Genomic DNA, 288,358 nt, shown 5'->3' with positions numbered 1-288,358 from the left:
ATTGGTACACTAATACCGCTATGTTCAGGAGATCATGGTTCGAATCTCGCCTGCTCCCCTCAGACAAGATGTACCATTCTTTCAAGAGCAGCTCTTAGGTAAACCAGTGCTCCGACAATGTATGTCATGTAGAGTAGTGCTTATGCTCTGTAAATGACAAACCTATTATCGACTGATTAAAAAAAAAAAAAAAACTCACCATGGTATGTTATCCGGGTTTTATTATTATTTTTTTTTATCACGTATCATCACGCACGAAGGTTATTGCAGCGGTTATGGCGATCCGCACTACAAAGATTTCAACGATAATGAGTTCGACCACCAGGGCAACTGCACCTACATTCTCAGTCGAGACATCCGGTACACACCGCCTAGGTACGTCGTTCTCATTCACACAATGGAGTGTGAACGATTCCCTGGCACCACGTGTCCAAAGGACATAGAAATCGATTACAAGGGCTACAAGATCATTCTACTCTCCGATTTCAGTCCTAAGGGCGTAAGTATTGAATTACTGAAACTGTACTGGTCTTACACTCTAGACACAGTGAACAATTCCATCATGTTTATTTTCATATTTCACTTCACATGTGTACATGTACTGAACAAAAAAGAAAAAGCAAACAACTAAGCCATTGAGTATCTGAATATATAAGAACGACCCAAGTCCATGGAACACCATTTCGAGTAAACTTAAAAAAAACTTCATATCTATTTTATTTGTCCAATAATATTCTATTTTGTAACTGTGATGGGAAGGCAACATTGTATATACAAATTAGAACATATATTTTATGACAATTAACATTTACATTAATTGTGGAGAGGCCATTTTGTATGATGGACTTGGGTCGTTCTTTGAATCATATACATGATATTCTGCTATAGAGATGAGAGAAGGACGAGAGAGGGCGCTACAATATGAATGTAAGAATGACCCAAGTCCTTCATTTTTACATAAGATTTAACTCATTCATTTCAGGCACTTCCGGGGGTAATTAGGATTTATCATTTATACACAAGATGAGTCCATGCATAAGCTACAATACCCACGCCAAACTAAATTTGGCCAAAAATTGGACTTGGGTCGTTCTTATATTCAGGTCTTTAACAAGATGAAGATATAAAATATAATTCAAAGTTGGTCATGACAAGAAGGTGTGTCAGTATAATATGTTCATAAAAGACATAACGGGATACATGTTTCCAATCAGACAAGTTATACTCACTAAGTAACATCAATTTAAGTTTTTGATTGAAAATAAACAGAGAAGAACATTTAACTAAATCTGCGGGAAGATCATTCCAGAATTTGGGTCCGGTGAAAGCAAAAGTACAAAAGAAGGGGATAGAAACACACACAAACACACACACACACACACACACACACACACACACACACATGTCGATCTCTCTATCCTACAAAGTGATCTCGTTCTCCCGCTCTGAGCCCGACCGGAGGATTAATTGCCGTATTGACCCTAAAATGGCTGGGGGGGGGGGGGGGGGAGGGTTTGAATCAAACCCCCTCGACATTTTTCGCGACTATTCCGCCACTCGATTCTTTTTTTTTTTTTTTTGACCGCGCCATTCCCTGACTTATTACATTCAAGTCTCGCGCAACTTTTGACACCATTTTCGCGAAAATCGCGCATACCGTTGCGACCGTCCTTTTATACATGCCTATCAGACCGAATATGGCTCAAAAACCAGATTTTGTGTATCAAGTCTATTCAAATGGAGTTTCCACACCTTATTCATAAAGATATGATTATTTTCACTTTCATAGGCTGAAATCAATTAATTTCAATATGATTATGTTTGAAATAGGTTCTGTCATAAATTTTGCTAAAATATGATAAACCAAAAGGTCGAAAAACAAAGAAATACATAAGAAATTAATAAACAATAAAATACATAAAAATACTTTTGATACCAGATTTTTTTCAGGGACATTGTTAGGAATGCTACAAAAAATTTTATCATCAAAAATCAGGATTCTAGGAGCTTTACTTTCTGATTTAGAGCAAAATGTATTATTTTATGCATATATTAGAATAATTAATTAATATAATGAACATTTCAATTTCTTTTTTTTTTGTATAGTTTGGTAGATTACGCCACAGGTAATGCATGTGCCAATTTTCATGGTGATTGCGCGATCGACGGCCGAGATCTTGGGGGGGGGGGGGGGGAGAGTGAAACATCCCTCTCCCAGCCACAGAACACCCCAAAAAGCCCGGCCTGGTTAGGATTATACCCTACAACCCTAACTCTAACTACACGGACTTGCTGCCACGAGACAGCTACTGTAACACACAAGCAAATTATTCAGAACAAGCATATGACCGAGAGCATATTGGAACTCTCCCTTATTACTTTCAATGTTTATATTGAATTACGTATTACAAAAAAGTCAGCTCATTGGAAAAAAAAAAGAAACACAAGAAAGAAAAAAAATGTAGAAGCTGAAAGAAGAAGGTGTCCCATAAAAGCCTCATGGGCTTGAAGTGATGGGATCACCTGATTAAAAGGATTTGGTATAAACAGGAATGGAACAAAATATACAACACCAAGGCCCAAATTCATGAAGGTGGTACAAATGAAGCCATGGTTTAAACCATGCACAAAACCATGGAGCGTCAAGTGTCGCATGGAATATTTTGTTACGAAATCAGTCATTTCATCGATGAAATGATTATTTTGTAACGAAATGACGACATTTTGTAACTAAATGAACATTTCGTCCACGAAATTATAATTTCGTAACGAAGCGGTCATTTTGTCGACGAAATAACCAATTTTGTAACGAAATATTCCTTGCGACACTTGGTGCTTCATGGGTTTTGTCCATGGTTTAAACCATGGTTTCATTTGTACCACCTTCGTGAATTCGGGCCTGGGAGTATAGCAAACTAATACGCGAAAATCTTTATGAAATCACAATTGAATCTTATTATTGTCTTTTCTTTCAAACCATATTTTTGTATTCCTCTAATAGGAATATCTGCTGGTGGTGGACAACATCTTGTACGTACCCCCATTCAACACTTCGGAGTTCATTGTTTTTCAGTCTGGCATCGACTTTATATTTCAAGGTTTCGAAATCGGTCTCGAAGTCCGTTTCATCCCCTATTCCAATGGATACTTCAGCGTCGAAGTCCCCGAGGCTCAGTTCTTCAATAGCACAGATGGACTGTGTGGTGAGTTTGAGGGAATTATGCGAAGAAAAATTACGTCTTATTTTAACTACAGCGACAGGGTACATAACTCTTATTATTCATATCAAGAAAAAGAATGATGCACATTTTACAGTCAAACATTAACCTGTTTCCAATTATTTTCGCTAGTAGATTCCAACATAGTTCAATAACTTTCTTAAAATGAATTCGTGTTTAGATAGGAAGGCAGAAATCAAATTGAATCAAATACAAAACCGAATGAAACAGACTAAAAAGTCAGAATTTCATCGATATTGTAAGAAACAGGAATAGATATTGAAATTTCAAAATCTGCATGATTATTTTTATTCTTTGTTTTTCATCATTTGGAAGTCAGTGTTATAGGCCACAATGTAAGTGAGACGAGATCAAAAAGAAAGTAAGAAAGAAAAAAGCCCAAGCAAAATCACGGAGGGTATAGGGACATGACCGGACTTGCGCAGACTTCAACAGGGTAAAAATAAGATAGTTGGTTATGTATTGTCATAAACTCCCTATAACAATGAATGATAGTAATAGCAATGATGATAGAAAATAATGATAATGATGATGATGACGATAATAATAATAATAATAATAATAGTAATAATAATAATAATAATAATAATATTACTAATAATTATTCTCATTATTATTATTATTATTATTATTATTATTATTATTATTATTATTATTATTATTGTTATTATTATTATTATCATTATCATTATATCTCGTACTAATCATGACACTGCCGTGCCAGGAAATGAATGTAGTCTTCCGGTCCGAAGCTCTTGTACTTCCGAGGTCATGTCCCACTCCGTGACGCAGGTTACCCTACGAGTTCCCTTTCTTCTTTCCTCTCCATCTCAAAATAACAACCAGGTAATTGCGGGGTGAATGACACCACGTGCGAAGAGGACACGAATTGCTGCGATCTGGTGTTCCCGCCCGAAGACAGGGAAAATTGCGGCTGCGAGGAAATAACAACCCCGTGCCCGCCTACCGATGGTAGCATAGAGTGGTGCTCGCACATCTATGACCCGGAGTTCGCCCCGTGCCACGACTACGTCGATCCGGAGCCGTTCTTCAAGGACTGCCTCTACGACCACTGCTATGCCAACGACACGACGTGCTGGTCGTTCGAGGCTTACGCTATTGCCTGCTCCCGCCAAGGAATATGTCTAGACTGGCGAGCTGATGACTTTTGCCGTGAGTAAACCAAATAAATTCGCTTAGCCAATTTTGAGCTCAATAGATCCCATCGACACTTAAGGCTCTCCCAAGACTTTTTTTGTATAAGTAGTGGTACTTTCTAGAATTATCTTTGCAAGTTTATGACACTGTGTCAATCTCGTGTTCACGTAATTTAAGATCAATCGACTAAATCGTAAAAAAAAAAAACCAAGCACCAAATGCCTGATTTCGACGAACTTATCACTCTTTTGATCGAGACTCATAAAACAAAAATCTTATCACTGCATCGTCAAACAGGTCTTTGTGGTTCTTGTTTCTTTTTTGACGACAACAAAACGAAGGAAAATTGAGGTAGGCCTCCATAAAAAATTACGTCATCAATATCATCCATGTAATGTCCTAGGGATAGATCGGGTCTTGCTCAAGGTTGTTACTATTTATCATTCTGAATTATTTTATACATTTTCTATTTCTGTAATTTTGTTAGCGCTCCGAGCTTAAACTGAAAAGAATAATTATGATAAGATCTTTTGATCTGTACAATAATTGTCTGCTATCCTCCATTCCCTGATGGAAAGAACACAGTGTCACACAGTGTGAGAAACACAGTGTGAAACACAGTGTGAAATCCCTTCACGCTGTTAAATTTGAGCGTTTTAACAGTGTGAACACAATGTGAGTCATTAATTTACAGTGTGAAACAAAGCATTACTATGTGAATACTCTGTGAAACCACACCACAGCGTGAAATAATTTTCACACTGCTGAATTCGAGCGTTTTAACATCATGAACATAGTCGACTATGTGTACATGCTTTGAACGCACTGTGAACACATTGTGGGACACTGCGTTCTTTCCAGCAGGATTATCATGCCAGATTTTTGTGAATTCGTTGCAGGCAATGTCACAACGGATTTTTTTTTAACTCTTATTCCCCATACCAATTAATTCTTGTTAGCGATGGACTGTGAGGAGCCCATGGAGTACAGAGAGTGCGCATGTCCCACCGAAGAGTTCCCGAGCTGCACGAGCTACGACCCCACAGACCCCATGTGCGGTACAGAGCCAGTCAGCGGGTGCTTCTGCCCCGAGGGAACCATGCCGGTCGGCGACAACACCTGCGTACCCTGTCGTAAGTAACAAAACCAGATATTATATCACCCCTTCCTTCAATGAACAAAACAGGAAAGATCGAAATGCATTGTACCCTCTTAGGCGCACTGCCCCGGGGTAAGTTACCCTTTGGCCGATTGGAGTTGATATTTTATACGATATTCTTTTTAGGAGTATTTTTACACCTGAAAAGCCCAGTTTGAGGAAAAGCTTTTAACACTGACACTCTCGCACACTGTACTCGTGAGGGTCATTGGCGGAGGCAAAGTTAGCTTCAGGAGAAAACCGTAGGAAAAGTACTCTCTTTGACAGAGTGGACTCTTCCATGCAATAAAATGATAACTGAACGTTCTGATGAGAGCGCATGTCAGAGTAATATGTTGTTCGGTGTCCTTCTTGTAATCACGGACCACAGAAAATTATTTTTTTCCTACGATCATGGTGTATGTACAATTATAGTACCAGCTTCCTGAGCATGTTCTGTGAATTTTCAAAATGCCGTATATCATTTCAGGTTATTTCAATATGTACAGCAGTGTAGGTTAACCATCTTAATCCGATAAATAACGCTACTCTGCAGTCATTCCTCGAGTCCTGTCTTATTATCATTGGTCCAAGATGTCATTTCTTATTAACATTCTAATTACGAGTAGATTCTGGATACCCACACTCCTAACGTCCTTGTCTTGCTGCTAAGATGTTTCTAAACATGTTTCTTTCTACATAAAATTTGGATTACAAGTATTACTTTAAGAAACTGACAAAATCGTCTGATTGTATCATAAAGAATCTTTTGTTTGCTCTTTTCTTTCCCTGAACTTATATTTGAAATCGGCCTGACTTTACGATACCATAAACAGCATCAACAACCCCAATTTACGCGACATTTACACCAGAGAAAACAACTACAAAACAAACAACAACACCTGCCACAACTAGTAAAGAGACCACAACTTTGCAGGAAACCACAGAAATGGAAGTGACAACAACGACTATTCCCACTACCACAAGTACCACCACAGTTCCATATACAACATCTCCACATACAACAACCACTGTTCCTACCACAACACCTGTTGAAACAACGACAGCTGGTGCGACTACTACAGTAACCACCACAGAAGAAAGCGTGACTACTTCTAACATGGCCACCACACAAAGTGGTGTTGAAACAACACCATTGCCAACAACCCAGGAAGTCACCAGTCACCCTACGACAAAATACGAAACTACCCAATCAGAAACGTCGCACCCAACCACGGTTCTCCCAACTACTGAATCAGCTGAGACAACCGCTGAGCAAACCACGGTACCGACCACCCAGGTTGAGACAACCGTTGCTCCTTCGACGACTGTCAAGGAAACTACACGCCCTGTTACAACTCCTCTTCTTGAAACGACTACAACTCAGACAACAGCCCCTACGACGACTGAAGTAACGACTACCACGCCGACAACGTCCCCAACAACAACTTTGAAGGAAACAACCACTGTTTCAACAACAAGCCCCATGACAACCACTTTAACGACAACAAACCCTACAACCGTTGTCCCAACAACAAACCCCCAAACCACCACCCAAACTACAGTCCCTTCGACCACTGTTTCCTTGTCAACCGAGGTTGAAACGACGACTCCCTCAAACCCGACGACTTATCTCGTGGAAGAAACAACAGCATTGGAAGTAACAACGGAATTCCCGACGACGTTGGCTGAAACCACTTCCAAAGAACAAACTACACACGAAGTCACAACTACAGAGGCCGAAGAAACTACCCAAAATGCAGCGACGACCTCGCGAGCGGGAACAACAACAGAAACCGTGACGACTGGCGAAACATCGACGCAACATGAAGAAACCACAGCCGAAGCTACCACGACTGAGGCCTCGACGCGAAATCCCACCACCACCACATCTAGTCCTACCACTATTGCCACCACGTCCGTAACCACCGAAGGAGAAGAAACGACTGCTTCGGAAACGACCGGACCGGAAACGACCGAACCGGAAACGACCGGACCGGAAATAACCAGACCACATACGACCGGACCCCATTCGACAGAGCCTTATACAACCGAGGAAACGACTCAGGAAGAGACTACTCTGGAGGTCACGGAACCGACCACCACCGAGAGTATTCTCACCTCGACAGGTAACCCACTCGGCTCCCGATGTCGCCCTACCCTCCATTCAAATCACTCTCATTCGGGTTGAGGCCATTTCAGTAACTGTGTTTTGTGATTCATCGTCCAATCACATAACAATGCATTTATTACCATGACAAACGTTCATCTGGCATTGCACCATATTGAGGGCTGCAGCTTAGACTATACGAAAATGTCATACATATTTTACCTCTACAACAGAATGCAAGGGCCAATGAAAAAGTTCGATGTAAAGACGAAAACCTTTTGTCCTGCAATCACATAAGACAAAGAAGTCAAATAAACAAAATTCGCTGCTCTCCGATGGAAGCTAATAATGAAAGTGTTAGATCACATAATAACGATAGTCCCTCAACACATAAATTTTCTTCATCACACCTGGAACAGAACTCGAGTCATTTCATGTTATTAATATTATGGCAAAATACACTGCCCACCATTATGAAGGAGTAACGACACCAAGTCGATCATCCGTGGCCGAGACGACGTCAGTACACCTGCCGACGGGTGCCGACGAAGCCACTCCTTCTGACCAAACGACCGCGAGAACGACTAGCGTTGAAACGACGAAAGGCAGTCCGACCTGCTGCCCCGACGAATGCACGGAAGAAGGTGATCAGAAATAGCGCCCCATGGCATCCATCCATCCTCACCTACCACGCACCAGCCAAGTTACAGACGAGTTTACTTACATCCAGAACTGACATTTCATGCGATCTTCGAAACATTTTGATCACCCCATGAATAGCCCGTCTTCCCACCTCATACTCACGGTCACATGTCACGTGATGGTCAATACTGGCCATTTTGTCATCCCCAGCACGTGTGATGTGAGAGCTGACATAGAATTTTACTATTTACGTTACCACTGTACAAGATCAACGCCATTATCTTTACATCCTTACATGTTCACGTCACATCAAGCTGTAACTTTGCAGTTTTCACTACCACATGGTGTTATAACATGCACATTGTTTTATATGTATAGACGTACGTATTCACATTGGTTGGAATGAGTAGAATCGTTTACAGTCAAACCAATATCATTCACACCAATAATTCACTCACATATAAACTTAATCATTTGGCATCAGAATTTCCACTGGGATTTCCCTTACATACCCTGTGAATGCATTAAGTGTTTACTAATTATTGTGTCAGTTTGTTTGTTTGTTTGTATTTGTTCTCGAATTACCAACATTCAGTCAGAGTAGACACTCATATTATATACTTGTTGTTTTTAACACTGAAATGAAGCATAAAATCAGAGCCATTTTGTTATGCGTCAAACATGTCAAATCGTCATTGATTTGAACGTTACAAGCTATACTTATGCCGTCTTTTAATATACAAATGATGCACGAGAAAGAGTGTATCGGTGAGAATTTGATGCGCGAGTTTAACTTTGGAACTGTTTAAACCCAAGAGCGCAGCGAGTGGGTTTTAGACTGTTCCAAAGTTAAACGAGAGCATCCAATTCTCACTGCATGTTTCACGAAAAAAAAAAATCATTCGTGTTATAAAGTAGGCCTGTTATTTTATGAAATTCAACCCTTTTCACCATCATGCGTCCGGTACACCTGTACAATACTATGCAATGCTTGAGTCATGTTTACCGGACGCACGCATGGCTCAGTGTGGTATAGAATTAATGCATGATAACTGACCAATCAGATTGCAGAGATTCTAAAGCCAATTTTATACTGAGTGGATGGTAAAAATATATCGACCTTTCAGTCAGTCATTTCATCAGTACGTTTGTTTTTCTTTAATTCGTTCTTCGCTTATAAAGCCATGCTTCACGTTTCTGCTTCCTTTATAGCAACACCAACTGTACCAGCTACGCCATCAACAACTACAACGGGTAAGTCGACAGAATTCTTACAATTCACACCTCAAAATGCCGTACAAAACAACAACAACAACAACAACAACATTGCATTGACGTCATTTTTCGTGCCATTTTCACCCACAGCACACTATTGCAGTCATTGGCATACACATGTATCATGCGGTCGCCATGTGTTTGCATTGTATATGTATATGTTTTAATATTTGTTTACAAAACATTACTTATCTGGTTGTCACTGCGTTTTATACTTGGCAGCTGAGCATTAATAGAATTTCACTTTTTTCACTACAAGTACAGAATATGTATAACAGCAATATGCATAATCCATTTACCTCTGAACATCATAGATAATAGCGTATGAATATCTTCAGCAAAGTGGAAGAAGGAGTTAGTAAAAAAAACCGAAACAATTGAGATTCTTGAAAACCCGCAGTTGACCTGATTTCCCCCAAAACTGATTTGAAGAAAGAGATAAAGCAGTGATAGTCAACTCGCTCCTTTGGGCGCGGTTTGTCGAATTGTTTCTAATTACTGATCGACCAAACACGTCAGACATAGGAAAGAATTCCAACAAATGCCCAATTAATTTACATTGACATTAGAAATCGTTATCAATTCGAATGACTAAAATAAATCTTTGGGCAGACAGCGATATGAACGAAAGCAAGGTGATATTAATTGTTACAATTTCGAGTTTACGAAACACGAATAAGGGAGCAACATGAGGAGCTAACCCATATGTCACAGGATTTATAGCTAAGCTTTATAACAACTGTTTTGCGGGTCATTCCTAGAAATAGTGTCGGTAAAAATGACTGTAAATATGAATAAGGATTTTAGCTCAAAGACGAAGAAAACACACAAATCCTGCGATTTGCGCGCTTGTCGTCAAACTCATCGGCGTCGTCGTTATCAATCCTCATTGATCATCGATCACGGTATACTCGTCATCATCGTTTCGTTCACATGTCACAAGTTTACATCGCAGCTCATTTGACTCGGGATCATCGCTCACCTAGGTAATTGTGAGATCACTTTTGTGAACCCTACACTGTTTTACCTGTGTTGTCGTTTAATTGTTACCGTGATCTCAATGACTCACCCATATTGCCTTGTGCTGTTCATTGTTCATGGAATGGAGAATGTAATTCTCGTATAATGTCTCACCTGTAACTATATTCAAATTTGTACCAACATTTCCGATGACTTCCGTCTTGTAGGCATGTGTGTGTGTGTGTGTGTGTGTGTTCAACTAGGTATCACTGATACTCGAACGATAACATACACGTATTAATTTATTTGTTCCCACATTGTGTAAGTAAATGGTGCCATATCATTTTAGTTTTGACGCTGTTACGGTGTCAACTTAAAATTTAGCGGAGAAATGCTACACTTTATCTTACCAACTGTTAGTCATGGGTCAGTGTGAAGGGTATAGAAAGGACAGAAACAATACTGATGTATTCTTTGTATGATAGCTATTGGCCTAGTTGATAATCATAATGTCATCGTTATGGTAACTCTAATATTTTTTTTTTTTAGTAAATATTATTATTTATCATTGTCATCCTTATAAGTATCTCTTATTACATATGTCCTTATATCATAATTGTCATTATTGACATTATTTTGTTACTATCATAATTGCAAAGTATGGAAAATCTAGAGCAAAACTTCTACATGCAGTGATATTCAATTTATGCAATACAAGGACAATGAATGTCGGTATGACTCTGCAAAACTATATATCTCCTACTTTCTCATGTGTGCGATTTTTCGTGCTTTATTGGCATCTAGCTGATGAATGCGAGAGCGTAGAGGTGTGTGAATGGACCTCATGGTGCGACGACGAAATGGGAGGCGGGAAGATCACGCCCGACATGGCAGGCGAATTCGAACTCATCGACGATTGTCGCGCGGTGAACGGGGACGTGTGCGAGGAGCCGGTCGATGTCCAGTGCGAACTGGCCCACGAGCCGCACTACGGCGCGGGAGCCGTCGGCCAGGATCTGACGTGCGACAGGAACATCGGGTTGGTGTGCCCGCAAAACCAACAACAACCTAATTGCCTGGATTACAGAATCAGGTACGTTGACGGCAGAAGGGAGGTCTAGAATAGTCAGCAGTCATAAATTGATCGTGGTGAGATGACCTTCGGACAGCTGTAGATGTTTTAAAACAATAGATACAAAGTGAGAACACATTAGCACTCTCAAGATCATTGAAATCTTAAATTCATAGTAGTACTTGTTTCGTGAATTTATTTGTGCTTTAATGAAATCAATTACACGTCCCGCACTTCCGCCGGTGATATGGAAAATATTGACGATAACTGTGCATCATTATGGATTAGTTGACTAATCAAAAGTACACAGATGAAATTGTGGGTTTTTTTCCATTCTATAATGCTCTTCATCTATTACACAAAATGCATTAAAAATGTCATCTGACATGAAATTAACCTTCGAGCATCGATCGTCTAGTCTACTGTATAAATTAAGACGAAACTAGTGCATCTCAAAAAGTAGAGCATTCACTCACCAGGCGTACATCGTTCACAGCACGAGGAGATGTGTGCACTGCATGCCGCCAAAAACTGTACGAGATCGTACTATATCTTTTTCTTTTCGCATATTTTCGGAGAATTACCATCATTTTTCAAATAAGCCTCTGAAATATTTAGGAAATTTCTGGAACAACATTTATTCCATTTATAACATCTTCTGTCGCAGGTTCCTGTGTTGCCATAGGGAAAGTAATCCCAACTGCAAACCAAGCACGGTTGCAGCAACCACAACAACGAGTGCGCCACCAACGACAGCGATTACTCCAAGTGCACCCGTGACGACAACAACTCCTGCCGAAACCACATCACGCCCTCAAACCACCGCGAAGCAAACGACCAACGTTCAATCGACTCCTCCGTCAACCACCAGATCAGGTATACGAGCCACGATAGGTGGTCAAGCTTTTGTATTTGATTTTATTCGCAAGGCGCTTTTAAAGGTAGTCTTCATGTCGGTTGTTTGCTTAGAAACTGCTTCACGTAGAACTGACAAGATTACATGGGTCTGTTTCACTAAGACGAGGACTGTCTATACATAATAAATGAGCCATGTGGGTGAACACAAGCTAGCTACCACTAGAGCCATCACAATTGATTTTTACTTCCCTAAAAAAGACAACACTTCCTCTTGATTTGAACACAACCTTTCCGAAACAAAGCACGATAATTTAGGCCAACCGGGATATTGCTTGTGGGGCAAGGTACTGTAAACCGTATTCATAATCGCATAATTTTGCTGCAAGATATGATATGTTACAGTGTGAACCACTGGACAAACCTAGTCAACGTTCTCATTCTTACCTTGGCGTGCAATAGGTGTGAAGCCGATCACGTTCACCGAACCGTCTTACCCCGTGACCAGCTGCTCGCCGATACCCAGCAACAACCCCACCCAGATTTCCTTCGACAACTGCACCACGTCAGAGCCAGTCTATTTCTCCGAGTGCCAGGGCCGTTGTTCCTCTTCCTACACATTCACAAAAGTAGGTATAATGTAGTCCCCTATCGCAACGTCATTATCCACACGTGCTCGCAGTTGCCTTCTGTTTTTGCATGATGTCATAACATACATGCATTCTAATACTGTAAATGATATTTGACCCGTCTACTGAAAACCCCGAGAAAGTTGTCAAGCTTCGTCGTTTTCAAGGATGTATGGTTGCACATGGTGTTATATTTTAGAAAGCTACAACAAAGGCGGTTTCCAAATTATCCCTCTACTTTTTAATATATATATATATATATATATATAGGAAGAATCGAGTTTAAATATTGAACTTTTGAATTTGACAATGTTTTCTTTTTTGTTCTGTTGCAAAAATCACCTCATTTTAGATAATTCTTATGCGTGATCCGGAGTTTTTTTGCAACTTTATGGTATTAAGGTAGTGAAAGGTCGTAGATTCCTAAAAATCTGTCTCCGTGCACTTTTTATATCTCTTGAGGCCTTTTTATTTCAAGCTGTCAACATCCATGACATTCAATTTGTCATGAAAAAGAAAGAGACATATAAATGCAGCGTAACTAAAGACGAAAGGATCAACATCCCAATGGACTGGTATACAACAAAACGCTTTCTTCTATATCTATTCCCCGGTAACTCAAAAGATCAATGCTTTCTTTTTCCGATTACAGATTATCGATGGTCGAGCTGAGATGGACGAGTATTGCTCCTGCTGTCAACCGGAGACGGTGATCGAAGACGTGATCGAGCTCGACTGCCCAGACAATTCCAGGATATCCGTAACCATTCCTATGATCATAAGCTGTACATGCAACGAAGTGGAGTGTTGAAGAATATAGATTATAAATAATCGTTATATATTTTATTTTATATTGATGATCAGTTTACAAAGTTTCGATGTAACTGGATAGCGTGTGGAAAGACACTTTGAAGAAAAGGTAAAAAAAAGTACGATGAACATAAGTGCATTTCAAAAGACCACAAAATACTGAGAGTTGACAAAACGAAATTCCGTTAATTTTAATTTTGTGCTTTTAATGGAGATCACGTAGAACTTCAGTAATCAAGCGAAGAACGATCTGTTACTTCATATTGATGTCAGTAGGTAAACGCACATATGATAGAAAAAAAAATCCTACTGAGGTGCTAAAATCGCACACTAGCATTGCTTTGTGTACAGTATTATAGTAGTAAGTGGTAGCAGTGGTTTAAAATTTACCGTGTATTTAGTATGTTGTTAACAGGAGAACCTTTAAATGTTATATCTTTTGCACTTTCAAAGTATTGTCACAGTGAGAAAATTCAGATCGTGTTTGCTTTCGAAAATCACATTGATAAATAAATGGATTGAATTGAATTAAATCAAATTGATACCAATCTGTACGACTATCAATTGAAAATAATTTAAACTTCTATATTTTTTTCAACGATGCTAAATAAAGAGACAATACTAAATTTTGACCAACACTTTTTTGTCCTTTACAAGACATTTCCATGAGTTTAGTACGTTAAGAAAACAATAAAGCATGTACAAGTATAGCACTTTAAAAGTCTCGAAGATATTTGTGAAGGCTGAGAATTTCATTTCACGTCTTTCAATTTCAAGATATATCTCTGTTATTTTGGGAATCTTCTGTGCTTCACTTTTCTGTTTGCAAACTTTCACGGAGCGAAGGTTTGTTTTTTTTTTTCCGTCCACGGTACTGTTTATTTTTGGCGAGTGCTTATTCGATTATCACTAAGATATGTACAGTGTAATGACAAAAAATGTTTTAGTATCAGTTACACTAGGTACCTTTTGACTCAATGATTAAATGCGATGCAGAATACGTTTAGCTTTATCATCAATAGATGAATGAACACAAAAAGTGTTCCCTTATTATTGTGGGAGAGGAGAACGTAATGAATTTCACTTTCTTCTAAACGCAGTATGAGGACAGACGATACAAAATGTGTGTGAGTTCTTTATCTCTATTCTAAATGTAACTGGATGGTTTTCAGCAATGCCGCATTCTCAGCACACTGGCGTACCTTTCACGCTCAACAACCACACGATGACACTTTGAAGAACTTCGAAGCAGACAGTGATGTACAATATGTACAAAGATGGTCGTTTATTGTCTTGTAGATGAAGTTCACAAGTCTTCCGGTGCGGTATAAGAGAGTGGGTATCTCCCACTCAATGAGTGACCGATGAATACATGAATGCTCGAATCAACTAACTTCAAAGAACAAAATCATTCTATTTATAATGATTCTGAGGGTGCAGCACATGGTGCTATGGAAAATTTTGTCTAGCACCACCTAGCAACACCTAGCAACAACATAATGAATATAATAGCATTTACATGCTCCACCCCTTAATAATTTATGCAAACCATCCTCCAATCAGTTGTCGGTTACATGGCTTTAGGCCATGATCATGCCTGTTCAAAAGTGACCATCAGGCTGACCACTAGACTACACTCTACTTTGTCGTAGCGACTGTCCACTACCACCTGGCTGGTCATGATGGAAAATCCCATGTATATATGTGTGGTGCTTCTCCCTCCTCTCTGGGGCTAGCACCCTTCCCAAAACTTTCCATAAGTTTCCCCAGACTCGACATTTCTTATATATTTGATTGTAACAGTTTGTACTGGGGAAACAGCCGAAACTTTCCACAAATTTCCAAAGACTCAACATCTTCTTTGTATTTCTTTATATTATGGTTTGCGAACTCAACAATTTCTTTGTATCCCTTAATATTATGGTTTGCAAAGGAGAAGACAGTTTTCTGCTGAATGATCACCTTTTATACCATAGAGCCAATATGGCGGCTGCAGTATTGATGCACTAACTATATACTGTAAAAATGAAATGTCATCCTTTCAAATGACTGATATTCAATATCATCAATTTGTGGTGCATGTATGACACAGGATTGATCCACTCGCTCTGTCACACTAATACATCAAATCAAGCATTGATTCGAAGATGAATAAAAAAAAAAAGACGCTGTTGAATTTTCAGTAGAATCGTGTATTTTTTCGTTTTGTGAACATACATCACAACACTCATGCCAACTGAAGAGAGAGAGAGAGAGAGAGAGAGAGATGCCTGAAAGTAATATGTATATGTTGATGAAATAAACATATCCCTTTGTGCATTCTAATGCTTTTATGATACAAACGTTGTATTACAAAAATGTTTTTTTTTTGCCTAGCCGGAAGACCAAGTACTAGGCAGGGCTCGACATTAGCGGTCGTGGCCCGGGGCCCTGTGGCCCGATCGTGCACTTTAGATTCCAATTTTTTTGTTATGTTTCCATTTATTTAGGGCCACTACATTTCTTTTTCGGGCCACCAAGATTTCAGATTTGAAGATCTCAGTGGCCCGAACGGACCAACATAGAGAGAGAAAAAAAAAAACTTAGTGTCGATCTCTAAAGTAATACCAAATTAATAATGTCGACAAAAGTGTGCATAATTCAATCGCATACAACGTTATTACTTCATGCACTAAAATTGAAACAAAGTTACATAAATTGATTAACCACTGTTGCCCGAGCACTCCAACCACTTGGGTCATCAGATTTTTATGTCTGATAGTCCGTAGCATTTAGCAAAGGCAGCCCGCTATAATTTCAGCACACGCATACAGAGAGCAATGGACTCGCACACACAGAGTTACGCGCGACCGGCGAGCTGCGAGAGCACCGATCCAATCGCTGTATGCGTGCGAGTCCACTGCTCGCTGTAGTCCATTGCGAGCTGCCTTTGCAAAAGGCTAGTCCGTGGGATGTTACTCACAGAGAAAGAGCAATTCCGCGTCTGGGGGCCGTAAACATCATTGCAACAATCATTATAATGGCGTAGTTGTTGTTTGAAAGATATTGGTTGCCCGAAAGCAACATCGATAGGACCCAAAATACAATCTACAAGTTTCGCTTTTCAGTGGGTCCCCCATATCCATCTTCTGATTCATTCATCACTATCGTAACTACTTCTGCAATCCACTTCTAAAATATAATGTACCCCTTTTTTATTGATTACTTATGCTGATATTTCTTTACCTTCATGTACATTGTGCGTGTATGTTATTGATTGATATTGAGATGGAGGAATATGAAAATGAGCTTGGAATTGAATTTGAACTAACACGTGACTTTAAATAGTCGAAAGCAAGTGTATGCTCAGAATGCACATTTTAATGGACATAGTATGTGTCATTATCATGAATATAAAGTAAGTTGACAAGAGATGCCGGATGTTTCAAGATTCAGATATTTTTTTTTCAATTTATTTTCCCAATTCACATGCTGCTTCATATACCAAATACATGCATAATAATGAATAGTACATTATGGAAAAAAAAATAACATAGAAAACTATGGTATAAGAGCTTGCAATTTGCTCATATGAAAATCTAGACGATTCTTTTTCAAAGCTATGATGCGTTTTGTATTATCCAAATGCTTCATAGAAAGCAGAAACAGAGTTAGAGTAGACTTAGAGATTAAATATAAAACAGAAGGCGCACGACCGTATCTGACGGTGAATTCATGTGACATTTTCATGTACTAAAGAGAGATAAATGATAATTATATACTTAAGACATTATGCTTAAGAAATCTTTACATTCAGAATGAGTTGTTTTTTGTAAGCCTTAATTTCAAGTCTCATTTTTACCACAATCGTTTATCGTTTAGTACAACTCCTCTTTTCACTCCTTTAGTTTGGGGAGCTCATATCTCATGCCTCACGTGCCCTGGTTTTCACCCATCATCTTCCTCTTCCCTCTCCTTTTTCTCCGTCCACTGTAAAGGTATTCTCTTCATGTAATTCATTCCACCCTTACTTACCTTTCCCTCTTTCTCTCATTACAAGAGAGATGTCTCGTGTTTGTTAGTATGTCTGCATGTGTGTACTTCGTCTCTGTCTTACTTTACTTTCTTTGCCTCGTTTTATTAGTTTTGTAACTACATTGTTTTTTTTTTATGAGGGGACTGGAAACTACAAGCTCTGGCTTTAGCAGTCCTCTCCATTTCCAACCATCTTTTCTGTACTTGTCTTGAAATTATAGAATTTTATCAGTAAACGAATAATGCGTCGTAACATGACTCATGTCGTAATCGTCATCGTGATCGTCGCGAGTTACCGTAAATGCGCATGTTCATATTTACGAAACCGTCTGTCCCCAGTCGCCGATGTCGGGAAAGACATGGCAGAAGAACGTAACAAGGTCAATAATAAAAAAAATATTCATGAAATAGATGCCAATTTGGTGTTTTCAAACCTGTTAAAATTATGCCAAGTATTGGGCTCACCAACCAACGAACAGTGGTTTTGGTTGTTTCTTTTTTTCGAAGTTAACCTTCTTTTTTTTCATTTCAATTCAATAGTTTATTTATTTCCATCAAAGAAGTTCTTTATCGGAGGCAGCATTAATGATTTTGCTGGAAGAGAAAAAAGTATTTTTTTTCTTTAGTTTGCCAGAATGTCTAAACAAGTAATAAACAAATGGAAAAAAAAATGGAATGAGCCATTATCAATAACGTGCCAATACATCCTGCTGAAATTATAATCATTGCAACCAAAAGCAGAATCAACGGTTTGTTGGTTGACTTGGCGGTTTTTAAATCTTCAAGTGAATAATGATTCTGAAATAGTATGGCTGGAGCTACTGTTTGAGTAATTTTGGTAGTACTAAACGATTTCTCTTTTGTTGATCTTGATCCAAATATAAGATTAACTTCCAAACAAAACACGTGTTTTCCTCACTGCCGTTGCGTAACAACACGCACACACACAATTTGACTTCCCTGTCTACAGAGTGCGTGGAAAAATGGTACTACGCGTGCATCTGGTCAATATGGTATAATGATGAAGCTGGAGGCCAACTAGCAAGTGACGCTGATGAAGAGACGGAATCTTTGGAAGATATTCAGCATATCCCAGACTTTCCGGCTTTTTGCGTCTTTCCAAAGGACGTTGAATGCCGGACTGTTGATACACACATGTTCGCAAACGAAACCGACGACGCTGCGACCTGTGACGTCAATCGGGGTCTGTTCTGCAAGAATTCTCCGAACACACCACGATGTCGGGACTATGAAGTCAGATTCTTGTGCTGCGGCCAGATACATACAGTCACCTGTGGAACCGAGGAACCTCCCGAGACTACACCGGCACCACCACCACCACCACCACCCACTCCCGCGCCCCAAACTACAACTGAGCCACCATTTTCGACATTTGTGCCCCCACCTACCACGGCTGAGCCACCGGGTACCACGTCCGGACCACCGGGGGATACAACAACGAGTGTCACATTACCACCATCGAGTACCGGAAAAGGTGAACCGCCTGGAACACGCCCTCCACGGCCGACGCCACCTCCTACAACTCCTAATCCACCTGCGACAACAGGTGAGACCTTTCTTCCAGAGTGTTACTGCAGAAAACCAAATGATTTCTGGTAATGACATCTAGGAAGTTGATTTTCCGCTTTTATAGATCGCACAGCGCGTTTTCACAATATCGTTTGCTATTACACTTTTTCATTATGGCATGGTTGCTTGCCTTCAGGGATAATTCGATGCGTTCGTCTGTAAGTTGGAAAAAGCATACGAAACAAAACGTATTTTGGGTTTTCCAGGTGCGTGGGGTCCCAAATATCTCACGCAGCTCTCTGTGGAGTCCACAGCGCTGGTGTGTGTGTGTGTGTGTGTGTGTGTGTGTGTGTTTGTGTTTGTGTTTGTCTGTGTACGTGTACCGATGTTCTTTTTGTGAGCAATCGGTAGAACATATAAACATTTATTTTGGGATTGTGTGCATGTTTAGAATTTGTGGCAGAAAGTGATAGATAGGTTTGAGATGACAGATCTTCGAAATATAGAGTGGAAAGATGTTCATTTTGGTGTTATGGGAAGGGACATAAAAATGAAACTTTATAATACAATAATTTTCATTTTGAAATATATTATTTTTGGATCTAGGTCGGAGGGAGAAATTCCTACTTTAGAGGAAATTTATAAGAGAATAATAAGATTTCGGGATGAAGAAAAAGAAATTGCTGTAAAAAGAAATAAGCTAGGATTACATTTGCTGAAATGGGAAAATGTTTCTGAAACAAGGGCCTAAGCATTTTTTCTTTAATTGGTGAAGGCAATATTATGTGTTATTGGCTGCGCGCCGGGAGGGGTAAGCTGTTGCTGGCATAAACGTTTTATTGATCTTATCAGTAGCTTTGAGTTTGATGAGTTTGTTTGACGGATTTGTATTTAAATTCGGAGCGGTGCTTGAGTGCGGGCGGATGTTGCTTTTATGCATACGGTCCATTATGTTTTACGTATCAACATTGGAAAGTCGTTTCATCAGGAAGGAAGGTGGTATCAGTTCGGGTGTGTGTGTGTGTGTGTGTGTGTGTGTTTGTGTGTGGGTGTGTTTGTGTGTGTGTATGTGGGTTGGTGAATGTCGGTGTGGGGTGGTTTAGGTTGTGGTTAATCGGGGGTTGGTGGGATAGGGATTTGATTTGAAGAAGGATAGTTATAAATGGTATGACAGATATTGGTAGGTTTTAATATTTAGGATAGATGTAGATTTGTTTTGGCTGGGAAGGGAAGGGAAGAGTTGTTCGTTTTTTATGAATGATTTCATTCTAGATTTGTATAATGTATTTGTTTTTTTTTTATGTATAATGTATGCCCTTGTAAGTGAGAAGGAGTTACATGATTCAATATATTCAAGGGATATAGGTTTGGTACATGTCAGAACTTTCTCGTGAAGAAATTGTTAGTAGGGTTGATTTATAATCGAGTTGTTGAAGAGAGATTATTTGCAGTATAAATTGACAAATGGATTTGTTTGTGTTTTGGATTGCATTTGTACCGTTTTTGTTCATGTTACACCCAGAATGGGTTGATTTATGAATGATTTGAATGAAATCAATAAATATCAAGGAAAAAAAAAGTGGGGCCAACAGGTGAAATAAATTTGTAACACGACTGAAGGGAGTATTATATGTCCTATAGTTTGAGAGTTTGTCTAATTTTTAGAGCAACTTGAAGTCATACACATTTATATGCATTTTTAAAAGTCATTGGTTATAGATGAAGTATAAGTAACTGTTTAGGGACCATATTAAGAAGTTTAATGCACATCCCGCATATCATTGTTCCCAGTTAGCCTTCACATTCAGTCATACTAGGATTAAAATAATGTTGATGGGAAAAACTAGCCAAAGAACTGTCATACAGGTGAACTTAAGTTAAAGGGATGGTATAGTATTAGCTGAGGTAAGGATTCAGCTTTTAAGTTTTTGCGAGAAACCACTTTATGAAATGTTAAAAAGCATACAATTCTAGAGGAATTGAAAGTTTATTTTGATGAAAATTGGTTTTGAAATGGTTGAGATATCCATAAACAAAGTAAAACAAAGCGATCCAACTCAAAACCAATTTTCATCAAATAAACTTTGAATTCCTCTTAGAATTATATGCTCTTTCATATTTCATAAAAGGTTTCTCATTATCTAAAAAAAACATCAAAAAACGTTGGAAGCCTAAAGCCCCATCTCAACCGAAGCTCACCACCCCTTTAACTTATTATTTTGTTCTCTTACTAGTATTTCGCAGGGCATCTCATTTGCATTAAATTTTTGTCTCACGCGCTTTGCATGCGTTGCATCCCTGTGCTAAAGAAAGTACAAGGTTACCACTCCTTGTCGTCATCATTTGTTTTATCTTGATTACTTCTTGGGCGTCATTGTTCTTATCATCAGGACATGATTTAAAGGGTTTTGTTGGAACACATATTTCGGACATAAACAAGTCGCATGACGAGAGTTCAAGATGCAATTTCTGTATGTTTCATTTTTCTCTCGTAAGATAAAATTGCGACATTTTTTTATATATATATTTTTAAGAGATTGTCTGCAAGCTTCGTAGATACAATTTCAAGATGTATATTGATAACCTCAGTATTATACTAAACGTGGTTATTCTGGTGATATCTAAGTATATCTAAGGGATTTATCAAGTAAATACTCTGCACATATAAATATGTATTTCATGCACATAATCCTTTCTCAAATAGGTGCTAAACCCAGTTTTCATCAAAGTGGCCTCTCTGAGATAAATGTATCTATCCTTAGTAGTCCCGTACAGTACAATCTTCGAAGTATTGAAAATATTTTGTGAAAATGGAGACAGCAGGCAATGAAAATAATTGATTTTGTTCCAAAAAGCGTTTTATCTGTATCTTTTGTGTTCCAAAACGGTCGAATTTCAGCAAGATCCAATCAAAAACCCGTGCGCATGCTTGGCCGCACTTTATGCTGTGCTAGAACATGCCAGGTTCTGGACTTTGCGTTATTGCATAATATTATCTGTTTATCGAGGATGTTGCTTGACTATAGATACACAGAAAATGCAAAAATCACACTTAATTACAGCGAGTCCACTCACGAGATTAATTATTTTGACGAAATAATGTGTGCCTAATCTTCACAGTTCACACACACACACACACACACACACGCACCAAAGTACTGATTTGCAGTGATAACGTGTTTTTGTGAACACAGAGTGTGTGGAAAATTGGTAAAAACAAAAATGTGCATCAGGGCACCTTGCTTTGATTATGAGACTGGAAGCCAATCACCCAGGAACACTGATAAAAAGACAGAAACAGACTGAAAAGGAAAAACAACAACAACAACAACGAACAAACCGCATGTATATTGGAGCAAACTTCTTGGCATCATGGCGGTAAAACGAAATATGTTCACAAGAGATGTCTTAAGCTTTACACCAATAAAAAAAAAGGGGGATTACTTCCTAGTGTGACTGTTTTTTTTTTTTTGTGTCTCTCTTGTACACAGAGTGCGTTGAACAATGGATCAAAGTGTGCGCCTGGTCAATTTGGTTTGATGGTGAGGGTGGAAGCCAAATAGCGAGCGACGCTGATGGAGAGACTGAATTGGTGTCAGATATTCAGCACTTCCCACAATATCCTGACAACTGTGCTACCCCAGAGGATATAGAATGCCGGACAGTTGACACTGACGAATTTGCCAATGAAACTGACGATGGAGCAATATGTGATTTGAGAGGTCTGATATGTAAGAACCTACCGGGACTACCCAGATGTCGTAACTACAAAATTCGCTTGCTTTGCTGTGCTTTGATACCCCAAGTCACATGTTCGACACGAGCACCTCCGGAAACAACTGCTGCACCACCAGGCACTACAAGTGGACCACCAGGTACAACAGCTGGGCCTCCTGAAACAACTGCTGCACCACCAGGCACAACAGCCGGGCCTCCTGGAACAACTGCTGCACCACCAGGCACTACAAGTGGACCACCAGGCACAACAGCCGGGCCTCCTGGTACAACTGCTGCACCACCAGGTACCACTTCTGGACCACCGAGTACCACAGCTGCTCCGCCACAAACAACTGGAGCACCGCCTTCAACAACCGGTGACCTTTTTCTTCTTTACTTTTCAGCAACAGCAATACTACCATTTCGCTACAAATAACCTCGGTCACGTTATGTCTTTTTCATTCATTCATTCATTTCCTCTTCTTTTTCATTTTCAAAAGAATTTACACGGATAACACAAACGTCAAACTAATGGTACATTCTTGTAACATTTCCGTGTACGCACTCATGACAGAGAAATAAACAGAAGATGAGACATATTGTTTTGGGGGACGGGATAAAGTCGGAATAGTAACAGCAAAGTCGTGTGGTATTTGTTATGTTTTCTATTTTTGGTTATGAGTACTTGATCGAGTTTGTTCTTTTCATGGTGTTGGTTGCCAAATCATATCTGATATCATTTTGAAAAAAAAAAATATATATATATATCTGTTTGAAAACATTGGCCTGTATTGTCATCTGAAATTGATGACACAATTTTTCACAACGCAACTTTCTATGTAGAAACTGCCACCCTATCATGTAAAAAAAAAAAAAAATGGACACTTTTACTATGGTGAATGCTGTCAAATAGGCCATTTCCGGCAAGCACAAAACTTTTTTTAGAAGTTTCAAAAAACGGTTTTATTAGGTCCGCTACGTCTTCTTCATTTATTAACGTCCCCGAAGGATTTTGATCAGGCATGCTCCGTCTTCGTCTTTAATGAATATTTAAGAATCATTTTCATTAACCCCGCCACGTCTTCGTGATTGGTTTCTATTAATTATCATCAATATTTATCATATTTGTGGATATTCAAGTAAGGAAATCAAATATCTGAATATAAGAACGACCCAAGTCCATGGAAGACCATTTCAAGTAAACTTAAAAAAAACTTCATTTCTTTTTTTATTCCAATAATATTCTATTTAACTGTCATGGGAAGGCAACATTGTATATACAAATTAGAACATATATTATTATGACAACTAACATTTACATTAATTGTGGAGAGGCCATTTTGTGTGATGGACTTGGGTCGTTCTTTGAATCATACACATGATATTTTGCAACAGACTCTTAGCTTGAGATGAAAGAAGGATGAGAGTGGTCGCTATAATATGAATGTAAGAATGACCCAAGTCCTTCATTCTTACATTCATATAAGATTTAACTTCATTTCAGGCACTTCCAGGGATAATTAGGATTTATCATTGGTTTATACACAAGATAAGTCCATGCATAAGCTACAATTTCACATGTCAAACTGAATTTGGCCAAAAATTGGACTTGGGTCGTTCTTATATTCAGGTCTTCATTCTCATATTTGAAAACTAGTGAAAATAGCTAAAAAGACTTTAAAATGTAAAGTACTTGTGCTGGGTTTCAAACTGTGCTTAAAAAATTGAAATCACGTTATTGTTTAGTTATTTACAATATCAACGTGTGTTATGAAGAGGCATTTTCATACCTTAGTAGGAATGATTAAGGTATGTATCATTTAATTGTAGTACCCCAAAATGTTAGAGTTTTTTTTTTATAGTTTTTCACGTCTATTTGAAACGTTTTTATTATGTAGAAACCCTTCCGCAAAAAGTCGTTCTCAAAACGTTTTGATAAAACTTTCATATCATTCATGTTGTAATGTTCCAAGAACGCTCAGGAAATGTGTGATTGTGAGCGGGAATGGTGATGGTGCTACACGAAAATAATTCTGATATTATGGCTATCGAAAAACAAAAGAAAAGAGAAAACACTTGAATTCCCGAGAGTTAAAACATAACGTTAATGATTTTGCCAAAGTGACGTCAATCATTTTCATCGAGTGCGTAGAAATAGGGGGATAGAACAATATGTTTTTACAAGAAATGAATATTGTCCGAAACGTTCCGCTAATGAATGGTTTAATTCCCTTTCAACTCCGGAATGGTTGCCGTAAACTTAGTGATGTTCTTTGTTAATCAGGCTTATTGCAGAATGTTACAAAAGAGAAATCTTCTACACAAGTAAAACTGAAATAGAACACTGATTTGAAAAAAAAAATTCTATGTGTCTCCTGTACACAGAGTGCGTTGAACAATGGATCAAAGTGTGCGCCTGGTCAATTTGGTTTGATGGTGAGAGTGGAAGCGAAATAGCGAGCGACGCTGATGGAGAGACTGAATTGGTGTCAGATATTCAGCACTTCCCACAATATCCTGACAACTGTGCTACCCCAGAGGATTTAGAATGCAGGACAGTTGATACTCACGAATTTGCCAATGAAACTGACGATGGGGCAATATGCGACTTAAAAGGTCTAATATGTAAGAACATACCGGGACTACCCAGATGTCGTAACTACGAAGTGAGGTTCTATTGCTGTGCTTTGATACCACATGTCACATGTTCGACACGAGCACCTCCGGAAACTACTGCTGCTCCAACAACTGCTGCACCACCAGGCACAACAGCTGCGCCTCCTGGTACAACTGGCGCACCGCCGGGCACTACAAGTGGACCACCAGGCACAACAGCGGGGCCTCCTGGTACAACTGCTGCACCACCAGGTACCACTTCTGGACCACCGAGTACCACAGCTGCTCCGCCACTAACAACTGGAGCACCGCCTTCAACAACCGGTGACCCTTTTCTTCTTTTACTTTTTAGCAAAAGCAATACTACCATTTCGCTACAAATAACCTCGGTCACGTTATGTCTTTTTCATTCATTCATACATTCCTCTTCTTTTTCATTTTCAAAAAAATTTACACGGATAATACAAACGTCAAACTAATGGTACATTCTTGTAACATTTCCGTGTACGCACTCATGACAGAGAAATAAACAGAAGATGAGACATATTGTTTTGGGGGACGGGATAAAGTCGGTATAGTAACAGCAAAGTCGTGTGGTATTTGTTATGTTTTTTATTTTTGGTTATGAGTACTTGATCGAGTTTGTTCTTTTCATGGTGTTGGTTGCCAAATCATATCTGATATCATTTTGAAAAAAGTATCTATTTGAAAACATTGACCTGTATTGTCATCTGCAATTGATGACACAATTCTTCACAACGCAACTTTCTATGTAGAAACTGCCACCCTATCATGTAAAAAAAAAAAATGGACACTTTTACTAATGTGACTGCTGTCAAATAGGTCATTCCCAGCAAGCACAAAACTTTTTCAGAAGTTTCAAAAAACGGTTTTATTACTAGGTCCGCTACGTCTTCTTCATTTATTAAAGTCCCCGAAGGATTTTGATCAGTCATGCTCTGTCTTCGTCTTCAATGAATATTCAAGAATCGTTTTCATTAACCCCGCCACGTCTTCGTGATTGGTTTCTTTATTATCAATATTTATGCATATTTATGGATATTCAAGTAAGGAAATCTCATATTTGAAAACTAGTGAAAATAGCTAAAAAGACTTTAAAATCTAAAGTACTTATGCTGGGTTCGAACTTTCAAACTGTGCTAAAACAAAATGAAATCACGTTATTGTTTAGTTATGTACAATATCAACGTGTGTTATGAAGAGTCATTTTCATACCTTAGTAGGCCTGATTAAGGTATGTATTATTTAATTTTAGTACCCCAAAATGATAGAAGTTTTTTTTTTCTATTGGTTTTTCACATCTATTTTCAACGTTTTTATCATATCGACACCCTTCCGCAAAAAGTCGATCTCAAAACGTTTTGACAAAACTTCCATACATTCATGTTGTAATGTTCCAAGAACGCTCAGGAAATGTGCGATTGTGAGCGAGGATGGTGATAGTGCCACACAAAAATAATTCTGATATTATGGCTATCGAAAAACAAAAGAAAAGAGAAAAAAACTTGAATTCCCGAGAGTTAAAACGTAACGTTAATGATTTTGCCAAAGTGACGTCCATCATTTTCATCGAGTGCGTAAAAATAGGGGGATAGAACAATATGTTTTCACAAGAAATGAATATATAGTCCGAAACGTTCCGCTAATGAATGGTTTAATTCCCTTTCAACTCCAGAATGGTTTGCTGTAAACTTAGTGATGCTCTTTGTTTATCAGGATCTTTGTGTGTCAGGCTTATTGCAGAAAGTTACAAAAGAGAAATCTCCTACACAAGTAAAACTGAAATGGAACACTGATTTGAAAAAAAAAAATTCTATGTCTCTCCTGTACACAGAGTGCGTTGAACAATGGATCAAAGTGTGCGCCTGGTCAATTTGGTTTGACGGTGAGAGTGGAAGCCAAATAGCGAGCGACGCTGATGGAGAGACTGAATTGGTGTCAGATATTCAACACTTCCCACAATATCCTGACAACTGTGCTACCCCAGAGGATATAGAATGCCGGACAGTCGACACTGACGAATTTGCCAATGAAACTGACGATGGAGCAATATGCGATTTGAGAGGACTGATATGTAAGAACTTACCGGGACTACCCAGATGTCATAACTACAAGGTTCGCTTGCTTTGCTGTGCTTTAATACCCCAAGTCACATGTTCGACACGAGCACCTCCGGAAACAACTGCTGCACCACCAGGCACTACAAGTGGACCACCAGGAACAACAGCCGGGCCTCCTGGAACAACTGCTGCACCACCAGGCACTACAAGTGGACCACCAGGCACAACATCCGGGCCTCCGGGAACAACTGCTGCACCACCAGGCACTACAAGTGGACCACCTGGCACAACAGCCGGGCCTCCTGGAACAACTGCTGCACCACCAGGCACTACAAGTGGACCACCAGGTACAACAGCTGGGCCTCCAGGAACAACTGCTGCACCACCAGGCACAACAGCCGGGTCTCCTGGTACAACTGCTGCCCCACCAGGTACCACTTCTGGACCACCGAGTACCACAGCTGCTCAGCCACAAACAACTGGAGCACCGCCTTCAACAACCGGTAACCTTTTCTTCTTTTTCTTTTCAGCAAAAGCAATACTACCAATTCGCTACAATTAATCTCTGTCATGTTATGTCTTTTTCATTCGTTCATTCATTTCCTCTTCTTTTCATGTTCATATAATATACACGGATAACACAAATGTCAAACTAATTCTTCTAATGTTTTCGTGTACGCACTGTGTACATGACAGAGATGACAGAGATGAGACATGTTGTTTTCGGTGAGGTGATAAAATCGGTATAGTAACAGGATAGTCGAGTTGTATACTTCTCATTTTCTTTATTTAGTTATGAGTACTTGATCAATTTCTTTCTTTTCATGTGTTGGTTGCCTAATTATACTAGATATCATTTGCTAAAATAGTAACAATTTAAAAACATCGGCCTTCATTGCTATCTGCAAATGATGATACAATTTTTCACAATACAACTTTCTATTTGGAAACTGCCACCCTATTTGGTAGTAAATGTATATTTTTGCCATAGCGGATGCTGTCAGATAGGCCATTCCCGTCAAGCACAAAACGTTTTCAGAACTTTCAAAAAATGGTTTTATTAGGTCCGTTAAGACTATGTCTTTAATGAATATTTAACAAACGTTTTCATCAAGCCCGCCACGTCTTCGTGATTGGTTTCTTTATTATCGATATTTATGCATATTTGTGGGTTTTCAAGTAAGGAAATCTCACATTTGAAAACTAGTGAAAATAGCTAGAAAGACTTTAAAATCTCAAGTATTTATGCTGGGTTCGAACTTTCAAACTGTGCTAAAAAAATGTAATTATGTAATTATTCAGTTATTTACAATATCAACGTGTGTTATGAAGAGGGATTTTCATACATTAGTAGGCCTAATTAAGGTATGTATTATTCAATTTTAGTCCCCCAAAATGATAGGGTTTTTTATTGGTTTTTCACGTCCATTTTAAACGTTTATTATTACGTAGAAACCCTTCCGCAAAAAGTCGTTCTGAAAACGTTTTGACAAAACTTCCATATCATTCATTATGGAATGATCCATGAACGCACAGAAAATGTGCGATTTTGAGCGGGGATTGTGATGGTGCTACACGAAACTTATTGTTATATCATGACTATCGAAAAACAGAAGAAAAGAGAAAACATATGAATTTCCGAGAGTTAAAACGTAACGTTAATGATATTGCCAAAATGACGTGCATCATTTTCATCAAGTGCGTGGAAATAGGGGGATAGAACAATATGTTTTCGCAAGAAATGGATATTGTCCGAAACGTTCCGCTAATGAATGGTTAAATTCCCTTTCAACTCCGGGATGGTTGCTGGAAACGTGGTGATGCTCTTTGTTAATCAGGATCTTTGTCTGCCAGGCTTATTGCAGAAAGTTACAAAAGAGAATCTTCTACACAAGGAAAACTGAAAGAAAACACTGAACAAATTCTATGTTTCTCCTGTACACAGAGTGCGTTGAACAATGGATCAAAGTGTGCGCCTGGTCAATTTGGTTTGATGGTGAGAGTGGAAGCGAAATAGCGAGCGACGCTGATGGAGAGACTGAATTGGTGTCAGATATTCAGCACTTCCCACAATATCCTGAGAACTGTGCTACCCCAGAGGATATAGAATGCCGGACAGTCGACACTAACGAATTTGCCAATGAAACTGACGATGGAGCAATATGCGATTTGAGAGGACTAATATGCAAGAACCTCCCGGGTCTACCTAGATGTCGTAACTACAAAGTTCGCTTGCTTTGCTGTGCTTTGATACCCCAAGTCACATGTTCGACACGAGCACCTCCGGAAACAACTGCTGCACCACCAGGCACTACAAGTGGACCACCAGGCACAACAGCTGGGCCTCCGGGAACAACTGCTGGACCACCAGGCACTACAAGTGGACCACCAGGCACAACAGCTGGGCCTCCTGGAACAACTGCTGCACCACCAGGCACAACAGCCGGGCCTCCTGGAACAACTGCTGCACCACCAGGCACTACAAGTGGACCACCAGGCACAACAGCTGGGCCTCCTGGAACAACTGCTGCACCACCAGGCACAACAGCCGGGCCTCCTGGAACAACTGCTGCACCACCAGGCACTACAAGTGGACCACCAGGCACAACAGCTGGGCCTCCTGGAACAACTGCTGCACCACCAGGCACAACAGCCGGGCCTCCTGGTACAACTGCTGCACCACCAGGTACTACAAGTGGACCACCAGGTACAACAGCTGGGCCTCCAGGAACAACTGCTGCACCACCAGGCACAACAGCCGGGCCTCCTGGTACAACTGCTGCACCTCCAGGTACCACTTCTGGACCACCGAGTACCACAGCTGCTCCGCCACAAACAACTGGAGCACCGCCTTCAACAACCGGTAACCTTTTCTTCTTTTTCTTTTCAGCAAAAGCAATGCTACCATGTCGCTACAAATAATCTCCGTCATGTTATGTCTTTCTCATTCGTTCATTCATTTCTTCTTGCTTTCAGTTTCATACAATATACACGGATAACACAAATGTCAAACTAATGGCACATTCTTCTAACATTTTCGTGTACGCACTCATGACAGAGAAATAAACACAAGATGAAACTTTTATGATATGATTAAATCGGTATAGTAACAGGAAAGTCGAGTTTTGTACTTCTCATTTTCTTCATTTAGTTATGAGTACTTGATCGATTTCTTTCTTTTCATGGTGATGGTTGCCTAATTATACTAGATATCATTTGCTAAAATAGTAACAATTTAAAAACATCGGCCTTCATAGTTATCTTCAAATGATGATACAATTCTTCACAATACAACTTTGTATTTGGAAACTGCCACCCTATCTAGTAGTACACAAACGTTTTCTTTAAGCACGCCACGTCTTCGTGATTGGTTTCTATATTGTCAATATTTATGCATATTTATGGATATTCAAGTAAGGAAATCTCACATTTGAAAACTAGTGAAAATAGCTAGAAAGACTTTAAAATCTCAAGTCCTTATGCTGGGTTCGAACTTTCAAACTGTGTCAAAAATGTAATTATGTAATTGTTTAGTTATTTACAATATCAAAATGTGTTATGAAGAGGGATTTTCATACCTTAGTAGGCCTAATTAAGGTATGTATTATTCAATTTTAGTCCCCCAAAATGTTAGGGTTTTTTCATTGGTTTTTCACGTCCATTTTAAACGTTTTTTATTACGTAGAAACCCTTCCGCAAAAAGGCGTTCTGAAACGTTTTGACAAAACTTCATATCATTCATGTTGGAATGTTCAAGGAACGCTCAGAAAATGTGCGATTTTGAGCGCGGATTGTGATGGTGCTACACAAAACTTATTGTGATATTATGACTATCGAAAAACAAAAGAAAAGAGAAAACATGAATTGACGAGAGTTAAAACGTAACGTTAATGATATTGTCAAAATAACGTGCATCATTTTCATCGAGTGCGTGGAAATAGGGGGATAGAACAATATGTTTTCACAAGAAATGGATATTGTCCGAAACGTTACACTAATGAATGGTTTAATTCCCTTTCAATTCCGGGATGGTTGCTGTAAACTTAGTGATGCTCTTTATTAATCGGGATCTTTGTGTGTCAGGCTTATTGCAGAAAATTACAAAAGAGAAATCTTCTACACAAGTAAAACTGAAATAGAACACTGATTTGGAAAAAAAAAAATCTATGTCTCTCCTGAACACAGAGTGCGTTGAACAATGGATCAAAGTGTGCGCCTGGTCAATTTGGTTTGACGGTGAGAGTGGAAGCCAAATAGCGAGCGACGCTGATGGAGAGACTGAATTGGTGTCAGATATTCAGCACTTCCCACAATATCCTGAGAACTGTGCTACCCCAGAGGATATAGAATGCCGGACAGTCGACACTAACGAATTTGCCAATGAAACTGACGATGGAGCAATATGCGATTTGAGAGGACTAATATGTAAGAACCTCCCGGGTCTACCCAGATGTCGTAACTACAAAGTTCGCTTGCTTTGCTGTGCTTTGATACCCCAAGTCACATGTTCGACACGAGCACCTCCGGAAACAACTGCTGCACCACCAGGCACTACAAGTGGACCACCAGGCACAACAGCTGGGCCTCCGGGAACAACTGCTGGACCACCAGGAACTACAAGTGGACCACCAGGCACAACAGCTGGGCCTCCTGGAACAACTGCTGCACCACCAGGCACAACAGCCGGGCCTCCTGGTACAACTGCTGCACCACCAGGCACTACAAGTGGACCACCAGGCACAACAGCTGGGCCTCCTGGAACAACTGCTGCACCACCAGGCACAACAGCCGGGCCTCCTGGAACAACTGCTGCACCACCAGGCACTACAAGTGGACCACCAGGCACAACAGCTGGGCCTCCTGGAACAACTGCTGCACCACCAGGCACAACAGCCGGGCCTCCTGGAACAACTGCTGCACCACCAGGCACTACAAGTGGACCACCAGGCACAACAGCTGGGCCTCCTGGAACAACTGCTGCACCACCAGGCCCAACAGCCGGGCCTCCTGGTACAACTGCTGCACCACCAGGTACTACAAGTGGACCACCAGGTACAACAGCTGGGCCTCCAGGAACAACTGCTGCACCACCAGGCACAACAGCCGGGCCTCCTGGTACAACTGCTGCACCTCCAGGTACCACTTCTGGACCACCGAGTACCACAGCTGCTCCGCCACAAACAACTGGAGCACCGCCTTCAACAACCGGTAACCTTTTCTTCTTTTTCTTTTCAGCAAAAGCAATGCTACCATGTCGCTACAAATAATCTCCGTCATGTTATGTCTTTCTCATTCGTTCATTCATTTCTTCTTGCTTTCAGTTTCATACAATATACACGGATAACACAAATGTCAAACTAATGGCACATTCTTCTAACATTTTCGTGTACGCACTCATGACAGAGAAATAAACACAAGATGAAACTTTTATGATATGATTAAATCGGTATAGTAACAGGAAAGTCGAGTTTTGTACTTCTCATTTTCTTCATTTAGTTATGAGTACTTGATCGATTTCTTTCTTTTCATGGTGATGGTTGCCTAATTATACTAGATATCATTTGCTAAAATAGTAACAATTTAAAAACATCGGCCTTCATAGTTATCTTCAAATGATGATACAATTCTTCACAATACAACTTTGTATTTGGAAACTGCCACCCTATCTAGTAGTACACAAACGTTTTCTTTAAGCACGCCACGTCTTCGTGATTGGTTTCTATATTGTCAATATTTATGCATATTTATGGATATTCAAGTAAGGAAATCTCACATTTGAAAACTAGTGAAAATAGCTAGAAAGACTTTAAAATCTCAAGTCCTTATGCTGGGTTCGAACTTTCAAACTGTGTCAAAAATGTAATTATGTAATTGTTTAGTTATTTACAATATCAAAATGTGTTATGAAGAGGGATTTTCATACCTTAGTAGGCCTAATTAAGGTATGTATTATTCAATTTTAGTCCCCCAAAATGTTAGGGTTTTTTCATTGGTTTTTCACGTCCATTTTAAACGTTTTTTATTACGTAGAAACCCTTCCGCAAAAAGGCGTTCTGAAACGTTTTGACAAAACTTCATATCATTCATGTTGGAATGTTCAAGGAACGCTCAGAAAATGTGCGATTTTGAGCGCGGATTGTGATGGTGCTACACGAAACTTATTGTGATATTATGACTATCAAAAAACAAAAGAAAAGAGAAAACATGAATTGACGAGAGTTAAAACGTAACGTTAATGATATTGTCAAAATAACGTGCATCATTTTCATCGAGTGCGTGGAAATAGGGGGATAGAACAATATGTTTTCACAAGAAATGGATATTGTCCGAAACGTTACACTAATAAATGGTTTAATTCCCTTTCAATTCCGGGATGGTTGCTGTAAACTTAGTGATGCTCTTTATTAATCGGGATCTTTGTGTGTCAGGCTTATTGCAGAAAATTACAAAAGAGAAATCTTCTACACAAGTAAAACTGAAATAGAACACTGATTTGAAAAAAAAAAAAAATCTATGTCTCTCCTGAACACAGAGTGCGTTGAACAATGGATCAAAGTGTGCGCCTGGTCAATTTGGTTTGACGGTGAGAGTGGAAGCCAAATAGCGAGCGACGCTGATGGAGAGACTGAATTGGTGTCAGATATTCAGCACTTCCCACAATATCCTGAGAACTGTGCTACCCCAGAGGATATAGAATGCCGGACAGTCGACACTAACGAATTTGCCAATGAAACTGACGATGGAGCAATATGCGATTTGAGAGGACTAATATGTAAGAACCTCCCGGGTCTACCCAGATGTCGTAACTACAAAGTTCGCTTGCTTTGCTGTGCTTTGATACCCCAAGTCACATGTTCGACACGAGCACCTCCGGAAACAACTGCTGCACCACCAGGCACTACAAGTGGACCACCAGGCACAACAGCTGGGCCTCCGGGAACAACTGCTGGACCACCAGGCACTACAAGTGGACCACCAGGCACAACAGCTGGGCCTCCTGGAACAACTGCTGCACCACCAGGCACAACAGCCGGGCCTCCTGGTACAACTGCTGCACCACCAGGCACTACAAGTGGACCACCAGGCACAACAGCTGGGCCTCCTGGAACAACTGCTGGACCACCAGGCACAACAGCCGGGCCTCCTGGAACAACTGCTGCACCACCAGGCACTACAAGTGGACCACCAGGCACAACAGCTGGGCCTCCTGGAACAACTGCTGCACCACCAGGCACAACAGCCGGGCCTCCTGGAACAACTGCTGCACCACCAGGCACTACAAGTGGACCACCAGGCACAACAGCTGGGCCTCCTGGAACAACTGCTGCACCACCAGGCACAACAGCCGGGCCTCCTGGTACAACTGCTGCACCACCAGGCACTACAAGTGGACCACCAGGTACAACAGCTGGGCCTCCTGGAACAACTGCTGCACCACCAGGCACAACAGCCGGGCCTCCTGGTACAACTGCTGCACCTCCAGGTACCACTTCTGGACCACCGAGTACCACAGCTGCTCCGCCACAAACAACTGGAGCACCGCCTTCAACAACCGGTAACCTTTTCTTCTTTTTCTTTTCAGCAAAAGCAATGCTACCATGTCGCTACAAATAATCTCCGTCATGTTATATCTTTCTCATTCTTTCATTCATTTCTTCTTGCTTTCATTTTCATACAATATACACGGATAACACAAATGTCAAACTAATGGCACATTCTTCTAACATTTTCGTGTTGACGCACTCATGACAGAGAAATAAACACAAGATGAAACTTTTTTGATATGATAAAATCGGTATAGTAACAGGATAGTCGAGTTTTGTACTTCTCATTTTCTTCATTTAGTTATGAGTACTTGATCGATTTCTTTCTTTTCATGGTGATGGTTGCCTAATTATACTAGATATCATTTTAATAGTAACAATTTAAAGACATCGGCCTTCATTGCTATCTGCAAATGATGATACAATTTTTCACAATACAACTTTCTATTTGGAAACTGCCACCCTATCTAGTAGTAAACACACGTTTTCTTTAAGCACGCCACGTCTTCTTGATTGGTTTCTATATTGTCAATATTTATGCATATTTATGGATATTCAAGTAAGGAAATCTCACATTTGAAAACTAGTGAAAATAGCTAGAAAGACTTTAAAATCTCAAGTACTTATGCTGGGTTCGAACTTTCAAACTGTGTCAAAAAATGTAATTATGTAATTGTTTAGTTATTTACAATATCAAAGTGGGTCATGAAGAGGGATTTTCATACCTTAGTAGGCCTAATTAAGGTATGTATTATTCAATTTTAGTCCCCCAAAATGTTAGGGTTTTTTTATTGGTTTTTCACGTCCATTTTAAACGTTTTTTATTACGTAGAAACCCTTCCGCAAAACGGCGTTCTGAAACGTTTTGACAAAACTTCATATCATTCATGTTGGAATGTTCAAGGAACGCTCAGAAAATGTGCGATTTTGAGCGCGGATTGTGATGGTGCTACACGAAACTTATTGTGATATTATGACTATCGAAAAACAGAAGAAAAGAGAAAACATGAATTCACGAGAGTTAAAACGTAACGTTAATGATATTGCCAAAATGACGTGCATCATTTTCCTCGAGTGCGTGGAAATAGGGAGATAGAACAATATGTTTTCACAAGAAATGAATATGGTCCGAAACGTTCCACTAATGAATGGTTAAATTCCCTTTCAACTTCGGGATGGTTGCTGAAAACTTAGTGATGCTCTTTGTTAATCAGGATCTTTGTGTGTCAGGGTTATTGCAGAAAATTACAAAAGAGAAATCTTCTACAAAAGTAAACCTGAAATAGAACACTGTTTTGAAAAAAAAAATCTATGTCTGTCCTGTACACAGAGTGCGTTGAACAATGGATCAAAGTGTGCGCCTGGTCAATTTGGTTTGATGGTGAGAGTGGAAGCCAAATAGCGAGCGACGCTGATGGAGAGACTGAATTGGTGTCAGATATTCAGCACTTCCCACAATATCCTGACAACTGTGCTACCCCAGAGGATATAGAATGCCGGACAGTCGACACTGACGAATTTGTCAATGAAACTGACGATGGAGCTATATGCGATTTGAGAGGACTGATATGTAAGAACCTACCGGGACTACCCAGATGTCGTAACTACAAAGTTCGCCTGCTTTGCTGTGCTTTGATACCCCAAGTCACATGTTCGACACGAGCACCTCCGGAAACAACTGCTGCACCACCAGGCACAACAGCCGGGCCTCCTGGAACAACTGCTGCACCACCAGGCACTACAAGTGGACCACCAGGCACAACAGCTGGGCCTCCTGGAACAACTGCTGCACCACCAGGCACAACAGCCGGGCCTCCTGGTACAACTGCTGCACCACCAGGCACTACAAGTGGGCCACCAGGCACAACAGCTGGGCCTCCTGGAACAACTGCTGCACCACCAGGCACTACAAGTGGACCACCAGGCACAACAGCTGGGCCTCCTGGAACAACTGCTGCACCACCAGGCACAACAGCCGGGCCTCCCGGTACAACTGCTGCACCACCAGGCACTACAAGTGGACCACCAGGCACAACAGCTGGGCCTCCTGGAACAACTGCTGGACCACCAGGCACAACAGCCGGGCCTCCTGGTACAACTGCTGCACCACCAGGCACTACAAGTGGACCACCAGGCACAACGGCTGGGCCTCCTGGAACAACTGCTGCACCACCAGGCACAACAGCCGGGCCTCCTGGTACAACTGCTGCACCACCAGGCACTACAGCTGGACCGCCTGGAACAACTGCTGCACCACCAGGCACTACAAGTGGACCACCAGGCACAACAGCTGGGCCTCCTGGAACAACTGCTGCACCACCAGGCACAACAGCTGGTCCTCCTGGTACAACTGCTGTACCACCAGTTACCACTTCTGGACCTCCGACTACCACAGCTGCTCCGCCAGAAACAACTGGAGCACCGCCTTCAACAACCGGTAACATTTTTCTTCTTCTTTTTTTCAGCAAAAGCAATACTATCATTTCGCTAAAAATAACCTCAGTAATGTTATGCCTTATTTGTGACCCTGCATCACAAAATTAATAAAAGTCACCACATATTGATTTTTAGTTAATGGGAGATTCTGAAAGAGCAGACTCTAAGCTTTCAAATGATGCATAACTCAATTCAAATAGACTCCCCTAACCTACCTAAATACTGGAAAGAAAGTACACACTCTGAAAATGTGTGAACTGAGAAAAGAGGCTCTGAAGTACAGGGTCTTTTCATGCTCTTAATCTTTCACCAAGCCGCGCTAGCTGGGCGATGACAGGGACAAAACACAGGATGTCAACCACCGGAGCAACAACAATGAAGAGATTATCAGATTAAGCTGAAATTTAGCATGTTCTATTGACACATTCTGTCCATGATTAATGCCAACTTACAAACCAGTAGCATTATCCTTTCAGAAGTTATTGGACTTGGAAGTGAAGAGTGTCCAAAGCATTTCAAGAAACGAAAAGGGGCCTCTGGATACTAAACTGATCATTCTATACTCTCCCCCCAAAAGGGGCTGTAGAAAAACTGCTGAAAACATACTTTCCCATTCTTGTAATGATCCCAAACTAAAGATTAATGTAGCAGAAAGACAGCTCTTTCAGAAAATATGAAAAACTCAAGATTGACATAGTTGACCCATTTCACCTGTTTTGAGTCATCACGTAAAAGCAAGGGGTGCGACTTTTTGTTTGTTTTGTGGTGCACGGTCACATTTGTTCATTCGTTCATGCCCGCTTCATTTTCATTTTTAAACAATATACACGGATAACACAAACGTCAAGACAAGGGTACATTCCTATAACATTTTCGTGTACGCACTCATATATGACACACAAGATGAGATATATTGTTTTGGGGGAGGTGATAAAATCGGTATAGTAACAGCATAGTCGAGTGGTACTTGTCATGTACTTTATTTAGTTTATGAGTACTTGATCGATTTCTTTCTTTTCATGGTGTTGGTTGCCCAATTATATTAGATATCATTTGCAAAAATAGTAACAATTTGAAAACATCGGCCTTCATTGTTACCTACAAATGATGATACAATTTTTCAAAATACAACTTTCTATTTGGAAACTGCCACCCTATCTAGTAGTAAGTGGACACTTTTACTATGGTGACTGCTGTCAAATAAGCCTTGCCCAGCAGCGTTATTTGATATTCCAGTGGAACAGTGACAGCGCTGCAGTATACTGGGCTATTTGAGACCAAGTTTTTATGGGGGGGGGGGTCAATTTGACCCCCCCCCCCCCTTCAGATCTCGGCCGCCAATCTCGCGATCGCCGCAAAATTTTGCCTGAAGATAGAGCTGGATGCCAACTACAAGATTACATGGTCATGCAATATGAAAATATTGGTTTTCTATTTTTAATGAATTAATTATGTAAATTACGCATGAAATCATATTTTCACCTATAACTCTATTAAAAAGACTGAAGGATTGCTAAATTTTTGTGTCAGAGTTCCTCAAGACACATCCAACAATTTTCATGCAAAAAAATAGCACAATCAAAATTAGTTTTTTTTTATTGTTTTGTTAATTATGTATTTTATTGTTTTTTCGACCTTTTGTTTTCTATTTTTTTTCCCAAAATTTGTTGCAGGCACTTTTTCAAGCTTATCTACATTAGAATTGATTAATTTCAATGGTTAAAAGTTGAAATAATCTAATTTATATCAATTAAAAAAACCCCACAATTTGCATTGGATTTGCACACGATTTCATGAATTTGAGTCGTTTTCAGGTTGACATGCATATGCAAAACATTACATAACTTCAGAACGGTGTACCCGGACGTCGCAGATTTGGTCTCAAAATATGCGGGAGACTTCAATGAAAAAAGTCATGAAACGACGCGGCAAAATCTTTGCGCGTTGCGGAATCATCGTAGCGTGAAATGTTGAGGGGGGGGGGTCAATTTGACCCCCCCCCCTCCCCCAGTCAGAATATGGTTAAACAGAAAATCAAGGATTCGGCTGAGCTAATGTGTGAAAATGTGGAATGTTTAGATGGGAATGCAAATCAAGATGGTATTGATTTTTGTTACTATGCGATATGTTCATCAATGTTGCACAAGATGTTGGCATTTGTAAGTGGAGACAATCTCGTAATAGTGTAAACACAAATGAGACTTTCAATAAGGATAAAAACAACCATCAACCTTGGTTTAATCTAGAATGCAGAGCTGCCCGGCAGGAGTATTTGAATGTTAAAAATCGATTAAAGAGGAATCTTGAATTTCTGGGCAGTTCAAGAGCTACTTGTCTATTGAATCATTATGAATCTATAAGACAGCTTTATAAGAATTTATTAACCCTAACCCCACCGGGTTTTTTGAGGGACTTGAAACCACCGGGGGGGGGGGGGGCTTTTTGGCCCCCCTTCAGATATCTCGCGATCCTCGCGAAAATTTGCACTAAGGTAGAGGCCAATGTAATCTACAAGACATTATAGTTAGATTTTTCAATCTTTAATTTATGTATTTTATATTAATTAATTTATGCTAATGTATGCAAAAGTAACTTTTTGGCTATAAATAAAAAAACAAAGCTCCAAGACTTCTAATTTTTGGTGAACATATTCTTTTCAATATCCACAACAATAATATTGAAGCAAAAATTCAGCTTCATAATTATTTCTATGTATTTTATTGTTTATTTACTTTCTTATGTATTTCCTTGTTTTTTAACTTTTTGTTTTTGTTGTTTTTTGTAAAAATTTGTCGCAGAAAATTTTTAAAGCATAATCAGGCTAAAATAAATCATTATCAGCCATTGAAAGTAAAAATATTTATTTTTTATGAATTAATTGCAAAAACACAATTTCCATTGGATTTGTACACAAAATCATGTTTTTAAGCAATTTTTTGGTCGACGAATTTTTTGAAAGGGACGTGGCTTCAAAATGGTATGCCCGGGAGCGACAAATTTGGTCTCAAAAGTTGCGCGATACTTGAAAAGAAAAGTCGTAAAATGTCGCGGCGAGAGCATCACGCGTTGCGGAATAATCACGCGAAACGTCGGGGGGGGGGGGGGCAAAATGGCCTCCCCCCCCCCCGTGGGAATAGGGTTAAGACATAAAAGAAGGACATTTCATAGAGATTTTAATGAATCTCTCCGTTCATTACAGGCATCCAATCCGAAAGAATATTGGCAATTACTCAACAGTAATAATGAACGCAAGGTAAAGAAAATAGGAAATGTTTCATTAGGGGATTTTGTTAATAATTTTAGTCGTTTAGGTAATAGCCAAGATGACAATCCCACAGGTCTGGAAGATAGTACTTCAGAATTTTTTGAGGCAAAAAATGGTTCCTTGGATGGCCCAGTCACTTTGGAAGAAGTGGCACTAATGGTTAAGAAACTTAAAAATTAAAAAGCCTGTGGAAAAGATTTCAATAGAAATGAATTCCTTAAGAATTGTCCCGTAGAGATGCTTCATGTGTTGGTAAAGTTCTTTAATGTGGTACCAGACAGTGGTATTCCAACTGAATGTTGCATAGGAATCATCATTCCTATTTTTAAAAATAAGGGTATAGACACAAATCCTGATAAATATAGAAGAATAACTCTTCACAGGTGTCTCGGAAAACTTTTAACTTCCATTTTGAATCATCGAATCTCAGAATTTTTCGAAGCAGCTAATATGTTATGTAAAGAGCAGGCTGGCTTTCGTTCTAATTATTCTACAATTGATAATATTTTTGTTTTGAAGACTATAATTGATGTTTATCTGCAAAATAAAAACGCTTATACTGTGTATTTACTGATTACAAGAAAGCATTTGATCTAATTGATAGATCATCTTTATGGTACAAAATGTTGAAGATGGGAATTAGGGGTAAACCGTTTACTGTCATTAGGAACATTTTATGAAAGTGCTAAATCATGTGTGGCGGTCGGGGGGGGGGGGGGAGATGTCAGAGTTTTTTTACTTGCAACACCGGTGTACGACAGGGTGAAAACCTTTCCCCACTTTTATTTGCCATTTATCTGAATGATTTTCAAGAATACATTAGAAAATCATATGGTGGACTGAAATATTTGGAAAGTGGGATTTCTGACCACCTGGATTCTGATAATGTTAAAAAAGCTTTAAATCTGTCTTGTTTACTTTATGCAGATGATACAATAATTTTAGCAGAAACTCCGGAGGAGTTGCATAAGGCTCTTGATGCTGTAGATAGTTATTGTCAGACATGGCGCTTGACTGTTAATGCTAGCAAGACTAAAATTGATATTTATTTTCCCGTGGGAAGGTTAGAAGAATTTCTGAATTTGTTTATGCTGGTGATTCACTTGAGGTTATAGATGACTTTGTGTACCATGGAGTTAAATTCAGTCATAATGGTAGTTTTAAAAGGGCAATTTCTAAACAAGTCACACAAACTAGAAAAGCACCTTATAGCATGTTGGTCAAGGCTAAAAAGTTACAGCTCTCTGTGGACACACAGTGCCATCTATTTGATCATCTTGTTTTACCTGTTTTACTCTATGGTTGTGAAGTCTGGGGGTATGGGTACATAGACCAAATTGAAATTTTCCATAGGAAATTCTTGAGAAAAGTTTTACTTGTGAATAAATGTACTCCTGATTGTATGGTTTATGGTGAAACTGGACGTGGAGTAATTTTGAACCATATTAAATGTCGAATGATTGGATTCTGGTTGAGATTAGTTAAGGAAAAAGAAACCAAACACTCATGCACAATTTTCAAATTTCTACTGCATTTACAAGGAGACAAAAGTTAGATTTTTTTTTTTATATGTTTAGTCAAGAGTGGAGAGCAGCCACATGGTCAAATAGAATTTGTACAAATTATAGAATGTTTAAGGATAATTTGGTGTTTGAGAAGTATTTACAAGTCTTGTGTAAGAAAGATTATATTACTTTTAGTAAATTCAGATGTCGATCTAATGGGTCACCCGTTAATAAGGGCAGGTTTGATGCAAGCCTGACAGATGAATTGCATTGTACTAAATGTTCATCTGCAGATATAGGGGATGAATTTCATTATTTTTTTTGTTTGTCCCTTTTTCCACAAAGATAGACTATTGTATTTACCAAGTAGCTTTACGGCCAGTTAACCAAGTGCATTACATATTGCCAAACTATTCAATTCAGCTAATGCTTGCCATTGAAAAAAAAAATAGTCAAATTTGTAAGAATGATTATGTTTCAGTTTTCTTCAAAACCAAATAAGAAAGACAGTAGTTTTGTAGAAAGTAAAGTAGATGTGAATGTGTGTACACGTAGTGTAGAGTAGTTAAACGTCCTTTACGCCTTGTTTTGTAAACATGTTTATTTATATCTGTTAATTTCACATGTACATGTACATTATCACACATATTTTTGTATTCATATATTGTAAATATGTTTGTACTCTCATACCCCAAGAGAGAGTCGATAGAGTCAATAAAATCTTACAAATCTTACAAAAGCAAGCACAATTTTTTTTCAGAACTTAAAAAAACCCAATTTCATTAGGTCCGCTGCGTCTTCTTCATTTAATAGGGAGCTTTAGATTTTGACGCGCGGACGTTTAGGATGACGAGTGCGCTGGACGTTCTCCTCTCCCCTGCGTCGCGTTGAAAAGCAGCTTTAGACTCCGCTGGGACGCAACGTATAAAAAGTAAAATGCCCCCCCCCCCCCATATGATCTGTGCATGAAGTAGTTCTCTACGTTGCAAACTGTGGGGACGTAAAAATAGCCCAGTACGCGTAGTGAAAAACTCGGGCGACGCAAGCTAAAAAATAGATTGACTTGACGTGCGATTCTGCGCATGCTCAGAACATGTTTTTTTTTCCCCTCTGAACGTTCGCGCGTCAAACCTAAAGCTCCTTGTTAACGTCCACAAGGGATTTTGATTAGGTATGCTCTACGTACAAACCCTTCCGCAAAATGTCGTTCTGAAAACGTTTTGACAAAGTGTCCATATTATTCATGTTGGAATGTTCCAAGAACGCCCAGAAAATGTGCGATTGTGAGCGGGGATTGTGATGGAACTACACGAAAGTTATTCTGATATTATGGTTATCACAAAGAAAAAGAAAAGATAAAACACATGAATTCCCCAGAGTTAAAACGTGACGTTAATGATTTTGTCAAAGTAACGTGCATCATTTTCATCGAGTGCGTAGAAAAAAGGTGATAGAGCGATATGCTTTCACTAGAAATGAATACTGTCCGAAACGATCCGTTAATGAATGGTTAAATTCTCTTTCAACTCCGGGGTGGTTTCTGTAAACTTAGTGATGCTCTTTGTTAATCAGGATCTTTGTGTGTCAGGCTTATTGCAGAAAGTTACAAAAGAGAAATCTTCTACATAAGTAAAACTGAAATAGAACACTGATTTGAAAAAAAATTCTATGTCTCTCCTGTATACAGAGTGCGTTGAACAATGGATCAAAGTGTGCGCCTGGTCAATTTGGTTTGATGGTGAGAGTGGAAGCCAAATAGCGAGCGACGCTGATGGAGAGACTGAATTGGTGTCAGATATTCAGCACTTCCCACAATATCCTGACAACTGTGCTACCCCAGAGGATATAGAATGCCGGACAGTCGACACTGACGAATTTGCCAATGAAACTGACGATGGAGCAATATGCGATTTGAGAGGACTGATATGTAAGAACCTACCGGGATTACCCAGATGTCGTAACTACAAAGTTCGCTTGCTTTGCTGTGCTTTGATACCCCAAGTCACATGTTCGACACGAGCACCTCCTGGAACAACTGCTGCACCACCAGGCACAACAGCCGGGCCTCCTGGAACAACTGCTGCACCACCAGGCACAACAGCCGGGCCTCCTGGTACAACTGCTGCACCACCAGGCACTACAAGTGGACCACCAGGCACAACAACTGGGCCTCCAGGAACGACTGCTGCACCACCAGGCACTACAAGTGGACCACCAGGCACAACATCTGGTCCTCCAGGAACAACTGCTGCACCACCAGGCACTACAAGTGGACCACCAGGCACAACAGCTGGGCCTCCAGGAACAACTGCTGGACCACCAGGAACAACAGCTGCGCCTCCAGGAACAACTGCTGGACCACCAGGCACAACAGCCGGGCCTCCAGGAACAACTGCTGCACCACCAAGCACTACAAGTGGACCGCCAGGCACAACAGCCGGGCCTCCTGGTACAACTGCTGCACCACCAGGCACAACAGCCGGGCCTCCTGGAACAACTGCTGCACCACCAAGCACTACAAGTGGACCACCAGGCACAACAGCTGGGCCTCCAGGAACGACTGCTGCACCACCAGGCACTACAAGTGGACCACCAGGCACAACGTCTGGTCCTCCAGGAACAACTGCTGCACCACCAGGCACTACAAGTGGACCACCAGGCACAACAGCTGGGCCTCCAGGAACAACTGCTGGACCACCAGGAACAACAGCTGCGCCTCCAGGAACAACTGCTGCACCACCAGGCACAACAGCCGGGCCTCCTGGTACAACTGCTGCACCACCAGGCACTACAAGTGGACCACCAGGCACAACAGCTGGGCCTCCAGGAACGACTGCTGCACCACCAGGCACAACAGCCGGTCCTCCTGGTACAACTGCCGCACCACCAGGTACCACCTCTGGACCACCGACTACCACAGCTGCTCCGCCACAAACAACTGGAGCACCGCCTTCAACAACTGGTGACCTGTTTCTTCTTCTTTTTGTTGTTTTAAGCAAAAGCAATACCACCATTTCGCTAAAAATAACCTCGGTCATGTTATGTCTTAACTATTTATTCTTTCATTCCCTCTTCATTTTTTTTTAAACAATATACACAGATAACACAAGCGTCAAAACAATGGTACATTCTTCTAACCTTTTCGTGTACGCACTGATGACGGAGAAATAAATACAAGATGAGACTTTTTTGATGTGATAAAATCGGTATAGTAACAGCATAGTCGAGTGGTACTTGTCATGGTCTTTATTTAGTTATGATTACTCGATCGATTTCTTTCTTTTCATGGTGGTGCTTGCCCAATTATATTAGATATCATTTGCACAAATTGAGACAATTTAAAAACATCGGCCTTCATAGTTATCTGCAAATGATGATACAATTTTTCATAATACAACTTTGTATTTGGAAACTGCCACTCTATATCTAATAGTAAATGGACACTTTTGGTATGGTGACTGCTGTCAAATAGGCCATACCCAGTAAGCAGAAAACTTGTCAGAACTGAAAAAGAAAAACCGGTTTTATTAGGTCCGCTACGTCTTCGTCATTTATTAATGTCCACAAAGGATTTTGACGAGGTATGCTCTACGTAGAAACCCTTCCGCAAAATGTCGTTCTGAAAACCTAATGATAAAATGTCCATATTATTATTCATGTTGGAATGTTCCAAGAACGCTCAGAAAATGTGCGACTGTGAACGGGGATTGTGATGGTGCTATACACGAAAGTTATTCTTATATTATGGTTATCACAAAATAAAAGAAAAGACAAAACACATGAATTCCCGAGAGGTAAAACGTAACGTTAATGATTTTGCCACAGTGACGTGCATCATTTTCATCGAGTGCTTAGAAATAGTGGAATAGGACAATATATTTTCACAAGAAGCAAATATTGTTTGAAAAGTTCCACTAATGAATGGTTAAATGGTTAAGTGGTTGATCAGCATGTGCGCGCCTGTAAAATGGATGCGACTGGCTGGAATGCTCCCCAGGGAGTGGAGAATGAGCACTGTTTAGTGCTGGTTGGAAATAATGTATCCAGTGACCGGGGTAATAATAGTCTGTAAAGCGCATTGAGACACTTAAGTGTGAAATGCGCTATATAAAAACCAGCTATTATTATTATTATTATTATTAAATTCCCTTTCAACTCCGGGATGGTTGCTGTAAACTTAATGATGCTCTTTGATAGTGAGGATATTTGTGTGTCAGGCTTATTGCAGAAAGTTACAAAAGAGATATCTTCTGCACAAGTAAAACTGAAATAGAACACTGATTTGAAAAAAAATTCTATGTCTCTCCTGTACACAGAGTGCGTTGAACAATGGATCAAAGTGTGCGCCTGGTCAATTTGGTTTGATGGTGAGAGTGGAAGCCAAATAGCGAGCGACGCTGATGGAGAGACTGAATTGGTGTCAGATATTCAGCAATTCCCACAATATCCTGACAACTGTGCTACTCCAGAGGATATAGAATGCCGGACAGTCGACACTGACGAATTTGCCAATGAAACTGATGATGGAGCAATATGCGATTTGAGAGGTCTGATATGTAAGAACCTACCGGGACTACCTAGATGTCGTAACTACAAAGTGCGCTTGCTTTGCTGTGCTTTGATACCCCAAGTCACATGTTCGACACGAGCACCTCCGGAAACAACTGCTGCACCACCAGGCACTACAAGTGGGCCTCCAGGAACGACTGCTGCACCACCAGGCACAACATCTGGTCCTCCAGGAACAACTGCTGCACCACCAGGCACTACAAGTGGACCACCAGGCACAACAGCTGGGCCTCCTGGAACAACTGCTGGACCACCAGGCACAACAGCCGGGCCTCCTGGTACAACTGCTGCACCACCAGGCACAACAGCCGGGCCTCCTGGAACAACTGCTGCACCACCAGGCACAACAGCCGGGCCTCCTGGAACAACTGCTGCACCACCAGGCACTACAAGTGGACCACCAGGCACAACAGCTGGGCCTCCAGGAACAACTGCTGCACCACCAGGAACAACAGCTGGGCCTCCAGGAACAACTGCTGCACCACCAGGCACAACAGCCGGGCCTCCAGGAACAACTGCTGCACCACCAGGCACTACAAGTGGACCACCAGGCACAACAGCTGGGCCTCCAGGAACAACTGCTGCACCACCAGGCACAACAGCCGGGCCTCCTGGTACAACTGCTGCACCACCAGGTACCACCTCTGGACCACCGACTACCACAGCTGCTCCGCCACAAACAACTGGAGCACCGCCTTCAACAACTGGTGACCTGTTTCTTCTTCTTTTTGTTGTTTTAAGCAAAAGCAATACCACCATTTCGCTAAAAATAACCTCGGTCATGTTATGTCTAATTTATTTATTCGTTCATTCCCTCTTCATTTTGATTTTTAAACAATATACACGGATAACACAAATGTCAAACTCATGGCACATTCTTCTAACATTTTTGTTTACGCACTCATGACACAGAAATAAACACAAGATGAGACATGTTGTTTTGGGGGACGTGATAAAATCGGTATAGTAACAGCATAGTCGGGTGGTATTTGTCATGGTCTTTATTTAGTTACGAGTACTTGATCAATTTCTTTCTTTTTATGGTGTTGGTTGTCCAATTATATTAGGTATCATTTGTAAAAAAAAAGTAACAATTTAAAAATATCAGCCTTCATTGTTATCTGCAAAATTGATGATAATATAATTTTTCAAAATACACCTTTCTATTTGGAAACTGCCACCCTATCTAGTAGTAAATGGACACTTTTACTATTGTGACTGCTGTCAAATAGGCCTTACCCAGCAAGCACAAGACTTTTGCAGAACTTAACAAAAACCGGTTTTATTAGGTCCGCTACGTGTTCTTCATTTATTAACGTCCACAAAGGATTTTGATTAGGTATACTCTACATAGAAACCCTTCCGCAAAAAGTCGTTCTGAAAACGTTTTCACAAAATGTCCATATTATTCATGTTGGAATGTTCCAAGAACGCTCAGAAAATGTGCGATTGTGAGCGGGGACGTGCATCATTTTCATCGAGTGAGTAGAAACAGGGGGATAGAGCAATATGTTTTCACAAGAAATGAATATTGTCCGAAACGTTCCACTAATGAATGGAAAAATTCCCTTTCAACTCCGGGATAGTTGCTGTAAACTTACTGATGCTTTTTGTTAGTCAGGATCTTTGTGTGTCAGGCTTATTTCAGAAAGTTACAAAAGAAAAAATCTTCTACACAAGTAAAACTGAAAGAACACACTGATTTGAACAAATTCTATGTTTCTCCTGAACACAGAGTGCGTTGAACAATGGATTAAAGTGTGCGCCTGGTCAATTTGGTTTGATGGTGAGAGTGGAAGCCAAATAGCGAGCGACGCTGATGGAGAGACTGAATTGGTGTCAGATATTCAGCAATTCCCACAATATCCTGACAATTGTGCTACCCCAGAGGATATAGAATGCCGGACAGTCGACACTGACGAATTTGCCAATGAAACTGACGATGGAGCAATATGCGATTTGAGAGGTCTGATATGTAAGAACCTACCGGGACTACCCAGATGTCGTAACTACAAAGTTCGCCTGCTTTGCTGTGCTTTGATACCCCAAGTCACATGTTCGACACGAGCACCTCCGGAAACAACTGCTGCACCACCAGGCTCTACAACTGGACCACCAGGCACAACAGCTGGGCCTCCTGGAACAACTGCTGGACCACCAGGCACAACAGCCGGGCCTCCTGGTACAACTGCTGCACCACCAGGCACAACAGCCGGGCCTCCTGGAACAACTGCTGCACCACCAGGCACTACAAGTGGACCACCAGGCACAACAGCTGGGCCTCCAGGAACAACTGCTGGACCACCAGGCACAACAGCCGGGCCTCCTGGTACAACTGCTGCACCACCAGGCACAACAGCCGGGCCTCCTGGAACAACTGCTGCACCACCAGGCACTACAAGTGGACCACCAGGCACAACAGCTGGGCCTCCAGGAACAACTGCTGGACCACCAGGCACAACAGCCGGGCCTCCTGGTACAACTGCAGCACCACCAGGCACCACAAGTGGACCACCAGGCACAACAGCCGGACCTCCTGGTACAACTGCTGCACCACCAGGCACCACAAGTGGACCACCAGGCACAACATCTGGTCCTCCAGGAACAACTGCTGCACCACCAGGCACTACAAGTGGACCACCAGGCACAACAGCTGGGCCTCCGGGAACAACTGCTGGACCACAAGGAACAACAGCTGGCCCTCCAGGAACAACTGCTGGACCACCAGGCACAACAGCCGGGCCTCCTGGTACAACTGCTGCACCACCAGGCACTACAAGTGGACCACCAGGTACAACAGCTGGGCCTCCTGGAACAACTGCTGCACCACCAGTCACAACAGTCGGGCCTCCTGGAACTACTGCTGCTCCACCAGGTACCACCTCTGGACCACCGACTACCACATCTGCTCCGCCACAAACAACTGGAGCACCGCCTTCAACAACCGGTGACCTTTTTCTTCTTCTTCTTTTTCAGCAAAAGCAATACCACCATTTCGCTGAAAATAACCTCGGTCATGTTATGTCTTATTTATTAATTCGTTCATTCGTTCTACTTCATTTTTAAACAATACAGACGGATAACACAAACGTTAAAACAATCGTACATTCCTATAACATTTTCATGTACGCACTCATGACAGAGAAATAAACACAAGATGAGACATGTTGTTTTGGGGGACGTGATAAAAATCGGTATAGTAACAGCATAGTCGAGTGGTACTTGTCATGCTCTTTATTTAGTTATGATTACTTGATCAATTTCTTTCTTTTCATTGTGTTGGTTGTCCTATTATATTAGGTATCATTTGCAAAAACGTAGCAATTTAAAAACATCGGCCTTCATTGTTATCTGCAAATGATAATAGAATTTTTCACATTACCACTTTCTATTTGGAAACTGCCACCCTATCTAGTAGTAAATGAACACTTTTGCTATTGTGACTGCTGTCAAATAAGCCTTGCCCAGCAAGCACAAAACTTTCGCAGAACTTAACAAAAACCAATTTTATTAGGTCCGCTACGTCTTCTTCATTTATTAACGTCCACAAAGGATTATGATTAGGTATGCTCTACGTAGAAACCCTTCCGCAAAAAGTCGTTCTGAAAACGTTTTCACAAAATGTCCATATTGTTCATGTTGGAATGTTCCAAGAAAGCTCAGAAAATGTGCGATTGTAAGCGGGGATTGTGATGGTGCTACACGAAAGTTAGTCTGATATTATGGCGATCGAAAAACAAAAGAAATGAGAAAACACATGAATTCCCGATGGTTAAAACGTAACGTTAATGATTTTGCCAAAGTGACCTGATTCATTTTAATCGAGTGCGTGGAAATAGGGGGATAGAGCAATATGTTTTCACAAGAAATGAATATTGTCCGAAACGTTCCACTAATGAATGGTTAAATTCCCTTTCAACTCCGGGATAGTTGCTGTAAACTTACTGATGTTCTTTGTTAGTCAGGATCTTTGTGTGTCAGGCTTATTGCAGAAAGTTACAAAAGAGAAATCTTCTACATAAGTAAAGCTGAAAGAAACACTGATTTTAACAAATTCTATGTTTCTCCTGTACACAGAGTGCGTCGAACAATGGATCAAAGTGTGCGCATGGTCAATTTGGTTTGATGGTGAGAGTGGAAGCCAAATAGCGAGCGACGCTGATGGAGAGACTGAATTGGTGTCAGATATTCAGCAATTCCCACAATATCCTGACAACTGTGCTACCCCAGAGGATATAGAATGCCGGACAGTCGACACTGACGAATTTGCCAATGAAACTGACGATGGAGCAATATGCGATTTGAGAGGTCTGATATGTAAGAACCTACCGGGACTACCCAGATGTCGTAACTACAAAGTTCGCCTGCTTTGCTGTGCTTTGATACCCCAAGTCACATGTTCGACACGAGCACCTCCGGAAACAACTGCTGCACCACCAGGCCCTACAAGTGGACCACCAGGCACAACAGCTGGGCCTCCTGGAACAACTGCTGCACCACCAGGCACAACAGCCGGGCCTCCTGGTACAACTGCTGCACCACCAGGCACAACAGCCGGACCTCCTGGAACAACTGCTGCACCACCAGGCACTACAAGTGGACCACCAGGCACAACAGCTGGGCCTCCAGGAACAACTGCTGGACCACCAGGAACAACTGTTGCACCACCAGGCACAACAGCCGGGCCTCCTGGTACAACTGCTGCACCACCAGGCACCACAAGTGGACCACCAAGCACAACATCTGGTTCTCCAGGAACAACTGCTGCACCACCAGGCACTACAAGTGGACCACCAGGCACAACAGCTGGGCCTCCAGGAACAACTGCTGGACCACCAGGAACAACAGCTGGGCCTCCAGGAACAACTGCTGCACCACCAGGCACTACAAGTGGACCACCAGGCACAACAGCCGGGCCTCCTGGAACAACTGCTGCACCACCAGGGACAACAGTTGGGCCTCCTGGAACAACTGCTGCACCACCAGGTACCACCTCTGGACCACCGACTACCACATCTGCTCCGCCACAAACAACTGGAGCACCGCCTTCAACAACCGGTGACATTTTTCTTCTTTTTTTTCCAGCAAAAGCAATACCACCATTTCGCTGAAAATAACCTCGGTCATGTTATGTCTTATTTATTCATTCGTTCATTCCTTCTACTTCATTTTTAAACAATACAGACGGATAACACAAACGTCAAAACAGTGGTACATTCCTATAACATTTTCGTGTACGCTCTCATGACAGAGAAGTAAACACAAGATGAGACATGTTGTTTTGGGGGACGTGATTAAAATCGGTATAGTAACAGCATAGTCGAGTGGTACTTGTCATGCTCTTTATTTAGTTATGATTACTTGATCAATTTCTTTCTTTTCATTGTGTTGGTTGTCCTATTATATTAGGTATCATTTGCAAAAACGTAACAATTTAAAAACATCGGCCTTCATTGTTATCTGCAAATGATGATACAATTTTTCACATTACAACTTTCTATTTGGAAACTGCCACCTTATCTAGTAGTAAATGGACACTTTTGCTATTGTGACTGCTGTCAAATAAGCCTTGCCCAGCAAGCACAAAACTTTCGCAGAACTTAAAAAAAAAAGCGGTTTTATTAGGTCCGCTACGTCTTCTTCATCTATTAACGTCCACAAAGGATTATGATTAGGTATGCTCTACGTAGAAACCCTTCCGCAAAAAGTCGTTCTGAAAACGTTTTCACAAAATGTCCATATTATTCATGTTGGAATGTTCCAAGAACGCTCAGAAAATGTGCGATTGTGAGCGGGGATTGTGATGGTGCTACACGATAGTTAGTCTGATATTATGGCGATCGAAAAACAAAAGAAATGAGAAAACACATGAATTCCCGACAGTTAAAACGTAACGTTAATGATTTTGCCAAAGTGACCTGATTCATTTTAATCGAGTGCGTGGAAATAGGGGGATAGAGCAATATGTTTTCACAAGAAATTAATATTGTCCGAAACGTTCCACTAATGAATGATTAAATTCCCTTTCAACTCCGGCATAGTTGCTGTAAACTTACTGATGTTCTTTGTTAGTCAGGATCTTTGTGTGTCAGGCTTATTGCAGAAAGTTACAAAAGAGAAATCTTCTACATAAGTAAAACTGAAAGAAACACTGATTTTAACAAATTCTATGTTTTCCTGTACACAGAGTGCATTGAACAATGGATCAAAGTGTGCGCCTGGTCAATTTGGTTTGATGGTGAGAGTGGAAGCCAAATAGCGAGCGACGCTGATGGAGAGACTGAATTGGTGTCAGATATTCAGCAATTCCCACAATATCCTGACAACTGTGCTACCCCAGAGGATATAGAATGCCGGACAGTCGACACTGACGAATTTGCCAATGAAACTGACGATGGAGCAATATGCGATTTGAGAGGTCTGATATGTAAGAACCTACCGGGACTACCCAGATGTCGTAACTACAAAGTTCGCCTGCTTTGCTGTGCTTTGATACCCCAAGTCACATGTTCGACACGAGCACCTCCGGAAACAACTGCTGCACCACCAGGCACTACAAGTGGACCACCAGGCACAACAGCTGGGCCTCCTGGAACAACTGCTGGACCACCAGGCACAACAGCCGGGCCTCCTGGTACAACTGCTGCACCACCAGGCACAACAGCCGGGCCTCCTGGAACAACTGCTGCACCACCAGGCACAACAGCTGGGCCTCCAGGAACAACTGCTGGAACACCAGGAACAACTGGTGGACCACCAGGCACAACAGCCGGGCCTCCTGGTACAACTGCTGCACCACCAGGCACAACAGCCGGGCCTCCAGGAACAACTGCTGCACCACCAGGCACCACAAGTGGACCACCAGGCACAACAGCTGGGCCTCCAGGAACAACTGCTGGACCACCAGGAACAACAGCTGGGCCTCCAGGAACAACTGCTGCACCACCAGGCACAACAGCCGGGCCTCCTGGTACAACTGCTGCACCACCAGGCACTACAAGTGGACCACCAGGCACAACAGCTGGGCCTCCTGGAACAACTGCTGCACCACCAGGCACAACATTCGGGCCTCCTGGAACAACTGCTGCACCACCAGGTACCACCTCTGGACCACCGACTACCACATCTGCTCCGCCACAAACAACTGGAGCACCGCCTTCAACAACCGGTGACCTTTTTCTTCTTCTTTTTTTTTTCAGCCAAAGGAATACCACCATTTCGCTGAAAATAACCTCGGTCATATTATGTCTTTTTTATTCATTCGTTCATTCCTTCTACTTCATTTTTAAACAATACAGACGGATAACACAAACGTCAAAACAATGGTACATTCCTATACATTTTTGTGTACGCACTCATGACAGAGAAGTAAACAGAAGATGAGACATGTTGTTTTGGGGGACGTGATAAAATCGGTATAGTAACAGCATAGTCGAGTGGTACTTGTCATGCTCTTTATTTAGTTATGATTACTTGATCAACTTCTTTCATTTAAATGTGTTGGTTGTCCAATTATATTAGGTATCATTTTGCAAAAACATAACAATTTAAAAAACATCGGCCTTCATTGTTATCTGCAAATGATAATAGAATTTTTCACATTACAACTTTCTATTTGGAAACTGCTACCCTATCTAGTAGTAAATGGACACTTATGCTATTGTGACTGCTGTCAAATAAGCCTTGCCCAGCAAGCACAAAACTTTCGCAGAACTTAACAAAAACCGGTTTTATTAGGTTCGCTACGTCTCCTTCATTTATTAACGTCCACAAAGGATTTTGATTAGGTATGCTCTACATAGAAACCTTTCGGTAAAAAGTCGTTCTGAAAACGTTTTCACAAAATGTCCATATTATTCATGTTGGAATGTTCCAAGAACGCTCAGAAAATGTGTGATTGTGAGCGGGGATTGTGATGGTGCTACACGAAAGTTATTCTGATATTATGGCGATCGAAAAACAAAAGAAAAGAGAAAGCACATGAATTCCCGACAGTTAAAACGTAACGTTAATGATTTTGCCAAAGTGACCTGATTCATTTTAATCGAGTGCGTGGAAATAACGGGATAGAGCAATATGTTTTCACAAAAATGAATATTGTCCGAAACTTTCCACTAATGAATGGTTACATTCCCTTTCAACTCCGGGATGGTTGCTGTAAACTTACTGATGTTCTTTGTTAGTCAGGATCTTTGTCTGCCAGGCTTATTGCAGAAAGTTACAAAGGAGAAATCTTCTACAAAAGTAAAACTGAAAGAAGCACTGATTTGAACAAATTCTATGTTTCTCCTGTACACAGAGTGCGTTGAACAATGGATCAAAGTGTGCGCCTGGTCAATTTGGTTTGATGGTGAGAGTGGAAGCCAAATAGCGAGCGACGCTGATGGAGAGACTGAATTGGTGTCAGATATTCAGCAATTCCCACAATATCCTGACAACTGTGCTACCCCAGAGGATATAGAATGCCGGACAGTCGACACTGACGAATTTGCCAATGAAACTGACGATGGAGCAATATGCGATTTGAGAGGTCTGATATGTAAGAACCTACCGGGACTACCCAGATGTCGTAACTACAAAGTTCGCCTGCTTTGCTGTGCTTTGATACCCCAAGTCACATGTTCGACACGAGCACCTCCGGAAACAACTGCTGCACCACCAGGCACTACAAGTGGACCACCAGGCACAACAGCTGGGCCTCCTGGAACAACTGCTGGACCACCAGGCACAACAGCCGGGCCTCCTGGTACAACTGCTGCACCACCAGGCACAACAGCCGGGCCTCCTGGAACAACTGCTGCACCACCAGGCACAACAGCTGGGCCTCCAGGAACAACTGCTGGAACACCAGGAACAACTGCTGGACCACCAGGCACAACAGCCGGGCCTCCTGGTACAACTGCTGCACCACCAGGCACAACAGCCGGGCCTCCAGGAACAACTGCTGCACCACCAGGCACCACAAGTGGACCACCAGGCACAACAGCTGGGCCTCCAGGAACAACTGCTGGACCACCAGGAACAACAGCTGGGCCTCCAGGAACAACTGCTGCACCACCAGGCACAACAGCCGGGCCTCCTGGTACAACTGCTGCACCACCAGGCACTACAAGTGGACCACCAGGCACAACAGCTGGGCCTCCTGGAACAACTGCTGCACCACCAGGCACAACATTCGGGCCTCCTGGAACAACTGCTGCACCACCAGGTACCACCTCTGGACCACCGACTACCACATCTGCTCCGCCACAAACAACTGGAGCACCGCCTTCAACAACCGGTGACCTTTTTCTTCTTCTTTTTTTTTTCAGCCAAAGGAATACCACCATTTCGCTGAAAATAACCTCTTTCATATTATGTCTTTTTTATTCATTCGTTCATTCCTTCTACTTCATTTTTAAACAATACAGACGGATAACACAAACGTCAAAACAATGGTACATTCCTATACATTTTTGTGTACGCACTCATGACAGAGAAGTAAACAGAAGATGAGACATGTTGTTTTGGGGGACGTGATAAAATCGGTATAGTAACAGCATAGTCGAGTGGTACTTGTCATGCTCTTTATTTAGTTATGATTACTTGATCAACTTCTTTCATTTAAATGTGTTGGTTGTCCAATTATATTAGGTATCATTTTGCAAAAACATAACAATTTAAAAAACATCGGCCTTCATTGTTATCTGCAAATGATAATAGAATTTTTCACATTACAACTTTCTATTTGGAAACTGCTACCCTATCTAGTAGTAAATGGACACTTATGCTATTGTGACTGCTGTCAAATAAGCCTTGCCCAGCAAGCACAAAACTTTCGCAGAACTTAACAAAAACCGGTTTTATTAGGTCCGCTACGTCTCCTTCATTTATTAACGTCCACAAAGGATTTTGATTAGGTATGCTCTACATAGAAACCTTTCGGTAAAAAGTCGTTCTGAAAACGTTTTCACAAAATGTCCATATTATTCATGTTGGAATGTTCCAAGAACGCTCAGAAAATGTGTGATTGTGAGCGGGGATTGTGATGGTGCTACACGAAAGTTATTCTGATATTATGGCGATCGAAAAACAAAAGAAAAGAGAAAGCACATGAATTCCCGACAGTTAAAACGTAACGTTAATGATTTTGCCAAAGTGACCTGATTCATTTTAATCGAGTGCGTGGAAATAACGGGATAGAGCAATATGTTTTCACAAAAATGAATATTGTCCGAAACTTTCCACTAATGAATGGTTACATTCCCTTTCAACTCCGGGATGGTTGCTGTAAACTTACTGATGTTCTTTGTTAGTCAGGATCTTTGTCTGCCAGGCTTATTGCAGAAAGTTACAAAGGAGAAATCTTCTACAAAAGTAAAACTGAAAGAAGCACTGATTTGAACAAATTCTATGTTTCTCCTGTACACAGAGTGCGTTGAACAATGGATCAAAGTGTGCGCCTGGTCAATTTGGTTTGATGGTGAGAGTGGAAGCCAAATAGCGAGCGACGCTGATGGAGAGACTGAATTGGTGTCAGATATTCAGCAATTCCCACAATATCCTGACAATTGTGCTACCCCAGAGGATATAGAATGCCGGACAGTCGACACTGACGAATTTGCCAATGAAACTGACGATGGAGCAATATGCGATTTGAGAGGTCTGATATGTAAGAACCTACCGGGACTACCCAGATGTCGTAACTACAAAGTTCGCTTGCTTTGCTGTGCTTTGATACCCCAAGTCACATGTTCGACACGAGCACCTCCGGAAACAACAGCTGCACCACCAGGCACTACAAGTGGACCACCAGGCACAACAGCTGGGCCTCCTGGAACAACTGCTGCACCACCAGGCACAACAGCCGGGCCTCCTGGTACAACTGGCCCACCGCCGGGCACCACAAGTGGACCACCAGGGACGACGGCTGGACCTCCAAGTACAACTGCCGGGCCTCCTGGTACCACTGCTGCACCACCAGGCACAACAATTGGTCCGCCAGGCACAACAACTGGGCCTCCCGGTACAACTGCTGGACCACCTGGTACTACAGCTGGTCCGCCGCCGCCATTTACATCACCGCCTTCTACAACAGGTGATCTCTTTTTTTTTCATGAAACGAATAATGAGATGTGCTGCAACCTACCCTTTAAATTTGTTGTATATTCTTTTCACATGATAAGAGATAAATAAGCATTTAGCAAGTTTTTTTTTTTGTGTGTGTGGATGAATTGCGTTATAGAATAACTCTGCCACAGAACCAATTGTTTTGTTGAGTAGACCATATTTCATTGTTTTGATTATTCGATTGCAATTTTGGGTAAATGCTTTTGAGCAACTTCCCTACCTAGACTCCGGCTTCAGAAACCCGTTTTCCTGGTTTCATAAAATCGAAAACACCAACGAATAACATTTTTTCCCCCAACTATCCGGTTAATGTTTCACCTATCAATAATTCCTTTATTGGAGATCGATGGTAATCCGTAAACACACTATTTTAGTATAGTCCGTGGCATTGGATGCAATGATTAAAACTTTCATTATCTTTAGTTGACGGTGAATATTTTCTTGGGGCTTTGCTTAGGTTGTTGCTTACTTGGTTGCTTACGATCACTTACGCGGAGAACATGACAAGATAATAGCGATCTGTATGTGGTTTCGTCCTACATGATATAGGGAACTCTCCTTTTTCACAAGAGATGACATGTCTACAGGTTTTTACTAGTGAATGGGTAATATGAATAATTCTCTATAACCATTGAAGTGATATACACTTAAAGCTGCTAAATTTGTTAACTTGGGTTTTTACCTTTGGCTCTACAGCTAAAGAAACAGCTAAATGTGGTACGTGAGTGCTACATAACAGGATAGATGATTTGGATAGAGGATGAAAATTTGAACAACAATTTACTTCAAAAAGCTTGATTAATTGTTCCTTCCAGAGAATCAGAACTCAATGTCATATAATTCATCATTTTGCTCCCACTGCTCAATTAACCCAAGCCATTTTTGCGCCTACTCGTTACATCTTTCCGTCACGATTCCGTGGCACACACAGAAAAAAAAAAACCCGCGGAAATGACATTAATGCAAATCCGTCTTGTGTAGTTAGAGAACCTCTACCAGTGTCATGTTTTTACTCGATTTGAAAAACTTGTCCTTTTAATAATTGTTGTCGAACAATCATGTATGTCTTGAACTTCTTGCCACAAGTACAGGTCCATGTGATGAAAAAGTGTATTGTTCTCATCATTTAGCTGAAACAGTTTGGGCTTCGTTCTCTAAATTCAGATCGTTAAATTCAAACTTTTTTTTTCATTTTTGAACAGAATGATTGAAGTTATATGATCTGTTAAAAAGAAGAAAAGATAAAACACAGTTTAAAGTAAATTTCGGTGCTAGTTCCTAGGAGATCGATGAAAACCTCGGCAATAAGAATCATTTACATGTCTTCACAGCTGAAATCAAAGATTTGAACTCTACATTCAAAGATATATAGCTTGGATAACAAATTGCAAATAGAGGTCATTTTAAGCCAGCTTCAGTTATGACAACTCCCGACCTCACGAGAAAGATTTGTGCAACATAAAGCGTGAAGAATACCATTATCCTTTCTATTTCGAAAGCATACCGAAACTAGCCGAACACGCGTGATATTTGTGACGTTACTGAATGGATTCAGCAAGCAAAAGCAGATTATGTCTAATATAGACAGTACACAGATTCAAAGGTGTAACTGTTTTCGTAGGTGAGCATTGTATTGATATTTAGCCGTGGTAAATGCCATACCAATGCAAGGTGAATCTAACGCTTTCCCGTCTCATTTGAATTATCTGCTTTAAAAACACCAACAGTAACGGCACTCTTTCAAATAGAAGGTAAAATTCCATATCTCTCATGCACTTGAACGTCCCGAACACTTTTGCCAGTCTTTGTCAGCATTCGCTTGGCTTTGCTACTGTTTGAGTTTTGCACTCAGCCTCACCGCGGGAACCACGGGCGCTTTGCTGTTCATTCACACTCACCATTGTTAGGCAGGCTTTTCAAACTCGAAATTGCGATGGCCCTTGCCTTTTAAAAACTTAAAATAATGCCTTTCCAATGATGGTTTCTTAGCTGGGCACTGGTATTGTAGCAATCTGTTTTAACTTTTCTTTCGAAGAATATTACAATTAGCCTAATTCGAAGTAAAATGACCGCCTCTTCAGTCACAATGAATGCACTTTGTTTTAGCTATGGCACGTCGGCTGCTACTGTTAGATTGGTCAATTTTACTACGTCAGTAAAAACTTCGCTGAATTTTCTAGAATATGTCCGATGTGCTTTCATTAAGGCAGACATCGGATGAATTTTCTTTTTGCTCATATTGCATTCTCCGTTGAGGAATGAGCAAAAATCTTACATTTTGTCATTTTCAAGATTCATATATATGTGATTTGTGCCACGTTGTGAATTTCTTTGAATTTCCAATGCGATCTTCTTGCATTCTTTTCAAGTAGTTCTAAACATTTTTTTTTTTTCCTCACAGGATGCGTAACCAGCTGGATCCTTGTGTGCGTCTGGTCCGTGTGGTTCGACGACGATCGAGGCATCCAGTCTCAATACGCGCCGCAGGAGGAGGTTGAGCTGCTGGCCGACATCAAGCATCTGCCAGATTTCCCGCAGGAGTGCGAGAACCCGCGCGACATTGAGTGTCGAACGGTCGACACGCACGTCTTCTCCAACGAGACCAGCGACGGGGCAACGTGCGACATCAAGACAGGTCTCCAGTGCCAGAACTACCCACGCATGCCGAAATGTAACGACTATGAGGTCAGGTTCGAATGCTGCAGAAAGCACTACACAGTTACCTGTTCGACGCCGGAGCCCCCAACCACAACATCCGTCACAACGTCCCCTGAACAGACAACTGAAGGTTTGACAGTCTTTCCATCATTAGTTTAACTAACAGATCTCATGTATCCTCATCTGACCCCTTTCATTTCCAAATTGTACAAATGCTTTCTTCTATGTTTAACAATCTGTGATGAAGTATTTTACCCTTCCTTCATAACTGTAAGCTATTTTGCAACGTGGTTGGAAAATATTCTTTTGGGTTGAAACAAAAGGAAAACAATAATCTAATGATATGAAAACAAATCGTCAGAACAAATCACGTATTTTACTTTCAGCAGGAGTTACGCTTCCAACATGGACTGTCAGACAGGTACCCTTGCAAAAAGGCGCAGACATTAAAGCGGTGCAAACGGTTAGACATTGTAATCTGGTAGCGGTTTGCAATGAAATTTACCAGTTGCTTTTTGACAAATTGAAGTAGTTTGATACTTTCACTACCAACTGTGCGAGTTCTAAAGTATAATCGTTCCCTTGATGCTATGATTAGTATTTTTTTTTTTGCTTTACTTATGGGAGAATGTGTCATTCCTCACTGCTTCTGTAGGCTTACACTTCAACAACGATTTGCTTGCAAACGACTTTAAACTGATGTCCTAAAAAAAGCAAAGAAATAAACAATCAAGCAAAAAAAAAAATTGCTTAGCATGTAAGTGGTAAGGCTGTACAATGTGCCCCCCCCCCAAAAAAAAAAAAAAAAAATACAACGGTATCCTCCCCAACGATAATTTTGAAAATATTGAATCAATCCAAACACGATTTCAGGATATAAAACTATAACTCGGTGCCCACATCTTACAGAAAACTCCATCCGATTTGCTTCAGTGGTCAAAGAGAAATGAGGATTTTTGTAGAGCATGTCAGGAACCCTTTCCCTCCGAGTTCTGTCTATTGTCTTTACACATTAATATGCAGTTCCAAGAGCATCCAAGTGCTAAACTTGGAAATATCAGACTCATGACATGCTTTTAACAACAATCCTCATTTCTCTCTGACCGCTTAACCAAATTGAATGCTGTTTTCTAAAATATAGAGCTGAGATGTTATATTTTAAGACCCTTAATCCTAACTTACGGGGGGGGGGGGGCATAATGCCCCCCCCCCCCCCCGACGAATTCCGCGACCATTCCGGCGCACAAAATATTTTGACCGCGCCGCTCGCTAACTCTTTACTTTCAAGTCTCGCGCAACTTTTGAGACCAAATTTGTCGCGCCCAGGCATACCGTTCCGAAGCCACGCCCCTTCAAAAAAATTTTCGTCAACCCCAAAATTGCTCAAAAACGTGATTTTGTGTACAAAGTCAATACAAATTGTTTTTTCAATTTATTAATTCATATAAAGATTCATATTTTTAATTTTAATGGCTGAAATCAATTTATTTTAGCATAAGTTTGAAAAAACAAAGAAATACATTAAAAAATGATAAAACAATAAAAAACATAAGAAATTAATTTTGATACTAAATGTTTTTTACGCACAAATGTTTGGAATGTCACTAGGAATATTTACACCAAAAATCAGCATTCCATAAGCTTTTATAAGCCAATTACAGACGAAAATGAGGATTCTTGCATATATTTGAATAATTAATTGATTTGAAATAGAAAATGCAATTTTTTTGAAAATTTAACTTAACAGTCTTATAGATTACATCCGGCTTTATGTTCATGCAAAATTTTGCGGCGATCGCGCGATCAACGGCCGAGATCTGAAGGGGGGCCATAATGGCCCCCCCCCCCCAGGAATTCAAGTTCGCTAAATAGCCCAGGTAAGTTAGGGTTAAGTAGCATTAAGACGGTTTGATCACTTCTGGTGTTATCAATGTAAAAGTCGATCCGACTGTAATTTTTTGAGACGTACTATAGAGTCTTGAAAATGTGAAAATATCATATTCTGTAAGGGGAAATTCGTCTTATAAATGTGGCTTTCGTGGCAGCCTGACAAATGGTAATCTCTATCAATATCCGGCTCATATTACCTCATGAATCTACAGGTTGCCACATTGAGGAGGTGTGCGAGTGGACACCTTGGTGTGACGATGAGGAGCCTGACGGTAAGGTGACCCCGTATGATGTCGGCGAATTCGAGATCATCGACGACTGCCGAGCGAAGATTGATTTTTGCGAGGAGCCGTCTGACATCGAATGCCAGATGTCGCAGTTCCCCAATCTCGACACCAGCATCGTACCGCAAGAAGTCACATGCGACGTCGATTTCGGTCTCGTTTGTCTTCATTCCGAATCGCAACCAAGCTGTCTGGACTTCCGCATCAGGTTTGTTTTTTTTTTCTTTCAACCTTTGATCTCTCTATATTCTGCTCACATGAGCCAAAGGCTCGAGTGAGCTGTTGCGATTATTCGTCTTGCGTGTGTCTTGCGTAAACTCTTTGCATAAAAAAAAATGACGGATTTTCATCATACTTGGCAAGTAGTATACATGGGATTGTAGGATCTCAACTTATTCAAATGGGCGCCATGTCCTCTGGGGTGCCTCTAGAGGCATAGGGCTTTGTCAAGTCAATGGCAGATATAAATCAAAATAAAACATGCGTCGCTACCACTGACGAAGCATCTTTTATTTTGATTTATATCTGCTTCAAAATAAAATCTGCCATTGACTTGACAAAGCCCTATGGGCGAAAATTCGTCAGAACTACGTCTCTCACGGAGTTTTCATATTGAACTACTGTTGTGAATATATTTGATATTTTCGTTGCCATCCAGGCTTGTTACCATCGGCTAGTGTGAACAAATCCATAATGATTTTTTCATACACGTAGTCACTTTTCTCAATTTGTTTGCGACGACATTCTTTATTTTGCCGTAAACCGTCAAGACATTATTAGAGTAGCCTCGTCCGAATACGCATAACAATGTCGAAATTTAAGAGCCGGGACATTGTTCCAAGTTAAACATGACACTGCTTGAAACCAGTGATAGCCTGGTGGTAGTGTCACTGCACTTAAAGCAGTAGATCACAGGTTAGATTTCCAAAGGTTCCTTTTTCCGACATGTTTGTTAAGATATAGATCAGCAGTTGCGATCTTAAAATTTAATTTGTACAGATGGGGACCATTGATACAAATCTTCATAACCCTTTTAGTTATAATATATTTTCATCCAAATTCCTCTTAATCAAAATGCACTTCCCATTATTTTCAAAGTTTCTTTTTCAATGTCTCCCTGACTGCATATCCGCAGTTGCTATGTTTGGTCTCCCCACCCCCCCCCCCCCCCCAAAAAAAAAAAAAAAAAATCTTCATAACCCTTTTAGTTATAATATATTTTCATCCAAATTCCTCTTAATCAAAATGCACTTCCCATTATTTTCAAAGTTTATTTTTTAATGTCTCCCTGACTGCATCTCCGCAGTTGCTATGTTTGGTCTCCCAACCCCCCCCCCCCCCAAAAAAAAACCAAAAAAAAACAACAACAACAAAAGAATGCTACAGCATATATGACCGCCCCTCAAAAAGTAGACCAAAATGAATTTTCCTATTCTATACAATTGTAAAATTCAAGCTGTATGCACTGAAACTATATACCTGTTTAACTTGTTAGAATTTGACAATCCTAACCCATTAGAAAATAATTGAAATAATAGAGATAATTAACAATTTGAGTCGGTCAACCCAAATGACAAATTTTGGATTTGGAGCCGGGTGGTCACATTATGCTTTCCCATGAAAAGCTGCAGTGCTGTACAGATATATCACCATTCTTTCTTTTTAAAGAATTTGCGGAGTCACCTACGGATGCTACGAATGTACTTGTCGCAACCCCCCCAACCAGGGCATATTCAAGATGTGAGATAGCTTGCACCCCTCTTAGTTGTATTCGAACAATCCGTGTATACATCAAATGTTTCTATCGGTTCAACATTTCAGGTTCCTGTGTTGCCAGAATGTGACCGTTGGTCCTAACTGCCCTACCACTGTGCCCGTTACTGAGACTACCACGGAGGAGGAGCAAACGCCTACTCCAACGCCAACACCAGGTGAGACATGCTATCAGCGCGGCTGTGCCTGGTCTGTTTTTATCAGTTCCAGCAGCTACCATCGGGTGCCTGTCTTTAACGGCCAATATACACATTGTTCATCAAACTGCATCATTTGCTAAAAAAACAAAAAACAAATAATTCCAAAACAAACCAAAAAAACAAAAAAACAAAAACAAAAACAAATCGAAACTAAAATAAAGACAAGAACAAAACGAAATAAACATACAAAGAAATAAACATCTGTCATTCCGTGTTACTAAAACGAAATAAACAAACGTGAAATGAACTAGATGCCATTCCATGAAGTATTTTGGCTTTAATTCAAAGATTGTTTGGTTTGTTTGTTTGTTTGTTTTTTTTTCTGGATGCACTGTACTTTCGAGCTCTGACAGTTATTAAAGGGATGAAACATTTTATATTTTCATGATGAGAGTTTATTGTTCCCTTTCTGTGAAACAAGAATGTGATTTTAATTATCTCATAACTGTCATCATTTTCATTGTTATTGTCAGGGGCCGCGGAACGTTTTTCAGTGTGTGTGTGGGGGGGGGGGTGGCAAGGTTTTTTTTTTGACAAACCAAAAGTGTGTGGGGGGGGGGGGGCTGCCCCCCCCCCCCCCCCCCCCGCTTCCGCGGCCCCTGATTGTTATCATCCTTATTGGTATACCAGCGGCAGAAGTATACTCTGAATATTGAAATGATTTTGTTAATACAGTGTAGACCTATACAATTCGTTGTTTCATGACATGTCTATCCCATGCGTATATAAGCCACTTCGGAGTTCCACTCTGCGCATGAGCAGAACAAACAGTAATTCGTACTACAGGTATGTTGGTTTTTAAAGGAAACCAAAACCCATAGGGAAATGTGGATTGAGTGAAAGCAGCAACATTAGTAGAACATGAATCAGTGAAAGTTTGAGGAAAATCGGACGATCGATGCAAAAGTTATGAATTTTTTAAGTTTTTGTGTTGGAACCGCTGGATGAGGAGACTACTAGAGGTTATGACGTCATGTGTGGACAACAGTAATAAAGAAAATATAAAGGGAATTCCACAAAAATTCATTTTTCATGAAAATTACACATTCCATCAACTTGATACTGGCATATGTTAAGGGTAGTGATTATTCCCCTGCTTTCTGAAAGCGGTTAGTCAAGTGCTCTTTCATTATGCTAGAAAAGTGAAAGCATGTTGAATTTTCTTTCACTGCGATTAGCATCTGTGATGTAATGATTGTTTATGTAGCTCGTATAAAGTTGCTCGCCAACACATCCACCTGACAGCAAAAGTGGTATTTGGCAATATCAATAGAAATAGATTGTTAATACATTCAATACAAAATACTGAAATGGAGGCTTTCCCCGAGTGTTAATTGACGGATCATTGTGGTCATCTGGTCTACGCAAGTTGATTCTTTGTTTGAACAGGATTGATAAATCCCATAAACTGTTAAATCTTAAAGCTTATGCATGATGTAGCTCTGAAAACGAGTGAAGTGCCCCGTACCGATTAAAAAAAAAGAAGAGGTCATTCGTACCAATGTGCCCATGAGCTAACTCCGAAATGGCTTATTGTAATTACCCAGTGCCACACCCTTTTTCCCAACCCATCCACTTCTTTCTTCCACCCTAGTTGTCACCGAAGAATCCACCACGCCACCTAAGGACGTCTGCTCCAGTCGCACTAGTTCGGAGTCTACCCTCATCTCGTACAGGAACTGTACCTCCATGGAGCCGGTCTACCTGACGGAGTGCGCCGGGAATTGCCCGTCGACCTACTCGTTTGACACGGTGTGTTCCAAGTCTTTGTGCTATTGAAAGGGCAAATAAGCCCAGAAAAGAGACACTCATTTTATGGACGAAATTGAAAGAAAGAAAAATATATTACAAATGTATGTTTTGTGGTTGTTGTTTTTTTTTTTTTAAAGAATGAACGCTTTAATATCATGAAGCAGTGTTGAATGCATTGCAAGTTCTTGCATAGTTTCTGTTAGAGCCAGCCCTGGTAACGGGCGACAAATAAGCACTGTAACCACAATGTTTCTACTCACGAAGAAACGCGGAATCCGTTTTTCATGTTTTTGAGGCCTGGCCACACCCTAATGACAAGCAGGGCTTTCCAGTTTTGTTATGTTGCTTTTTGTGTGTGTGTGTGCGTGTATGTGTTTGTGTGTGTGTGTGCTTTGTTTTTTGTACCAGCTGATTATTGTCAACTGTAACATTTCTCTTGCACACGACTAATAAAGCTCCCAACCCTAAATCACTGTTAATATCCCTTTTCTCTCTTTTCTCTATTTCATTCATCCCTGTCTCTTTCGCTCGATTAGAATTTGAAATATTTTCTTACACCCTACGCTACTCCGAAAACCCCCATAGCGTTGTACACGCTCTCCAAAGTCCCCGTGACAGAGAGGGTTAAATATCGAGACCATTTTGAGCTGTCTCCACAACGACGTGTTCATTATAGTGTGTGCCTCTGGCAATCGTCTTCTTTAAATCTATTCATTACACTCTCTACATTCTCCTAATGGTCAGATCATCGATGGCGTTCCGACAATGGACGAAGACTGCACGTGCTGCCGACCGTCCAGTGTCATCGAGGAACAGATTGAGCTCCAGTGTCCCGACAACAGCAAGCTGGTCATCTCCATTCCGGTCATCGCCGAATGTACCTGCCATCCCGTGTCCTGCCCCGCTGTGGGCTACGGAAAAAAGTAATCGCACAGCGGCCACGACTTGACCCTCCGAAAACATGGCCAACAGCTTAGCTTTTATTGGTTCTGCATCTTCTTGCTTTTTCCATTGCATAATCGTCAGAACGATGAGCCATTATCAACACCCTCTCAATCGAGTAGATATCAACCTGATTATAAGATGCTGGAAGATAAAGATACAAGTCCACAACAGTAAATGGATCTCACTTGATTTGCGGAATACAGTGATAGAAGTGACGCGCATAATCATTACTTGTCATGTCGACACGAATTTTGGAATCTAGATATCCTCAGTGAACTAAACATAACATTTCTTTTATATAATAAAAAAAAAATAATGGAACTGCCAACATCCCATGCAGTTATGATATAATACTGTCGACGATCTGTTGCTCAAACAGATTGCAGTTTTAAACTCTGATAAACTTAGGGTGCGCAACCGTTCTCGCATTTACTTTTGAAAACGATGACTAAATGTACTCTGACCGCCTCAATGCCCCATGCAAGGAATCGGGTCATGATTGTGACAATATGCATTTCTCCCCATTACATGCCAATGACAACTTCGGGTCTCTGAAATAACTAGAGAACAATTTTTGCTGTGACTTCCATAACCAGATTATAACCTACAAAAAGCAAGCTGAACCGGCCTTGAAACTGTTTCGGATATATTCTTTCCATGGAAATCGTTTAACGATTACTGCTCTTAAGTAGAAACTGCTACAATTCTTCATCGTACGGTATCATTTAACTAAATTTTGTGTAATCTCATACTATAAGCTCTACGTCTTAGTACCGGTATGTTAACAACTAGCACACTTTGCACTGCCATGTCGATTTCGCTGACTGTGATCCAATGAGATAGCAAATCGAAAGTGTAACAAAATGTGATTTTTCTGAAATACTTTCTTCTTTTAAGAGGCTTAAAAAGTGCTGAAATCTCTGTTGTTATCTTTTTTTCTCACAATACCATCTGTATAACTTATAAGGTTGTTTACTATTTATCTCTTCAGTATACTTGCCAAATATGAAATATAATATATGAGTAAAGGTTTATCTGAAGTAGAGAAAATCATGTATTTCTTCCGCGAAATATGTCAAATCTTCTGTTACGATCATTATGGAAAAGAAAATAAATCTGACTGTAGTCTGCTTCGCAAATGCATTATTCCTGTGTGCAGAAATTCTTCTTACTGAGTGTTTCTTTGTCGAATTCTCCAACTGTGGACTGTTCCAGCAGTTATAATCGAGCCGCATTAGTCAGTTCTTTAAAATGAAAACTATTGCACTGACACGAAAAAGCTTTAGTTCGTGAACAATATAAATGTGGACCATTTAAATTGCATGCACTCGTGGACACACACACACACACAAGCACACGCACACACACACACACACACACACACGTGCACACACACACACACACACACACACACGCACACACGTTAAGATGAGTTAAGATGAAAATGTGTTTTTGTTTTTAGATGTACAAGACAGTGGTCCTAACTTTTTGAATGCATAAAGACATACAAAGCACAAAGGTGACAAATGCATAAATTTTGCTATGTCTTACAATAACTATAATCACAGTTCAGTATCAGTAAGGGTCTATACATACGATGTATTGAGATCCATTAATGTTCACAGATGTTTCTGAGTGTAAGTGTGTGCGTGTTTGTGTTTTCGTGCATTTGTTGCCTGTGTCGGTGTATGGGTGTATGCTTTTTTTTTGTGTGTGTGTCTTACTCTTATATTCTATTATGAATACTGAATATTCAAAAAAAAAAACAAAGAATTGTTGCCACTCGCGACGGTTTCAAGAAGTTTTGTTAGGATTTTCGACTACAGACAAGGTCATAACTTGAATAATAACTTGCGTGCGAAGCAATCTGGAAAATCTTCAGGAATTACATTAAATATTTTGAAATTCATGATGGATCATGTATGAGTGTGTGTATACAGGCATGACGTAAATTGCTGCTCCTACACGTTTTGCAAATAGTGAGGGGTGAATCCATCGGTGACTTCAATGGAGTGTGAGTGATTGCATCTGGGCTTTTGCCTTTTTTTCCAGTTCTTTGACTTTTACAACCTGCGTTGAAGGGGTGGTATAGATTTGGTTGAGATGTGGTTTCAGATGTTAACTTTTTGCGAGAGAAATAGAAATCACATATGAAATATTATAGGGCATATGATTCTAGGAGGAATGAAAAGTTTATTTGATGAAAATTGGTTTTTGAAAGGGCTGAGATATCTAGCATTAACGAGAGCCTCATAGAAGGTGGGACGCACCTTTTCTTAGGTCAGCTTTGCTTTACTTTGTTTTTGGATATCTCAGCCATTTCAAAACCGATTTTCATCAGATAAAAGTTTAATTCCTCCTAGAATTGTATGATAACTGATATTTCATATATTTGACAAAAATTTAGAACCCAAATCCAGTCAAGCTTTTTCTTTTCATTTGAATATCTATGTGGATCGACAGCTGGCGAAGATCCAAGATCCAAGATCCAAGATTGAATTCAATTCAATTCAAATCTATATCCGTTTTTAACATAATAACATAACATAACATAACATAACATAACATAACATAACATAACATAACATAACATAACATAATAATTAATCATACATCTCACTTTCCCTAGTGACAGAAATCATATCACCAAACAGTGTGGATTGATCAGAGAATACAACAATCATTGTAAACTTATAGTAACGATATATTGTGATGGCACTGAAGTAATGAAAGTGAAATATCAATCTATTATGCATTGTGCGAAAAACGGAGAGACCCACTGAAAAGACAATGCTTGTAGAGTGTGGGCCTCTCGTGGAAAAAAAAATATCAATGAAAACATTGATAAAAACCGGCATCAAAGCAATAACATAAAGTTTGGGACAAAAACAAGATGGATAACACTTCGAGTTAAGGTACTGTTACCATTGGCATCAGTGAGATGAAAAATGTTCGAATTATCACATTTTATTCATATGTCTAGGTCAGTTGTATCGCAAAACATCTTACCATATAAACATGTTGCAGTACAGCCTAAGATGTCGAGATGCCACTGTTTTTCCCACTATAACCATAACAGTACACGGTTTATTGTCTAGAAACAATGTTATTATAACCATTGTTCACAGTTTGTATATTTAACAATACTTAACATTGATTATACTGATTAACTTTCTAACACTGGTTGTTTCTATCCGAACTCACATTTCAGAACTGTTTTAAAGCACTAAAGCTGAGGTTTTTGTTTCATCTGCAAATGGTAAACAATGCCTTTTATTCAGTCCCACTTGTGTTGTGTATGCCTGGCCCCTGGGAGCTGCGGCGCTGGTGCCCCTGGTGGTGCTACAACACTCCAGACTTTTTGGAGTATGGGGGGGGGGGCATAACACACCTGTAAAGATAAAATGGGGGGGGGGGTGGTCCAGGATGCAGAAGCACCCCAACTAAAATGAGTGCAATGTGTAATACTGTATTGAACTGTAATAATGTTTGTTCATTATGGAATATCGTAGTCTTCATATTGTCTCAAAAGTAGATGAATTTAGTCTATGATTTCTTTTTAACAGATCGTTTGATAACTTAACCCGTTTATGTTTATTTAAACTAAGTCTATAAACCTGAATCATGACTTTCAAATATCTGAACCATATCTAAAACTGTGGTATAATACATTGTCTAAAAAGTGGAGGATTTCAGTCCTATATTATAGTCTGATATCTAACAATGCAACACATAGCAGAGCTTAATTACAGGTCACACAAGGGTGAAAAACATTGATATATAATAAAAAAAGCAGAATTGATTAATGATTTACGAGGGACCGAAAAATCAACTAAAGACAGAAGAGCGAAAACGACTCGTCAGATAGAAATTACCCTCCTCATAGACAAATTGATAGATCATTGATATACAATAAAAACATTACTCATTACCCTTGGATGGAATCTGCACGTCACAGTGAGCGAATAATGAAAGAGGAGGGGCTTAAAAGACCTACGCAAAACAAATAAATGTTGACTTGTATTGATTCGCAATGACCCAAATACGAATGTGGCCGAATGAATGTCGAAATGCGTGCCATGTATTTAACATCAGTATTAAGCGCTATATAAGCGCTATATAAATGTTATTCATTATCATTATCATTACAATAATTTTTCTGCTATATTACTTCTACATCTCTTCAAATTACTTTCTTCAGATTGAAAATATTACTGGGAAACATACAACTTATGTTTGTGAAGTTTAGAGGAAGGTGCATGTCACTGTCTTTTATTAATCATATAAGTGGCTTATAAATAATGGTCAGATGATGTGAATGACAGAATCTTCGTCAGTATTGGTTTGGAATGTATTTGTAGGCGTATCTCAGAAATATGAAGAAAAAACAAACAGTCGAAAATTATCATGCAATATTTGGTACGTATTTAGGTATTGGTGTGGCAACATTAGTGATGATCAGAGTAGTATGAATCGATACAGGTCAACATGCATTTACATTGCATGGCTCCTAAAAGACCGCTTTACATAAAATTACTGTCATTAAAAGCGGTCATCAATGTTTCATAGAATTTCATCACGATAATGCGAATTTTACCTTAAAATAGAAATTACACCCGTCTTTTTGTACTTCTGTAGGGAAAGTCTTATGAAAATGCAGGACAAATACGGTTCGTGCTGTCCATTCTGTTTTTCGTATAATTCTCTGGCGAACTAACATTGGCAGATAATAGTAAGCTTTAGAATGTTGTAAGCCAGGTGTCATGTCTTGATTACCTCTATAGGAATAACTCTACACCTTTAATATAAGAGTGTGACAATCACTTACTGCTCACTCTCCCTCTCTCTATCTCTCTCTGTCGGTTTGTCTGTCCGTCTATGATATTAGCCTTTATCCTCCAAGACGATAAATTCAATTCAATTCAATTCAATTCAATTCAATCCAATTCAATCCAATTCAATTTAATTTAATTCAATTCAGTTCAATTCAGTTCAATTCAATTTAATTTAATTTAATTCAATTCAATTAAATTCAATTCAATTAATTCAATCCAATTCAACTCAATTCAACTCAATCTAATCCAATTCAATTCAATCCAATACAATTCAATTCAATGAAAATGAGATTTTATTTCCAATATCACATTTTGTTAATATAATTGCAAGGAGAAAAAAGTACAATGTATTACAACAATATACATATGCATATACTATGTGAAACTATGTTCGAAATAGTACGTGTTCTTGGAAAAGAGAGGCCCATGTAAAAGACAAACTTGTAGAAATGTGGGCCACTCAAAAAAAATCGAACTTACAATACAGAAAAAAAGGAGGAAATGAGAGGAACGCATGCGACTTGCACATGAGAGGGAAAATAGGCAAGTGAACACGTTAAAGGCATAATTTACCATATGCAGATGAAACAAAAACCAAGCATTATTGCTTTAAAATAGTTCTAAAATGTGAGTTAGGGATAGAAACAGCCACTGTACAAATTTGAATCCGTATAATCGATGTTAAGTATTGTTAAATACACAAAATGTGAACAATAGTTATAATAAGAAAGCTTCCAGACTAAACTGTCTACAGTTATGGTTTATTGAGAAAAATACGGATATCTCCTTATATTTTAGGCTTTATTGCGAAAATCTCATAACATTATTATGGTAGGATGTTTTGTGATACAACAGATCAACACATATGCATCAAATGTGATATCTTGAACATGTTTAAAATCATTGCTCCCAAAGGTAAACAGGACCTTTAATCTTCAAAGCCAGAAGAAATTGATTGAGACAATTTCAAATGAAATTTATCTAATTGAATGCCCGTCAAAGGTAAATTAATAAACCACCATTTCACATTTGGATAATGTTCTTGCTCTTGAAGCTCCATTTCAATGGGTCTTCACGTTGGCCTTGGTAGCTTGAGTAGATTATACCTAGAAGAGTGGTAAAAGTGTAATTGAAATATAAACCTGACGAGGCTATGAAATCTCCCGTTTCACAGTATGCTTTTACACACACACACACACACACACACACACACACACAAACGCACACACACAAATAAATGAAGTGGTAAAGTTATCATCTTACATATCACTCTTTGACTTATCCACAAATCTCTACTAAACTTTTTCAATGTTGTTGGGGACGTGGAATAGAAATATCCTATTTGTTTAGTCACCTTGAACATATTTAACAGAATTGTGTCTTTATTATCTTACCATTCTTCTTTTTTTTTCAGACGGACCTGATAAGGTTGACTTTCACCTCAAAGGGTTGCTGAAAGACCCATGTAAAAGCATGAGGAAAGTTTGGGGAGTGAGGGAAGTCATGCATCTCTTTCTATTTTTCTAAGGTCGAATTTCTGATCATGCTAGCCATAAATTTATCGAGCAATTACTAGATTTGTATTCAAACTTCTGTATTTTCCACTGTTGTACACAGCACTCACAGTTTTCTTAAACAATATACTTTATCATCATAATTTTCTTTTTCGACATCAGGGTTGTTGTTTTTTTATTTTTGAGTCCAATATTGTACTGTTTTCCATTTAGAAGGTACATCTGAACTTGTTTTGAAAATATCACACAGTAATAGGTAGATTGATAATCTCCAATTTAACGTCAGCAAGACTTAAAAGAAAAAAAAATGTGGACATGTTTATCGAGGTTTGTTTGCATGGGCTTCATTTAAGCCTTCGGCCTGTGACAGTTCAAAGGGGGTTAATTAATCAAAACTGTTATTTTTCTTCGACTTTGTTTAACTTTGAAAGTGTTTCCATCACGGCTTACATCCATTACGTTTTTGGTTTGTTTTTCTCTCGCAGTATGCTTACTTTGGTCTTTTTAGATAATGTATGATATATTGTGTTTACTCACAAAAGATGCCAAAGCTAAAATCAACTTCGGATCTGTCAAAACTGTGTCCGATTAATTGATCTATAAAGGACAAAATGAGCCGTTAAACTTTAATTTCTGTGTTTATCATACGGAACCGGATTGATGTTCATTACAATAATCATAATTGTGAGCAATATCTAACAGACTGCACGACCCATATCAATATCTGTCCCTAAGGAATATGATTGGAATATTGTCATCACGCATCCGCTCTATAGTGATCAATGCCTTTATGTTGTTGTTTTTTTTTTAAACAAGTCAAGTTGACCATTCATCAAATCGCCACAGAACGACGTGGTATAAAAGAAGAAGGAAAACTATAGTCAGACTGATTCGACCCACACCAATCCTCCTGGATTGGTGGAATTCGCTTAAACAGTTATTCTGCTGCAGAAACGTTGTTGCTAGACTTCAATTTTTGCAGCAAAGTTCCTCTCCAAGTTGAAAACTCCCAACTCCGACGCTCCCGCCTGTTTTTCGTTTCGCTGATACCAGGCCGTCCGCCATAGCCGGACGAGGTTTTAGGCTCTTCACGATGGGGCGCGCAATCTTCCTTCTCCTTGCTCTGTCGCTACTGGATGTCTCCATAGCGCACATCCAGTACAGAAGACGGTAAGTAAATCAGTCGTCTGGTTATAGCCGTTTCGTCTCGTATTCCTCCACACTTCTACAACATATATACAACACGTAGAACATAATTATGATTAACAGATAGACATTGGAATGCCCCTTTTTTCTAGACTGAGCATAACTTGCATGTTTCCTTCTGGTGTCTTTAGTTAATCATATTAATATTTTAGCTTTGATTGACAAATGATGTAATTGGCACGATCTTGGTTTGGAAGTACTTTTTGTGAGCTTATCCAAGTATTCTGAAGAAAAGTGATAGAAAAATGATTATAAACTGTACGGCACACATTCAGATATTAATTTAGCCACATTAGTGGCGTTGCGAGTAACATGATCTTTTTGTCAGCTGGTTAACGTGCGTAAGCATTGCATTATTCCTTTAAGTCCCTCATAATATTTTCCTCTTAGAGTGTTTGGGGTCATCAATCTATAAGTCAATACCATCTCGGACCACAAGAGCTGTTTAATAATAACTGGGATTGACTGCTTTACAATCAATCAGTCTTGCTTCTATGTTTCTTTAATGGCCTTGTTTTTACTCTAATTATGTATTTTCTTTGGTAAAGTGTAGCATAGGCAAATTGTTGTTGTCGGTAATGTATGTCATTCTAAAATCTGTAGTTCAGTGTTTCCAACACAACCTAGAGATGAAGACAAAATTAATATATATTTTTAATTACCAAAGCAACAACACCAAAAAATTCCGCTACGCGTTTTGCTAAATTTAATGACCAGGTGGTATAATGTTTAGATTGGATTGCTTGAAACAAATGAATGGATTAATTAACACATAGGATAAAAGATAAGACATAAAAATGAAATACATTGCTCACTCGATAATTACGACTGGCTTCAATGAGTAGGTGGAACACCACTGAGGTCATTTTCAGTCTCTTTGTCAGAGAATACAACCCGAGCCCCATTAATCGGGATGCAATTTTGCTGAAACATTTAAGTTATCCCTCATTTTGCCTAGAAATGATAGGTACTTCCTCGAAAATAATTATAGAAATTGAATTTTCTCACCGGAACGGATATTTTCCAACCGATCCTGTTAGATCTTGCTGATTGCGTAGTCTGAACATTTTGCCTCTGGACAGCAGGGTATAGTTTGCAGGACTACGTGGTAGAGTGGCACCCTCCCCACCTGCGGTCTCCACTCTTCCTTTACACCTCTCACTTCCATACGTCTAGTGTGTGTGCGTGTGTTTGTGTATCTGTGTGTGTCCATACGTCTAGTGTTTCTGTGTTTGTGTGTGAGTGTGTGAGAGTGACAGACAGAGGGAGAAAGAGGGCTGATAAAAAAGACTATAAACAAAACTAACTTTTGTCCTGAGCATGTTGTTCACTGGAATGTCAGAACGAAAACTCGTTGAAGTATCAATGTCTAAGAACATTCAACTCTTTCCATCCATTGATCCTCCTGTGAATGCACACTGTGAGAGATAGATAAAATAGACAGACAGACAGATAGATAGATAGATAGATAGATAGATATTGTATAGATAGATATAGATAGAGATAGATAGGGAGGGAAAGAGAGAGAGAGAGAGAGAGAGTTGAGAATCAGAAGCATCGCATGGGAATAATTTTGTTTGCTTATCTTCACATTACAGACCCCAGTATTCTTTCTTCACGAACAGCGGAGACAAGGTTCCTATTCTCAACAAACGTAAGTGAGATGACATTTCCCCGCCCCTTCAAATTTCATATCGGTCATATTCTGAAAGGCATTTCAGTCTTTTCACATCCCACGTTTGAATTGTACTCGATTGCCGATATGTAACATAAACCTCACTCCTGTCTACCTCATTATGTTTGGGATATATTTCGCTTTGACTGCACTAGTTTTGCTAAACACGTTTGTGTCTGGATGTGCGTGTGCGTGAACGAAATAATTATTTGTTTTGATTTTGTTTACACATGACCCAGATAACTGTTTACGTTTTACCCAATGATAACAATGAATAGGAAGTTGAACCAAATTCTGGTGATAATCATTCATGAGAAGTCATCCTAAAAACAAACACATTTTTTTTCTTTTCAGAGCGGATGCTCAATACTATTGATCAATCGTGATCAAATCTTTAAGATCAAACCGATAGCAACGAGAAAGCATGTGCAAAATGTGATTTAACAACATAAGTGCTGCACTTTTTAGTATCAGTAAATAAGATTCTGTTGTTGCTGTTGTGGTTGATGATGTCTGTCTGATGTTTCCTTCATTCCCAATCCTCCCTTTTCCTCTTTGCTTCTTTATGTCCGTATTTGAGTCGGCCTTTTATTTCTATCACCTAAACATTTGCTTCGCTGGCATTGCCTCCTATGTTGTCTTTATAGATCATAACTCTTGCAATACAGTGTACTATGATTATAACATTTACTGTGATGTGACGTGTCCGCCAAAAAAAATGACAGTTTTGCTTCTATGGAGCATAATCATTACAAATCAATGTTCCCTACGCGCTTTACAGTAACTCTTATCCTGTTTACACACACTATTAAGACAAAGGTATATTACCAACAAATCATATTCAAAATAAGAATGAAAACATAACGTATCAAAGCAACATACAGCGTAACCTGTATGCATTGTTTGTTTGTTTTTTCAGTTCAGTTCAGTTTATTTTTTTTTCCATCAAGCAAAAAGTGAAAAAAGTATAATATTATGATATAAAGCATTCGTAAAATAATCATACTGTTTGATTAAATCCAATCTTAGAAAAACACAAAAAAGTGAATAGCATAGTATATGATATGATATGATATGATATGATATAAGTAGTATAACTGAGAACACCTAGGCGTGCTTCGAAGGACAACAATGAAGTAGGTATGGAAAAAGAGTGGTCCACTAAAAAGCTAAGCTTGTAATACATGGATCACTCAAAACATGACATAAGTATACATCATCCTTGTTCGACCCGTGATTATTTTTAAGTGCAGAAAATACAATTTAATACGAATTAGAATACGTAAAATACAAATAAATATACGTTAACTTAGACAAAAAATACTTTACAAATAACTAAGTCTTCAAAGAGGATTTGAATGAAATCAATTTAGCCCACTGACGGTTATGCGTTGGTAGTGAGTTTCATAATCTTAGGGCAGCAACCGGAAATGATCTGTCACAAAACGTTGTATTAAATTTAGGAAGAAGGAGAAGTGGCTATAATGATGCTGTGATCTACGACTACGTATAAGATCACTACGTAGATCGTAGACTACATAGAGATTGTTCTGTTCAATGGATAAGTTATTATGCCAAGATATGATGCTGACACCTATTGGCTCAGTCATGGAGCTCAAAAGCACGTAGTCAGTTGGTGGTTGTATCTTCTTGACTTTATCCAGTCCCATTTTTGACAAACATGCCTTTTCAGCCGGACACCGTCGTGTGGCTCGTGCAGCCATGCCCGCCCTGCGGCCAGGAAACTCCGGTCAACCAAGCTCCGTTCTGCCTGCTACCCAAGTTCAATGTAAGTTTAGTTAATACAAATCAGAAGGGTCCTGCCAATATCGTAATTCCCCAGCACTCCTATGCCCCAACATACTTATTTACACCTTGGTTAGAATATCTGCGCCATGCAGGAACATGATTTTTGAGTGGGATTTGAACCTTCGACCAAAATATATCCAGAGTTCTGATCACTACACTACAGTACGTGCCCTGAAGTCTGTGTTAATCTGTCGTTTATTTCCTATTATGGTTAACGAGATGAAATCCAGTCGCCTGTAACAAAAGCTAAAAAATATTCCAGTTTACTGCTTTATTAAAATATGTGTATAATTTTCATCTTGCAAGTCTAGAGGACCTATAGTAACAAGCAAGTAACTTTGCAACTGCACATAGTAAAGACATTACAATATATGGAAAAGGCTTTGAATGCAGAAGCTTTTTCTATGTCAGGCAAGCTTTAATCAAACCTCGGTAGCTTTGTAATAGTCAGGAACACTCGGGTGTCATAAAGGTATGCATGCAATTTATACTTTTTGTATGTAATGCTCTATCCACCTGACATTCCCGGCTTGTTCTTTCTATGGAACAGCCATCGACAAGTCGGGTTACTGTCAGACCTGGTCGCAGCAGCACTACCGCTCGTTCGACGGAAAGCTCTTCGACTTCCACGGGGCCTGCACCTACACCCTGGTCACCGACTGCCTCGATTTCTCCTTCCACGTCTACGTCGAGAACGACCTGACATGTCAGGAGACGAAGAGCAATAACACGTGTTCAAGGTAAAGCTGCCCAAATACTCTTTCTACATGTTATATTCTTTCATAAAGTCGTGCCTTCATCAGTGTTCATGCCACTAGATCTAGTCAGCCAGAGATAGCTATTGTTGAATGCCATTATAAAAATTGACCTGTTTTATACCGTAACGTCAAATAACCCTTGGGAGAGAAGTGGCTGACGTTGTTTTGATCTTGTTCCACATAACACGAAATAGATTTTCTGTAATATTTTTTTTAAACCGGATCCCAACATCATACCAAGGCTTGAAGGTAATCATCCTATAACGCAATGTTGCCATAAGATATTTGAGGAACAAGTTTCAATACTGATGGCCTAAAATCATATATTTTTATTCACATAAATTTTGTCAGGAAAAGAAACTTCCCGACTATTCAGTACTTTATATTGAATTTCATGTTGATTATCAGTCTAGATGCATAATTATGATTGTTTATCACTATGAGCCATGACCCCATAACAAACAATATTGCTTCGTACAGATTAAAGGGTGTTAGCAGCTCTTCATTTCTTTATGAACCTGACTCATACATGTATTAATGAAAATATTAACTTACATCGCTAACGTATCATTTCAGATCCGTCCTTATTGACAATGGCAACCCGTCATCCATGATCTACCTGCGCCCTGGAGGAAGTGTCTTCTACGAGAATGAGGAGTTGACCCTCCCTACGAAGGCAGGTGGACTGGTCCTAGAGCGCATTGCCCACTATGTGCTAGCCACGAGCGGGCTGGGCTTTACCATTCTCTTTGACGGGGTAGAAGCCATTACCGTATACATCACCTCAGACACGCTGGGCGGCAACACGTGCGGTCTGTGCGGAGTACATGATAACAACCCGAGCAATGACTTCCGCACGCCCAGTGGCGCCACAGCGGACGACGCTTACACGTTCGGTCTGTCATGGAAAGGAATGGATCAGCGAGGTAGGCATTCACTTCCAATCATGACCCTTTGCGTAACACGGCCTCTTTTCCTTTTCTCTACAGTCTATACGAAGGCAACACATAGTGTGATGGCATAAATAAAACAGTTGTTTTGTCGATGGTATCTTTGTTTACGTTATGTTTTTGTGTTGGTCACTTGTACTGCACGGCGATTAGAAAACGATATTGAGTAGGCTTCAAGCAGTTTTCCTATGTGTCTGTTAAAAAAGTAATTACATTTACAATTAGATGAAACTGAAAGTCCGTCGGATGTACAATAGTAAAATCTGAACAGAACGCGAAATTTATGTCGACGCTTCTGGTTAGGTGTGTTATTTGAATACCACGTTACTGCTCTCAGCAAATCACTACCGGCCCTAAAAAACAAAACAAAACAAAACAAAACAAAACAAAAACACCTCGTCGAAATTTTACTTGACTTGATTAGCTATCGTTGTGTTCTTTATGCTTTGGGCCAAGGGTTTTCTATTCGGTCTATAAAAAATACCCTTGAAAATAAATTATTTCACTGACCTGGATTAAGTCACAAGGAAAAGAAACCATTGATCGATAGAATCACATGACTTGTCGACGTTTTCTCTTTATGAAAGAAATTACACTATAACATGGAGGTACAATTAAGTAGTTTTTCTATCTATCAGCTGTATATCTCTCATTTATCTCTCACGTTCATTAATCAGAACCAGATTTCTGCCCTGACGTTCCGACGGTTCCGCTTCGGTGCACCCAGTACGCCAACTTCGAGACTACCGCTGAGCGCGTGAAGGCTGAGTACACAAAGAGCGCGTGTTCGCAGCTGATGCATAGCACTTTCGTGGCCTGCCATCAGGTAAAACATCCCAAAATCCGTTTTTTTTTTTTAAATAAATGAATTATCACCCAGAAGATGCTGCGATACCCAGTAGATTGCAAAGAACTCGAAATCCCGTTGTTGCAAGACATTAATCTTTTACTTTCTTTGGCCATCATCCATTAGGCGGCACCTTCGACTCGGTACGATTTGGTAGCTCTTTGTTCACTAATTTTTGATATATATATATATAGGAATGATTAAGATTTCATATCGCTTATCTCCCTCTCTCCCTCACTGTATCCATTATGTGTGTATATATATTATGATGATTGTGTCCAAATTACTTGTTGAATTTGCATCTGAATGTTTTGTGTGCTTGTGGTATTATTAAAAGTTAATTGGTATCAAATCGTTAATCTACATTACGAGAAAAATAAATTGAGACACAGCTAATCCGAATTAGCAACTTTCTGGACCGTGATAGGATGAAAGAGATTTTATTTAACCAACAGGTACTATCATGACTACAGACGTAGCCCAAGTACCTCTTATATGTATCCAACGCAAGTTCAGTGTATCAACAGGTGTCGGAACTGTTTGTCAATAGTGATTTATTTTTTTTTTCTAATTGGATGTTTGAACAGTAATTGCTTCTGCTAATGTTATTGTCTGTGCTAACTTCAGATGGCTATCTGATTAGGATAAGTAGAACGTTATTGAGTCCACCTGCAACATGAGATCATAATAATGGTCTTTTAAATTTATTTTTCTCATGATATTCACAAATCTAGGTCGTGGACCCAGAGCCGTATATAACAGCTTGCGAGCAAGACGTGTGCGCGTGCGAGATGGTAGAACAGTCAGACGGCTCGCTGGGTAATGACTGCAAGTGCGCCGCTTTCACAGCGTACACACAGGAATGCGCCCGCAGGGGTTTCCAAGTGTCGTGGAGGTCTGCGGATTTCTGTCGTGAGTATTACGGTTTCGGTCAATTCTTACGATCGTCAGTTATGCTGTAAAATTAATTAAATGGATGGAATTAACTCACAAATTCATGTCCTTGATGCAAGTTTCACTCTAATAAAAATAAGGTCTTCTTTACCCAGAGTAGCCTCTCAGTGTTGATACTGCTCTACCTGAGAGCCCTGCCATTATTATTACCCTAGCGTTGCCAGGTACCCGTTTATCTACACACCTGGGCCCTGTTTCACAAAGCTGTTCGTAAAGTTACGAACGACTTACAAGCGACTGGTGATCAGTTCTGATGTGCTATACTTATTAGAATTTCAATAATTCAGCAAAAGAACTGATCACCAGTCGCTCGTAAGTTGTTCGTAACTTTACGAACAGCTTTATGAAACACCCCCTGGGTCAAGGAGGGCATACAGTAGTGGGTAAAAACATCTTGTGCAAACCATGACGTAAGCACTGGGCAGGGATCGAACCGGGGTCCTCCGAACTGAAGTTGGAAGTCTTATCCACTATGCCACAGCGCCAGCGCCCCACATTGATTACTTTCTGATTGTACATACACTTGAAAACATTTCCCAAATATAATGACCTTGCCCCCGGAGCTTGCGTGTTTGTTTGTTTGTTTGTTTTTTACAGGACGAATCAAACATTACCCGTCTGGTTTCTCTTTCATTCAGATTCCTTCACACCTAAGGTTAGATTACTTCACACCTAAGTAGGATTACATCGTATTTGTGTAATCTTCTAGAATGTGTCATTGAATCACAACAGCGTTCCAGTGTCCTCCGGACAAGATATACGACGGCTGCGGCTCCGCCTGCAACCAGAAGGGCTGTAGTACCGCCATAGCTGACTGCGAGACCGACGGAACGGTGGGTTGTATCGAAGGCTGCCACTGTCCGGACGGTACCTACCGGTCCACTTCCGGGGAGTGCGTCAATGCGAACCAGTGCTTCTGCGCGTGGCAAGGGAGCGAGTACGAACCGGGGGAGAAAATCTCCGACGGTTGCAATGAATGGTAAGGTTTTGTTTGAGAAATGAAGGCTCACAGTCTTTGTCTGAAAAGAAATCATCTGGGGGTTTTTTTCGGTTTTTGTTTTATTGAAGTAAGAATTGTGTGTTGTTATTCTATCTTCGGCATGCATTCGTGAGGGTGTGTGTGTGTGTGTGCGTGCGTGTGCGCGCGCGTATGTGTGTGTGTTACGAAATCCACCTGATTCCTTTAATTACCTATGGATCGGGCGGGATATGCCAATATTGCATCCATTATGGGAAAGAATCAAGTGTTTTCTTACTGATATTTCAAACGAGTTATAGACGAGAGTAATTCATTTGGCCAGCTGGAAGGACATGTCCTTTGTAAGCTCTGATAAATCAGTAAAAAAAAAAAAAACTTTTCATGCCTTTAAAGCATGTAACAGTCGGCTGTTGACCAATTCGTCAACGCGTTTGCATGCATATCAGAATAACGATTTAGCATAACTGTGTAAATTAATGTGTTTCTCATTATAGGACTTCTTTTCTTTCCCGTTTTTTTTTTCACATATACACCATGCATATCACCTCCAGGATATTCGCAGGGCACTATAGTTCTGGTAGATATATAAAAAAAAAAACAATTTAATTTTTTTTACAGTTACTGTCTAGTAAAAGCCAATACAACTGTAATCCTTCCCCCTCCCCCAGACATGTATAATTACGTGCATGTTTCCTTGCTCCTTCTCTTTTAGTCGTTTTTTTTTTTTATTATCATTCTTAGTTCAGCTCGGGAACGTTTTTTAGTGAGAGATTTGTCGAAACTTTATAATGCTACCCAAAGTACGCTTCCGTCTGTTACTCTCTTCTTGATGTGCCCTAACATATCATAATCCCTCGTTTCTAATTACAGTGAATGCACTGACGGGAAATGGCAGTGTACGCAGAATGACTGCGGAGGTGAGATAACGTGACAATTGTATCGATACCATCGTTTGTTTGGTTTTTAATTGTTACTTAAACCATAATTTGTCTTCTCTTGTGCTCATTGCAATGGCTCTTTTCTGCTCGAGAACGGTAACGCTGTCTTATATCTGTCACCCTGACAGAAAAACACAAATGTCATTCTTTTTTTTGCGCTGTCAATGAGAACAAAAACATTTTTTTTTGGGGGGGGATTTGATACAAATTTAATCAGGTACAAACGCACTTTGTATAAAGATAGTATTTGGTTTGTCACAATGAAAACAGAATAAAGTTATCGAACACCAATTTCTTCATTTTGCCATTTATTATTTCTTGACACACTTTATAGAAATTTTCGATCTGCCGAACTTTACTTTCGAAAACTTACCACGAAAATCGGAAGAAAGCAAATCACTAGATGATCACCATTTAAAGAAAAATGAATGGCAGATGTTTCAGGCAGATAAGACATTCAAAGAACCAATGGACCAATTCAAAACCCACAGAAACGTGATCGACAAAAACTGGACGTTTCTCATTTCAAACTCACGCTTTGAAGTTTACAGTAAGTAGTAGAGAGGTAATTGCAATATCAATCTTCTAGATACGTACCCAGTTCCTGTAGGAGAAAGGATAGTTGCAATTGATCCCCACGTGTTTGTTTGGGATGAACTTTACTCTCCTTCAAAATTCTGACAACAATCAGATTTTACAACCTAAACAGGAGTTAATAAATCATGTTTGTCATTCCGCGTCCAGGTATGTGCCAGGTCAGTGGGTACGGCCACTACCACACGTTCGACAGCTACGACTACGATTTCGCTGGTACCTGTACTTACACGCTGGTGAAGAACTGCTGGCGACGTCTGGAAGGCTACATGGTGAACATCGAAAACGCCGAATGTGGGAAGGAAGGCTCGTCGTGCGTCAAGGCTGTCGTGCTGCAAGATGGCGCCGACGAGGTTCGGCTGAGACGCGGACACCAGGTGCTGGCTAACGGACAGGAGGTGACGGAATTCCCCGTGACCGTCGGCAACATCTTCGTCAACCAGCCGACTCAACATCAGACAGCTGTGAGTGAATAAGGGTCAATAAGAGAACGCCACGTGTCTGGAATAGCACAGCATTTGTCAAAGAAAAAGATTAAAAAAAAACTAGAAAAGAGACTCCCGCATTTCTGAATTTTCATTTTGTAAAGTAACGCTTACCCACATAACCCATGCGGAATTAAGCAAAGAAGGGCATCTGTAGGTTTTTTTTTTTTTTTTTTTTTTTTGGCTATTGGAAAATAAAATCATAAAATCAGTTCATGAGTGCTTCACTTGCATTGACCCCCCCCCCCCCACCTTTCGAAAGATCTCTCCTAGACATTTGGGTAAAGTTTGATGCAAGTATTGGAAAAAATAATGATGAGTCACGTTCATGTGCAGATGTACTTCGACTGATTTTTTTATTGAAAATGTGTTCATTCCTAAGAGATTGACACCAAGAAGTTGAACGAACCTGCCCGAATTCTCTTGGTTTAAGATTTAGCTTGTTGATATTGTAGCTTCCATCAATCGTGCGTAGGTATCGTTTGTTACAAAATATTGCTTAATCTTAGCATGACGTCATTGCTTTAGACGGTAACATCATTTTTTCTGTTCCTTAAACCCATTCTGATGCAATTGCATATTCAAAGGCGGTGATGTCCAATGGGCTTACCATCATATTTGATGGCAACAACCGAGTTGTTGTTATGGCCGATGAGAGACACATCAACTCTACCTGTGGTCTGTGCGGTACCTACAACAACAACCAGCGAGACGACTTCTACACGGAAGCTGGTAAGCCTCGTAGCCTGCTTTTCAGTCTGTCTGGTGATTCTTTTATTGTCTTACGCCACTAGAATCCCCATACCGACAATTTCATCATACACGTGCTCACCTTTGGTTAGATTCGAAGAATGAACGTGACTCTTCGCACCGGTGTAAATAATGTCATGATGAGGTAATGTACAATGTATTCATAATTGACAAACATCTTGAATAAATTGTCTGATGGAAGTGGACGTTTAGTGAGCGAGATATGGCAATGGAAAAGCTGTAGGGCGTAGTGACATCGATAATGAAATCAAAATGTCTCCAAAAAAGGTCATATTCACTTTCCATCATGTGATTTGATGTTTGTATAGAGACAGTCCGCTTTGTTCTTTCCCATATTAGCTGTAAAATGGAGTCAAAACTGGCCTGAGTTTTCGATCCTGGCAGAGTCTTCGCCAGAGACAGAATGACGAGTACACATGGGAATATCATTACAAATAGTCATTTAAGCTTGAATCTTTGGGAGAGAAGGATTCCTAATCTTACGATGTAACCAAAATCAATGTGTATATAGGTGACACCGAATCGAACCCGTCGTCGTTCGCCAACAAATGGAAGATCGGCTCCTCGTGTGCTGATGCCGAAGACGACCAGGCAACGGACCCTTGTGACCTTTACTCACAGAAGTCGTTGACGGCGGAACAGGAGTGTTATAGGCTTTACATCGACGACGCGTTTGCCCGTAAGAACATTTTGTATACTCTGTCTCGTTCATTATGATATCCATTACGTCCGCACCGGCTTGATATGGATAAAAGGACTTCGGGATGTACTCTCGCAGATTCATGATGACTTACATTGATTAATTCTGTGCCAATAAGTCAATGTGCACAAATTTCACACACATATATCATGGACAGGAAATACACGTCACACACACTAAGGGTTAAGACAATAATGCTGCTAATGGTGGCCGTTAAGATGTTATAAGAGTAACCTTTCTACAACACAGGAAGCAGGTGCTCATGTAATATCATAAAAACGCATTTTTGTTGTTGGTAATCCTGCGATAGAGAGGTTTATCATAACATCGTCAATTTTAGCTCTTCCGTCGTGACGTGGTAACAAGCTATTCTGTTAACCTGTACCTCAAATACACTTGTCAATACTTGGAATCGAGTTTGCATGCATTGGTTGTTGTACATAATAATATATAGGGCAAACCACGGGCAAGTTTTCAGGTTGTCAGGAACTATTATCAGAAAGGCGTGCATAAAATTTGGAAATATCTTTATTATCAAACCGGTCTGTTTTAAGGGCAGGACGATGTTTTGCCAGAGAAATGTTCAGTTTTATCATGAGGCACGTTCGGTGCCACGATAGTATACACTGCTTTAATATAGATATTTAATGTGCGTGAAAAGTTTGATTTGATTTGATTTGATTTGATTTGATTTATTGGTGCCTGTTTTATCATTGTACATGCACATTTTTATACACATATACACCGGTGGTAGCATACATAATCGTAGACATAATTTGTTAACAAAGTATTTTTCTTCCTTGCCTTTACAATGTACAGCAAAACGTAGCAGCAATACAACAAATAATACAGAAGGGCTACAGCCTATAAAGCGTAGCTTGATTTGCATGCAGCCTTCGTACATAATACATAAAAGTGTATATAAAAGTACATAAAAGTGGGTAGTGAGCAACATTCATTTCAACTTCTCCAGAGACCTACAGTCGTTGAACACAAATCCCAGCAAAGATGAAGAGAGCAAAGGACGGCACTCAGACCAGTATGACACCAGCCTGTTAAAATCGAAATCTCCTTCTTCCTCTCTTAGCTTGTCGCCAGTTCGTTGACCCTGAAATCTACTACGAATCTTGCCGACGTGATGTGTGCAACTGCGAGAACGGAGACTCCTGCAAGTGCGACATCTTCGCCATGTATGCGACCCAGTGCTCCCTGAAAGGTGTAATCATCAACTGGCGCTCTGAAGTACCCGGCTGCGGTAAGCATTGACTCCAGCTATCTTTGCTCGGAAATGTCGACACTTTGACTTCAGTTCATGGAAAACCATCCATCCGTTGAGCTTGGGAAACATTATTCCTGCAGGGTTCCGTAGAAACAAGTTCTGCTTGATACATAGATTAATTTTCGATCTATCGTTTGTGTTATGTAGGAGTAACTCATTGCTCGAAGTTTTCCACGTTTACACGTGACCTTGATAACATGTTTTAATGAATCATGAAGATAACAGGTAAAATGTTAGTAGAGATAATAAGGATTAATGCTCTTCTACCCTCGAGTAGACGTAGAATTATGTATAATTACATCGCTTTTTCTAATTTTCGAAGTGATGAGAGAATAGCCATATTCTTATACAGTCCTTGATCCGTGAACGCATGAATTCACGCAACTTGGTTCTTGCTGGAAAGTATGTACTACTTGACTCTTATTTGGACTGAGCATGAAATGAATGCATTTCATGTTCTCTCTCTCTCTCTCTCTCTCTCTCTATATATATATATATATATGTATATATATATATACATTGTATTTGTTATGCTTCGTCATTTATAGGTAAAAATCCCGCGCTGAATTTCCTGTAATGTTTTTTATTGGACGATTGAAAATAAATTGAATTGTTATTGTGTTTTGACCCCTCTCTTCTCTCCAGGAATCAAGTGTGAAAAGGGTCTGGTCTACAGCGCGTGCCACCCCATGTGCTCAACTACATGCAACGCTCTCTCCTCCAACTCCGTCTGCGAGGACGCATGCGTTGAAGGTTGCGCATGCCCAGACGGGTCCCTCATGACTCCCAACGGCGCATGCGTAGCACCGGAGAATTGCGGCTGCGTCGATCCGGACACGGGCAAGAGATTTGGCCCGGGCGAGAGAATCGAGAAGGGATGTGGAGGCTGGTGAGTTCACAGCAGACATAATGCTCTGTTTTAACAGACCTTACCCCGACAACGTCGGGACAATGTCTGGAGAACAAAATTCTTCACCTCGGGCAATAAAACTGCACAAGAGAGCGAGGGGTACGTTCTTATTATTAATAAGCAGACACACATCAAAGACTTTATCAGGGTAGTTTTCTATAAACAACCTACCCCTACATGGGCGAAGGGGCCTTTGTATCTAAGGAATGTTACCACGAGAGCGTTTTAACAGAAGGGTTGCCGCCTACTTGCCTGAGTAATGTTGGGGTGATACGGGGCAATTACCCTAGCTGCCTAGGGTAGAATTTGGTAAAAATTACCGCAACAACGACGCAGCAACAATATCTTTAATACGGGCACCGTTTCAACAGGCAGGGTTATGAAAAAGAGAGAGGTTGTCCGGACATTGTTGCGGTAACTCTGGTTTGAACGGTTCTGTTGAAACGGGGATAAAGATAGTTTGTACAGATGAAATTAGCTCTCAATGTCATTATAGGAAGCTTACCATCTCAGCCACTACATATTGTCTGTTCTATGTATTATCTATCATAATGTAACACCTTTATTTTGTAGTTGAGTGTTATTCGATGGCGTATTGGCGGTGTTACATTGGTAATGTTTTCTCGACATACAGCTCCACAGAAGAGACCAAGAGACCAGTTCATGTACATGTGCAATCCAGGCTCTTTATTTATTCGAAGAAATATTCACTTCGGAATATGACAGCAATTATGATAACGGTGATAATACCCCAGGCGACGATGGAATATGCCAGATTTAACAGATACAATATTCAATGTAATAGGTGTAATAGGTACTCCCTATCCGACGGCCATATATCGCCCCTAAAGAGGGATAGCAAGGGAGACCAACGCTATGTGTCTTTACCCGAAGAGGGTGAACGAGAGAACTCCTTTCCAAAAGCACATGGTCACTTTTATAATACATGTATACTAGAAGGAGGGGTTTAATCTACAATATTCAAAATAGAGAGATTGAAATTATAATAAAACAAAGGTGTAGGTTAATAGTGACCACTGTCAATCCATGGGTCACTGACACCAATGACTCACATATTACATGATGGGGATGATGGGGGGAGAAACTTAGCACTGGTAGACAATGGGGAGACAGGTTATCCAGAAATGTTTATGGGAGAGGATAGGCTCCTAGGGAGGTAGGGTGTGTGGACTGACCACAGGATGTGATGACCGGTCGAGTTGGACAAAATTCTGAGAATAACAATGAAGGAGTTTTCCCTCATGTCTGTAGTGGTTGAAGCTTGGGTTCGAAGCAACAACACTCTTCCATTTGATATATTACAATAATATGACATTAGTCGGATTTTTTTCTTTAGAAAATTACTTGCTTATGGTTGGCTTGTAGTTTCTTTGCTTACTGTTGACTCTTCCTTATAACTATAAGGAACACAATTAGGCTAGTGGAAGCGCTTTGTTTCGTAAAATCGAAAGTTAGTCAATCACGGTGAAAAGTTGGCGATCCTTGATATTTTGATCGTGTTTTCAACACAGTACCTGCAAATTGGGCGCCTGGGTGTGCGAGGAGCTGGATTGTCCGCAGAGCGCATGCGGGATGAACGAAGATTACGTCCGATGCGTCAGTCCCTGCGTCAAGACCTGCGCCAATATGCACGAGTTCGAGGATTGCTCGGCCGCCACCTGCTACGGTGGATGCGCCTGTACCGAGTTCACGGTGTGGAACGGAACCAGCTGCGTGCTGCCGACCAGCTGCCCGTGCCACCACGGCGGACACAGTTACGAGGAGGGTGACGTCATCCAGACGGACGAGTGCCACTCGTGGTGAGTTTGGAAGGCATCTAGCCTGTCTGTGTATGGAACGCCAAATATGGTTGTACGTTCTGACTCTGAGTGAATACAAATGTGGACGTTGTAAACAGTGCTGCATTCTTAAATGCATCAATGGATGATTTTACTTTGTGATATGTCGATATCAAACGGCGAATTAGATTTACATATTATAACAGTCATCAACGGTTATATTCGAGAATGTGATTTTAAATACCAAAGAATGTTTAAAGATGTTTAAACTTGTAAAAAGAACATTCCTCAATATTATGGCAAAGACTGTTATTTACGTTGAGGATTCCGTCGTGGAATAATTCAGTGACACTAGATTATGTACTATCAATGAAAATTTGTCCATGTCTGTGTAATATTTTCACTAATATGTTTATTGATTGTAGCAAAATAAAAAAGACGGTTATTGTACTCACAACTGTAGCATTCGGTATGGCCGGTACACGAGATACGTCATTTCGTCGTTCTCAGAGGCTGTTGTCGTTTGCATATTCATGATGTCTACGAAACACAATGGCCCGAATTCACGAAGGTGGTACAAATGAAACTATGGTTTAAATCATGGACAATTTGTATGGAGCGCCAAGTGTCGCATGGCCTATGAAATGAATGATTCATTAACGAAATAGGCCATGCGACACTTGGCGCTCCATACAAATTGTCCATGGTTTAAACCATAGTTTCAATTGCACCACCTTCGTGAATTCGGGCCAGTGGATTCTTCACCTGTCAAAGGATGTAGGCCAATATACATACTGTAAAACACGATATTTTCGCTGCATGATATTTTCGCGAATGGGAGCTGACGGCCTTATTCGCAGCATGAAATTTTCGCGAGTTGCGTCTAACATTTAATGTAGACAAGATCTTCAGCATGCATTTTAATTTCGTGAAACTCGGCTCTCGTGAAATTCGCGAAATTAGCATGCACGCGAACATTCCTCGTTTTGCAGGGTATAATGTCTTGAATGGATGTAAATTGTTCCTATATGGTACGTGTTTGTGGGTTTGTTCTTATTTGCAGCACTTGTGAAAACAGCAAGTGGAAATGCAGGGAGAACCATTGTCATGGTATGTTTAATAATAACGAGCTATCTTTGTTTTTAGATAGGGTCCCTCACTGCAGAGGAGGCTAGTTTAGTTTATTCCAACCTTCATCAATGTTCATGTAAATAGATCCTTTTGGGTATATATTGAGTGTGTATATTGTATTACTTAGACGTCAAATGCTGTGTGTCCGAAAAGCGTACACATACTTTTTCTCTCACTTTACTTTCGTTGAGAAAAAAGTTTACATTTTACGTATTTCTGTTTTTGTTTTGATATGATGAAATACATGTATAAAATGTGATCTTGAAGCGAAAGCTGAATTGATTGAGTTTTCACTAGTATTCCTTGGTCAGTTTTCTTTACTTGTTTATCTGAATACAACTATTCCGTTTAGTGTGACGAACTCAGAGTTATTACTATCTTGACCAGTATTTATCTGTTTTATTTTGTGTCATACAGTGGTTAGTCGATTTATAATACTACGAAAAGCAGCCATAATACACTCTACGACGGTGTGAATGGAGAACGAATATTTCCATGTAGAAAAGGGTGAGGAGAAAAAGAGTCAATGTGCCCTTTACACGAAGCCATTGAGGAAATGGTCATGCGCCCTGCCTGATTATCACGACATTTTAAATTATGCCTACGTGCCCAACAACCTTTCAGCAATGTAACTATATCAATAGTCATTCAGCAGTACAAATTTTCAATAAAAACTGCAAAATATTATTCGTCAATGCTTTCATGTGCCTGTTTTCTGAAACGTGATGATTATTAGGCGTGTGTACGGCTTGGGGCGACCCTCACTACAAGACATTCGACGGTAAGCTCTTCGACTTCCAGGGCGACTGCGACTACGTGTTGGTGACCGACAGCGTCAGCCAGGCGTCCGGAATCGCTTTCTTCCACGTCGTCATTGGCAACATCCCGTGCGGAACCAGCGGCGTCACTTGCACCAAGTCTATCACCTTTACTATCGGTGAGGGCGGTCTTTGCAACTGTATGAGACAAAAACACACAAAGCTTTTATGAGTCTGTCGTAAGGAGTTAATGACGATATGTATTCTCATAGCAAACTAACAAATTAATCTTTGAGATCTCTTAAAACTGTGTCAGTGAAATTTTTCACTTCTTACCAGCTGTTTCTGCGATGGAACTCGACTACAGGGCTTTTTGTTTTATTCGAATTGTACTTCATGTGGAAGTGATGTCTAGTTGCTTTCTCAATGGCAAATTATAACTTGTATTTCTTAGGTTATTTCAACGTAGACTGATTGAAAATTTAAACGAATTCATAATTTATTTTTTTCTCTTTGAAAGAAACTTTGAAAAAGTAATATATGAATCATTATCATGTCATAGGAGAAAATAATGTCGATTTCTTTGTAGTTTTTCAGCACCATTTCTTATATCAGGAAACATTTTCCCCACGTCATACTCATCACAATAGTCGCTGAGTTTCGTATTTTCAACAGCACGGATTTTTTTTTCTCAATCTTCAATTCTTTCATCAAAACCATTTATCCTTACGCATATACGTCCTCCTACAGGAACCGGTGAGAATCAGGAAAAGTTGCAGCTGGTCCGAGGCAAGCCCGTTCCGCAGTCAGCCGGTTCATTCCAGATCAGTCTGGTTGGCTCGCACGTCTACGTTCACACCCAAATCGGCGTGACTCTGATCTGGGATCAGGGCACATGGATTCAGGTCAAGATCGATCCCATGTACAAAGGAAAGGTACGAAGGTTGTCTGGAGGTGTAACCATCTTGATAAGTATCATTATTGCAGTATCCCTCCCCGACATCCTTTTCCTTCTTCTAAATCCTATTACTATTATGATTATGATTACGATTACGATTGTGATTATTATTATTGCATTGTTATTACAATGCATTTCTATGATGTTCATCGTTGTCTTTATCATTTGTAAGTTTTGTGTTGTTATTGCTGCTGGGACTGCCATCAGAGCTCACGTCCGCGGAAGTTCAACATCATGGGGAAGTTCAGCTTTCGTTGGAATTTAAAGGCACTTTTCTTGTTAAGACTGTTCTTAAATCTTGAATGCCCATCTGACGATACTTAGAAGTTGACCAATGAGATTGACCAATATTAGAGATGGGACAAGGAAACATCACGATGAGAATCGTGCATTTATTCCCTTGATAGATTGTTGATTATTAGTGTGAAACTCAATTTCACGAGATCACCGCAGGAAATGTCGTTCATTTTGTCCTTGCCTTGTTTTGTATATGCCGACGTTAGGTTGGCGGTCTCTGCGGAAACTTCAATGACCTGGTCAGTGACGACTTTCTGTCCCCTGCCGGGGGTCTGCCCGAGACTTCGTCCATCGACTTTGGTAACAGCTGGAAGGTAAGGGTATTGTTATTCATTATCATTAAAAAACTATCCTTTTTTTAACCGATTGATATGAAAGCACCGACGTTTTCCTTCATGTTTCATGTCTGGTGAACACAATTGTTAGAAAATTGAGCAAAAACAAGAATTAAAGAACAACAATGAAGAAGTACATAAAAGTTCTTAACTTCATTATCATCGCTTGCAATGTGGTTCATATTGTCCAAATACTCCCATGGAAGTATTCAGGCATTCTCGCATGTTGTCATAGTGTCAAACTTTGAATGCCACAGACTAGTTTCAAGGGCGTTGTTTTGAAACACACGTAATAAAACTTCCCAAGACATTGAATTCATCTCAGGAAATAATATATTCCACGCGTTCCAGATTTACGATGATGCTACAGAGGGTACCATTAGAAAGAACAAGTGATATTGATTAGCACTTAATTATTACACGTAGTCTGGTTGATTACTTGAGGAAATAAGAGATATCATTGCGTGACTTACATGTGTCTTTACTGTCCCAGCTAGTTGTCAATCGAATCTCTCCTTGAGCGTTGAGGGCTTGTCTTCTTAATGTCATTGTTGGCCCTCTCGGTAGAGAGTGCTGCGACAAGCAGCAACAAGTGCTGCAACAAGCCTAATTGGTATGTCTCATTTCCTGCAGGTCCATGAGTACTGCCCTCGCCCGTCGCACCTCCTCCATCCGTGCATCCAAAACCCGTTCCGTCGGGCCTGGGCCATGCGGCAGTGCAGCGTCCTCAAGTCGGAGCTCTTCGCGCCCTGCCACTGCGAGGTGAGCTACCTGCCGTACTACACACGATGCGTTTACGACACGTGCGGCTGTGACTACGGCGGGGACTGCGAATGCCTGTGCACGGCAATCTCGACGTACGCGCAGGAATGTAACGCGCACGGCGTGCCTATCAAATGGCGCTCCAATGACCTCTGCCGTAAGTTTGATTGATTGATTGATTGATTTTATTGTTCCACATCTCAAAACATCAAACATGATACGATCGATTGAACATAAGATTGAACATAGCGTCGTAATTACAAAGAATACAAGAGAAGACAATTTAACAAACATGAAATGTTGGGACCTACTAAAAAGCAAAGCTTGTAATGTGTAGGTCCCTGTATATATGAAAGTGTTGGTCTTCTTAAACAACCTAGTAAAGAAAACTATGAAAGGAAAGGAAGGGACGTTGAGGAAAGTTGAGTCCAAAGAGCCTTTCCCGCGTAAAGTGAGTGTATACTGAGAAAAATGTCTTTGGTTGAGTCCCAGTTGTAAAGAATCGTTGCATCCTACAACTGTCCTAGCTTGTGATCAGAGCGGCAGAAGATGCAATTTCTTTATTACGTCATTTACTTTAAATTGTACTGAAGAGAGATAGAGAAAAAACACATACGCACGTGAATTCATAAATTTGTACCGTTTTCATGCTTGTTACCGTTTATCTCTACATCACAATCTAAATTCTCAAGAAAATCATGCTAGATGAATAGACATTATATTTCATGATTTGTCATGTTTCTGCAGCCATCCAGTGCGACGGATGCCGAGAGTACGACCCTTGCATTCCCGTATGCAACGTGTGCGGCCACGAGGACCGTTGGGACGAGAACGGAGAATGCCCAGACACCTGCGTGGAAGGTTGCAGCTGCCCCGACGGTCAGTTCCACCAGGATGGGGAGTGCGTGGAGGAGTGTATCACTACCACTCCGTCGACGACCACGGCTTACATCTCCACGACCCCACCCTGGTCGACGACGCCGGAAACAATCACGACACCGCAGTTCGAGATGTGTGAGTGTCATACGGTTTTGTAAGTTTGTACAGGTATAGTTTGCATGGTGTGATCATGTGCGCGAGGATATGTCTTTGCACGGGTAGAAATGAATACAGCTGTATGTTGCTGCAATAATGTTTTTTTTTTTTTTTTTTTTTTTTTTTTTTTTTTTAAACGCTATACTGTTGAATCCTTTATGGCAGGCAAGTGCTCTTGTTTATGTTATTGCTTAGGAATGACAGGATGAATGATTGGAACAATAAAATGACCCATGGGGGAAAAAGCGGACGAAAATTACGATTTATGAACTAAATTGTGAAATCACAGCAGGACAGGGAATGAACTCTTAGAACGTTTTGCTCCCACTTATTGAAGTTATACTTTTTGCGCTACGAAATTTTGTATTTAAAGAGGACTAGAAGTGAAGCATTTCTGGTGTCTAGTCGGCAGTACGCATTCGCTTCATAACCAAGCGGTTGCAAAAATTCAGTCTTCACGTATACTTGTTACAATATCTTTTATGGTTGTTCTTTACATAATGTATTCAGATTAGTTATCCTCAATTTAAATGCTCGAAAACTAACATACATTTGATGAATATTCGAGGATAAAACAATTATAATGCCTGCTAAAAATGAATGAACGTGTCACTCTAGGCATTTGCACCGGCTACGGCGATCCGCACTACGTGGACTTCAACGGTAACCACTTCGATCACCAGGGCATCTGCACGTACATTCTTAGTGAGGAGGCGGCCGATTCACCCGTCTACTCTGTCTATGTTCACAACGTGGAGTGCGCTGAACTCCCGGGAACGTCTTGCACCAAAGACATTGAAATTGTCTATGATGGCTACAGTGTCAAGCTTCTTTCCAGCTTCTCTGCGGACGGGGTAAGGAAACGAAGCTCTGAAAGTTTGGAGTAATGCAGAGGCTGATCCAGAGGGGGCGCACCGGGGGCACGCCCCCTTTACTTTTCGTTAAAAGCAAAAGAAATCAAAAGAAAAAAATGAAAATAAATCCGGAAGTGGCACCAAAAATATTAGTTGCCCCCCCCCCTTTTACAGAATTCCTGGATCCGCCCCTGTAATGGAACGTAAAATGAACTCATCATCTTGAAATTCCCAAAGATTTTTTTTTCTTAAAGGGTTATCACTTTCCAATAGGCAATGTGATCAAAATTCTAGTGGTTGCAAGCTATACCTGGTAATAAAACGAAACGATAACGATAACGATAGCCATATAGGAGCTGAAGAGATAGATTGAGCTAGCGTTATGTAAACTCGAGTCGTTCAGTGTAAAAGTGCCATAACATGCATGATATTTGCAGATTGACAGCAATAGGTCATAGCCTTTGTAAAAATCTTCACATTGAGGCGACATGTCTTATTTCTAGTGTCTTCACAATGAGAAGACACTAAAAATAAGAGTTTGACTGGCGACAGTTCTTTGGTATTGTAGAATGTGTGTTGACATTACCCAATCGAGATCATGATAAAAAAGAGACAGTAGAAAGAAATGTTCATTTCGTCGTGTTGAACTATGGACACCAAGTAAAACAGGTCCACGAGCTAAACACTAAGCAAAATATGCCTGGGGTAATTTAGCCCGTGAACCTTGTAGCTCGCGGGCCTATTTTGACTCGATGTCGTCACTGTAGTCATGCGCCTGAATCGTTTACATACAGTAATACTAGTAGTGCATAACTCGTGGGCTGTATGACTCGTGGGTGTCTAACTCGTGACGTATACCATTTTCAGCACCCAGGTTTACAACGCTTTGATCAATTAAACTCGCTTTTGTTTTCTCTTGCTTTCCCTGCTACTTCAAACACAATACGCGCGCGCCCACTCACAAACACACACACACACACACACACACACACACATATACGCACACACAATGCTGACTGCAGGCTCCTCTAGTTGTTGTGGATGATATTCCGTACAAGGCACCAGTGGACTTTCTCCCGTCTTTCCAAGTCATTTGCGTGGGTCTTGACATTATCTACCAGGCTCCTGAAATTGGCCTGGAGGTTCGATTTGTGCCCTGGACGAATTACTATTTCAGCGTAGAAGTGCCAAAGGCGCGATTCTACGACAGCACCTTTGGGCTTTGCGGTAAGCAGATTGTACCTTTTGGTAGTGGAAGCTGGGTTGGACCTTTTCTTGTTTTTCCCTCAGACTGTATGTTTGTGTTCATGTTTAACATTGACTTTAGAGAGAAGAAGGGGCGGGAACTGTTATGTTGGGCTGATCGTTAAAGATTGATTTTATGCAGTTTTGTGTGTGTCGTAGTTTGAATTCAGTTGTCTAAAGACGCTTAATTGTTTGTTTGTTTTTTGTTTTTTGTTTTTTGTTTTTGCTGTGTTTTGTTTTGGTCTATTGTTTTTGTTTTGACCAGGGGGTGGATTTTGCATTCACGTTCATATAACACATAGAAATAAACATGATAATACAGGTTTCTATATCTGAAAGGTTCTGAGTAATCGCTCTGTAGACTTGTAACCGTAAGGCGACATTTGACGAATACACTCAGTTTTTTACAGTTTTCCATAATGGCCAGAAGAGATTCGGTTATCTTGTCGCGTTAATACCTGCAGTTTCTCTACAATTTCAATGTTATTTCAATAATATTTATTTTAAAGATGAATTGTTAAACTTAACTTGGGGTGACTCCGTGTGACATTCTCTCTGTAAATTTCGAAAACAAAACATTTTGGTTTCATCTTTAAGGCAATGACAAAAAAAACCCCTAGAAGAACGAGGGAATGGAGTCAAATGTAAAGAAAGTGATGGTTTTTGTTATCGTTTTTTGTTTCGTTATTCAACGCACTCAACGATTTGCAATATCGATCGAATGTCTGAACGATATGCGATACCAATCGACTACAGGAAACTGCGGGAAAAACGAAACCACGTGCGAAACTGACAACAACTGTTGCGACCACGTGTACCCACCCGAGGACAGGGACAAGTGTGGCTGCGACGAAACCGTCACTCCCTGCCCGCCAGACGAGGAAACCTGGGACTGGTGCCGAGCTATCTACACGGGGCCCGGGTTCAAGAGATGCCACGACGTGGTCGATCCAGCCCCGTACTTCATCAACTGTCTCTACGACAACTGTTTCGCCGACAACCCCAACTGCTGGTCGTTCGAGGCCTACGCCACGGAGTGTGCCAACCAGGGGGTGTGTTTGGACTGGAGGCAGGATGACTTTTGTCGTAAGTAACCAATAAAAACAATAAACAAAAATAATCTCACAAACCGAAGCACCTTATCTCATCCATACCCTCTATACCGTAGTGCGCGCAAGTAGCATGTAGGCCTACCAGCGAATTCTACATAATTTTCCAAAGTTTCTGTAAAATCATTCAGTTGGCCTCTACAAAATCAGTGTGGATGATCATGTCAAAGTTGTTACGTAATAGATAAGATTTATTCGCGATAACCCTATGAATTTGGTGCCAGTATCTTTGCATTTCATATCGACTCTCAATCGTAGAAGATTTCTTTAATTACTTTATCATTTTAAATATCGTTAAGATAAAGAAATGGACTCTCATTACTGTTATATATATATATATATATATATATATATATATATATATATATATAATACTAAGGCTTTGGTCATTTGTGCCATTTCGCTCTACTTTTTTTTTTTTTTTTCACTGAGAAGACAGTGTTTCACAGACTAATATTTTGTACCCGGGAACCAGAATTGTCCTTTGTGATGCGCTTCTATGTTGTCAAACAAGCTGTTTGGAATTCACACTTTTTTTTTTTTGCATTTGTCAAAGAAAATGAGAGGAAAGGATAAAACCCACAGAAATAAATAAAATACGGCTTCAAGTAGACGCTGATTGACGGTGACAATCAAAAGTTAAATATTTTAGTCCTATTTATATTTTGTCGTCCACTTTATTTCATACCCCCGCCGAACTAAGTTATATGGGGTACATAGACGCGAGAGGTCGTATGGGCGGTCGGTGTGATGCAAATGCTGCATATCAAAGTTTTTTCTCCAGTGTTCAACCGCTTGAAGAGAAATTCGGCACATGTGTTGAGCTCCATGTAAAATTATGCACACAAATTTGTAGAGAATACTGGAAAGTGTGTTGCCATGGTAACAGCGCATCATGTCCCAAAACGAGGACAAAAAATCTTGAAGATGGAACTTCTCTATGTGCTAAGCAATTTAGATCCAGTTAAGCACACTTGTTGGACTTGACGCAAAGTTGTGTAGGATTAATTTGTAAGAGGATCAAAAAGTGTGTTGCCATGGTAACAGTACTTTATGGTCCCAAAGTCAGAAAAAAAAGCCTTGCAGACTGAAATTCTTAACTTTGTAAGCGATTAAAATGAAAAAAGTTTGGCACACCTGGTGATTTTGAAGTAAAGTTGTGCAGACAAACATTTCAATAGTGGCGGGAAGTGTGTTGCCATGGTAACAGCCAATTAATTACTGTTATCATTTATCATTCAAGGAATAATACCAGTAAAGCAGGGTTAGTCATTTTTCAATGAGTATTCATCTACGTTGTCATTTGTCCTAATCTGTACAGCGATGGACTGCGAGGAACCCTTTGAGTACCGCCAGTGCGTGTGCCCTGCATTCCCATATGGCTGCGACCCACTCGATCCGAGACACGGCGAAAGGCGCTGCCCGACGGAGCCAGTCAGCGGTTGCTTCTGTCCCGTAGGAACAAGGCCTGTGGGTGACACATGTGTACCTTGCTGTAAGTCCATCCCTCTTACTGAATGAAACAACCACACGGTACTAACACATGAAAGACCAATTTAATGTATACATCTTGATGAGAACAAATAGTGTCCTTTATTCTTTTGCTGTGTTTCTCCAGTCCGTCTTGTTTTCATTTAATTGCGATTTTTTTCTGAGTAGAGCGAAAGTGAATTTTCATGTTTTTTTTTGACGATATCAAAGGAAAATTGTGAGGACATTAACTTATCAAATCAACCTTTTAAAAAATTCATATAATCAACCGCTCGAGAATTGTTTGGCAAAGATTGCCAAAAAATCACCATTCATAACTCTTCTAAAAACTGTCTTAATTTGATCATATTTCTACCGTTATGATAAATAAAATTTTACTTTTTTTTTACAGACAAAAATAGTAATCGGTTATTGCCCTTAGCATTCCTGTCATGACCACCTGTATCTACCCCCGTTATATCCAATGTCAGTGGCAAAGAGTATCAAATTGATGATGTCGCTGTGTTTGGTTATAGCTTGGGTTGCAGGGACCAGGGGCGAGAATAACCATTCAGGCCAGGTGAGGTTGATTAGAACCAGTTCCCATGGCGATGAGTGGCTGTTACATCACACTAGTACGCTACTTTGCAGTGGTGTACCCCAGAGGTTAAAGGCATAATTTGCCATTTGCAGATGAAACAAAAACCCAACATAAGTTGTTGTTCATTTTCCATCTGTGAAGATGGCTGGATAGCCCATATTCAGCTACACTAAGCTGGTCTTCCATGGGGTCCAGTTGGTTGTGGGGTGGGACCACTTCACCGGGTTAGACACCCTGCTCTTTACGATGAATGAATGAAGCGGGATCTTTTACGTGCATGAGCTGTGACTCTCTCATACACGGGACCTCCATTTTATGTCCTATCCGAGGGATAGTGCTTTAAAATAGTCTTTAAATAGTCTTTAATAGTCTTTAAATAGTCTTTAAATTTGAGTTAGGATTATAAACAACACTGTAAAAATTTGAATCGGGGAAATCGATGTTAAATGTGGTTAAACATACAAAGTGTGAACAATTTATGATAAGAATGTTTCAAATCTAAACTGTCACAGTTACGATTTGTTGAGAAAATACAAATATCGCCCTTACATTTTAGGCTCTGTCGCGAAGATTTTATATGATAGAATGTTTTGTGGCACAACAAGCCAACACATGTGCATTAAATGTCATATCTTAATTTTTTAAATCACTTTGTCCAATGATAAACATGACCTTTAATGAGTTTCTTTACTTTTCTCTATTTCCAATGTCACAGCGACACCAACTGTACCCACAACAACTCCGCCAAGAGATCGTAAGTTGAAGCATTTAGATGATTCCCTCATCCCATCTAATTTCTCGTTTTATGTTATTTTGTGTTTAACGGCATGTCAAACAAATAATGTATCGTATATATATATATATGTATATATATATATATATATATATATATATATATATATCATATATACATTGTATTTATATCTTTCATTAATGAAGATGATCCTGTTCACTGATTGGTTTATACATACATGTGACTAAGAATAACAATGCTCTGTTAAAGACAAATGTGGCTGACGTCAAAATGCATTGCATAGTTATGTATACACTGTGTTATTAAATTATTCAAGTGACGTCATATGCCACAGTTATCGATAGCGTGTGCAAAGTCGTATTGGTATCGGTATCATCTATGAGGTATTAGGCGAGACCATTTGTGTAAGATATCGTCCACTGCCATCGGTACTCTAATCATCCTTCCTACTGCGAAGTTATGTGTGTACAAAAACAAGCAAACACAACAACCCAATGAGAGATATCTATTGTAAGTTATAACATTATGTAATATTTTTCTAAAGATTCGTTTAAGGATATAAAACAAATATATCGTGCATTATTTCAATCCTATAGTAAAATTATGGATCCTCGGTGACAAGAAGAGCATCCATTTCCTACTATTGCACGCACCTAAAAAAAGAGAGAAAATAATAGTGCTAATCTTAACATCACCTTGGAATCAATCAGTTTACTAGAGGCTCACAGTGCATGGTATATTTCTTTATCTGTTTATCATAATTATAGGAGAATGAATCCAGTACGTGGGATAATCCCAAAATATGTTGACACACACGCATACAATATAGCAGACGGTGATAAACCTCTCACGAATACGATCTTTAAGAACTCGCCTGACTTTATGAACACAGTCCGTATATTATTGTTTCAAAAGCCTTCCCCTCGACAGAATTATGAATTCTTCAAGAAGATTCCACCAGCATCTAGACTTACATTGTATTTGATAATCAATAGTGACTCATCTACTGACACGCTTTGTCCATACAGCTTTGGACTCCTCTACCATATTGCCACCTTACACACAAACATACTATGCAATCAGGAGGAAATTACCTTTACACATGCTTTATGGGTATCCTCGAAAACGTAAACGTCTAGCGTGTTGTTTCCTATGTTCCCATATTTGATGTATTTTACATCATTAGGGCATGACAGATCAATCAGGGGCGGATCCAGGAATTCCGTAAAGAGGGGGCACGTTTACAAAATTAAAGGGGGGGGGGGGCGCACGCACCCCTCCCCCATTTTTTCTTTTTATTTCTTTTGTTTCAACAAAAAATAAAGGGGGGGGGGCGTGCGCCGGTTGCGGTCCTCCCTGGATCCGCCCCTGATTCAATGATGGTGCCCCTCCGTTTGTTCCTGATTTGGAATAGTTGTATTCGATTGCGAGTTTGGCCATTATAGAAATGAATCGGCTTCAGTAACATTAATAGAACCGTGCACTTATTTCAGTGTCTAATTCCCATCAAAATTGATTACTCCTAAAATACTAAATGAAGGAAACTATTTTGGAACTGGATTCACATGTCTAACCCCATTGTTACAGATAAGCCATGAACGTTGACTTTCATGAAGTTAAGCAAATTATGTCTTTACGGCCAGTTTCCTAACTATAAATTATGTTAGAATATGCTATCACGAATACATCATGCTCATGATGTATTCAACATCTGTAAATATGGGTATTCTTTCTTTTGGATTCTTTTCTCAACCACCAATTTACGAGAGCTTGATTGTCAACATTGTAAGTTTATTTTTTTTTTAATTCACACAAAATATATTCCGATTTCACTTCGTTTGCATTAATCGTAACATGCGCTTTCTAATTTGTTATGCATCGTCGGTATCTTGAATTCAATCCCTGAAACCTTTAATGAAATGGCAACTATAAAACTTGCAGCAAGTTAAAAAAAAACACTCGGTAACTTGCTTCAATAAGGGGCAATTTCATATGTTCAGAGTGTACTTTAGTTCTTCACAAATTCATTTTATACAACAGCTTGCGAGAAATGTCTGAGTTTCTGCGTCTGGACACCTTGGTGCAACGATGAGGCCCCTGGTAGGTTGGCAAGCGATGCTCTTGTGGAAGAGGAACTTCTGTCGGATGTCCAGCACTATCCCGGATTCCCAGCCATCTGCATCATCCGCAGAGACGTGGAATGCCGAACTGTCGACACACATATGTACGCCAACGAGACCGACGACGCTGCAACGTGTGACCCTGACATTGGTCTACAGTGTAGAAATGGTCCTCTGCGTCCCCCTTGTAGGGATTACGAAATAAGGTTCCTCTGTTGTGGTACCACGTGTCCTCCTGCTTGTTGGCCAAAACTAACAACGCCTGAGACTACAACACCACATTCTCCACCACCTACAATTACGTTACCCGAAACAACGACAACAGGAAAACCTCCGACGACAAAGCGACCGCCGGGTAAGGCAATATCATATTGTCCTCAGCTTGACTGATATCAGGAAAAAAATAGAATTCATAGAATACTTTGACATCATTGCATCGCATCCGAATATTAAATGAATTATTAAGCGTGACATACTGAGAGCATATGCAAGATTTAAACCCGGAAATTCAAATCTTTGTTTTTTTTTTATTCTTTCGAGGCAACACTAAAAGCTATCATACTAGTCGAAATGCGATTGTAGGCTTTCCACTAGACCCTCACACAATGTGGTCACTTATCCTAAAGAAAAAATAAAGAAGCCTTTCTTTATGTCCAGGTATTAAAAGAATCCTAAGTGATTTGTTGAATTTGACAAAAACGACATATTGTTTGGTAACCGATTACTTCTCTAAAGATTGAAGGTTTGATTGTAATCAAACATGAAGGACTCATCTATGTCTAAAATAGAAGGTAAAACGATACTTTTGATACAACGTTAACATGTTGCTTGAAATTGAAACATAAAAGGTGTAGAATTAGCTATCGATTATCATTTGATATCAGCTGCTGAACTTGAAATTCAGAAAGGAATTCAAGATTAGCAGCAGACGACAAAAGAGTGAGGAATGACGACAAAAGAGAATTCTTTTGTCGTCAATGGCCTCCGGTGAGAATTCAAGTCTTTGTTATTTGTTGACAGTTCATATATAAAACGTACCTTGATTTGACAGATTGCCACAAATGTTTGAATTTCTGCGTCTGGACACCTTGGTGCAACGATGAGGCCCCTGGTAGGTTGGCAAGCGATGCTCTTGTGGAAGAGGAACTTCTTTCGGACGTTCAGCACCATCCCGGATTCCCAGCCTTCTGCATCATCCGCAGAGACGTGGAATGCCGAACTGTCGGCACTCATATATACGCCAACGAGACCGACGACGCTGCAACGTGTGACCCTGACATTGGTCTGCAGTGCAGAAATGGTCCTCTGCGTCCCCCTTGTAGGGATTACGAAATAAGGTTCCTCTGTTGTGGTACCACGTGTCCTCCTGCTTGTTGGCCAAAACTAACAACGCCTGAGACTACAACACCACATTCTCCACCACCTACAATTACGTTACCCGAAACAACGACAACAGGAAAACCTCCGACGACAAAGCGACCGCCGGGTAAGGCAATATCATATTGTCCTCAGCGTGACTAATCTCAGGAAAAATTAAAAATTCGTAGAATACTTTGACATCATTGCATCGCATCCGAATATTAAATAAATTATTAAGCGTGACATACTGAGAGCATATGCAAGTTTTAAACCCGGAAATTCAAATCTTTGTTTTTTTTTTATTCTTTCGAGCAACAATGAAAGGTATCATTTTAGTCGAAATGCGATCGTACTTTCCACCAGACCCTCACACAATTTGGTTACTTATTCTAAAGAAAAAATAAAGAAGCATTTCTTTATGTCCAGGTATTAAAAGAATCCTAAGTGATTTGTTGAATTAGACAAAAACGACATATTGCTTGGTAACCGATTACTTCTCTAAAGATTGAAGGCTTGATTGTAATCAAACATGAAAGACTCATCTATGTCTAAAATAGAAGGTAAAACGATACTTTTGATACAACGTTAACATGTTGCATGAAATTGAAACAAAAAACGCGTAGAATTAGCTATCGATTATCATGTGATATCAGCTACTGAACTTGAAATTCAGAAAGGAATTCAAGATTAGCAGCTGACGACAAAAGAGTGAGGAATGACGACAAAAGAGAATTATTTTGTCGTCAATGGCCTCCGCCAAGAATTCAAGTCTTTGTCTTTTGTTGACAGTCCCATGTATAAAACGTACCTTGATTTGACAGATTGCCACAAATGTTTGAATTTCTGCGTCTGGACACCTTGGTGCAACGATGAGGCCCCTGGTAGGTTGGCAAGCGATGCTCTTGTGGAAGAGGAACTTCTTTCGGACGTTCAGCACCATCCCGGATTCCCAGCCATGTGCATCATCCGCAGAGACGTGGAATGCCGAACTGTCGACACTCATATGTACGCCAACGAGACCGACGACGCTGCAACATGTGACCCTGACATTGGTCTACAGTGCAGAAATGGTCCTCTGCGTCCCCCTTGTAGGGATTACGAAATAAGGTTCCTCTGTTGTGGTACCACGTGTCCTCCTGCTTGTTGGCCTAAACTAACAACGCCCGAAACTACAACACAACATTCTCCACCAACCAAAACTACCCCCGAAACAACGACAACAGAAAAACCTCCGACAAAGCGACCACCAGGTAATGAATATCATATTGTCTTCACCGTGGCTGATCTCAGGAAGATGTCATATTCATCGAATACCTTTGTATCGTATCCAAATATTGAATGACTTATTAAAGTTTAATAACTGAGAGCATTTGCATATTTTAAAACCGGAAAATCAATTTCATATTTGTTTGTTTGTTTTTCTTCCAAGCAACACTGAAAACAATCATAACATTTGAAATGGCGATCGTACTTTCCTCCGGACCTCCACACAATTTGGTTACCCATCCTAAAGAAAAAGTCAAGAAACCTTTCTTCATGTCCTGGTATTAAAGGAATTCTCAGTGAGTTGATGAATTTGACGAAAACGGAATATCGCTCGTAAACGATTACCTCTTTATTGATTGAAGGCTTGATTGTAATCAAATATAAAAGACTCGTCTATGTCCAAAATAAAAGGTAAAAATATACTTTTGATACAAGGTTAACATGTTGCTTGAAATTGAAACAAAAAACGTGTAGAATTAGCTATCGATTATCATGTGATATCAGCTGCTGATCTTGAAATTCAGAAAGGAATTCAAGATTAGCAGCTGACGACAAAAGAGTGAGGAATGACGACAAAAGATAATTCTTTTGTCGTCAATGGCCTCCGCTGAGAATTCAAGTCTTTGTTATTTGTTGACAGTGCATATATAAAACGTACCTTGATTTGACAGATTGCCACAAATGTTTGAATTTCTGCGTCTGGACACCTTGGTGCAACGATGAGGCCCCTGGTAGGTTGGCAAGCGATGCTCTTGTGGAAGAGGAACTTCTTTCGGACGTTCAGCACTATCCCGGATTCCCAGCCTTCTGCATCATCCGCAGAGACGTGGAATGCCGAACTGTCGACACTCATATGTACGCCAACGAGACCGACGACGCTGCAACGTGTGACCCTGACATTGGTCTGCAGTGCAGAAATGGTCCTCTGCGTCCCCCTTGTAGGGATTACGAAATAAGGTTCCTCTGTTGTGGTACCACGTGTCCTCCTGCTTGTTGGCCAAAACTAACAACGCCTGAGACTACAACACCACATTCTCCACCACCTACAATTACGTTACCCGAAACAACGACAACAGGAAAACCTCCGACGACAAAGCGACCGCCGGGTAAGGCAATATCATATTGTCCTCAGCGTGACTAATCTCAGGAAAAATTAAAAATTCGTAGAATACTTTGACATCATTGCATCGCATCCGAATATTAAATAAATTATTAAGCGTGACATACTGAGAGCATATGCAAGTTTTAAACCCGGAAATTCAAATCTTTGTTTTTTTTTTATTCTTTCGAGCAACAATGAAAGGTATCATTTTAGTCGAAATGCGATCGTACTTTCCACCAGACCCTCACACAATTTGGTTACTTATTCTAAAGAAAAAATAAAGAAGCATTTCTTTATGTCCAGGTATTAAAAGAATCCTAAGTGATTTGTTGAATTAGACAAAAACGACATATTGCTTGGTAACCGATTACTTCTCTAAAGATTGAAGGCTTGATTGTAATCAAACATGAAAGACTCATCTATGTCTAAAATAGAAGGTAAAACGATACTTTTGATACAACGTTAACATGTTGCATGAAATTGAAACAAAAAACGCGTAGAATTAGCTATCGATTATCATGTGATATCAGCTACTGAACTTGAAATTCAGAAAGGAATTCAAGATTAGCAGCTGACGACAAAAGAGTGAGGAATGACGACAAAAGAGAATTATTTTGTCGTCAATGGCCTCCGCCAAGAATTCAAGTCTTTGTCTTTTGTTGACAGTCCCATGTATAAAACGTACCTTGATTTGACAGATTGCCACAAATGTTTGAATTTCTGCGTCTGGACACCTTGGTGCAACGATGAGGCCCCTGGTAGGTTGGCAAGCGATGCTCTTGTGGAAGAGGAACTTCTTTCGGACGTTCAGCACCATCCCGGATTCCCAGCCTTTTGCATCATCCGCAGAGACGTGGAATGCCGAACTGTCGACACTCATATGTACGCCAACGAGACCGACGACGCTGCAACGTGTGACCCTGACATTGGTCTGCAGTGCAGAAATGGTCCTCTGCGTCCCCCTTGTAGGGATTACGAAATAAGGTTCCTCTGTTGTGGTACCACGTGTCCTCCTGCTTGTTGGCCTAAACTAACAACGCCCGAAACTACAACACAACATTCTCCACCAACTAAAACTACCCCCGAAACAACGACAACAGAAAAACCTCCGACAAAGCGACCACCAGGTAATGCAATATCATATTGTCTTCACCGTGACTGATCTCAGGAAGATGTCATATTCATCGAATACCTTTGTATCGCATCCGAATATTGAATGACTTATTAAAGTTTACTAACTGAGAGCATTTGTATATTTTAAAACCGGAAAATCAATTTTGTATTTGTCTGTTTGTTTTTCTTCCGAGCAACACTGAAAACAATCATAACATTTGAAATGGCGATCGTACTTTCCTCCGGACCTCCACACAGTTTGGTTACCCATCCTAAAGAAAAAGTCAAGAAACCTTTTTTCATGTCCTGATATTAAAGGAATTCTCAGTGAGTTGATGAATTTGACGAAAACGGAATATCGCTCGTAAACGATTACCTCTTTATCGATTGAAGGCTTGATTGTAATCAAATATGAAAGACTCGTCTATGTCCAAAATAAAAGGTGAAGATATACTTTTGATACAAGGTTAACATGTTGCTTGAAATTGAAACATAAAAGGTGTAGAATTAACTATCGATTATCATGTGATATCAGCTGTTGATCTTGAGTTTTAGGAAGATTTGAGTATCCTTTTGTTATGAATGGCCTCAGCCGAGGATTCAAGTCTTTGTTATTTGTTGACAGTCCGATCTATGAAACGTACCTTGATTTGACAGATTGCCACAAATGTCTGAATTTCTGCGTCTGGACACCTTGGTGCAACGATGAGGCCCCTGGTAGGTTGGCAAGCGATGCTCTTGTGGAAGAGGAACTTCTGTCGGATGTTCAGCACTATCCCGGATTCCCAGCCTTCTGCATCATCCGCAGAGATGTGGAATGCCGAACTGTCGACACTCATATGTACGCCAACGAGACCGACGACGCTGCAACGTGTGACCCTGACATTGGTCTGCAGTGCAGAAATGGTCCTCTGCGTCCACCTTGTAGGGATTACGAGATAAGGTTCCTCTGTTGTGGTACCACATGTCCTCCTGCTTGTTGGCCAGAACCTACAACTAAGCGAACACCGCCACCTCCTACAACTGTAACATTTATCACGGACAAAACTACGTCTAGACCTCCGACACCACCGCCACCACCTCCACCACCAGGTAATGCAATGGTCTCCTCATTCTGTGTTCACTTATGTGAGGAACAAAAACGCAAATTCATGTAATTTGCCGACATAATTTGCTGCCAAAATGATATTATCCAAAGCCATATCTAGACACACAAAAAATTGTCTTTCTTCTACCGAGTGACATCCCGTAATACATTCGTAACGGTGAAAAGGGCAAAGTGTAAAAAGGAAAGGAGGTTTTATACACTCAAGTATTGCATGAACTTGGAATAGAAGTTCCTATAACCAGCTCTTTTTTACTGGAGGTAAAGGAGGCCCTTTTTTCAAGGGGCGGGGGCTGTGCGAAGGCCAAGAATTTGAGCCTTTGATCAGTGTCGCCCGATCTGAAGGGGAGGGGGGTGGGGGGGAGGGGCCGAGAGAGATGGTGTTGTGTTAAGGGTAAGTTGGGTCCCCCACCTTCGGTGGAATATTTACGTAATTTTAAAGGGCACAATTCTTAGCAATGAATAATCAGATTCGATGTTCTTATGGATATTCAGGAAGAGCTGACACAAGAAGATCTATGGATTGAGATAAAAGACTTGATAATTAGTTCAGCTAAGAAACACCTTCCTGTGAAACGTTGTAAAAAGACGACACTCTGGTTATCTCTAGATATGATTGATCTAGCTGATGAAAGTCGAAAACATCAAGAGGCTGGTCTGCAGAACAGTGTGTTGTATCGCAAACTCACTGTAATGAAATCCAGCTGGTGTCAAGAAGAGACAATGATAACCATTTGAATGAGCTTTGTAAAAACATTGAAGATCACAGTGCTCCTAACAACAGTAGAAGCCTGTTCAGGGGGGTTAACAAACTTACTGGTTGGAAATCAGCCAGGTTGGCCGTCATCAATGATGAGAACGGGAATGTGTAGACCGAGAGTGAAGATATCAAAGAAAGATGGAAGAACGACTGTGAGGTTCTCTTTACATCCCAAGAGGTTAACTCAACTGTTACAATTGATGTCGATGAAGATGAACCAAATTTTATGCAGAAATTATAGAAGTAATGCAGAAATTAAGGAAGAATAAATCTCCTGCCATAGATGATATTCAAGGTGAATTGCTTAAGTGTACTGATGACCAGGGTAGCAAAATTATATGAAAACTATGCAATAGGATCTGGCACACAAAATCCTGGCTAGAGGACCTCAAACGATCCATCTTTCTCACACTTTCAAAGAAGGGGGACATTACAAATCAGGTGCAAAAACAACCTCACCATACCTCTGATATTCAATGCTACCAAAATCCTATTGCCTATCCTGAATGAACGTCGCGGACAGTACTATAAAAGAGAGCCCCCCCCCCCCCCCCCCCCCGCCCGAATAGACTGGTTTCAGGAGAGGAAGGGGCACCAGAGATCTTATTCTTGCTAGTATTCCGTAGATTGTAGGAGAGTGCAAAGGACATCAAAGGAAGACTTGCCTCTTTCTTTTTTATTATGCCAAAACATTTTTTTTTCCACAAAGAAAATCTATTCATATAAACATTCAGGTACAAAATAAAATGATGTCATATGCAGTACATATAGACAAATGATCGAAAATTGACAGGTAACTGCGAAACAGTTAATTAATGTAGATACGATTCCAATTAATATTAGATACAAAACCTTTGGTTTTCTAAGACATTTATATTCGTCTACTTTCTTTGCTTGTTTTAAGAATTGACAAACTTGGCTAAAATGCCAAAACATTTGACTATGTCCAGCATGGAGCTTCGCGGAACTTGCTTCTTGCACTTGGAGTTCCATCTCATATGCCAGAGTTAATTAAGAACTTGTATGATGGCCAGCTTTCATATGTACGCACAGATAAAAGAAAAGAGTGATTATGTTTTTGCTTCGACAAGGCGTCAGCTTGGGCTGTATTCTCTCGCCGAGACTTTTCAAGATATATGCAGATTTATTCATGCGTAAAGCCCTTGATGAATAGGATAGAGGTATGCCATGAGCTTGACTCATTATAACTTCTTTGATTTAACAGAGTGCGGAAAATGTTTGAATTTCTGCGTCTGGACACCTTGGTGCAACGATGAGGCCCCTGGTAGGTTGGCAAGCGATGCTCTTGTGGAAGAGGAACTTCTTTCGGACGTTCAGCACTATCCCGGATTCCCAGCCTTCTGCATCATCCGCAGAGACGTGGAATGCCGAACTGTCGACACTCATATGTACGCCAACGAGACCGACGACGCTGCAACGTGTGACCCTGACATTGGTCTGCAGTGCAGAAATGGTCCTCTGCGTCCCCCTTGTAGGGATTACGAAATAAGGTTCCTCTGTTGTGGTACCACGTGTCCTCCGGCTTGTCGGCCAACACCACCACCACCTCCTCCTCCTACAACTACACCAGTCATCATTGAAACAACTACGCGTAAAACGCGACCTCCGCCACCACCGACACCACCGATACCTCCAGGTAACGGAAAGGCAGGACGCCTTTATTGTGATTTATTTGCAAAGCAAATATAACATTTTTTATTTAAATTGATGATATAATTTGCCATCAACATAACTCTAGTCAGTGTTATATCTACCCCGGAAGAAAACTCCAGCTCATTACTAAACTGAGAAGATTTGTCGTTATAGATGTGAAACAGGACAAATGGTAAAGTGTAAAAGGTTTACCAGTATTTATCCAGTTTTAGAATGCATACACTTGGAATAGAAAATCTGACGTCTAGCTCTCTTTTTTAGTGTAGATAAATAAGTCTTTGACTTGAATAATTAGAGATGGCCGTAGAGAAATGTGTTTCCTATGAGTAGCTTGACTCATGATATTTTCTTTGATTTGACAGAGTGCGGAAAATGTTTGAATTTCTGCGTCTGGACACCTTGGTGCAACGATGAGGCCCCTGGTAGGTTGGCAGGCGATGCTCTTGTGGAAGAGGAACTTCTTTCGGACGTTCAGCACTATCCCGGATTCCCAGCCTTCTGCATCATCCGCAGAGACGTGGAATGCCGAACTGTCGACACTCATATGTACGCCAACGAGACCGACGACGTTGCAACGTGTGACCCTGACATTGGTCTGCAGTGCAGAAATGGTCCTCTGCGTCCCCCTTGTAGGGATTACGAAATAAGGTTCCTCTGTTGTGGTACCACGTGTCCTCCTAAATGTCGGCCAACACCACCACCTCCTCCTCCTCCTACAACTACACCACCAGTCATCATTGAAACAACTACGCCTAAAACGCGACCTCCGCCAACACCGAAACCACCGACACCACCAGGTAACGGAATGGCAGCTCGTCTTAATTGTGATTGATTTTGCAAACAAATACAACATTTTTACTTAATTTGATGATATAATTTGCCATCAGCATAACTCCCCTACTCATTGTTATATCTACCCCGGAAGAAAAAATCCACCTCATTACTAAACTGAGAAGATTTGTCGTTATAGATGTGAAACAGGACAAATGTTAAAGTGTAAAGGGTTTACCAGTATTTATCCAGATTTACAATGCATACACTTGGAATCGAAAATCTTATGACTAGCTCTCTTTTTTAGTGTTGATAAATAAGTCTCTAGCATGAATACTCAGAGATGGCCGTAGAGAAATTTGTTTCCTACGAGGAGCTTGACTCATGATATTTTATTTTTCAAATGATAGAATTTATTGATTTCTCGAAGCAACATAATTTTACAGAGGATAAATGAATTACAAAGTTATTTTATGATATTTTCTTTGATTTGACAGAGTGCGGAAAATGTTTGAATTTCTGCGTCTGGACACCTTGGTGCAACGATGAGGCCCCTGGTAGGTTGGCAAGCGATGCTCTTGTGGAAGAGGAACTTCTTTCGGACGTTCAGCACTATCCCGGATTCCCAGCCTTCTGCATCATCCGCAGAGACGTGGAATGCCGAACTGTCGACACTCATATGTACGCCAACGAGACCGACGACGCTGCAACGTGTGACCCTGACATTGGTCTGCAGTGCAGAAATGGTCCTCTGCGTCCCCCTTGTAGGGATTACGAAATAAGGTTCCTCTGTTGTGGTACCACGTGTCCTCCTAAATGTCGGCCAACACCACCACCTCCTCCTCCTCCTACAACTACACCAATCATCATTGAAACAACTACGCCTAAAACGCGACCTCCGCCAACACCGAAACCCCCGACACCACCAGGTAACGAAATGACAGGACGGCTTTATTGTGATTTCTTTTTTTGGCAAACAAATACATGTACAAATTTATATAATTTGATGATATAATTTTTTTTCAAATGATAGAATTTATCGATTTTTCGAAGCAATATAATTATACAGAGGATGGTTGAAATACAAAATTAGTACTTCAACAGAAAGCCATTTCTTTGGTACAAACAATTTAAACATTTATCTGTGTTTTTCATGTTTTTTTTTTTCAAATATCGAAATAACTCCTTACTAACAAACATACAATAAAGGGTCGTACATACGAGGATACCCACTAAAACAAATATGACTGCATATACCCAATCATTGATGATATAATTTGCCATCAACATAACTCTAGTCAGTGTTATATCTACCATGGAAGAAAACTCTGCATCAATACTAAACTTTATTTGGAAAGCAAATACAACATTTTTACTTAATTTGATGATATAATTTGCCATCAACATAACTCTACTCATTGTTATATCTACCCCTGAAGAAAAAATCCACCTCATTTGCCGTTATAGATGTGAAACAGGACAAATGGAAAAGTGTAAAAGGTTTACCAGTATTAATACACTTTTACAATGTATACACTTGGAATAAAAAAGGCCTACGACTAGCTGTCTGTTTTTAGTGTATAAAATAAGACTTTAGCGTGAATAATCAGAGATGGCCGTAGAGAAATTTGTTTCCTATGAGTAGCTTGACTCATGATATTTTCTTTGATATGACAGAGTGCGGAAAATGTTTGAATTTCTGCGTCTGGACACCTTGGTGCAACGATGAGGCCCCTGGTAGGTTGGCAAGCGATGCTCTTGTGGAAGAGGAACTTCTTTCGGACGTTCAGCACTATCCCGGATTCCCAGCCTTTTGCATCATCCGCAGAGACGTGGAATGCCGAACTGTCGACACTCATATGTACGCCAACGAGACCGACGACGCTGCAACGTGTGACCCTGACATTGGTCTGCAGTGCAGAAATGGTCCTCTGCGTCCCCCTTGTAGGGATTACGAAATAAGGTTCCTCTGTTGTGGTACCACGTGTCCTCCTAAATGTCGGCCAACACCACCACCTCCTCCTCCTCCTACAACTACACCACCAGTCATCATTGAAACAACTACGCCTAAAACGCGACCTCCGCCAACACCAAAACCACCGACACCACCAGGTAACGGAATGGCAGCTCGTCTTAATTGTGATTTATTTTGCAAACAAATACAACATTTTTACTTAATTTGATGATATAATTTGCCATCAACATAACTCTACTCATTGTTATATCTACCCCGGAAGAAAAAATCCACCTCATTTCTAAACTGAGAAGATTTGTCCTTATAGATGTGAAACAGGACAAATGTTAAAGTGTAAAGGGGTTACCAGTATTTATCCAGATTTACAATGGATACACTTGGAATAGAAAATCTTATGACTAGCTCTCTTTTTTAGTGTTGATAAATAAGTCTCTAGCATGAATACTCAGAGATGGCCGTAGAGAAATTTGTTTCCTACGAGAAGCTTGACTCATGATATTTTATTTTTCAAATGATAGAATTTATTGATTTCTCGAAGCAACATAATTTTACAGAGGATAAATGAATTACAAAGTTATTTTATGATATTTTCTTTGATTTGACAGAGTGCGGAAAATGTTTGAATTTCTGCGTCTGGACACCTTGGTGCAACGATGAGGCCCCTGGTAGGTTGGCAAGCGATGCTCTTGTGGAAGAGGAACTTCTTTCGGACGTTCAGCACTATCCCGGATTCCCAGCCTTCTGCATCATCCGCAGAGACGTGGAATGCCGAACTGTCGACACTCATATGTACGCCAACGAGACCGACGACGCTGCAACGTGTGACCCTGACATTGGTCTGCAGTGCAGAAATGGTCCTCTGCGTCCCCCTTGTAGGGATTACGAAATAAGGTTCCTCTGTTGTGGTACCACGTGTCCTCCGGCTTGTCGGCCAACACCACCACCACCTCCTCCTCCTACAACTACACCAGTCATCATTGAAACAACTACGCGTAAAACGCGACCTCCGCCACCACCGACACCACCGATACCACCAGGTAACGGAAAGGCAGGACGCCTTTATTGTGATTTATTTGCAAAGCAAATACAACATTTTTTATTTAAATTGATGATATAATTTGTCATCAACATAACTCTAGTCAGTGTTATATCTACCCCGGAAGAAAACTCCACCTCATTACTAAACTGAGAAGATTTGTCGTTATAGATGTGAAACAGGACAAGTGGTAAAGTGTAAAAGGTTTACCAGTATTTATCCAGTTTTAGAATGCATACACTTGGAATAGAAAATCTGACGACTTAGTCTAGCTCTCTTTTTTAGTGTAGATAAATAAGTCTTTGACTTGAATAATTAGAGATGGCCGTAGAGAAATGTGTTTCCTATGAGTAGCTTGACTCATGATATTTTCTTTGATTTGACAGAGTGCGGAAAATGTTTGAATTTCTGCGTCTGGACACCTTGGTGCAACGATGAGGCCCCTGGTAGGTTGGCAAGCGATGCTCTTGTGGAAGAGGAACTTCTTTCGGACGTTCAGCACTATCCCGGATTCCCAGCCTTCTGCATCATCCGCAGAGACGTGGAATGCCGAACTGTCGACACTCATATGTACGCCAACGAGACCGACGACGCTGCAACGTGTGACCCTGACATTGGTCTGCAGTGCAGAAATGGTCCTCTGCGTCCCCCTTGTAGGGATTACGAAATAAGGTTCCTCTGTTGTGGTACCACGTGTCCTCCGGCTTGTCGGCCAACACCACCACCACCTCCTCCTCCTACAACTACACCAGTCATCATTGAAACAACTACGCGTAAAACGCGACCTCCGCCACCACCGACACCACCGATACCACCAGGTAACGGAAAGGCAGGACGCCTTTATTGTGATTTATTTGCAAAGCAAATACAAAATTTTTTATTTAAATTGATGATATAATTTGTCATCAACATAACTCTCGTCAGTGTTATATCTACCCCGGAAGAAAACTCCACCTCATTACTAAACTGAGAAGATTTGTCGTTATAGATGTGAAACAGGACAAGTGGTAAAGTGTAAAAGGTTTACCAGTATTTATCCAGTTTTAAAATGCATACACTTGGAATAGAAAATCTGACGACTAGCTCTCTTTTTTAGTGTAGATAAATAAGTCTTTGACTTGAATAATTAGAGATGGCCGTAGAGAAATGTGTTTCCTATGAGTAGCTTGACTCATGATATTTTCTTTGATTTGACAGAGTGCGGAAAATGTTTGAATTTCTGCGTCTGGACACCTTGGTGCAACGATGAGGCCCCTGGTAGGTTGGCAAGCAATGCTCTTGTGGAAGAGGAACTTCTTTCGGACGTTCAGCACTATCCCGGATTCCCAGCCTTCTGCATCATCCGCAGAGACGTGGAATGCCGAACTGTCGACACTCATATGTACGCCAACGAGACCGACGACGCTGCAACGTGTGACCCTGACATTGGTCTGCAGTGCAGAAATGGTCCTCTGCGTCCCCCTTGTAGGGATTACGAAATAAGGTTCCTCTGTTGTGGTACCACGTGTCCTCCGGCTTGTCGGCCAACACCACCACCACCTCCTCCTCCTACAACTACAACAGTCATCATTGAAACAACTACGCGTAAAACGCGACCTCCGCCACCACCGACACCACCGATACCACCAGGTAACGGAAAGGCAGGACGCCTTTATTGTGATTTATTTGCAAAGCAAATACGACATTTTTTATTTAAATTGATGATATAATTTGTCATCAACATAACTCTCGTCAGTGTTATATCTACCCCGGAAGAAAACTCCACCTCATTACTAAACTGAGAAGATTTGTCGTTATAGATGTGAAACAGGACAAGTGGTAAAGTGTAAAAGGTTTACCAGTATTTATCCAGTTTTAGAATGCATACACTTGGAATAGAAAATCTGACGACTAGCTCTCTTTTTTAGTGTAGATAAATAAGTCTTTGACTTGAATAATTAGAGATGGCCGTAGAGAAATGTGTTTTCTATGAGTAGCTTGACTCATGATATTTTCTTTGATTTGACAGAGTGCGGAAAATGTTTGAATTTCTGCGTCTGGACACCTTGGTGCAACGATGAGGCCCCTGGTAGGTTGGCAAGCGATGCTCTTGTGGAAGAGGAACTTCTTTCGGACGTTCAGCACTATCCCGGATTCCCAGCCTTCTGCATCATCCGCAGAGACGTGGAATGCCGAACTGTCGACACTCATATGTACGCCAACGAGACCGACGACGCTGCAACGTGTGACCCTGACATTGGTCTGCAGTGCAGAAATGGTCCTCTGCGTCCCCCTTGTAGGGATTACGAAATAAGGTTCCTCTGTTGTGGTACCACGTGTCCTCCGGCTTGTCGGCCAACACCACCACCACCTCCTCCTCCTACAACTACACCAGTCATCATTGAAACAACTACGCGTAAAACGCGACCTCCGCCACCACCGACACCACCGATACCACCAGGTAACGGAAAGGCAGGACGCCTTTATTGTGATTGATTTGCAAAGCAAATACAACATTTTTTATTGAAATTGATGATATAATTTGTCATCAGCATAACTCTAGTCAGTGTTATATCTACCCCGGAATCGCGCGTATATACACGGCGCCAACTTGCGGTTGGTTTGTTTTCGTATGTCCGGACACTTTGGAATGAGTTGTGCCTTTTGAAGATAAGCAGGTATGAAAAAAAAAATGAAATAAAACAAAATAAAATAAAAGCAAAATAATTCTTACTTTTCCTAATACAGACGAGTATCAGAGTTTATTTATGTTGTAATTAGTTTTGAAGATGATATTTGCCATTAAAGACTAGATCTTAATTTTGAGTATTTGTAATCTGGAAGGCATGAGTTTCGGCTTCTATACCCAAGTAAACACAGCTTTCTTTTGTATGAAAGGTATTTGCTCTCCCATTTGTTTTGTTCTCCCCTTTTATCCCCCTACACCATCCCATTTTATGTCTCTGTATTAGTCCTCCAACCACGTAAACTTATAATCATTTATACGGGTTGCATTTGAGGTTCAGATATATAAACAGAAGGGTTGCTGATGTATGATTTAGGTTTAACGGTCATGCATTTTGTGTGTGAAACATGCACACTATGTCACAGTATTTCAATGGACTACACAATGTCCAGGTATATATTAGAGATCAGCTCAAGAATGATATGTGAATGCAGAAAAGAACAATATTATCGATTTTTCACACGAGTAGCCGCATTTGTCTTTAGAGACAATCCCTCCCCATCCGCATCCCTATGCATCACATAATAAATTTGCCTCTTTAGGAAATAAAATTGTTGTTGAAAAGTAAGATTCGAAACATTATTGTTTATTGAAACTCGCTAGGCCCTATGTTTTTTGCTGGGTTGTTTTCGGTCTGGTGATGTTACTGTCCTCTTGTTCGAGTACATATATTTGTTTGTTTGTAAGCTAATGATAAAATTGCTGTTTGGAAGTTCCACCGCGCAACTGTGCGTAAAACATGTATAAACAGCGCCAACTTGTGGTTGGAATATTTTCTGATGTCCGGATACGTTGAAATGAAGTGTGGCTATTGATCATAAACATGCATGAAAAAACACTCACTTTAATTTCTACCTTTTTCCTCTGATACAGACGAATATTAATGTTTATCAAAAAACAATATTTGCTATTGAAGGATAGATTACTATTTATTCGAGTGCATCAAGTGTTGGCTTTTACCTGAGTACCCGCAGCCTTCTTAGCTCTTCTTTGTGAGAAATCTACTTGTCCTCCCCCCCCCCCCCCCCGTCCCCACACCATCCCGGTTTATGTGTTCGAACCACATACATGTATTATAAAATCATTCATATGGATTACATATGAGAATCAAATATAACAACAGAACGGCAATTAATGTATGATATCAATCAGTTCAAATGCATGAACTCTGTTTTTTGTGGGGTTTTTTTCCCTATCGGAGTCAATATAATTTCCTCTCGGGAGAATTTTACCCCCCCCCCCCCCCATTTTCGTCCCATGTCTTTGTACTTAACCACGAAGCATGTATACATGTGTAGTTAGAATTATTTATATACGGATTGCAAGTGGTTCAGGTATATAAATAAAAGAGCAGCCAGTGTAAGATATCTGTCAGCTCTAGTGTTTGCATTTTTCTCAGGGAGAAAATTCCCCCCCCCCCCTCCTTTTCTCGCAAGTCATTCCCATTACTGTCTCTGTCACACTTGGCTTACGAATTATGTAAACACATTCATTTATAATCATTATATACAATGTTCAGGTATACATGCAGAAAGGATGTGATTTATAGATAGCACATAGATATACATTTTAAGGAAATGTACTAATGACAAGATTATTGAATCATCAGAATTTGATTTTTATTGCTAATGTGGATTTCAAAGCGCCATCGCCCGTTTTTACTCGCAGTAAATTCGCTATCGATGTGTGTATTAGTCATTTGTATGTATATAGCTATGTTTTTGTTACTTTTGTCACGTCACTATGCCATAAATCTGGCTTTTTCTCTTTTCATACACTTAGTCGAAGTAAATGAAAGTGTTAATTTGTTTCATTTATCCGTTGGAATCCACATCGGTGAAGTTCTTTTTCCATGTTTCTCATATTTGGCACTTCAGGTACGCGGAATGATGACAATCACAAAATGCAGTTTTCATCTACCTGTTGATATTGATAAGATAAATGATACAAACGAAATTATATATGTTTGTTTGAATGCTTTTTACGCAACGCTGTCAGTTTCACTACCATTTTTAAATTCTTTCTGTGGAGCTCGCACCAATAAAGTGAAATGTGTCAGATGTTTATCGTCCCTTAGATATCTATATTTTCCAAGATGAGTCGTTTTGACATTAATTTATGCTCCCTGAACGTTCGCGGTTTAGCAGATAGGAAAAAAAGAGCCGAATTATTTATGTGGTTGAAAGATCAAGATGCCAATATATATTTTTTACAAGAAACACATTCCACCCCAGAAACTGAACAAGATTGGAAAGATCAGTGGGGATCGTCTGGGATACTTTTTTCACATGGAAATTTGAATAGCAGGGGTACGTGTATTTTGTTTCGCAATTTAGAGCAAGTAGTGGTGAAACAAGAACTGTATGATAAGGACGGTAGATTTGTTTTATTGGATATATCTATATCAGATACCATCATCACTTTAATTAATATTTATGCGCCCAATTCAGACGATCCGGGATTTTTTGATAATATTGTTATGTATTTGGAACGTTTCGAATGTCAGTCAATAATATGGGGAGGGGATTTTAACTGTGTATTGGATGTTAATATTGATAAGAAAGGTGGGCGTTCAGTTACCCATTTTCATGCGGTTAATGTCATACAAAGTGTTATGCAAGAATTATCTTTGATTGACGTATGGAGATTCAAGAATCCTCTGAAATTTAGATATACATGGCGGTCAAAATATGTGCAATGCCGATTAGATTATTTTTTGATTTCACACCATTTAGTTTCTCAAGTGAAACGTTGTGATATATTACCAGGCTATAAAAGTGATCATTCTGCTGTTATTTGTAATATCAGAGTGAATAATGTAACAAGGGGTCGGGGATTTTGGAAGTTTAATGTGTCTTTATTGCAAGATGAAACATACACTTCTCTGATTCGAGAAAATATACAGATGATAAAAAATAACCATTTGCAAGAGATGAATCCAAATATGTTTTGGGAGTATCTTAAATGTCATTTAAGATCAATTACTATTGAGTATTCTGTTAAAAAATCTAGGCAAAGATGTAATCATGAAAAATATTTATTAAATAGACTCAAGAATTTAGAAGAACAGATTTCAATCGATCTAGATTCTGATATTCAAAGACAAATTGATGAATGTAAACAAGAGTTGGAACATTTTTATGAATTTAAAACAGAAGGTTATATTATACGTTCAAGGGCTAATTGGGTCGAATATGGAGAACGAAATTCAAAATATTTTATTAACTTAGAAAAAAGAAATCAACGTTTAAAAACTATAACAACTTTATCCACTGAGGATGGTGTGATTTTGAATTCTATAAAAGATATACTCAACGCTGAAAAAGTATTTTTTGAAAATTTATATGCCACTGAAAGCCCTCCCATTGTTGATTTAAAGGGATTTGCAATATTAAATCAAGATAATCTAACCCCCAAATTATCAGATGATTTGCAATTAAAATGTGAAGGCCCAATTTCTTTGCAAGAATGCATTGAAGCACTTAAAACTATGCCCAATAATAAGACCCCTGGAACTGATGGTTTTCCTTCTGAATTTTATAAGTTTTTTTATTCAAGACCTTGGTCATTGTTTAATTCAAAGTTTTCATTATTCCTTTGCTCATAAGAAATTAACAGTTGATCAAAGGAGAGGTGTTATAAATCTCATTCCTAAAAAAGATAAAGATTTATTACATTTGAAGAATTGGCGACCAATATCAATTTTGAATACAGATTATAAAATCATTGCGAAATGTTTGGCTCTTCGTCTTAAAAAAGTTTTGCCAGAAATTATAAATCATGACCAAACCGGATTTCTTCCAGGGAGATATATTGGAGAAAATATTAGATTAACACTTGAAATGATTGATTATACGAATAAGACGAATATTCCTGGGTTTATGTTTTTGGCTGATTTTGAAAAGGCATTTGATAAATTAGAATGGAATTTTATTATTCAAACATTGCACTTTTTTAATTTTGGACAAGAGTTTATAACATGGATTGAAATATTATACACTGATATAATGTCTTGCGTTGTAAACAACGGTCACGCTTCTGAATTTTTTTATTTACAACGTGGCGTTCGTCAAGGGTGCCCTTTAAGTCCGTTACTGTATATTTTATGTAGTGAAATACTTGCAATATGGGTTAGAAATGATCTCAACATAAAAGGTATTAATGTTTGTGGCCGTGAAATTCTTATCAGCGCTTATGCCGACGACACTACGTTCTTTTTGAAAAATCCAAATTCTTTTTTTAGGTTGTTACAAATATTGGACCAATTTAGAATTTTTTCAGGTTTAGCAATCAACCGTAATAAGAGTGAGATTGTGGCTCTTGGCTATTATAAAGCATATCCACCAGATATAAACAACTCCGGTTTTAGTTTTTCTAGTGGACCATTTAAGTTACTCGGAATCACATTCACTACAACTTTAAATGACATGTTTGAGTTGAATTATATACCCAAGAAAAGAAAATTATTGGAAATTTTGAAAATTTGGTCGAGAAGATATTTAACACCCATCGGGAAAATTGTTATATTAAAATCTTTGGCTCTTTCTCAATTAATTTTTTTGTTTTCGGTATTACCTTCTCCACCAGCACAATTTATAAAAGAAATAGAACAAATAGTATTTTCTTTTATCTGGGATGATAAACCCGATAAAATCAGTCGGACCACAATAATTGGAGATTACTGTCAGGGAGGTTTAAAGATGTTTCATTTTTCATCTGTAATTTCAGGACTTAAAATCACTTGGGTGAAAAGATTATTAAATGATCAAAATAGAGGAAAGTGGAAATGTTTCTTTGAATATTATTTAGAAAACTTAGGGCACAATATGATTTGGTATTGTAATATGGCCCGAACAGAAAACAAAATCAATTTGATACAAAGTAGTTTTATACGTGAAATTCTTAGGGCTTGGTGTGATTATACCTTTTCCCCCAAGTTATCTGTAGAACAAGTGAAAAACCAAGTAATATGGTTTAATTCATTAATTCGTATAAATAATGAGATTGTATTTAAGAAAATGATGTTTCAAAGGGGTGTAATAAAGATTAAACAATTATTGAGTGATGATGGTTTATCTTTTTTAAATTTTGAACAGTTTCGCAATAAATACGGTGTTTGTTGTAATTTTTTAGAATATTTTTCAGTTATTCATGCAATCCCCTTAGAATGGAAAAAATATATTGAAGAGAAATCAGTATATGATAATGAAATAAAGACGCAACAAGAAGAAGCAATATATAATTTGTTTAAAAGAATTAAGATATGTCGATATATACATCGAATATTATGTGAGAGGATATTTCAACCACCTAAATCAGAAAGGAAATGGGAAGAAATTTTTAATCAAAACTTAGACTGGACTAAAATATATAATGTTCCTTTTACATCTACTTTAAATCAAAGACTTCGTTATTTTCAGTACAAAATTTTACATAGAAATATTGGTGTTAACAAATTACTTTTTGCAATGGGGCTATCTGACACACACCTCTGTACGTTTTGTTCGAGCTCCACAGAAACAATCGCACATCTATTTTGGGAATGTGACGTTACCCAAAGATTTATCGCTCAAATACAAGAAATTATGTTACAGAATAAAATTCAAATTACTAAAAGTTCCTTTATACTTGGTTCGACAGAAAATCCAAAATGTTACAACGTGGTTTATTTGTACGCAAAATACTTCATATTTTCTGTCAAAAATAAAAAGAAATCGTTACATTTTAGCCAATTTTGTAAATTCTTAAAACAAGCACAGAAAATAGACAAATATATGTCTGAGAAAACCAAAGGTTTTGTATCTAATATCAATTGGAATCGTATTTATATTGTTTAACTGTTTCGCATTTACCTGTCAAATTTCGATCATCTCTCTTTATGTACTGCATGTGACATTATTTTATTTTGTACCTGAATGTTTATATGAATAAATTTTCTTTGTGAAAAAAAAAAAATATCTACCCCGGAAGAAAACTCCACCTCATTACTAAACTGAGAAGATTTGTCGTTATAGATGTGAAACAGGACAAGTGGTAAAGTGTAAAAGGTTTACCAGTATTTATCCAGTTTTAGAATGCATACACTTGGAATAGAAAATCTGACGACTAGCTCTCTTTTTTAGTGTAGATAAATAAGTCTTTGACTTGAATAATTAGAGATGGCCGTAGAGAAATGTGTTTCCTATGAGTAGCTTGACTCATGATATTTTCTTTGATTTGACAGAGTGCGGAAAATGTTTGAATTTCTGCGTCTGGACACCTTGGTGCAACGATGAGGCCCCTGGTAGGTTGGCAAGCGATGCTCTTGTGGAAGAGGAACTTCTTTCGGACGTTCAGCACTATCCCGGATTCCCAGCCTTCTGCATCATCCGCAGAGACGTGGAATGCCGAACTGTCGACACTCATATGTACGCCAACGAGACCGACGACGCTGCAACGTGTGACCCTGACATTGGTCTGCAGTGCAGAAATGGTCCTCTGCGTCCCCCTTGTAGGGATTACGAAATAAGGTTCCTCTGTTGTGGTACCACGTGTCCTCCGGCTTGTCGGCCAACACCACCACCACCTCCTCCTCCTACAACTACACCAGTCATCATTGAAACAACTACGCGTAAAACGCGACCTCCGCCACCACCGACACCACCGATACCACCAGGTAACGGAAAGGCAGGACGCCTTTATTGTGATTTATTTGCAAAGCAAATACAACATTTTTTATTTAAATTGATGATATAATTTGTCATCAACATAACTCTAGTCAGTGTTATATCTACCCCGGAAGAAAACTCCACCTCATTACTAAACTGAGAAGATTTGTCGTTATAGATGTGAAACAGGACAAGTGGTAAAGTGTAAAAGGTTTACCAGTATTTATCCAGTTTTAGAATGCATACACTTGGAATAGAAAATCTGACGACTAGCTCTCTTTTTTAGTGTAGATAAATAAGTCTTTGACTTGAATAATTAGAGATGGCCGTAGAGAAATGTGTTTCCTATGAGTAGCTTGACTCATGATATTTTCTTTGATTTGACAGAGTGCGGAAAATGTTTGAATTTCTGCGTCTGGACACCTTGGTGCAACGATGAGGCCCCTGGTAGGTTGGCAAGCGATGCTCTTGTGGAAGAGGAACTTCTTTCGGACGTTCAGCACTATCCCGGATTCCCAGCCTTCTGCATCATCCGCAGAGACGTGGAATGCCGAACTGTCGACACTCATATGTACGCCAACGAGACCGACGACGCTGCAACGTGTGACCTTGACATTGGTCTGCAGTGCAGAAATGGTCCTCTGCGTCCCCCTTGTAGGGATTACGAAATAAGGTTCCTCTGTTGTGGTACCACGTGTCCTCCGGCTTGTCGGCCAACACCACCACCACCTCCTCCTCCTACAACTACAACAGTCATCATTGAAACAACTACGCGTAAAACGCGACCTCCGCCACCACCGACACCACCGATACCACCAGGTAACGGAAAGGCAGGACGCCTTTATTGTGATTGATTTGCAAAGCAAATACAACATTTTTTATTGAAATTGATGATATAATTTGTCATCAACATAACTCTCGTCAGTGTTATATCTACCCCGGAAGAAAACTCCACCTCATTACTAAACTGAGAAGATTTGTCGTTATAGATGTGAAACAGGACAAGTGGTAAAGTGTAAAAGGTTTACCAGTATTTATCCAGTTTTAGAATGCATACACTTGGAATAGAAAATCTGACGACTAGCTCTCTTTTTTAGTGTAGATAAATAAGTCTTTGACTTGAATAATTAGAGATGGCCGTAGAGAAATGTGTTTCCTATGAGTAGCTTGACTCATGATATTTTCTTTGATTTGACAGAGTGCGGAAAATGTTTGAATTTCTGCGTCTGGACACCTTGGTGCAACGATGAGGCCCCTGGTAGGTTGGCAAGCAATGCTCTTGTGGAAGAGGAACTTCTTTCGGACGTTCAGCACTATCCCGGATTCCCAGCCTTCTGCATCATCCGCAGAGACGTGGAATGCCGAACTGTCGACACTCATATGTACGCCAACGAGACCGACGACGCTGCAACGTGTGACCTTGACATTGGTCTGCAGTGCAGAAATGGTCCTCTGCGTCCCCCTTGTAGGGATTACGAAATAAGGTTCCTCTGTTGTGGTACCACGTGTCCTCCGGCTTGTCGGCCAACACCACCACCACCTCCTCCTCCTACAACTACACCAGTCATCATTGAAACAACTACGCGTAAAACGCGACCTCCGCCACCACCGACACCACCGATACCACCAGGTAACGGAAAGGCAGGACGCCTTTATTGTGATTTATTTGCAAAGCAAATACAACATTTTTTATTGAAATTGATGATATAATTTGTCATCAACATAACTCTCGTCAGTGTTATATCTAGCCCGGAAGAAAACTCCACCTCAATATTAAACTGGGAAGATTTGTCGTTATAGATGTGAAACAGGACAAGTGGTAAAGTGTAAAAGGTTTACCAGTATTTATCCAGTTTTAGAATGCATACACTTGGAATAGAAAATCTGACGACTAGCTCTCTTTTTTAGTGTAGATAAATAAGTCTTTGACTTGAATAATTAGAGATGGCCATAGAGAAATGTGTTTCCTACGAGTAGCTTGACTCATGATATTTTCTTTGATTTGACAGAGTGCGGAAAATGTTTGAATTTCTGCGTCTGGACACCTTGGTGCAACGATGAGGCCCCTGGTAGGTTGGCAAGCGATGCTCTTGTGGAAGAGGAACTTCTTTCGGACGTTCAGCACTATCCCGGATTCCCAGCCTTCTGCATCATCCGCAGAGACGTGGAATGCCGAACTGTCGACACTCATATGTACGCCAACGAGACCGACGACGCTGCAACGTGTGACCCTGACATTGGTCTGCAGTGCAGAAATGGTCCTCTGCGTCCCCCTTGTAGGGATTACGAAATAAGGTTCCTCTGTTGTGGTACCACGTGTCCTCCGGCTTGTCGGCCAACACCACCACCACCTCCTCCTCCTACAACTACACCAGTCATCATTGAAACAACTACGCGTAAAACGCGACCTCCGCCACCACCGACACCACCGATACCACCAGGTAACGGAAAGGCAGGACGCCTTTATTGTGATTGATTTGCAAAGCAAATACAACATTTTTTATTGAAATTGATGATATAATTTGTCATCAGCATAACTCTAGTCAGTGTTATATCTACCCCGGAAGAAAACTCCACCTCATTACTAAACTGAGAAGATTTGTCGTTATAGATGTGAAACAGGACAAGTGGTAAAGTGTAAAAGGTTTACCAGTATTTATCCAGTTTTAGAATGCATACACTTGGAATAGAAAATCTGACGACTAGCTCTCTTTTTTAGTGTAGATAAATAAGTCTTTGACTTGAATAATTAGAGATGGCCGTAGAGAAATGTGTTTCCTATGAGTAGCTTGACTCATGATATTTTCTTTGATTTGACAGAGTGCGGAAAATGTTTGAATTTCTGCGTCTGGACACCTTGGTGCAACGATGAGGCCCCTGGTAGGTTGGCAAGCGATGCTCTTGTGGAAGAGGAACTTCTTTCGGACGTTCAGCACTATCCCGGATTCCCAGCCTTCTGCATCATCCGCAGAGACGTGGAATGCCGAACTGTCGACACTCATATGTACGCCAACGAGACCGACGACGCTGCAACGTGTGACCCTGACATTGGTCTGCAGTGCAGAAATGGTCCTCTGCGTCCCCCTTGTAGGGATTACGAAATAAGGTTCCTCTGTTGTGGTACCACGTGTCCTCCGGCTTGTCGGCCAACACCACCACCACCTCCTCCTCCTACAACTACACCAGTCATCATTGAAACAACTACGCGTAAAACGCGACCTCCGCCACCACCGACACCACCGATACCACCAGGTAACGGAAAGGCAGGACGCCTTTATTGTGATTGATTTGCAAAGCAAATACAACATTTTTTACTGAAATTGATGATATAATTTGTCATCAGCATAACTCTAGTCAGTGTTATATCTACCCCGGAAGAAAACTCCACCTCATTACTAAACTGAGAAGATTTGTCGTTATAGATGTGAAACAGGACAAGTGGTAAAGTGTAAAAGGTTTACCAGTATTTATCCAGTTTTAGAATGCATACACTTGGAATAGAAAATCTGACGACTAGCTCTCTTTTTTAGTGTAGATAAATAAGTCTTTGACTTGAATAATTAGAGATGGCCATAGAGAAATGTGTTTCCTACGAGTAGCTTGACTCATGATATTTTCTTTGATTTGACAGAGTGCGGAAAATGTTTGAATTTCTGCGTCTGGACACCTTGGTGCAACGATGAGGCCCCTGGTAGGTTGGCAAGCGATGCTCTTGTGGAAGAGGAACTTCTTTCGGACGTTCAGCACTATCCCGGATTCCCAGCCTTCTGCATCATCCGCAGAGACGTGGAATGCCGAACTGTCGACACTCATATGTACGCCAACGAGACCGACGACGCTGCAACGTGTGACCCTGACATTGGTCTGCAGTGCAGAAATGGTCCTCTGCGTCCCCCTTGTAGGGATTACGAAATAAGGTTCCTCTGTTGTGGTACCACGTGTCCTCCGGCTTGTCGGCCAACACCACCACCACCTCCTCCTCCTACAACTACACCAGTCATCATTGAAACAACTACGCGTAAAACGCGACCTCCGCCACCACCGACACCACCGATACCACCAGGTAACGGAAAGGCAGGACGCCTTTATTGTGATTGATTTGCAAAGCAAATACAACATTTTTTATTGAAATTGATGATATAATTTGTCATCAGCATAACTCTAGTCAGTGTTATATCTACCCCGGAAGAAAACTCCACCTCATTACTAAACTGAGAAGATTTGTCGTTATAGATGTGAAACAGGACAAGTGGTAAAGTGTAAAAGGTTTACCAGTATTTATCCAGTTTTAGAATGCATACACTTGGAATAGAAAATCTGACGACTAGCTCTCTTTTTTAGTGTAGATAAATAAGTCTTTGACTTGAATAATTAGAGATGGCCGTAGAGAAATGTGTTTCCTATGAGTAGCTTGACTCATGATATTTTCTTTGATTTGACAGAGTGCGGAAAATGTTTGAATTTCTGCGTCTGGACACCTTGGTGCAACGATGAGGCCCCTGGTAGGTTGGCAAGCGATGCTCTTGTGGAAGAGGAACTTCTTTCGGACGTTCAGCACTATCCCGGATTCCCAGCCTTCTGCATCATCCGCAGAGACGTGGAATGCCGAACTGTCGACACTCATATGTACGCCAACGAGACCGACGACGCTGCAACGTGTGACCCTGACATTGGTCTGCAGTGCAGAAATGGTCCTCTGCGTCCCCCTTGTAGGGATTACGAAATAAGGTTCCTCTGTTGTGGTACCACGTGTCCTCCGGCTTGTCGGCCAACACCACCACCACCTCCTCCTCCTACAACTACACCAGTCATCATTGAAACAACTACGCGTAAAACGCGACCTCCGCCACCACCGACACCACCGATACCACCAGGTAACGGAAAGGCAGGACGCCTTTATTGTGATTGATTTGCAAAGCAAATACAACATTTTTTACTGAAATTGATGATATAATTTGTCATCAGCATAACTCTAGTCAGTGTTATATCTACCCCGGAAGAAAACTCCACCTCATTACTAAACTGAGAAGATTTGTCGTTATAAATGTGAAACAGGACAAGTGGTAAAGTGTAAAAGGTTTACCAGTATTTATCCAGTTTTAGAATGCATACACTTGGAATAGAAAATCTGACGACTAGCTCTCTTTTTTAGTGTAGATAAATAAGTCTTTGACTTGAATAATTAGAGATGGCCGTAGAGAAATGTGTTTCCTATGAGTAGCTTGACTCATGATATTTTCTTTGATTTGACAGAGTGCGGAAAATGTTTGAATTTCTGCGTCTGGACACCTTGGTGCAACGATGAGGCCCCTGGTAGGTTGGCAAGCGATGCTCTTGTGGAAGAGGAACTTCTTTCGGACGTTCAGCACTATCCCGGATTCCCAGCCTTCTGCATCATCCGCAGAGACGTGGAATGCCGAACTGTCGACACTCATATGTACGCCAACGAGACCGACGACGCTGCAACGTGTGATCCTGACATTGGTCTGCAGTGCAGAAATGGTCCTCTGCGTCCCCCTTGTAGGGATTACGAAATAAGGTTCCTCTGTTGTGGTACCACGTGTCCTCCGGCTTGTCGGCCAACACCACCACCACCTCCTCCTCCTACAACTACACCAGTCATCATTGAAACAACTACGCGTAAAACGCGACCTCCGCCACCACCGACACCACCGATACCACCAGGTAACGGAAAGGCAGGACGCCTTTATTGTGATTTATTTGCAAAGCAAATACAACATTTTTTATTGAAATTGATGATATAATTTGTCATCAACATAACTCTCGTCAGTGTTATATCTAGCCCGGAAGAAAACTCCACCTCAATATTAAACTGGGAAGATTTGTCGTTATAGATGTGAAACAGGACAAGTGGTAAAGTGTAAAAGGTTTACCAGTATTTATCCAGTTTTAGAATGCATACACTTGGAATAGAAAATCTGACGACTAGCTCTCTTTTTTAGTGTAGATAAATAAGTCTTTGACTTGAATAATTAGAGATGGCCGTAGAGAAATGTGTTTCCTACGAGTAGCTTGACTCATGATATTTTCTTTGATTTGACAGAGTGCGGAAAATGTTTGAATTTCTGCGTCTGGACACCTTGGTGCAACGATGAGGCCCCTGGTAGGTTGGCAAGCGATGCTCTTGTGGAAGAGGAACTTCTTTCGGACGTTCAGCACTATCCCGGATTCCCAGCCTTCTGCATCATCCGCAGAGACGTGGAATGCCGAACTGTCGACACTCATATGTACGCCAACGAGACCGACGACGCTGCAACGTGTGACCCTGACATTGGTCTGCAGTGCAGAAATGGTCCTCTGCGTCCCCCTTGTAGGGATTACGAAATAAGGTTCCTCTGTTGTGGTACCACGTGTCCTCCGGCTTGTCGGCCAACACCACCACCACCTCCTCCTCCTACAACTACACCAGTCATCATTGAAACAACTACGCGTAAAACGCGACCTCCGCCACCACCGACACCACCGATACCACCAGGTAACGGAAAGGCAGGACGCCTTTATTGTGATTGATTTGCAAAGCAAATACAACATTTTTTACTGAAATTGATGATATAATTTGTCATCAGCATAACTCTAGTCAGTGTTATATCTACCCCGGAAGAAAACTCCACCTCATTACTAAACTGAGAAGATTTGTCGTTATAGATGTGAAACAGGACAAGTGGTAAAGTGTAAAAGGTTTACCAGTATTTATCCAGTTTTAGAATGCATACACTTGGAATAGAAAATCTGACGACTAGCTCTCTTTTTTAGTGTAGATAAATAAGTCTTTGACTTGAATAATTAGAGATGGCCGTAGAGAAATGTGTTTCCTATGAGTAGCTTGACTCATGATATTTTCTTTGATTTGACAGAGTGCGGAAAATGTTTGAATTTCTGCGTCTGGACACCTTGGTGCAACGATGAGGCCCCTGGTAGGTTGGCAAGCGATGCTCTTGTGGAAGAGGAACTTCTTTCGGACGTTCAGCACTATCCCGGATTCCCAGCCTTCTGCATCATCCGCAGAGACGTGGAATGCCGAACTGTCGACACTCATATGTACGCCAACGAGACCGACGACGCTGCAACGTGTGATCCTGACATTGGTCTGCAGTGCAGAAATGGTCCTCTGCGTCCCCCTTGTAGGGATTACGAAATAAGGTTCCTCTGTTGTGGTACCACGTGTCCTCCGGCTTGTCGGCCAACACCACCACCACCTCCTCCTCCTACAACTACACCAGTCATCATTGAAACAACTACGCGTAAAACGCGACCTCCGCGACCACCGACACCACCGATACCACCAGGTAACGGAAAGGCAGGACGCCTTTATTGTGATTTATTTGCAAAGCAAATACAACATTTTTTACTGAAATTGATGATATAATTTGTCATCAACATAACTCTCGTCAGTGTTATATCTAGCCCGGAAGAAAACTCCACCTCAATATTAAACTGGGAAGATTTGTCGTTATAGATGTGAAACAGGACAAGTGGTAAAGTGTAAAAGGTTTACCAGTATTTATCCAGTTTTAGAATGCATACACTTGGAATAGAAAATCTGACGACTAGCTCTCTTTTTTAGTGTAGATAAATAAGTCTTTGACTTGAATAATTAGAGATGGCCGTAGAGAAATGTGTTTCCTACGAGTAGCTTGACTCATGATATTTTCTTTGATTTGACAGAGTGCGGAAAATGTTTGAATTTCTGCGTCTGGACACCTTGGTGCAACGATGAGGCCCCTGGTAGGTTGGCAAGCGATGCTCTTGTGGAAGAGGAACTTCTTTCGGACGTTCAGCACTATCCCGGATTCCCAGCCTTCTGCATCATCCGCAGAGACGTGGAATGCCGAACTGTCGACACTCATATGTACGCCAACGAGACCGACGACGCTGCAACGTGTGACCCTGACATTGGTCTGCAGTGCAGAAATGGTCCTCTGCGTCCCCCTTGTAGGGATTACGAAATAAGGTTCCTCTGTTGTGGTACCACGTGTCCTCCGGCTTGTCGGCCAACACCACCACCACCTCCTCCTCCTACAACTACAACAGTCATCATTGAAACAACTACGCGTAAAACGCGACCTCCGCCACCACCGACACCACCGATACCACCAGGTAACGGAATGGCAGGACGCCTTTATTGTGATTTTGTTTGGCAAACAAATAGAAATTTATATAATTTAATGATATATTTTTTCTTTCAAATGATAGAATTTATTGATTTCTCGAAGCAACATAATTTTACAGAGGATAAATGAATTAAAAAGTTATTACTTCAACACAAAATCATTTCATTGGTACAAACAATTTAAACACGTATCTGTGTTTTTAATGTTTTTTTCGAAATATTTAAATAACTCCTTACTAACAATCATACTATAAAGGGTCGTACATGCGAGAATACCCACTAATGCAAAACATGACTGTATATACCCGACCAAAATGGTTTGGCAGACACCTCCAAAAGCATCTGATTATTACAGCCCCCCCCCCCACTTAATGCGGAGAAAAGTATTATTCATTCTCATAATTATTCAATTCCATTTCGAAAATAGGATACAATAACTCTTGGCAGTCCGAAAGCCCGCCCAGGCCCGCCCGTCATGGCGACGACGAGTGCACATTGAATAACTTCCACAGGACCATTGCAATTGACTACACACAGCCCCGCCGCTGTACACAAGTGTAACACTTATGCACAGCGACAGGGCCGCGCACAGCCACATTGCAATGTACAGCTAATAAAAGGAAATTCGTAAATACTAATAGGCCCCATGGACAGAAAATCTAGAAATTAGCAAACCACATTCACCCGCCGTCCCCACGCTCAGGCAGGCCTCCAGCGGACTTCCGGCAAGCCATTGGAACGCCAAGGATGCACCCTGCCCGAAAGTATGTACAGTGGATACATTTACATTACACACGCCACGCCCAGGTAGGCTCCTAGAAAGCCACCGGGTTGCCATACCCTGCCCGAAAGCATGCATAAATTAACTTACATCATAACAACGTTAGAAGAAACTCGTATATAGACCTTTTAACTATTTTCATGCATACCTCCCCAGCAAAGGTTGCTCCAGGCAACCCGTAAACACGTCAATATCCACCTGACGTTGCAACAACTAAATGTATGCAAGGTGGATTCCAAGTATGGAATTATTTTCTACAAACAAAATCGAATATTACCAGTTTCCGAGAGAAAATACCGCCATATATTTGACTACGAACCAAATGAAAGTGTTGCATCAGCCCCATCCTTGGATCAACCAGAAACATGAAATACACTATATTAACGAAACAACATCAGACAGTTTCAATAAGTTGAACATGTCTCCATTTATCTAAAAACACAGTGATTTTACCTTGTTTTAGATATATAATTTCTTCAATTTCATAATAATGTTTCAAAGCTTTTTGAAATAACGCCAAAGATAATGTACCGTTCTTACATCTTGTGGCGAATATGTAATATTTGGCATATAAAAAAACAGAATTCAATGTAGTGAAAGGACAATTTGAGATTCCAAATATGAAATCGTTAAATGTGAGAATAACTTCGTCTTTCAAAACTTGTCTTTGGAACTCTCTCAAAAAACGTTGAGTATAAGGGCACTCCAAGAAGAAATGTGTAATTGTCTCGGTTGTATCTAAACAAAAGGTACATAAATCAGAATCTGACAAACCAATTTGTTTTAGCAGTTTATTCACCCCGATGATGTGTAGAATCTTTATCTGAAAATAACGCAATTTTGTCGACAATGAACTTTTAAAAGGAATGTCAGTGACTGGTTCTATCAAAATTGAATTCCATTTTTCTTGTGATTTTGGAATTTCACAAAATTTATCTACGCATTTTCTATGAATAAATCTACATACTTTAGGAGCTTTCTTAATGTCAAGAATCACTTCTTCTTGATAATTTTTATCTTGAATTTGAGGTCTTTTAACAACATTTTTCCAGTTAAGAGGAATTGCAGATATGATGGAAAAAATCCAAACAATTGCATTGAATTTCATATTTATTTCTAAATTGTGAAAATGAAAGAAAATTACCCTGTTCATTCAAAATATGATAAATTCTCATAATACCTTTATTTATCCAATTATGCTTAATAACAACTTTTCCATTAATTCCAATGTAAGAATTATTCCATATAACCTGATTATGAATATATCTTTCAGGAGGGTTCTGAGAAAAAACTAAATTACTCCAACAGACAAGAATTTCTCGTATGAATATATTTCCGACCTGATTAATCATATCCTTGCAATCGAGATTACAAGTCCAAAATACTGTAGATCTCCGCCGAGATCTTTCATTGATAAATCAAAGAAGCATTTCCAGCTACCCCTACTATCAGGGTTTAAAAGCGTTTTACCCATGCGGTTTTGAGACCAACAATCATTGACTGAATGTGTATCATTCGTAGTCCTCCCTCACTATAATCTCCAATAATAACTTTACGTTTGATCTTTTCTGGCTTCTTGCTCCATATAAATGAATATATAACAGACTCAATTTCTTTTATGAAATCATCTGGAGGCTTTGGAAGAACAGAGAATGAAAATACTAATTGAGATATAACGAGAGATTTAACAAGAGTAATCTTACCTATTGGGGTTAAATTTCTAGGAGCCCAAACTCTAAGAATTCTTTTCAGTAATTCCATTTTAGGCTTAAAATTAAGATCAAATAAGTCATTTGGGTTTGTCGTAAAACGTATACCCAAGAGGCGATAAGGCCCTGGTGAATATGTGAAACCCAAAAAAGATACATCTGGAGGATGGTTTTTGTAATATCCTAAAAGCAATAACATCTGATTTGTTGCGGTTAATACACAAGCCAGTATATATTTTTAGTTGATTTATAATATACATAATTCTGGCAAGAGAGTTTGTGTCTTCAACATAAAATGTTGTATCATCAGCATACATACTTATCTTTATTTCAACATCATTGATTGTGATCCCTTTAACATCATCATCTCTTTTAATCCATATACTCATTATTTCATTGCAGATTATAAACAGTAACGGGCTAAGGGGGCATCCTTGGCGCACACCTCGCGTAAGATTAAAGAACTCAGAGGCATGACCATTATTTAAAACACAAGAATGAATATCAGTATACAAAATTTGCACCCAGGAGATCAAATCATCTCCAAAGTTAAAGTATCTTAAAGCTTGAAACATATATGACCATTCCAGTTTATCAAATGCCTTTTCTATATCTGCTAATAGCATAAAACCAGTAGCTTCACAGTCAATCATGTCTAATGCCAGTCTAATATTTTCACCAATGAATCGCCCCTTCATAAAACCGGTTTGATCACAACTTATTATATCAGACAACACTTTCTTTAACCTTTGGGCAAGACATTTTGCCAAAAGCTTGTAATCAGTATTCAAAATAGATATGGGCCGCCAATTCTTCAAAAAAGGTAAATCCTGATTTCTTTTTTTTTTTTTGAATAAGATTAATGATTGCTCTCCTTTGGTCCAGGGATAATTTGCCAGAAGTATAAGAAAAATTGAAACTATCAAGTAACATTTCTCCAAGATCTGTAAAAAAGAATTAATAAAATTCACACGGGAAGCCGTCAGTTCCCGGAGTTTTATTATTCTTCATAGCTTTAAGACTGTGTAGACACTCATTGAATGTGATCAAACCTTCACATTTTTCTTTTAAATTTTCAGACAATTTAATTTCCTGAGTGTCTTCAGGTAAGAAATGTTCAAACTCTACAGTAGGAGGATTACACGACGTGTAAATCACCTTCTAATAATCTTTGACAGTGTTTAAAATATCTTTTGTCGATGAAACAAGTTCACCATTATCATTGTAAAGTTTGGTAATACGTTTTTGTCTCTGATTCCTTCTCCAAATTCAAAAAATATTGAGTGTTCTTTTCGCCATTCTCGACCCAGTTTGCTCTGGATCTAATAATGACACCCTGAGTTTTCTTTTCATACAAAACATTTAAATCATCTCTATAACATTTTATCTGTTGGGCCAGAGAATCACAAGGATTAAAAACAATCAGATTCTAAATTACCTATTTTCTCAAGCAAATCATTTTCATATATTTTATTCTGTTTTGCTTTCTTAATAGAGTATCTAAGAGTCAAAGATCTCATTTGACATTTCAAAAAATCCCAAAAAGTATTTGGGTCTAAAATTTCAAAATATAAAGTTTTAGTTTCTTTAATACAATTACGAATCTGTTCAACATATGTTTCATCTTGTAAAAGAGATGTATTAAATTTCCAAAAACCACGTCCTCTGATTTCATTTACTACAAAAAAATTAAGGGATATTGCTAAATGATCTGTTTTAAATCCAGGTGAGATCTCGCATTTGTCAGCCTGAACAAGTAAATTACATGATATAAGAAAAAAAGTCTAAACGACAAAAGATATTTCTCGAATGCCAAGTATATGTACGTGTTTTAGGATTTCTAAATCTCCATACATCAATAAGATTATATTCCATTATTTCATTTATACAAGCAACACTATTATAATGAGTAATTGCTCTGCCTCCTCTCTTATCTAGGGTAACATCTAAAACACAATTGAAATCACCTCCCCAAACAATTGACTCACAGTCAAATTCAGACAGTTTCTCCAAAACATCAAAAAAGAACAAAGAGTCATCAATATTTGGACCGTAAACGTTGACAAGCGTAATTTTTTGATTATCAAGCAAAGCGTCCAAAATAAGAAGTCTTCGATTGTTATCACAATAATGTTTATTAATTGTAACCAGCGAGGCGTCTTTAAACAATATACAAACTCCTCTACTGTTTGAGGCACCATGAGAAAAATAAATTGCGCCATGTCCCCAATCTTTCGCCCATATACTTCCATCTTGAGGGGAGGAATGAGATTCTTGAATATAAAAAATATTTGCGTTTTTACTACGTAACCAGTTAAACATCTCTAAGCGTTTAACTCTGTCACGAAGACCTCTGACGTTCAATGAATATAAACCAAATGCATTCATAGATAACAGCAGGTTCTTTGACTAAAAAACACACGACAGCATTAAAAACAGACTTTGTAAGTTAACTGATCCCGAAACACATCTAATACAATAGTATGAGAGCTTGGTACCGCACACATCAACTTGCATTGAAAATGTAGAGATAATACGACATATGTATTTGTTCTTTCCTCCATCCCTTTTAACATGAAAATACAAAATCAGGCTTGCTTCGAGAGAGAGAGAAAAAAACATTTCCAGAACATGGCTGCTATGAGAAACACGAATCAGACTCCGATTCCGAGAGACACTGCTAAGCACGACTCCAACAAGAAAACATAGGGGCCTATAAAAAGCCGTTTAGAGCAAAAACAATTTCGGCATAAAAACTGAAACAGTATCACATATTGACTCGCGTGAATATGGAGCTGCTGTTTAGGTGCTTAGAATATGGCAGAACATAAGGATGTAAATGCACGACTACAAACTCACAGTGCGGTAAGCCGATCTTGGCCGTAGCTGCGTGTCTAGGACTGAAATAGTAACGAACGTAACCCCGAGCGACCGGCGTAAGGATTCACAGACAAAATACCCAGCTAGCGGCTGCAAATGAAGTGAACGATAGTCATAGTGCGATATGTCGGTCCTTTGGCCGTAGTTGAGTAGTCTGGTTTCCAGACCCTTTGCCAACTGGACTCCGCGGCGACGAGTCGCCGCCCCGCGACGAAGTCGCCGCCTTTGCCGCACTCAACTTAAACTATACTATTTTTCGACGTTTAGGGCGTTAATATCATGGATAGCGAAATAGTATGGGCAGACGGTCTGGAAGCCAGACTATTTGAGTGTCCAAAGACTGATATAGCGACGTTTTTTACACCGAGCGACCGGGCAAAAGGATCCAAAACGAGTGATACCCAGCTACAGTGGCTGCGGATGAAATAAACAGTGGTCACGATACGATTTACCGCTCCTTTCGCCGGCCGCGTAGCTGCGTCTCCGAAGACTGATGTAACGACGTTCTTACCACCGAGCGACCGGGCACAACGATGCATAGACGAATGATACCCAGCTAGCGGCTGCAAATGAAATTAACACAGGCGATATACCGGTCCTTTGGCTTTAAGTGCATGTCCGACGGCTGATATGGCGCCCATCCCGCCATCTCCTAAAGATTAAGAGTTAAGTAATAACGATTTACTAGTAATTCCTGTGGACATTACAACTACTCAGGGTGGGTATGAACCATGGCAGTGACAATACAGGTGAGGGGAGGAGGGGTGTCATCGCTGTGTGGGTAGGTCACTGTAGCCACAGTGTAGGGCTGTGTGCGGGATCAATATGCGGTGAACGGCCTTCGCTGACTCGGTTCCCGGAGCTACTGGCCGAGGAGAAGCGCGTAGTGCGATGGGGAGTGTCATCCCGAATGTCTAGCGGGTGGCTGGTTGTATTGCCCGCGCCAGTAGCGGCTGAGTAAATAGCCTTTAAACAAGGCGACTCGCTCTGCGTGCCCCCGTATAGCGCGTTTACCCCACAAACCTGTACGTTGGCCGGCGAGTGGAGCGAGCCGCCTTTATCCACTCGTTCAGGGATGTGTACTTTTGTCGTTGTTGTTGCTTTATATTCTTTGACAAATTTGCGTACAAATTTGACGCAGGAAATACACACGGCACCAAGGCAAGCCGCGCGCGCTTACTAACAATTTGTACGCAAATTTGTCAAGTTGAAAGTTGAAGGTTGAAAGTTTATTTACTCACAACCCAAACTCTGGGTATCGGAGTCCAATAAAAAAAATATAGCACATTATAATATCAATAAATAATAATTGCAAATAACTCCGAAAAGTGTACAAAACAACTATAACAAAAAAATAAGAATGAAATGCGATTGATGAAAAGAAAAAAAAAATGTACAGAAATATACAATATATACACGATATATGGTAAAAACAAAAAAAAAACAAAAAAAAAACCCAACAAAAACAAAAAAAAAAACAAAAAAAACAAAAAAAAAAAAACAAAGAAAGGAAAATATGACGAGAGAGAGAGAAGGGATATGGAGGTGAAGAGGGAGAGTGAGAAGGACATAAGACTGGTGAATTAACAAACGATATACGAGTGACTTTTGGTTCAGGAAAAAAAAAAAGAAAAAATAGAAACAGAAAAAGAAAAACGCAAAGACATACGGAAATGAATCCATACGCTAAGTGAACAAGAATGAAGGAAATATGGAGACGGGAACGAGAAGAAGAAGAAGTAGAGAGGGGAAGAAAAAAGGAGGAGAGAATGGAAAGACAAATAAGTTACATATCAATTGTAAAGAAGGCACAGCCTGTAAAAAAGGCATGTATAGTATTTGCAAAAAGGATAAAAAATACTAATAATCTAAACATGTGTCATTATATAATTACAAAGAGGTACAGCAAGCCTTTCAGGCGGGAATACGCTATCACTTTTCCGCTGGGAGAAAAGTGAAAAGAATATAAATTTGTTAGCAAGCGCGCGCGGCTTCCCAGGTGCCGTGTGTATTTTCTGCGTCACATTTGTACGCAAATTTGTCAAAGAATATAAAACAACAACAACGACAAAAGTACACATCCCTGATGAACGAGTGGATAAAGGCGGCTCGCTCCACTCGCCGGCCAACAGGTTTGTGGGGTAAACGCGCTATACGGGGGCACGCAGAGCGAGTCGCCTTGTTTAAAGGCTACTGAGTAAAAAGCGGCAGGAATGCCACGTCCATCCCGCCATCTCCCAGCGGAAAAGTGATAGCGTATTCCCGCCTGAAAGGCTTGCTGTACCTCTTTCTTCCACTTTCTCTTCTCTTCTCGGTCTTTCTTCGTTAAGTTATCTATTATGTAGAATTTCTCCTTCTCTAACTTAGCTCTCTGTTGGGAAACGATGTACCGCTTGTCTTGGTATGAGAGCATCTTCACAAGAAGATGACGTGGGAGGTTCTTCAGCTGAGGTCCATCTCGGTGGGCACGCTCAATTTTCGGGTCGACCAGTCCAAACAAATCTTTGAGCAAATTTGTAGCTACTTGCATGGGGTTTTCATTCGGCAGTTGTGGTACTCCGACAATTCGAAAGTTGTTGCGGCGGGAAAAACGTTCCAGTTTGTTCTCTACGAATTCGATCTGTTGAACACGCTGTTCAAAAAATTGCATGCGACTGTCCAAATTGCTCACTTTTCTCTCCAGTGGCTCAACTTTCTGCTCTAATACAGTAGTGTGTCTACTCTGAAATTCTAGAGCCTCCTCAAAACCCGTAAGCATTTCACGAATATCTGAAATGCCCTTCCTGACAAAACTTTCGAACTCCGAGGCTGCTTGCTCAGTCTGGGTCTCCATAGCCCTTAACTTGCGGGACGCTGGCCGGGTCTCTTGTGTCATGTTCCCGCTTCTCAGCTCATACGGCATTGTTCAAAATTGTCCAATCTACAGCGTGCTACAGCGTGCTCTCGGAAAAAACACGTCTGTTCTACTCGAGCGCCATGTGTGTTCTCCGAAGGTCATCTATATTCAGTATTGAAAGTCACAAAATAACATTCGGGAGAAAAAAAGTCATCGGATCATCGTTTTGAAAGATAAAGTGCTGGCAATTTTGATGGATACGGGGGGTAAGTAGCTCCAATTACTATTTCAAATTGAAATTCTCCATCCCTTCGCCCTTTCCTTTTTTTTCAATTGAATTGATACAGATAACTTGCAGCAGAGGTTAAAATAGGTAACTGACTTTCACTGGGGATAAAGAAAGAAGAGATCATCAACCAAAATATGAGAAAGCGTGAGCCGATTTGTTTCTGATGAGTAACTTGACTGAATACGTTTATTTTGATTTTTCAGAGTGCGAGAAATGTCTGAGATTCTGCGTCTGGACACCTTGGTGTAACGATGAGGCCCCTGGTAGGTTGGCAAGCGATGCTCTTGTGGAAGAGGAACTTCTTTCGGATGTTCAGCACTATCCTGGATTCCCAGCCATCTGCATCATCCGCAAAGACGTGGAATGCCGAACTGTCGACACGCATATATTTTCCAACGAGACCGACGACGCTGCAACGTGTGACCCTGACATTGGTCTGCAGTGCAGAAATGGTCCTCTGCGTCCCCCTTGTAGGGATTACGAAGTAAGGTTCCTCTGTTGTGGTAGCACGTGTCCTCCTAAATGTTGGCCAAAACCAACAACGCCTAGAACTCCACCACCGACCACACTACCACCACCTACCACAACTCTGGAGACAACGACACTAGAAACAACTACGACGGAAAGGCCAGGTAATGCATGACATCCTGTTTCTTTTATGATTTATCTCAGGAAGAAACACAAAACCAAATATGATAGTTTGATTATATTATTTAAAATCAACATGGATTAGTCAACCTTGATATCTAGGAAGAAGAAATGTGTGTATAAATTGCAGATAGACTTTTGGTAATAAATGGAGAAAAGTGTGAATAGCAAAGTCTGAAACCCAAGGGCTATACATCTCCGTAGGTTTTTTGCTTTGGAAAATGCGATCACAAATGAATAAGGCATCTTTACTCGTCATTATTTTTTTTTCAACTGAATAATCCCTTGATTATGTTAATATATGTATAACCGTGAAATAAGGACTCATACGAATATGCGTTATTTTTAGAGAGACTATAATGACCTGACTTTATACAATATTGCTTACGAAATCAAAGATTTAATTTGTGTCGTTACTTTTATATTTAGTGTTTCTTGCATCGATAATTGTCACTATTAATATATGGCGTTCTTTATTTTTGAATTTCTTATGTTTTTCTTTTTTTTTAAGTCCAATATATTTTGCTTTTATGATGCAAAACGGATATTTGTAGGTATCATATTCCCTTTTAGATTAGACCTCGTTTTAAGAGAAGTTTGGAAACGTTATTTGTAACTCTGCTTCCAAAACTCAAACCCTGATAATACACAAAAACAAAATTCAGTTGTGACTTTTTGTTAAATGTGACAACGTGACGTATCTCTGGAACCGAAGGTCATGTATGTTCAGTATTGAAAGTCGCAAAATAACATTCGGGAGAAAGAAAGTCATCGGACGATCTAAAAAACTAAAATCGTTTTGAAAGATAAAGTGCTGGCAATCTTTATTGACACGGGAGGAAACTAGCACCAAATGTTATTTCAATTTTAAATTCTCCATCAATTTGCCCTTTTTTTTTCATTGAATTGATACAGATAACTTGCAGCAGAGGTTAAAATAGGTAACTGACTTTCACTGTGGATAAAGAAAGAAGAGATCGTCAACCAAAATTTGAGAAAGCGTAATACGATTTGTTTCTTATGAGTAACTTGACTGATTACGTTTATTTTGATTTTTAAGAGTGCGAGAAATGTCTGAGATTCTGCGTCTGGACACCTTGGTGTAACGATGAGGCCCCTGGTAGGTTGGCAAGCGATGCTCTTGTGGAAGAGGAACTTCTTTCGGATGTTCAGCACTATCCTGGATTCCCAGCCATCTGCATCATCCGCAAAGACGTGGAATGCCGAACTGTCGACACGCATATATTCTCCAACGAGACCGACGACGCTGCAACGTGTGACCCTGACATTGGTCTGCAGTGCAGAAATGGTCCTCTGCGTCCCCCTTGTAGGGATTACGAAGTAAGGTTCCTCTGTTGTGGTAGCACGTGTCCTCCTAAATGTTGGCCAAAACCAACAACGCCTAGAACTCCACCACCGACCACACTACCACCACCTACCACAACTCTGGAGACAACGACACTAGAAACAACTACGACGGAAAGGCCAGGTAATGCATGACATCCTGTTTCTTTTATGATTTATCTCAGGAAGAAACACAAAATCAAATATGATAGTTTGATTATATTATTTGTAATCAACATGGATTAGTCAACCTTGATATCTAGGAAGAAGAAATGTGTGTAAAAATTGCAGATAGACTTTTGGTAATAAATGGAGAAAAGTGTGAATAGCAAAGTCTGAAACCCAAGGGCTAAACATCTCCGTAGGTGTTTTGCTTTGGAAAATGCGATCACAACAGAATAAGGCATCTTTACTCGTCATTATTTTTTTTCAACTGAATAATCCCTTGATTATGTTAATATAATTTATGTATAACCGTGAAATCAGGAATCATACGAATATGCGTTATTTTTAGAGAGACTATAATGACCTGACTTTATACAATATTGCTTACGAAATCAAAGATTTAATTTGTGGCGTTACTTTTATATTTAGTGTTTCTTGCATCGATAATTGTCACGATTAATATATGGCGTTCTTTATTTTTGAATTTCTTATGTTTTTCTTCTTTTTTCAAGTCCAGTATATTTTGCTTTTATGATGCAAAACGGATATTTGTAGGTATCATATTCCCTTTTAGATTAGACCTCGTTTTAAGAGAAGTTTGGAAACGTTATTTGTAATTCTGCTTCCAAAAATCAAACCCTGATAATACACAAAAACAAAATTCAGATGTGACTTTTGGTTAAATGTGACAACGTGACGTATCTCTGAAACCGAAGGTCATGTATGTTCAGTATTGAAAGTCGCAAAATAACATTCGGGAGAAAGAAAGTCATCGGACGATCTAAAAAACTAAAATCGTTTTGAAAGATAAAGTGCTGGCAATCTTTATTGACACGGGAGGAAACTAGCACCAAATTTTATTTCAATTTTAAATTCTCCATCAATTTGCCCTTTTTTCATTGAATTGATACAGATAACTTGCAGCAGAGGTTAAAATAGTTAGCTGACTTTCACTGTGGATAAAGAAAGAAGAGATCGTCAACCAAAATATGAGAAAGCGTGAGACGATTTGTTTCTTATGAGTAACTTGACTGATTACGTTTATTTTGATTTTTAAGAGTGCGAGAAATGTCTGAGATTCTGCGTCTGGACACCTTGGTGTAACGATGAGGCCCCTGGTAGGTTGGCAAGCGATGCTCTTGTGGAAGAGGAACTTCTTTCGGATGTTCAGCACTATCCTGGATTCCCAGCCATCTGCATCATCCGCAAAGACGTGGAATGTCGAACTGTCGACACGCATATATTCTCCAACGAGACCGACGACGCTGCAACGTGTGACCCTGACATTGGTCTGCAGTGCAGAAATGGTCCTCTACGTCCTCCTTGTAGGGATTACGAAGTAAGGTTCCTTTGTTGTGGTAGCACGTGTCCTCCTAAATGTTGGCCAAAACCAACAACGCCTAGAACTCCACCACCGACCACGACACTACCACCACCTACCACAACTATCGAGACAACGACACTAGAAACAACTACGACGGAAAGGCCAGGTAATGCATGACATCCTGTTTCTTTCATGATTGATCTCAGGAAGAAACACAAAATCAGAAATGACAGTTTGATTATATTATTTGTAATCAACATGGGTTAGTCAACCTTCATATCTACGAACAAGAAGAAATGTGTGTAAAAATTGCAGTTTAGACTTTTGGTAATAAATGGAGAAAAGTGTGAATAGCAAAGACTGAAACCCAATGGCTGAACATCTCCGTACATTGTTGGCTCTTGAAAATGCGATTACAAGAAAATAAGGCGTCTTTACTCGTCATTATGTTGTTGTTGTTTGTTTTCAACTGAATAATTCCCTTTTTGATATTGATATATATTTATCTTTAACCTCGAAATAAAGAACCATACGAATATACGTTATTTTTAGAGAGACTATAATGGCATGACTTTATATAATATTGCATAAGAAATAAAAGATTTAATGGGTTGCGTTACTTTTATATTTAGTGTTTCATGCGTCAATAATTGTCACGATTAGTTTATGGCGTTCGTTATTTTTGAATTTCTTATGTTTTTCTTTTTTTTTCAGTCCAATATATTTTGCTTTTATGATGCAAAACGGATATTTGTAGGTATCATATTCCCTTTTAGATTAGACCTCGTTTTAAGAGAAGTTTGGAAACGTTATTTGTAACTCTGCTTCCAAAACTCAAACCCTGATAATACACAAAAACAAAATTCAGATGTGACTTTTTGTTAAATGTGACAACGTGACGTATCTCTGGAACCGAAGGTCATGTATGTTCAGTATTGAAAGTCGCAAAATAACATTCGGGAGAAAGAAAGTCATCGGACGATCTAAAAAACTAAAATCGTTTTGAAAGATAAAGTGCTGGCAATCTTTATTGACACGGGAGGAAACTAGCACCAAATGTTATTTCAATTTTAAATTCTCCATCAATTTGCCCTTTTTTTTTCATTGAATTGATACAGATAACTTGCAGCAGAGGTTAAAATAGGTAACTGACTTTCACTGTGGATAAAGAAAGAAGAGATCGTCAACCAAAATTTGAGAAAGCGTGATACGATTTGTTTCTTATGAGTAACTTGACTGATTACGTTTATTTTGATTTTTAAGAGTGCGAGAAATGTCTGAGATTCTGCGTCTGGACACCTTGGTGTAACGATGAGGCCCCTGGTAGGTTGGCAAGCGATGCCCGTGTGGAAGAGGAACTTCTTTCGGATGTTCAGCACTATCCTGGATTCCCAGCCATCTGCATCATCCGCAAAGACGTGGAATGCCGAACTGTCGACACGCATATATTCTCCAACGAGACCGACGACGCTGCAACGTGTGACCCTGACATTGGTCTGCAGTGCAGAAATGGTCCTCTGCGTCCCCCTTGTAGGGATTACGAAGTAAGGTTCCTCTGTTGTGGTAGCACGTGTCCTCCTAAATGTTGGCCAAAACCAACAACGCCTAGAACTCCACCACCGACCACACTACCACCACCTACCACAACTCTGGAGACAACGACACTAGAAACAACTACGACGGAAAGGCCAGGTAATGCATGACATCCTGTTTCTTTTATGATTTATCTCAGGAAGAAACACAAAATCAAATATGATAGTTTGATTATATTATTTGTAATCAACATGGATTAGTCAACCTTGATATCTAGGAAGAAGAAATGTGTGTAAAAATTGCAGATAGACTTTTGGTAATAAATGGAGAAAAGTGTGAATAGCAAAGTCTGAAACCCAAGGGCTAAACATCTCCGTAGGTTTTTTGCTTTGGAAAATGCGATCACAACAGAATAAGGCATCTTTACTCGTCATTATTTTTTTTCAACTGAATAATCCCTTGATTATGTTAATATAATTTATGTATAACCGTGAAATCAGGAATCATACGAATATGCGTTATTTTTAGAGAGACTATAATGACCTGACTTTATACAATATTGCTTACGAAATCAAAGATTTAATTTGTGGCGTTACTTTTATATTTAGTGTTTCTTGCATCGATAATTGTCACGATTAATATATGGCGTTCTTTATTTTTGAATTTCTTATGTTTTTCTTCTTTTTTCAAGTCCAATATATTTTGCTTTTATGATGCAAAACGGATATTTGTAGGTATCATATTCCCTTTTAGATTAGACCTCGTTTTAAGAGAAGTTTGGAAACGTTATTTGTAATTCTGCTTCCAAAAATCAAACCCTGATAATACACAAAAACAAAATTCAGATGTGACTTTCGGTTAAATGTGACAACGTGACGTATCTCTGGAACCGAAGGTCATGTATGTTCAGTATTGAAAGTCGCAAAATAACATTCGGGAGAAAGAAAGTCATCGGACGATCTAAAAAACTAAAATCGTTTTGAAAGATAAAGTGCTGGCAATCTTTATTGACACGGGAGGAAACTAGCACCAAATTTTATTTCAATTTTAAATTCTCCATCAATTTGCCCTTTTTTCATTGAATTGATACAGATAACTTGCAGCAGAGGTTAAAATAGTTAGCTGACTTTCACTGTGGATAAAGAAAGAAGAGATCGTCAACCAAAATATGAGAAAGCGTGAGACGATTTGTTTCTTATGAGTAACTTGACTGATTACGTTTATTTTGATTTTTAAGAGTGCGAGAAATGTCTGAGATTCTGCGTCTGGACACCTTGGTGTAACGATGAGGCCCCTGGTAGGTTGGCAAGCGATGCTCTTGTGGAAGAGGAACTTCTTTCGGATGTTCAGCACTATCCTGGATTCCCAGCCATCTGCATCATCCGCAAAGACGTGGAATGTCGAACTGTCGACACGCATATATTCTCCAACGACACCGACGACGCTGCAACGTGTGACCCTGACATTGGTCTGCAGTGCAGAAATGGTCCTCTACGTCCTCCTTGTAGGGATTACGAAGTAAGGTTCCTTTGTTGTGGTAGCACGTGTCCTCCTAAATGTTGGCCAAAACCAACAACGCCTAGAACTCCACCACCGACCACGACACTACCACCACCTACCACAACTATCGAGACAACGACACTAGAAACAACTACGACGGAAAGGCCAGGTAATGCATGACATCCTGTTTCTTTCATGATTGATCTCAGGAAGAAACACAAAATCAGAAACGACAGTTTGATTATATTATTTGTAATCAACATGGGTTAGTCAACCTTCATATCTACGAACAAGAAGAAATGTGTGTAAAAATTGCAGTTTAGACTTTTGGTAATAAATGGAGAAAAGTGTGAATAGCAAAGACTGAAACCCAATGGCTGAACATCTCCGTACATTGTTGGCTCTTGAAAATGCGATTACAAGAAAATAAGGCGTCTTTACTCGTCATTATGTTGTTGTTGTTTGTTTTCAACTGAATAATTCCCTTTTTGATATTGATATATATTTATCTTTAACCTCGAAATAAAGAACCATACGAATATACGTTATTTTTAGAGAGACTATAATGGCATGACTTTATATAATATTGCATAAGAAATCAAAGATTTAATGTGTGGCGTTACTTTTATATTTAGTGTTTCATGCGTCAATAATTGTCACGATTAGTTTATGGCGTTCGTTATTTTTGAATTTCTTATGTTTTTCTTTTTTTTTTCAGTCCAATATATTTTGCTTTTATGATGCAAAACGGATATTTGTAGGTATCATATTCCCTTTTAGATTAGACCTCGTTTTAAGAGAAGTTTGGAAACGTTATTTGTAACTCTGCTTCCAAAACTCAAACCCTGATAATACACAAAAACAAAATTCAGTTGTGACTTTTTGTTAAATGTGACAACGTGACATATCTCTGGAACCGAAGGTCATGTATGTTCAGTATTGAAAGTCGCAAAATAACATTCGGGAGAAAGAAAGTCATCGGACGATCTAAAAAACTAAAATCGTTTTGAAAGATAAAGTGCTGGCAATCTTTATTGACACGGGAGGAAACTAGCACCAAATGTTATTTCAATTTTAAATTCTCCATCAATTTGCCCTTTTTTTTCATTGAATTGATACAGATAACTTGCAGCAGAGGTTAAAATAGGTAACTGACTTTCACTGTGGATAAAGAAAGAAGAGATCGTCAACCAAAATTTGAGAAAGCGTGATACGATTTGTTTCTTATGAGTAACTTGACTGATTACGTTTATTTTGATTTTTAAGAGTGCGAGAAATGTCTGAGATTCTGCGTCTGGACACCTTGGTGTAACGATGAGGCCCCTGGTAGGTTGGCAAGCGATGCCCGTGTGGAAGAGGAACTTCTTTCGGATGTTCAGCACTATCCTGGATTCCCAGCCATCTGCATCATCCGCAAAGACGTGGAATGCCGAACTGTCGACACGCATATATTCTCCAACGAGACCGACGACGCTGCAACGTGTGACCCTGACATTGGTCTGCAGTGCAGAAATGGTCCTCTGCGTCCCCCTTGTAGGGATTACGAAGTAAGGTTCCTCTGTTGTGGTAGCACGTGTCCTCCTAAATGTTGGCCAAAACCAACAACGCCTAGAACTCCACCACCGACCACACTACCACCACCTACCACAACTCTGGAGACAACGACACTAGAAACAACTACGACGGAAAGGCCAGGTAATGCATGACATCCTGTTTCTTTTATGATTTATCTCAGGAAGAAACACAAAATCAAATATGATAGTTTGATTATATTATTTGTAATCAACATGGATTAGTCAACCTTGATATCTAGGAAGAAGAAATGTGTGTAAAAATTGCAGATAGACTTTTGGTAATAAATGGAGAAAAGTGTGAATAGCAAAGTCTGAAACCCAAGGGCTAAACATCTCCGTAGGTTTTTTGCTTTGGAAAATGCGATCACAACAGAATAAGGCATCTTTACTCGTCATTATTTTTTTTCAACTGAATAATCCCTTGATTATGTTAATATAATTTATGTATAACCGTGAAATCAGGAATCATACGAATATGCGTTATTTTTAGAGAGACTATAATGACCTGACTTTATACAATATTGCTTACGAAATCAAAGATTTAATTTGTGGCGTTACTTTTATATTTAGTGTTTCTTGCATCGATAATTGTCACGATTAATATATGGCGTTCTTTATTTTTGAATTTCTTATGTTTTTCTTCTTTTTTCAAGTCCAATATATTTTGCTTTTATGATGCAAAACGGATATTTGTAGGTATCATATTCCCTTTTAGATTAGACCTCGTTTTAAGAGAAGTTTGGAAACGTTATTTGTAATTCTGCTTCCAAAAATCAAACCCTGATAATACACAAAAACAAAATTCAGATGTGACTTTTGGTTAAATGTGACAACGTGACGTATCTCTGAAACCGAAGGTCATGTATGTTCAGTATTGAAAGTCGCAAAATAACATTCGGGAGAAAGAAAGTCATCGGACGATCTAAAAAACTAAAATCGTTTTGAAAGATAAAGTGCTGGCAATCTTTATTGACACGGGAGGAAACTAGCACCAAATTTTATTTCAATTTTAAATTCTCCATCAATTTGCCCTTTTTTCATTGAATTGATACAGATAACTTGCAGCAGAGGTTAAAATAGTTAGCTGACTTTCACTGTGGATAAAGAAAGAAGAGATCGTCAACCAAAATATGAGAAAGCGTGAGACGATTTGTTTCTTATGAGTAACTTGACTGATTACGTTTATTTTGATTTTTAAGAGTGCGAGAAATGTCTGAGATTCTGCGTCTGGACACCTTGGTGTAACGATGAGGCCCCTGGTAGGTTGGCAAGCGATGCTCTTGTGGAAGAGGAACTTCTTTCGGATGTTCAGCACTATCCTGGATTCCCAGCCATCTGCATCATCCGCAAAGACGTGGAATGTCGAACTGTCGACACGCATATATTCTCCAACGAGACCGACGACGCTGCAACGTGTGACCCTGACATTGGTCTGCAGTGCAGAAATGGTCCTCTACGTCCTCCTTGTAGGGATTACGAAGTAAGGTTCCTTTGTTGTGGTAGCACGTGTCCTCCTAAATGTTGGCCAAAACCAACAACGCCTAGAACTCCACCACCGACCACGACACTACCACCACCTACCACAACTATCGAGACAACGACACTAGAAACAACTACGACGGAAAGGCCAGGTAATGCATGACATCCTGTTTCTTTCATGATTGATCTCAGGAAGAAACACAAAATCAGAAATGACAGTTTGATTATATTATTTGTAATCAACATGGGTTAGTCAACCTTCATATCTACGAACAAGAAGAAATGTGTGTAAAAATTGCAGTTTAGACTTTTGGTAATAAATGGAGAAAAGTGTGAATAGCAAAGACTGAAACCCAATGGCTGAACATCTCCGTACATTGTTGGCTCTTGAAAATGCGATTACAAGAAAATAAGGCGTCTTTACTCGTCATTATGTTGTTGTTGTTTGTTTTCAACTGAATAATTCCCTTTTTGATATTGATATATATTTATCTTTAACCTCGAAATAAAGAACCATACGAATATACGTTATTTTTAGAGAGACTATAATGGCATGACTTTATATAATATTGCATAAGAAATAAAAGATTTAATGGGTTGCGTTACTTTTATATTTAGTGTTTCATGCGTCAATAATTGTCACGATTAGTTTATGGCGTTCGTTATTTTTGAATTTCTTATGTTTTTCTTTTTTTTTCAGTCCAATATATTTTGCTTTTATGATGCAAAACGGATATTTGTAGGTATCATATTCCCTTTTAGATTAGACCTCGTTTTAAGAGAAGTTTGGAAACGTTATTTGTAACTCTGCTTCCAAAACTCAAACCCTGATAATACACAAAAACAAAATTCAGATGTGACTTTTTGTTAAATGTGACAACGTGACGTATCTCTGGAACCGAAGGTCATGTATGTTCAGTATTGAAAGTCGCAAAATAACATTCGGGAGAAAGAAAGTCATCGGACGATCTAAAAAACTAAAATCGTTTTGAAAGATAAAGTGCTGGCAATCTTTATTGACACGGGAGGAAACTAGCACCAAATGTTATTTCAATTTTAAATTCTCCATCAATTTGCCCTTTTTTTTTCATTGAATTGATACAGATAACTTGCAGCAGAGGTTAAAATAGGTAACTGACTTTCACTGTGGATAAAGAAAGAAGAGATCGTCAACCAAAATTTGAGAAAGCGTGATACGATTTGTTTCTTATGAGTAACTTGACTGATTACGTTTATTTTGATTTTTAAGAGTGCGAGAAATGTCTGAGATTCTGCGTCTGGACACCTTGGTGTAACGATGAGGCCCCTGGTAGGTTGGCAAGCGATGCCCGTGTGGAAGAGGAACTTCTTTCGGATGTTCAGCACTATCCTGGATTCCCAGCCATCTGCATCATCCGCAAAGACGTGGAATGCCGAACTGTCGACACGCATATATTCTCCAACGAGACCGACGACGCTGCAACGTGTGACCCTGACATTGGTCTGCAGTGCAGAAATGGTCCTCTGCGTCCCCCTTGTAGGGATTACGAAGTAAGGTTCCTCTGTTGTGGTAGCACGTGTCCTCCTAAATGTTGGCCAAAACCAACAACGCCTAGAACTCCACCACCGACCACACTACCACCACCTACCACAACTCTGGAGACAACGACACTAGAAACAACTACGACGGAAAGGCCAGGTAATGCATGACATCCTGTTTCTTTTATGATTTATCTCAGGAAGAAACACAAAATCAAATATGATAGTTTGATTATATTATTTGTAATCAACATGGATTAGTCAACCTTGATATCTAGGAAGAAGAAATGTGTGTAAAAATTGCAGATAGACTTTTGGTAATAAATGGAGAAAAGTGTGAATAGCAAAGTCTGAAACCCAAGGGCTAAACATCTCCGTAGGTTTTTTGCTTTGGAAAATGCGATCACAACAGAATAAGGCATCTTTACTCGTCATTATTTTTTTTCAACTGAATAATCCCTTGATTATGTTAATATAATTTATGTATAACCGTGAAATCAGGAATCATACGAATATGCGTTATTTTTAGAGAGACTATAATGACCTGACTTTATACAATATTGCTTACGAAATCAAAGATTTAATTTGTGGCGTTACTTTTATATTTAGTGTTTCTTGCATCGATAATTGTCACGATTAATATATGGCGTTCTTTATTTTTGAATTTCTTATGTTTTTCTTCTTTTTTCAAGTCCAATATATTTTGCTTTTATGATGCAAAACGGATATTTGTAGGTATCATATTCCCTTTTAGATTAGACCTCGTTTTAAGAGAAGTTTGGAAACGTTATTTGTAATTCTGCTTCCAAAAATCAAACCCTGATAATACACAAAAACAAAATTCAGATGTGACTTTCGGTTAAATGTGACAACGTGACGTATCTCTGGAACCGAAGGTCATGTATGTTCAGTATTGAAAGTCGCAAAATAACATTCGGGAGAAAGAAAGTCATCGGACGATCTAAAAAACTAAAATCGTTTTGAAAGATAAAGTGCTGGCAATCTTTATTGACACGGGAGGAAACTAGCACCAAATTTTATTTCAATTTTAAATTCTCCATCAATTTGCCCTTTTTTCATTGAATTGATACAGATAACTTGCAGCAGAGGTTAAAATAGTTAGCTGACTTTCACTGTGGATAAAGAAAGAAGAGATCGTCAACCAAAATATGAGAAAGCGTGAGACGATTTGTTTCTTATGAGTAACTTGACTGATTACGTTTATTTTGATTTTTAAGAGTGCGAGAAATGTCTGAGATTCTGCGTCTGGACACCTTGGTGTAACGATGAGGCCCCTGGTAGGTTGGCAAGCGATGCTCTTGTGGAAGAGGAACTTCTTTCGGATGTTCAGCACTATCCTGGATTCCCAGCCATCTGCATCATCCGCAAAGACGTGGAATGTCGAACTGTCGACACGCATATATTCTCCAACGACACCGACGACGCTGCAACGTGTGACCCTGACATTGGTCTGCAGTGCAGAAATGGTCCTCTACGTCCTCCTTGTAGGGATTACGAAGTAAGGTTCCTTTGTTGTGGTAGCACGTGTCCTCCTAAATGTTGGCCAAAACCAACAACGCCTAGAACTCCACCACCGACCACGACACTACCACCACCTACCACAACTATCGAGACAACGACACTAGAAACAACTACGACGGAAAGGCCAGGTAATGCATGACATCCTGTTTCTTTCATGATTGATCTCAGGAAGAAACACAAAATCAGAAACGACAGTTTGATTATATTATTTGTAATCAACATGGGTTAGTCAACCTTCATATCTACGAACAAGAAGAAATGTGTGTAAAAATTGCAGTTTAGACTTTTGGTAATAAATGGAGAAAAGTGTGAATAGCAAAGACTGAAACCCAATGGCTGAACATCTCCGTACATTGTTGGCTCTTGAAAATGCGATTACAAGAAAATAAGGCGTCTTTACTCGTCATTATGTTGTTGTTGTTTGTTTTCAACTGAATAATTCCCTTTTTGATATTGATATATATTTATCTTTAACCTCGAAATAAAGAACCATACGAATATACGTTATTTTTAGAGAGACTATAATGGCATGACTTTATATAATATTGCATAAGAAATCAAAGATTTAATGTGTGGCGTTACTTTTATATTTAGTGTTTCATGCGTCAATAATTGTCACGATTAGTTTATGGCGTTCGTTATTTTTGAATTTCTTATGTTTTTCTTTTTTTTTTCAGTCCAATATATTTTGCTTTTATGATGCAAAACGGATATTTGTAGGTATCATATTCCCTTTTAGATTAGACCTCGTTTTAAGAGAAGTTTGGAAACGTTATTTGTAACTCTGCTTCCAAAACTCAAACCCTGATAATACACAAAAACAAAATTCAGTTGTGACTTTTTGTTAAATGTGACAACGTGACATATCTCTGGAACCGAAGGTCATGTATGTTCAGTATTGAAAGTCGCAAAATAACATTCGGGAGAAAGAAAGTCATCGGACGATCTAAAAAACTAAAATCGTTTTGAAAGATAAAGTGCTGGCAATCTTTATTGACACGGGAGGAAACTAGCACCAAATGTTATTTCAATTTTAAATTCTCCATCAATTTGCCCTTTTTTTTCATTGAATTGATACAGATAACTTGCAGCAGAGGTTAAAATAGGTAACTGACTTTCACTGTGGATAAAGAAAGAAGAGATCGTCAACCAAAATTTGAGAAAGCGTGATACGATTTGTTTCTTATGAGTAACTTGACTGATTACGTTTATTTTGATTTTTAAGAGTGCGAGAAATGTCTGAGATTCTGCGTCTGGACACCTTGGTGTAACGATGAGGCCCCTGGTAGGTTGGCAAGCGATGCCCGTGTGGAAGAGGAACTTCTTTCGGATGTTCAGCACTATCCTGGATTCCCAGCCATCTGCATCATCCGCAAAGACGTGGAATGCCGAACTGTCGACACGCATATATTCTCCAACGAGACCGACGACGCTGCAACGTGTGACCCTGACATTGGTCTGCAGTGCAGAAATGGTCCTCTGCGTCCCCCTTGTAGGGATTACGAAGTAAGGTTCCTCTGTTGTGGTAGCACGTGTCCTCCTAAATGTTGGCCAAAACCAACAACGCCTAGAACTCCACCACCGACCACACTACCACCACCTACCACAACTCTGGAGACAACGACACTAGAAACAACTACGACGGAAAGGCCAGGTAATGCATGACATCCTGTTTCTTTTATGATTTATCTCAGGAAGAAACACAAAATCAAATATGATAGTTTGATTATATTATTTGTAATCAACATGGATTAGTCAACCTTGATATCTAGGAAGAAGAAATGTGTGTAAAAATTGCAGATAGACTTTTGGTAATAAATGGAGAAAAGTGTGAATAGCAAAGTCTGAAACCCAAGGGCTAAACATCTCCGTAGGTTTTTTGCTTTGGAAAATGCGATCACAACAGAATAAGGCATCTTTACTCGTCATTATTTTTTTTCAACTGAATAATCCCTTGATTATGTTAATATAATTTATGTATAACCGTGAAATCAGGAATCATACGAATATGCGTTATTTTTAGAGAGACTATAATGACCTGACTTTATACAATATTGCTTACGAAATCAAAGATTTAATTTGTGGCGTTACTTTTATATTTAGTGTTTCTTGCATCGATAATTGTCACGATTAATATATGGCGTTCTTTATTTTTGAATTTCTTATGTTTTTCTTCTTTTTTCAAGTCCAATATATTTTGCTTTTATGATGCAAAACGGATATTTGTAGGTATCATATTCCCTTTTAGATTAGACCTCGTTTTAAGAGAAGTTTGGAAACGTTATTTGTAATTCTGCTTCCAAAAATCAAACCCTGATAATACACAAAAACAAAATTCAGATGTGACTTTTGGTTAAATGTGACAACGTGACGTATCTCTGAAACCGAAGGTCATGTATGTTCAGTATTGAAAGTCGCAAAATAACATTCGGGAGAAAGAAAGTCATCGGACGATCTAAAAAACTAAAATCGTTTTGAAAGATAAAGTGCTGGCAATCTTTATTGACACGGGAGGAAACTAGCACCAAATTTTATTTCAATTTTAAATTCTCCATCAATTTGCCCTTTTTTCATTGAATTGATACAGATAACTTGCAGCAGAGGTTAAAATAGTTAGCTGACTTTCACTGTGGATAAAGAAAGAAGAGATCGTCAACCAAAATATGAGAAAGCGTGAGACGATTTGTTTCTTATGAGTAACTTGACTGATTACGTTTATTTTGATTTTTAAGAGTGCGAGAAATGTCTGAGATTCTGCGTCTGGACACCTTGGTGTAACGATGAGGCCCCTGGTAGGTTGGCAAGCGATGCTCTTGTGGAAGAGGAACTTCTTTCGGATGTTCAGCACTATCCTGGATTCCCAGCCATCTGCATCATCCGCAAAGACGTGGAATGTCGAACTGTCGACACGCATATATTCTCCAACGAGACCGACGACGCTGCAACGTGTGACCCTGACATTGGTCTGCAGTGCAGAAATGGTCCTCTACGTCCTCCTTGTAGGGATTACGAAGTAAGGTTCCTTTGTTGTGGTAGCACGTGTCCTCCTAAATGTTGGCCAAAACCAACAACGCCTAGAACTCCACCACCGACCACGACACTACCACCACCTACCACAACTATCGAGACAACGACACTAGAAACAACTACGACGGAAAGGCCAGGTAATGCATGACATCCTGTTTCTTTCATGATTGATCTCAGGAAGAAACACAAAATCAGAAATGACAGTTTGATTATATTATTTCTAATCAACATGGGTTAGTCAACCTTCATATCTACGAACAAGAAGAAATGTGTGTAAAAATTGCAGTTTAGACTTTTGGTAATAAATGGAGAAAAGTGTGAATAGCAAAGACTGAAACCCAATGGCTGAACATCTCCGTACATTGTTGGCTCTTGAAAATGCGATTACAAGAAAATAAGGCGTCTTTACTCGTCATTATGTTGTTGTTGTTTGTTTTCAACTGAATAATTCCCTTTTTGATATTGATATATATTTATCTTTAACCTCGAAATAAAGAACCATACGAATATACGTTATTTTTAGAGAGACTATAATGGCATGACTTTATATAATATTGCATAAGAAATCAAAGATTTAATGTGTGGCGTTACTTTTATATTTAGTGTTTCATGCGTCAATAATTGTCACGATTAGTTTATGGCGTTCGTTATTTTTGAATTTCTTATGTTTTTCTTTTTTTTTTCAGTCCAATATATTTTGCTTTTATGATGCAAAACGGATATTTGTAGGTATCATATTCCCTTTTAGATTAGACCTCGTTTTAAGAGAAGTTTAGAAACGTTATTTGTAACTCTGCTTCCAAAACTCAAACCCTGATAATACACAAAAACAAAATTGAGTTGTGACTTTCGGTTAAATGTGACAACGTGACGTATCTCTGGAACCGAAGGTCATGTATGTTCAGTATTGAAAGTCGCAAAATAACATTCGGGAGAAAGAAAGTCATCGGACGATCTAAAAAACTAAAATCGTTTTGAAAGATAAAGTGCTGGCAATCTTTATTGACACGGGAGGAAACTAGCACCAAATTTTATTTCAATTTTAAATTCTCCATCAATTTGCCCTTTTTTCATTGAATTGATACAGATAACTTGCAGCAGAGGTTAAAATAGTTAGCTGACTTTCACTGTGGATAAAGAAAGAAGAGATCGTCAACCAAAATATGAGAAAGCGTGAGACGATTTGTTTCTTATGAGTAACTTGACTGATTACGTTTATTTTGATTTTTAAGAGTGCGAGAAATGTCTGAGATTCTGCGTCTGGACACCTTGGTGTAACGATGAGGCCCCTGGTAGGTTGGCAAGCGATGCTCTTGTGGAAGAGGAACTTCTTTCGGATGTTCAGCACTATCCTGGATTCCCAGCCATCTGCATCATCCGCAAAGACGTGGAATGTCGAACTGTCGACACGCATATATTCTCCAACGAGACCGACGACGCTGCAACGTGTGACCCTGACATTGGTCTGCAGTGCAGAAATGGTCCTCTACGTCCTCCTTGTAGGGATTACGAAGTAAGGTTCCTTTGTTGTGGTAGCACGTGTCCTCCTAAATGTTGGCCAAAACCAACAACGCCTAGAACTCCACCACCGACCACGACACTACCACCACCTACCACAACTATCGAGACAACGACACTAGAAACAACTACGACGGAAAGGCCAGGTAATGCATGACATCCTGTTTCTTTCATGATTGATCTCAGGAAGAAACACAAAATCAGAAATGACAGTTTGATTATATTATTTCTAATCAACATGGGTTAGTCAACCTTCATATCTACGAACAAGAAGAAATGTGTGTAAAAATTGCAGTTTAGACTTTTGGTAATAAATGGAGAAAAGTGTGAATAGCAAAGACTGAAACCCAATGGCTGAACATCTCCGTACATTGTTGGCTCTTGAAAATGCGATTACAAGAAAATAAGGCGTCTTTACTCGTCATTATGTTGTTGTTGTTTGTTTTCAACTGAATAATTCCCTTTTTGATATTGATATATATTTATCTTTAACCTCGAAATAAAGAACCATACGAATATACGTTATTTTTAGAGAGACTATAATGGCATGACTTTATATAATATTGCATAAGAAATCAAAGATTTAATGTGTGGCGTTACTTTTATATTTAGTGTTTCATGCGTCAATAATTGTCACGATTAGTTTATGGCGTTCGTTATTTTTGAATTTCTTATGTTTTTCTTTTTTTTTCAGTCCAATATATTTTGCTTTTATGATGCAAAACGGATATTTGTAGGTATCATATTCCCTTTTAGATTAGACCTCGTTTTAAGAGAAGTTTGGAAACGTTATTTGTAACTCTGCTTCCAAAACTCAAACCCTGATAATACACAAAAACAAAATTCAGTTGTGACTTTCGGTTAAATGTGACAACGTGACGTATCTCTGGAACCGAAGGTCATGTATGTTCAGTATTGAAAGTCGCAAAATAACATTCGGGAGAAAGAAAGTCATCGGACGATCTAAAAAACTAAAATCGTTTTGAAAGATAAAGTGCTGGCAATCTTTATTGACACGGGAGGAAACTAGCACCAAATGTTATTTCAATTTTAAATTCTCCATCAATTTGCCCTTTTTTTTCATTGAATTGATACAGATAACTTGCAGCAGAGGTTAAAATAGGTAACTGACTTTCACTGTGGATAAAGAAAGAAGAGATCGTCAACCAAAATTTGAGAAAGCGTGATACGATTTGTTTCTTATGAGTAACTTGACTGATTACGTTTATTTTGATTTTTAAGAGTGCGAGAAATGTCTGAGATTCTGCGTCTGGACACCTTGGTGTAACGATGAGGCCCCTGGTAGGTTGGCAAGCGATGCCCGTGTGGAAGAGGAACTTCTTTCGGATGTTCAGCACTATCCTGGATTCCCAGCCATCTGCATCATCCGCAAAGACGTGGAATGCCGAACTGTCGACACGCATATATTCTCCAACGAGACCGACGACGCTGCAACGTGTGACCCTGACATTGGTCTGCAGTGCAGAAATGGTCCTCTGCGTCCCCCTTGTAGGGATTACGAAGTAAGGTTCCTCTGTTGTGGTAGCACGTGTCCTCCTAAATGTTGGCCAAAACCAACAACGCCTAGAACTCCACCACCGACCACACTACCACCACCTACCACAACTCTGGAGACAACGACACTAGAAACAACTACGACGGAAAGGCCAGGTAATGCATGACATCCTGTTTCTTTTATGATTTATCTCAGGAAGAAACACAAAATCAAATATGATAGTTTGATTATATTATTTGTAATCAACATGGATTAGTCAACCTTGATATCTAGGAAGAAGAAATGTGGGTAAAAATTGCAGATAGACTTTTGGTAATAAATGGAGAAAAGTGTGAATAGCAAAGTCTGAAACCCAAGGGCTAAACATCTCCGTAGGTTTTTTGCTTTGGAAAATGCGATCACAACAGAATAAGGCATCTTTACTCGTCATTATTTTTTTTCAACTGAATAATCCCTTGATTATGTTAATATAATTTATGTATAACCGTGAAATCAGGAATCATACGAATATGCGTTATTTTTAGAGAGACTATAATGACCTGACTTTATACAATATTGCTTACGAAATCAAAGATTTAATTTGTGGCGTTACTTTTATATTTAGTGTTTCTTGCATCGATAATTGTCACGATTAATATATGGCGTTCTTTATTTTTGAATTTCTTATGTTTTTCTTCTTTTTTCAAGTCCAATATATTTTGCTTTTATGATGCAAAACGGATATTTGTAGGTATCATATTCCCTTTTAGATTAGACCTCGTTTTAAGAGAAGTTTGGAAACGTTATTTGTAATTCTGCTTCCAAAAATCAAACCCTGATAATACACAAAAACAAAATTCAGATGTGACTTTTGGTTAAATGTGACAACGTGACGTATCTCTGGAACCGAAGGTCATGTATGTTCAGTATTGAAAGTCGCAAAATAACATTCGGGAGAAAGAAAGTCATCGGACGATCTAAAAAACTAAAATCGTTTTGAAAGATAAAGTGCTGGCAATCTTTATTGACACGGGAGGAAACTAGCACCAAATTTCATTTCAATTTTAAATTCTCCATCAATTTGCCCTTTTTTCATTGAATTGATACAGATAACTTGCAGCAGAGGTTAAAATAGTTAGCTGACTTTCACTGTGGATAAAGAAAGAAGAGATCGTCAACCAAAATATGAGAAAGCGTGAGACGATTTGTTTCTTATGAGTAACTTGACTGATTACGTTTATTTTGATTTTTAAGAGTGCGAGAAATGTCTGAGATTCTGCGTCTGGACACCTTGGTGTAACGATGAGGCCCCTGGTAGGTTGGCAAGCGATGCTCTTGTGGAAGAGGAACTTCTTTCGGATGTTCAGCACTATCCTGGATTCCCAGCCATCTGCATCATCCGCAAAGACGTGGAATGCCGAACTGTCGACACGCATATATTCTCCAACGAGACCGACGACGCTGCAACGTGTGACCCTGACATTGGTCTGCAGTGCAGAAATGGTCCTCTACGTCCTCCTTGTAGGGATTACGAAGTAAGGTTCCTTTGTTGTGGTAGCACGTGTCCTCCTAAATGTTGGCCAAAACCAACAACGCCTAGAACTCCACCACCGACCACGACACTACCACCACCTACCACAACTATCGAGACAACGACCCTAGAAACAACTACGACGGAAAGGCCAGGTAATGCATGACATCCTATTTCTTTCATGATTGATCTCAGGAAGAAACACAAAATCAGAAATGACAGTTTGATTATATTATTTGTAATCAACATGGGTTAGTCAACCTTCATATCTACGAACAAGAAGAAATGTGTGTAAAATTGCAGTTTAGACTTTTGGTAATAAATGGAGAAAAGTGTGAATAGCAAAGACTGAAACCCAATGGCTGAACATCTCCGTACATTGTTGGCTCTTGAAAATGCGATTACAAGAAAATAAGGCGTCTTTACTCGTCATTATGTTGTTGTTGTTTGTTTTCAACTGAATAATTCCCTTTTTGATATTGATATATATTTATCTTTAACCTCGAAATAAAGAACCATACGAATATACGTTATTTTTAGAGAGACTATAATGGCATGACTTTATATAATATTGCATAAGAAATCAAAGATTTAATGTGTGGCGTTACTTTTATATTTAGTGTTTCATGCGTCAATAATTGTCACGATTAGTTTATGGCGTTCGTTATTTTTGAATTTCTTATGTTTTTCTCTGTTTTTTTCAAGTCCAATATATTTTGCTTTTATGATGCAAAACGGATATTTGTAGGTATCATATTCCCTTTTAGATTAGACCTCGTTTTAAGAGAAGTTTGGAAACGTTATTTGTAATTCTGCTTCCAAAAATCAAACCCTGATAATACACAAAAACAAAATTCAGATGTGACTTTTGGTTAAATGTGACAACGTGACGTATCTCTGGAACCGAAGGTCATGTATGTTCAGTATTGAAAGTCGCAAAATATCATTCGGGAGAAAGAAAGTCATCGGACGATCTAAAAAACTAAAATCGTTTTGAAAGATAAAGTGCTGGCAATCTTTATTGACACGGGAGGAAACTAGCACCAAATTTTATTTCAATTTTAAATTCTCCATCAATTTGCCCTTTTTTCATTGAATTGATACAGATAACTTGCAGCAGAGGTTAAAATAGTTAGCTGACTTTCACTGTGGATAAAGAAAGAAGAGATCGTCAACCAAAATATGAGAAAGCGTGAGACGATTTGTTTCTTATGAGTAACTTGACTGATTACGTTTATTTTGATTTTTAAGAGTGCGAGAAATGTCTGAGATTCTGCGTCTGGACACCTTGGTGTAACGATGAGGCCCCTGGTAGGTTGGCAAGCGATGCTCTTGTGGAAGAGGAACTTCTTTCGGATGTTCAGCACTATCCTGGATTCCCAGCCATCTGCATCATCCGCAAAGACGTGGAATGCCGAACTGTCGACACGCATATATTCTCCAACGAGACCGACGACGCTGCAACGTGTGACCCTGACATTGGTCTGCAGTGCAGAAATGGTCCTCTACGTCCTCCTTGTAGGGATTACGAAGTAAGGTTCCTTTGTTGTGGTAGCACGTGTCCTCCTAAATGTTGGCCAAAACCAACAACGCCTAGAACTCCACCACCGACCACGACACTACCACCACCTACCACAACTATCGAGACAACGACCCTAGAAACAACTACGACGGAAAGGCCAGGTAATGCATGACATCCTATTTCTTTCATGATTGATCTCAGGAAGAAACACAAAATCAGAAATGACAGTTTGATTATATTATTTGTAATCAACATGGGTTAGTCAACCTTCATATCTACGAACAAGAAGAAATGTGTGTAAAAATTGCAGTTTAGACTTTTGGTAATAAATGGAGAAAAGTGTGAATAGCAAAGACTGAAACCCAATGGCTGAACATCTCCGTACATTGTTGGCTCTTGGAAATGCGATTACAAGAAAATAAGGCGTCTTTACTCGTCATTATGTTGTTGTTGTTTGTTTTCAACTGAATAATTCCCTTTTTGATATTGATATATATTTATCTTTAACCTCGAAATAAAGAACCATACGAATATACGTTATTTTTAGAGAGACTATAATGGCATGACTTTATATAATATTGCATAAGAAATCAAAGATTTAATGTGTGGCGTTACTTTTATATTTAGTGTTTCATGCGTCAATAATTGTCACGATTAGTTTATGGCGTTCGTTATTTTTGAATTTCTTATGTTTTTCTCCGTTTTTTTCAAGTCCAATATATTTTGCTTTTATGATGCAAAACGGATATTTGTAGGTATCATATTCCCTTTTAGATTAGTCCTCCTTTTAAGAGAAGTTTAGAAACGTTATTTGTAATTCTGCTTCCAATACTCAAACCCTGATAATACACAAAAACAAAATTTAGATGTGATTTTTGGTTAAATGTGACAACGTGACGTATCTCTGTAACCGAATTTCAAGTATACTCAGTATTGAAAGTCGCAAAATAACATTCGGGAGAAAGAAAGTCATCGGACGATCTAAAAATTTAATATCGTTTTGAAAGATAAAGTGCTGGCAATTTTTATTGACACGGGACTAAACTAGCGCCAATCATTATTTCAATTTTCAATTCTATATCAAATTGCCTTTTTTTTTATATTCATTAAATTAATACAGATAACTTGCAGCAGAGGTTAAAATAGGTAACTGACTTTCACTGGGGATAAAGAAAGAAGAGATCATCAACCAAAATATGGGAAAGCGTGAGCCGATTTGTTTCTGATGAGTAACTTGACTGAATACGTTTATTTTGATTTTTCAGAGTGCGAGAAATGTCTGAGATTCTGCGTCTGGACACCTTGGTGTAACGATGAGGCCCCTGGTAGGTTGGCAAGCGATGCTCTTGTGGAAGAGGAACTTCTTTCGGATGTTCAGCACTATCCTGGATTCCCAGCCATCTGCATCATCCGCAAAGACGTGGAATGCCGAACTGTCGACACGCATATATTTTCCAACGAGACCAACGACGCTGCAACGTGTGACCCTGACATTGGTCTGCAGTGCAGAAATGGTCCTCTGCGTCCCCCTTGTAGGGATTACGAAGTAAGGTTCCTCTGTTGTGGTAGCACGTGTCCTCCTAAATGTTGGCCAAAACCAACAACGCCTAGAACTCCACCACCGACCACACTACCACCACCTACCACAACTCTGGAGACAACGACACTAGAAACAACTACGACGGAAAGGCCAGGTAATGCATGACATCCTGTTTCCTTTATGATTTATCTCAGGAAGAAACACAAAATCAAATATGATAGTTTGATTATATTATTTGTAATCAACATGGATTAGTCAACCTTGATATCTAGGAAGAAGAAATGTGTGTATAAATTGCAGATAGACTTTTGGTAATAAATGGAGAAAAGTGTGAATAGCAAAGTGTGAAACCCAAGGGTTATACATCTCCGTTGGTTTTTTGCTTTGGAAAATGCGATCACAACAGAATAAGGCATCTTTACTCGTCATTTTTTTTTTCAACTGAATAATCCCTTGATTTTGTTAATATAATGTACAACCGTGAAATCAGGACTCATACGAATATGCGTTATTTTTAGAGAGACTATAATGACCTGACTTTATACAATATTGCTTACGAATTCAAAGATTTAATTTGTGGCGTTGCTTTTATATTTAGTGTTTCTTGCATCGATAATTGTCACGATTAATGTATGGCGTTCTTTATTTTTGAATTTCTTATGTTTTTCTTCTTCTTTCAAGTCCAATATATTTCGCTTTTATGATGCAAAACGGATATTTGTAGGTATCATATTCCCTTTTAGATTAGACCTCGTTTTAAGAGAAGTTTGGAAACGTTATTTGTAACTCTGCTTCCAAAACTCAAACCCTGATAATACACAAAAACAAAATTCAGATGTGACTTTTGGTTAAATGTGACAACGTGACGTATCTCTGGAACCGAAGGTCATGTATGTTCAGTATTGAAAGTCGCAAAATAACATTCGGGAGAAAGAAAGTCATCGGACGATCTAAAAAACTAAAATCGTTTTGAAAGATAAAGTGGTGGCAATCTTTATTGACACGGGAGGAAACTAGCACCAAATGTTATTTCAATTTTAAATTCTCCATCAATTTGCCCTTTTTTTTTCATTGAATTGATACAGATAACTTGCAGCAGAGGTTAAAATAGTTAGCTGACTTTCACTGTGGATAAAGATAGAAGAGATCGTCAACCAAAATATGAGAAAGCGTGAGACGATTTGTTTCTTACGAGTAACTTGACTGATTACGTTTATTTTGATTTTTAAGAGTGCGAGAAATGTCTGAGATTCTGCGTCTGGACACCTTGGTGTAACGATGAGGCCCCTGGTAGGTTGGCAAGCGATGCCCTTGTGGAAGAGGAACTTCTTTCGGATGTTCAGCACTATCCTGGATTCCCAGCCATCTGCATCATCCGCAAAGACGTGGAATGCCGAACTGTCGACACGCATATATTCTCCAACGAGACCGACGACGCTGCAACGTGTGACCCTGACATTGGTCTGCAGTGCAGAAATGGTCCTCTGCGTCCCCCTTGTAGGGATTACGAAGTAAGGTTCCTCTGTTGTGGTAGCACGTGTCCTCCTAAATGTTGGCCAAAACCAACAACGCCTAGAACTCCACCACCGACCACACTACCACCACCTACCACAACTCTGGAGACAACGACACTAGAAACAACTACGACGGAAAGGCCAGGTAATGCATGACATCCTGTTTCTTTTATGATTTATCTCAGGAAGAAACACAAAATCAAATATGATCGTTTGATTATATTATTTGTAATCAACATGGGTTAGTCAACCGTCATATCTACGAACAAGAAGAAATGTGTGTAAAAATTGCAGATAGACTTTTGGTAATAAATGGAGAAAAGTGTGAATAGCAAAGACTGAAACCCAATGGCTGAACATCTCCGTACATTGTTGGCTCTTGAAAATGCGATTACAAGAAAATAAGGCGTCTTTACTCGTCATTATGTTGTTGTTGTTTGTTTTCAACTGAATAATTCCCTTTTTGATATTGATATATATTTATCTTTAACCTCGAAATAAAGAACCATACGAATATACGTTATTTTTAGAGAGACTATAATGGCATGACTTTATATAATATTGCATAAGAAATCAAAGATTTAATGTGTGGCGTTACTTTTATATTTAGTGTTTCATGCGTCAATAATTGTCACGATTAGTTTATGGCGTTCGTTATTTTTGAATTTCTTATGTTTTTCTTTTTTTTTCAAGTCCAATTTATTTTGCTTTTATGATGCAAAACGGATATTTGTAGGTATCATATTCCCTTTTAGATTAGTCCTCGTTTTAAGAGAAGTTTGGAAACGTTATTTGTAATTCTGCTTCCAATACTCAAACCCTGATAATACACAAAAACAAAATTCAGATGTGATTTTTGGTTAAATGTGACAACGTGACGTATCTCTGTAACCGAATTTCATGTATATTCAGTATTGAAAGTCGCAAAATAACATTCGGCAGAAAGAAAGTCATCGGACGATCTAAAAATTTAATATCGTTTTGAAAGATAAAGTGCTGGCAATTTTTATTGACACGGGACTAAACTAGCGCCAATCATTATTCCAATTTTCAATTCTCTATCAAATTGCCTTTTTTTTTTATTCATTGAATTAATACATATAACTTGCAGCAGAGGTTAAAATAGGTAACTGACTTTCACTGGGGATAAAGAAAGAAGAGATCATCAACCAAAATATGAGAAAGCGTGAGCCGATTTGTTTCTGATGAGTAACTTGACTGAATACTAGTGAATACGTTTATTTTGATTTTTCAGAGTGCGAGAAATGTCTGAGATTCTGCGTCTGGACACCTTGGTGTAACGATGAGGCCCCTGGTAGGTTGGCAAGCGATGCTCTTGTGGAAGAGGAACTTCTTTCGGATGTTCAGCACTATCCTGGATTCCCAGCCATCTGCATCATCCGCAAAGACGTGGAATGCCGAACTGTCGACACGCATATATTCTCCAACGAGACCAACGACGCTGCAACGTGTGACCCTGACATTGGTCTGCAGTGCAGAAATGGTCCTCTACGTCCCCCTTGTAGGGATTACGAAGTAAGGTTCCTCTGTTGTGGTAGCACGTGTCCTCCTAAATGTTGGCCAAAACCAACAACGCCTAGAACTCCACCACCGACCACACTAACACCACCTACCACAACTCTGGAGACAACGACATTAGAAACAACTACGACGGAAAGGCCAGGTAATGCATGACATCCTGTTTCTTTTATGATTTATCTCAGGAAGAAACACAAAATCAAATATGATAGTTTGATTATATTATTTGTAATCAACATGGATTAGTCAACCTTGATATCTAGGAAGAAGAAATGTGTGTATAAATTGCAGATAGACTTTTGGTAATAAATGGAGAAAAGTGTGAATAGCAAAGTCTGAAACCCAAGGGTTATACATCTCCGTTGGTTTTTTGCTTTGGAAAATGCGATCACAACAGAATAAGGCATCTTTACTCGTCATTATTTTTTTTCAACTGAATAATCCCTTGATTATGTTAATATATGTATAACCGTGATATCAGGACTCATACGAATATGCGTTATTTTTAGAGAAACTATAATGACCTGACTTTATACAATATTGCTTACGAAATCAAAGATTTAATTTGTGGCGTTGCTTTTATATTTAGTGTTTCTTGCATCGATAATTGTCACGATTAATATATGGCGTTCTTTATTTTTGAATTTCTTATGTTTTTCTTTTTTTTTCAAGTCCAATATATTTCGCTTTTATGATGCAAAACGGATATTTGTAGGTATCATATTCCCTTTTAGATTAGACCTCGTTTTAAGAGAAGTTTGGAAACGTTATTTGTAATTCTGCTTCCAAAACTCAAACCCTGATAATACACAAAAACAAAATTCAGATGTGACTTTTGGTTAAATGTGACAACGTGACGTATCTCTGGAACCGAAGGTCATGTATGTTCAGTATTGAAAGTCGCAAAATAACATTCGGGAGAAAGAAAGTCATCGGACGATCTAAAAAATTAAAATCGTTTAGAAAGATAAAGTGCTGGCAATCTTTATTGACACGGGAGGAAAATAGCACCAAATGTTATTTCAATTTTAAATTCTCCATCGATTTGCCCTTTTTTTTTTTTCATTGAATTGATACAGATAACTTGCAGCAGAGGTTAAAATAGTTAGCTGACTTTCACTGTGGATAAAGATAGAAGAGATCGTCAACCAAAATATGAGAAAGCGTGAGACGATTTGTTTCTGATGAGTAACTTGACTGATTACGTTTATTTTGATTTTTAAGAGTGCGAGAAATGTCTGAGATTCTGCGTCTGGACACCTTGGTGTAACGATGAGGCCCCTGGTAGGTTGGCAAGCGATGCTCTTGTGGAAGAGGAACTTCTTTCGGATGTTCAGCACTATCCTGGATTCCCAGCCATCTGCATCATCCGCAAAGACGTGGAATGCCGAACTGTCGACACGCATATATTCTCCAACGAGACCGACGACGCTGCAACGTGTGACCCTGACATTGGTCTGCAGTGCAGAAATGGTCCTCTACGTCCTCCTTGTAGGGATTACGAAGTAAGGTTCCTTTGTTGTGGTAGCACGTGTCCTCCTAAATGTTGGCCAAAACCAACAACGCCTAGAACTCCACCACCGACCACGACACTACCACCACCTACCACAACTATCGAGACAACGACACTAGAAACAACTACGACGGAAAGGCCAGGTAATGCATGACATCCTGTTTCTTTCATGATTGATCTCAGGAAGAAACACAAAATCAGAAATGACAGTTTGATTATATTATTTCTAATCAACATGGGTTAGTCAACCTTCATATCTACGAACAAGAAGAAATGTGTGTAAAAATTGCAGTTTAGACTTTTGGTAATAAATGGAGAAAAGTGTGAATAGCAAAGACTGAAACCCAATGGCTGAACATCTCCGTACATTGTTGGCTCTTGAAAATGCGATTACAAGAAAATAAGGCGTCTTTACTCGTCATTATGTTGTTGTTGTTTGTTTTCAACTGAATAATTCCCTTTTTGATATTGATATATATTTATCTTTAACCTCGAAATAAAGAACCATACGAATATACGTTATTTTTAGAGAGACTATAATGGCATGACTTTATATAATATTGCATAAGAAATCAAAGATTTAATGTGTGGCGTTACTTTTATATTTAGTGTTTCATGCGTTAATAATTGTCACGATTAGTTTATGGCGTTCGTTATTTTTGAATTTCTTATGTTTTTCTTTTTTTTCAAGTCCAATATATTTTGCTTTTATGATGCAAAACGGATATTTGTAGGTATCATATTCCCTTTTAGATTAGTCCTCGTTTTAAGAGAAGTTTAGAAACGTTATTTCTAATTCTGCTTCCAATACTCAAACCCTGATAATACACAAAAACAAAATTCAGATGTGATTTTTTGTTAAATGTGACAACGTGACGTATCTCTGTAACCGAATTTCATGTATATTCAGTATTGAAAGTCGCAAAATAACATTCGGGAGAAAGAAAGTCATCGGACGATCTAAAAATTTAATATCGTTTTGAAAGATAAAGTGCTGGCAATTTTTATTGACACGGGAGGAAACTAGCGCCAATCATTATTTCAATTTTCAATTCTCCATCAAATTGCCTTTTTTTTTAATTTATTAAATTAATACATATAACTTGCAGCAGAGGTTAAAATAGGTAACTGACTTTCACTGGGGATAAAGAAAGAAGAGATCATCAACCAAAATATTAGAAAGCGTGAGCCGATTTGTTTCTGATGAGTAACTTGACTGAATACCTTTATTTTGATTTTTCAGAGTGCGAGAAATGTCTGAGATTCTGCGTCTGGACACCTTGGTGTAACGATGAGGCCCCTGGTAGGTTGGCAAGCGATGCTCTTGTGGAAGAGGAACTTCTTTCGGATGTTCAGCACTATCCTGGATTCCCAGCCATCTGCATCATCCGCAAAGACGTGGAATGCCGAACTGTCGACACGCATATATTTTCCAACGAGACCAACGACGCTGCAACGTGTGACCCTGACATTGGTCTGCAGTGCAGAAATGGTCCTCTGCGTCCCCCTTGTAGGGATTACGAAGTAAGGTTCCTCTGTTGTGGCAGTACGTGTCCTCCTAAATGTTGGCCAAAACCAACAACGCCTAGAACTCCACCACCGACCACACTACCACCACCTACCACAACTCTGGAGACAACGACACTAGAAACAACTACGACGGAAAGGCCAGGTAATGCATGACATCCTGTTTCTTTTATGATTTATCTCAGGAAGAAACACAAAATCAAATATGATAGTTTGATTATATTATTTGTAATCAACATGGATTAGTCAACCTTGATATCTAGGAAGAAGAAATGTGTGTATAAATTGCAGATAGACTTTTGGTAATAAATGGAGAAAAGTGTGAATAGCAAAGTCTGAAACCCAAGGGTTATACATCTCCGTTGGTTTTTTGCTTTGGAAAATGCGATCACAACAGAATAAGGCATCTTTACTCGTCATTATTTTTTTTCAACTGAATAATCCCTTGATTATGTTAATATATGTATAACCGTGATATCAGGACTCATACGAATATGCGTTATTTTTAGAGAAACTATAATGACCTGACTTTATACAATATTGCTTACGAAATCAAAGATTTAATTTGTGGCGTTGCTTTTATATTTAGTGTTTCTTGCATCGATAATTGTCACGATTAATATATGGCGTTCTTTATTTTTGAATTTCTTATGTTTTTCTTTTTTTTTCAAGTCCAATATATTTCGCTTTTATGATGCAAAACGGATATTTGTAGGTATCATATTCCCTTTTAGATTAGACCTCGTTTTAAGAGAAGTTTGGAAACGTTATTTGTAATTCTGCTTCCAAAACTCAAACCCTGATAATACACAAAAACAAAATTCAGATGTGACTTTTGGTTAAATGTGACAACGTGACGTATCTCTGGAACCGAAGGTCATGTATGTTCAGTATTGAAAGTCGCAAAATAACATTCGGGAGAAAGAAAGTCATCGGACGATCTAAAAAATTAAAATCGTTTAGAAAGATAAAGTGCTGGCAATCTTTATTGACACGGGAGGAAAATAGCACCAAATGTTATTTCAATTTTAAATTCTCCATCGATTTGCCCTTTTTTTTTTTTCATTGAATTGATACAGATAACTTGCAGCAGAGGTTAAAATAGTTAGCTGACTTTCACTGTGGATAAAGATAGAAGAGATCGTCAACCAAAATATGAGAAAGCGTGAGACGATTTGTTTCTGATGAGTAACTTGACTGATTACGTTTATTTTGATTTTTAAGAGTGCGAGAAATGTCTGAGATTCTGCGTCTGGACACCTTGGTGTAACGATGAGGCCCCTGGTAGGTTGGCAAGCGATGCTCTTGTGGAAGAGGAACTTCTTTCGGATGTTCAGCACTATCCTGGATTCCCAGCCATCTGCATCATCCGCAAAGACGTGGAATGCCGAACTGTCGACACGCATATATTCTCCAACGAGACCGACGACGCTGCAACGTGTGACCCTGACATTGGTCTGCAGTGCAGAAATGGTCCTCTACGTCCTCCTTGTAGGGATTACGAAGTAAGGTTCCTTTGTTGTGGTAGCACGTGTCCTCCTAAATGTTGGCCAAAACCAACAACGCCTAGAACTCCACCACCGACCACGACACTACCACCACCTACCACAACTATCGAGACAACGACACTAGAAACAACTACGACGGAAAGGCCAGGTAATGCATGACATCCTGTTTCTTTCATGATTGATCTCAGGAAGAAACACAAAATCAGAAATGACAGTTTGATTATATTATTTCTAATCAACATGGGTTAGTCAACCTTCATATCTACGAACAAGAAGAAATGTGTGTAAAAATTGCAGTTTAGACTTTTGGTAATAAATGGAGAAAAGTGTGAATAGCAAAGACTGAAACCCAATGGCTGAACATCTCCGTACATTGTTGGCTCTTGAAAATGCGATTACAAGAAAATAAGGCGTCTTTACTCGTCATTATGTTGTTGTTGTTTGTTTTCAACTGAATAATTCCCTTTTTGATATTGATATATATTTATCTTTAACCTCGAAATAAAGAACCATACGAATATACGTTATTTTTAGAGAGACTATAATGGCATGACTTTATATAATATTGCATAAGAAATCAAAGATTTAATGTGTGGCGTTACTTTTATATTTAGTGTTTCATGCGTTAATAATTGTCACGATTAGTTTATGGCGTTCGTTATTTTTGAATTTCTTATGTTTTTCTTTTTTTTCAAGTCCAATATATTTTGCTTTTATGATGCAAAACGGATATTTGTAGGTATCATATTCCCTTTTAGATTAGTCCTCGTTTTAAGAGAAGTTTAGAAACGTTATTTCTAATTCTGCTTCCAATACTCAAACCCTGATAATACACAAAAACAAAATTCAGATGTGATTTTTTGTTAAATGTGACAACGTGACGTATCTCTGTAACCGAATTTCATGTATATTCAGTATTGAAAGTCGCAAAATAACATTCGGGAGAAAGAAAGTCATCGGACGATCTAAAAATTTAATATCGTTTTGAAAGATAAAGTGCTGGCAATTTTTATTGACACGGGAGGAAACTAGCGCCAATCATTATTTCAATTTTCAATTCTCCATCAAATTGCCTTTTTTTTTAATTTATTAAATTAATACATATAACTTGCAGCAGAGGTTAAAATAGGTAACTGACTTTCACTGGGGATAAAGAAAGAAGAGATCATCAACCAAAATATTAGAAAGCGTGAGCCGATTTGTTTCTGATGAGTAACTTGACTGAATACCTTTATTTTGATTTTTCAGAGTGCGAGAAATGTCTGAGATTCTGCGTCTGGACACCTTGGTGTAACGATGAGGCCCCTGGTAGGTTGGCAAGCGATGCTCTTGTGGAAGAGGAACTTCTTTCGGATGTTCAGCACTATCCTGGATTCCCAGCCATCTGCATCATCCGCAAAGACGTGGAATGCCGAACTGTCGACACGCATATATTTTCCAACGAGACCAACGACGCTGCAACGTGTGACCCTGACATTGGTCTGCAGTGCAGAAATGGTCCTCTGCGTCCCCCTTGTAGGGATTACGAAGTAAGGTTCCTCTGTTGTGGCAGTACGTGTCCTCCTAAATGTTGGCCAAAACCAACAACGCCTAGAACTCCACCACCGACCACACTACCACCACCTACCACAACTCTGGAGACAACGACACTAGAAACAACTACGACGGAAAGGCCAGGTAATGCATGACATCCTGTTTCTTTTATGATTTATCTCAGGAAGAAACACAAAATCAAATATGATAGTTTGATTATATTATTTGTAATCAACATGGATTAGTCAACCTTGATATCTAGGAAGAAGAAATGTGTGTATAAATTGCAGATAGACTTTTGGTAATAAATGGAGAAAAGTGTGAATAGCAAAATCTGAAACCCAAGGGTTATACATCTCCGTTGGTTTTTTGCTTTGGAAAATGCGATCACAACAGAATAAGGCATCTTTACTCGTCATTATTTTTTTTTCAACTGAATAATCCCTTGATTATGTTAATATATGTATAACCGTGAAATCAGGACTCATACGAATATGCGTTATTTTTAGAGAAACTATAATGACCTGACTTTATACAATATTGCTTACGAAATCAAAGATTTAATTTGTGGCGTTGCTTTTATATTTAGTGTTTCTTGCATCGATAATTGTCACGATTAATATATGGCGTTCTTTATTTTTGAATTTCTTATGTTTTTCTCTTTTTTTCAAGTCCAATATATTTCGCTTTTATGATGCAAAACGGATATTTGTAGGTATCATATTCCCTTTTAGATTAGACCTCGTTTTAAGAGAAGTTTGGAAACGTTATTTGTAATTCTGCTTCCAAAACTCAAACCCTGATAATACACAAAAACAAAATTCAGATGTGACTTTTGGTTAAATGTGACAACGTGACGTGTCTCTGGAACCGAAGGTCATGTATGTTCAGTATTGAAAGTCGCAAAATGACATTCGGGAGAAAGAAAGTCATCGGACGATCTAAAAAACTAAAATCGTTTTGAAAGATAAAGTGCTGGCAATCTTTATTGACACGGGAGGAAACTAGCACCAAATGTTATTTCAATTTTAAATTCTCCATCAATTTCCCTTTTTTTTTTTTCATTGCATTGATACAGATAACTTGCAGCAGAGGTTAAAATAGTTAGCTGACTTTCACTGTGGATAAAGAAAGAAGAGATCATCAACCAAAATATGAGAAAGCGTGAGACGATTTGTTTCTTATGAGTAACTTGACTGATTACGTTTATTTTGATTTTTAAGAGTGCGAGAAATGTCTGAGATTCTGCGTCTGGACACCTTGGTGTAACGATGAGGCCCCTGGTAGGTTGGCAAGCGATGCTCTTGTGGAAGAGGAACTTCTTTCGGATGTTCAGCACTATCCTGGATTCCCAGCCATCTGCATCATCCGCAAAGACGTGGAATGCCGAACTGTCGACACGCATATATTCTCCAACGAGACCGACGACGCTGCAACGTGTGACCCTGACATTGGTCTGCAGTGCAGAAATGGTCCTCTACGTCCTCCTTGTAGGGATTACGAAGTAAGGTTCCTTTGTTGTGGTAGCACATGTCCTCCTAAATGTTGGCCAAAACCAACAACGCCTAGAACTCCACCACCGACCACGACACTACCACCACCTACCACAACTATCGAGACAACGACACTAGAAACAACTACGACGGAAAGGCCAGGTAATGCATGACATCCTGTTTCTTACATGATTGATCTCAGGAAGAAACACAAAATCAGAAATGACAGTTTGATTATATTATTTCTAATCAACATGGGTTAGTCAACCTTCATATCTACGAACAAGAAGAAATGTGTGTAAAAATTGCAATTTAGACTTTTGGTAATAAATGGAGAAAAGTGTGAATAGCAAAGACTGAAACCCAATGGCTGAACATCTCCGTACATTGTTGGCTCTTGAAAATGCGATTACAAGAAAATAAGGCGTCTTTACTCGTCATTATGTTGTTGTTGTTTGTTTTCAACTGAATAATTCCCTTTTTGATATTGATATATATTTATCTTTAACCTCGAAATAAAGAACCATACGAATATACGTTATTTTTAGAGAGACTATAATGGCATGACTTTATATAATATTGCATAAGAAATCAAAGATTTAATGTGTGGCGTTACTTTTATATTTAGTGTTTCATGCGTCAATAATTGTCACGATTAGTTTATGGCGTTCGTTATTTTTGAATTTCTTATGTTTTTCTCTTTTTTTCAAGTCCAATATATTTTGCTTTTATGATGCAAAACGGATATTTGTAGGTATCATATTTCCTTTTAGATTAGACCTCGTTTTAAGACAAGTTTGGAAACGTTATTTGTAATTCTGCTTCCAATACTCAAACCCTGATAATACACAAAAACAAAATTTAGATGTGATTTTTGGTTAAATGTGACAACGTGACGTATCTCTGTAACCGAAGGTCATGTATATTCAGTATTGAAAGTCGCAAAATAACATTCGGGAGAAAGAAAGTCATCGGACGATCTAAAAATTTAATATCGTTTTGAAAGATAAAGTGCTGGCAATTTTTATTGACACGGGAGGAAACTATCGCCAATCATTATTTCAATTTTCAATTCTCAATCAAATTGCCTTTTTTTTTAAATTTATTAAATTAATACATATAACTTGCAGCAGAGGTTAAAATAGGTAACTGACTTTCACTGGGGATAAAGAAAGAAGAGATCATCAACCAAAATATGAGAAAGCGTGAGCCGATTTGTTTCTGATGAGTAACTTGACTGAATACGTTTATTTTGATTTTTCAGAGTGCGAGAAATGTCTGAGATTCTGCGTCTGGACACCTTGGTGTAACGATGAGGCCCCTGGTAGGTTGGCAAGCGATGCTCTTGTGGAAGAGGAACTTCTTTCGGATGTTCAGCACTATCCTGGATTCCCAGCCATCTGCATCATCCGCAAAGACGTGGAATGCCGAACTGTCGACACGCATATATTTTCCAACAAGACCAACGACGCTGCAACGTGTGACCCTGACATTGGTCTGCAGTGCAGAAATGGTCCTCTGCGTCCCCCTTGTAGGGATTACGAAGTAAGGTTCCTCTGTTGTGGTAGTACGTGTCCTCCTAAATGTTGGCCAAAACCAACAACGCCTAGAACTCCACCACCGACCACACTACCACCACCTACCACAACTCTGGAGACAACGACACTAGAAACAACTACGACGGAAAGGCCAGGTAATGCATGACATCCTGTTTCTTTTATGATTTATCTCAGGAAGAAACGCAAAATCAAATATGATAGTTTGATTATATTATTTGTAATCAACATGGATTAGTCAACCTTGATATCTGGGAAGAAGAAATGTGTGTATAAATTGCAGATAGACTTTTGGTAATAAATGGAGAAAAGTGTGAATAGCAAAATCTGAAACCCAAGGGTTATACATCTCCGTTGGTTTTTTGCTTTGGAAAATGCGATCACAACAGAATAAGGCATCTTTACTCGTCATTATTTTTTTTTCAACTGAATAATCCCTTGATTATGTTAATATATGTATAACCGTGAAATCAGGACTCATACGAATATGCGTTATTTTTAGAGAAACTATAATGACCTGACTTTATACAATATTGCTTACGAAATCAAAGATTTAATTTGTGGCGTTGCTTTTATATTTAGTGTTTCTTGCATCGATAATTGTCACGATTAATATATGGCGTTCTTTATTTTTGAATTCCTTATGTTTTTCTCTTTTTTTCAAGTCCAATATATTTCGCTTTTATGATGCAAAACGGATATTTGTAGGTATCATATTCCCTTTTAGATTAGACCTCGTTTTAAGAGAAGTTTGGAAACGTTATTTGTAATTCTGCTTCCAAAACTCAAACCCTGATAATACACAAAAACAAAATTCAGATGTGACTTTTGGTTAAATGTGACAACGTGACGTATCTCTGGAACCGAAGGTCATGTATGTTCAGTATTGAAAGTCGCAAAATGACATTCGGGAGAAAGAAAGTCATCGGACGATCTAAAAAACTAAAATCGTTTTGAAAGATAAAGTGCTGGCAATCTTTATTGACACGGGAGGAAACTAGCGCCAAATGTTATTTCAATTTTAAATTCTCCATCAATTTGCCCTTTTTTTTTCATTGAATTGATACAGATAACTTGCAGCAGAGGTTAAAATAGTTAGCTGACTTTCACTGTGGATAAAGAAAGAAGAGATCATCAACCAAAATATGAGAAAGCGTGAGACGATTTGTTTCTTATGAGTAACTTGACTGATTACGTTTATTTTGATTTTTAAGAGTGCGAGAAATGTCTGAGATTCTGCGTCTGGACACCTTGGTGTAACGATGAGGCCCCTGGTAGGTTGGCAAGCGATGCTCTTGTGGAAGAGGAACTTCTTTCGGATGTTCAGCACTATCCTGGATTCCCAGCCATCTGCATCATCCGCAAAGACGTGGAATGCCGAACTGTCGACACGCATATATTCTCCAACGAGACCGACGACGCTGCAACGTGTGACCCTGACATTGGTCTGCAGTGCAGAAATGGTCCTCTACGTCCTCCTTGTAGGGATTACGAAGTAAGGTTCCTTTGTTGTGGTAGCACGTGTCCTCCTAAATGTTGGCCAAAACCAACAACGCCTAGAACTCCACCACCGACCACGACACTACCACCACCTACCACAACTATCGAGACAACGACACTAGAAACAACTACGACGGAAAGGCCAGGTAATGCATGACATCCTATTTCTTTCATGATTGATCTCAGGAAGAAACACAAAATCAGAAATGACAGTTTGATTATATTATTTGTAATCAACATGGGTTAGTCAACCTTCATATCTACGAACAAGAAGAAATGTGTGTAAAAATTGCAATTTAGACTTTTGGTAATAAATGGAGAAAAGTGTGAATAGCAAAGACTGAAACCGAATGGCTGAACATCTCCGTACATTGTTGGCTCTTGAAAATGCGATTACAAGAAAATAAGGCGTCTTTACTCGTCATTATGTTGTTGTTGTTTGTTTTCAACTGAATAATTCCCTTTTTGATATTGATATATATTTATCTTTAACCTCGAAATAAAGAACCATACGAATATACGTTATTTTTAGAGAGACTATAATGGCATGACTTTATATAATATTGCATAAGAAATCAAAGATTTAATGTGTGGCGTTACTTTTATATTTAGTGTTTCATGCGTCAATAATTGTCACGATTAGTTTATGGCGTTCGTTATTTTTGAATTTCTTATGTTTTTCTCTTTTTTTCAAGTCCAATATATTTTGCTTTTATGATGCAAAACGGATATTTGTAGGTATCATATTTCCTTTTAGATTAGACCTCGTTTTAAGAGAAGTTTGGAAACGTTATTTGTAATTCTGCTTCCAATACTAAAACCCTGATAATACACAAAAACAAAATTTAGATGTGATTTTTGGTTAAATGTGACAACGTGACGTATCTCTGTAACCGAAGGTCATGTATATTCAGTATTGAAAGTCGCAAAATAACATTCGGGAGAAAGAAAGTCATCGGACGATCTAAAAATTTAACATCGTTTTGAAGGATAAAGTGCTGGCAATTTTTATTGACACGGGAGGAAACTAGCGCCAATCATTATTTCAATTTTAAATTCTCCATCAAATTGCCCTTTTTTTTATTCATTGAATTGATACAGATAACTTGCAGCAGAGGTTAAAATAGGTAACTGACTTTCACTGGGGATAAAGAAAGAAGAGATCATCAACCAAAATATGAGAAAGCGTGAGCCGATTTGTTTCTGATGAGTAACTTGACTGAATACGTTTATTTTGATTTTGCAGAGTGCGAGAAATGTCTGAGATTCTGCGTCTGGACACCTTGGTGTAACGATGAGGCCCCTGGTAGGTTGGCAAGCGATGCTCTTGTGGAAGAGGAACTTCTTTCGGATGTTCAGCACTATCCTGGATTCCCAGCCATCTGCATCATCCGCAAAGACGTGGAATGCCGAACTGTCGACACGCATATATTCTCCAACGAGACCGACGACGCTGCAACGTGTGACCCTGACATTGGTCTGCAGTGCAGAAATGGTCCTCTGCGTCCCCCTTGTAGAGATTACGAAGTAAGGTTCCTCTGTTGTGGTAGCACGTGTCCTCCTAAATGTTGGCCAAAACCAACAACGCCTAGAACTCCACCACCGACCACGACACTACCACCACCTACCACAACTCTCGAGACAACGACACTAGAAACAACTACGACGGAAAGGCCAGGTAATGCATGACATCCTATTCCTTTTATGATTGATCTCAAGAAGAAACACAAAATCAGATATGACAGTTTGATTATATTATTTGTAATCAACATGGGCTGGTCAACCTTGATATCTACGAAGAAGAAATGTGTCTAAAATTGCAGTTTAGATTTTTGGTAATAAATGGAGAAAAGTGTGAATAGCAAAGACTGAAACCCAATGGCTGAACGTCTCCGTAGGTTGTTGGCTTTGGAAAATGCGATCACAAAAAAAAAAAAAAAATAAGGCGTCTTTACTCGTCATTATGTTTTTAATTTTCAACTGAATATTCCATTGTATATGTTAATATATGTATAACCGTGAAACAAGGAATCATACGAATATTCGTTATTTTTAGAGAGACTATAATGACCGGACTTTATATAGTATTGCTTACGAAATCAAAGATTTAATTTGTTGCGTTACTTTTATATTTAGTGTTCCATGCATCGATAACTGTCACGATTTATAAATGACGTTCTTTATCCTATTTTTTTTTCCTTTTTTCAAGTCAGAAATATTTTGCTTTGAAACTGCAAAACGGATACTTATAGGTACCGTATTCACTACTAGATTAGACTACATTACAAGAGAAGTTTGAAGACGTCATTTATAATTCTCTTTCCAATACTCAAACACTGATAATACACAAAAACAAAATTCAGATGTTTTTTTTTTTTGCCTTAAATGTGACAACGTGACATATCTCTGTAACTGAATGTCATCTATATTCAGTATTGAAAGTCACAAAATAAAATTCGGGAGAAAAAAGTCATCGGACGATCTAAAAATTTAAAATCGTTTTGAAAGATAAAGTGCTGGCAATTTTGATGGATACGGGGGGTAACCAGCTCCAATTACTATTTCAAATTGAAATTCTCCATCCCTTCGCCCTTTCGTTTTTTCCATTGAATTGATACAGATAACTTGCATTAGAGGCTAAAATAGCTAGCTGACTTTCACTGTGGGTAAAGAAAGCCTAGATCGTAAACTAAAACATGAAAAAGCGTTAGACGATTTGTTTCTTATGTGTAACTTGACTGATTACGTTTATTTTGATTTTTCAGAGTGCGAGAAATGTCTGAGATTCTGCGTCTGGACACCTTGGTGTAACGATGAGGCCCCTGGTAGGTTGGCAAGCGATGCTCTTGTGGAAGAGGAACTTCTTTCGGATGTTCAGCACTATCCTGGATTCCCAGCCATCTGCATCATCCGCAAAGACGTGGAATGCCGAACTGTCGACACGCATATATTTTCCAACGAGACCAACGACGCTGCAACGTGTGACCCTGACATTGGTCTGCAGTGCAGAAATGGTCCTCTGCGTCCCCCTTGTAGGGATTACGAAGTAAGGTTCCTCTGTTGTGGTAGTACGTGTCCTCCTAAATGTTGGCCAAAACCAACAACGCCTAGAACTCCACCACCGACCACACTACCACCACCTACCACAACTCTGGAGACAACGACACTAGAAACAACTACGACGGAAAGGCCAGGTAATGCATGGCATCCTGTTTCTTTTATGATTTATCTCAGGAAGAAACACAAAATCAAATATGATAGTTTGATTATATTATTTGTAATCAACATGGATTAGTCAACCTTGATATCTAGGAAGAAGAAATGTGTGTATAAATTGCAGATAGACTTTTGGTAATAAATGGAGAAAAGTGTGAATAGCAAAATCTGAAACCCAAGGGTTATACATCTCCGTTGGTTTTTTGCTTTGGAAAATACGATCACAACAGAATAACGCATCTTTACGCGTCATTATTTTTTTTTCAACTGAATAATCCCTTGATTATGTTAATATATGTATAACCGTGAAATCAGGACTCATACGAATATGCGTTATTTTTAGAGAAACTATAATGACCTGACTTTATACAATATTGCTTACGAAATCAAAGATTTAATTTGTGGCGTTGCTTTTATATTTAGTGTTTCTTGCATCGATAATTGTCACGATTAATATATGGCGTTCTTTATTTTTGAATTTCTTATGTTTTTCTCTTTTTTTCAAGTCCAATATATTTCGCTTTTATGATGCAAAACGGATATTTGTAGGTATCATATTCCCTTTTAGATTAGACCTCGTTTTAAGAGAAGTTTGGAAACGTTATTTGTAATTCTGCTTCCAAAACTCAAACCCTGATAATACACAAAAACAAAATTCAGATGTGACTTTTGGTTAAATGTGACAACGTGACGTATCTCTGGAACCGAAGGTCATGTATGTTCAGTATTGAAAGTCGCAAAATAACATTCGGGAGAAAGAAAGTCATCGGACGATCTAAAAAACTAAAATCGTTTTGAAAGATAAAGTGCTGGCAATCTTTATTGACACGGGAGGAAACTAGCACCAAATGTTATTTCAATTTTAAATTCTCCATCAATTTGCCCTTTTTTTTCATTGAATTGATACAGATAACTTGCAGCAGAGGTTAAAATAGTTAGCTGACTTTCACTGTGGATAAAGAAAGAAGAGATCGTCAACCAAAATATGAGAAAGCGTGAGACGATTTGTTTCTTATGAGCAACTTGACTGATTACGTTTATTTTGATTTTTAAGAGTGCGAGAAATGTCTGAGATTCTGCGTCTGGACACCTTGGTGTAACGATGAGGCCCCTGGTAGGTTGGCAAGCGATGCTCTTGTGGAAGAGGAACTTCTTTCGGATGTTCAGCACTATCCTGGATTCCCAGCCATCTGCATCATCCGCAAAGACGTGGAATGCCGAACTGTCGACACGCATATATTTTCCAACGAGACCAGCGACGCTGCAACGTGTGACCCTGACATTGGTCTGCAGTGCAGAAATGGTCCTCTGCGTCCCCCTTGTAGGGATTACGAAGTAAGGTTCCTCTGTTGTGGTAGTACGTGTCCTCCTAAATGTTGGCCAAAACCAACAACGCCTAGAACTCCACCACCGACCACACTACCACCACCTACCACAACTCTGGAGACAACGACACTAGAAACAACTACGACGGAAAGGCCAGGTAATGCATGACATCCTGTTTCTTTCATGATTTATCTCAGGAAGAAACGCAAAATCAAATATGATAGTTTGATTATATTATTTGTAATCAACATGGATTAGTCAACCTTGATATCTACGAAGAAGAAATGTATGTAAAAATTGCAGATAGACTTTTGGTAATAAATGGAGAAAAGTGTGAATAGCAAAGACTGAAACCCAAGGGCTATACATCTCCGTAGGTTTTTTGCTTTGGAAAATGCGATCACAACAGAATAAGGCATCTTTACTCGTCATTATTTTTTTCAACTGAATAATCTCTTGATTATGTTAATATATGTATAACCGTGAAATAAGGACTCATACGAATATGCGTTATCTTTAGAGAGACTATAATGACCTGACTTTATACAATATTGCTTACGAAATCAAAGATTTAATTTGTGGCGTTACTTTTATATTTAGTGTTTCTTCCATCGATAATTATTTTTGAATTTTTTATGTTTTTCTTTTTTTTCAAGTCCAATATATTTTACTTTTATGATGCAAAACGGATATTTGTAGGTATCATAATCCCTTTTAGATTAGACCTCGTTTTAAGAGAAGTTTGGAAACGTTATTTGTAATTCTGCTTCCAATACTCAAACCCTGATAATACACAAAAACAAAATTCAGATGTGAATTTTGGTTAAATGTGACAACGTGACGTATCTCTGGAACCAAAGGTCATGTATATTCAGTATTGAAAGTCGCAAAATAACATTCGGGAGAAAGAAAGTCATCGGACGATCTAAAAAATTAGAATCGTTTTGAAAGATAAAGTGCTGGCAATCTTTATTGACACGGGAGAAAAATAGCACCAAATGTTATTTCAATTCTAAATTCTCCATCAATTTGCCCTTTTGTTTTCATTGAATTGATACAGATAACTTGCAGGAGAGGTTAAAATAGTTAGCTCACTTTCACTGTGGATAAAGAAAGAAGAGATCGTCAACCAAGATATGAGAAAGTGTGAGACGATTTGTTTCTTATGAGTAACTTGACTGAATACGTTTATTTTGATTTTTCAGAGTGCGAGAAATGTCTGAGATTCTGCGTCTGGACACCTTGGTGTAACGATGAGGCCCCTGGTAGGTTGGCAAGCGATGCTCTTGTGGAAGAGGAACTTCTTTCGGATGTTCAGCACTATCCTGGATTCCCAGCCATCTGCATCATCCGCAAAGACGTGGAATGCCGAACTGTCGACACGCATATATTTTCCAACGAGACCAACGACGCTGCAACGTGTGACCCTGACATTGGTCTGCAGTGCAGAAATGGTCCTCTGCGTCCCCCTTGTAGGGATTACGAAGTAAGGTTCCTCTGTTGTGGTAGCACGTGTCCTCCTAAATGTTGGCCAAAACCAACAACGCCTAGAACTCCACCACCGACCACGACACTACCACCACCTACCACAACTGTCGAGACAACGACACTAGAAACAACTACGACGGAAAGGCCAGGTAATGCATGACATCCTGTTTCTTTTATGATTGATCTCAGTAAGAAACACAAAATCAGATATGATAGTTTGATTATATTATTTGTAATCAACATGGGTTAGTCAACCTTCATATCTACGAACAAGAAGAAATGTGTGTAAAAATTGCAGTTTAGACTTTTGGTAATAAATGGAGAAAAGTGTGAATAGCAAAGACTGAAACCCAATGGCTGAACATCTCCGTACATTGTTGGCTCTTGAAAATGCGATTACACGAAAATAAGGCGTCTTTACTCGTCATTATGTTGTTGTTGTTTGTTTTCAACTGAATAATTAGGTGATCCGAGTATCCTCTCGGATCACCTTCTGTATCTGTACGGATTCTTTCTTCTTCTTTATTTCTTTATTTCTCCGCAAAAGTTGTGCAGAGGTTAGCTCAGAAAGTCCGCTGCCTATCAATTTCAAAATTATACCATGTATGCATCATGTCCCAAAGACGGCAAATCTAATGTATCATTGTGATCAGTCTACCGTGACGTCACTATGACGTCATTATGTGAAAACACATTCTCAATCATATCTCATTAATGGAATCAAGTTTTTCAAAAAAATTTACGTCACATATATTTCAAGTTATGCGCATTCTATTCATGTTCTGAAAATTCATATTTTCTTTTAAAACGTGCGCGTACGCGCGCGTTGAAATATTTGTATGCTCCAATCGAGCTCAAAATTTTTTTGCACACGTTTCAGACCATTTGGAGCATTTTTTGAAAAATTGAAAAAATCGGACGGACGCGTACGCGCGCGCGCATATACGCACGCACAGCTCATATGCAATTGAAATTTCAAGTTTTTACACTTTGATCGGATGTCTGAAATGTCAAGGAATATTTCTACCAAGTTTCAAGTCAATCCGACTCAATGTGACGTCATACGGGCCCGTGAAAGTTGAAATTCCGCGCGCGCGTCAATGGCGATATACAGTGCAACTATGCCAAAAAAACTGCCAATATTAAATCCGATTTTACTCGTCAGGATGGACGGTGACCCCCCATTTTCTTTACATATTTTGAAAGCTGATGAGTTGTACATGTCATTTCAAGGGGTGGCAATGCTGGCAAAATGATTAAAAGATATCAAATTTCTTAATAAAGTAAAAAAAATAAATTTTCAAAATGACGTCATCAAATTTCAAGTTCATTCAAGCGTTTCTCACTAGTCCTTTGTCACTTTTCACCCAGGTTTCAGTATGTTGTAGCTTATTAAATGCTCTTTCATTAATGTAATAACAACATTTTGATTAGATGACGGCATCACCTCGTAATATTGGATTGAAAGTTGTCTTGTCAAATTTGACCAGTTTACGTGTTATCTCTATGGGAGTGCAGTTTTTCTGGAAATGAAATTTGACATGACTATCTTTATCGAGCACTAGCTCACTTATGCTTCAGTGAATTTCTCCCAGATTTCAATATGTTGTAGCTGAGACTTTGTGCTATCGTAAGTGTCCCTTTGTTTTTTCATACGATGTCTGCATCACGTCAAAAAACTTGATTGAAATTAAAGCTTATCTTCGATGTATTGAAATATTTCTTTCTTTCTGCAACTTTCCGTGCAAAAACTCAAGAAAAACATATCCCATCACCCCCATATTTTGCACATGTTTAGTTCATGTCACGTAAATTATTTGATAAAATAACAATTACTTGATCAGACGCCATCTTGAGTATGTAAATTAGGGTCAAAGGTCATAAATGTTTTATCCTATATCTTGGTGAATACATGTCCTATTTTTCCCATATTTTGCACACGCAGAGACCATGTTACAAGAATCATTTCACAAAATAACCACTTTATGCTCAGATGCCATCTTGTCTGTGCAAAGTGGGGTCAAAAGGTCATATGTACTTCTTTCTGTTTCTTCGTTATGACGTGTTATCTCTATGGGAGGGAATTTTTCTAGATGTGAAAATTGACATGATTGTCTTTATCGAGCTCTAGGTGACTTACCCTTCTTTGAATTTCTCCCAGATTTTACTATAATGTAGCCAATTTAATACTCTTTCAGTTTTGTTCATCAAGTTTTTAATCAGATGATGTCTTCACCTCGTAAAAATGGATTGAATGTAACCTAGTGAAATTTGACCAATTTGCGTGTTATCTCTATGGGAGTGCAGTTTTTCTGGAAATGAAAATTGACATGATTGTCTTTATCGAGCACTAGCTCACTTATGCTTCGGTGAATTTCTCCCAGATTTTGATATGTTGTAGCTGAGGCTTTGAGCTATCGTCAATGTGTCCTTTGTTTTTTCATATGATGTCGGGATCACGTAAAAAAAACTTATTTGAAATAAAAGTTTATCTTCGATGTATTGAAATATTTCTTTCTTTTTGCAACTTTATGTGCAATAACTCAAGAAAAACATACCCTATCACAACCATATTTTGCACATGTTTAGTTCATGTCACGAACATTATTTCATAAATAACAACTACTTGATCAGACGCCATCTTGGGTATGTAAATTAGGGTCAAAGGTCATAGATGTTTCATCCTGTATCTTGGTGAATACATGTCCTATCTTTCCCATATTTTGCACACGTAAAGACCATGTTACAGGGATCATTTCATAAAATAACCACTTTTTGCTCAGATGCCATCTTGTCTGTGCAAAGTGGGGTCAAAGGTCATATGTACTTCTTTTTCTATCTTCGCTATGACGTGTTATCTCTATGGGAGGGAAGTTTTTAGATGTGAAAATTGACATGACTCTCTTTATCGAGCACTAGCTCACTTACCCTTCGGTGAATTTTTCTCAGATTTTAATATGCTGTAACTGAGGCTTTGGGCTATCGTCAATGTGCCCTTTGTTTTTTCATACGATGTCGGGATCACGTAAAAAAAACTTACTTGAAATAAAAGTTTATCTTCGATGTATTGAAACATTTCTTTCTTTTTGCAACTTTATGTGCAATAACTCAATAAAAACATACCCTATCACAACCATATTTTGCACATGTTTAGTTCATGACACGTACATTATTTCATAAAATAACAACTACTTGATCGGACAACATCTTGGGTATGTAAATTAGGGTCAAAGGTCACAAATGTTTCATCCTGTATCTTGGTGAATACATGTCTTATCTTTCCCATATTTTGCACACGCAAAGATCATGTTACAAGAATCATTTCACAAAATAACCACTTTTTGCTCAGATGCCATCTAGGTTGTGCAAAGTGGGGTCAAAGGTCATATGTACTTCTTGCTGTATCTTCGTTATAGTGTATACATATTTGGTACCAAAGACGGCAGATATATGACTCCCTTTTCTAAATGAGAATCCAAACATCACACGGCCAATGTCTCTGAACACAGATGAAACCTGCATGGCCATGCCTATTGCGATCAGGACTTGAATCATTGATAAAAAAAAATCGGATCACCTTAATTTGTCAGTGATGACAAATTACAATCTCTAGTTCCCTTTTTGATATTGATATATATTTATCTTTAACCTCGAAATAAAGAACCATACGAATATACGTTATTTTTAGAGAGACTATAATGGCATGACTTTATATAATATTGCATAAGAAATCAAAGATTTAATGTGTGGCGTTACTTTTATATTTAGTGTTTCATGCGTCAATAATTGTCACGATTAGTTTATGGCGTTCGTTATTTTTGAATTTCTTATGTTTTTCCTTTTTTTCAAGTGCGATATACTTTGCTTTGGTGATGCAAAACGGATATTTGTAGGTATCATATTCCCTTCTAGATTAGACTGCGTTTTAAGAGAAGTTTGGAAACGTCATTTGTAATTCTGCTTCCAATACTCAAACCCTGATAATACACAAAAACAAAATTCAGATGTGATTTTTGGTTAAATGTGACAACGTGACGTATCTCTGGAACCGAAGGTCATGTATATTCACTATTGAAAGTTGCAAAATACCATTCGGGAGAAAAAAGTCATCGGAGTAGGTAGAATTTTAAAATCGTTTTGAAAGATAAAGTACTTGCAATTTTTATGGATACGGGGGGTAACTAGCTCCAATTACTATTTCAAATTGAAATTCTCGATCCCTTCACCCTTTCGTGTTTTTTTTTTATGTTTTCTTTCATGATTTATCTCAGGAAGAAACGCAAAATCAAATATGATAGTTTGATTGTATTATTTGTAATCAACATGGATTAGTCAACCTTGATATCTACGAAGAAGAAATGTGTGTAAAAATTGCAGATAGACTTTTGGTAATAAATGGAGAAAAGTGTGAATAGCAAAGTCTGAAACCCAAGGGCCAAACAGCTCCGTAGGTTTTTGGCTGTGGATAAAGAAAGAAGAGATCGTCATTGAGCAAAATATGAGAAAGCGTGAGACGATTTGTTTCTTATGAGTAACTTGACTGATTACGTTTATTTTGATTTTTCAGAGTGCGAGAAATGTCTGAGATTCTGCGTCTGGACACCTTGGTGTAACGATGAGGCCCCTGGTAGGTTGGCAAGCGATGCTCTTGTGGAAGAGGAACTTCTTTTGAATGTTCAGCACTATCCTGGATTCCCAGCCATCTGCATCATCCGCAAAGACGTGGAATGCCGAACTGTTGACACGCATATATTCTCCAACGAGACCGACGACGCTGCAACGTGTGACCCTGATATTGGTCTGCAGTGCAGAAATGGTCCTCTGCGTCCCCCTTGTAGGGATTACGAAGTAAGGTTCCTCTGTTGTGGTAGCACGTGTCCTCCTAAATGTTGGCCAAAACCAACAACGCCTAGAACTCCACCACCGACCACACTACCACCACCTACCACAACTCTGGAGACAACGACACTAGAAACAACTACGACGGAAAGGCCAGGTAATGCATGACATCCTGTTTCTTTCATGATTTATCTCAGGAAGAAACGCAAAATCAAATATGATAGTTTGATTATATTATTTGTAATCAACATGGATTAGTCAACCTTGATATCTACGAAGAAGAAATGTATGTAAAAATTGCAGATAGACTTTTGGTAATAAATGGAGAAAAGTGTGAATAGCAAAGACTGAAACCCAAGGGCTAAACAGCTCCGTAGGTTTTTTGCTTTGGAAATGCGATCACAACAGAATAAGGCATCTTTACTCGTCATTATTTTTTTTTCAACTGAATAATCCCTTGATTATGTTAATATATATATAACCGTGAAAGAAGGACTCATACGAATATGCGTTATTTTTAGAGAGACTATAATGACATGACTTATACAATATTGCTAACGAAATCAAAGATTTAATTTGTGGCGTTACTTTTATATTTAGTGTTTCTTGCATCGATAATTGTCACGATTAATATATGGCGTTCGTTATTTTTGAATTTCTTATGTTTTTCCTTTTTTTCAAGTCCGATATATTTTGCTTTTATAATGCAAAATTGATATTTGTAGGTATCATATTCCCTTCTAGAATAGACCTCGTTTTAAGAGAAGTTTGGAATCGTTATTTGTAATTCTGCTTCCTATACTCAAACCCTGATAGTACACAAAAACAAAATTCAGATGTGATTTTTGGTTAAATGTGAAAACGTGACGTATCTCTGGAACCGAAGGTCATGTATATTCAGTATTGAAAGTCGCAGAATAACATTCGGGAGAAAGAAAGTCATCGGACGATCTAAAAAATTAGAATCGTTTTGAAAGATAAAGTGCTGGCAATCTTTATTGACACGGGAGGAAACTAGCACCAATTGTTATTCCAATTTTAAATTCTCCATCATTTTGCACTTTTTTTCATTGAATTGATACAGATAACTTGCAGCAGAGGTTGAAATAGTTAACTGACTTTTACTGTGGATAAAGAAAGAAGAGATCGTCAATCAAAATATGAGAAAGCGTGAGACGATTTGCTTCTTATGAGTAACTTGACTGATTACGTTTATTTTGATTTTTCAGAGTGCGAGAAATGTCTGAGATTCTGCGTCTGGACACCTTGGTGTAACGATGAGGCTCCTGGTAAGCTGGCAAGCGATGCTCTTGTAGAAGAGGAACTTCTTTCGGATGTTCAGCACTATCCTGGATTCCCAGCCATCTGCATCATCCGCAAAGACGTGGAATGCCGAACTGTCGACACGCATATATTCTCCAACGAGACCGACGACGCTGCAACGTGTGACCCTGACATTGGTCTGCAGTGCAGAAATGGTCCTCTGCGTCCCCCTTGTAGGGATTACGAAGTAAGGTTCCTCTGTTGTGGTAGCACGTGTCCTCCTAAATGTTGGCCAAAACCAACAACGCCTAGAACTCCACCACCGACCACACTACCACCACCTACCACAACTCTGGAGACAACGACACTAGAAACAACTACGACGGAAAGGCCAGGTAATGCATGACATCCTGTTTCTTTTATGATTGATCTCAGTAAGAAACACAAAATCAGATATGACAGTTTGATTATATTATTGTAATTCACATGGGTTAGTCAACCTTCATATCTACGAAGAAGAAATATGTGTAAAAATTGCAGTTTAGACTTTTCGTAATAAATGGAGAAAAGTGTGAATAGCAAAGACTGAAACCCAGTGGGTGAACATCTCCGTAGGTTTTTGGCTTTGGAAAATGCGATCACAACAAAATAAGACGTCTTTACTCGTTATTATGTTTGCTTTTTTCAACTGAATATTCCCTTTTTGATACTGACATATTTATGTATAACCTTGAAATAAAGAATTATATGAATATGCGTTATTTTTACAGAGACTATAATGACATGACGTTATATAATATTGTTTACGTATTCAAAGATTTAATTTGTTGCGTTACTATTATATTTAGTGTTTCATGCGTCGATAATTGTCACAATTAATTAATGGCATTTGTTATCCCAATTCCGTTTTTTTTTTTAATTTCTAATGTTTTTTCTTTTTTGTAGTTTGATATATTTTGCTTTGATAATGCAAAACTAATACTTGTATGTACCCTATTCACTACTATATTAGACAACATTATAAGAGAAGTTTGAAAACATCATTTGTATTTCTTCTTCCAACACTTCACCACTGATCATACACAAAAACAAAATTTATATATTTTTTTTTGCGTTAAATGTAACGACGTGACGTATCTCTGGAACCGAAGGTCATGTATATTCAGTATTGAAAGTTGCAAAATAACATTCGGGAGAGAGAAAGTCATCGGAGGATCTAAAAATTTGAAATGGTTTTGAAAGATAAAGTGTTGGCAATTTTTATGGACACGGGAGGTAACTAGCGCTAATTACTTTTTCAATTTGAAATTCTCCATCCCTTCGCCCTTTGGTTTTTTTTTTCCATTGAATTGATACAGATAACTTGCAGCAGAGGCTAAAATAGTTAGCTGACTTTCACTGTGGATAAATAAAGCCTAGATCGTCAACCAAATGAGAAAGTGTGAGACGATTTGTTTCTTATGAGTAACTTGACTGATTACGTTTATTTTGATCTTTTAGAGTGCGAGAAATGTCTGAGATTCTGCGTCTGGACACCTTGGTGTAACGATGAGGCCCCTGGTAAGCTGGCAAGCGATGCTCTTGTGGAAGAGGAACTTCTTTCGGATGTTCAGCACTATCCTGGATTCCCAGCCATCTGCATCATCCGCAAAGACGTGGAATGCCGAACTGTCGACACGCATATATTCTCCAACGAGACCGACGACGCTGCAACGTGTGATCCTGAAATTGGTCTGCAGTGCAGAAATGGTCCTCTACGTCCCCCTTGTAGGGATTACGAAATAAGGTTCCTCTGTTGTGGTAGCACGTGTCCTCCTAAATGTTGGCCAAAACCAACTACACCGCCACCAATATCAACAACACCGGGTTCGTATCTTATTCATGTCATTGTCAACATATGTTATTCAAGTAATCATGGTCTAGCAGTATTAGTTGTAGTAGTAGTATAGTAGTAGTAATAATAATAATAGTAGATATAGAAGTAGTAGTAGTTGTTGTTGTTTTGTAGTAGCAGTACTAATCATACTTTTAGTTCCGTCAGTTGTCGTAATGGTAGTAAAGGTACTTGTATTTAAGTTTTATCAGTTTTATCTGTGAAAGCAATTTCAGAACTCTTGTGTTTGTAAAATGTTTCATTTATTTTACACGCTTATCAAAATCGTGTCCATCCCAAGAGACATGCGAGAGGAAACCAAATCGGTGGGAACCTGAAAAGGCTTGCCTGTATGCGACGTTCACCTTTATGGCCCGAATTCACGAAGGTGGTACAAATGGTTTCATTTGTCCATGGTTTAAACCATGGACAAAAACCATAGAGCGCCAAGTGTCGCACTGAATAGTTCGTCACGAAATTGGTCATTTCGTCGACAAAATGACCGTTTCGTTAACTGAATCATCATTTCGTGGACGAAATGTTAATTTAGTTAAAAAACGTTGTCATTTCCGTACAACAAAATGATCATTTCATCGACGAAATGACCGATTTCGTAAAGAAATATTTCATGCGACACTTGGCGCTCCATGGTTTTTGTCCATGATTTAAACCATGGTTTTATTTGTACCACCTTCGTGAATTCGGGCCTTTATGTTTTAAAAACTTTTCAGATTGTATCAATTACATCGTAATTCTGCCAATAATTTTCTTTCGTCATAATTTGCAATGGTTAGATGACCCTTTCATTCCATATTCTGATAATCTTCTAATGCCGTTGTCTAGAGGCCTACATACGAGTGTGAAATTGTCACCAAACGATGAATTACGAGTATACCAGCTAAAGGAACTAAATTATTCCACGTCATCCATTCACAGCTTGTCAAGTTGAGGAGGTCTGCGAATGGACTCCGTGGTGTGACGACGAAAAGTTCGGCCCCAAGTTGACGCCGTTCGACGTCGGGGAATTCGAGATCATCGATGACTGCCGCAAGCATGTCGACATTTGCGAGAAACCCTCCGACGTAGAATGCCAGATGTCCATGTCGCCGCACCTCGACTCGAGCGTCATTCCGCAGGAAGTCACGTGCGACGTGGATCTCGGCCTTGCCTGCTTGCATTCCGACAGCCAGCCTTACTGCCTAGATTTCCGCGTCAGGTACGCTATCGGATCTCCACAATTGTACAACACTTACAAAGAATGTAGCTATCCAATTGGTCGATTCGATTGTCCATCACGCGACTTTCATTTAAAAGTACCATCGCACGACGCTGTGGATGTCAGAGGAATTCAAATTTCATTTGATGAAAATTGGTTCTGAAGTGGCTGAGATATCCAGAAACAAAAAGGTCCTACACGGCCGTCAGATGGTAAAACGGTCTAACTTGAAAATTTGACTTTTTGAGGTAAATTCACTTTCCGGGACATGTGAGGGTGCTCTTTCCAATGGTGCTATCGAGAAAATCCCGTCATGTCTTGTTTTAGAGATAATTTCCGCTATCTTGGTACTTTTTTGTATTTTTCCTTCAGATTTGATGGTAAAACAGTCTATCTTTGAGTTAGCCCATTGTCGGTAATATCGTTTGGAGGTAAAACGAGCTATCTTTTACATAAACCATATAACCTTCTTATTTGAAACTGAGATTTTTTAAATCATCGCTGTCAGATGGTAAAATGGTCTATCTTCGAGTTAGACCAGTTTACATAGTGTTTGTGGTCTATCTAGAAGATAGACCATTTTACCATCTTATGATGTGTATTAGGAGTGTATACATGTGCTGTGGTTAAACATTCTATCTGCACAAAAATCTCATTTATTTTATAATTAAAACCCCAAATAAGCACAAATTCTTCAGTTATCATTGTTTAATATGCTTCTTCTTGTCCCATGGCTAAAAATGCATTATACCCATCTCCTAAAAAAGCTCAAACCTCTAAACTTTGAAGTCATTTTTCTCAGAACAGCAATTTTCGAGATAGACCGTTTTACCATCTGACGGCCGTATAACAAAAGGTATAATTTGTTAGCATTATCAAAAAGGGAGCACACGAAATAACATAACACTAACACAGTACAATGTTGGTAAAAGTAGAGACAGTAAAGTGATACATTTAAATATCCCATAAGAGTTTCAACAAAACATGCATTGATTATAATTGACCAACCCAACAAGTTGGACTATGTGGGGGTAAATTTTTTAATGTAAATAAATCGTTTTCATTAAAAAATAAAATTCAAGAAAATTCAAGCGAATATACGTTTTCTAAGTTTACAACTGAAGATATTGTATTTTACATATAAAGCAACAAAATCAAATGGGCAGACATCACCTTCAAATGTACCAAAATATAAATTGATGCGAGTTAATCGGGTTCAAATAACACTTTTTTTTTTGGGGGGGGGGGAGTTAAAATTGTAGTAAAATGTTTCTGTCTCTAAACATTCCCAAAATAAATGCGATATTGACTTGAAAGCGCTTAAGCAAAATGAACATAGCTCATGATTTTCTATACCAACTAGATTTAGGTAGTCATTTGCACCGTGAATATCAATTCGTAATTTGTATTGAAAATGTAGTAAAAAAAGTACATTTAAAATAGCATGTAAAAAAGCATAGAAATTTGAAATTTTAGATTTTAGAAATAGGTTCTAAGAGAATAGATTTTCACTTAATCTTTGAAGGTGGTCGCTTCTGAGTTCAAAGATTTTGAATATTTTGAAACTGTTCGAGGTTTTTTTTTTTTTAATTAGTCATCTGAGAGAATAATGATTTCGTCTTGACACATATTCGAGATGTTTACCTTTGTGATATAATCTGAGGTGGTAATCATTGGAGCTATAACAACACTGATGAGATTAAAATCTAATTGATTATACTTAGATTCAAAGTAACAAATACAAAGCGCTCACTGTTGCAAAGATCACACATTCTTTGTAGCTTGCATAATTTGGAATAATATCATCTTGCAAACTACGACACACCTTCAATTGATACAAAGTTAAAAGTGTGACTTTATATAACATACACATTTTCTAGTATTCAGTATGAGCTTTTGTATATGACTGGCATACTGCATTTTCTTAGGTTTTTTTTTTCTTTAGTATTTTTTTAGAAAGTCGTTTACGCATTAAATATTGGTATTTCTCTTTATATTTCTTAACGACATAGATTCCTGTGCTGCAAGAACGTAACTGTTGGTCCCGGTTGCACCACTCCGGAAGAAGTCACAACTATCACAGGTATGGTAATCTACACATCGAATTCTATTGGTCAGTTTAATATCCCTACACATTCTCCTGGTTAATCCATCTCTCTATGCATGAAATTAAACATTTTACAGCCAACAATCAAGTAATATGTAGGTTAGTTGGAAAGCTATACACAGGCAGGAAGGCTAACCAGCATTGACCAGCCTGATCTCAGTAAGCCAGTTTACAGGTCCACTTTGCGCATGAGCAAAAAAAGGTAATTTGTACAATCAGGCATGTTGGTTTTTTAATTCACTGAGATAAGCATACCGGAAATGTAATGATTATTCATGTAACCCTTGTAAATGGTGCTTGCTAGCACATCGATCTGACAGCAAGCTTGGTATTTAGCAATGCTGCTAGAAAAAGTTTGTTTATGTATTCTGATTCAACACAAACCAATGAAGTGAATGCCTGCCGAAGTGTCAATTGACAGACCATTCTTGTCACCTGCTCTGTGCAAGTTCATTCTTGGAACGTGAATTCCATAAATTGTGGGCATGCTTATGCATCATGCTGCTTTAAAAAACGAGTGAAGTCCCTCACATATTGAGAAAAAAAGAAAGGTCATTTGTATCAATGTGCCCATGAGCTAACTGTGAACTGGCTTATTATACTCTGGGGTCAAAGTGCGTTCAAGCATGCACTCGGGATTCTGATTGGATCTTGCTGGATATAGCACCTTGAATGGAACAAAACTCATTTTCCAATGGCGGATTTCTCCATTTTCTCACAGAATTTCATTACGTAGAAGAGATGAATGAACGGACTACTAAGATTTATTTAAAACAAAATGGATTTAGCACCTTTTGATACGGAATTCTTCATATACATTAGATGCATATTATTGTCCCATGCATTACAAGAAATACAACGGCCGTTTCTTTCCTCTTCGCCCCTCCCACAGTACCAACGACTCCGCCCAAGACCCCGCCCACCCGTGATGACTGCAAGCCGAGAAAACGCTCCGAGCCGACGTACATCGAGTACAGGGGTTGCGTCAGCAAGAAGCCTATCTACACCAACGAATGTGCTGGACGGTGTTTATCGCGCTACTCATACGATGAGGTACGTACGACACTTCCTGGTTGGCTTTGAGGTGTGTTTTTGTTGTTGTTATTTTTGTTGTTGTTGTTGTTTATAATTACATCATGAATGACGTCACAGAGCACAACGCTAAAGAAAGAACTTGAAGATAACAGATTGAATCTTAATTGAACGACTGATTAAAGATGATTGATCTTGATGGTTTGTTCACGACCAATTAATGTGGGGATTAGATACCTAGATAAAAAAACCCTGTGCAGGACCAATGTATACCAGCACACATACCCCCGTTCCCCCCCCCCCCCCCTTCGTCAGGAAAGACTAGCATCTCCTAATCTGCTTTGCATAAAATAGTTTTGACCTACATCACAGTTTAGTTGTGGAAACATTCGACACTAATAGAATCGTGTGCACACCATGCTCATATACATGTATATTCTACAAAATTCAAACTGAACAATGTAGTAAAGATTACCCTCTTGCTTTGTGTCCTTCAATGCATTCTTTCGCATTCATATAGTCAGCCACACAGGTGGTATTCGGGTTTGAAAATCTGCGACATGATTACATTAATTTTCATATCTTCCTTTCCACTCTTTTTTTGCCAGATCATCAATGGCGTCGCCAAGATGAAGGAGGAATGTTCCTGTTGCCGAGCGACATCGACCACGGAGACGGACGTCGATCTCAAGTGCCCCGACGGATCCAAGATTGTCATCAGTATACCCATCATCACTGCGTGCTCGTGCAACCCGATGGACTGTACTGCCGGCCAGCATTACGGGGAGTGATCGGCCTGCTCGATATGAAACTCGAACCCCTATAGCACCACTGTGAGCCCTTGCTCCGTGTTTAGTTTAACTTTCTCAAACCACATTATGTTATTGTTTGTTGATTTGTTGTCGAAATACCATTGACATCATATGGCCATGATGACAATAGAATCAGTGTAAATTTTGCGTCAAATTTGTGGCACCTTGCACAATATCATTCCGGCTTTGCTAAACCATTATTTAAAAAAAAACCCACAAAAATACATTGTTATTTCGCGTTTCTTTCCCCACCAATGACTATCCATGTTTCCTCTCTCATGCTATCCATATTTTAACATGCCTTTGAGATGTATTTGAATTATTTGGTTATTATCGATGTAAACATACAAGAGCATTTGGTGATCAGTGATATTTCGTTAGTGCGAATTAGATAATGAACCATTTATAAAATTCTCATAGAGTTCAGATTCAGGAGGCTTATAAGAATTAATGGTCTAACACTTGCGATGTCCATTCATCGACCCCATCCCACCCCACCCCATCCCTTCCGAATGAAAACAAGGAAACAACACAATGAATAGACGAGATGAAAACAATGTGTAGTCTCTATCGTTACATGTTGGTTCTGTTCTGTATGTTCTTTTAATTTGTGAAAGAATTTCCAAATAATTAAGTTCATCTAGAATTACCCCTAAACACTGTAGCTTGCTCTGGCTGCCGCAGAGACATTATTAAGGAGCTCTCTATACGGTATATACAGCGATAACCAGTATTACTCTAATCTAAGATTAACACGAGTGCAAGAGGTCTGCAGATGGTTGCTTGGGATACGTTTTAAGACCACGGAAAGAAATGAAACCGCATAGTCGCTTTTAGTTTTAAGCTAATAGACGCTACCAAACGCTTGTTTGCTATAGTGCTTTAGTACAACTGTAATTAAACAGTGAAATGATACGATGAGATCACCCGAATAACACACATGTGGCTAACGAATTGACGCAAAGCAATCTTCCTCTTTTTCTTCTTGTAATGATGATGATTATCTCTAGTTTTGAATAAAATTTTAAACACGAATCACTTTTTTTTAGTGTTTGGCACACCCACCATACCACACCTCCAGAAGAAAAAAAAATCATGACATATCGCCCTCAACTGTACGACAGTGCTCTATGGAGATTTATGTCATAGAAGTCGAAATCAAATAGAAACCAAACAAAGGAATATTCGTCATAAAAAGAACCTAACATGCGCCAACGTGTAAAAAATGTAAAGTCGGTTTAACTTTGTGAAGGAAGATAACAGGGCCGGAAGCTCTGATGTTCTTGCGGGGGAACTTTGGCTTTCTTAACGGTATGACGTCAGTATATTATTATACAGTACTACATACTTCGTAGACATCTGTTCTCTCTGTCAATCTCTAATGCCTGTCTCGCCACTGGTGGGGGCGCTGTGACATAATGGATACGACTCCCAACTCCCAACGCTACAACGCTATAGGGTAATAATAATGTTAGGGCCCTCTCGTAGAGCAGTGGCAACACTGAAGAGGCTACCCTTGGTAAAGAAGACCCTATTTCTATTACTATTAGTATTAGTACTACTATTACTATTACTATTAGTATTAGTATTAGTATTAGTATTAGTATTGCTATTAATATCACTATCACTAATACTATTACTATTACTATTACTGTTACTATTACTATTACTATCACTATCACTATTACTAATACTATTACTATTACTATTACTATTACTATTATTATTACTACATGGTGAAAACCCCCTTGGTCAAAGGATGAAACGCGCATGAACATGATTTGAGTACGACTGTTCATATAGCAGTACCGCTTTGCTTTTTTGGTTGCAAAATACTTCACAAAAGTAGTAAATTGGTTGAAATCACGATGAAGAAGAAAGGTTGGAAAAACACGTCTGTCTATCGATTTGTGTATCTTAAAATAGATGACTTATTGTGTAGTGAATTAAGTCTCTTAAGTACATTGTAATGTAGATTCTTGAGCTATATGTCACTTCTCTTGTTTGCATCTGATTTGTATTCTGGTCACGAATAATTCTATGTTTGATCCACCAAATATGTCGTGAATTAAATTACGCTGCTTTAGCCTGCCTCGCATAGTTTGCAATCTCATATTTGTGTCTACTTATTACTATTGAGTCTAAAATGCTATCGTGGGAGAGCAAGAGTGTTAGTTTATGATTTTCAATAGGTAAGCAAAGTCTTATAAAACACGTTGACTGAGGTATTCTTTTTAGCTTAGAATTTGCGTTGAATTCTCATGGTTATTCGTTCACTAGACATTATAATGTCTTACTTTATATTATTCATATTTATTACAAGTGTACTTTCGTTGGAAGAAAAATCACGTTATGCTGACAAGTACTTGCACTGGTAAGATCTTTGCAACTTACACCGACATTACTTTATTGAGTGAATGCGAAAGATGTTGTATGCGAATGTGTGTATGTGTGTGTGTGTGTGTGTGCGTGCGTGCGTACGTGCGAGAGTGTCCTGTGCGTCCCGTGTGTGCATAGACCTCCATTTGGGATAGTATACAATCATGTAGAAATCAACTTTGCAGGCACTGAGAAAAAAAAAGAGCCACGGATAGCCACAGATCAAGATATTGTGTATGCGTTCTGTATGTATGTGTGATTGATGCATGTAATTATAGTCATGCTGGTGGGTATGGCGGTAGAACCTTCTTCGTTCTGATATGTCGGATTATTATTATTATTATTATTATTATTATTATTATTATTATTATTATTATTATTATTATTATTGTTATTATTTTAGAAGCGAGTACGTGTACTAGCAAATTAATAATTTTTCATTTATAGAATCCTGCCGGACAATGATAGGTACCAAATGTGAACGTAGACAGAGTGATCCTATCCAACTTATCATGACACTACCCAGCTCGCCTTTAGCTCCTGAGAACATGGAAGGCTATCGCACCAGTGTTTGATCGGTGTAATGTATCATGTCACGTCGGAGATTATAACATTTGGTAAGAACCAGAAGGTAGAAAACCCACAGACACATATTACTTTACGCCGTCTTGTAACAACCTAACGTTTTTATACATGTCATGCGGCCTTTTGATTTCAGAGCTACCAAGTTTCACTGATTCTCTAGAAGGCTTCTGAAAAGAAAATTGGAAATCGCTTTATATCACAAAACAATATTTCCTCGTAAAGAAATATAAATATAAAGAAATCGTTCGTGGTTCGGGTATATGTATCTGTTCCTATCAACATGCATAAAACATAAAAGTAGGTCTTTATCCCTGGTGACTTTTTGAAATCCCCGTGATTTTGATTTTTGAAAACTGACAGCCCTGTCTCTCCCTCCTCCTCCTCCTCCTCTCTCTCTTTCTACCAACTTATCTATATATAAGTATATAATATATATATATATATCCTATATATGTTTGTTATCTATCTATTGATCTATCTATATCTACTCATTTATCTATATCTAGCAATACCTACCTACCTACCTATCTCTGTACTGTCCTTTGATTTCTAGTCAAATATGATCACAGAATACATTTATCTAATTATTTATCTCTATCTATTTATTTATCTATCTATTTATCTATCTATCTATTCATCTATCTATCTATCTATCTATCTATTTATCTCTGTACTGTTCTTTGAGTTCTAGTCAAATATAATCACAGAATCACCAAGGAACACTTATTCCCCTCAAAAAAAAAGGAACACCCTTCAAACAGGTCACATGAGATTGAGGCAGTTCAGTCACCTGACAAAGTACAAGGACTCATGACAAAAACAAAACAAAACAAAGACCAGTGACAAACACGTATTCATATGCAGGAAATGACACAGTAAATGATCAGTTTAATATTTCATTTCTTTGAAGGAGATTACATCATTCAATTAAATTTAGCATATAGAACGGACACTGATTCCACTATATTCTTGAGAGTGCGGGGGCGCGATTTGATACAACGCAAGTATTTGAAACTCCGTAGGAGCTTTTGTTGTTTTTCTCATATCCAAGCTACCTGATTACATACGTAGGATTGTGAGTGTGTGTGTGTGTGTGTGTGAGTTTTGTTTTTTAAACATAAACCAGAAACTTAAGTTGCTAAAATTAAGCAATTAAGAAAAAGCATCAATGAACTGATACTTTAGCGATAACAACCTTATTTTTTGTTTGTTTCAACATGTTCAAATTTGCAACTTCTGATCATTCTCTTACAATCTTGCTTCAAGTTTGAGCAGAACAATTCTAATCGAAGAAGAAAGAGTTGGCCGAATTCCATTGTCAAGCATAGCCCGGGTCGCACATTCTTATCTATGAAAGAAACAGACCAATATTACATTGGTCGCTGTTTTATCTTCGTCGTTGGTGTAAAGAGAAAAATAAAAACAATGAGAAAAAATACAGATTTTTGACAGAACAAACCGCATCAGACTATCAGACGTAGCAGTGGTACGACTGTCGAACTCTCGTCTTTATCAAACAAATGCAAGCAATGCCTTTGCCTTATTCTCTCGTGTCGGACCTTTGAGTTTGTACAGGCGACAGACTGTCAATAAAACGCAAACTTTGAATACAGATGAGTCTTGCTCAACTCCAAAGCTCAATCGCTACGCCTGCAATGACGAATCTGTAAAATAATGAAAATACTTAGCAGAATTTTCAAGACCACGATGTCGGTTTTCATCATGTCCTCATTTCTGAAGTCATACTACAAGCGGTACAGTGTCTTATATGATTACTATGGTCACCTTGTGGTCACGTATTCATTAGGTTTTCAAACGTGATACTTTTTTTTAACCTCAAGTAATTACTAGTATTGAATCCTTAAAACTCAAAAAGGGTTTGTCTCGCGTGAGTAACCGAAATGCAGGGCTCTGTCAATGTCTGTCCGTTTGTGAATGAGCTACACGATACAAGCACCACTTTTCGATTCTCTGCGAAAGTGCCAACTTTTATTACTTTATTTTCTCAAATGGAAAAGTTTTCCAGTCAAGAACGTAACACTGCCGTCATGATTAACGCTGTTTGTTTTCAATGTTCCGAATGGAAATAAAGTATAGTATTACTTTTATTTTAATTCTAATTAGGATGAAAAAAAAATAGCAATGTGGACTCAGACATGTCAAGATATCTTTGGTCGTGTGGAAGTTAGTATGCCACTGCCTATCGCCGTCGACGATTACCAGGCGGCATGATCCTGGCATTCCACGTAGTCGCAGGAGCAGCTGGTGATCATCGGCACGGTCAGGAGCTCTGTGGAGCCGTCCGGGCACGACATCAGGCGCGTCTCGTCCACGGTGGTCGGCCGACAACAGGAGCACTCCTCCACCATCTTGAGTCTGCCGTCTACCACCTGGTGGTCGAGACACGCCGGAGGGAGAGGAGGGGAGATCGGGAGTGTGACGAGAACGTAAAATGTGATACATTCAAATAATGTGCATGCAGACAATGTCACTACTTTATCAATAGAATACTGTAAAACGAGGAATGTTCGCGTGCATTTTAATTTCGCGAAATTTCGCGAGCGCCAATATTCGCGAAATTAAAATGCAAGCGAAATTTCTTGTCTACACTATATGCATGGACGCCAGTGGCAATTCGCGAAAATTTCATGCCACGAAAAAGGCTGTCGGCTCCAATTCGCGAAAATTTCGTGCCGCGAATATATCATGTTTTACAGAGTAAACAAAACAGTAACACTTCTACTACTACTACTACTGATAATAATAATGAATATGATAATATTCAATAATACTTATAAAGCTCTTAAATCTGTTAAAGATACTGTTCAATAAACCATAATAGTAAACGGTTTATTGTAGAAACAATTTTAGAATAACTGTTGCTCACATTATGTATATTCAACAATGCTTGACATTGATTATGATGATTAACATTTTTACATTGCTTGTTTCTATCCCTAACCTACATTTTAGAACTATTTTGAAGCACTAAAGCTGGGTTTTTGTTTCACCTGCAGATGGTAAAAAATGCCTTCAATACTAGCTTTTCTAAGTGAATTTATACAAAAAAAAAATACTTCAATTTAAATACAGCATCTAATTGCAACTGATTGACTAATTGCCCTACATCGACGTAAAGGGCAATTTGTCAATCAGTTGCAATGAAAACATCTCGACAGAAGAATTTCATGAATTTGAACAGCATCTAATTACCAAAATTGTGATGCACATGCCCGGGAAAAAATATTAAATAGACAGACAGAAACTCCTCTTATAAGAATCAGCATTATTCAGTTCAGTGATGAATATCTTTTTAATCACCTCATGGTTGAATCTGCGCGATGAAGGACAATAACCGGAGCACGAACGTAGATAGAGCGGCTCGAGCAGGGTGCAGTTCTTGTAGGTTATCACTGTCGCTTTCTCGTCGGTCTTCACGGAACAGGGCTCGCAGATTCCCTTGGATGGGGTCGTACTCTCTCCGTATTTGGTGGTGGGCTCTACACACAAACAAACAAACAAACAAATAAACAAGCAAACAAACATTATGGAAAGTTATTTACAATGGAGAATGATGGTACAATTATGTGAGTATCAATTACTGATGTTCGCGCTTCGTATGTAGTCTTGACATATATATTATCAATATTTTCTAACTTACAAATGGAGTGTATAATCTTGCTGCCAACTGGCAGTTAAAGGCCCAAATTCACGAAGGTGGTACAATCTTTATCCATAGTTTAAACCATGAACAAAAGATTTTACCAACTTTGTGAATTCGAGCCTTTGGGTCACATCACATTCTTTAATTTTTTTCTCACATTCTGATATAAATGTAGTAATTCATAGTGCCCCCAGGGAAATCGAGGAAATTTCAATGATAACGAGTTATTTCACAAGGGCCGATATCAAGACGATTGTGCCCGTAAGCATGGTAATAGTCCTACACAAAAAACACAAAAACTTGAGTAGTATTGTATAAGTTATGGTCACTGAATCAATCAAGGGGCATATGATACGCATATCATATATACTGTACGTATACGTATGATATACGATAAGGAACCTGTGTCCCCTTTCGATACACACAATGAGCTCTAAACTAGGGAGTTTTCGCTGACCTGGCGTACGGGTTGGCGTTTCCGACGGTGTTTCTGAGGGTGTTTCCGAGGGTGTTTTTGGTGGGGTAACCGAGGGCGTTTCCTCTGGTCTGGTCGTTGGTACGGTGGGCTCCGGTGGCTCCGTGGTGAAGCAAGTCACACCCACTGTGACATTTCGACAGCACAAGAACCTGCAGACATAGTGTGTAGGGCTCTGTAACATAAAGCTTCCTGCCAATGTTACAGTACGTGCAAATTGTCATGGGCTCAATATGAAGAATGGCCCATACTGCCATGAGCTAGCTTTCTTCTACATGACATACCGAATTTTTCAAATCCTATTCGCCCTCTTTTTCTCGCTTTTGTGTGTGTGTGTGTGTGGGGGGGGGGAGGTCTTTTGCTTATTTGTTAAACTCTGGTCTTGAGTGTGATTTGTAACTGATGGTGTCTTTTTTTGACGTTAATGGTTAATGACAGATTTTTGTCAACGGTATCCCTTTTGGATGAATAGTTGTGCATTTTGTTATACTATTTGGTATGTGTCATTAGCCTTTAGTCATTTCTTTTTCCTGCTGTCCCAAGGGAACTTCTTTCGAAACGCTTTGTTTCAACAACCCTACACATTCTTGAGGCGTCAATGTTCAAATTTGAGAAAATGTAACTTCCGTGGTTAAAGTTCAGTCCGGTATGATGTAATTGATGAAAATTGGTATTTTATTATACTAAGCTTTGGTTGCTGATATTTTTTTTTTGTCATTGTATTTGTTTGGAATCACACAATCCAGAAAAATATAGGAAAAATAATTATGCATCTCTACAAGGTTCTCTGCTCATGCTGTATAGACTAAACCCGGGCTTCGTATTCAGAAAGTGATATGAAAGTTCCTGAGTATATTAAGTGTCACATGGTGGTGATACTTTTTGAGACTTCCGTTTGTTCACAACACAAGTTCTTGGTATATAATATTATATACACATATAATTCATTTCATTTCATTTCATTTCCCACGAAAGTATACAATATGACATTTGCAAATAAACAAAGTAAAGTACAATGTGACTTTTGCATATTCAAATGAGATTTAAATGTACGCCATTTTTTATAATGAAACAAAACATACTATTTGGTAAAGAAATGCATGGGCAAACTGTAACTGAATCGTAACAAAGAACAAAAGTCGGAAATGGAGGGGACTGATATAAAAAGCTTAGCTTGTAGAATGCAGTCCCCTCGTGAGTAGTTAATTGTAGTAGTAATCAAACGAATAGTCTCTAAATTGATATTTCATGTTACGTTTATACATAATATTATACGGGACTTCATCTGCAATAATAACTATATGCAGGGCTCGACCCTAACGGTGGCTCGGTGGCCCGGGGCCACCAAAATTGAAAGTCGGGCCACCAAATTTCCAAAAAGGGCAAATTTGTTGGCCCGCCTCGGGCCACCAAAATTTTGTGAAAAGTACGTCAATCATTCTTATAATTCGTAACTTTTTGCGCCGGAAATTAGCAGTTATATTTGTTTAAAGGATGGATGAAAAGGACTGAATGAATGCCTGAGAGTGAGTGTTGCGAGTTTGTTGAGGTTATTTATGAGTAGATGTATGTCTAACTTCCAATTCTTACTATATGACTAGAAAACTTAGATATTTGACTCATAAAAAAAAACAGGACTTTTAATGTTTTTTTTATTGTTTTTTTTTTCGGGGCCACCAAATTTTTCTCTCGGGCCACCAAAAATTTGAAATTGAGGATTTTGGTGGCCCCATCGGGCCACCAAACAAAAAAGTTAGTGTCGAGCCCTGCTATATGTCATAAGTTTTCTGCTCAGTGCATGAGTTGACTGTCCTGATTTCAAAATATAGTTTCAACTGAGTCACCTTCAATAGGGATGCAGTGTTTCCAATTCTTGCATTTTTTTCGAGAGCTAGTTTGGGTTGATCTTTACTCTGTTCTTACGTTAGCGTCAGTAGAACAGACGCATACACCATAAGAGAAAAAATGAAACACTCGATCTTTTATATCAATTATTCCTCAGACGTCATTTCATAACCTCAACAAAAGAAAACTAATTGATAGCTGTAGTATAAACGATACAATGACAAAGGATATTTGTTGCTTGTTGTTATTACATATGTATCAATTAGTTTTCAATAGTATTGCCGGTGTTTACAAGCAACATTTGTCAAGAAAAAAAGAAAAGAAAGATAACTAAGTTCTCTCACATTACCGCGAAACATTAAACAGTGCTAAAATGATTACAATAATATTGATATTATCATTAGTTTAACATCTCATATCTGAAAAGATTATCAATGGCTAAATGAATATATCGAGAACAGGCCTAATCTTTGAATAGAAGATGAAATTACGTCTGAGGAATAAATGATATAAAAGATCGAGTGTTTCATTTTTTCTCTTATGGCGTATGCGTCTGTTCTACTGACGCTAACGTAAGAACAGAGTAAAGATCAACCCAAACTGGCAACGTCAATGCTTACTCGCCTTCAATGAAATGCCTTGAACCTCAAAAGAACACGATCGCGGTCGTGTTTTTGTTTACTCGAAATCGTCATACAGGTATTGTTTGTGGGTCTTACAAAGTGTAGCTATTTGCAATGTAAGATTTTTATACTCCACTTGTTAGATAAACTTCCGGCAGTCCGATTTATCTTTTGTGATAATTTTTCTTTTTTTACCGATGTCGACGGCTGTTGGTTAGCTAACGTCCTAAAAGTGAGTAACCTAGAGGCTGAACACCTTGTTATTGGCAGGAAACTCAGAAGTACCCCTACCTCACACGATAGTCCAGACAGATAGGTTGTGCGTCGGAGTGGAAGCACTTGAGCCCCTCCTTCACGTCACACGTTAGGTCCTGTCCGACATCGTCCGCATCAAGGTAGGGTGGGGTAGACATCTGGCACTCGATGTCGACGGGGTTTTCGCAGATGTCCATCTCTTGACGGCAGTCTCCGATGAGTTCGAATTCGCCGAGGTCATACGGCGTAACTTTCCCGCCTCCGGCTTCATCGTCGCACCAGGGAGTCCACTCGCAGATCGTTTCGTTGCGGCATTCTTGGGATAACATTTTGAATAGTGATTGTCATTATCATTATTATTATCATTGTTATTTTTATCATTATTGTCGTTATTATCAATATTATTGTTGTTGTTATTATCATTATTATTGTTATCATTCATTTCATTCATTTCTGACGAAAGTATACAATATGACATTTGCATATAAACAAAGTAAAGTACAATGTGACTTTTGCATATTCAAATGTGATTTGAATGCACGCCACTATTATTATCATTACTATTATTACAACTATTACTACTACTACTACTATTACTATTATTTGTGAGAGAGAAGGGAGATTGGAAATATTCTTTAAAATCAAATAGTTGTTTAATAGCGGATAGCAGTAAAAATTAATGTTGCAGAGTTACTCCAAAACCTGCTGTAAAAATTCCATAATGTCTAGATATATCGGAAAGTCAACCATTCATTATGAATTGATTTCCCCCGTCACACGCTCTTGCTCTCAAATTTGCTAGAACATAAAAAGAAGTTAGTCTCTTCCCATGGTATGAATGTGTCATGATAGGGCATCATCCACATCAAATTCTGCTTTTGATCAAAGTATATTATGCATTATGACGTTGAGCTTTCATACATATTATCGGGGACGGTACTGTTACAAAATTAAAAACTTCTAAATGGACTTTCACGTTTCACTGTTGTTTTTTTTTTGGAGGGGAAGAGGGGGCATAACTTGTATTAATTTGTATGGATTTGTGACTGTACGTGGAGAAAAAAAGAAAACAACAAAATAAATATAGAAATAAAACTAAACCAAAGCAAAGGCGTCATACACTAAGTCTTTAATGGCCAACTGGTGATCCATTTTTACCTTATTATCAATATAGAGTATTCATTTTCGATTGTTATAATTGTTGTGACAGTATGTGCATTTAAAGATACCATAACCTCCCTGAAAACGAATACATAATGCATAAAACCGTATCAGGGCAATTACCCTCCCCTCGACATATTTCCTCTTCCTCCTCCTCCCCCCCCCCATATTGTTATTGATAAGGTTAGAGTAAAGATTAGGGTTAGTGTTAGGTTTAAGGCTATAGTTTGGGTTAGGGTTAGGATTAGGTTCAGAATTAGGGTTATGGTCAGCGGAACAGTCTGGGGTAGTTGCCCAGGGGGTCATCGATTTAGAACTTCAGAAAACAAAATGTGGCTATATTGTTTTCATTTATTTCGAGATACCATGGTGGAGGGGAAAAAAGGACTAATGATACTGATATAATTGTGACTTCTCCGTTAGGTACGGTAGGATACCCGACATGTGCAAAACTGATTTGAAATAGTCCGCAAGATGGAGGTTTACGCATTGTTAATAAAGTGATTATAAGGTGAAAACATTGAGAAAACAAACATATGGGTCAAAATGTTTGATTTCCGTAGACTGATGATATGAAAATTATTGCCTTGATAATTGACACAAGAAAACTAAATTTTTAGTATAGAATCTAGGCCATGTAGTTAGTTTCAATACCTGGAACTGTCGTAGTCTCTCCTTCAGATGGTGTGGTAGTTCCTGGAACATGTGGTGTTGTAGTTCCAGGAGCAGGTGGGGTTGTAGTTCCTGGAACAGGTGGTGTTGTAGTTCCGGGAGTAGGCGGTGTAGTACTTCCTGGAACAGGTGGTGTTGTAGTGCCGGGAGCAGGTGGGGTTGTAGTTCCTGGAGCAGGTGGTGTAGTAGATCCTGGACTAGGTGGAGTAGTAGTTCCTGGAGCAGGTGGTGTTGTAGTTCCGGGAGCAGGCGGTGTAGTACTTCCTGGAACAGGTGGTGTTATAGTTCCGGGAGTAGGTGGTGTTGTAGTTTCTGGAGCAGGTGGTGTTGTTGTGGCTGGAGCAGGTGGAGTAGTAGTTCCTGGAGCAGGTGGTGTTGTAGTTCCGGGAGCAGGTGGGGTTGTAGTTTCTGGACCAGGTGGTGTTGTCGTAACTGGACCAGGTGGTGTAGTAGATCCTGGACTAGGTGGAGTAGTAGTTCCTGGAGCAGGTGGTGTTGTAGTTCCGGGAGCAGGCGGTGTAGTACTTCCTGGAACAGATGGTGTTATAGTTCCGGGAGTAGGTGGTGTTGTAGTTTCTGGAGCAGGTGGTGTTGTTGTGGCTGGAGCAGGTGGAGTAGTAGTTCCTGGAGCAGGTGGTGTTGTAGTTCCTGGAGCAGGTGGTGTTGTAGTTCCGCGAGCAGGTGGGGTTGTAGTTCCTGGAGCAGGTGGTGTTGTAGTTTCTGGACCAGGTGGTGTTGTTGTAACTGGACCAGGTGGTGTAGTAGATCCTGGGCTAGGTGGAGTAGTAGTTCCTGGAGCAGGTGGTGTTGTTGTCCCTGGAGCAGGTGGAGTAGTGGTTCCTGGAGCAGGTGGTGTTGTAGTTCCGGGAGCAGGTGGTGTTGTAGTTCCTGGAGCAGGTGGTGTTGTAGTTTCTGGACCAGGTGGTGTTGTCGTAACTGGACCAGGTGGTGTAGTAGATCCTGGACTAGGTGGAGTAGTAGTTCCTGGAGCAGGTGGTGTTGTAGTTCCTGGAGCAGGTGGTGTAGTACTTCCTGGAACAGGTGGTGTTGTACTTCCTGGAACAGGTGGTGTTGTAGTTTCTGGAGCAGGTGGTGTTGTTGTCCCTGGAGCAGGTGGGGTTGTAGTTCCTGGAGCAGGTGGGGTTGTAGTTCCTGGAGAAGGTGGTGTAGTAGTTCCTGGACTAGGTGTTGTTGTACTTCCTGGAACAGGTGGTGTTGTAGTTCCCGGAGCAGGTGGTGTTGTAGTTCCTGGAGCAGGTGGGGTTGTAGTTCCTGGAGCAGGTGGTGTAGTACTTCCTGGACTGGGTGGTGTAGTAGTTCCTGGACTGGGTGGTGTAGTAGTTCCTGGAGCAGGTGGTGTAGTAGTTCCTGGACCAGGTGGTGTAGTAGTTCCTGGAGCAGGTGGTGTAGTACTTCCTGGACTGGGTGTTGTAGTAGTTCCTGGAGCAGGTGGTGTTGTTGTCCCTGGACCAGGTGGTGTAGTACTTCCTGGAGCAGGTGGGGTTGTAGTTCCTGGAGCAGGTGGTGTTGTCGTCACTGTACCAGGTGGTGTAGTACTTCCAGGACCAGGTGTTGTAGTTCCTTCAACAGGTGGTGTGGTAGTTCCTGGACTGGGTGGTGTTGTTGTTCCTCTACTTGGTGGTGTTGTAGTTTCTTCCCTAGGTGGTGTAGTTGTTTCTCCTTCGGATGGCGTTGTTTCAGGTAAGCATGTTGGTGGCAGCGTTGGTGTGTCGCAGCAATAAAATCTAAGACAAGCAAGGAGAAAATCAAAGGGATGGTTTGCAGCTTTAAACTTCTTTGGAGATTATATGCACCTTTGGCTTAATTTATAACATGGTTCAGCTCTTGGTAGAAACGAATTACCGATGAAAATGAAATCAATAGCCTACTATTGCCAAATAAGATATAGAATTACTTATCCAGGGAGTTTTTCAGTGGATCTGTTTGGGATTAGTTAGGTTTCCATATCTTATTTCCTTTTGCAATGCCGTTTCTAAAGCATAACAGTATACAAATCATATCATCTGTGGTATTACTTTTAGTGGGAATGCACCTTACAAGCACTGCCTTTTAACATTCCTCCTCATTTCCAGCATTTCCGGACATATACAATATTCTGTAAACGTATCTGTAATTGTGCATTGTGATCGATGTAATTTTTGTATTAAATTTCTGTAAAATATTCGTATGTTTCTGTTTTATTTTTTATTTATTTACTTTAATATTTATCTATTTCTAATCTTTTGTCAGGGTAGCCCATTCATCAATAAATAGTGGTCTTCCATGGAGCCCTGAATAATATTTATGAACATATGTACATTAAATAGTAAAAAATATATGCAGAAGATAAAACGTAGATACATACTGTACATTACAAAGTAACATAAAAATACAGTGTATGTTGATTATATGCCACAAGAGTTCACCAGAATGCTGACATAACAATAATATTAAAACGCTATTATACAGGAATGATTAGCTAGTCCAGAGTAAATTTGGTGTGTTACTTTATACAAATAACAACTTTGCCTAAACAATCTCTTAAATGAATAATATATGGAAGAAGCTGATCTGATTGAATAATCTAGCCTGTTCCATTCAAGTAAAGAAGATACGATTGGGCTGCACTTGTGACAGTCAGAGTGAAATCTAGGCACACGTAGACTTCCACTGTCTATCAGCCGTGTGGATGTTCATGTACATCACTAGGCTTAACTAAGTGTACCTGAAGGTATGAAGGTGCTAAGTTATGAACGCATTTATATATCATCACGCGACTGAACTCGAAACGTTTGTCTAGTGTCATCCATTTAAGACTTCTGAATAAATCAGCCGACGGTGTGTCATATGTTTCGTCCAATATTATTTGTGCTGCCCTCTTTTGAATTTTTTGTAGCTTAGTTGTATGGGATTGAAATCTGTTTGACCTAACAACAGAACAGTAATCAAATTGTGGTAACACTAGACTGTTATAGAGTAATTTTAAGGATTGTTGGGGCAAAAAAAAAAGCCTTCGCTCTCTTTATCATACAGACACTTTTCTCGGTACGTTTACATACATTTTCGATTTGTTTAGACCATTTCAGTTCTTCATCTATTAAAACACCTAAACATTTGGTGAACTGAACCCTTTTAATCAGACTACCATTTGAAGAGTTTGTTCGCAAAAACCGATAAGTCCATTTTTGAAGATTTTGAAGTACGGTCTCTGTCATAAAGTTTTGCAAGAGCAGTTGATGTGGAATGAAATGGTCTAAAACCAGATTGATTAGGGTGTAGTATATCATTCGCATTCAAGATTTCGCTCAGTTGTTGATGTACGGCCCTTTCGATAATTTTACTCACGGTTGGTAAGATTGAGATAGGGCGGTAGTAATAAATACCCAAAAAATGCATTAAAAATTAAACTAATTGATCTCATACCTGATTTGGTAATCCAGACATAGCTGCTGCTCTTTTGTGTGATTACAAACCAATCCAGTCTCCACATCACATATCATGTCTTGACCTATAAACTCCCAATCGTAATGGGGTTCGTCTACCATTTGACATTCCGCAGCTAGTGGATAGTCACAGATCTCCATCTGTGTACGACAATCCTTGATGTACTCAAACTCGCCATCGTCTGATGGCAGGATTTTATCATCATCAGTGCACCAGGGTGTCCATTCGCAAACTGGGGTGGGTGTAGTGCAATCTGCGTTTCAGAAACAAATGTTAAAAATGACTTTACGTTTAGTGATAGGCGCCGCAGATGGTGCGATTATGTTTTCACAGATTCAAATATTACTTTGTTTTTGGAATTCCGACACTATACTTATTTTTGTTGAATATCCACGTTTTGAGACCCAGACATGCGTGACAATAAAATTGCGCATAATGGCTTTGTACATTCGCTGTTACGTATAAACAAGTTTCTAGTTTCCATGATGAAAAATTAGATGTTGCTCTATCCATTCTGAACACTCCAAACGATCAAATGTATACCGAGATGCTCACAGTCTCAAACTGTGGGGCCTTTTTTGTATGTCATTTGTAATGAAAAGGACACATCAATGACAAATAAAGTGAACAGGCCCTATAGCTACATTTGGATGATTTTTTCAAGAGTGGCAGATATAGTGATTCGTTCTTTGTGCGATTGAGAGCGATTGGCCGTGTAACTTTTGAGATATTTATCTGGAACAGACTTTAAAAAAGGATACCTAAGCTGGGACTCGAACTCGATACCTTCCAGCTAAGTTTCAATCAAATTTCCAGACGTGATCTCTGGCATGGTATGACATATTTATGACCAAATAATAAGATTTTGTGATGCACACTGAATGTAAAAAAACAGTTGGTTGGAAATAAATGTTACCAGCGTGAGTAGACCCTATGTGACTTCAAAAGAACGAGGAGAGGGCATCCCAAATAATATGTTCCATACTGTCTCGAATGTGGATCTATAAGGAGTCACACAGTACAAGTTCACAGCTTGGTCAAGACAGGGCCATATCAGAGAATTTCTAATTTCCATGGACAGGAAGTAATGACGTCAAGAGGAGGCTTGAGCATCACAAAATTAAATGGTTAAGAAATTTTTGATAGGCAGAAAATAGCAGGGACGGATCCAGGAATTCCGAAAAGAAGGTGGGGTGCCAAATACATTTCTGGTGCCACCTCCGGGCCACCTCCGGGCTTGACACAAAAAAAAAACCAGCTTTAGCGTAATTTTCTGCTGCCACTACAATCAGCTGGTAAAGACGGTTTCTTCAAAAATGAAAGGGGCGTCCGAGAACCTTTTTCACTTTTTCTTTCATTTCTTTTTAAGAAAAATAAGTGGGGCGCCGCCTTTGGATAAAATTATGGAAAAACGAGCCAACAAGTCAATGGAGCAGACCTTTTGCAGAAACTTCCCAGGAAGTCACCTCACCTGACTAACTTTACATGGGATCCTATGGTATTAGCAAAATACAGGGTGGCCCAAAAAGAACGGAACGCCTAAGATCGCTAATTACAGCAATATTCTTGCAAATATGTCATGATTTTGTACACTATTGGATAGGCCATTCTTTTTCCAATAGAAAGACACCAAGTTCTATGATTTTGGTTAATGCGTTATGATTTAGGACAATTTTTGTGAACCCTTGCAATTTTCAAAATGTGATCATTTTGCACTCTCAGAGATACCGAAATCAGCGATAATTCGGCTTGTCATAGAACCAGCAGCGTTCACAATGCGTGGAATGTGGACAACAGCTCTTTACTGTGAATGGAAGAGAGAGTGGGCGGGGCGGACGGTGTGATTGTCATTGCCCGTTGAGACGACATAATGGGCTCAATGGAATTCTAAATTTAGCTGAAAAACTAGCAAGGTGAAATTAGACGCATGATTGGCAGTGTTGACGTGACGTGAGTTCATGAGTGGATTAGGAATAAAGTACATACTTTTAATCAAGTATGCATTGATAAATACAGTGAGAACTGAGAAATTTTGCTGTATCGGTTTATGAACGAATTAAGAGGTATATCACCCGGCTTGAGACTACATGTAGTTCGCGACTGCAGAGCAGTTGCAGAGATGTCTCCGCTAACCAACGACTAGAGACGTCTATTGTGATATTACGGTGTCTCCGATGAGTCGCAAGAAACTTAAAGACACGATTTAACAATGTGGCCGACCGCGATGTTAAAAAGTCTCAATCTGAGCTGTCTGACCTTTACAATTATGCTCAGATGGATGAAAACTATAAAGAGAAACAAGCATAACGTAGATCATGGATTAATTTTTAAGATATCAATGAGTTTGCTTATCTGGTGCAGGCGCGGATCCAGGATTTTGAAAAAAAAAAGGGAGACCCGAATTCGACCGAATCTATGAGCACTCAGCTTCTAATCCGATTCTACTTTCCATGCCAGCGAGGAAAAGCAGGGGTGGAGATGGGGGGTTGCTGGTAAAAAAAGAAAAAAAAATGGCGTTGAAAAAAAAAACTTGCCCTTCTTGTACTTGTATCCCTGTTCACAGAACCGCCTAGTGCGTATTTTTTAGAACTTGCCTGAAATGATTCAAGTTTACCGGCCTAATGCACCAATAGATACAGGGATATTCTCACTGTATTCATCAATGCACACTTACTTAAAAGTACGTGCTTTATTCCTAAAACAATTATGAACAGCCTTACTTACGTCACTGCCAATCATGTCTTTGAATTAGCCTGGCTACTTTCCAGCTAAGTTTAGCATTCCATTGAGTCGAACATGTCGTCTCATTCACAATGCCAACGGACAATGACAATCCGCACCGTCCGCCCCACCTACTCTCTCTTCCATTCACAGTAAAGAGCTGTTGTCCACATTCTACGCATTGTGAACGCTGCTGGTTCTATGGCAAGCCGAATTATCGCTGATTCGGTATCTCTGAGAGTGCAAAATGATCACATTTTGAAAATTGCAAGGGTTCACAAAAATGGTCCTTAAATCATAACGCATTAACCAAAATTCAAGAGCTTGGTGTCATTCTCTTGGAAAAGGAATGGTCTTTCCAATAGTATGCAAAATAATGACATATGTGCTGCAATACTGCTGTTATTAAAGATCTTAGGTGTTCCGTTCTTTTTGGGCCAAAAAATTGAGGTTTTCAGATGGAAATTTAAAACGCCGCAATGATAGTTAGGATTGTTAGAAGCCATTAGGAACATTGTGTAGCTATTTTCTCACCAAAAGGTTGAGTTGTAGTTCCTGGACTAGGTGGTGTAGAAGTTCCTGAAGCAGTTGGTGTTGTCCCTGGAATAGGTGGCGTTGTAGTTCCAGGGACGGGTGGTGTTGTTGTCCCTGGAGCAGGCGGTGTAGTACTTCCTGGAACAGATGGTGTTGTAGTTCCGGGAGCAGGTGGTGTTGTAGTTCCGGGAGCAGGCGGTGTGGTACTTCCAGGAGCAGGTGGAGTAGTTGTCCCTGGAGCAGGTGGTGTTGTAGTTTCGGGAGTAGGCGGTGTAGTACTTCCTGGAACAGGAGGGGTTGTGGTTCCTGGAACAGGTGTTGTCGTTGTCCCTGGAGCAGGTGGAGTAGTAGTTCCTGGAGCAGGTGGTGTTGTAGTTCCGGGAGCAGGGGGTGTAGTACTTCCTGGAGCAGGTGGTGTTGTAGTTCCAGGAGCAGGAGGTGTAGTAGTTCCTGGAGTAGGTGGGGTTGTGGTTCCTGGAACAGGTGTTGTCGTTGTCCCTGGAGCAGGTGGAGTAGTAGTTCCTGGAGCAGGTGGTGTTGTAGTTCCGGGAGCAGGAGGTGTAGTACTTCCTGGAGCAGGTGGTGTTGTAGTTCCAGGAGCAGGCGGTGTAGTAGTTCCTGGAGCAGGTGGTGTTGTAGTTCCGGGAGTAGGCGGTGTAGTACTTCCTGGAACATTTGGTGTTGTAGTTCCGGGAGCAGGCGGTGTGGTAGTTCCTGGACCAGGTGGTGTTGTAGTTCCAGGAACAGGTGGGGTTGTACTTCCAGGAGCAGGTGGAGTAGTAGTTCCTGGAGCAGGTGGTGTTGTAGTTCCGGGAGCAGGGGGTGTAGTACTTCCTGGAGCAGGTGGTGTTGTAGTTCCAGGAGCAGGCGGTGTAGTAGTTCCTGGAGCAGGTGGTGTTGTAGTTCCGGGAGCAGGCGGTGTAGTACTTCCTGGAACAGATGGTGTTGTAGTTCCGGGAGCAGGTGGTGTGGTAGTTCCTGGAGCAGGTGGTGTTGTAGTTCCAGGAGCAGGTGGGGTTGTACTTCCAGGAGCAGGTGGAGTAGTAGTTCCTGGAGCAGGTGGTGTTGTAGTTCCGGGAGCAGGCGGTGTAGTACTTCCTGGAACAGGTGGTGTTGTAGTTCCTGGAGCAGGTGGAGTAGTAGTTCCTGGAGCAGGTGGTGTTGTAGTTCCGGGAGCAGGCGGTGTAGTACTTCCTGGAACAGGTGGTGTTGTAGTTCCGGGAGCAGGCGGGGTTGTAGTTCCTGGAGCAGGTGGTGTTGTAGTTTCTGGAACAGGTGGTGTTGTAGTTCCAGGAGCAGGTGGGGTTGTTGTCCCGGGAGCAGGTGGTGTTGCAGTTCCGGGAGTAGGCGATGTAGTACTTCCTGGAACAGGTGGTGTTGTAGTGCCGGGAGCAGGTGGGGTTGTAGTTCCTGGAGCAGGTGGTGTAGTACTTCCTGGAGCAGGTGTTGTTGTCCCTGGACCGGGTGGTGTAGTAGTTCCTGGAGCAGGTGGTGTTGTTGTCCCTGGACCAGGTGGTGTAGTACTTCCAGGACTAGTAGGTGTAGTTTTTTCAACAGGTGGTGTGGTAGTTCCTGGAGCGGGTGGTGTTGTTGTTCCTCTACCTGGTGTTGTAGTTTGTTCACTAGGTGGTGTAGTTGTTTCTCCTTCGGATGGCGTTGTTTCAGGTAAGCATGTTGGTGGCAGCGTCGGTGTGTCGCAGCAATAAAATCTTCAGACAAGCAAGGAGTATGAGAGAAAAAATCAAAGGGATGTTTTACAGCTCTATACTTCTTTGGAGATTATATGCACCTTTGGCTTAATTTATTACATGCTTCAGCTCTTGATAGGAAAGAATTAGCGATGAAAATGAAATCAATAGCCTACTAATGGCAAATAAGACATAGAATTATTTATCTAGGGATTTGTTCAGCGGGTCTGTTTGGGATTAGTTAGGTTTCCATGTCATATTTCCTTTTGCAATGCCGCTTCTAAAGCATAACAGTATACCAATCATATCATCTGTTGTATTACGTTTTGTGGGAATGCACCCTAAAGGAGCTGCCTTTTAACATTCCTCCCCATTTCCAGCATTTCCGGACACATATAACATCTGTAAACGTATCTGTAATTGTGCATTGTGATGTAATCTATGTAAAATACTCAAATGTTTCTAATGAAAAAAAAAATGAATAGATCTCATACCTGATTTGGTAATCCAGACACAGCTGCTGTTCTTTTGTATGATTACAAACAAGTCCAGTCTCCACATCACATATCATGTCTTGACCTATAAACTCCCAATCGTAGTGGGGTTCGTCTACCATTTGACATTCCGCAGCTAGTGGATAGTCACAGATTTCCATCTGTGTACGACAATCCTTGATGTACTCAAACTCGCCATCGTCTGATGGCAGGATTTTATCATCATCAGTGCACCAGGGTGTCCATTCGCAAACTGGGGTTGGTGTAGTGCAATCTGCGTTTCACAAACAAATGTTAAAAATGACTTTACGTTTAGTAATAGGCGCCGCAGATGGTGCGATTATGATGTTTTCACAGATCCAAATATAAGTTTTCACGGTCAATTTCATACTTTTGTTACTCAAATTCATTAATGAGCATTCAAATTCACGCAGCGCACGCACGCGAAAATATTCGGGCATTCAAATTCAGAATCCGAGAGATCAATTCTATATACTCTCTATTTATGGGCGTTTAATTTTGTTTTCGGGAAATCAAATTCACGATTGGGCATTCAATTTCAAAACGCCAGCACCAACTTTCCTACTCGTGCATTCAAATTCTTGCGATAGTCACGTGATAGTCCAATTGAGCTTGTTTGGAGCGTTCAAATTCATTTTTAGGCGATTAAGTTCCTACTTCGTGCAATAAAATTAACGAGGAAAATGGAGTAGACTTTTAAGAAAGGAAAAAGGGCCAACACAACCTATGAAGGCTTGCATGGTAGTGTAATTATGATTGTTTACAGGTTCTACATTGTTCTCTGTTCATGTATTATTTGCTTTTCATCTCAATGAATTTTAAATTGTAATGTCCAATCAACAGTGTATCCAAACAACACAACCACAATTTAATCATATTTCTTGATGATAGTGCATGCTGCCAACGCCCCAACGCCAACCACATAATGACAATTCATCAATTTAAAGACAAATTGACACACCATGATCTCACACAGCCCCGCAAAAGTAAATCAATAAGACAGCAATACACAACTAACAAGACGTATAAAATGTTAATGTATCAGTTTCAATATAGTCGAAATTGTATTTTTTTTCCTCAAAAGTGTCAACCAACCCTCCGTATTACGTTTGTCTGTAGGCCTATACAGTGCCTAATGTTTGTTTGTTTGTTTCATTTTCCATCAAAGAAGATGGCTGGATAACCCATATTCAGCTGCAATAGCTGGTCTTCTATATGGGGTCCAGTTGGATGTTCTTCTCTTTGCGATGAATAAATGAAGTAGGATCTTTTACCTGCATGAGTTGTGACTCTCTCACACATGGGACCTCCATTTTATATCCAATCCGAGGGACATGTGCCTGTATATTCCTTTTTGCTAAGCGCGAGTTCAAAATTGTAAATGAACAGGTGGACCTCTACTGCAAAATAAATAATCATCATAAATCCCAATATTCAAAGCCAAATGAGAAACACATGCATACACGGCCCCAAATCAAAACTAACTAAATCAGGACATCTTTCAAATTGAATGCAGTTATTTGGAACATGGTTGCCTATTCACGAATTCGAATGACCGACGAGATTCCGTCGCCAGCTTGACATGAATTTGAATGCTCATTTATGAAATGCGCGCTCCTCTATTAAATTTGAATGCTCCGATAGTGAATTTGAATGTTCCGATGGTGAATTTGAATGTTCTGATAGTGAATATGAATGCTCCGACAGTGAATTTGAATGCTCTGATAGTGAATTCGAATGACCGGATTTTGAATTTGATTGCTGATTCAGTGCTGCGAGTGTGGAATGCGTGAAATCAAATGCCTGGAATAGGAACTTGAATGGCAAAAGTATGAAATTGACCGGGAAAATCTAGATTTCTTTGTTTTTGGAATTCCGACACTATGCTTATTTTTGTTAAATATCCACGTTTTGAGACCCAGACATGCGTGACAATAAAACTGCGCATAATGGCTTTGTACTAGATGTTTCATAAAACATTTTCCACTTTTGATTCTTAATAATTCAAGAACTATATATATATCAGATAATACTGTCATTAATATGAATGTTAGCTGAATAATGTACAATTTTGTTGACGGTGGTTTAAGTATGAAAGCATAGATCAGTTTCGTGAAATCCATGGTTAATTTCACAGTAATAGGTTCCAGATTTTGCTCTATTTTCAACCCTCTGTACAAACTTTCACTTTGCACAGGGGTCAATGGGTGTGTATGGGAGTGTGTGGTTAACACCCTGACAATGGTCCTGAACAATGGTCAGGGTTTGAATGCTTCATTATTTATTCTTGAGAAATTCCGCTATCACAATCAGTCTTTATTCAGCCTCTGGCAGTGTCTGTGTAAAGTCAAAAGGCTGCTGAAACTGTCATTGAGTCGCGACAGTGCTCTCCCTACTTGTGAAAATGAATTTACAATGAAAACCTTATCTGTCGTAAACGTGGTGACAGGAAGCAAAGAAAATCAATTTGAGTATAAAAATTATACTTGTGTATATGAAGCCTTAAATAAATCTGCTGTGAAACAAATCGCCCCAATGTAAAATGCTGCTAAACTCTTTACCAAAAATGACCTCTTTTTATCGAAAAATCAACAAATTTGTCAGACTTTTAGTAGACGGTTGCATTAAAATGAAGAACTTTAGATCAATTATGCTTATTCATATTCCAAATTTAGTGATATGTGAATCAAAATTTGAAAATGATTGCCAGCTAGAATGAAATGTGGTGTTTCCAAGCACATGGAAAGATGTGCTTACTGTTTTTCATGTGCATGCATTTTACCCTTTACCGTGCATAAATTCAGACTAGCAGTGCCCAGGGCAATCTACATATTGATTAAGCATTCATGTGCCTTAAATTAGAGCGCGAGACTGACGCCTAGTCAACAGGTGGTTCAGGCATGTCCATTGTTCAGGGCCATTGTCAGCACACACTCACATACACATCATTGGTTCCTGTGCAAAGTTCAATTTTTGTACAGAGGGTTAAAATTTGACAAAAATCTGAAGCCTTACTTTAAAATCAATCTTAGATTTAATGAAATTGATTTATGCTTTCACATTCAAATTACCTTCATCAAAATTGTACACTGTTCAGCTATTACTCATATCAATGACAGTTTTATCGGATGAATAGTTTTTGAGCTTTTATTGATCAAAAGTGGAAAATGTTTTTTGAAACAAGTAGTATATTCGCTGTCACGTATAATTTCCTCGTTTCCATGATGAAATATTGGATGTTACTTTATCCATTCTGAATACTCCAAAATAATAATCAAATGTACACCGATATTCTAACAGTCTAAAACTGTGGGGCAATTTTCTTCTGTGATTTGTAACGAAAAGGACATATCAATGACAAATAAAGAGAGCAGGGCCTATAGCTACATTTGGATGATTTTTTCATGATTGGCAAATATAGTGATTCGTTCATTGTGCGATTGAGAGAGATTGGCCATGTAACTTTTGAGATATTTATCTGGAACAGATTTGAAAAAAAAAAAACCTAAGCTATGACTCGAACTCGATACCTTCCAGCTAAATTTCAATCAAATTTCCAGACGTGATCTCTGGCATGGTATGACATATTTATGACCAAATAATATGATTTTGTGACGCACAATGAAGGTAAAAAACAGTTGGTTGGAAATAAATGTTACCAGCATGAGAAGACCCTATGTGACTTCAAAAGAACGAGGAGAGGGCATCCCAAATAATATGTTTCATACTGTCTGGAATGTGGATGTCTATATGGAGTCACACAGTGCAAGTTTACAGCTTGGTCAAGACAGGGCCATTTCAGAGAATTTCTGATTTCCATGGACAAGAAGTAATGACGTCAAGAGGAGGTTTGAGCAACACAAAATTAAATGGTTAAGAAATTTTTGACAGGCAGAAAACAGCAGGGGCAGACCCAGGAATTCCGAAAGAGGGGGGGGGGGACGCCAAAAAAAAAAATCTGGCTCCACCTCCGGGTTTCGTTGGATGACAAGCAAAAAAACAAACAAAAATAATATGATAAAAAACCCGCTTTAGCGCACAATGTTTCCTTTTCTCACGCCACTTCCGGGATTCCGGCTGACAAGCGAAAAAAAAAAGGCTTCTGCTGCCACTACAATCAGCTGGCAAAGATGGTTTCTTCAAAAATGAAAGGGGGTCACCCGTGCCCCTTTTCAATTTTTTCCTTTTACTTAAAGAAAATAAGCGGGGTGCCCCCATTTGGATACAATTATGGAAAACACGAGTCAACAAGAAAATGGGGCGGAACTTTTGCAGAAACTTCCCAGGAAGTCACCTCATCTGAATAATTTTACATGGCAGCCAACGGTATGAGCAAAATATAAAATTGAGGTTTTCAGATGCAAAACTAAAACGCCGCAATGACAGTTAGGATTGTTATAAGCCATTAGGAAAATTGTGTAGCTATTGTCTCACCAAAAGATGGAGTTGTAGTTCCTGGACTAGGTGGTGTAGAAGTTCCCGGAGGAGGTGGTGTTGTTGTCCCTGGACCAGGTGGTGTTGTAGTTCCGGGAGCAGGAGGTGTAGTACTTCCTGGAACAGGTGGTGTTGTAGTTCCGGGAGAAGGTGGTGTTGTAGTTCCTGGAGCAGGTGGTGTTGTAGTTCCAGGAGAAGGTGGGGTTGTACTTCCAGGAGCAGGTGGAGTAGTAGTTCCTGGAGCAGGTGGTGTTGTAGTTCCGGGAGCAGGCGGTGTAGTACTTCCTGGAGCAGGTGGTGTTGTAGTTCCGGGAGCAGGCGGTGTAGTACTTCCTGGAACAGGTGGTGTTGTAGTTCCGGGAGCAGGCGGTGTAGTAGTTAATGGAACAGGTGGTGTTGTAGTTCCAGGAGCAGGCGGTGTAGTAGTTCCTGGAGCAGGTGGTGTTGTAGTTCCGGGAGCAGGTGGTGTAGTACTTCCTGGAGCAGGTGGTGTTGTAGTTCCGGGAGCAGGCGGTGTAGTACTTCCTGGAAAAGGTGGTGTTGTAGTTCCGGGAGCAGGCGGTGTAGTAGTTCCTGGAACAGGTGGTGTTGTACTTCCGGGAGCAGGCGGTGTTGTAGTTCCTGGAGCAGGTGGTGTTGTAGTTCCAGGAGCAGGCGGTGTTGTAGTTCCGGGAGCAGGTGGTGTTGTAGTTCCTGGAGCAGGTGGTGTTGTAGTTCCGGGAGCAGGCGGTGTAGTACTTCCTGGAACAGATGGTGTTGTAGTTCCGGGAGCAGGCGGTGTTGTAGTTCCTGGAGCAGGTGGTGTTGTAGTTCCAGGAGCAGGCGGTGTAGTAGTTCCTGGAGCAGGTGGTGTTGTAGTTCCGGGAGCAGGTGGTGTTGTAGTTCCTGGAGCAGGTGGTGTTGTAGTTCCGGGAGCAGGCGGTGTAGTACTTCCTGGAACAGATGGTGTTGTAGTTCCGGGAGCAGGCGGTGTAGTAGTTCCTGGAACAGGTGGTGTTGTAGTTCCGGGAGCAGGCGGTGTTGTAGTTCCTGGAGCAGGTGGTGTTGTAGTTCCAGGAGCAGGCGGTGTAGTAGTTCCGGGAGCAGGTGGTGTTGTAGTTCCGGGAGCAGGTGGTGTTGTAGTTCCTGGAGCAGGTGGCGTTGTAGTTCCGGGAGCAGGCGGTGTAGTACTTCCTGGAACAGATGGTGTTGTAGTTCCGGGAGCAGGTGGTGTTGTAGTTCCGGGAGCAGGCGGTGTGGTACTTCCAGGAGCAGGTGGAGTAGTTGTCCCTGGAGCAGGTGGTGTTATAGTTTCGGGAGTAGGCGGTGTAGTACTTCCTGGAACAGGTGGGGTTGTAGTTCCGGGAACAGGTGTTGTTGTCCCAGGAGCAGGTGGAGTAGTAGTTCCTGGAGCAGGTGGTGTTGTAGTTCCGGGAGCAGGCGGTGTAGTACTTCCTGGAACAGGTGGGGTTGTAGTTCCTGGAACAGGTGTTGTTGTTGTCCCAGGAGCAGGTGGAGTAGTAGTTCCTGGAGCAGGTGGTGTTGTACTTCCAGGAGCAGGTGGAGTAGTAGTTCCTGGAGCAGGTGGTGTTGCAGTTCCGGGAGCAGTCGGTGTAGTACTTCCTGGAGCAGGTGGTGTAGTACTTCCTGGAACAGGTGGTGTTGTAGTTCCGGGAGCAGGCGGGGTTGTAGTTCCTGGAGCAGGTGGTGTTGTAGTTTCTGGAACAGGTGGTGTTGTTGTTCCAGGAGCAGGTGGTGTTGTTGTCCCTGGAGCAGGTGGTGTTGTTGTCCCTGGAGCAGGTGGTGTTGCAGTTCCGGGAGTAGGTGTTGTTGTCCCTGGACCGGGTGGTGTAGTGGTTCCTGGAGCAGGTGGTGTTTTTGTCCCTGGACCAGGTGGTGTAGTACTTCCTGGAGCAGGTGGTGTCGTAGTTCCTGGAGCAGGTGGTGTAGTAGTTCCTGGAGCAGGTGGTGTTGTCGTCACTGGACCAGGTGGTGTAGTACTTCCAGGACTAGAAGGTGTTGTAGTTTCTTCAACAGGTGGTGTGGTAGTTCCTGGAGCGGGTGGTGTTGTTGTTCCTCTACCTGGTGTTGTAGTTTCTTCACTAGGTGGTGTAGTTGTTTCTCCTTCGGATGGCGTTGTTTCAGGTAAGCATGTTGGTGGCAGCGTCGGTGTGTTACAGCAATAAAATCTAAAGACAAGCAAGGAGTATGAGAGAAAAATCAAAGGGATGTTTTACAGCTCTATACTTCTTTGGAGATAATATGCACCTTTGGCTTAATTTATTACATGCTTCAGCTCTTGATAGGAAAGAATTACCGATGAAAATGAAATCAATAGCCTACTATTGGCAAATAAGACATAGCATTGTTTATCCCGGGATTTGTTCTGTGGATCTGTTTGGGATTAGTTAGGTGTCCATATCTTATTTCCTTTTGCAATTCCGGTTCATATGTATAACAGTATATCAATCATATCATCTGTTGTATTACGTGTTGGGGAAATGCACCCTACAAGCACTGCCATTTATCAATCTTCCCCATTTCCCTGTACTTATACTATTCCGTAAACTTATCTTTAATTATGCATTGTGATGTATTTTATGTATTCAATTATTGTAAAATAAATATATGTTTCTGTTGGAAATGGAAAAAATAAATAAATAAAAACTGAAATGAATTCACCTCATACCTGATTTGGTAATTCAGACATAGCTGCTGCTCTTTTGTATGATTACAAACCAGTCCAGTCTCCACATCACATATCATGTCTTGACCTATAAACTCCCAGTCGTAATGGGGTTCGTCTACCATCTGACATTCCGCAGCTAGTGGATAGTCACAGATTTCCATCTGTGTGCGACAATCCTTGATGTACTCAAACTCGCCATCGTCTGATGGCAGAATTTTATCCTCATCATTGCACCAGGGTGTCCATTCGCAAACTGGGGTAGGTGTAGTGCAATCTGCGTTTCATAAACAAATTTAAACAATAGCTTTACTTCAGTAATAGGCGCCGTTGATGGTATGATTCTGATGCATTCACAGATTCAAATATTAATTTGTTGTTGGAATTCAGACATTGTCGTTTTTATTAAACATAATTTTTGTTTAGACCCAAGTTGAGCATGAGAATAAAGCTACGCATAATGGCATTGTACATTCGGTGTCATGGATAAATCATTCCCTACTAGTTTCTATGATGAAAAATGAGATGTTACTTTATCCATTCTGAATACTCTAAACAATCAAATGTATACCGAGATGCTAACAGTCTCAAACTGTGGTGCATTTTGTGTGCGTGTGTCTGTGTTTAACTTGTCACAAAAAGGACATTTCAACGAAAAATAAATCAACATAACTACAGTGGGATTTTTGTTTTTCAAGACTACCAAATAAAGTAATCCGTTCAATGCGCGACTGAGAGCGATTGGGCATGTAACTTTTGAGATATTCATCTGGAACAGATATAAAAAATAATGATTGCGCAGGAACTCGACCTCGATACCCTCCAGATAAGTTTCAACCAAATTTACAGACGTGCTACCACACAAGAAGATTTTGTGATGCACAATGAAAGCAAAAACAAAGATGGGTGGAAATCAATGTCTCCAGCATGAGTAAACCCTATGTGACGTCAAAAGAACGATTGAATGTGGATGTCTATAGGGAGTCACACAGTACACTTTTATAGCAAGGTCAAGACAGGGCCATTTGAGAGAATTTCTGGTTTCCATGGACAGGGGGTATAGCGTCAAGAGGAGGCTTGGCCAATGCAAAACAAAATAGTTAAGAAAGATGTTGACAGGCAGAAAAAAAACAGCCAAGAAGGAAATGGGGCAGAACTTTTGCAGAAACCTAGAGAATAATCACCTCAACTGACTAACTTTACATGGCAACCTATGGTACGATAAGAATACAAATTCTAGGTTCTCAAATGCAAAATTCAGATGCTGCAATGCAAATTAGGGTTAATATCATCCATTAGGTAATTTTCGTAGCTTCTGTCTCACCAAAAGGTGGTGTAGTAGTTCCTGGACCGGGTGGTGTAGTAGTTTCTGGGCCAGGTGGTGTAGTACTTGATGGACCAGGCGGTGTTGTAGTTCCTGGACCAGGTGGTGTAGTACTTCCTGGACCAGGTGGAGTAGTACTTCCAGGACCAGGTGGTGTAGTTGTTTCTTCAGCAGGTGTAGTACTTCCTGGAGCAGGTGGTGTTGTAGTTCCTGGACCAGGTGGTGTAGTACTTCCTGGACCAGGTGGAGTAGTACTTCCAGGACCAGTTGGTGTAGTAGTTTCTTCACCAGGTGTAGTACTTCCTGGAGCAGGTGGTGTTGTACTTTGTGGACCAGGTGGTGTTGTTGATCCTGGACCAGGTGGTGTTGTAGTCTCTGGAGCAGGTGGTGTTGTAGTTCCTGGACCAGGTGGTGTTGTAGTTTCTGGAGCAGGTGGTGTTGTTGATCCTGGACCAGGTGGTGTAGTACTTCCTGGACCAGGCGGTGTTGTAGTTCCTGGACTAGGTGGTGTTGTTGATCCTGGACCAGGCGGTGTTGTAGTTCCTGGACTAGGTGGTGTTGTTGATCCTGGACCAGGTGGTGTTGTAGTTTCTGGACCAGGTGGTGTTGTTGATCCTGGACCAGGTGATGTAGTACTTCCTGGACCAGGCGGTGTTGTAGTTCCTGGACCAGGTGGTGTAGTAGTTCCTGGACCAGGTGGTGTTGTCGTTCCTGGACCAGGTGGTGTAGTACTTCCAGGACCAGGTGGTGTAGTTGTTTCTTCACCAGGTGTTGTACTTCCTGGAGCAGGTGGTGTTGTAGTTCCTGGACCAGGTGGTGTTGTTGATCCTGGACCAGGTGGTGTAGTACTTTGTGGACCAGGCGGTGTTGTAGTTCCTGGACCAGGTGGTGTTGTGGTCCCTGGACCAGGTGGTGTTGTGGTCCCTGGACCAGGTGGTGTTGTTGTTCGTGGACCAGGTGGTGTAGTGGTTTCTCCTTCCGATGGTGTTGTTTCAGGTAAGCATGTAGGTGGCAGTGTTGGTGTGTTGCAGCAATAAAATCTTAAGACAAGGAGTATAAGACGAAATTGAAAGGATGGCTTACAGCTTTTTATTTGTTCGGAGATTTTATGCTCCTTTATTTGAATTCATTACATACTTTAGTTTTTGGTAGAAAAAAATTAGCGATGAAAATGAAAGTGAGTGACAATTTTATTGCCAAAGCCAGAATCATTTATCCAGGGATTTGTTCAGGGGGTCTGTTTTGGATTAGTCAGGTTTCCATATCTTATTTCCTTTTGCAATTCCGGTTCATATGTATAACAGTATATCAATCATATCATCTGTTGTATTACGTGTTGGGGAAATGCACCCTACAAGCACTGCCATTTATCAATCTTCCCCATTTCCAGTATTTCCCTGTACTTATACTATTCCGTAAACTTATCTTTAATTATGCATTGTGGTGTATTTTATGTATTCAATTATTGTAAAATATATACATGTTTCTGTTGGAAATGGAAAAAATAAATGAATAAAAACTGAAATGAATTCACCTCATACCTGATTTGATAATTCAGACATAGCTGCTGCTCTTTTGTATGATTACAAACAAGTCCAGTCTCCACATCACATATCATGTCTTGACCTATAAACTCCCAGTCGTAATGGGGTTCGTCTACCATCTGACATTCCGCAGCTAGTGGATAGTCACAGATTTCCATCTGTGTGCGACAATCCTTGACGTACTCAAACTCGCCATCGTCTGATGGCAGAATTTTATCCTCATCATTGCACCAGGGTGTCCATTCGCAAACTGGGGTAGGTGTAGTGCAATCTGCGTTTCATAAACAAATTTAAACAATAGCTTTACTTCAGTAATAGGCGCCGTTGATGGTATGATTCCGATGCATTCACAGATTCAAATATCAATTTGTTGTTGGAATTCAGACATTGTCATTTTTATTAAACATAATTTTTGTTTAAACCCAAGTTAAGCATGAGAATAAAGCTACGCATAATGGCATTGTACATTCGGTGTCATGGATAAATCATACCCTACTAGTTTCCATGGTGAAAAATGAGATGTTACTTTATCCATTCTGAATACTCTAAACAATCATATGTATACCGAGATGCTAACAGTCTCAAACTGTGGTGCATTTTGTGTGCGTGTGTCTGTGTTTAACTTGTCACAAAAAGGACATTTCAACGAAAAATAAATCAACATAACTACAGTGGGATTTTTGTTTTTCAAGACTACCAAATAAAGTAATCCATTCAATGCGCGACTGAGAGCGATTGGGCATGTAACTTTTGAGATATTCATCTGGAACAAATTAAAAAAATTAATAACTGCGCAGGAACTCGAACTCGATACCCTCCAGATAAGTTTCAACCAAATTTACAGACGTGCTACCACATAAGAAGATTTTGTGATGCACAATGAAAGCAAAAAAAAAAAAAAAAAGATGGGTGGAAATTAATGTCTCCAGCATGAGTAAACCCTATGTGACGTCAAAAGAACGATTGAATGTGGATGTCTATAAGGAGTCACACAGTACACTTTCATAGCAAGGTCAAGACAGGGCCATTTGAGAGAATTTCTGGTTTCCATGGACAGGGGGTATAGCGTCAAGAGGAGGCTTGGCCAATGCAAAACAAAATAGTTAAGAAAGTTTTTGACAGGCAGAAAACACCAGCCCAGAAAGAAATGGGGCAGAACTTTTGCAGAAACCTAGAGAATGATCACCTCATCTGACTAACTTTACATGGCAACCCATGGTACAGTACCTGCGGTACAACAAAAATACAAATTCTAGGTTTTCAAATGCAAAATTCAGATGCCACAATGAAAATTAGGATTATCAGCCATTAGGTAATTTTCGTGGCTTCTGTCTTACCAAAAGGTGGTGTAGTAGTTCCTGGACCAGGTGGTGTTGTAGTTTCTGGACCAGGTGGTGTTGTTGTTCCAGGACCAGGTGGTGTAGTTGTTTCTTCACCAGGTGTAGTACTTCCTGGAGGAGGTGGTGTTGTAGTTCCTGGACCAGGTGGTGTTGTTGATCCTGGACCAGGTGGTGTAGTACTTCCTGGACCAGGCGGTGTTGTAGTTCCTAGACCAGGTGGTGTGGTAGTTCCTGGACCAGGTGGTGTTGTGGTCCCTGGACCAGGTGGTGTTGTTGTTCCCGGACGAGGTGGTGTAGTGGTTTCTCCTTCTGATGGTGTTGTTTCAGGTAAGCATGTAGGTGGCAGCGTTGGTGTGTTGCAGCAATAAAATCTTAAGACAAGGGGTATGAGACAAAATTGAAAGGATGGTTCACAGCTTTTCATTTCTTCGGAGATTTTATGGACCTTTATTTAAATTCATCACATACTTCAGCTTTTGGTAGAAAAGGATTAGCGATGAAAATGAAAGTGAGTGACAATTTTATTGCCAAAGCCAGAATCATTTATCTAGGGATTTGTTCAGGGGGTTTGTTTTGGATTAGACGGGTTTCCATATCTTATTTCCTTTTGCAATTCCGGTTCATTTGTAGGGCTACTAGGTGTTTCAAAAAATATTTCCCAATTTTGATCATTAATAGCTCAAAAACTATTCATCCGATAAAACTGTCATTGATATAAATAATAGCTGAATAGCGTACAATTTGGTTGAAGGTAATTTAAATGTGAAAGCATAAATCAGTTTCATTAAATCTAAGATTGATTTTGAAGTAAGGTTTCAGATTTTGGTCAAATTTTAACCCTCTGTACAAAAACTGAACCTTGCACAGGAACCAATGATGTGTATGTGAGTGTGTGCTGACAATGGCCCTGAACAATGGACATGCCTGAACCACCTGTTGACTTGGCGTCAGCCTCGTGCTCCCTGGCACATGAATGCTTAATCAATAATTCATGTGGATCAAACTGCCCTGGGCACTGCTAGTCTGGATTCATGCACGGTAAAGGGTAAACTGCATGCACATGGAAAAAGGAAGCACACGTTTCCATGTGCTTGAAAACACCACATTCCATTCCAGCTGGCAATCATTTTCAATTTTTGCTTCACATATCACTAAATTTGGGATATAAATAAGCATAAATGATCTAAAGTTCCTCTTTTTAATACGACTGTCTACTAATTCAATAGTCTGACAAATTTTTCGCTTTTTGATAAAAAGAAATCATTTTTGGCAAAGAGTTCAGCAGCATTTATCATTGGGGCGATATGTTTCACAGTAGATTTATTAAAGGCTCCAGTTGTACACAAGTGTATACTCTAATTGATTTTCTTTACTTCCTGTCACAATGTTTACGATAGAACAGAAGGTATTCATTGTAATTTCATTTTTCAGAAGTAGGGAGAGCACTGTCGAATCCCAACGACAGCATCGGCAGGCGTTTGACTTTACACAGATACTGCCAGAGGCTGAATAAAGATTAGTTGTGATAGTGGAATTTCTCATGAATAAATAATGAAGCATTCAAACCCTAACCATTGTTTAGGACCATTGTCAGGGTGTTAACCACACACTCCCACACACACCCATTGACCCCTGTGCAAAGTGAAATTTTGTACAGAGGGTTGAAAATAGAGCAAAATCTGGAACCTTACTGTGAAATTAATCATGGATTTCATGAAACTGATTTATGTTTTCATATTCAAACCACCTTCAACCAAATTGTACACCATTCAGCTATTACTCATATCAATGACAGTGTTATTTGATATATAGTTTATGAATTATTAAGAATCAAAAGTGGGAAATGTTTTTTGAAACACCTAGTACAACAGTATATCAATCATATCATCTGTTGTATTAGGTGTTGGGGAAATGCACCCTACAAGCTCTGCCATTTATCATTCTTCCCCATTTCCAACATTTTCCTGTCCTTATACTATTCCGTAAACTTATCTTTATTAATGCATTGTGATGTATTTCATGTATTCAATCATTGTAAAATATATACATGTTTCTGTTGGAAATGGAAAAAATAAATGAATAAAAACTGAAATGAATTCATCTCATACCTGATTTGGTAATTGAGACATAGCTGCTGCTCTTTTGTATGATTACAAACAAGTCCAGTCTCCACATCACATATCATGTCTTGACCTATAAACTCCCAGTCGTAATGGGGTTCGTCTACCATCTGACATTCCGCAGCTAGTGGATAGTCACAGATTTCCATCTGTTTACGACAATCCTTGACGTACTCAAACTCGCCCTCGTCTGATGGCAGGATTTTATCCTCATCATTGCACCAGGGTGTCCATTCGCAAACTGGGGTAGGTGTAGTGCAATCTGCGTTTCACAAAAAAGATTTAAACAATAAATTTACTTTAGTAACAGGCGCCTGTGATGGTATGATTCCGATGTATTCACAGATTCAAATATCAATTTGTTGTTGGAATTCCGACATTGTCGTTTTTATCAAACATATTTTTTTTAGACCCAAGTTAAGCATGAGAATAAAGTTACGCATAATGGTATTGCACATTCGCTGTCATGTATAAATCATTCCCTACTAGTTTCCATGATGAAAATTGAGATGTTACTTTATCCATTCCGAATACTCCAAACAATCAAATGTATACCGAGATGCTAACAGTCTCAAACTGTGGTGCATTTTGTGTGTGTGTGTGTGTGTGTGTGTGTGTGTGTATTTAACTTGTCACAAAAAGGAAATTTCAACGAAAAATAAATAAACATAACTACAGTGGGATTTTTTTTTCTCAAGACTACAAAATAAAGTAATCCATTCAATGCGCGACTGAGAGCGATTGGCCATGAGATATTCATCTGGAACAGATAAAAAAAATGATAACTGCGCCGGGACGCGAACTCGATACCTTCCAGATAAGTTTTAACCAAATTTCCAGACGTGATACCAAACGAGAAGATTTTGTGATGCACAATGAAAGTAAAAACAGTAGGGTGGAAATAAATGTTTCCAGCGTGAGTAGAACCTATGTGACGTCAAAAGAATGAGGAAAAGGCATCTCCAATAGTATGCCTCATGCTGTCTTGAATGTGGATGTCCATAAGGAGTTACACAGCACAAATTTACAGTTTGGTCAAGACAGGGCCATTTGAGAGAATTTCTAGTTTGCATGGACAGGGGGTAATGACGTCAAGAGAAGGCTTGACCAATACAAAACAAAATGGTTAAGAAAGTTTTTGACAGGCAGAAAACACCAGCTAAGAAGGAAATGGGGCAGAACTTTTGCAGAAACCTAGAGAATAATCACCTCATCTGACTAACTTTACATGGCAACCTATGGTACGAGAAAAATATAAATTTGAGGTTTTCAAATGCAAAATTCATATGCCGCAATGAAAATTAGGGTTAATATCACCCATTAGGTAATTTTCGTAGCTTCTGTCTTACCAAAAGGTTGTGTTGTAGTTTCTGGACCAGGTGGTGTAGTACTTCCTGGACCAGGTGGAGTAGTTGTTTCTTCAGCAGGTGTAGTACTTCCTGGAGCAGGTGGTGTTGTAGTTCTTGGACCAGGTGGTGTTGTAGTTTCTGGACCAGGTGGTGTTGTTGTTCCAGGACCAGGTGGTGTAGTACTTTCTGGACCAGATGGAGTAGTACTTCCAGGACCAGGTGGTGTAGTTGTTTCTTCACCAGGTGTTGTACTTCCTGGAGCAGGTGGTGTAGTAGTTTCTGGACCAGGTGGTGTTGTAGATTCTGGACCAGGTGGTGTTGTTGATCCTGGACCAGGTAGTGTTGTTGTTCCAGGACCAGGTGGAGTAGTACTTCCAGGACCAGGTGGTGTAGTTGTTTCTTCACCAGGTGTAGTACTTCCTGGAGCAGGTGGTGTTGTAGTTCCTGGACCAGGTGGTGTTGTAGTTTCTGGACCAGGTGGTGTTGTCGTCCCTGGACCAGGTGGTGTAGTGGTTTCTCCTTCCGATGGCGTTGTTTCAGGTAAGCATGTAGGTGGCAGCGTTGGTGTGTTGCAGCAATAAAATCTTAAGACAAGGAGTATGAGACAAAATTTAAAGGATGGCTCACAGGTTTTTATTTCTTCGGAGATTTTATGGACCTTTATTTAAATTCATCACATACTTTAGTTTTTGGTAGAAAAGAATTAGCGATGAAAATGAAAGTGAGTGACAGTTTTATTGCCAAAGCCAGAATCATTTTTCTAGGGATTTATCCAGGTGGTCTGTTTTGGATTAGTCAGGTTTCCATATCTTATTTCCTTTTGCAATTCCGGTTCATATGTATAACATTTTCCGTTTGTTTTACGTACTTAAACTATTCGTGAAAGAACAAGCGTTGAAAATGAAATGGAAAAAAGAAACATTTTTGCTCAAGAGGTAAAGTTAGTTTCTTTTTCACAAAGAACTTAATCGTTCAGGTACAAAATAAATGTCACATACAATACATAAAGACAAATAATACAAAATTGACAGGCAGTTACAAAACGTCTAAACAATATAAGTACGATTCCAATTGATATTAGATACAAAACCTTTAGTTTTTCAGACATATATTCGCCTACTCTCTTCGCTTGCTTTAAAAATTGACAAAATTGGCTAAAATGTAATACATGTAATTTCTTTTTAATTCTTACAGAAAATATAAAGTGTTTTGCACGCAAATAAACCACGTTGTAACACTTTGGGTTTCCTGTAGAACCAAGTATAAAAGCACTTTTTGTAATTTGAGTTTGATTCTGTAACATAATTTCCTGTATTTGAGCAATAAACCTTGAGTAATATCACATTCCCAAAATAAATGTGCAATTGTTTCTGTGGAGCTCAAACAAAACGCACAGAGGTCTGTGTTAGATAGTCCCATTGCAAAAAGTAATTTATTAACACCAATATTTCTATGCAAAATTTCATATTGACAATAATGAAGTCTTTGATTCAGGGTAGAATAAGGAACATTGTATATTTTAATCCAATCTAAGTTTTGGTTAAATATTTCTTCCCATTTCCTTTCAGATTTAGGTAGTTGAAATATTTTATCACATAATATTCGGTGTATACATCGACATATCTTGGTTCTTTTGAACAAATTACATATCGTATCTTTTGTTACGTCTGTATTTCATTATCATTTACTGATTTCTTTTCAATACATTTTTCAACTCTGAGGAGATTGCATGAATAACTGAAAAATACTCTAAAAATTACAACAAACACCGTGTTTAGCCCGAAACTGTTCAAAACTTTAAAAAGATGAACCATGCACATCACTCAATAATTGTGTCATCTTTAATATACCCATTTGAAACATTGCTTTCTTAAAAACAATCTCATTATTTACACGAACTGATGAATTAAACCAAATTACATGGTTTTAACTTGTTCTACGGATAAATTAGGGGAAAAAGTATATTTACACCAAGCCTTAAGAATTTCCCGTATAAAACAGCCTTGAATCAAATTGATCTTCTTTTCTGTACCGGCCATATTACAATATCAAATTATATTACCCCCTAAGTTATCTAAATAATGTTCAAAAAACATTTCCTTTTCCTCTGTTTTTTATCATTTAATAATCTTTTCACCTAGGTGATTTTAAGAAATTATGGATGGAAAATGAAATATCTTTACAACTCCCTGCCAATAATCTCCAGTTATTGTTCGTCGGCTGATTTCATCTGGTTTATCATCCCAGATAAAAGAAAATACTATTTGTTCTATTTCTTTTATAAACTATGCTGGTGGAGAAGGTAATACCGAAAACAGAAAAAGTAATTGGGAAAGAGCCAAAGATTTTAATATAACAATTTTCCCGATGAGGGTTAAATGTCTTCTTGACCAAATTTTTAAAATATCCAGCAATTTTCGTTTTTTAGGTATATAATTCAACTCAAACATATCATTGAAAGTTGCGGAGAACGTGATTCCGAGTAACTTAAATGGTCCACAATAAAAACTAAAATCGGAGTTGCTTATATCTTGTGGACGTGCATTATAATAACCAAGAGCCTCAATTTCACTTTTTCAAATCAGTTACTTCATACCTGATTCGGTAATCCAGACATAGCTGCTGCTCTTTTGTGTGATTACAAACAAGTCCAGTCTCCACATCACATATCATGTCTTGACCTATGAACTTCCAGTCGTAGTGAGGTGCGTCCACCATTTGACATTCCGCTGCTAGTGGATAGTCACAGATATCCATCTGTGTACGACAATCCTTGATTAACTCAAACTCGCCATCGTCTGATGGCAGGATTTTATCATCATCAGTGCACCAGGGTGTCCATTCGCAAACTGGGGTAGGTGTAGTGCAATCTGCGTTTCATAAACGAAGTTAGAAATGACTCAATATTAGTAACAGCTGCATAGGTTTTATGATTCAGATATATTCAAACAATCAAATACGGTGTTTGTTGTAATTTTTGTAGAGTATTTATTTTGTTAGAGTATTCATGCAATCTCCTTAGAGTGGAAAAAATATATTGAAAAGAAATCAGTAAATGATAATGAAATATAGACGCAACAAGAAGAAACGATATATAATTTGTTCAAAACAATTGAGATATGTCGATATATACACCGAATATTATGTGATAGAATATTTCAACTACCTAAATCAGAAAGGAAATGGAAAGAAATATTAAATCAAAACTTAGACTGGACTAAAATATATAATGTTCCTTATACATCCACTCTGAATCAAAGACTTCGTTATTTTCTGTATAAAATTCTGCATAGAAATATTGTTGTTAACAAATTACTTTTTGCAATGGGACTATCTGACTCACACCTCTGTTCGTTTAGTTCGAGCTCCACAGAAACATTTGCACATCTGTTTTGGGAATGTGATGTTACCTAAAGGTTTATTTCTCAAATACAAAGAAATTATGTTACAGAATCAAACTCAAATTACTAGAAGTTCCTTTACACTTGGTTCTACAGAAAATCCAAAATGTTACAATGCGGTTTATTTGTACGATAAATACTTTATATTTTCTGTGAGAAATAAAAAGACATTGTTATATTTTAGCCAATTTTGGCAATTTTTAAAGCAAGCGAAGAAAGTAGATGAATATTTGTCCGAGAAAACTACATTATCTAGTTGTTTCGCAGTTGCCTGTCAAATTTGGATCATTAGTATTTATGTATTATATGTGACATTTATTTGTACCTGAATCTTTATATGAACAAAATTTCTTTAAAAAAATACCAACAACAATAACAACAAAATGATAATGATGATTATCGTGGCACTAGCGAAACTATCGGTAGTTAGACAGGAGCAAGTTAGACTCTTTACTCAGCCGCCGATGAGTAGATTGTCAGCAAATTCCCATTGGCTCATGCGTACAACGGAGACGCGCGTACGGGCACATGGGTGTAATAAATGACGTGAGTGCACGCAATTTTTTGAAATGCTGAAACTAGTTTGAAAGGCTTGTAAAATAATTTCATACCATTTGGAGCACTTTTAACTTTTGACGCGCACCTACGCGCACTAACTGTAATGATATATATATATATATATGTATATGTATATATATATATATATATATATAGACAGTTACTAGTACATGAAATATGTTTCTACCAGACTTCATTTCAAAATGGCGCGTATAATGAAGATGAATACGATAATATGTGATTTTAGAAAAAGATGCCATACTAACATCACGGCTGAAGGTTAAAGAAAAAAATATATATATATACCATCATTAGATCATACGAAATAAGTGACGACGTTTTGAGTGATAAGCGATTGAACTTTTTGAGATAATCCATACACCAGATTTGTACAACAAGAAATAAGGAATAATAAAGGAAATAATTCCTACAGAAACACAAGATTTTCACACTGATTACACACCGATTATCTTAGCCACAATCATTTATCTGCAAACAACGCCTACGGCAAGACGGTATTTTCAGGAATGAGATGTTATACCTAATCCATTTTCTTTTCGTATAACTACTTGAATGGCTCCATTGTGTTGTCACTCCAGTTTGCCGCATTCAATCTTGTTAAAGACTTTAACAAGAAAGTCAGTTATCAGAATATCTTATTGATTGCTTGTGGTGAGTGCTTACAATCAATTTCACAAGATAGTGAATAACAATCAAAATTTAGAAGCAATAAGTTTCCTATATCACATAAGAATTCAAGGACTGGTCACAGTTTTACGTTGTAACTGATTGTACAAAGTATGTTTTTATGTCTTGTGAAATTTAATACGAGAAACTAAGAATTAAAGCAGTTATAGATAACGCAATCAAAGGCCCCCCCCCCAAAAAAAAAAAAAAAAATCCCACTAATTTCAGGAAAAAAGCAATACAAAATTTGATTTTTATCATCGGTCCTTAATAAATATTCGAGGCTGCTATCTCACCAAAAGGTGGTGTGGTAGTTCCTCCACCAGGAGGTGTGGTAGTTGCTCCACCAGTTGGTGTGGTAGTTCCTCCACCAGGAGGTGTGGTCGTTCCTCCACCAGTTGGTTGGGTAGTTCCTCCCCTAGGTGGTGTTGTAGTATGGTCAATGCCTGTTGTGGTAAATCTTGTAACAGGTGGTGTGGTAGTTACTCCCCTAGGTGGTGTTGTTGTTCGTTCACTGCCTGTTGTGGTAGTTCCTCCACTATGTGGTGTTGTAGTTACTCCACTAGGTGGTGTAGTTGTTTCTCCCCCGGAAGGCGTCGTGATTATATGTGGTGTTGTTTCAGGGAAGCATGTAGGTGGCAGCGTTGGTGTGTTGCAGCAATAAAATCTTGAAACACAAACGGAGTATGAATGGAAATTAATAGGACTCTTTTAGAGCTTTATATATTCTTTGGACAGGACATAGTCTAAAACATTTTCCTTTTGCCTTACGTACTTCAACTTTTCGTGAAACAATTAGCGTTGAAAACGAAATGAAAAAAAAAAAGGAGTAACATTTTTGCTCAAGAAGTAATAATTTGTTATCTCATACCTGATTCGGTAGTCCAGACATAGCTGCTGCTCTTTTGTATGATTACAAACCAGTCCAGTTTCCACATCACATATCATGTCTTGACCTATGAACTTCCAGTCGTAGTGAGGTGTGTCCACCATCTGACATTCCGCTGCTAGTGGATAGTCACAGATATCCATCTGTTTGCGACAATCCTTGATGTACTCAAATTCGCCATCGTCTGATGGTAGGATCTTTACATCATCACTGCACCAGGGTGTCCACTCGCAAACTGGGGTAGGTGGAGTGCAATCTGTATTGTAATGAAAATGAGCCCAATACGGTCATTTTGATTCAGTCTCGACGTTAAATTAGAATGAAACCAGAACATGTATGGGAAATGAGGGAATGCAGCAATGTCAGTAGAACACATCAGCAAAGTTTGAGGATAATGATACGACGTGTTCAAAGATTAAACATATGAATATTTGAAGTACTGGTGCAGTGTCATCACAGGATGAAAAGACTATAGCAATTTTTAACTTCATTTATGGATAACGATGTATCTTTAATAGCATTGAATAGATTCAACATTCATGTATTTTCATTTTTCTAACAGTGTATGAAACAGGACTCAACTGACTTACGCAGAGGGAATGATGTTACCCGTTCGATGATTTCGTCAGTAAGAGGTGGAGGGAATGTGTATTTTTCATCAAATAAAATCATATTCTCTGTATATTTTCTTGTTTATATCGTCGAATATAAAGTGACGTCACGAAGTGTATACTGTAGAACATGATATATTCGCGGCATGAATTTTTCGCGAATAGGAGCCGACGGCCTTTTTTGCGGCATGAAATTTTCGCGAACTGCCACTGGCATTCAGTGCATATAGTGTACAAAAGAACTTTCGCGTGCATTTTAATTTCGCGAATCTTCACGCTCACGAAATTTGCGAAATTAAAATGCACGCGAACATTTCTCGTTTTACAGTACCTACCTTTCTCGTCCAGCGATGGCGGCACCAAACTTATATCAATTCATAACTTTTTAATGGATTGCTCAATGGCTATTATTTTCTGTATACCGGTCTTTCTTTTGTCCTCCAGGGGTTAACGTGTAAGTTTTATACACGTTCTATAATTCGTTTATGGTTTTATCTTGTTTTCTGCTTCTGGACAATCAAAATATGACTTGGTTGAATGATGAGTTCAATTCTGATATCATTGTGTATGTGGAAGCGAATAATGTGACATATGAAAAAATCCGAAGGCCATCGCGGACTTTTGTCAATCAAAGCATGAGTGCATGAGTCTATTCTCTGCGAAATAGGAGTGCAAGGGGCAGAGTGTGGGGCTTCTTCGATGATGTGGCACATATAGTATACAAAATGATGCACAGGACAGAGTGGATCGGTGAGAATTGGGTGCGCGAGTTTAACTTTGGAACTGTTTAAACCCACGAGCGCAGCGAGTGGGTTTTAGACTGTTCCAAAGTTAAACGAGAGCATCCAATTCTCATTCATCCACGAAATAGGCCTGTGCATCATTAGTGTTATAAAATAGGCCTGTAAATTCATGAAATGCAACCATCTTCCTCATCATGCGTCCGGTACACGTACAACACTACACAAGACTTGAGCCATGCCTTGGGATTTTACCTGACGCATGGCCCAGTGTGGATCAGTAAAAATCAATGCATGACAATTAACCGATCAGATTGCAGAGATTCTAAAGCCCATTTTATAACGGACATTGATAATACATTACATTACAAGATACAACACACACTACATCACTTTTTTTCTTGTAGTAGCCTGATTGTCATGCTAAGCATAATGATATGATATATTCTATGGTGGATTAGTGATGAAGAAATTAGTTAATCTACTTACTCGAGTGCAATGTTACGCATTGCTGATGATGGGAAAATTGTGTTCACGTTAAAAAAAGAAGAAGAAGATTTTTCCCCGTTTTTGAGAGGGTGTCATCTTGAGCAGTCGACTAATCCAGTGGAATAAGCGATGGGTGTGAACAACATCTCCCTTTACCAAGTTCTAATATCTAGAACAATTTGCACTATCTGTACTTACCTACTCCAGTCACCTCTGGTGTTGTAGCCACGGTAGTTGTAGCTATGAACACAGACAACAGGTGTAAACTTGAAATTGCAGGGGCAAAATAGAATTTCTTGATTCATAATGAAGAGTATACACTCACTACCGTCAAGGTACCGAATGATTTGTTTAGAATAGTCAAACGCTTTATAGAAAACCTTTGCTAGTCTAGTAGGGTACATTCTCCTGAGGAAGGTTAAGATGAGAAATTTGTATGCAGAAGGACAAGAAGTAAACAAGGGACGTTGATGATCATCACCTCATCTCATTCGGTATAATGGTTTTATCAAACTTCAACGTGAAACTATGATCAATCATAAATTCCCATAATGATCATGAACAGCTTTATTCCCCAGTCAAGAAAGAAAAAAAGAAGGCCTTTAGCATTTTGAGTAGAACTAGAAGCACTATTGCCACTGTATGGTTGGAGCTTACGGGAAAAGTAGACACAATTATGTATCTCCAACATCGAGATAGAAATCGCCAACGTTTGTATTCCAGTAAACAAGCGGTGAACAGCCGCTTCATATCGCTTACACAATGTACGTAATGCGAACTTTGCGAACCCCCGATCTACGTGGAGTTCATTACACACATGATGCACATGCATTTAAGGTTTGTTTGTTCACGTTAATTCCGTGCTGTGCAAACTACCCAACAATTGTCTGATCAAAAGGATAATATGCAAAAACTGGTACTTTATAGCTATAATCCAAGACTCGAGACTAACCTTTTCTTTCAGTGAGAATGAAATTTGGTGGCCCAATCGGGCCACCAAAAACATATCATTTCAAGTTGGTGGACCGACATCAATTTCTGGTGGTGCTGGGCCATCCGGCCACTGATAGTGTCGAGCATTATAATCGCATATAGACACCATGGATTCATTGCATTCTTCTGATGATACACTGGCCGGACATCACCAAAGTTAGTAAATGTGGAAAACACTGATGTTGATTTCTTTTTTTAAAATCTCTAATAGACACTGTTTTGACAATATCATAATAGCCTGAAAGCTAGCTTTGCCGATTCCGGCCTCGAAGATCTATGAAGTTATTGCGACTACTTACGACAGGGCACGCATTCGTCATCAACGAGCATGGTTCCTTCAGGACAGAAGCAGCCATTGACTCGCTCAACAGGACATTCTTTGTTGTCGTCATGGAAACGTGTACACTCGTCATGTGGAGACGGAATACATTCACACTCGTGGTATTCCATAGGTTCCTCACAGTGGAATGCTGGTCATGGTGGTAAAAAAAACAACAACAAACAAACAAGAGAAGTATATTGAAGACGGTGGTAGAGTTACAAGATGTCAAGAAGTTAGTTTCTCTACGTTAAAATGAAACTTTGGTACAAAATGTAGATTTTATATATTTCAACATGATACAGACACCAGTTTAACCAGTATCATTGTATGCGTCAAAATTAGGTTAGAAAAGTGTATCGAAAAATGCGAACATGATTATATAAATAATCATACACGTATAATCAAAATAATAATGTGTATAAGCATGTAATCACCAACAGCATCTCATATTTATATCTTCACTTTTTGTTAATGTTATTTTCATCTGATACGTTGTCAGTTTATTTTTTACATCTTTCATTCCACCAAAATAAGGGGTAGGGACCTAGTCCAGGAAAGATGAAGAATGGCTTTCCTTATCCTTAAGTCAGTCAGTTGTGTTTCATTTCGAAGTACCCATCCATTAAAATTAAAGCAATTAATTCTTGGTCCATGCTCAATATTCATCTCTGACACTAAAATAAAAAAGGGTAACAATTTTTAGCAGTAAACGGAACATAATAAGGAAAAAACTTACGACAGAAGTCATCCTCTCGCCAGTCGATACACACACCAGCTCTCGCACACGCAATGGCGTAGTACTCGAATGCGTCGCACGTAGTTTCGTTGGAGAAACACTCGTCGTAAAGGCAGTTCTTGAAGAATGGGTCTGGTGAAACAAACTCGTGACACACTTGGAATTCGGGCAGCGTGTACAGCAGTTTGCACCAGTCCACATCGGGTGGGTTCGGGCAACGAGGTACAGGCACGCCGCAGCCACAATCTCTCCGTTCCTTGATCGGTACCCATTCACAGCAGTTATTATCCTCTTCACACGTTGTCTCATTGACGCCACAGATCCCTGTTTGTTTGTTTGTTTGTTTGTTTTGGTTTAGTTGAAGTACAGACTATTTATAATATTCTCGGTAAAAAAGCAAGAAAACATAGCACATACTGTTCATTCATGTAATTTTGTGTAGATGGAAAAAAGATTAAAAGTGGACGCATTATAGCAAATAATAGGCCAACTTTTGGAATGGGTATAACGTACTCTAGTTTGAGTTGAAAAAAAAAAGGAATGAAATTTTTTTGATTTCTATGGGTATTTATTACTAAATAAACTAAGTTTGGAGTTGGCCTTGATTTGCCTGGCACAGGTGTAATTTGTCAGTCCTCTATCTTCTGAGAATCAGTGCCGTATGTTTTTATGAGTCAACAGTTACTCATTTATTTAATGTTTGTTCGTTTTGGTTTTCCAATATCACTGTTTCTAAAACGGTATTCAGTTATAGACAATAGAAAGATAACTACTCAATCAGTGAATCAATAGACATACTTCTTTTTGAAGCTTACCACCCAAATTCACTCCAATAAAAACGAAAAAATAAACTTTTAAATCTCCCCCAAACTAGGAAAAAACGGAAATGTGTGGATTACCGCACAGTCCCTCTGTGCTGTTGTAGTATATCTCGTAGGCAACCCGAACGCTGAAGTAGTGCAAGTCGAAGGGGACGAAACGGACTTCCAGGCGGATTTCGGGTGCGTAATAGACGACGAAGATACCGTCAACCCAGATGTCGAAGGTAGGATTGAAATCGCTCACGGGTGCAGTATATGGGTCTCCGTCTATGTCGACACGGTTGTGCTTTATGATATAAGATTTGATGAAAAAGCACAGTCAGCAACTTAATTGACATTGGAGGATTCAAACGACTTCTTTTGAAATTTCCTGTGTAACAGCAGTAAATTCATCGTTTGAAATATCCTTTGTTGACCTTCACAAATAATACAGTAATCTTGTTTGATAGTAGCTGTCTACTCCTAATAACAATCATTGTTACTTTTCCTAAGTTAAGTTTTAGGATTATCACTGTCGTGATTCATATTCTTGTTGCACCCATACATTGATTCCTACTCATAAGCCAGTAGTTCGTTCAACTATAGTGCAACAGCAGCGCGGCAGTCGGTGTATCCGAGTAGAAAGAGATCGATCAGTATTCTTCGGAACTATGAGGTACTCGAAAAACATCATAACACGTTAAACCTACCCCTCCGGACGTGTGGTCAGACAACAGTACGACCGTATGCCCTTCGTATATGATTGTAAGCTGCTTAGGACACGTTGTTCCGGGGAACCGTTCACACTCCACGTTGGTGATGAGTACCGTGTACTTTGGTGGTTTGCTGGAATCTTCGCTCAGAACGTACGTGCAGTTGCCTTGATGATCAAAGTCGTTACCATTGAAGTCTCTGTAGTGAGGATCGCCGTATCCCGTGCAGATACCTTGAAGAACAGAGCACGAGTATCGATGTTAATGAGTTTAGGGGTGTCAAGGACGGAAGTGATAAGGTTTACATTTCTTAGTGTAATAACAAAAGTAAATTACGCATGTCTGACTGAAAGGCAACTTCCAAACATGCCTTCTCTGAGATGCCTTTGAACAAAAAAATAACTAAATTGGAAAGACTTTTCAGACTTCAAACCTTTAGCCTGTAACAATTCCAATCACACAGACAACTGTTAAAGTGTATCCTGGCCAGGCAGCTACCAGTACGACTTATTGGTTCAGGTTGGAATAATTTTTCGATCACTTACATTCATTGCGCGGTGGTATATAAGCTGTTGGTGTGAAAGTGGGTGTAGGGGGCGCGGTGGTGGTAGGCCTCGTCGTAGGCGTGGAGACGGATTCTGTGGGTGTGGCTGTAAAACAGAGAAATGTTTTGTTGACACCTACAACAAGCCTAACTGCAGTAAAAATGTCAACTTTATGTTATTGATCTTTAGACAACTTAAGTCTTTAGCGAGGGACCTCATTTGGGTGTTCCGACGATAGCCTTAAAGAAAGCGAGTTTCCCTGATCTCTTGACTTCGTCTCTCGTGACATCACTCTGATCGCTTTAATTCCGATGAAGACAACCAGTGGACCTTTAACATAGGTTAAGATTACTCTTTAAGATATTCTCATGAATTGAAAATACACTTTTACGCGAAGCAATAGGCGCAACATAATGTACATGCTATCTATTTTCAGTGTGGCTATCTATCATGTCTATATTGGAAACATTTCTGGATTTATCTCAGCCCATATCTGCTTGTCTCGCTTGTTTCCCATTTTTCATTCTATTTATCAATCTGTCTAATTGACACTTCCTTTGAACTAAAGTTTGTTTTCTTTTACCAGAGTTCCTGCAACGCATACACTAGCATGTTTATAATCATGTATATTTCGAAATACCAAGTAGTCTCACATTTCAAACGAATACAAAAATCTGTTGAGTCCGCATCAGCTCTTGGCATCTCGTTACTACTCTTGCGTAAAATTTTGCGTCGTTGTTCAATGTCAAGGATCTCCAAGATTTTGAATACTTACAACAGGGCACACATTCGTCATCAACGAGCATGGTTCCTTCAGGACAGAAACAGCCATTGACTCGCTCAACAGGACATTCTTTGTTGTCGTCATGGAAACGTGTACACTGGTCATGTGGAGACGGAATACATTCACACTCGTGGTATTCCATAGGTTCCTCACAGTGGAATGCTGGTGGGTTAATAAACAACAATCAACTAATAATATAAGACAGGTATCAGACGTGTGGATTACATGCAAAAACAGCTTTAGATTATTTACTGAGTAGCTCTACAATAAGGGGCTGTAGCAACGTCTTAAAATTACCTACAGAAATGTAACGCAACTTCTTGTTCATTCTTAATTAGCTTGATTGATAGGATGTGTAAAATATTTTACAACACGTTCTCAGGGATTCTATACTAACGGAGAAATTATGTGGAAAAGCAAATTCCAAACAGTCCCAAACAAATTTCAGTATATTGATACATAAACACAACAAAACTTTATGTTTGTTTCGAACAGAACATGATGACACGCTCCATTTGTAAAAAAAGAAAAAAAGAAAAAAATTATATTGATGACTGAATGATAAGAACTTACGACAAAAGTCTTCCTCTCGCCAGTCGATACACACACCAGCTCTAGCACACGCGATGGCGTAGTACTCGAATGCGTCGCACGTAGTTTCGTTGGAGAAACACTCGTCGTAGAGGCAGTTCCTGAAGAATGGGTCTGGGGAAACAACCTCGTGACACACTTGGAATTCGGGCAGCGTGTACAGCAGTTTGCACCAGTCCACATCAGGTGGGTTCGGGCAACGAGGTACAGGCTCGCCGCAGCCACAATCTCTCCGTTCCTTGATCGGTACCCATTCACAGCAGTTATTATCCTCTTCACACGTTGTCTCATTGACGCCACAGATCCCTGTTTGTTTGTATCGGTTTAGTTTAAGTATAGACTATTTATAATATTCTCGGTGAAAAGCAAAAATCGTAGCAAAAATTGCTCATACATGTAATTTTGTGTAAATGGAAAAAAAAAGGTTAAAAGTGGCACGCATTGTAGCAAATAATAGACCAACTTTTGGAGCGTAAGAGATCAAATGGGTAAAACGTACTCTAGTTTGAGTTGAAAAAAATAAGAATTAAATTTCTTCGATTTCTATGGGTATTTATTACTAAATGAACTAAGTTTGGAGTTGGCCTTGATTTGCCTGGCACAGGTGTAATTTGTCAGTCCTTTATATTCCGAGAATCAGTGCAGTATGTTTTTATGAGTCAACAGTTACTCATTTATTTAATGTTTGTTCGTTTTGGTTTTCCAATATCACTGTTTCTAAAACGGTATTCACTTATAGATAATAGAAAGATAACTACTCAATCAATGAATCAATAGACATACTTCTTGTTGAAGCTTACCACTCAAATTCACTCCAATAAAAACGAAAAAATAAACTTTTCAATCTACCTCAAACTAGGAAAAAAAGGAAATGTGTGGATTACCGCACAGTCCCTCTGTGCTGTTGTAGTATATCTCGTAGGCAACCCGAACGCTGAAGTAGTGCAAGTCGAAGGGGACAAAACGGACTTCCAGGCGGATTTCGGGTGCGTAATAGACGACGAAGATACCGTCAACCCAGATGTCGAAGGTAGGATTGAAATCGCCCACGGGTGCAGTATATGGGTCTCCGTCTATGTCGACACGGTTGTGCTTTATGATATAAGATTTGATGAAAAAGCAGTCAGCAACTTAATTGACATTGCAGGATTCAAACGACTTCTTTTGAAATTTCATGTGTAACAGCAGTAAATTCATCGTTTGAAATATCCTTTGTTGATCTTCACAATACAGTAATCTTGTTTGATAGTAGCTGTCTAATCCTAATAACCCTCATTGTTACTTTTCCTAAGTTAAGTTTTAGGATTATCGCTGTCGTGATTCATATATTATTCTTGTTGCACCCATACGTTGATTCCTACTTAAGCCAGTAGTTCGTTCAACAATAGTGCAACAGCAGCGCGGCAGTCGGTGTACCCGAGTAGAAAGAAATGGATCAGTATTATTCGGAACTATGAGGTACTCGAAAAATATCGAAACACGTTATACCTACCCCTCCGGACGTATGGTCAGACAACAGTACGACCGTATGCCCTCCGTATATGATTGTAAGCTGCTTAGGACACGTGGTTCCGGGGAACCGTTCACACTCCACGTTGGTGATGAGTACCGTGTACTTTGGTGGTTTGCTGGAATCTTCGCTCAGAACGTACGTGCAGTTGCCCTGGTGATCAAAGTCGTTACCATTGAAGTCTCTGTAGTGAGGATCGCCGTATCCCGTGCAGATACCTTGAAGAACAGAGCACGAGTATTGATGTTAATGTGTTTTGGGGTGTCATGGCGGAAGAAATAAGGTTTAGATTTCTTAGTGTAATAACAAAAGTAAATTATGCATTTCTGACTGAAAGGCAACTTCCAAACATGCCTTCTCTGAGATGCCTTTGAACAAAAAAAAGCTAAATTTCAAAAATTTCAGACTTCGAACCTCTAACAATTTCAATCATATAGAAAAATGTGAAAGCGACTCCTGGCCAGGCAGCTACCGGTACGATCAAAATGGTTTTAAGGTTGGAATAATTTTTCGATTACTTACATTCATTGCGCGGTGGTACATAAGCTGTTGGTGTGAAAGTGGGTGTAGGGGGCGCGGTGGTGGCAGGCCTCGTCGTAGGCGTGGAGACGGATTCTGTGGGTGTGGCTGTAAAACAGAGAAATTTTTTGTTCACAAGTACAACAAACCGAAGTGCTGTAAGAATGTCAACTTTATATTATTGATCTTTACACAACTTAAATCTTTGCGAGGGACCTCATTTGGGTGTTCCGACGATAGCCTTAAAGAAAGCGAGTTTCATTGATTTCTTGACTTCGTCTCTCGTGACGTCACTTTGATCGCTTTAATTCCGATGAAGACAACCAGTGGACCTTCAACATAGGTTAAGATTATATTCTTTAAGATATTCTCATGAATTAAAAATAAACTTTTACGCGAAGCAATAGGCGCAACATAATGTATATACATGCTATCTGTTTTCAGTGTGGTTATCTATCATGTCTATATTGGAAACATTTCTGGATTTATCTCAGCCCATATCCGCTTGTCTCGCTTGTTTCTCATTTTTCATTCTATTTATCAATCTGTCTAATTGACACTTCCTTTGAACTAAAGTTCGTTTTCTTTTACCAGAGTTCCTGCAACGCATACACTAGCATGTTTATAATCATGTATATTTCGAAATACCAAGTAGTCTCACATTTCAAACGAATACAAAAATCTGTTGAATCCGCATCAGCTCTTGGCATCTCGTTACTACTCTTGCGTAAAATTTTGCGTCGTTGTTCAATGTCAAGGATCTCCAAGATTTTGAATACTTACAACAGGGCACACATTCGTCATCAACGAGCATGGTTCCTTCAGGACAGAAACAGCCATTGACTCGCTCAACAGGACATTCTTTGTTGTCGTCATGGAAACGTGTACACTGGTCATGTGGAGACGGAATACATTCACACTCGTGGTATTCCATAGGTTCCTCACAGTGGAATGCTGGTGGGTTAATAAACAACAATCAACTAATAGTATAAGACAGGTATCAGACGTGTGGATTACATGCAAAAATAGCTTTAGATTATTTACTGAGTAGCTCTACAATAAGGGGCTATAGCAACGTCTTAAAATTACCTAGAGAAATGTAACGCTAATTCTTGTTAATTCTTAATTAGCTTGATCGATAGGATGTGTAAAATATTTTACAACACGTTCTCAGGGATTCTATACTGACGGAGAAAGTATGTGGAAAAGCAAATTCCAAACAGTCCCAAACAAATTTCAGTATATTGATACATAAACACAACAAAACTTTATGTTTGTTTCGAACAGAACATGATGACACGCTCCATTTGTAAAAAAAAAAGAAAAAAAGAAAAAAATTATACTGATGACTGAATGATAAGAACTTACGACAAAAGTCTTCCTCTCGCCAGTCGATACACACACCAGCTCTAGCACACGCGATGGCGTAGTACTCGAATGCGTCGCACGTAGTTTCGTTGGAGAAACACTCGTCGTAGAGGCAGTTCCTGAAGAATGGGTCTGGGGAAACCACCTCGTGACACACTTGGAATTCGGGCAGCGTGTACAGCAGTTTGCACCAGTCCACATCGGGTGGGTTCGGGCAACGAGGTACAGGCTCGCCGCAGCCACAATCTCTCCGTTCCTTGATCGGTACCCATTCACAACAGTTATTATCCTCTTCACACGTTGTCTCATTGACGCCACAGATCCCTGTTTGTTTGTATTGGTTTAGTTTAAGTATAGACTATTTATAATATTCTCGGTGAAAAGCAAAAATCGTAGCAAAAATTGCTCATACATGTAATTTTGTGTAAATAGAAAAAAAGCTTAAAAGTGGCACGCATTGTAGCAAATAATAGACCAACTTTTGGAGCATAAGAGATCAAATGGGTAAAACGTACTCTAGTTTGAGTTGAAAAAAAAAAAGAATTAAATTTCTTCGATTTCTATGGGTATTTATTACTAAATGAACTAAGTTTGGAGTTGGCCTTGATTTGCCTGGCACAGGTGTAATTTGTCAGTCCTTTATATTCCGAGAATCAGTGCAGTATGTTTTTATGAGTCAACAGTTACTCATTTATTTAATGTTTGTTCGTTTTGGTTTTCCAATATCACTGTTTCTAAAACGGTATTCACTTATAGATAATAGAAAGATAACTACTCAATCAATGAATCAATAGACATACTTCTTGTTGAAGCTTACCACTCAAATTCACTCCAATAAAAACGAAAAAATAAACTTTTCAATCTACCCCAAACTAGGAAAAAAAGGAAATGTGTGGATTACCGCACAGTCCCTCTGTGCTGTTGTAGTATATCTCGTAGGCAACCCGAACGCTGAAGTAGTGCAAGTCGAAGGGGACAAAACGGACTTCCAGGCGGATTTCGGGTGCGTAATAGACGACGAAGATACCGTCAACCCAGATGTCGAAGGTAGGATTGAAATCGCCCACGGGTGCAGTATATGGGTCTCCGTCTATGTCGACACGGTTGTGCTTTATGATATAAGATTTGATGAAAAAGCAGTCAGCAACTTAATTGACATTGCAGGATTCAAACGACTTCTTTTGAAATTTCATGTGTAACAGCAGTAAATTCATCGTTTGAAATATCCTTTGTTGATCTTCACAATACAGTAATCTTGTTTGATAGTAGCTGTCTAATCCTAATAACCCTCATTGTTACTTTTCCTAAGTTAAGTTTTAGGATTATCGCTGTCGTGATTCATATATTATTCTTGTTGCACCCATACGTTGATTCCTACTTAAGCCAGTAGTTCGTTCAACAATAGTGCAACAGCAGCGCGGCAGTCGGTGTACCCGAGTAGAAAGAAATGGATCAGTATTATTCGGAACTATGAGGTACTCGAAAAATATCGAAACACGTTATACCTACCCCTCCGGACGTATGGTCAGACAACAGTACGACCGTATGCCCTCCGTATATGATTGTAAGCTGCTTAGGACACGTGGTTCCGGGGAACCGTTCACACTCCACGTTGGTGATGAGTACCGTGTACTTTGGTGGTTTGCTGGAATCTTCGCTCAGAACGTACGTGCAGTTGCCCTGGTGATCAAAGTCGTTACCATTGAAGTCTCTGTAGTGAGGATCGCCGTATCCCGTGCAGATACCTTGAAGAACAGAGCACGAGTATTGATGTTAATGTGTTTTGGGGTGTCATGGCGGAAGAAATAAGGTTTAGATTTCTTAGTGTAATAACAAAAGTAAATTATGCATTTCTGACTGAAAGGCAACTTCCAAACATGCCTTCTCTGAGATGCCTTTGAACAAAAAAAAGCTAAATTTCAAAAATTTCAGACTTCGAACCTCTAACAATTTCAATCATATAGAAAAATGTGAAAGCGACTCCTGGCCAGGCAGCTACCGGTACGATCAAAATGGTTTTAAGGTTGGAATAATTTTTCGATTACTTACATTCATTGCGCGGTGGTACATAAGCTGTTGGTGTGAAAGTGGGTGTAGGGGGCGCGGTGGTGGCAGGCCTCGTCGTAGGCGTGGAGACGGATTCTGTGGGTGTGGCTGTAAAACAGAGAAATTTTTTGTTCACAAGTACAACAAACCGAAGTGCTGTAAGAATGTCAACTTTATATTATTGATCTTTACACAACTTAAATCTTTGCGAGGGACCTCATTTGGGTGTTCCGACGATAGCCTTAAAGAAAGCGAGTTTCATTGATTTCTTGACTTCGTCTCTCGTGACGTCACTTTGATCGCTTTAATTCCGATGAAGACAACCAGTGGACCTTCAACATAGGTTAAGATTATATTCTTTAAGATATTCTCATGAATTAAAAATAAACTTTTACGCGAAGCAATAGGCGCAACATAATGTATATACATGCTATCTGTTTTCAGTGTGGCTATCTATCATGTCTATATTGGAAACATTTCTGGATTTATCTCAGCCCATATCCGCTTGTCTCGCTTGTTTCTCATTTTTCATTCTATTTATCTATCTGTCTAATTGACACTTCCTTTGAACTAAAGTTCGTTTTCTTTTACCAGAGTTCCTGCAACGCATACACTAGCATGTTTATAATCATGTATATTTCGAAATACCAAGTAGTCTCACATTTCAAACGAATACAAAAATCTGTTGAATCCGCATCAGCTCTTGGCATCTCGTTACTACTCTTGCGTAAAATTTTGCGTCGTTGTTCAATGTCAAGGATCTCCAAGATTTTGAATACTTACAACAGGGCACACATTCGTCATCAACGAGCATGGTTCCTTCAGGACAGAAACAGCCATTGACTCGCTCAACAGGACATTCTTTGTTGTCGTCATGGAAACGTGTACACTGGTCATGTGGAGACGGAATACATTCACACTCGTGGTATTCCATAGGTTCCTCACAGTGGAATGCTGGTGGGTTAATAAACAACAATCAACTAATAGTATAAGACAGGTATCAGACGTGTGGATTACATGCAAAAATAGCTTTAGATTATTTACTGAGTAGCTCTACAATAAGGGGCTATAGCAACGTCTTAAAATTACCTAGAGAAATGTAACGCTAATTCTTGTTAATTCTTAATTAGCTTGATTGATAGGATGTGTAAAATATTTTACAACACGTTCTCAGGGATTCTATACTGACGGAGAAAGTATGTGGAAAAGCAAATTCCAAACAGTCCCAAACAAATTTCAGTATATTGATACATAAACACAACAAAACTTTATGTTTGTTTCGAACAGAACATGATGACACGCTCCATTTGTAAAAAAAAAAAGAAAAAAAGAAAAAAATTATACTGATGACTGAATGATAAGAACTTACGACAAAAGTCTTCCTCTCGCCAGTCGATACACACACCAGCTCTAGCACACGCGATGGCGTAGTACTCGAATGCGTCGCACGTAGTTTCGTTGGAGAAACACTCGTCGTAGAGGCAGTTCCTGAAGAATGGGTCTGGGGAAACAACCTCGTGACACACTTGGAATTCGGGCAGCGTGTACAGCAGTTTGCACCAGTCCACATCGGGTGGGTTCGGGCAACGAGGTACAGGCTCGCCGCAGCCACAATCTCTCCGTTCCTTGATCGGTACCCATTCACAACAGTTATTATCCTCTTCACACGTTGTCTCATTGACGCCACAGATCCCTGTTTGTTTGTATTGGTTTAGTTTAAGTATAGACTATTTATAATATTCTCGGTGAAAAGCAAAAATCGTAGCAAAAATTGCTCATACATGTAATTTTGTGTAAATAGAAAAAAAGCTTAAAAGTGGCACGCATTGTAGCAAATAATAGACCAACTTTTGGAGCATAAGAGATCAAATGGGTAAAACGTACTCTAGTTTGAGTTGAAAAAAAAAAGAATTAAATTTCTTCGATTTCTATGGGTATTTATTACTAAATGAACTAAGTTTGGAGTTGGCCTTGATTTGCCTGGCACAGGTGTAATTTGTCAGTCCTTTATATTCCGAGAATCAGTGCAGTATGTTTTTATGAGTCAACAGTTACTCATTTATTTAATGTTTGTTCGTTTTGGTTTTCCAATATCACTGTTTCTAAAACGGTATTCACTTATAGATAATAGAAAGATAACTACTCAATCAATGAATCAATAGACATACTTCTTGTTGAAGCTTACCACTCAAATTCACTCCAATAAAAACGAAAAAATAAACTTTTCAATCTACCCCAAACTAGGAAAAAAAGGAAATGTGTGGATTACCGCACAGTCCCTCTGTGCTGTTGTAGTATATCTCGTAGGCAACCCGAACGCTGAAGTAGTGCAAGTCGAAGGGGACAAAACGGACTTCCAGGCGGATTTCGGGTGCGTAATAGACGACGAAGATACCGTCAACCCAGATGTCGAAGGTAGGATTGAAATCGCTCACGGGTGCAGTATATGGGTCTCCGTCTATGTCGACACGGTTGTGCTTTATGATATAAGATTTGATGAAAAAGCACAGTCAGCAACTTAATTGACATTGCAGGATTCAAACGACTTCTTTTGAAATTTCCTGTGTAACAGCAGTAAATTCATCGTTTGAAATATCCTTTGTTGATCTTCACAATACAGAAATGTTGTTTGATAGTAGCTGTATAATCCTAATAACCCTCATTGTTACTTTTCCTAAGTTAAGTTTTAGGATTATCACTGTCGTGATTCATATTCTTGTTGCACCCATACATTGATTCCTACTTATAAGCCAGTAGTTCGTTCAACTATAGTGCAACAGCAGCGCGGCAGTCGGTGTACCCGAGTAGAAAGAGATCGATCAGTATTCTTCGGAACTATGAGGTACTCGAAAAACATCATAACACGTTACACCTACCCCTCCGGACGTGTGGTCAGACAACAGTACGACCGTATGCCCTCCGTAGATGATTGTAAGCTGCTTAGGACACGTGGTTCCGGGGAACCGTTCACACTCCACGTTGGTGATGAGTACCGTGTACTTTGGTGGTTTGCTGGAGTCTTCGCTCAGAACGTAGGTGCAGTTGCCTTGGTGATCAAAGTCGTTACCATTGAAGTCTCTGTAGTGAGGATCGCCGTATCCCGTGCAAATACCTTGAAGAACAGAGTACGGGTATCGCTGTTAATGTGTTTAGGAGTGTCACGGACAGAAGCAATAAGGCTTAGATTTCTTAATTCAATAAGAAAAGTAAATTACGCATTTCTGACTGACAAGCAACTTCCAAACATGCCTTCTCTGAGATGCCTTTGAACAAAAAACAACTAAATTGGAAAGATTTTTCAGACTTCAAACCTTTAGCCTGTAACAATTCCAATCACACAGACAACTGTTAAAGTGTATCCTGGCCAGGCAGCTACCAGTACGACTTATTGGTTCAGGTTGGAATAATTTTTCGATCACTTACATTCATTGCGCGGTGGTATATAAGCTGTTGGTGTGAAAGTGGGTGTAGGGGGCGCGGTGGTGGTAGGCCTCGTCGTAGGCGTGGAGACGGATTCTGTGGGTGTGGCTGTAAAACAGAGAAATGTTTTGTTGACACCTACAACAAGCCTAACTGCAGTAAAAATGTCAACTTTATGTTATTGATCTTTAGACAACTTAAGTCTTTAGCGAGGGACCTCATTTGGGTGTTCCGACGATAGCCTTAAAGAAAGCGAGTTTCCCTGATCTCTTGACTTCGTCTCTCGTGACATCACTCTGATCGCTTTAATTCCGATGAAGACAACCAGTGGACCTTTAACATAGGTTAAGATTACTCTTTAAGATATTCTCATGAATTGAAAATACACTTTTACGCGAAGCAATAGGCGCAACATAATGTACATGCTATCTATTTTCAGTGTGGCTATCTATCATGTCTATATTGGAAACATTTCTGGATTTATCTCAGCCCATATCTGCTTGTCTCGCTTGTTTCCCATTTTTCATTCTATTTATCAATCTGTCTAATTGACACTTCCTTTGAACTAAAGTTTGTTTTCTTTTACCAGAGTTCCTGCAACGCATACACTAGCATGTTTATAATCATGTATATTTCGAAATACCAAGTAGTCTCACATTTCAAACGAATACAAAAATCTGTTGAGTCCGCATCAGCTCTTGGCATCTCGTTACTACTCTTGCGTAAAATTTTGCGTCGTTGTTCAATGTCAAGGATCTCCAAGACTTTGAATACTTACAACAGGGCACACATTCGTCATCAACGAGCATGGTTCCTTCAGGACAGAAACAGCCATTGACTCGCTCAACAGGACATTCTTTGTTGTCGTCATGGAAACGTGTACACTGGTCATGTGGAGACGGAATACATTCACACTCGTGGTATTCCATAGGTTCCTCACAGTGGAATGCTGGTGGGTTAATAAACAACAATCAACTAATAGTATAAGACAGGTATCAGACGTGTGGATTACATGCAAAAATAGCTTTAGATTATTTACTGAGTAGCTCTACAATAAGGGGCTGTAGCAACGTCTTAAAATTACCTACAGAAATGTAACGCAACTTCTTGTTCATTCTTAATTACCTTGATTGATAGGATGTGTAAAATATTTTACAACACGTTCTCAGGGATTCTATACTAACGGAGAAATTTTGTGGAAAAGCAAATTCCAAACAGTCCCAAACAAATTTCAGTATATTGATACATAAACACAACAAAACTTTATGTTTGTTTCGAACAGAACATGATGACACGCTCCATTTGTAAAAAAAAAGAAAAAAAGAAAAAAATTATACTGATGACTAAATGATAAGAACTTACGACAAAAGTCTTCCTCTCGCCAGTCGATACACACACCAGCTCTAGCACACGCGATGGCGTAGTACTCGAATGCGTCGCACGTAGTTTCGTTGGAGAAACACTCGTCGTACAGGCAATTCTTAAAGAATGGGTCTGGTGAAACAACCTCGTGACACACTTGGAATTCGGGCAGCGTGTACAGCAGTTTGCACCAGTCCACATCGGGTGGGTTCGGGCAACGAGGTACAGGCTCGCCGCAGCCACAATCTCTCCGTTCCTTGATCGGTACCCATTCACAGCAGTTATTATCCTCTTCACACGTTGTCTCATTGACGCCACAGATCCCTGTTTGTTTGTAATGGTTTAGTTTAAGTATAGACTATTTATAATATTCTCGGTGAAGAGCAAAAATCGTAGCAAAAATTGCCCATACATGTAATTTTGTGTAAATGGAAAAAAAAAGGTTAAAAGTGGCACGCATTGTAGCAAATAATAGACCAACTTTTGGAGCGTAAGAGATCAAATGGGTAAAACGTACTCTAGTTTGAGTTGGAAAAAAAAAGAATTAAATTTCTTCGATTTCTATGGGTATTTATTACTAAATGAACTAAGTTTGGAGTTGGCCTTGATTTGCCTGGCACAGGTGTAATTTGTCAGTCCTTTATATTCCGAGAATCAGTGCAGTATGTTTTTATGAGTCAACAGATACTCATTTATTTAATGTTTGTTCGTTTTGGTTTTCCAATATCACTGTTTCTAAAACGGTATTCACTTATAGATAATAGAAAGATAACTACTCAATCAATGAATCAATAGACATACTTCTTGTTGAAGCTTACCACTCAAATTCACTCCAATAAAAACGAAAAAATAAACTTTTCAATCTACCCCAAACTAGGAAAAAAAGGAAATGTGTGGATTACCGCACAGTCCCTCAGTGCTGTTGTAGTATATCTCGTAGGCAACCCGAACGCTGAAGTAGTGCAAGTCGAAGGGGACAAAACGGACTTCCAGGCGGATTTCGGGTGCGTAATAGACGACGAAGATACCGTCAACCCAGATGTCGAAGGTAGGATTGAAATCGCCCACGGGTGCAGTATATGGGTCTCCGTCTATGTCGACACGGTTGTGCTTTATGATATAAGATTTGATGAAAAAGCAGTCAGCAACTTAATTGACATTGCAGGATTCAAACGACTTCTTTTGAAATTTCATGTGTAACAGCAGTAAATTCATCGTTTGAAATATCCTTTGTTGATCTTCATAATACAGTAATCTTGTTTGATAGTAGCTGTCTAATCCTAATAACCCTCATTGTTACTTTTCCTAAGTTAAGTTTTAGGATTATCGCTGTCGTGATTCATATTCTTGTTCCACCCATACGTTGATTCCTACTTAAGCCAGTAGTTCGTTCAACAATAGTGCAACAGCAGCGCGGCAGTCGGTGTACCCGAGTAGAAAGAAATGGATCAGTATTATTCGGAACTATGAGGTACTCGAAAAATATCGAAACACGTTATACCTACCCCTCCGGACGTGTGGTCAGACAACAGTACGACCGTATGCCCTCCGTATATGATTGTAAGCTGCTTAGGACACGTGGTTCCGGGGAACCGTTCACACTCCACGTTGGTGATGAGTACCGTGTACTTTGGTGGTTTGCTGGAATCTTCGCTCAGAACGTACGTGCAGTTGCCCTGGTGATCAAAGTCGTTACCATTGAAGTCTCTGTAGTGAGGATCGCCGTATCCCGTGCAGATACCTTGAAGAACAGAGCACGAGTATTGATGTTAATGTGTTTTGGGGTGTCATGGCACAAGAAATAAGGTTTAGATTTCTTAGTGTAATAATAAAAGTAAATTATGCATTTCTGACTGAAAGGCAACTTCCAAAAATGCCTTCTCTGAGATGCCTTTGAACAAAAAAAAAGCTAAATTTCAAAAATTTCAGACTTCGAACCTCTAACAATTTCAATCATATAGAAAAATGTGAAAGCGACTCCTGGCCAGGCAGCTACCGGTACGATCAAAATGGTTTTAAGGTTGGAATAATTTTTCGATTACTTACATTCATTGCGCGGTGGTACATAAGCTGTTGGTGTGAAAGTGGGTGTAGGGGGCGCGGTGGTGGCAGGCCTCGTCGTAGGCGTGGAGACGGATTCTGTGGGTGTGGCTGTAAAACAGAGAAATTTTTTGTTCACAAGTACAACAAACCGAAGTGCTGTAAGAATTTCAACTTTATATTATTGATCTTTACACAACTTAAATCTTTGCGAGGGACCTCATTTGGGTGTTCCGACGATAGCCTTAAAGAAAGCGAGTTTCATTGATTTCTTGACTTCGTCTCTCGTGACGTCACTCTGATCGCTTTAATTCCGATGAAGACAACCAGTGGACCTTTAACATAGGTTAAGATTATATTCTTTAAGATATTCTCATGAATTAAAAATAAACTTTTACGCGAAGCAATAGGCGCAACATAATGTATATACATGCTATCTGTTTTCAGTGTGGCTATCTAACCTGTCTATATTGGAAACATTTCTGGATTTATCTCAGCCCATATCCGCTTGTCTCGCTTGTTTCTCATTTTTCATTCTATTTATCTATCTGTCTAATTGACACTTCCTTTGAACTAAAGTTCGTTTTCTTTTACCAGAGTTCCTGCAACGCATACACTAGCATGTTTATAATCATGTATATTTCGAAATACCAAGTAGTCTCACATTTCAAACGAATACAAAAATCTGTTGAATCCGCATCAGCTCTTGGCATCTCGTTACTACTCTTGCGTAAAATTTTGCGTCGTTGTTCAATGTCAAGGATCTCCAAGATTGTGAATACTTACAACAGGGCACACATTCGTCATCAACGAGCATGGTTCCTTCAGGACAGAAACAGCCATTGACTCGCTCGACAGGACATTCTTTGTTGTCGTCATGGAAACGTGTACACTGGTCATGTGGAGACGGAATACATTCACACTCGTGGTATTCCATAGGTTCCTCACAGTGGAATGCTGGTGGGTTGATAAACAGCAATCAACAGTATCAGACAGGTATCAGACGTGTGGATTACATGCATATAGCTTTAGATTATTTACTGAGTAGCTCTACAATAAGGGGCTATAGCAACGTCTTAAAATTACCTACAGAAATGTACAACGCTAATTCTTGTTCATTCTTAATTACCTTGATTGATAGGATGTGTAAAATATTTTACAACACGTTCTCAGGGATTCTATACTGACGGAGAAAGTGTGTGGAAAAGCAAATTCCAAACAGTCCCAAACAAATTTCAGTATATTGATACATAAACACAACAAAACTTCATGTTTGTTTCAAACAGACCATGATGACACGCTCCATTTGTTTAAAAAAAAAAGAAAAAAAAAGGGGAAAAAAATTATACCGATGACTGAATGATAAGAACTTACGACAAAAGTCATCCTCTCGCCAGTCGATACACACACCAGCTCTAGCACACGCAATGGCGTAGTACTCGAATGCGTCGCACGTAGTTTCGTTGGAGAAACACTCGTCGTAGAGGCAGTTCCTGAAGAATGGGTCTGGGGAAACAACCTCGTGACACACTTGGAATTCGGGCCGCGTGTACAGCAGTTTGCACCAGTCCACATCGGGTGGGTTCAGGCAAGGAGGTACAGGCGTGTCGCAGCCACAATCTCTCCGTTCTTCGATCGGTACCCATTCACAGCAGTCATTATCCTCTTCACACGTTGTCTCATTGACGCCACAGATCCCTGTTTGTTTGTTTGTTTGTTTTTGTTCAGTTTAAGCATAAAAATGCATAATATTCTTGGTGAAAAAACAAAAACAAACACAAAACAAAAGAAATAGACTAGCACAAGTTGATCATTCATGTGATTTTGAGTTACACACATTAAGGCAAATACTAGACCACCTCAAGCGGAACGTAATTTGCTTCGTCTTTAATCTCTTACATTTTCTCGCGATACATCTATGAGTATGCAGCTGAAACCCAACCCCACCCCTTCTTGGACATGTCATCGCAATAAGAAATTTATCATTTACTATCTACTGAGGATCAGTGCCGTATGTCAAATCAACACTTACCCGTTTATCTTTTTCGAAGTTTTGAATGTCACTGTTCTAAAAACTTATATTCCGTATCAGGGCAATCCCCGTTAGTTAGAGAAAAGATTTGGGTTAGGGTTAGGTTTAGGGTTAGCGTTTTGGTTAGGGCTAGAATTAGGTTCAAGATTAGGATTAGGGTTAGGGTTAGGGTGAAGGGAAGGTTCCAGGGTAATTGCCCAGAGAGTAATTGCCCTAGACGCTTATATTGAGTTATAAATCTTAGAAAGATATCTACTCCGCTCTATAAATCAATATAAAAGGCATTCTTCTTTTCAAGCATACCAAACGAAAAGACACGCTTTCTTATCTACCCCAAGCTAGGAGAAATGGAAACGTGTGGATTACCGCACAGTCCCTCTGTGCTGTTGTAGTATATCTCGTAGGCAACCCGAACGCTGAAGTAGTGCAAGTCGAAGGGGACGAAACGGACTTCCAGGCGGATGTCGGGTGCGTAATAGACGACGAAGATACCGTCAACAAAGATGTCGAAGGTAGGATTGTATTTCTGCACTGGTGCGGTGTATGGCTCTCCGTCTATGTCGACACGGTTGTGCTTCATGATAAAAGATTAAATTGAAAAGCAACATTAATAGCTCCATTTTTTTTTTGGGGGGGGGGGGGGGTTCAAGCGACTTACTTAGAGCTTACCCATGTAAACGTAATAAATTTATCTTTTCAAATATCCTTGGGTAGTGCTGCCCACTTTCAATAATTTATACAGTAAAACGTCTATTCAAATTCATGATATTCTTCCGTCGAGATGTTTTTACCTCGGGAGTTCTAATCCTGCTCGAGTATGTACGCCCATGATTTTTTTTTTTTTTTTTTTTAGATTATGGCTACTATTAAAACACTGACAAGTCAGTGCTTATTGACGTCGATGCAGGGCAATTTGTCAATCAGTTGCAGTAAAAACATCTGTTTGACATTAGTAGGCTAAGGGCAATAGCCCTCATCATTGGCTTCTTTTTTGTAGTGGTTGTTGTTGTTGTTGTGGCTTGGCCTAGTGTGTTCGGAGGTGACTGATATGTCCAATCTGAGCTCAGAACTGTCGGCCGCCAATTTCACACTTTAAGCCGGTGGTTAATTGGGTGGTCGCGAGTATCTAGCTGCTCTCGCTTTCCTTGCTACCCGTTGTTTTCGACTGTGGCTCTGCGATGCTGTTTGGCTGACTTGGCACCACTACTGATCAGACAACGCCATAGTGGTCTGTCTAAGGCAAGGTCTTCCTAAGTTCCGACAGGAATTTTGAGGCTCTTCAGGGTGGCCTTTTGGTGATCTTTGAAGTGGAGCTTGGGACGTCCATCTTGGCATTTCCCTTCTGCTAGTTCACTATACAGAAGGACCTTGGGGATGCGTTGGTCATCCATTTGTGGGACATGTCTTGCCCATCTTGCTTGTGCCTTCCTAAGGAAAGTGTGAATGCTGGTCATAATGGCACTGGTGAGGATTTCTGTGTCGGGAATGTGATTCTGCCATCTGATCTTTATTAGTCTGAGGAGACAGGTTGTGTGAAATGGTCCAGCTCTCGGCCATGTCTGCTTTATATGGTCCAGGTTTCACAGGCGTAGAAAAGTGTAGTGACGACTACTGCCTGGTAGACCTTGCGTTTAGTGCTGAGGCTGATACCCATTCGCTCCCAGACATTTTCTCGGAGCCTCCCGAAGGCACTGCTGGTCTTAGAGATTCTACACTTAATTTCCACGTTTATGGTGATCTGACGTGACAGAGTGCTGTCCAGGAATGTGAACTTGTCAACATTATTGAGCACTGTACTAGTTACTCTGATTACAGATTTCTGGTGGGGCTTGTCAGGGCAGGGTTGATACATGACTTCGGTTTTCTTGGTACTGATGGTGAGGCCAAAGTTGTCGCAAGACCTAGATAGTCTGTCAGAAGTCGCTTGCTTTGCCTGTTGACTGGAGGCACTGGGAGCACAGTCGTCGGCGAAAAAGGAAGTCTCTAACAACTTCTTTCACCTTTGATACTGCCTGTAGTCGGCACTAATTAAAGAATTTACCATCTGGCCTGTATAGATCTGATAGCTATTTCTTCCTGACAGTCATGGAAGTCATCAATGGGCATGGTAGAAAACATGATGCTGAAGAGTGTTGGCGCTAGTACGCAGCCCTGCTCGACACCGTTTGTCACCGGGAAGGCCTCTGATGTTTCACCCTTATCCTGTACACGGGCCATCACACCGCCATGGAACTGGCGTATCATAGTGACGAAGTGCTCTGGACATCCAAACTTTGCCAAAATCTTCCACAAGACCTCTCTACTGACTGTATCAAATGCCTTTGTGAGATCAACAACGGTGGCGTAGAAGTGTCTGTTCTATTCTTGGCACTTCTCTTGAAGCTTTCTTGCTGCAAAGATAAATGCCCGCTGTGCCTCTACCCGCCCGGAATAATCGCTGACTTTCGGGAAGGTGCCCCTGTTTAAGGTGCTGGATAAGGCGATTGAGAAGGACTTTGGCAAGAATCTTGCCGGCTATTGACAGTAGGGACATGTCCTGATGGTTGTCATAGAACTGCTGGTTACCTTAAATTTCCTTTTGTAAATGTGTTCATTGAAAGCATCAATGAGGTCCTGGGGTATGACAATCTGCTGCCTTATTTACTGAAAGATGTCTATCAGCTTTCGGGTGAGGAAAGGGCCTCCTGACTTGTACACCTCTGCATGGACGGCATCGATGCCAGGTGCCCTTCTGCAGAACAGTTGACAGATGGCCTTCTGAGTCTCTTTGATGGTGGGTGGTGTGTCAAGTCCCTGGTTGACTGGGATCTGTGGGAGGTGTTGGATACCTTCATCATTGCTGGGGATGGTCGATTCAAGATGGTCTCGAAGTGTTCAGCCCAGTGCTCGTGGGATCTTAGCACGATCTGTGATTAGTGCTGCCCCGTCTGCACTAGGCAGGTGGGGAAGGAGCTGGAGGGCTGTCCATAGAGGGCTTTTTATGCGTAGAAACGTTTAGAGCCTTTCCTGTCAGCAGAAGCCTGAATTTCCTCAGCTTTGTTACTGAGCCACTTGTTCTGCATCTTGCGAAGCTTGGCCTGAACTTCCCTGCAGATGTCGTAGGGATTGATGAGAGGTCACTCATCGATTCTGCGAAGACGGTGCTTTACGTCTAGTAGGGATGATATGTGCTCATCATTCAAATAGTCAAACTATTCTTGATTTTTTCTCTTTGAAGGGCCAGATGCTCAAAGGCGGTTAAGTACACTACCTGCCTAAGGGTAGAGCAGTCGTCCTCCACAGGAGAGCTACCTAGCTGGGGGTCTTCCAGTTTACTTTTCAGGTCACTGACAAGGCCATCCCCAACCATTTCCTGCTTAAGTTTGAAGACATTTCGCTTATTGTACTTCTTAATTCGCTGACTGCAACCGTAGTGCAATCAGTGCACCCAAGTAGAAAGAGATTGTTCTGTACTCTTCAGAACTACGAGGTACTCGAAAACATCACAACACGTTATACCTACCCCTCCGGACGTATGATCAGACAGCAGTACGACCTCATAACCTCCGTAGATGATTGTCAGCTGCTTAGGACACGTGGTTCCGGGGAACCGTTCACATTCCACGTTGGTGATGAGTACCGTGTACTTTGGTGGTTTGCTGGAATCTTCGCTCAGAACATACGTGCAGTTTCCTTGATGATCAAAGTCGTTACCATTGAAGTCTCTGTAGTGAGGATCGCCGTAGCCCGTGCAGATACCTTGAAGAAAAAAAAAAGTTAATGTGGTCACTGGTCACACTCAGGTGTCGTGAAATGTAAGGAAAATAAGTATGTGATATTTAAAAAATGAAAGTCGACGTAAGTATCGGCCAGCCACTCTGATGGCTGCCCCTTCAATTTTCTTAGATTGAGAGAATTACACGATCACTTACAGTCATTGCGCGGTGGTATATAAGGTGTTGGCGTGAAGGTGGGTGTAGGGGGCGCGGTGGTGGTAGGTGTGGTTGTCCTTGGCTTGGTAACAGGTACCGTGGGTGTGGCTGTAAATAGAGAAAAATGTTTTTCCATGATGAAACTAGCCGAAAATTAGTTTCACTGCTCAATATGTTACAATTGCTAAGATAACTGTTATAAATGGACATGTAACTCTAACACCTTTCGGCTGGATAATCCAATCCAATGTTATGTTTAAGGTCAAAATATGACCGACTGGTCGAGTTAGCACCTTTACCTATTCTCATTGTTCATTTTATCTACTCATATATTTTACAGCACATCACTCATTTACCAATTATATGTTATTATTGTACGTCGTTTTACCTACCCAAATGTAGCATATTAAGTCATTTATGTTTTCCTCATAGTCTGTACATTTTCGCATAATCTGTACAGTTTTCTTGCCTTTCGCAAATATACTATGAATATGAGCATCAGAGTTTGACTTCTATGCGACATTTTGTTACTTGCATTAGCCATGTGACCAGTAAATGCACAATGACTTGCAAGATAGAAAATAAATTTCTTTGGTTATGTTATTCACATGTACCCTTTTACTGAAGTACCGTTCTGTCACTTTTCAAGCGTCCATAGTTTTCTTCGTCATATGTTATCATTTATGTATTATGATATGATAACATTTAATATCAATCTACTTTTCAGGTATACGCTATCCCAACTAATATAACACTGGAAATACATACACGATTTTGCCATACAGAGAGATGAATAGATAAATGGACTGATGGAAAGATAAATAGACAGACATATAGATAGATAGATAATCGAAACACTTACGGCACGGAATACAGGTGTCGTTCCGGCGGGTATAGCCAACCGGACAGAAACAGCCAGAGATTGGCTCTGTCGGACAGTCCGCGCTGAATTCCCCACAAGTGGCATATTCCTCGTCCGGACATACGCACTGTCTGAACTCGAAGGGTGGCTGGCAGTTGACAGCTAAAACGAGGAATGGTGAAGATAATCCACGTGTAATACTTTATCTTCCTGGCGACATACGTGTACTGCGAAGTGCCCCTCCAGGTAACAACTCACACAACTGGGTGCGCTCGCAAAACATCACAGTACAAAGATTGTTACCAGCACCACACTTGGCTTCTTGTGTGTATCGTTGATCTGCACGACCTCTAGATCCAACACGGCATCACGCCATATTTTCATAACATGTTCATGTAAAATCGTGGACCTATCTAAAATACTCTCAATCAAAGTAGTATAAACAATAAGCGTTAACGATGTAACAAATTCCATTTCAATCTACACACCTTTAATCATCAGCAGGCCCTGAATCTGTTCGGTGGTTTTCTTTTAGTTAGATGTACATCATATATGTAATATGCAAGCATATATATATCTATATATATATATATGAAGAGCTTGCTTCCAAAATGCGCTAAATCCGTTGAAAATGATGGATTTAGCGCCTTTTGGAAGCAAGCTCTTCATATATACACGTGTACACATAGGCCTTTTCTTGCATCTACTTCCCTCACTTATTTCTTTCAGTGAACTGCGTTATTTGTTTCGAGTATGGATCTACATTAGTATTTTCTGTTTCCTGTTTCATTCAATGAGTGAAAGTGAATAAAGTTTTTTTTTTTTTTAAAGGCAGAAACGAACAAAATCGGAACAAAAATGCAGAAAGAAAACTCGTCGGCTATTATCAGGACTTTTAAAAATGCTGAAAAGCGAATGCTTTTTTGTTTGTTTGTTTCTTTGTTTGTTTGTTTGTTTGTTTTCTTAACTCACGGCAGAAATCGTCAGACCGCCACTGCAGACATATCCCCTTCTCGGCACACACGGTGGCGTAGAACTCGAACGAGTCGCAAGGGTGCTTGTCGGTGTGGCAGAAGTCGTAGAGGCAGTTCTGGAAAATCGGCTCCGGGTCCACAGTGTCGTAGCAAGGCTCGAACTCGGGCCGGTCGTAGAGGTTCTGGCACCACGAGGCGTCCGGCGTACACGGGAGCTCCGTGCCGACGTCTTCGCAGCCGCATCTCTCCCTGTCCTCCGGCACCATCCAGTCACAGCAGTCATTGTCCTCCTCGCACGTGGTGCCGTTCACGCCGCAGTTACCTGAGAACGGAGTCACAGGGGAAAACCACATGTTTTTAAAAGGAGACTTCCGGATAATTTTCAGACTTTTGCATTTGAAGAAAAAAAGGCTATGTTGGGCACAGAGTTTCAGAACTTATAATGATTGGGATGAGGAATGAGAATGATTTAAAGAGTTATAACAAAAAATCACAATGACCAACAATGATGTGGCAGCTTCACGACAGGAATACATGAGTTGGGCCTCAAGGAAGCAGAACAAAAGAAGGAAGTATGTATAAATTCTACAAAGGTCGATAAAATTGTTAAGCAAGCTGCATTATACACAACTGGAATATAATGAGCCTCCCATGTCATCATCCTTGTTCAGTTTAATCTGTTTTGGGGTTTGGTATTGGTCACTATGCTCACGGACCACAATAAATTTCACAAATCTATGTGCGGAGCTGTCGATTTATGTACTAGTACATGATGTAAAAATATGAAAATCGTCTGGACTTCCCCATTCGAGCAGGAGAATTATTTTAAATAATCTTTATCAGACACGAAGGGGAGAAGGGAGATGACTTGGTAGGAGACCGACATAACAACAATAGTATTCTAGAAGTAGCGCTGTGAAGGGTCGAACAGATTGTGACCGAGTAGTTTCAATCGTGGTAGACTTGTCAAGAAGGGTAGGAGCAGGGAGGTGTTAAAGAGATAATAAAACTGAGCGGAGTTGAAGCAGTGATGGTAGATAAAAGAGCAGTAATAGAATGGATGGTTTTGGGGTAGCCAGAGGAAAAATGGAAAAATGCAAGAAACAAGAAGAAGAATGAGAAGAAGAGGAAAGAGGAAAATTAGAAGGACAAGTTAAGAGCAGGACGAAAAGAAGGGATATGTACAGTTGTATGTTTGTTTTCTGTAACCATATTTTTTTTCTGTATGGATGGTACTAGAAATACACTGTTATGCTGCACGTGGAAATCTATTCTGTCCTATATACATGTGTATTGTCTATTTTGAGTGTATCTGCATTTATGTGTATGTCTATATTGTTTGTACATAACAATGCGTGCATTCAGTTCTAACTTCCTGTCTGTGCAACTTTTAATTATAGGATTGTAAGGTAACATGACATTGATTTGACGGAGTATTTATGCTTTTTACATTTTTTTTCTTTAACTGCGATTTTTCTGTAATCATACTTGAACGTTTCCTTTGTACGCATGACACTATTGGTCTGCAGAATTACTTTTTGAAATGAAACCGAAATTTAATGGAATTTAATTGAATTGAATTGAAGAAGTTGGATGAGGAATTTGAGGAAAAGGAGAAGAGGATCGATGTAACGTATACAAACCATAGAGAAGAATGTCTTTCATCCAGTGATGAAAACTCACCACACAAGCCTTCGGTGCTGTCGTAGAAACGAGCCTCTGGAATCTCGACACGGAAGTAATGCATGCCAACGGGCACAAACCGGACTTCCAAGCCAATGTCCGGCGCTTGATAGATGAGGTACATGTCACTCGCCAGCACTCTGAACGTCTTATTATAGTCGACGGGCGCGTTCATCAGTACGTTGTTCACTCGAATTTGATGCACCTTAGGAGAAAACAAACAAGACACACCAAATCGCTTTAATATCCTTAAAATACCATTCCCGTTTCTTCCCCTATTTAACCCAACTACAAAACAACTACGCAGGCGTACTACATTTTAGGAATGACACTTTTGTTTCACCAAGTTAACTTTGTACATGCTTTAATACCAATATCACCAGTACGTTGCAGCTTCCCTGGTCCAATGCTTATTTAATGGTGAGAAAAAAAAAACTTTCTATATATTTTTTATTTTATCAAGGAAGATGACATCTTCTTATCTTAAATACATCTAGCGAAATAGCGGTGTCTTCAAAACAGGCAAATGCATATGACATGTAATAGTTCAACCTGTCTATAGCGGCTACCAAAGGGACACAAAAAAAAGGTGGTCGTTGTAGACGGGTGGCCGCTATGCACAGGGTCTTTAACATGACATTTCTTTTGGGCAACTGAGTTTAGTAGTATACCGCACGCTATAGACAGTTAGTCGCTATGGCAGGTTTGACTGTAGTATACATTAATTGTTCCGATTATAAAGAAAGAAGAGCGCCGAAACGCACCCCTCCCCCACTCCCCCCCCCCCAAAAAAAAAATGATAATAATAACACTGATACAACTACTATACGGAGCTTTTTGTGTATTTTGTTTTGCTGTGGTTGTTTTCTTTCGCTTCGTTTCGTTTCGTTTGGGTTTGTGTGTCCTTTCCAGCACTCACTCCCAGTGTTGTGAACGTCGACAGGAGATCGACGATGTAGTCTCCGTAGATGATCGTCAGCTCCTTCGGGCACGTGGTGCCTGGAAAATTAGCGCACTCTACGTTGTGTATGAGGACGATGTAGACGGGCGGATCGCTGGAGTCCTGGCTGAGGATGTAGGTACAGTTCCCCTGGTGATCGAACTCGTTGCCGTTGAAGTCATAGTAGTGAGGATCGCCGTAACCGTTGCATACACCTTCAAGTATAGGAAAGTTAATACTTAAAGAATTCAATTCCAAACGACATTCATTCATGAGTGAGTGAGTGAGTGAGTGAGTGAACGAATGAGTGAGTGAATGAATGAATTGGTTAGGTATCGATGAGTGCAAAAAAAAAATGTGCAAGTAATAAATGAATGAATTTTTATGAATAGATCAGTTAACACTACATCGAGTTAGTGGTAAAGGTGTAAACTTGTAGTACAAGGAGGTAATTGTATTTTAGATAAGAACTGCCTTTAGAAAGTAAAATTTTAGTTATGTTACAACCAAGTTCCTATTGAAACCCTAATCAAACCCTTAAATTAATTCTATTACACTTTTCACTAAGTATATTTATCAGATTCTTATTAGCGGTTTGCAAAAATAGGGCTTACCTTTCTGACTTTTTTTTTCTTCAAATCTTAATAGAAACTCGTCACCTAGTTTGCAATGAATGAATGAATGCAGCTTGATTTTTACTTGTATAAATTGTGACTCACACACGCGGTACCTCCTTTATGTCCTATCTGAGGGACAGTGTTTTGCCTCTAATTGCTTGAGGGCAAGGTATGATTATACACAACACTAATGCACAGTTAGACTCGGGAATAGAATACGGGTCATTAAAATGGTTCAGGAGGCAGACGTGCTACGAACTGAGCCGAGTTCACAGCCCAATGGTGCTGTTGGTGGGAATGGTGGTTTTGACCTACATGTATTGAAAGCTGGCGTGTGCACTGGCGTGGTGGTTGTCGGCTCGGTTGTGACGCTCCAGGGAGGTGTGGTGGTAACGTAAGGCGTCGTCGTAGACGGGGTGGTCTGCTGGCACACCTCCACGCACTCGCCGTCCTGGTAGTACTGGCCCGGGGGACAGTTGCATCCCTCCACGCAGGTATCGGGACAGAGGCCGTGTTCGTCCCAGCGGTCCTCGTGGCCACAGACGTTGCACACAGGTATGCAAGGGTCGTACTCGCGGCAGCCATCGCACTGGTAAGCTGCAATGATCATGAGAAAGAGGGAAAAGTCACAAAATTGCAGACTTTGAAGACTGTCATTGACAGCTTGGGTGGGCAGGCATACAGTATGCATTTTAAAGAGACTCTGTTTTGAGAGGACATCTTCAAAATATTCAGAACATGCCATACACAAAAGGTTGTTATAGAATGAACTTATGAAGGAATTGATGATATCTTCCAAAGACGTATGTGCTGGTTAATATTATATCAAGGAAAGAATCCGAACATTCACGTATTCGTTTGCGATCAATAGACAGCTTTATACACAAATAATTTGGAGGTAAAATGATGCGAACATACACAATAGCAATAGAAGGAGGAAAAAGTTGACTTACGGCAGAGGTCGTTTGAGCGCCATTTGATAGGCACACCCCGTGCGTTACACTCTTGCGCGTAGGCCGCTATAGCCGTGCACAGACACTCGCAGTCGCCGCCGTAGTCGCAGCCGCACGCGTCGTACACGCACCGCGTGTAGTAGGACTTGTAGCTGACTTCGTTGTGACAGTCTTCGAATAGGCTTGACTTGAGCACACTGCACTGGCGCATGGACCAAGCGCGGCGGTGCGGACTGGTGGTGCACGGGTTGGTCACCTGCGACGATCTTGGGCAATAGTCGTGAACCTGTCAAAATAAAGGTACATGTATATACTTGTAATTGTTTGACGGAGCCACACTTACTCGTTTCTCGGAATCTTTACGAGATATACCCATCCTAAAACTACTAAAGATTGGCAATGCAATTCTCTGCATTGTAATTTCCGGCTGGTTACTAGTTCCTCCTTTGAGGTACATTCATTTTACCAATATTTGACGATGGGATATGTAAATTGATTACTTCACGTTAAAAAATCCCAAGCTTTAAAAAAAAAAGAGAAAAAATTAAATAGGCCCTAATCGACACTTTGTTATGCCGAGTTATGATTCATTGATACACCACACACGGCAGATCGTTGACGCCCTAGGTATGAACTTACAGAATAGTGGAGAGCAGTAAAGACATTTTCTTTCCTTTTTTTGCCAAATATTATGAATTTACGTTTCACTCTTTATCTTTTATTAATTTCTTTACTGCAACTAGGCTTGAGATTACCTTCCAACTATCACCGAAGTCGACTGAAGACGTCTCGGGTAGTCCACCGGCAGGGGACAAGAAGTCATCGCCGACGAGATCGTTGAAGTTGCCACAGAGACCGCCAACCTATCAGGTTTGATAAAGTAAAATGATAATGAACATAACAACAATAATAATTAAAAAAATATATATATTCTCTCGTGACTTCCCGGAGACCAGACTAATCTCCAGAAGACGTCGCGTTGAGGAAACGGAGATGTCTTCGCGACCCGGTGAAAGATAAAATGCAGGAGAAAAATAGAGCAGGGGCATCAGAGGTGGAGGAAGAACGCATAGAGATCTTACCTTTCCTTTGTACGAGGGATCTAGTTTGACCTGGACCCAAGTGCCCTGGTCCCAAAGCAAGGTGATGCCATAATCAGTGTGAACGTAGACGTAGGCTCCGACTTGCGATATCCGGAACGATCCGGCTGACTTCGGGACTTCTGCGCCACGGACTAGGGACAACTTCTCTTGGTTAGACCCGGTTCCTATATGCATCGAAACAACAACAAAAAGAGACTCCGGGTATGATTATGAAAATTGAGAATAAATTATTTTCCATCATTTTCAATGATAATATTGAAATGAAGTTTGTTTGTTTTTTCTTTTTTTTTCTTTTGCCAATACACAATCGATGTAGAAAAATTAGTTCTCGTAAAGAGTAAATGCAAATGAATATACGTTCTATAGATTTTTGATGAGAAATAATCTTTATAGATATTTAATTTTAGTCATGAAAGCAGTAAACTTTATGGGTAATGCCGCGATAGGGAAGACTTTTGTTCACCTGTCTTTTCCTTGATAAAATACCAATGGCAAATCTATATTGATATGATTCTTGTGAAGTGAGATCCAAGAAATGATTATTGGCGTTTACGCAGGTTATCAAGTACAAACTCGATGAGCAAGTGTAATTTGCTAATCCTGTGCTTGTTTCGTAATTATCGCATCTACAGCTGTATGTACCAACAACCTGTAACAACGCAAGGGCCACACGCACGCGGAACGTACAGTAGGTACTGAACTACACTGTAGTAAAATCAGACGGATATCAAATAGTGTGATAAGCGTTAATCTTGTCCAGTGGAGACTATAAAACATTTCAAAAAAAAATGTCCTTATACGGTGGTAACATTCAACTAAAACATCATATATATATCATATATTATAATACATAGATTTTACAAAGGAATATTCGGATTTGTGCTTCAAACTTCTTCAAAGTGAATAGAGCTCTACAACTGTTACAAATGTATTAGATTGAGTAATAAATTGTGTTGCATTTATTATTTCTTTGCTACAACTAAAACGACTTCTTACCTTCATATCTCAACAATACTTCCGCGCAAAACTAGTGGAAACCACACTTTACGAGTCGTTAATTGTATTCTTAAAGGGGCATTCCAGACGATTTTCATAATTACACATCAAGTAGTACATAAATCAATGTATCCATGTATAGATTTGTAGAATTTATTGTTGTCCTTAAGCAGAGAAACAATACTCTGAAAAATCTTAAACGAATTACACTGAACAATGTTGATGACGTAGGAGCCTCACATATTTTAGCAATGTAGCAGTGTAATTCCATTACAATACCACTTGCTTAACAAGTTCACCTGTGTAGAATGTATGCATGCCATCTTCTTTTGTTCTGCTTCCTTGAGCCCCAACTCTCGCATTCTTATGGTGAGGCTGCCATGTCATCGTCCTTGTTCATTGCAATTTGTTGTAAATTTTGAGAACATTCTTATTCCTCAACCCAATCACTACATATTCTGAAACTCTGTACTCGGTATAACTAATTTATAGTTGTTCAAATGTAAAAGTCTGAAAATCATCCGGAGGTCCCCTTTAAGTTCAAAGGTTAAACTGTTACGTGTACTGCACATTATTTTGTAAGACCATACCGATCGTAAACGTGATGGACTTGGTGCAGGAGACGCCGCTACTTCCGCATGGGATGTTGCCGATGACGACGTGGAAGAAAGCGATTCCAGAAGCCTGGCTGACGCTGTCGGTCACCATCACGTAGTCGCAGTCGCCCTGGAAGTCGAAGAGCTTACCATCGAATGTCTTGTAGTGAGGGTCGCCCCAAGCCGTGCATGTTCCTGATTAAACAAGGAGGACATTTTTCCGAGATTCGTGAATATTAGATCATGTCGCAGGAAATTGTGACGTGAAGAATGATTTTAAGACGATTAAGGAAAACCCTTATAGAATCTACAGTGAAAGGATCTCTTAGTCCTAGAGTCTTAAGTAGTAGGAGTAAGAGAGTTAAAAGACTTTGTACATGTACATGTAGTTTCCGCCATTCTTGTAAATCAAAGTGTGATAATATCGTTGTTTGCTGGAGAGAGGCAAATTAGAGTGTGTGTGTGTGTGTTGTTGTTGTTGTTGTTTTTGTGTGGAACGTTTTAATTGTTCCGACGACACTTGTTAAAAGTGATATGAGAATCTATGTGTGAAATGGGGGATCCTTTGAACCTCGTGCCAGGTATCAGCAGGACTTGTCACAAAATGTGGTCACTGTTTGATCACCTTCATTGTTTGCAGCATTGACTGCTTACTTACAAATAGCCTCGTTTTTCTCATGCAATCTTTTTCACACCCTCCTTGCGTCACGATTACGAACTGCAGACAACATATTTCTGTATCGACAGATTAGATCTATTAACTCAGTAGATGACTGACTCTAATCGTAAATGTACAACCTTTGATGCTCCGAAGTGGGCAAGCTACAAGTTGAGCATTTGTGCAGTTGGTATCAATAGAATTTAAAAAAACATTTGTTTTCTCTCTCTTACCATGACAATTGCTCTCCTCGCACTTCCATTTGCTGTTCTCACAAACGCTGTAGTGAAGAAAATCAATCATTTTTAAAAGGAAACTATATTTTGATGCATTGAAAACAAATTAACCACAACACTCCATTCCAAGTCTTTCTTAACACGTCTAGCTAGCTTGCATAATTTTTGAAACGATGCCATTCAGTTCAAATATAGGCTGCGTTTATTCTATATTTCACAGCGTATCCCTAACATGCCTATACAGAGGCCTATGAAACATCAGTATAAAAGTACAGTCAAAACGAAAAGAGTGTCTTGCTAATCTAACAACTAAAAAAATAACTCACAAACAATGGTAAGGAGGAAGAGATAAAAGAAATGTATCAGTCCTTTGTGATGTTCCAAGGAGAAAGCAAAACTTGTCCTCACCAGGTGTGGCACTCGTCCGTTTGAATGCTCGCCCCCTCCTCGTAGCTCTGCTTGCCGTGGTGGCACGGGCAACTGGACGATGCGACGCACTGGGTACCGTTCCACACAGTGGATTCAGTGCAGGCGCAGCCGCTGTAACAGGTGGCGGCCGAGCAAGCCTCAAATTCGTGCATATTAGCGCAAGTTTTGACGCACGGGCTGACGCAGGCGACGTACGCCTCGTTCACGCCACACGCATCTGCCGGACAGTCTAGGTCCTCGCACATCCAGTCTCCAGAGTCGCAGGTGCTGGCCAACGAAACCAACAGGTTAAACATGTTAAACATTGAAAGTGGTTGTAGCAGTAATTGGAAAGATGACGGATTTGTTGTTGTTGTTGATGATGATGATGATTTTTTTTTTCTTTTTTTTTTTTTGGTGGGGGATAAACGATGTGTAATATACATGTATTATACAAGCATTCGAGAAAGGCACTGACCACCCTCCCCCCCCCCCCTCAACTATCAAAGGTATAAAACTGTGACTAAGGCAGTATGACGTACGTTCAAATCTAACCAAATTTCCTACCACTGTAAATCGTTCCAATCCTTATTACAGCCTCAGTCTCGATGGGAGAATGCTGCTATCCAATTACAGGTATGTTGATTTGTATTTTGGTTTCCGCAATACACACATAAGAGCCTCGAGTATACTACAATTCTATAGCTGTAGAACTATCATCATTGTGTTTCCATGGAAACCATATTTTGATACGTTTACATGGATAGCTGTAACATTGCAAGAAAAAAACGAACAAACATAAGAAACTTCGAAGTAATCATTTTTTATACTATATTCATACAGGTGTATATGTTTGTGAATACTTTCCATATACGTATAAGTTCGGCGAATCGAGTTATAGACATAGAGGCAGGGATGTAATTTCATTTATCACTTGAATTTACCAGTGTTGATGCATGTCCGTGGTACAAATCATAACGATCAAAACTCACGGTTTATAGGTACACGTGTATCTCGCTATATCGATGTTTGCCTATGATTGAGCAAATATCGAAATTTAGGATAACCTTACTGAGGAACTATAGAATGGTCTCTGTCAGGGAATTGTCTCTTGAAAATACTAGTGAAACAAAATTAGAAGATGATAAGAAGTATTCCTACAACACGAGATTTTGGACAACAAAAAAAGATAAAGAAACTGTCAATCATTACCAGAATCCGCATCCCTTGGCGACTTTGTCCCCCCTAGAGAAACGTTCGCCCGAGTCTGGATCTACACAGCCGCAGTTTTCGCGCGTCACGCATGCGCCCGTGGGTGACATCAAGGATCCTTCTGGGCATGCGCAGCCTTCCACACATGTTTCGTCACACACCATGTTGGTGGAGATAGCGTTGCAAGTGGTTGAGCACATGGAATGGCAGGCACTGTACACGAGTCCTCCCTCGCACTTCATTTCTGGTTTGGGGAAAATTTTGGTACAGGTATTTACATCTTGTGTCTTATCTATTCAAAAATTGTAGATTTGAATAGATTTGCAGGTGTATTGCAGGTTCTTATGATATGATGAATATACTAATAGGTAGAGAAACACACACATATTATATATGTCTCTGTGGCAACTATCATTGGCAGTCAGTACGCCATTAACTCGTCTGTGTGTATATATCCAAAAGTTAGGTATTATCATTAGTACACTGATAAATAGAAAATGTTCTAAAACTTAAAGTAATACGTGAAACACTTGTAAAGAACCTTGCGAATCATCTGATCAGATAAAACCTATTTTCTCTACGATAAACATTGTTGATTACCTGTAGTATAGTATGTGGAATCTTCGAACTGATCCTAACCATTTCTCAGATGTACCACGATCTATAGGTTTTACAAGGCACCAAGCAAGCGACAAATAACCCCCCCCAAAAAAAACAAACAAACAAACAAACAAACAAACAAACAAACAATAAATGTAAAAAAAAAAACAACTCACCACAGCCAGACATATGCTCTCGCCAACTGATGATTACTCCCTTCTGGGCGCACTTGGAGGCATACATAGCAAAGATCTGACACTTGCACGAGTCACCGGAAACGCAGTTGCACACGTCACTTCGGCAAGCATCATAATACACTTCCGGGTCAATGTATTGTCGGCAAGCTTGAAAGAGAGAATAGACAAGTTACAGTCCTAATAATTAGTGAAGTGTTGCTATTAATGTGTTTCTTGAAAATGAAGAGGAAAGGGGTGTGACGCTTAATGCTATTGTTAATCTCTATACAATTATGGAAGATATACAGTAGACTTCCAGAAACACAAAATCTGTTTAGCGCAGACATGTAAATCATGCAGCTTTTCGTCTTTATTTGATGATCAAAGAGACATAGTCATATACTCTCTTTTTTATCTTTTCTCAATTCAAAACTATGATCTTTTGGCAATATTTGATGAACAGCATACTTTATAATCTCGTAATGAATTATGATAATATTATATAGATGATGTCTACTGACTGGAACGAAAATCGTGGAAATTTACGAGATAGTTCAATCGTTCTTTTTCAAATAACTGCCTACATACTTTGAACTTTTGGCTTGACGTGTCCTTTTTTTATCCATTTCTTTATGGAAAACGAAGGGACAAGATCTTCAAAGATAGAGAGTGCTGGTCGCATGATTGGTTAGTGCAGGATATCTGTCTTACGAGCAAACGCATCGTCGGTGTAAAGCCTGTAGCACTCTTCTTCAGCCGTGATGGACTTCTGGGAGTAGAGATCGCAGGGATCTGTGCCGGATTCGTCGGCAGCGTCGGCGCAGGAGGACCCGATACTCCACTTGTTGGCGAAGGACGCGGAATTCGACTCAATGTCGCCTAAAATGCAGGTCAGTGATGGCATAGACCAGTTTGATTAACAACAAATTTTATGCTAATATTCTATTCAAATTTGTGTGCGTACTTGTTTTATGTTCTGCTTCCCGAGGAATATGTCTAATTGTTTCGTTTCATCATTACTACAATTTACTACTCACGAGGGGACTGCATTCTACAAGCCGGGCTTTTTAACATTCCCCTCCATTTCCGATTTTTCTTTGTTATGATTCAGTCACATTTTGTCCATGCATTTCTTCATCTAAAGTATGTTAATTGTCTTATTGTAAAGAAATGGCGTGCATTTAAATCTCATTTGGATATGCAAAAGTTACAATGTACTTTACTTTTTTTATATGCAATTGTCATATTGTATACTTTCGTCGGAAATGAAATAAAATGAAATGAATGAAATTAAATGAAAATTATGACATCGATCCTTTTCCCGACATCCACAAAGCTTACACAAGGCTTGTCGGACAAAGTAACAATTAATAAATGAATATTGTGAAGTTGGCTTCAAAGTTGGACCCTGTTAAACCTCCAGCTGTAATTCAACACACTGAGTTTAGCAATTGCGTAGATACAGCGTTTATAGGTGTATCTTGAGGTTCAGTTCTATGACATATATATCACAGAATATACTTATTACGTGAAATGTATCATATAATATGTCATAGAATACATAGTTTTACAGTATATAGTAATCATGGAATATATTACGTCATAGAATAGAATATAATATCATCATATGTATTACATATTACATAGAGAGGGAGTGAATGCATATATACAGCACTATAGAGATAAAGACGTGAAGATATCATTTACCAGCCTCCGTGTAGAAGTCGTCTCGCTGGTTGTTGTTGTAGGTACCACACAGACCACAGGTGGAGTTGATGTGTCTCTCATCCGCCATAACAACAACGTGGTCATTGCCGTCGTACAAAATGGTGAGTCCGTTAGCAAGCACGGCCTAAGATACAATGAACAAGATCAGAATGAATTGAAATCGCAGTGCAAAACTTTTGGACCGCTGCATATTCCATCTTACCATCATGTAAAAATAACCTTATCCTGAAAAGAAACACCAGACGATAATCAACCATTGTATGTTTGCTTGTTTGTTTGCAAGTAGGACTACTTTTCTGCTTTTATATCAAAATAAATGGCAACAGTGATATTAAACGTGATATATGAATGACAAAATTGTGAGACTGTAAACAAACTACACAGTTGAATAAGATATATTCCATACACAACCTTGTTTGGTGAAATAAATACAATTGCGATTAATGCAGAAGTCTGCTAAAAATGCTTTAGTGCCTCGATGATGCCCCTTAAAGGTATTGTTTACCATTGGGAGGAGTGACTTTGAAAATGTTCAAGATATCACATTTGATGCATAATGTGTAGGTTAGTTGTATCACAAAACATCCTATTATGTAAAAACTTCGCAATAAAGCCTAGAATATAAGATTTCACTATTTTTCTCACTAAACCATAACTGTAGACGGTTTAGTCTGGAAACATTTTTTATTATAACTATTATTCACATTTTGTATATTTAACAATACTTAACATAGATTAAACTTAGTCAGATTCTATTCAGATTCAGATTCAGTTGTTTCTATCCCCAACTCACATTTTAGAACTATTTTGAAGCACTAGAGCTGGGTTTCTGTTTCATCAGTAAATGGTAAATAATGCCCTTAACTTACCGCAGTCTGGTGCTCAGTCGGCTGGTTGATGTAGATGCTGCCGGCAGTTACCGGGAACTCCGTCTCCTCCTGCCCGTTGATGACGACCTGGTGCCCTCTCCTCAACCTTACGGAATTGGAGTCGTATTGCAGTATGACCGCCTTCACGCACGAAGCGCCCTCCATTCCACACTCGACGTTCTCGATGCTCACGGAGTAGCTTGCCTGGGTGTCCCAACAATCCTTGACCAGCGTGTAGGTGCAGGTACCAGAGAAATCGTAGTCGTAGCTGTCGAACGTGTGGTAGTGACCCTGTCCACTAACTTGGCACATTCCTGTCATAGATATGGTGAATTCAAAGAGAAGGGTAAATCATTGTGTTCATACATTAGGGCGGCAAATCTATTCGAATTTTATTGAATGCCCTGTCACAACAAAATAGGATGATGTTAATCCTAATTATACTGAAGAATACTAAGAATGCCTTTGTGCTGTATGTACTCTCCAAATACAAATATGCTCAGTCAATTATTCTCAGACTCCATGAGTTACTTTCCATTTTTCCATTTACCAAGCCGTATTTTGCCGTCACCCGGTAACGCCATTGACACACATTTACATGAATTGAGTTAGAATTAATTCAATCGTCACATCCCGTATAGCTTCCAAACATGGAAGCAAAATAATACTGTAGCAATATTATATGAAAAATAATTACCTCCGCAGTCATTTTGGGTGCACTGCCATTTGCTGTCCACACATTTGCTGCAAAATAAAACAAAAAGTGAAAAGTGAACATATTGGGTACCTTCAAAGTGTGATAAAGGTTCGATGTGAGAATACACACGAGGCATTCGATCATAATATTGCCCAGCAAACATTAGGATCTGTTTATGTCCTTAATGCCATATGAAAGTGAAGTTAATTAACCGTGAAACTATGTAATTTAATACTTAATCATTTGTAGTGGAAAACGTTGCTGAACACTGTCTAATCCGATAGTGGCGAGCCAGTAGAGCAAAATGGAGTAAAAAAAAAAAAAAAAAAGGACCTGAGCTTTTGTTCTCGGCAATATCTTCGTCCGAGGCTGTAGTGACGCGACATTTTTGTCATTGTCTCTGATGAAGATTATACTGGAATTGAAACCTCTGGTCCCTTTTGACTTCATACCATATATTTGGAACAAAAAGTCTCGCACTTAAAACAAAATACATCTCCGCGGTTGTAGGTATATTGTCTCATTTAAAGTGAGTGAATTTTTCCCTCCCTTTTTCTCCCCTCATAAATATTCATTAAAGAACGATTTCACTGCAAGCATATTATAATAGTAGACGCACTCACCACTCGTTGCAGCCATCGGAGACTAGCATTCCCGGATCGTACTCTTTCCCCTGCCAGGTGCACGAACATTGGTCGATGCTCAAGCAGAGTCCCGAGGGCGAGCTGTAGGTTCCCGATGGGCAGTGGCAACCTTCGATACAGCCCACCGTTTTGTCCGTCTCGCAGTCTGCTATGGCAGCCCCGCAGCTCTTCTGGCTGCACGCAGACCCGCACTGGTCGTACACCTTGTCGCCGGAGCATTCGTAAGCTGTTAACGTGATAACCATGGCACAGTAAGTATTATCACTTGATAGTATCAGGGACTACTTAAGGTGTCTTGAGGTACCATCTACATAGTTTTGCTAACCTTTTTTTTTCACAGATTCATGGCTGACAAATAATCAGGCCTAATACAAAAAGCAAAACTTTATTTTGACAATTAGGTTTCTCCGTAGTGCTATGAAATCTAATTGAATTCCCGGGAACGTTTGCTTTGATTTGTTTTCGTGTATACAGCATGTCCCAAAAAGAATTACAATCAGATTTTCGCTTTGATAACACCCAATATGATTAAACTGTCTAACTGCTACTTCAGGGTCTTAAAATATATCATCTTAGCTCTTTTTTGCAGAAAACCCCATTCAATTTGGTCGAGCAGTCACAGAGAAATGTGGATTGTTGTAAAGCATATCATGAGTCTGATTCTTCCAAGTTTAGCACTTCGATGCTCTTGTGTGTGAATACAATAGACAGAACTTGGAGGGAAGAGATTCCTGACATCCTCTACAAAATTCCTCATTTCTCTTTGACCACTGAAGCACTCGAAATCGAAAGGGGTTTTCTGTAAGATATGGGCAATGAGTTATAGTTTCATACCCTGAATTTGTACTTAGATTGATTCACCATTTTTAAAGATATCATTGCGGATGGTCCCGTTGTAATTTTTTTTTTTTTTTTGGGGGGGGGGGGGGACATACGGTATGAAGTAAGTGATTCGGTTGTACTCACGGCAAAATGTGCTGGAACGCCATGGAACCTGGAATCCTCGCCGAGAGCACTCCTGGGTGTAGGCCGAGAAGGCGGCGCACTTGCAATTGTTTCCGACGGTTTGGTTGTCTTCTTGCGTAACCATCTCGCATGCGCAGATATCTTGCTCACACGCTACAATGTAGGGATCCGGATCCACAACCTTTGATAAACAATAATAAAAAAAAGAAATCAGTGTCCATCGACGGCCGTCATTTGAAACCCTATAAGTATTTCAACCACTAATCATGCAATGTCATGCTAATGCTTTTCAATAAAGTAACTCAGTACGAAGTGTAAAGCGAACTTGGTGGAGGATTTCTGTTGAGCTTAAAACCATCACTTTTTGTCTATCTCATTTGTTTGTGCGTTTTCTTCGTTAAAAGTACAGGCCATTTTGCCTTTTTTTTTGGGGGGGGGGGAGATGTAAATGTTCCTCTCGTTTTCTTGGAACCTTCGATGGCATATCGAAATCCTTTCTATTGCAAACGGTGGTGCATTTATGTAAGTATTTCTGCATATAGTCCAGTTATTGTGCTTACTACAGACCTTAACAAGATGGACCCTGAATATTGATAGATCATGGATTATGTCTGCGTTTCATGATAGAATCTAAATATTGCGTAAGGTAAGAGTCAATGTTCTTAGGAGATCGAAATAATGTTTGCCTTTTCGCGTACAGCTAGCTGTACCATATGGACAACTTCTTTCATAAGGTAAGTCAACGTTTGTATTTCATCGGGTAGATAATTAACCGAAGTAAATTAATGCGGGTAGGGGGATACACGTGTCATTCACGGGTACAAAAAAAAGGGACGTGCATATAATTTGACTGGAATGGAGTTGTTGTTTTAGATGGCAGTAGAAAAAGCAACAAATTATGTAGGTTTCCCCTCCCCTCCAAGGAACGCTGCTGACAGGAGAATGGACGAAGGGACATCGTGATCGATAGTCCGTCGTCTTACCCCCTGAGCCGCAACTGCTCTCCACATTAATAGGAAAAATGACATGCACGTAAAATGTTAAATTTGAACCTGATTCAATCTTTTCTCCTTGTTGCATGATATGTGAGGGAAGACAGGAACGACTGCACTCTTAGCAGGCATATCGAGATAGAAGATTGAGCACAACTACACGTAACACAGAAGCAGAAATGGTATATGAAACACTCGCGCAGGCTTCTGAGATTTCATATATCACCATTTAAAATGATGAATTGAAATACATAAGATATTTGACCTTCACATATACATTACACAAAAGCTCATTTTTTACAGAGCAGAAAAACACTTTGGTGTCAATTCTTTGATCACTCATACATTTCACATAAAGCACTGTAGACTTCCGTCATGACAAATTCTCTTGGCGGAAGTCCCTGATTAGAAAATCAGTATTGTGTGATGTCATTATCTTCTGTGATACAGCTAATGATGTCACTGAATGATGGTAGAAGCATTGTTATGTGAGCCGTTTACCCTGCATCCGTCAAGTTGTAGGTTTTATATCAAGAATATAGGCCCTATATGACAATACAAAAATGGCCATGACTTGACTTCATATAATTACTATGTCATAATTGAAAGAGTGCATTCGAGAATCAAACTTGAATGCGGAGTAGAGAAAGCGCGAAAGGCAACTAACTGTACCTGATGGCAGGCGGTGAATGTCCCGTGTAGTAGCTGCGAGCATTCCGACTCCGCGTAGCGCGCCTTGGCTTCCAACTCCGCGGATTCGAACGTGGAGTACTGTGTGCAGCGGAGCGGAACCGTCGGGACATCGGGACAGTAGGCCGGATCTGTAGTGGTGACAGAAAGGTGTGGTTTAGCACTACAACTGTATGTGTTTATCGCTGAATATTAAAACGTTATTTTGTGCCTACGGATAATACCACGAAATACATAATGCCCGCACATCCAGTTGTGATTTTACGCCACAAATCCCGGCAGAATCAAAGTCAAGAGAGAATAATCTCCTCGTGTTTGTACACACCAGGGACAACACTGTTGATTGATTCTCCATTTCAAGATATGAATACATTTATTGATAATGAAGATCTATATTAGTAAGTAGTACTTAAGCTTGAAAATGATTGATTGTAGGGTATACATTCATCACAGTTTCAAGTCAAGTGGAGGTTAAAGGGTTTGGTGACACAGAGCTACTTTTTTTACTCATTACTGTTTAATGAACCTTTGCAAAGTTTCAAAATCTCAGCTATTAAAGGGGAGAGCCTGAAAAGGAAAAATTCGAATGAAATAAAACAAAAACATAAACAAAAAAAGGGAATTCACGTCAGGTATCTACTCAAATTTGAAGTAGCGCCATTACCGATGTTGTTCTTGCTTTCGTTTTGTTTTTTAGTTTTAATTTCAGTTTTTTTTTATTTTCTGAACTTGGAAAAAAGAAATCATTGTAGCAAATCAACAGCGTTCAAAATATGAATAAGAGTACTTGCAGAAAATAGATACAACTACATTTTACTTGTATACAAGAGCTTGTATACAAGAGGATACATTATATCCTATCTTAAGGACCAGTGAGAAGAGATGGTCATCAATAAACAATTTGCCTTACTGGTGGGGCCAGACGACCCCAAGTCGATATGGTATCTTATATATAATTTCTCTTTTTTTATCCAAAGGAACAAATCGCACACACACACACACACACATATACACACACAGGAAGGCAAATAACTTGAACCTCGAGTACAATCAACAGCATTCAAGTCAATATCTTTAAACAATTTTGTCTTATGCTAAGTTAAAAGCTGGTCACAGCTGGTCAGTGCCAGCAGATAAAATCGTTCCAACAGTTTGAGAACCACTTTGCGACTTAGATTGGATGACGTGGAAGTTTCATGAACAGAGAATTCGTACAATGGCCTTGTTTCATTTAAAAGCGCCGCACTGTGTGGCGGCCCGAGTATGAAAGCGTCGCGCAGCGGGCTTTTGAAAGGGAGGATTTAGAAGGCCGCGGCGAAACAATAAAAGTGCCGTTCATCGGCGGCGCCGCGGTTTCGCCGCAACATGTAATCTGCCAAGGCGCCTTAGTTTATACACTCAGTACATAACTTCAAAGCTTTAGACTGCCCTGTGATTTTCATACCTCGCTCGTCCATTCCTTTCCACGACAAGCCAAAGCTGTAGGCGTCCTCAGCTAGGGTTCCGCTAGGCTTTCTAAAGTCGTTTGCAGGGTCATTGTCGTAGACACCGCACAAACCGCACGTGCTGCCGGACAACGAGTCGGATGTGATGAAAATCGTGATGGCTTCCTTCCCGTCGTAGAGAATGGTAAAGCCCAGTCCGCTCGTAGCTAGAATGTAGTTGGAAACGCTCTCGAGGACTAGTCCACCTGCCTTGGTGGGGAGGGTCAACTCCTCGTTCTTGTAAAAGGCGCTACCACCAGGCCTCAGGTAAATTAGAGCGGTTGGATCTCCATTGTCCACTAAAACGGATCTATGGGTTGAGATGAATAACAGTGGCATTGACAAAAATTGACCATACACCCATTAGCATCCGTATCCTTTCGTAAAACTTACAACTTAAAACTTAGTTTGCTCATGGGAATGGCAAGCATTATGGCTAATATCAGACAACGTATTATCACTGCAATTTCATTCAGGTCACGTAAATTCACAAATTGTTTTTCCCTCAATCTATACTACTACTCATTAAATAAAACAACCGAAATGTTCTTTGTCATTTAGGTGTAAAGAAGTAATTCAACAGTAGCCTACGGATCACTTGCTATGAATTTGTCTTACAGTATAGTGCTTTCTTGAGCAAACGAGTTTTCGGATTGTCAACAGTGTGCGCCTGAATTAAAAAAAAAAAAAAAAAAAGCGGCGCATAGCACACATGGGTAGATGCGAAGTACTGGTAATGCAGCCTGGATGCAAGAATATCACTGCCACCAAATATTGTGTTGTTTTTCGCGATAGTGGAAAAGATGTCCTACCTGAAGCACGTGTTGTTAGCCTTCTCATCCTGGCAGTCGAGGTCGTTCTCGACGTAGACATGAAAGGAAAAGTCGATACAGTCGGTGACCAGGGTGTAGGTGCAGGCCCCGTGGAAGTTGAAGAGTTTCCCATCGAAGGAGCGGTAGTGCTGCTGCGACCAGGCCTGGCAGTATCCCGCGTACGGAATGGCTGCATTGATCAGACATGGTTTCAAGAAATCATTAATACAAGCTGTGTAGTATAATACCACATTACGTCACGTACTCAAATTTATGAGGCAATATCATTTTATATTTTCCCAACTACTCTCCTCTCTAAAAGTATGAATTTGACATCAAGTCTTTCGTATATTATTTGCTCAAGCACCTTTGAAGCACCTCAATACAAGTAATTACGTATTGTGGATATGAAAGACTGTGTGTGTGTTGGGAGGAACATGGGTGTGAGATGTATTTTAGGTGCTATTTTATGAGATCAACAATCTGTAACGCCCAATGCGACTCTGCATTTAACATCTCGTATGAAGAAGGCGAACTGCAACAAATAGAAAAAGTTCTTAAAAAGAAACAGAAAAGATCTTTTTAGATCTAAAGGCTTTTCTTTCACTGTCATTGCTTGCGGGAAAAAAAAAAATAACATCCGAATTATATTTTCGTTTTCAGTTACAGTAAAGTAAATTTACATCAAGATGAAAATTAAAAAAATCTTCATCCATGCTCAGCCTTCAACTATATTATCTTCCCGTTGTAATAAGAAGCTCTGATCACGAAGCACACACACAAATTAAATAATAGTTTGCCGTTTTAATTCAAATTATGGAAAAGTAAGTAATGAAAAATCATTTTTTGACTTCAAATCGGATTAATCGCTGTATGAAAATAATTATGAATATAAACGAGAGATGCAAAGCAGATGTAGGATGATAATGATGAAGATTTTGATGACATTCTCAAATCGACATAAATACTCAAAGAGGCCAATGCATCGATTTCTTACACTGGACCTGTGTTGCGGCGCCGAAGTCAGTATCGGTCAGCGTCCCGCTGGACGCCTTTTGGTTGACCATGGCCGAACGGACACTGCGCTTATGTCCAGCTGTTGAAGTAACATGCAATGATATGCAGAACAAATTTAGAACAAGAGCGATAGTTATAACAATGACTGTTTTATCAATGGATTTGATATTATCGTCACTATGGTATCGTTAGAATTACTCGTATTTCTATCGGTATTAATGTGTGTTTCTCTAATCAATGGATATCCACACATATTGGTACATATATTTCGCATTCTAAGGGTGTTCTTACATATTTTGCGTCTTTGATAATGACAGCTACAAAGACGAGAAATGAAGTGTCCCAATTATTCCGCAGTTAATCGTTTTGATGCCTGCCTCGATATCTGTCCGATATCACAATTCTCGCATTCGTGTTAGCATCCTAAAAGTTGTGAATATAAGCAAATAAGCATGATTTAGCAAACGGTAACATTCTTTCGATAATCTGTTTATTGTAAAACCCGTGCCTACTTAATAATTGTTAACCTTCATGTTGCAAATATCGGGTTTTTTTCCCTGAACACCAAAATCATGCAGTAATCTGGATCAAAGCGCCCAAAGTAAATTTACCCTGTCCATATGGTAATCTGGAGCAGTAATGAATCCATTAGCAAAGGCACGGCCATTATTTGTGTGTACGCAGGATGATCAAACAGAATCAAAAGCATATCAAACAAGGCTGCTGTTAAACAAGAGTGTCTGTGAAGTTAGATGGTTTCCGACACTATAGCCTATACACGGACATGAACGTACGCATGTACACGAACAGACACCCGCACCAGCAATGACCAGGTTACCATTTTGGAGGCAAAAACCGGATTGCAATTTATGGACTTACGTTGGTTGAGTATCGGAGCACGATCGCCGTTGTATTTGTAGAACGAGTATTCAGGTCTGTGGACGGGTGATAGTAAAGAGAATTATGTTTGAATATCGCATTTCGGTCAGGGGCCGCTCATCGGACCTATCCAAAGTGCGTAAATGATTCAAACCCATATTATGCTGATGGATGTCTATCGAAGTTTGCGCTTTACAAATCTATGCAGTGATAAGAAGCAAACAAAAGTTTAAGTCTGATTTTTAGCCTTTTCCCTTGGGATGAAAGTAGGGAGGGGCACATGAAAATCAGCGCAGCAACCACCCTCCAATATTGCAGACTGGAAGTATGATAATACATATAATTGCTCCTGACCAAAGTGCTTGTTGGTTCACTCTGAACGTTTTTTTGTTTTTGTTTTTTTGTTTTTTTGCTTATCTTTCACGGAGATGATTTGGGGTTTCTGTTTTCAAAATTTCAATGAAGAATACCATTTTAACCACAGAATGATCAAGTGAGCGAATAATCGAAATTGCATTTATAACGACGGCCTGAAACGAGAAGAAAAAAAAAAAACAAGAATACAAGTTCAACATACAGGTCTGGTGGCGTGTTTTTGCTGTAGCTACAAGAATTATTTCCCTTGAAAAGAACTTTTGTGTGTGTATTTTTTTTTTTTCGTTCAATTGAGGTGCTGATGA

The 288,358-nt window shown here is 39.6% G+C and overlaps 7 protein-coding genes and 1 pseudogene across 7 annotated transcripts in view; 5 read left to right on the top strand and 3 right to left on the bottom strand.

The window, feature by feature from the left end:
• LOC140239810 (uncharacterized) overlaps positions 1 to 68,891 on the top strand; it is a 100,318-nt gene extending 31,427 nt beyond the window's left edge. Inside the window, exons 22-50 of the mRNA XM_072319632.1 lie at positions 261 to 499; positions 3,002 to 3,203; positions 4,086 to 4,412; positions 5,357 to 5,530; positions 9,500 to 9,541; positions 18,873 to 19,469; positions 22,924 to 23,526; positions 25,535 to 26,089; positions 27,621 to 27,992; positions 28,140 to 28,349; positions 29,792 to 30,709; positions 32,032 to 33,054; positions 34,379 to 34,888; positions 35,183 to 35,401; positions 36,721 to 37,827; positions 44,284 to 45,558; positions 46,913 to 47,317; positions 47,381 to 47,872; positions 48,901 to 50,112; positions 51,243 to 52,223; positions 53,353 to 54,333; positions 55,465 to 56,445; positions 57,577 to 58,023; positions 58,066 to 58,242; positions 60,676 to 61,062; positions 63,035 to 63,314; positions 64,928 to 65,037; positions 66,674 to 66,831; positions 67,576 to 68,891. Of these exons, the coding sequence (XP_072175733.1) occupies positions 261 to 499; positions 3,002 to 3,203; positions 4,086 to 4,412; positions 5,357 to 5,530; positions 9,500 to 9,541; positions 18,873 to 19,469; positions 22,924 to 23,526; positions 25,535 to 26,089; positions 27,621 to 27,992; positions 28,140 to 28,349; positions 29,792 to 30,709; positions 32,032 to 33,054; positions 34,379 to 34,888; positions 35,183 to 35,401; positions 36,721 to 37,827; positions 44,284 to 45,558; positions 46,913 to 47,317; positions 47,381 to 47,872; positions 48,901 to 50,112; positions 51,243 to 52,223; positions 53,353 to 54,333; positions 55,465 to 56,445; positions 57,577 to 58,023; positions 58,066 to 58,242; positions 60,676 to 61,062; positions 63,035 to 63,314; positions 64,928 to 65,037; positions 66,674 to 66,831; positions 67,576 to 67,758 (15,167 nt within the window). The 3' untranslated portion in view covers positions 67,759 to 68,891. The remainder of the gene's footprint in view (positions 1 to 260; positions 500 to 3,001; positions 3,204 to 4,085; positions 4,413 to 5,356; positions 5,531 to 9,499; positions 9,542 to 18,872; positions 19,470 to 22,923; positions 23,527 to 25,534; positions 26,090 to 27,620; positions 27,993 to 28,139; positions 28,350 to 29,791; positions 30,710 to 32,031; positions 33,055 to 34,378; positions 34,889 to 35,182; positions 35,402 to 36,720; positions 37,828 to 44,283; positions 45,559 to 46,912; positions 47,318 to 47,380; positions 47,873 to 48,900; positions 50,113 to 51,242; positions 52,224 to 53,352; positions 54,334 to 55,464; positions 56,446 to 57,576; positions 58,024 to 58,065; positions 58,243 to 60,675; positions 61,063 to 63,034; positions 63,315 to 64,927; positions 65,038 to 66,673; positions 66,832 to 67,575) is intronic.
• Positions 11,229 to 13,889, top strand: LOC140239511 (uncharacterized; annotated as a pseudogene).
• Positions 68,892 to 75,218: 6,327 nt separating the features above from the next.
• LOC140239809 (uncharacterized) lies at positions 75,219 to 170,437 on the top strand. Its single transcript, XM_072319631.1, is given in 69 exon segments — positions 75,219 to 75,295; positions 76,930 to 76,985; positions 78,700 to 78,795; positions 79,366 to 79,555; positions 80,150 to 80,499; positions 81,201 to 81,349; positions 82,105 to 82,282; positions 83,057 to 83,303; positions 84,174 to 84,220; positions 84,986 to 85,299; positions 85,908 to 86,052; positions 86,603 to 86,770; positions 87,879 to 88,046; positions 88,716 to 88,959; positions 90,513 to 90,800; positions 91,843 to 91,889; positions 92,647 to 92,847; positions 93,419 to 93,603; positions 94,130 to 94,237; positions 94,892 to 95,177; positions 95,768 to 96,034; positions 96,674 to 96,909; positions 97,932 to 98,136; positions 98,911 to 99,240; positions 100,585 to 100,758; positions 104,129 to 104,563; positions 105,260 to 105,694; positions 106,389 to 106,817; positions 107,505 to 107,939; positions 108,634 to 109,062; positions 109,706 to 110,140; positions 112,139 to 112,570; positions 112,950 to 113,384; positions 113,856 to 114,287; positions 115,036 to 115,470; positions 115,939 to 116,370; positions 116,756 to 117,187; positions 117,567 to 117,998; positions 118,378 to 118,809; positions 125,318 to 125,749; positions 126,129 to 126,560; positions 126,940 to 127,371; positions 127,751 to 128,182; positions 128,562 to 128,993; positions 129,373 to 129,815; positions 130,129 to 130,615; positions 130,995 to 131,437; positions 131,751 to 132,237; positions 132,617 to 133,059; positions 133,373 to 133,859; positions 142,571 to 143,099; positions 144,035 to 144,504; positions 145,583 to 146,110; positions 147,070 to 147,540; positions 148,619 to 149,146; positions 150,106 to 150,576; positions 151,655 to 152,182; positions 153,184 to 153,617; positions 154,693 to 155,127; positions 156,222 to 156,653; positions 157,729 to 158,163; positions 159,256 to 159,690; positions 160,784 to 161,215; positions 162,291 to 162,725; positions 163,819 to 164,253; positions 165,355 to 165,786; positions 166,860 to 167,291; positions 168,399 to 168,825; positions 169,905 to 170,437. Coding segments are annotated over 69 exon segments (24,588 nt in total).
• Positions 170,438 to 170,540: 103 nt separating this feature from the next.
• Positions 170,541 to 191,923, top strand: LOC140239808 (uncharacterized). The gene is given in 13 exon segments (XM_072319626.1): positions 170,541 to 170,556; positions 171,437 to 171,870; positions 172,947 to 173,381; positions 174,479 to 174,910; positions 175,987 to 176,421; positions 177,521 to 177,952; positions 179,027 to 179,461; positions 180,559 to 180,993; positions 182,078 to 182,509; positions 183,583 to 184,014; positions 185,060 to 185,494; positions 189,910 to 190,336; positions 191,409 to 191,923. Coding segments are annotated over 13 exon segments (5,295 nt in total).
• Positions 191,924 to 192,902: 979 nt separating this feature from the next.
• On the top strand, positions 192,903 to 198,661 carry LOC140239512 (mucin-5AC-like). Its single transcript, XM_072319342.1, has 5 exons — positions 192,903 to 193,308; positions 194,252 to 194,531; positions 196,544 to 196,614; positions 197,531 to 197,691; positions 198,279 to 198,661. The coding sequence occupies exons 1-5, from the start codon at positions 192,903 to 192,905 to the stop codon at positions 198,459 to 198,461; spliced, it is 1,101 nt and encodes a 366-aa protein (XP_072175443.1). The 3' UTR covers positions 198,462 to 198,661.
• Positions 198,662 to 203,662: 5,001 nt separating this feature from the next.
• On the bottom strand, positions 203,663 to 208,637 carry LOC140239807 (uncharacterized). Its single transcript, XM_072319625.1, has 4 exons — positions 208,345 to 208,637; positions 205,568 to 205,737; positions 204,768 to 204,946; positions 203,663 to 203,836 (listed from the first exon to the last, which is right to left on the bottom strand). Exons 1-4 carry the CDS (start codon positions 208,635 to 208,637, stop codon positions 203,663 to 203,665), a joined length of 816 nt encoding a protein of 271 aa, XP_072175726.1.
• Positions 208,638 to 210,097: 1,460 nt separating this feature from the next.
• Positions 210,098 to 239,506, bottom strand: LOC140239806 (uncharacterized). The gene is made up of 15 exons (XM_072319624.1): positions 239,337 to 239,506; positions 238,762 to 239,132; positions 236,416 to 236,689; positions 233,820 to 234,403; positions 232,459 to 232,732; positions 230,348 to 230,721; positions 229,008 to 229,281; positions 227,944 to 228,506; positions 227,467 to 227,913; positions 226,146 to 226,419; positions 223,478 to 225,645; positions 219,023 to 219,296; positions 216,841 to 218,549; positions 213,565 to 213,838; positions 210,098 to 211,886 (listed from the first exon to the last, which is right to left on the bottom strand). The coding sequence occupies exons 1-15, from the start codon at positions 239,495 to 239,497 to the stop codon at positions 210,098 to 210,100; spliced, it is 9,810 nt and encodes a 3,269-aa protein (XP_072175725.1). The 5' UTR covers positions 239,498 to 239,506.
• Positions 239,507 to 242,478: 2,972 nt separating this feature from the next.
• LOC140239804 (IgGFc-binding protein-like) overlaps positions 242,479 to 288,358 on the bottom strand; it is a 46,836-nt gene continuing 956 nt past the window's right edge. Inside the window, exons 2-50 of the mRNA XM_072319623.1 lie at positions 287,679 to 287,734; positions 286,780 to 286,878; positions 285,783 to 285,972; positions 284,931 to 285,280; positions 283,469 to 283,617; positions 281,805 to 281,985; positions 280,818 to 281,064; positions 280,195 to 280,241; positions 279,498 to 279,811; positions 278,608 to 278,752; positions 277,612 to 277,779; positions 276,901 to 277,068; positions 276,125 to 276,368; positions 274,913 to 275,200; positions 274,502 to 274,548; positions 273,605 to 273,805; positions 271,998 to 272,182; positions 271,671 to 271,778; positions 270,916 to 271,201; positions 270,278 to 270,559; positions 269,325 to 269,560; positions 268,406 to 268,610; positions 266,721 to 267,044; positions 265,749 to 265,910; positions 264,887 to 264,994; positions 264,478 to 264,713; positions 261,342 to 261,549; positions 260,318 to 260,641; positions 259,730 to 259,900; positions 258,950 to 259,054; positions 258,409 to 258,644; positions 254,391 to 254,598; positions 253,491 to 253,814; positions 252,905 to 253,075; positions 252,125 to 252,229; positions 251,585 to 251,820; positions 250,977 to 251,184; positions 250,076 to 250,399; positions 249,403 to 249,661; positions 248,730 to 248,815; positions 248,171 to 248,406; positions 247,563 to 247,770; positions 246,661 to 246,984; positions 246,079 to 246,249; positions 245,304 to 245,408; positions 244,756 to 244,991; positions 244,145 to 244,352; positions 243,246 to 243,569; positions 242,479 to 242,657 (exon numbers count right to left, since the gene is read on the bottom strand). Of these exons, the coding sequence (XP_072175724.1) occupies positions 242,479 to 242,657; positions 243,246 to 243,569; positions 244,145 to 244,352; positions 244,756 to 244,991; positions 245,304 to 245,408; positions 246,079 to 246,249; positions 246,661 to 246,984; positions 247,563 to 247,770; positions 248,171 to 248,406; positions 248,730 to 248,815; positions 249,403 to 249,661; positions 250,076 to 250,399; positions 250,977 to 251,184; positions 251,585 to 251,820; positions 252,125 to 252,229; positions 252,905 to 253,075; positions 253,491 to 253,814; positions 254,391 to 254,598; positions 258,409 to 258,644; positions 258,950 to 259,054; positions 259,730 to 259,900; positions 260,318 to 260,641; positions 261,342 to 261,549; positions 264,478 to 264,713; positions 264,887 to 264,994; positions 265,749 to 265,910; positions 266,721 to 267,044; positions 268,406 to 268,610; positions 269,325 to 269,560; positions 270,278 to 270,559; positions 270,916 to 271,201; positions 271,671 to 271,778; positions 271,998 to 272,182; positions 273,605 to 273,805; positions 274,502 to 274,548; positions 274,913 to 275,200; positions 276,125 to 276,368; positions 276,901 to 277,068; positions 277,612 to 277,779; positions 278,608 to 278,752; positions 279,498 to 279,811; positions 280,195 to 280,241; positions 280,818 to 281,064; positions 281,805 to 281,985; positions 283,469 to 283,617; positions 284,931 to 285,280; positions 285,783 to 285,972; positions 286,780 to 286,878; positions 287,679 to 287,734 (9,982 nt within the window). The remainder of the gene's footprint in view (positions 242,658 to 243,245; positions 243,570 to 244,144; positions 244,353 to 244,755; positions 244,992 to 245,303; positions 245,409 to 246,078; positions 246,250 to 246,660; positions 246,985 to 247,562; positions 247,771 to 248,170; positions 248,407 to 248,729; positions 248,816 to 249,402; positions 249,662 to 250,075; positions 250,400 to 250,976; positions 251,185 to 251,584; positions 251,821 to 252,124; positions 252,230 to 252,904; positions 253,076 to 253,490; positions 253,815 to 254,390; positions 254,599 to 258,408; positions 258,645 to 258,949; positions 259,055 to 259,729; positions 259,901 to 260,317; positions 260,642 to 261,341; positions 261,550 to 264,477; positions 264,714 to 264,886; positions 264,995 to 265,748; positions 265,911 to 266,720; positions 267,045 to 268,405; positions 268,611 to 269,324; positions 269,561 to 270,277; positions 270,560 to 270,915; positions 271,202 to 271,670; positions 271,779 to 271,997; positions 272,183 to 273,604; positions 273,806 to 274,501; positions 274,549 to 274,912; positions 275,201 to 276,124; positions 276,369 to 276,900; positions 277,069 to 277,611; positions 277,780 to 278,607; positions 278,753 to 279,497; positions 279,812 to 280,194; positions 280,242 to 280,817; positions 281,065 to 281,804; positions 281,986 to 283,468; positions 283,618 to 284,930; positions 285,281 to 285,782; positions 285,973 to 286,779; positions 286,879 to 287,678; positions 287,735 to 288,358) is intronic.

This window comes from Diadema setosum, chromosome 16 (genome assembly GCF_964275005.1).
Source record: "Diadema setosum chromosome 16, eeDiaSeto1, whole genome shotgun sequence".
In the NCBI taxonomy this organism is placed as follows: Eukaryota; Metazoa; Echinodermata; class Echinoidea; order Diadematoida; family Diadematidae; genus Diadema; species Diadema setosum.
Note: the sequence above shows the minus strand (reverse complement) of the source record. Positions and strands in the feature narration are given on the sequence as shown.

Coding starts and splice junctions, on each gene's coding strand:
- LOC140239512 (XM_072319342.1), top strand. CDS start 192,903: ATGAGTAACTTGACTGATTACGTTTATTTTGATCTTTTAGAGTGCGAG. Junction 194,532..196,543: donor TGCCTAGATTTCCGCGTCAG/GTACGCTATCGG, acceptor TTAACGACATAG/ATTCCTGTGCTGCAAGAACG. Junction 196,615..197,530: donor AGAAGTCACAACTATCACAG/GTATGGTAATCT, acceptor CCCCTCCCACAG/TACCAACGACTCCGCCCAAG.
- LOC140239807 (XM_072319625.1), bottom strand. CDS start 208,637: ATGTTATCCCAAGAATGCCGCAACGAAACGATCTGCGAGTGGACTCCC. Junction 205,738..208,344: donor TGTCTGGACTATCGTGTGAG/GTAGGGGTACTT, acceptor CTATGTCTGCAG/GTTCTTGTGCTGTCGAAATG. Junction 204,947..205,567: donor AACGCCAACCCGTACGCCAG/GTCAGCGAAAAC, acceptor GTTTGTGTGTAG/AGCCCACCACCAAATACGGA.
- LOC140239806 (XM_072319624.1), bottom strand. CDS start 239,497: ATGGATATCTGTGACTATCCACTAGCAGCGGAATGTCAGATGGTGGAC. Junction 228,507..229,007: donor TGTCTGAATTATCAAATCAG/GTATGAGGTGAA, acceptor CCTTGTCTTAAG/ATTTTATTGCTGCAACACAC. Junction 227,914..227,943: donor AGGAACTACAACACCGCCTG/GTCCAGGAAGTA, acceptor CACCTGGTCCAG/GATCAACAACACCACCTGCT.